At 42.5% G+C, this 269,129-nt stretch overlaps 11 protein-coding genes and 1 non-coding gene across 20 annotated transcripts; 3 read left to right on the plus strand and 9 right to left on the minus strand.

Annotated features, from left to right (window-relative positions):
• Positions 1-9,174: 9,174 nt before the first annotated feature.
• akap11 (A kinase (PRKA) anchor protein 11) lies at positions 9,175-29,936 on the minus strand. 2 transcript variants are annotated; one of them, XM_036540353.1, is made up of 12 exons: positions 29,885-29,936; positions 25,437-25,536; positions 24,688-24,798; positions 23,762-23,815; positions 23,414-23,545; positions 22,219-22,474; positions 16,759-21,235; positions 16,020-16,175; positions 14,686-14,769; positions 13,323-13,369; positions 12,679-12,839; positions 9,175-11,979 (listed from the first exon to the last, which is right to left on the minus strand). In XM_036540353.1, exons 2-12 carry the CDS (start codon positions 25,497-25,499, stop codon positions 11,824-11,826), a joined length of 5,697 nt encoding a protein of 1,898 aa, XP_036396246.1. In that variant the 5' UTR covers positions 25,500-25,536; positions 29,885-29,936; the 3' UTR covers positions 9,175-11,823. The 2 variants fall into 2 exon arrangements, with proteins under 2 accessions (XP_036396246.1, XP_036396247.1); XM_036540354.1 differs by lacking the exon at positions 14,686-14,769.
• A 7,104-nt stretch (positions 29,937-37,040) lies between these two features.
• Positions 37,041-93,435, minus strand: dgkh (diacylglycerol kinase, eta). 5 transcript variants are annotated; one of them, XM_036540032.1, is made up of 32 exons: positions 93,223-93,435; positions 90,935-91,114; positions 76,060-76,170; positions 75,461-75,616; positions 73,102-73,182; positions 63,995-64,099; positions 62,244-62,376; positions 57,934-58,040; positions 57,571-57,696; positions 56,664-56,766; positions 53,356-53,518; positions 52,900-53,008; positions 52,654-52,793; positions 52,256-52,337; positions 51,786-51,877; positions 51,509-51,608; positions 50,971-51,286; positions 50,072-50,206; positions 48,518-48,655; positions 48,009-48,126; positions 47,652-47,762; positions 47,164-47,260; positions 46,417-46,524; positions 45,437-45,550; positions 44,845-44,979; positions 44,572-44,732; positions 44,195-44,300; positions 43,884-43,976; positions 43,362-43,481; positions 43,067-43,172; positions 40,978-41,108; positions 37,042-38,638 (listed from the first exon to the last, which is right to left on the minus strand). In XM_036540032.1, the coding sequence occupies exons 1-32, from the start codon at positions 93,268-93,270 to the stop codon at positions 38,552-38,554; spliced, it is 3,912 nt and encodes a 1,303-aa protein (XP_036395925.1). In that variant the 5' UTR covers positions 93,271-93,435; the 3' UTR covers positions 37,042-38,551. The 5 variants fall into 5 exon arrangements, with proteins under 5 accessions (XP_036395924.1, XP_036395927.1, XP_036395925.1 ...); XM_036540031.1 differs by lacking the exon at positions 93,223-93,435 and having other exon boundaries at positions 37,041-38,638; positions 90,935-91,362; XM_036540034.1 differs by lacking the exons at positions 40,978-41,108; positions 93,223-93,435 and having other exon boundaries at positions 37,041-38,638; positions 90,935-91,361.
• A 1,859-nt stretch (positions 93,436-95,294) lies between these two features.
• vwa8 (von Willebrand factor A domain containing 8) lies at positions 95,295-171,974 on the plus strand. Its single transcript, XM_036540908.1, has 45 exons — positions 95,295-95,538; positions 96,536-96,613; positions 96,832-96,962; positions 97,107-97,217; positions 102,028-102,195; positions 102,498-102,662; positions 102,780-102,829; positions 103,086-103,194; positions 103,435-103,539; positions 104,190-104,321; positions 104,700-104,834; positions 105,521-105,598; positions 109,161-109,321; positions 109,418-109,531; positions 113,676-113,844; positions 114,202-114,279; positions 114,955-115,070; positions 115,517-115,620; positions 116,282-116,388; positions 118,336-118,407; positions 119,570-119,646; positions 123,952-124,027; positions 125,375-125,510; positions 125,837-125,956; positions 126,376-126,581; positions 129,985-130,136; positions 133,062-133,170; positions 133,325-133,463; positions 133,878-134,065; positions 135,315-135,437; positions 135,789-135,853; positions 136,028-136,153; positions 136,693-136,802; positions 138,031-138,185; positions 139,558-139,750; positions 140,473-140,554; positions 142,199-142,403; positions 155,052-155,160; positions 155,542-155,698; positions 159,598-159,706; positions 163,644-163,769; positions 166,348-166,506; positions 168,549-168,647; positions 169,814-170,052; positions 170,835-171,974. The coding sequence occupies exons 1-45, from the start codon at positions 95,400-95,402 to the stop codon at positions 170,941-170,943; spliced, it is 5,691 nt and encodes a 1,896-aa protein (XP_036396801.1). The 5' UTR covers positions 95,295-95,399; the 3' UTR covers positions 170,944-171,974.
• Positions 171,975-189,917: 17,943 nt separating this feature from the next.
• rgcc (regulator of cell cycle) lies at positions 189,918-194,922 on the minus strand. Its single transcript, XM_036541282.1, has 5 exons — positions 194,770-194,922; positions 194,062-194,238; positions 191,409-191,519; positions 190,800-190,862; positions 189,918-190,241 (listed from the first exon to the last, which is right to left on the minus strand). The coding sequence occupies exons 1-5, from the start codon at positions 194,801-194,803 to the stop codon at positions 190,234-190,236; spliced, it is 393 nt and encodes a 130-aa protein (XP_036397175.1). The 5' UTR covers positions 194,804-194,922; the 3' UTR covers positions 189,918-190,233.
• Positions 194,923-199,775: 4,853 nt separating this feature from the next.
• LOC118785550 (N-alpha-acetyltransferase 16, NatA auxiliary subunit-like) lies at positions 199,776-213,095 on the minus strand. The gene is made up of 20 exons (XM_036540278.1): positions 212,904-213,095; positions 211,523-211,607; positions 210,468-210,572; positions 209,688-209,845; positions 209,136-209,270; positions 207,862-208,015; positions 207,394-207,513; positions 206,895-206,990; positions 206,704-206,810; positions 206,320-206,392; positions 205,943-206,112; positions 205,462-205,614; positions 205,171-205,299; positions 203,666-203,879; positions 203,345-203,538; positions 202,905-203,013; positions 202,316-202,414; positions 201,734-201,877; positions 201,506-201,603; positions 199,776-201,269 (listed from the first exon to the last, which is right to left on the minus strand). The coding sequence occupies exons 1-20, from the start codon at positions 212,955-212,957 to the stop codon at positions 201,069-201,071; spliced, it is 2,598 nt and encodes an 865-aa protein (XP_036396171.1). The 5' UTR covers positions 212,958-213,095; the 3' UTR covers positions 199,776-201,068.
• Positions 213,096-213,614: 519 nt separating this feature from the next.
• mtrf1 (mitochondrial translational release factor 1) lies at positions 213,615-217,339 on the plus strand. Of its 2 annotated transcripts, XM_036540919.1 has the most exons (10): positions 213,615-213,692; positions 213,891-214,325; positions 214,652-214,746; positions 215,373-215,454; positions 215,734-215,841; positions 215,933-216,105; positions 216,193-216,310; positions 216,463-216,599; positions 216,677-216,775; positions 216,891-217,339. In XM_036540919.1, the coding sequence occupies exons 2-10, from the start codon at positions 213,932-213,934 to the stop codon at positions 217,032-217,034; spliced, it is 1,350 nt and encodes a 449-aa protein (XP_036396812.1). In that variant the 5' UTR covers positions 213,615-213,692; positions 213,891-213,931; the 3' UTR covers positions 217,035-217,339. The 2 variants fall into 2 exon arrangements, with proteins under 2 accessions (XP_036396812.1, XP_036396813.1); XM_036540920.1 differs by lacking the exons at positions 213,615-213,692; positions 213,891-214,325; positions 214,652-214,746 and having other exon boundaries at positions 215,330-215,454.
• Positions 217,340-218,327: 988 nt separating this feature from the next.
• On the minus strand, positions 218,328-220,322 carry kbtbd7 (kelch repeat and BTB (POZ) domain containing 7). The gene has a single exon (XM_036541323.1). The coding sequence runs from the start codon at positions 220,224-220,226 to the stop codon at positions 218,328-218,330; it is 1,899 nt and encodes a 632-aa protein (XP_036397216.1). The 5' UTR covers positions 220,227-220,322.
• Positions 220,323-221,802: 1,480 nt separating this feature from the next.
• wu:fc50b12 (uncharacterized protein LOC103911624 homolog) lies at positions 221,803-223,044 on the minus strand. Its single transcript, XM_036540870.1, has 3 exons — positions 223,024-223,044; positions 222,703-222,866; positions 221,803-222,037 (listed from the first exon to the last, which is right to left on the minus strand). The coding sequence occupies exons 1-3, from the start codon at positions 223,042-223,044 to the stop codon at positions 221,803-221,805; spliced, it is 420 nt and encodes a 139-aa protein (XP_036396763.1).
• A 671-nt stretch (positions 223,045-223,715) lies between these two features.
• Positions 223,716-228,286, minus strand: LOC118786093 (WW domain-binding protein 4-like). The gene is made up of 10 exons (XM_036541132.1): positions 228,190-228,286; positions 227,783-227,855; positions 227,470-227,532; positions 226,970-227,093; positions 226,522-226,650; positions 226,266-226,339; positions 226,047-226,125; positions 225,750-225,952; positions 225,131-225,363; positions 223,716-224,776 (listed from the first exon to the last, which is right to left on the minus strand). Coding segments are annotated over exons 1-10 (1,188 nt in total). The 5' UTR covers positions 228,192-228,286; the 3' UTR covers positions 223,716-224,568.
• Positions 228,287-228,557: 271 nt separating this feature from the next.
• Positions 228,558-228,629, plus strand: trnae-uuc. The gene has a single exon. It is a non-coding gene; the product is annotated as a tRNA-Glu (tRNA).
• Positions 228,630-229,792: 1,163 nt separating this feature from the next.
• On the minus strand, positions 229,793-244,703 carry slain1a (SLAIN motif family, member 1a). 2 transcript variants are annotated; one of them, XM_036540175.1, is made up of 10 exons: positions 243,769-244,703; positions 239,605-239,741; positions 235,951-236,079; positions 234,976-235,092; positions 234,334-234,483; positions 233,851-234,174; positions 232,447-232,479; positions 231,033-231,200; positions 230,445-230,727; positions 229,793-230,190 (listed from the first exon to the last, which is right to left on the minus strand). In XM_036540175.1, exons 1-10 carry the CDS (start codon positions 244,239-244,241, stop codon positions 230,115-230,117), a joined length of 1,890 nt encoding a protein of 629 aa, XP_036396068.1. In that variant the 5' UTR covers positions 244,242-244,703; the 3' UTR covers positions 229,793-230,114. The 2 variants fall into 2 exon arrangements, with proteins under 2 accessions (XP_036396068.1, XP_036396069.1); XM_036540176.1 differs by lacking the exon at positions 232,447-232,479.
• Positions 244,704-245,167: 464 nt separating this feature from the next.
• Positions 245,168-259,446, minus strand: scel (sciellin). Of its 2 annotated transcripts, XM_036540179.1 has the most exons (21): positions 259,364-259,446; positions 257,704-257,771; positions 256,210-256,321; positions 254,950-255,012; positions 254,271-254,339; positions 253,823-253,858; positions 253,085-253,129; positions 252,950-252,985; positions 252,692-252,736; positions 252,522-252,593; positions 252,012-252,092; positions 251,242-251,316; positions 250,954-251,034; positions 250,354-250,416; positions 250,183-250,263; positions 249,739-249,801; positions 249,359-249,421; positions 247,732-247,800; positions 247,486-247,594; positions 246,309-246,411; positions 245,168-245,609 (listed from the first exon to the last, which is right to left on the minus strand). In XM_036540179.1, the coding sequence occupies exons 2-21, from the start codon at positions 257,744-257,746 to the stop codon at positions 245,593-245,595; spliced, it is 1,326 nt and encodes a 441-aa protein (XP_036396072.1). In that variant the 5' UTR covers positions 257,747-257,771; positions 259,364-259,446; the 3' UTR covers positions 245,168-245,592. The 2 variants fall into 2 exon arrangements, with proteins under 2 accessions (XP_036396072.1, XP_036396071.1); XM_036540178.1 differs by lacking the exon at positions 245,168-245,609 and having other exon boundaries at positions 245,633-246,411.
• Between the last annotated feature and the right edge of the window lie 9,683 nt (positions 259,447-269,129).

Below are 269,129 nucleotides of genomic sequence, written 5' to 3' on the forward strand. Positions count from 1 at the left end.
AATATTAAATCACTGTGCAAGTCTACTGATATATGCAGTTTGGTGGATGTGGGAGGTCATTAGCGTGCACAAAGGTTTAAGACACCCTGATCTATGTCTATTGCTGTCTGTTGTTTCTTTCTTTTTGCGATAGATCTAGATTTGGAAATGTACTGCATGGGAGAGTTTTCAGGATGAATTTTTGTTTGACATATCATTACTAGTAGTTTTCCTTGACATACCTGACACATAGCAGATGTTAGTAATCAACTGTGTCACTAGCTCTGGAATACACAAAGGGACATAAATCCTATTGATGTCTTAATTTCTGCTATTCATGTGATGTAAATCTTATATGATGCAATAATAGCCATGACCTGCGCTGTCACTGAAAAGCTGATGCCAAGTAAAAGCTAAACAACATGGCCTTTTCACCTTTCTTGGTTTGACAGCCAGACATTAAGTTGAACAAAGCATTTCTCAGGTGTGTGGTAAGTGTCTCATATTAGTATCAAGTGCATCAGCACCTTGGGGGTTGAACATATCTAACATTAAAAACTTAATTTTCTCCTATAGACATATCTCTGATAAGCCCTGTATATTGGGTCTGTCCCTTATTCTGGAAGAACAATCAATATATCTGTTGGAGGAAGTACATTTTTTTGTGTTCAGGATCATACAGCACATTTTACAGACAGACAATATAAATACGGAATCTAGACTCCATATGCTCAGTCTGTTGTAGATTCCGGAGTAAGTTCGGAAATGAGATATCCATCTGATCTGATCAGATCGTATTTCAGTTCCCCTGTCTGCATTGTCTTCACAGTACTTCACAGAAAAGTGTCCATTACCTTATTTCAAAAATTCCATTAATCTTGCAGCTGGTTTGGGGTTATTTGAAATCCTAAAACCATCACTGTCTATTGGTTTTTCATTTGAAATCACATGGTGAAATGGTGGAATAAATTTCTAATCACACATGCATTCACCCATGTAGTCAAATATTCATTCAGCAATCTTCTATTTCATATTAATTTTCCACATATGGAATAGATCTGTTGTGCTGAAGTTACTGAGGAGCTTATTGTTTATCAGTACTTTGTCATGGTGAATTAGTAAGACGTGAAAAAATGAACAAGTAAGACACTACGTGTTTGAACCCTATCCTCCCCCTTCACCTAGATGGCTATTTTACAAGAAACAGAGTTGGCCTACCATAGATCGCAAATGAGAGTTGATTGACTTTTTGTCTGGGTTGAACATCAGCCAAAAAGATAATGTGGAAAATATTCTCCCTTCACGGGAAAGGGGCCAGGTGAAGAGAGAAGAATTTTATGATGCATGGTTGTGATAATAATATCATACACAAAGGTTTTGGTGGGAGTCAACAGCTTAAGAGAGGGGGTCAGGGAGTTCTGGAGCTTGTTATAAACACAATGGTCAGTCTGGGAACACAGTGGTCTGTCTGGTATGGACCGGGGCAGACTGCTTGTGTGGAGTATCCAGGACCATTATCAAACAAGTTGACAGACCACATCTGTGCTGTTTCAGATCACTCAATGTCCTGGGGAGAGCGTGCACCCATGTAAACCAAAACAACTCTCCGTGCAAGGTTTGCTTTTTGTTTTACAAGGAATTTAACATGAAATAACAGGCTAAAGTAGTATTTGAAAACCAAGCTGGAAAAGCCTCCATTTGAAATAGACAGGCAGGGGGTAGTGATAATAGAGAAGGGGGAAAAAGTCATCTTACGAAATACAAGCAAGTCAACGAGTGTCAGTAGAGTTCACGGAAGGAACTTGGCTCTTTGCATCTCTCTCCCCCAAACCATTAAACCACATGGCACTAAAAATCATTTAATACACAATCATTATGTGCTTTTTCACAAAACCACACTTGTTATTTTGGTTATGTATGGTACCATACTTCAGTTGTAATGGCTTTTTACTTTCGACAAGCCGGTGTTTCAGATTCCCGTGCTTGATGATCAGATCACCTTCATTCATTTGCAAAGACAGGCAAGCAGCCAAGCCTAGAACTTCCATTGCCCTCTTGAACTTGGGATGGCCTTACATGAGCTCTGTTACCCTGTAACATGCCACCTTTGGTCTGGAGTCATCAGGATACCGTGAGAACCCTTTATTTTGCCCGTGGGCTGATCGCGCCTCGGTTATTTTTTTTTCCGCGCAGCACAGGAGCCGGGACCGCGGCAGGAAGGTTTGGGTGGTATTTATACCCTTTTGTTTTGCCATGTGAGCTGTTCTTGCCCGAGCCGGGAGGTGGTCGGACAAGCCGAACCCTGCGCTCCTTGGGAAGCAACAGGGAGCCAAAACCATACAGCTGTCGAGAGCAAAGCTGCCGAAAAACCACAGGTGGGCACTTTCCCAGCGCAGGGCAGGCCACTGGAGGGTATTATTAGAGCACCCTGCACTCAGCACAGGAGTCAGAACCGTGCCAGAGGCCTCCGCGTGTCCATCAGACTGTGGAGTCACCGTGAGGACGTTATTGTGTGCTGTGTCTTTTCATTGTTTTTTATTTTTATTTTATTTTTTATAGGCCCTCAAACTCACCATGTCTTGCAGCAGCTGCACCGTCCATTTTCGTTTGCAGCAGTTCGGAAGCCTTGCAGCTTGTCCTTCCTAACCAAGCTGAATATAAAACAGAAAACGTATTTTGTGGTACTTCCACAGGGTTGTAAGCTGTCCAAAAGTAAGGTACACTGATCTTGTCAGAAAGACACAAGGCTGTTGGCATGCAGATAATATTTTCACCAGAAGAGGGCAATATAGAGTATTTGTCCAGGTCAGAAAAATTCACCTTGTCTAAACTAAGCATTACAGACCTGCTATTAAAAGCAGGACTACATTTCATTACTTAAATTGTGGTCACTGGCAATTGCAGTCAAAATATTCATATGATCTAGCCCTTCTGAAAATTAATTGTTTTACCTATAGTATAATGTATGAAACACACTAAAAATAGAAACATAAAGATATTTTAAGTCAAAGCCCAGATAAATTGAGGAGATTATATTATCTTTGTATCCCCATTCCATGCTTGTTAATGAAACAATGATCCTTGTATTATTATATTTTTAAAATGTTGATATTCTAAATGGTCAACCTGCCAACCTGCCAAACTGTGTAAACATATTTATTGACCATCTTCCCACTTTTATTTATTTTTATCATAATTACTATTATTTTACAGACTAAACTAAGTCAAATATTTCAGCTGAATCCAGCCACATTGCTGCTGACTAGCAGACCAACCCCCACCCCACAGAAGTAATTACCTCTGAAATCAATGGGAACCAGGGAAAATGTGCTATTGCCTTTCAAAATGTAAAATCGGGACCAGCTACATAGTTCATTGTCTCTCCCCTCCATCCCACATCCTGTGTGGAATTCAGTTTTGTAGCAGAGTATACATTCACTGAGAACCTTCCCGCGCTCCCGAACAGTGCACTCAGCACTCAGACCTCATTCCAGAACTTTGTCCTTCCCCAACTCCCTTGAATTTCAGATGTCTCCATAGCAACTAGGATGTTTACAGCTCTCCCCCTTTGCCTTGACATCACAGAGAACTATGAGGAGTCTGTGGTTTTAGCATAAGTACAGATTTTAGAGATAATTTGAAAAATAAATGTCTAAGTAGGGATATTCCAGGTTATTACCCTGATTCGGTTACATCTTAACTGGTAGGTTAGTTCGGGTGAATCCAAATGCAGATTATTAGAGCAGACACTTCTGGTTTATGGGAGCAAAAAAGAAAATCACAGCATACACAAATGTGGCCCTTTGAAGCAAATGTGTGTTTCTGTGAAGCTCTTGCTTTTTTGTGAACTCTTAGATCTTGTATTGCCACACAGAAAGCAACCTAGTTTCTAAACATGTGCTCACATGCACACAGACATAATTATAATGACTGTCAGTGTGGAAAAGACACTGTCCTCTAGGTAACCTCATATTATGAAACAATATCTGTTTCTTTTCACGATATATATTTCAGTTACGTGCAACAGTTTGGAGGCGGCTCTTTCTGAGAGTTGGCTGTGAACCATATCCTGCCACAAAAGTGGTGGGAGAGATGTCTGTGGGCATCAGACACTGTGTGTTGAAAGCTGCCAGCCTTGTACTCAGTGTTGCTCAGTGAGAGTGGGCGCTTGTTCAGACAATCAACAGGAGTGTCTTTGTGTCATCATGATGCAGTCAGGGCAATTAGTTTTGAAATTGCAGAGGGGATACTCATTATTATTATTATTATTGCAGTTACACATTAGACTGTGATACAGATGATGATTTCATTAATCTATCTATCTATCTGTCTGGAAGATTCAATTCAAGTGACACGTCAAGCTTTTGAAAAAAAAAAAAAAAACAGATCTTCCTAGAACCTTGCTCAAACTAAGTATCATATTGTAATTAATATATGAATATATATGAAACAACAAGTTCCCAACCCTGTATTGAATCCTCTACCTGTTCAGACTGGTTGATAACTCCTCGCTGCTGTCCAGGCTAATTACAATGTCAGGCTGACATTCAATGGCAAGGTGTATGTGGCAAGGATTTCAGCTGAGGAGGATTTCCTTTATTTGCAAGTTTCTTTTAGGTACAGGCCACGATTACGGTATCATAATAGCTGCATGACTGCAGGATGGACAAAATGCGCCGTTGGCAGTGGTAGACCATTTCAGCTGAAACATCGGTCGAGAGGCTGCACGGCCTCTAATTATCCTCACCAAAGTAGCTCTCTTTGGCGTGCGTAAAGTCACTTCCAGCTCCTTCAAATAAGCACTCAGCCCAATGGACTGCAGCCTGTCCACAAGTTCTAAACATGCCGTGTGTCACCACTTTACAAGGATGCTCTGCTCCCCACAGGCGGCTTCCTGCTTGCTTTCCCCTCACAGTTTAGGGGCTGGTCATCAAAGCCACGGCGCTGCCCCATTTCAATCTCCCACCAGCCTCTTTTTTTTTCCATGTAACTTACAGTGAACTGTGAAAAGAGGAAAAGGTCAGGCCTCATATATTTATGAAATAATAATTTCTCTACCATTTTCCTGGCTGTTTCAAAAGATTCCTGGCAGTCACAGTGTTCATAGTGGAAATGAGTAACTTTTTTTCTGCTACAGTCTCCTACAAGATTATTTCATGGGATCTCCAAAGGAATTTTAAATCAAGTAACATTTATGTTCCTGTCCCACGATCACTTGTTGCTCCATCAAAGAAGCAAAACAATGATATCATCCTCTTGAAGAATTCAAATAGCAACGTGCAGCGTTTATGCGTGGGGTGAACTCATGGCTCCACCCAAAGTGTTTCCCTTTCAAATAACATGCAAAAACATCCCTTAATGTGATTAACTCTGAACGTGATTCAGGAGTGAAGTCATTAATTAATCAGGAGAGGCAGTACATCACTGGGGAAATACAGGATGTCATCAAAGAAAAGCAATTACCACCTATTACCACAGTGATTTTTTTTTCTCAAACACTCAGTGAAATGGAAAACTTTGGTGAGTGAAAGGGCATTGTCGGTTTGCATATATGATCCATGATCGTGGTTATGCAGGAGCATGCAGGAACCTTTCTTCCTATTCAGAGCAATAGAAACCTAACTATAAATAAATCAAACATTTGTCTTTGTGTGATCAGTGTTTGAGAATCCATACAATACTCTGTTATAGCTACAATACTGACTGCCAGAATCAATTAACTGAACAAATTGAGCCCCGTTGGATTATGCTGCATTAATATTTAACAAGAAGCTGAAATCCTATGGCCTCTTTTCCATAACGCCAGTGTGCTTTCTCACGTTTTTCTTTACGCATACATTTAGTCCACATTTTGTAGGAGTCTCAGCAAACACGGAACAAATAATATGGTGATTAAATGGTTAAATCTGTTGCTCAAAGTTAATGAATAAGTTGTTGCTGTGTTGAAGGGAGGCGATTGTCACAGAACCTCTAGATATGGGTGGAAAGGGCGGAAAGAGCATCGGATTCTTCCTCTCCACGTTCTGCACGGTTCTTGTTTCTCAGTCTCCATGTCTGATGAACAGTTATTGCACACTGATGTGACTAAGCTGCTCCTTTGAAAAGAGATCGCACTGTATGTATCCGTGGCCTGACGCTCTCTTGGGGTAGACATTTCCAACATAAACAGGGTCAGCCCCACTCCATCAGTGAGCTGTGGGAGAGCTCTGACAACCGCCCACAAGAGACAGGGGATCTCCACAACACTCACCAGCTGGGGCCCGGACCCACCCTGCCCTGCCCAGAGACACAACACAAATCGCTGCCAGAGCTCTGTCAGGCCGTGTGTTATCAGAGACATCCTGGATACCACCCTCCTGGATACTCCAAGCCCCGAGGTAAAACAATGAGCTGTGGTCAACAAAATAGCTTATGCATTCAGGACGGAGAGACAGCATTCGTTCCCAGGGCCTGGAACTGACCACCCAGCTGTGAGGTTAGGTTTCACCATGGATAAAGGTGTTAGACAGCAATGAGTCATTAAATGAACTGCAAGAGGCCCAAAGTTCTAATGTTCTAATGCATCAGTGGGGAAAAAGCTAAAACATTCTCGCCTTAAAAAAATGTTGAATTAATTGAAGTTGACCGATATTTGTTAACGTCCAGCTTTGCGCACAGCTGAAACATGACCCTGGCTTAGAGCAGATACACCCTTGCCATTGGTCTAGAAGCTCCCTGTACTTCTGTGAGGAACTTTTAAGATTAAGTAGATACAAATAGCAAAATACACACAGCAGGGTTCTCCTTTGTCTGGTCAAACTCAGATGCTATTGGACAAACAACACCTGACAGTGTTGCTTGGATGATCAGATGTCCTTGACTTGCAGAGATGATGCTCCTTCCAGTGACTCTAGGTTCAAATTGAGATACTGGCAGTACAAAGCAAAGAGGGAAACTGTTGTGCATTAACTAAACCCCTTTATAAAGGAACTTTACGGTGGTGAATACGTAAAGCTAAGGGTAATGAGTTTATATTCAAATGGTTGGTGCTAAATACTGTATTTATGTGCGGAACTGCTGTTATACCCCACAACAAGATAACAACCAGAATTTCTTTAGGAAATTTCCAGCTGTACTAACAGGTAGTTTACAAAAATACAGTCAGAATGTACACTACCCAGGATGCACGTACCTAACAAGTGAAATGCCTTACTGTAATAAATAAAACAGCAATTAAATGGGAATGGGACTGAATTATAATCAGTCAGCCCACATGACATTCAATCTATGTGACTAATTCTATAACCTTAAAATACAAAAATTTAAAACCTGCATGGCCACCAAATGCATACCATCACTTATTGAATTAAGAGAAATTAATGTTAAAACTTTAACTACAGAACACATATCGCTGGATAACATTGCTTATTACATTTAAAATGAGGGCAGAGTATATGATTGTGAACTATTGGTTGTTCAAAGAATTCATGTAGTTTTGGCCTGATTAAGACTAGTTGGAACAAAAGGTCTTCCAATATTTGAATAAAATCCAAACCAGCACCCACACTATATGACCTGTTTCCAAGAAACTGCTTATGTAAATAAAAACAAAACAGAGTGTATACCAGCCTTGTCGTTCAGTTGTTAAGGTGCTTTACACAAAATCCAATATGGCTACCAATGGCAACAATATACTGGAACAGTAGCTCTATAAAATAAAATTGTTTATTGTCAATTAAGAAATGTGTCCACCAAGTTATACGACACTGCTGCAAACTGTTTGCAAGTTGTATGCTTGATGTCATATATGCGCAGCAACATGATAAGATAAGGGTGAGAAGCAGGGGAATTCCTTCCCACTAAGAGCCATACCTTTAAAAGACTAATGTGTAACTCAATTTAGCAGTCTTCCTTTGGTGAATAGAAACATTAATGCATTGCTGATTTTGCTGGAGTTTCCCCCAGCCGTTTCTGTCATGCACACCAGTTTCATGACTCAAGGTCATTGTTCCTGAAGTGAATTCACCTGGCAACATAGCAGTTTGTTGCTGTTAGGAAGTGACATCATGGATGGAGTCAATGGAGCTGAGTCACAATGGGGAGATTCCAGTCCAAGACCAACCCTGCCAGATGTCATACCATACCAGCACAGAGCTGATCTCAGTAACATACCTAATTGTTTATCAACATTTAACAGGATTGCATCTTCCCTTGTGGGCAGTATTGCATGGGTGTTGCAGTACAATCTGTTTTAAAATACTGTCAAATACCGGATCTTTTGGGTCCCAGAGTCTTTTAATATAGCATTGAACTAATGAACCTGTTCTTACTGTATGTATCGTCTAGGATCCTATTATGTGCCATATATGGCCCCATTTCAAATTCTTTGGTATCTGTGTAACTGCAAAGCCTGAAGTTAATCTCCTCCTACACTTTTAACATAAATACTTCCATTCATTCAATACAGACTGAGAAGAGTCTTTCGACATTTACCCTTGCCCACAATGTTACCAGTGGAAATTTACAGGCCACACTGGAGGGTCTGTTGTTGATGTTTTAGTAGGACTAACAGCCAATAATTGTCAATAATTACATCTGAAAGGTGTATTTATTATTATTACTAATTTATTATTAGTGATAATACAAATTATTATTCAATTAAAGCCACAAATGCTGCATATCTAAACACGAGCATTAAAGGCCCTCCCTGAAAAATGTTCAGATCAAAACTGTCAGAAACATTAATATATCAGTTTTGTCACAATAAACGACGCAATTAATTTAAGATTCATTCAAATTCAAATTCATTTATTTCAAACAAATTGCCAAAAAGACAATTAAACCTTTGGGGGGTAGCGGGGAGCTGGCGTTTGTGAGTAATGTCAACAAAAACACACGCACACATAAATATTCTATACTCATGAAAAAGCTTTATTCTTACCCACAGCTTAAAACAATGACAAATATAGTGCTTCCACTTCAAGCTTATCATCTGCAAACTATTTCTGCAATATCACTAAGGGACAAGTAATGTACTCACTGTTGTTACTTAGATAAATCATTAGATATCATATTTGGCAAAAGATTATACAAAGAAGCAGGAAAAATATAGAAGTCATTATACATAGTCTGCCTGCTACAATGTGTGATAGGATGAGAATAACACTGCACAAGTAACAAAATATTTATTAATTATTTTTTAAATAGTGAGTCAAATTTCAGTTTTACACATTCAGTTTTAAATAACACAAAATAGAATTGGGTCATATTTTTGAAAGATAAGAATGTACGCAAATGGTACACAAAGTAAAGTGACTAAGTACAAGAGGGCTGAAGACATACACAGTACCTCTTGTTCACACATACAGCAAGAGAACAACCTTCAACATCAGTTGGCCAATTCAAGGAATCCACATATCCACACAGTATACTGCAGTACTACCAACTGTCTTCCTTTTAATTCATTCTCCCAAAAAAAAACATGCAGCACCATCCTGTCTTTATAAGAGGCCCTGTGAGATCCACTGGTGTGTTCCCTGTCTGTGACTTTCATGCCATCTTATTCATCAAATTGTATCAGTCTACGCTTTGGTGAGACCTGCCTGAATGCTATTACCAAGAGTGTTTTATTGGATAACTTCCGGCTGCCTTCGTAGCACACTTTCATGGACAGTATGAATCAATCTCTGATTTCTACATTGCTCTCCAATACGTGGATTGAAAAGCAATTTCCAGAGGCAAATGCCAGCAGCAATGTCTTGAAGGTAAATCAGAAACAATCTTATTACATACCATCTGTTTTCACCCTCTGCACATTTCTATATGGGTTAAATACTGTGGTAGTAGCATTAGTGTTGGTTCACTGATGGGCTACTTTAATATCCTTTGGTTTAACGGATCATGTTGCATTAAATCACATCTTTAGAAGTGCCCTCATCCCATTAAGGCTCTTTGCCTCAGAAAACAATGTCATTAATTTTGCAATGCCATTATGACCACAAGGAGCAGGCCATGCAGATCAGAAATAATGAGAACAGATGAGGGCAATGAGCAGCTGAAATTACAGTACACCACTTTGACACCACCACAGCATAATTACTATGACATGAAAAAGAAAGTACCCATGCAAAAATAAGTGTTACAATAAGGTATGCCATGTTAGCGCAGAGCCACCATACAGACAGAAATGTCTTTGTCTATTCATCTCCTAGCATCTTTTCCAGCATTGGAATCTACAACAACCTTTTCAATTATGGCAATCCCTCACCAATTGCATTTTGTGTATTCTGCTTTTCACATGACCTTAGTGTTTTTTACGTTATGTCAGACACATTGGTTACTTGATCATTTGTGTAGTTTGTGACAGACAGGCTTGAGGTCTGCCCTTGCTTTTGGAAAATCACAGCCCTCTCAAACGAAATACTGTAGTTCCCTAATATCCTTGCAGTCTATCCCAAAAGTGCATCACTCATGACCAAAGCAGTGCAGGAAAACTGACAGTAATGTACAAGGTAGTGAGAAACCAGAGAATTGGTCATAAGAAATTCCAAATCTTGCCTGGCCCACCACTGAAAGATGTGCTGTATACATGACCATCAGACGAGCTATGCTAGCCCTGTTTTATGTGGTTCAAAGGGGCAGACCGATGATGCGTCAGTAATTCATTTCTGCACTATCAGTGAATCACTGTGCCCTTCCTGTAGGAAAACATGGTTTAAAACACAATTCCAGGATGTGGCAAATATTCCAAATATGGCAAATAACCACATGTAGTATGTGGGAAGATTTTATTTATTTATTTATTTATTTAATCATTTATTTATTTATGTCTGTGAAGATAGTTAATATTTTTGCACTCTGTTAATACCATAATTTTATTTTATACAATAGCAACTACCTGATACCACATTAAGGCAAAGTCTGCAGCAAAAGCCCTGAAATAAATGTACAAAAACTTTTGTAACGCTTTTCTGATTTTCTTTCAAACATAGCAGACATAAATAAATACACTAGGGTGTTGGGGCTCCATGCTATTACATTGCTAATAACAATCCCTGTAAACACTTGTTTGTTAACTGAGCCATTCATTTTTCTAAATTTCCTTTCAACACTTCAGAGTCAGACCCTTGCATTTGGGCTGATAGTGACCAAAAACAGCTCCTCTGAACAAGCTTCATTATTCACTCTTACATTCATCTGCGTCTCAACTACGTTGGAAAAAATGTGCAACAGAATACCCCCAAATAATTGCAGTCTTAATGCTTCATTGGCTGGTTTGATAGATTTTACTACTGTCAAATTCCTCCAACTCTTAAAACAACAATGCTGGAAGCGATAGTGGTACGTCGGGCTGGTCCCTGAACATGTGGAGACAACCCCACAAGGAAAGGTAGTGATGGGAATTCCCTGGCAGAACACAGTTAGTCAACTCCTGGGGGGCGTTCTCTCATTACTGTCCAATGTCAGCAAAGGGTGTGAAAGCAGGAATGCACAGGTGCCTACAAACGAACACATACAGGTATGGATGTGCACTATAAAAGTACGCTGCCAATGTAAATAAAAGAGAATGAAGCTCTTTCAGTCACGGCGTAGCACCAAGCACACACGCACCACTGAGAGCTGCTCTGTCTACGGCGACCCCCACCCCCTTCCCCCCCAAAGGTGGTGGCGGTAGGTGTATCCAACGCAAAAGCAATACACAAGACAACTGACACATTCCACTGACTAGGCCTCTACTTTTGGCAAAATACATTGCACATTACCGCACAGTGATGGGGAGGATCATAAGAAACGCGATCATTAGTGTTTGACTGCAGGGTTTTTCAGTGCGGTGGCTAAGCATCATGGGATGGGGGAGGGGGGGGTCTAGGCATGTTCCAGAAGCCACTGGAAAAAGGGCTTGCGGTGGGGTTCCTCTCCGTCCAGCTCCGGCTCCGCCTCCTCGCAGTACCTGAGGAGGGCCTGGAGGAGCTCTCCCACCTTCCACTCCCTCTCTCTCACCCTCCACAGCACTGCCGGCAGCTGCAGGGGGAACAGTCACAGCTGGTGAGCCCAGTAACAGATATGCCTCGCTCAGTGAGAGGCAGCAGGCAGTGCCTGATCTGGGAACATTTTCACTGACTGGTTTCATGACAATGACAAAAATAGCTGAGAATACCCACCACATGGTGAAATAGTAGATGAATAACTATTCTTTTGTCTATTACCACATACAGGAGTCCATCTGGGGTATATTTTATTACATTACATTAGTGTTATTTAGCAGACTTACATGTTACAATTTTTATGTGCAGTCCATTTATACAGCTGCATATTAACTGAGGCAATTCTGGGTTAAGTACCTTGCCCAAGGTTACAGCAGCAGTGCCACAGAGGGGAATCGAACCAGCAACCTTTTGGTCACAAGCCCTGCTCCTTACCACTATGCTATACTGCTGCCAACAGCAAAAATAGCTGAGAATACCCAGCACATGGTGGGAGCTCCAATGGTAGATCAATACCAGCATCCATGTGACTATTACCACATATAGGAGTGTTTCTGGGATATATTTCTTCCAGTGGGCACGTCTGCACTACTGCTGTGTAAAGGTGCATGTCATCCCAGTGTAGTGGCATGTACTGTATTATGCCCATGTGCAGGTGTTTATTTTTTCAATGTGCAGGTGTGCATTTTCCCAGTGCACATGCATGTGTTATTCCAGGGCACAGAGGTGCACTCACCTGCTGCAGCCCTTGCTCGGTAGGCCGGCCCAGCTGCACCGCAGGCAGTTCGGAGTGGGAGGCAGCGATCCACTGCAGCACCGTCCTCACCTGCGGGTCCAGGGCCTGCTCCCTCAGGTCCGTGTTGATCACCACCAGCCCTGCCTCGGCACGCAGCGGCCCTGCCAGACCAAACACAGTCAGGGCAGCTAACGCTATCCCCCCTCTCTCACAGCTCACCCTAATCACAGAGAACAACCTTAATCTCTGAGTCAACAGATCTACGTCGTGGGCCCGTTTCCCACGCTCTCACTGGGCTAACTGAGCCAGACGCAGTGTGGAAACAGAAATCAGCTACAGGCCCGTCGGGAGATAATGGGGCAATCTTGGGAGATGGGAGGGTATGAACCAATGCCAGTGTGGTTCCATGTGGGGGTGGCAAAATCCCTTCAAAATCCATTCAGCACTAAAAGCTACTAGACATTCTCAGTCACCCCACTCTGTTCTCCACCAACTGCTCAAAGTAATATTGGGCCTTAACGGAGGCACTGACTGCAACATTTGGTGAAATGCAGGACGGACGAAGCCTTCCAGTGTAATTAACTGTCAGCTGGCCTTTAATAACGCACATGATACACGTCTGACGTTTTTAGGCAAAACCTTACCATCAATGTCCTCCTTGGTCTCCGTCTCCTTCTCCTCTGTACCGTCACTGCATGGTGAGAAAAGGGCCGCGTGAGAGGACGCCACAGCACAGTGACACTGCCGACAGGGCAAAGAGTGAGCCCGAGAATAGATGCACATGCAAGAGAGCATTCAGCGAAAGGCTACAAAGCAGGACCGCACCTCCCAGCATGCCTGTTTCTCACAACAGATCTGTTACCAGGTAGTTTACTACGAAACATATTAGTAGCTGTACTGGCAGTATGTCAAGTAATTACTGTTTAGTATCATCAGAGTTTCTTACATATTTCCTATTATGTTTGAACTGTTACCATACACCTTCCTGAAACACTCCAAGAAAGTTCATAAAATAAAGTGCTATCATATTTCTTTTCACAATCTTTACTCGGAGCTGGCATGAGACAATACACTCAGTTCACAATAAGATATATTTCACAAAATTATCATGAAATGATATTCTGCCAAGAAATAATGCCGATAATAAAGCAGTTCACATGGCTGCAAAAATGTAAGCAGAACTCAAGAAGAGTAATGTACAGAACAAGTAACGCAAATAAAAATTCACTGAAGTAATCAGTGACATGATTTTTTTGAGAAAAATATATATAGCATTCTAGCTAGCTTTAACATAAGTCAGATAAGATTGTAATTTGATTCTGTAGCATGTTCTAAGGGCCGCCAAACATTTTGTTATTTTTTGATTTTGCGATATTTGATTTTACGATAATTCACCTCATGCCTGACTCGGAGTGCTCTTTGCTTTCACCTCTCTAGTAGTAAATCCAGATCATTCTGACACAGTCTGAGGCAAGAGATATAATCAACATCTACATTTTCTGGAATATAAAGTTCTATTGTTTTGGCACCCTCTTTGAGCATCACTTCCCAGGTGAATTATGATGGCAATGAAATGAATTATGTTGCATTCACAATGACTAATTTCCCCTCTGGAACATAACCTTGTGAGAAGCAGGGTGAGAGTGTCCCCTCATCGCTCATTCATGCAGCATGCAACACAGACTGCCCTTTCTTATCCCAAGTCGAGACTTCACAAAGTGCGACTAGAATGAATAAATAACCCACTCCCCAGCTCTTCCTACGCACACAGACACAGCAATTCCATTTACTAATTCCATTTGTCTTTGACGGCACAGCAGAGAGCAACAAAGACGTGTCTTGTTTCTGGTTGCGTTTAAAAGGTAAAGGGAAAAAAAACACTGCCACAGTCACAGACACATTTCTGCACTTCCTGATCAAAGCTCTGACATCATGCAGCAATTATTGCGAGCTGAAGGGCCGGGCCCACGCTGGCTGGCTGAGCTTGGCCCCTTGAGACGGACCAACCTGTTAGACGGGGAGAGGGACAAGTGCTCCTCGCAAACCTCTCCCTCTAACCCCAGACTGCTCCAGCTACTGCTGTTCCCATTACTGCCGGGGAGGGAAGAGAAAAGGAGGACTCAAGATGGTGCATTATCACTGCCTGATTTCACTCTGGCCTGTTTCTCTGGCAACATGGCCACACGACGAGTGAGTGCTACCCATCCACTCCTGTGGAAAATATTTTTACATCTCTATTTGCCCATGCTGTCCAAAACACAAAAATTGTTTCTATGAGTTTGGTGAAATCAGCTAAGATGTTGACTGAATCAGCTTCGAAAGAGACTCCCTCTTGTGCCAAAAAAACATCAGCGATACACTTCCCACCCTTCGCTCCAGAGATAATAATGAATGACTCAACTGTTGACGGCTGAGAACACAGACCCTCATCAGAATCGACAGAGAAAGAACAGAGGTTTGACATTCTCAGAGAGGAAAGCCAGTGCTACTTGACTCCAGACATCGCGCTTATCTGGATAATATCTTTCTTTGAACAAACTAGACTGCACGAGGCAAAAAATGGCAAAAAATACGTAACTGAACATTGGCGCCTAGAGGAAATGTAATGTAATATCTCCACAAATCGTACAAAAAACAGACAAATTATAGGAACATTTATACTTGGAAATAAAAAGGTCGTAAATGTTCCAAAACCATACATTTTCCCTCCCCCAAACATAACGAGAAAAAACTGCTCAAAGCAATCATTTTAAAACCATTTTAAAAGCATCAGACTGACTAAAAACAGTCTGATGCTTGGGCAAACTTGACCTGCTCTGTTCTCAAATCTCCAGATGAATAAAAATGTGACGTTGAAAATGAAGACACGACATGCAGAACGCTATGTAAACTCTTGGGAGAAATGACAGTTTTCTCATGGTGAGGACTGAATTAGAAATGGCTGACTGAAGCATTGCAATTGCCTTTTGAACATTCACTCTATTCCCCCTAAACAGGGCCAACTTCCTGACTAATACATTCAGTCTGACAACTCCAGCAGTCTACTTCATTGCACGTTAGAGCAGCACACTGGTGAAAAGGTGTGTACAAGAGAAGAGTGAAAAAAATCAAGTGAACTGTCAGTAGACAAGTGCAAGATATTGGGGAACAATCAACAGTGTACCCCAAGACTTTTAATCCTGACAGAAGGCACAACATTTTATCACACACTGCAGCTCACAGATGCCAAAGGACACTGCTCCTTGTGTCAAGAATGAGGTGGGAAACGAAGGCTGGATTTCTGGGTTCCAGGACGGAAGGGCACTCATGGTGCCGCTTGCCAAAACAGACGATTCCTGTACCTGTCACTCAAGTGCAGGAAGCTGCTGCTTTCGTCTGGGTGTTCGTCCTCAAAGCTGAGGTTGGACCAGCTCCCGAGGCTGTCCTCCCCTGCGCTCAGGCTCAGCTGCTGGCTCACGGTGGACTCCGATGTGTATGTCCTTTCCCTCCCCGGAGGGCTGGGGCAAACACATAACAATCCAGTCAGTGATGCGGAATGCACAGTAAAATTCTACTGTTCAATTCAAAGACCTGACACATTGGGATGCTTCTTGCATTTAACTTTGGTTATTTGGTTGTGTTTGGGAAGATAAAACTTTGTTTAGGCAACAGATGTACCAATACAGTAGGGGTGCGTTGTACTTACTCTGTTCTAACCATTTCAAAGCTGACTGATCTTTCATGAGAATCAGATTAATCAAATTAGTCAGATTAAGCTTTTGACAAAGGATTCTATAAATGACTTATATATTCAATATATTCTGGTTGAGTCACACATCTCTAACTCAAACAGCCAAGTAAACAAGGGCATTTGAATTTTAGTAATTTGTTTGTGGCCTGCACTTGAATCTCACAGAACCAGATAAAATTTCCATTAACATTAACCTTGTCACGGCTATGATATTGTATGTGTAGCAGTAAATACCTCAACAGAATTTCAAAATCCAACTGTATAATGAAAGCCCTTCTAGCAATTGCAGAGCTGTTTTATTGGACAGTCATGGAATGTTACAAGACTCTGTCGTGTTGTGGTGGTTTTACCTGACGTTGATAGTCTGGCATATATTGGACATCGCTGATGTCATGATCTCTGTGGCGAGGCTCTCAGCGAAGCTTGCGCCATCATGCCCGATCCCACTGTCTGCATTCAGGCTAGTGTTGCTCAGCTCCCTCTTGGCTTTCTCAATCGCTGATGATACCATTTCCTCTGCAAATGCTGCCCTCTTCTCCAAATCAATGTGAATTTTGGGAATTTCAAAACCACATACCCTCGTCCTGTTACAGCAGCTGTCAGCCATTGCTTCACAATCCCACCTCCTCTTCCTGTGAATTTCCTGGAAGTTGTGCTCACATGCATTACTGCAAAATGGACGCTCCCTAATCACACAATAGCGACAGGTTTTATCAGCTAAGCCAGACCTTAATGCTACTTCCGACAACTTTTCAGTGTGTGAATTTCGGTCCATCCTCCTTGCATCATCTAAAGCCCAATGGCCTGCTGATACTAATGTCATCTCCAAAGTGTCATCAACAATCTTCCTGGCATAGTGCTCAATGACTTGCATGACACCATCACTGCGGTTCCCGTCATTTAGGCTGCTGGTGCTGTGGTACTGTTTGTGTTTCTCTGTGTAAGGCAGTGAGGAGCACGAACATGTGCTTTTGCTGAGGTTCTTGGGCACATCTTCTACCTTGGGCTTTCTGTACAGACAGGAATCAGTCAGGGACTTAGGCAGGCGAACTGATGAAAATTTCAATTTTCTTGTGACATCGCACACAATGTTATACGCTAAAGACTCTGCAAATGTAACAAGTTCCACGTACTCCCTCTTACTCAAACTTTTAGTCTCCTGGCAAGTACAGTGAACAGCCTCCAAAGAAGAGCTTACATTCCCAACATCTTCCTCAGAGGTTGTCTGTGCTATACTGCCCCCATAATTCTCACAGGTTTCATCGTGATGCAACCTCCTGAAAGAGTCAAGCCTCAAGTTAGACCTCTGCTTGATCCTCCTTGCAGCCTGTGCCAGTCCTGATCTAATGGAACGATAGGCGAGTCGGCTGGCATATTGATCCAAAATGAGCTCCCGATGTCCCCCTTCTCTCTTCAGAACCCTGATTAGGTATCCAGCATATTCATCTGTCACACTCTCACAGCTGGGGTATTCAGAGGAGAGACCACTTGACCCAGAGCTCTGGATGCTAAGGACTGAAGCCAGGAGATTGCTGGACCACTGGTCGGCCATGCTGGTCCACCTACAGTCACTGTGCTGATGACAGACAGCGTCCACATCCTCTCCTCTCTTCTCGGCTTTGTGTTTGCACTGACTTGAACCAATCATTTTCTTTACATCACTGATGACCTCTCCGGCTATTTCCCCAGCATATGTCCACAATGAGTTTAACGTCTGTTCTGAAAACTGTGCACTGCGCATAGGAGGGCCACCTTTGCTTTCCCTATCCTCTACCTTCAGTCCATCTTCCAAACCTAGTGTGTCCATCTCAGTTGCCATGGACACAATGTGGCTTGCTAAGCGGCCAGCATAACAGAGAGCTCCCTTCTCTATCATTTTTTGTTCAGTTTCTAATGGCAGGTTTAGTTCCGTGTGGCAGTCTCTGGCTGCCATTCCAGATCCGGAGCCATCTTCTTGACTATCTTGATCGTCCTCGTTGCTACCTGCTTCATCAGAGAGAGACCTCATGAGCTTCAGCATGAAGTCTGCCTTGTCAGAGTCAGCATGAGTTTCAGCGAGGCCGCCGGCAGACTGGTAGTGTGGGGTGGACGGAGGCGTGGCAGGAGAGAACTCCTTAGCGAGCTTGCCTTTGAGCTTCTTGGAGAATTGTTTGAATTGTTTCTCCTGGGACACTGGGAGGGGCTGCTGAGGGGTGGGTGGTGGAGTGCCAGGGGTTCCACTACATTTCCTCCCAGTGCTGCTCAGCATCTCTTCCGGAACTATCTTTCTGCAGTCACGGCTGACTGCTTCAAAACTCGGCACCTCTAAAGTATCCTTCATCGGCGGGAGATGCACCACAGGGGTCCGTTCCCTCACCAGGCACACATTCCTGCAGTCTGATTCAAACTTGTCAGCACCTGGGCTCTTTGACCCCGAATTACAAGGGGGCTTTGTGAATGAGAGGGAAGTCTGTTCAGTTCGCTTTCTCAGATAGGCAGAGTCTTTTTGCTTGGTACACTTATCCTCAGATACTAACCGTTGCCACGCTGGGTCCTGTAATTCAAAATGCGTTTCTGGCTTTTTCTCAGATGGAGGTTCAGGACCAGTCGGTGTTGACCTTACTGAATTCCCTTCCACAGATGTGCGCTTTGACGTGCATTCTCGACCTGATGAGGAGATGCTATTTCCTATTTTCTTCTTCTCATAGCCAGCACAGCCCTCCACTGTATTTTTCATGTTGGAGCCAGTCATGACCTTGTAAGATTCATTCACGAGTGTGTCCACTATGCTTCCAGAGAAGTTCTGAGTCTTTTCAGAAGATGGGGCATCTGAAACATTCTCATCAGGCATGAAGTCTGCCGCAGCTCCAAGAATATACTTCTCACCATGGACGCCTCTGCTACGAGCAACAGGTGGCATAATATTTGCTTGCACTGTTGCAGATGTGTCTGAAGCCGATGTCATCACTTGACTTTGTTCAGAAGAGCTACTTTTCTTAGGACTAGTTTGTGATGTATGACAAATACTGGATTTGTAGTGACAAGTATCTACTGAGTTCTGGAACTGAGAGATACCTTTCCCTGCCACAGGTACCGGAATGCAGCTGGCAATCCCCGACATGCAGAACAAAGCCTTTTCCACAGTGCAGCTGTTTTCTGCCTCAGAATGGACCGGCTCAGCAGTGCATGGTAACCCAAGATAACTTGTGGCAGTGTTGCAAGTCCTTGTGGTCTGAGTGGTGTCCTCAGCACTGACGTAGTGGATATTGTCCAGAGACACACTGATAGCTGCCTGTGTTGTGAAGGTCACATCTGCCTGAGACAGCTCAATGAAAGCCTCTTGGAGTACAGATTCCGAGAGATCAGAGGCATAAGAACAAACTACCTCCTCCTCTTGTTCAAAGGACCAGTCACTCGGGGTCATGGGTGTAGAAGGGTGTGAGAACTGGCAAACTTCCATGATGCCTTCGAACACCAGCTCCTCCGCAAGATCTGCAGCAAACCTGGTGACTGTGTTGTTGAAAATCTGTTTTTTCACAAAGTGGAATTCTTTCAGTGCTCCAGACACTGCCTCCCCAACAAGGAAGCTTGCCAAGCCATTTATAGCACGTTCTTTTAATACATACGCATGCCTCATGCCTATCTCATGGAACGCCATTTGAAACACTGATGAGGTTAGCCTGGCAGCTAGATGGCAAAGTGTAGTGGTACAAGAGGCCACACCTTTCTGGAGATCTCTGAAGGCACTCCCAAGGCTCATTTCCACTAAGTCTGTGGCAAACCTCTGTATTCCTTCTTTTAGTGTTTGGGATTTTTGAGACTTGGATATAGTAACTGTCTCCTGAATGTCAGACAGTTTCATCAGGTGCCCGCTACTGTTTGTAAATTCTTTATGACAAACGCAACTCAGGTTCTTATTGACGTTCATGTCAGTGGGAGACGAATACCCACAGACTGAACTGAGGATCTCTTTTGACATGTTGTTTGCAAAATCAGAGTACGTTTTGTAGAGGGCACAGAGGTCCTGAGGTTTGCGCAGTTCTGAGCCGTCGCCATCGGGCCTCCAAAAATACTCAAGGTTGGGACCGTCTCCCAAAGGACTAAAAGCCGATGATCGAACTGGACTGAAGAGCGCCCCGCTTTCCTCGCAGGACGTCCTTACCAGCCGTGGAGAATCAGGAACATCGGGGAGGACACTATACGGTGATCCTGGTTTGAGTGGAGTGGGTTTCTTGATATTGGCAGGAAGGACCGGGTGGTCAAACCTGTGGGGGTTCATGGCTCTAGCAGAAGAGTCGCGAGACACAAATTTTGAGTCGCAGTCCTCTGAGAACTTCTTTTTTTGTGTCTGACCGGTGGAGGCCAGCTCCTTTGGTGGTTCATTTGTGCTCTCCAGGGCTTGGTCAAGGTCATCAAATTGATCAAAGCTGTCAAAGAACTCACTCACTTCTGAATCAGAATCTTCCACGCCATCTTTAAGAACAGGAATTTTTGGAATGTCCAGTTTTGCTTTAAGACTCTTCTGATAGCCTACTTCATCCAGGAAGATGATGGGACTGGGGCTTGAGCAGTCAGACTCCTCCGATTCAGTCAGGGTGGCAGAGGTAACACGGCCTTTCGGAGGACTGTTCGGGGTGAAGAAGCTCCACTGGCTCCCTTGTCGTGAGGACCATGCTGGTGCCGAGCTTTGGACTGATACTGACACCTCAGGACCGGAAGCCTGCTTAGTTGAGGACCCCTTGGCAACTGAACTGATGATGATCCGAGAGCCTGACTTCTTTCTGCGGTGGGAGCGAACAGTCTGGGAGGCCACATCACGCTGGTTCCGCTGGTTGAAGGGACCAGTGACTACGAATAAGAGATGTATTTCAATTACAAAGGGATTCACACTTTAATAAGTACTTATTAAGCACATAAATGTATGATATCATTCAATATTGACACACAGCAAATAAGCACATCTAAATAATTTTACTTGTGAATGTATGTGATGCGCATTTTAGAAAAACTATAAAAGTGCACGATCATATCTGATCCTTAAATCCATCGAAATACTTACAAACCATATTATTTGTAGCTTACAAAATGACAAAGGTGTAAAACCTACTGTTGAACAGATTTATTATGGAGTGAGAAAATAAATCTTTCACTGCCATCTAGCAGTGGTAACAGGAAGAGGAAGCCACGCCAAACTCTTTTTAGGACAAAATGCAATGGTGTGCTGCAAGCACATTATAGCAGTACATTAAATAATCAAAATTTGATATAATTAATCTCGGGCCGTTTTAAGTGAAGACCTACTTGAAACAAATATTACTATTACTCTAGATTGTTATGTAAATAAAATAAAAACAGTCTTGCGGGATTCACAACATTGAAGATACATGACATTAATTCAATAAAAACAGACAACGTTCTGTTCAGATGAAAAACCACAGGACCAAATTACACACAAGAATTTAAGAAACACTGGGTAGATTTGCTTTGGAATAGTGCCTGTCCTGTTTGAGTGAACTAATGTTGCCCAAATTTAGTGTAACTTGGCTTCTACTGTATGGCCGTATTACTGTGTTCTTGGAAGTGTATCTACTAACTGACAGAAGGTAAGAACTTGGTATGTGTAAGTGAACTGGCATTTTTGAATACTGAAAGTGTATTTTACTGTGCAACTAAAACATAAAGGGAAAACAATTAAAACATACTTTTTATACCTATATTCACACTATATACATCTGTGAATTACTCAGGTGACAAAGAAGCAACCTGATTTTTGACATTTTAACACAAATCATGATGGAATTCGTTTAAGAAGGATTCAACAAGCCACCTACACGGGTTATCAGCCACCTCCTCTTCTTCCAGGTGCTCCAAAGCAGTGACAAAGTCATCCTCGATGGAGGAGACGGACTGGTTGGTGTCATCGTCCTCAGCCTGGCAGGCGTCTGGCACAGATTTCTGCAGAGACTGCAGCTCCAGGGCGTATCTGAACCCGGCCATGTAGCGGCTCAGCAGATCCAGCATGGCAGTGGTGTCGCTCGGGCTAACGTGGGAGTGTCGCAGTATACAGATGGCTTTCGACCAGGTAGCCTGGGGCAAAGGGAGACAACCAATGCTCAGAATGGCAACCCTAGTCAATCAATTTGAAGGTGAAAAGGGGAATGAAAGAAATGAAAGGTGATGTGTGTGACTGGATGGCAAATTACATAAAAGGCTAAAGACAAGCTCTCCTGAACAGGAGAGACGTTCTCCTTAAACCTACCCGACACATTCCTATCATGTGGGTCTCTCTGCACTCATCTGTGAGAAAGAGCACAGCTCCTCTGTAGGACCAGTCAGGTGAATGCAAATTGAGGCAACTGAATACTCCCCAGGACTACCTGTGCATATCTGTCTTATATTATGGGCAACTCCATATTCACTCAGGTTCTGACACTTGAGGGGAGAATCCCTCACGCAGGGTAGATCTGTGTGGGGAATAAGCCTGTTATTCAAACGCTTGTGTAAGTTCCAAAACCAGAGATCGTAGTGTGTCCTATTGGATCATTGCTGTTGCCCATACAGTTGTATGACATAAAGCCCATTTAGAGAGAAAAAAAAAAAACTTCGAAATTTTGCCTGCATCCTGCAGAATCTCATACCTGGAAGTGACCCAACTGACAATCTGGACTTTATAAATTCACACAGCTTGTTTTTAATTAATGTGATGAAGGATAACGTATAAGTAATTCCTTGTTATGTCTACAATCACTTTAGTGGTTCAATATGTTGTAGGCTCAGGATGTAACATAGCTTAACGCCACTTCTGTCTTACCACAGAGCCGAACTCTGCTTATTCTGACTATCACACACAGACATTCAGTACCACACTGCTACGGAAAAACTACAAAAAACAGACAAAAACAACTATGAAGGACACATGATCTGACAGCTATGGCAAACAATGAGGCAATCAGAAACTGAGAAAAATAACCACAAGAGAATGTATTGTGGTTAAAATGAATAAACATCTTTCTTTCTAATGCTTACCTGGGGAATACTGTCTTTCTTTTCTAGGAATCTCTTGGAGTCTTTGAGCAGCAGCACCTCTTCGTCCTTGAGACTATGGACATGTAGTGACCTCAGCAACTCCAACAGGTCAACAGGAACAGATGGCAGGGCCTGTGTGTGTGTGTGTCATGGTGAAGTATCTTTAATCACACTACAACTTTGCTTTACTGAATGCTTATAATTTGTGCAAAACATAACAGTCATGAAGTAGACCTGCTGTATAGTGTCCTAATGATTTTAACACAGACCTTGCACATCCATTTTCACAATACTAAAATGTAAAACGTAACATTTGAAACTGTGCTGAGCTTTAGGAGAAGCCCCTACCTGTAGTGTGAAATCGTCTCCTTCAGACTGACTGGGTAAACATACAAACTGAATCTAAAGGGGGAAAAGAAGATGCTTTGAGAACAACATTTTGTGGAAACAGCAATCTCAAACCAGAAACTGTAATATCTGAACACTATATGTTGTCACACATTCAGTTGGAAAAACACTACAAAGTTAGAGCACTGCTGTGCCTATGGCTTACAGAATATCACTTTGACTGAACAGATTACAGATTACTGTTAATCAGGTGTATTTGCTGTAGACGGAAAGAACCTGAGCTGGTTATAAGTTACAAATGACTATGGTCTGCGATTGTGGTCAGGTAGTGTATATCGGTTGCATATGAGTTTCTCTGAAGTTGCTCTCAATTACCACCAATGTACCGTTAGCAGGTTGAAATGTGACTTTCAGAATAAATTGCGAGGCTGTAAACAGGTCAAACATACACCTGTGCTATGAGCCACATATACACCAGGCTGTGGCCTCCTGCTTCAACAGGAAGCGCCACACAACAGGCTTGTGGCCTGTCACTGTAAATATTACCCCCACCCCCTCACCACATAAACATACAAAGACCCACACACACACACACACACACCAAAATTGGTTGCAGAATACCTGCACGTGAGGAGCATAATTAAACTACCATAGCTGCAACTATGGCAATAGAAAAATTATGCTATCTGAAATAATCACTGATTTGAAAAATCTTTCCCTTCAGTTGTAAATTGTAAAAAAGTGAAGTGTTATAAAAATATCAACCGTATCTTCACTGGCAGAGTGAAAATGTAAATGTAACATTTAAAAAAGTCATTAAAAACGGATGAATATACCCCATGTTTGGCCCTTTATCCAACAACAGACTGTACTGACTGATTGATGATTTGGTGTGTGACTTATGGTGAAATGTGACTGATACACACCTCAGCCTGACATGCTGGGTCTCTGGCCTGGACCTCCAACACCACATTACACAGCTCCCTCCTGCTCCTCGCCAGGGTCCTCAGACATAGAGCAGGGCTCTCACTCAGAGACTGACCAGAGGAAGCAAGGACAGGTTACTTAACTTTTGACACAAGTGAAAAGTAACCCACAGGTTCCTTAGAATTCATGCCCAAGCCTTAATCTGATAACAGTTAACACAACACAGGATGACCCAGAAATTGTTTAAATTTCTGAAAAACTCGAGTGACACAAGCCAATAAAATAAAATAAAGTAAAAAACTCAAATATAAAAAGGGCAACATAAACACAATATTTAGAAATCAAGGCCCACATCTCAACATGCTTTTAATTTCAATTAGTCTTCTGTTCCAAATATTCACCCCTCATTCAATTCTGAAAAATGTAGGGGGTATTATGTGGGTTTTGACATAAACATTGACATTTGGCTTTCAGAATCAACCACAGGTGCACTTGTGTACTTGATAAACCCTGGTTTTTGTTGTACCACATATTTTTAAAACCCAGTCAAATTTAGTCAGATGCACAACAAAATGTAAAATAACAATTAAATGACAATACTGAAGCCAATGAACCAGCTATCGGCCTGTTATTTTAAACCAGAGATACAGGTTTCTTTCATGTTCAATGTGTACATGTATAATGGAGGTGAAAACTGACAGTGGAAAAATGTAAGGAGATGCGCTATAGATGGCACAGCAGGGCTGACCTCTTTCCTGATGGAGCCCCGGGCCTTGAGTGGGACCCCCCGGATTCGTGCAAAGGCATCCATGGCAGGGCAGGGCACGGGTGGGATGCTGGCCACTCACCTGAAGGTGGTCCAGAAACCAGAGGTGAACACAACCATACTGAGAAATGAGGCTCAGATTCAGTTTAATAGGAATGTGCTTCTGAGCACTGAAACAATAGATTCAATTTTACATTTTACACAGCATTATGCATCTCATTGAACAAAACAGACACGATGCTGAGCAAGGAACCAATAAGGGAAAAAAAAGACATATCTCAGTCAAACAATAAAACAAAAGGACAAAGTTCACTGTGGTACAACAGAATCTGGGCCTTACACTAATGGAAGGCTGACCAGTTAGAATACTGTAAAGTACCTCACAACCAGAATGTTTGGCTAAGGATGGTGGATGAACCTCAGTCCTTCAGAAAAATGAGATACATGCAAAATATATTTAATTCAGGTACACTGAAATTGTTATTTTCAATTCTTGATAAGTCAAACATAGCATGGTTAATCTTAGAGGTGAGTCATAACAAAGTTCAAAAAGTCAGAGCTGTGAGGTCTATCACATCACTATTCTGAGACTCTGGCCTTTAGATGTTATCTCCAGGCATCCATACAGCTGTGCCCGTATCTAATCTAACAGATCTGATCCTGGTCACATCACCGTGAGAACGGGATATGGAAACAAATGAGAATGCTCAGCTGCACTGACATGTGAAAAACGTTGAAAGGGGAAGAAGCAAAACCTGTTGCTGACTTTCCTTTGTGTGATCTTATCTGGCCATAACGAGATATGAACACTGAGATCATAATGTTGCACAAGGTGGAAAATGTCATATACATAGAAAACTAGCTGCTTCGGGACCCGCACCAAGTTTCCAGAAAACCAACTCGGGGGCACTTAGGTCATAAACGTGGGAGGTAAAATACAGGGGTGAGCATGTAGCTGGGTCCACTACAGCTGTATGCATGAGGTTACTGACTGCAGCATTCTCTGCAAAAGTCTCACTGCACACCTTCATTGAAACGAGGGGTCTGTGTTGCTGTTGAGCCACCCTCAGCAAAAGCCAGAGACGAGACCATGAGGAGGTTTGCAGGAAAGCGGCCCTTTTCACACTCCACGTCTCAGGGCTATGCAGTTACAGTAATCCTTCTGCTCAAGGCCCAGTAAGCACGTCACTTATAAGAAGTGCCTGTACCACAAGTGTGAGACTCTCAAGCCTACTGTAATCAGCTAGAATGTTGACCAAAAAAAGATGACATTTACAGAAGTGACCTGGGTGATTAGGCTTCTTTTGCTTACAAACTAACAGGCTAGATAAATAATTAGGAATAGATCATTAATAAGGGGTTGTGCTATCAATCCTTTCAGCCTCTTGTTAAGATTCAAATTATCAAAACATATCTTAATGAGAGGCTGAAAGAACTGATTGCAAAACTCTTATTATGTGGCCTCGCCCAGGGTGACACAGAGTGCTTCTAGTACATTCTCTTCTTATGGTTATCAAGGGACTTCTTTGTGCAGCTGGTCACAAGCTACAAGTCCAGGGATCTAACCATCACCCCCCACAACTGTAAAGGGAAACATTTTCCAAAACCAATTTCCAAAATCAGTGTACAACAGACAAACGGCCACAGCGCTAATCCTTTACCGTAAGGAACTAAGACAGACAGACCAGCTTTTATGATCAAAAGGCAGACGAGGGGGGACCCAAGCAGCATTTGATAAAATACAGCCATTGGCAGAGAGCAACAAAGGGGCTGAAGACGTCAAAATATTTACAAAATTTAGACAGTTTCCCAAGAAATTAGAGCTGCACTTTGAATGGTGTTCAAAGCAGCTTCGAAGGTCAGCTGCAGTCTAGACAGACTAGCTGATATGTGTCTCTTGCATGTGAACAATAAGGCTTGTTTCCATATGTGTCGGAAGGCCTCCTGTGTTCATTTAAGTGGTCTTCAGGGCTTTGTTTTTTTCCAGAACAACAAAGCCACTCATTACAGCCTAACCTCAGTAAAGTAGTGGTCTGCACTCTAAACCTCAACACAGAATGAACCGATGGGACGCGTTGTGTTTCAAGGGTCATTCCCATTCACGCTGGTCCCATGTTTCACTACTGTTTACTCAGTCACCCAGCTTTGCGAAGCTGTTACAACGAACGTTCTATGAGAAAACATGCCCTGAGGTACATGTTTGGTTGGATGTACCAAGCAGTCATTGATAATGCTTGAGGGCTAGCTTCTTTCTTTTTAGTTGTGTAAGTGATGTGGTTCGCAAGCACAAAAGATCATTCTTCTCAAGACATAATAACCTCACTGGGCTACACAACCAGGTCCTTTGCACAGGGACCCCATCCAGTTTGTATACTGACTCTCCATGCTAACATCACTGTCCATAGCAGTCTCTCACACATACTGAGCTCTGCTACACCTAGCACATCCAACTAAACAATTACCCAGGAATTCAAGCTCCAAGGAGACATAGGCCTGCGTGTAAAATGATACCTGTAAGGTACACTACATTCAATCTTTCGGAGAACCGCCCTTGTTGCCCTTTCCCATTTCAGCTTTCATTAGATGCAGCATGTTCCATGTTCTTAGCACATAGCTGCTCTGGATAGCTTTCTATGTAGCAGACATTCTGATTGTTGAATATATGAATGAATACTGGTCTCAATTCAAGACCCACAGTTTGGGGGTCTCAGCACACTGCTGCCACACGGTCATTTCAAAAACCTAAACTTCTGACACAGAAAGGTCTGAGGTCATGCAGATGCATGGGATGCTTAGGAGTAATTGTACATCTTAGGAGTTTTTGTACATCTACATGGAGTAATTGTGCATCTATCTGACAATATTAATACAATTTTATGGAATGCAGTTTTGGATGACACATACACTTTTTTTTGCAAACCTCTCTTTCAAGGCCTTGTAATTTGTTATATTCAATTAGGATATTGCTGTAATGTAGAATTTGGGTGTCAAATGAGGACCATAAAGTTGGAAATTAAGTGATTACCCACATCTGCATGCATGCTTATACAGCAAGTTCCAGTTAAAGGCCTACAATTAAGTCAAGACTCTGTTATAATGCAAGACGAGCATCTATCATATACTGTAGGTGTGGGAGACAGATTGACAAATTAATGACACAAAGGTGTCTTTTAAGGTAAGCAGACTAATAAAACAGGTAAGACAGTACTCTTTTCAGAATACACAAGTGTCCATTTGTGTCTAAAGTGTGACATGCTAAAATAAGGGGGTAACATTACACCTTAAAAGCAGAATATTTTATCAGAATTGTATTTTCCATTACCTGACACATTACATAGGCCTACTACGGGTTAAAGATGACCACACTGATGACGCAGTCCACATGATAAACAGCATTTCAAATTCACAAAAAAAAGGGGAAAAAATCCAAGGTAAGAAACATTCTACACAATTTGTTGGTGTAGCTGCACACTAACCCTGCAGGGATAGTGAGCATCTTGTTATAGGCTTTCCTTTCTCAAGGTTTAGTAATAACGGTGACTCGTATGCATTTAGGTTGCTGTACAGCATTACTAGTTATCTAGAGCAGGTAAATGCCCAGGTACCAAACAGCTGTCTTTTAAGAGCTCATAAACAGCTTATTAAACCCAAAGAACATCCTTTCTCCCGAAAACTCCAACGCCTCAAACGATTAGCTAACTAATGTTTGCATCACAGTATTACCCCTTTTGCATGTAGATATAGCTTAGACGAAATGGCTAATATGTAACAGGTCAACTAATGGCATATTATTAAAAACAAACTAACAACAGCTTTATCAAATAGAAGGCCAGTTAATGAACACAAACGGTAGCTATCCAGCTAGATGACAACATCCAGTGTATACCTGTATAACGTTACATTAAAAAAAAAAAAAAACATATCTTCACCATGGGAATTATACAAGGCAATAACAGCTGATACCTCGCAATGATAATCTGCTAGCAAAAAATCGATCAGTTCTATAGTGAACCACACGGTGACGCATCCTTATTTATCAGCGAAAATTAATTGACCAGAAAGCTGATTGTTTATTTTTTCTTAGTACTGCAACCACGAAAATGTCATTATATTTTAGACCTCTCGCTAACGGATAGCTGGTGACTTCCAATGAGAAATGAATGAGAAGAATATTACTGTCTGTCTGTGGAGGCAGCTAGCTAGGTATACCTTGAGTGTTTCACATTCTCAGGGCCGCGGCCCTGATATCGCTGAAGATAGCACTCATGAATATTTCTTTTCTTCAACTAACAGCTACTGCAAACCATCGTAGCTAGCTGAACAGCTTGCTATCTTCAACAAAATCTGTACCGTAGTAATCCGTCACACGTCACAAACTAGCGTCCTTAAAACCCTACAGCATCCACTGGTTGATCTATGATTATTCTCACCGTTTACTGTCAGACCCGCAGCTGCTCCCTCAGTTCATTTTACAAAACAAGAGAGATTCAGGCTGAAGTAATCAATCCCGAAAACGATGTCTCTCATTGAATGCTAAGGACTGGAGTAGAGCACAGAAACAACGAGCGGTGAGAAAAAAATGTTAATAACGAAGCTGAACGTGTCCCATGTCTCCACATGATTTCAGGTTAAAAAGCGTCAAGATGCTCATACGTGCTGAGTACTTATTCTTTACCCAGTAGGAACGCGTGTAAAAATAACCGATATCTGTCATTAAAGTTACAGATATCAAAACGAAGGCAAGTTACAATTTTTGAGAAATGTACATTTACATTTACTCATCTGGCACACGCCTTTATCCAAAGCCACTTACAAGTGAGGCAGAGTACAAACCCATAAGGAGTCAACAATAGTAGAAGCGCTGCATGACCATGTTTCAGTGGTTGGCCAGACAAGGTACAACCTAGAAATTATTTTGCTGGTCACAAAAAGTGGACTAGCACTAGGCTTGTATTTTTGTCCTGTGGGTTTTTATTGGCATGTGATGTGGTCTTTATGTGTCATAAGAATATGAGTTATTGTCCAGTTTTTTGTGACCAGCAGATCCTCACAGCACTCCCACTCTTTTTGTGACATTTTAAAGTTCTGGTCCAGGGTCCAGATTCTAGCCTTAGACAGACACTCTTGCAGTGTCATTCATGAAGGTCTGAGCCTGATTCATACAGGAGCTGTTTTCTGTATGGAGTTTGCACAGTACAGATGGATATTTTGGAGAAACTTCATAGTTCTAACATTGCTCATTCAAGTTATTGATTTCCCTGCCTCATTTCTCTGTCTCATTAAATCATTTCATTTTTTAAAGATTGACGACTTGAATAGGCTTAAAGAAGCTGAGGCAAGCTGAGCAATACCCTTTGTCATCACTAAAACTGATAGCTTTACTATCTCATCTGGGTGTAAACTTCATTGTTTGCAATACTTGTGTATGTGCCCAAGGATCTCACATTATCATCATTATAAATAATGATAAACACCTTTTTGAAACAATAAACCATTTGCTTGACTTGAGTTGAAGACTTTAAGAGTAGGCTACTGCTATAGGGGCTCGCAAGGGACTCAATCAGAAGAGGGCTCATCTTGAGTGTAGGTTGAGCCTTATGGCCTAGGTTTGGAATTGGCTCTGTCTTCTGCCAACAATTACCATCAACAGAATAAATAAGTTTTGTTCCAATTGGGATAGGGATGGGTAGGTCAGTCAGCTATTTCCTCATCTCAGTGCTCTCAGACACCTTGAAATTCGTCAGGCATGGAGTTGCTTTAATAGTAGAGTAGAGCCTGTCCTCCATTGATTGTCTATTCCACAGTGGTGCACTGTATTACTTGTACTGTGAAAAATTTCCATTGCCTCCATGCAGGTGGATTGGGATGTTGCATTTGTTTCACTTCAGCACTCCTGCATAAGTGCAGAGATTGTCGTGGTGAGATGAGTCTAATATGCAATTGCCGATTCCAAAACAAGGTTATATTAAGGAGACAAAACATTTAAAAAGGGATACTAATATAAGACAAACAGTGTAAAAATATACATCTAATATGAAGCCCAATCCAAGCATTTTTATCATGCTAATTGGTACCTACCTCCTGCATACATTCCAGTTACAGAATACTGCCCTGCAATCTAAAGACTCATCTGATCAGGTGCTCCAGTTCATCTTCTGCCTATGCTTTACAGAATACAATGACAGCTACAGACCAAGAGCCCTGGTACTGCTCTTGGAACCTCTTCTATGCACCCCACTGTGCCTCTTCTGTGGATAGCAGCGTATGAAATGACTCCTAAATTTGCAACTTACCCTCTTAACCTGTGACTCACAGCCATTGGGTATTTATCCATTTGAAGGTAAGGTGAAGTATACCTCCTTTAAACACAGTGGCATAGAAAGAAGGGCTCTAAGGGTCCCTCCCTTCACCACTTTATTATTATGGTCGGCTCTTGTTACACTTTTTCTCCATTCCACGTAATCTCCACTAAAAGCCTACAAGTTCTAAAACTCTATATACTGTTAGAATTTTTATATATGTATTTTTAGCACGTCTGGTGTATATTTTTGCCTTGTTCTCCTTTCTTAACAGAGATATTTTTACTGTACCACATGCTGTAAGTCCACATTTCAGGTGTGACCTTCATATTGCCAATATATGGACAATGACTCCTGAGCCTTCTGCCGGTTCTGTTGTATGTTTGACGCTTGTCTTCATTTTATGCCTTAATGATACAACCTGTATTGTAGTGCATCTTGTATTGTTTGTCTTTCTTGGCTGAGCAGTCCTAGGCAGTTTTTTTCTGCCTTGTCAGTTCCATGATAAACAAGAAAAACTCTTTATTTCCTCCCTTGAAGAATAATCATCTTGAATGGATGTATCTGACAATAATGTAAATATTAATCTCACATATATAAACAGATGTCATTTGCACAAAAAAATAATGCAGAAAAAAAGTATGAGACACAATGTATGCATTCAGTTTTATTGAAGTAGGAAGATATTAACCAGTAGCCTTTTGCATTAAGGCATCTCAAAATGTACAACAAAGTTGAACCATTAATATCATCAGAATACAAAAATACACATCTCAGTGACTTCCATATTGTAATAAATAGTTAACCATGCATTCTACAATAAAAAGGCACAGAAAACAGTCACTTAGTAGTCATAAAAATTACTAACTACTTTACCAAAGTCACCCAGATATCTATACAAGTAACTGTAACATTATATTCCAAAGGTGAAAACACATTACACATTGGTTTGTTTAATCTTAGGCAATAAATATGCAAATATCATATATACTTATACAGAATATTAAAAATTAATCTGTGCCATTGTAAACAGAATGTAAACAAATGAAACTCACTTTTCTTTCACTTTATTAGAAACCATGTCAGAGATATGTTATCCTGCTCTAAAAGATCCTCAAATGGGTTGGTTTTGAAACCAGGCAGTTTTGCAGCTTTTTTTCCACCAGAATTTTCCATAAAATCTGTGTTCCCTGGGGGACAGGTAATCCTGGCCCAACACACTGCACTTCTCACATAACCCACAAGGGGGGTTCTTTCAGAAACAGTCTTAATGAGGTGTGTGCAATACAATTCACTGAAGAATGGAACTATGATGGCAGTAAAGTCTGTATTTCTCTAAGTACAACTAAAATATTTTTTGAGCTATTCTCTGAAATCCAAACAGAAAGTTAATAGGGGGGTCCCATTTGGCAAAGAATGTCAGAGTAGTTGAACTTGTGATAAAAAATACTCACAATTGCTACCTGGGTTTAAATCTTCAATAAACAATACACTGTGATTTAAGATGCACTGTTCAGACTGGTAAAGATATGCAAGGCAGGGTTCAGTGTCATATACAGATGAGCAGATATGTAATCCAGCTATGCTAAACCTTTCTGAGGCTGGACACACTTGCAGGCCTTATTTCAAATGCAAATAGCTATAGCTGGACCAGAGAGTGGAAGTCATGCCTTGCTGAGTTAAGGCACTGGATGAATTTTTTTTTTTTTTATCTGAGGACCTCTTGTCTTACTGTTGCATTTGACCCTCCTGCAGCACAAAATATTTCCTCAAGTGTGATCAGGTTATTTGAATAGCACTGGACATAATTATGTGCAGCTGATGGTGGAACTGCTAAAACAAAAGAGGTCACCATGATATTTCCTCAGTGGCTAACAGCTGTAATTATATCTAGAATCTACAGCATTTATACATAATCTCCTCTTGGAAAACATCCCATAAACATATTTTCAATACTTTTTTGTGGCATTCGTGCAAACGTTCATCAAACTCAACATTTTCATTCATTTCAGACTCATTGTCCTTGTCCCATTTTGGAGCCTTAATAAGTGACATTAAAATCTGTGCAAAGCTGTCACTTGCACATTTTAGAGATTTTTGTAAAAAGCAGCTATAGCTACCATTATGTTTCACAGAAATCTTTGGTTATGAATCTAGCTCTTGTTACAATGGAAATATTAATTGTTGTAATTTTTTAAAATCAGAATAGTCTGAAGATTTTAACAACTGGAAAAGTAAAGAAAAAATAAATGCTTAAACATTTACAGGGCTATGTTTATGCCAATCCAAATAAGGTCTTACTGAGAAAGCCTTTCATCCTGTTAAAAAGAAAATTACCATATTTCAATATTGTTTCTAATATAACGTCTGGCCTGACCAAATCAACACACGAAATTAGACTGTGGGTTTTTTCTATTATCAGTATAGTTGGCTGTGGAGTTTAACAGATTATTGTCTTCTAGTTCCACTTCTAGTTCTAGTAGTATGTCTATAGTCAGATGAGACAGGGCTTGCCTCAGAGGAGAAGACTCAGAGGAAATAGGCCTTTGATTGAGCAGCAAAACATCCACTTCACCTATATGAATTTATTGAACCTTGGTACTTAAATCAGTCAAAAAATTTGAACAGACTATTTCCAGGGATACGTAAATGTAACTGAGTCCATACCTGCAATCATGGGCTCAGTATCTTACTGCACACTTCCTGAAGCAAGCCATACATCTTCTCTGAAACATTTTCTTAACCCATAACATAAGATTTCTTTCCCATAACTTCTTTCTCAAAGCTCCCAGCCCAAAATCAAGACCCATGGGTCCATCCTCAACATTAAAAAAACACTCATCATGCCAAAGGCAATATCAGCTGCTAAGGAGAGAATGAAAAAGGCTAGAGTTAAGATAAATAATAATATTATAAACTAAAAAGACATTTCTGTCTTTGCGTAAAACAAACAAAAAAAAGATCAGTCTGGATTCTTTAGCAGCAAAAACTGAAAGAATGCTCTGAATGACAACGTGATTCTACCTTGGAAGCAGAAACAGGAAGGTTCCTCTCTAAGAGAACAAGAAAAAAGCCCAGTATGGTGTTTCCTAAACCTGAGTCAGTAAAACAGTCACAGATTTTTTCAGCAAGTATGAAAGTCAACCAGATCTGAATCTTAATACAGTGCACTCCACTTCTAATAATTACATCCATTCAGGACAATTTGATTCTTATAAAGCCATTGATTCTTAAATGCCGAGTTTCAACCTAAGGGAAAAATGGATCTTTATGTTTATTATTATCTTAATTAATTGAGAAATGTCCTTAGCTCAGTTTTTCAGACATGGAAAAATATATATTTGAAATGTTCAGTCAAATTACTGGTGCTGTTCCAGCTGCAAGCCCTTAGCACAACAAGTGTCCTAAACTAAATGAAAACATATGAATAATACATAATTAATAAAATTATTAATTAAGAAAACAATAACTTGGCTTGGATTGATTATCTCTGAGTGTCTACAAGGTAATTGCTCTGTGGTGCCTTGAGTCTTTACATTTTATTCAATGATGCGATGCCTTAGTTTTTCATAGGATCTGAGATAATGAAGGCTGTGGGTTGCCCAGTCTCTAAGCTGCATTTCTTTCATTGGTCTTAAGACTATCAAAAGACCCAGGAAGGAAGCATTTTTCATCTGTAGAAAGTATCTTTCTCAACTGGCATCCAGGCACTTAGCTAATCTGCACTAAGTTTTCCTCATAACATTTTACATGTGAGGTACTTTAGTAATTAGTGCAAAATAAATACTCAAATACTCAAATTCTAATGGATTTTTTTTCATTCATTATGCACTGAGCTCCACTGAGTACCATATTACATGTTGTAAAACCCAATTAGATTTTTATATGGGGACTACTTAATTCTTAATACAGTGTTAGTATAGGAATGATTCTGTCCCAGTATTTCTGATCACTATATGCGGTATATTCTTATATTAGTATTTCTTATACTCGGAGTGCACTGCACTAATCTATTACTAAACAATTCCTTCAATGTGCATCAGATTGTCATTATAATATTAATCTCGCATTGAAATTAAGTATGATATGGGAGGATATTTTTCTTCTGCCACCATGCCTAAGGCGACACACATATACGGTATCTTTTTCAGAGGTTGGTCCTTTTTAATGGAATAAAGCCTATGAATAGAAATATATTTGTGTTTTCCATAGAGCCTACAAATCCATCATTCACAAAATTTGTTATTTGATTGTCACTATAAGCAACACTTCCTTGGTGCAGTTTATTGATATTAATATTTCAGTGCAAGTTTCCTATCCAAAGTCTGTGTCAGCTGCCATAAAGTAAATATATGAGAGGTACCACCCAGTACTTCTCATATATTCCCAAAGTTTGGGAAAGAGAACCCTCCATTACTTTAAACTCTTCTTTCCTTCTTAGCTGTTTGTATTAATATCCAATTTGTGTAGTGTAGCTGTATTTAAGGAAGGTTATTATGAGTAGGAGGTTGACATTGTTGTCCTCTATAATCAATTTATAGTTTTAAAGTTTTTTTATCTCTTATTTTCAATTGAAAATTAAAGGCGGTATATCCTGACACAATATCCTACAGTTGTGTGATGGAATTGCAAATGTCTGCATATTTTCAGTTGTCTCAAATATGAGAACATGGAAGCAAGTCCTGTCTCTAAAAATGACCTTTTTCTAAAGTGGCATATTGGCGCCCTCTGCAGAGTGCTTGCAGTATGAACACTTGCACAATAAAGCAATGCCTCAATCAGTTCAACTGAAAATAACTTAAAACATCAGTGTGCAGTGCATCAGCATGTTTTCATTGGACTTATCAAGTAAAAATTTATACACCAACTGTGTCTGACAGAAGTAAAACTGGCAGCTATGCCCGTTCTGCAATCTGTGCTAGGAAATATCTAGCTAGTCACTCTTATGTTAAGCACAGCATCAAGGAAGCACAGATTAATGAGACAATGAACTTTTGGAAGCATTTTGAACCATCCATTCTTAGATTTCCACATAAAAGCATCACATTGTTTAGCTTCAAAGACAAATTATCAAAAGCATTAAAATAAATACAATATTGCACCTTCAGAATACTACAGCATCACACACGTAGTAGAACAGATCCCTAAACTTTATAATTGATATTGGTGTTCTGGTGCAATACACACATTTAAATGTGTGAGCCGTTTATATTATATAAGAAATCTATAAAGGCTTATAACTATAATAACAAAGTGGATTCACTTGTTTTATTATATATATACAACCTTACTATATCACATCTATAAATATACCCTGTGATAACCCAACATATTATAATTTAGAACAGAGTGTCTTATTAACATCTTATCTTTCAATTGCGTGCTTCCCAAAAAAGCAGCCCCTGAACACAACTCAGAAAGTGTTGTATTTTAACCAATGCATACGTCCTATTCCTACTTAAATATCATTACATTTTGAAATGTATTAAGTTGAAGAAGTGCACCGGCTACTGTATTATATCTATCCCAGCAACATATCTTTGAAAAGGGGCAATTACCCAAAGAACAGACCCATTAATAAAATTTAAATACTGTCTTCAATTTTCTTGCCATAAACTTGCTTCACTTGCATAAAACTTCAAACTGACATTTTGTGTTTCGTCCTCTTTCATTTCATATGCACAGCAACTCTTCACTTCCTGTTCTTTCAAGTGTTATCTACTCCAAGTTGGATTTTGAGCACAAATATTTTTCAGAAAGTTAATAGTGAATGGAGAAACAGCTTTGTCAAAAATCTGAAGTGATCAGGACATTCACTTTGGTGCAGATTTTCACAGCTACACACAGTTAATAACAAACGTGAAATAATATATTTTGACTATGAACTCCAGATTCTAAATTTTTCTTATTATGTCTGTTTATAAAGAGGACTAGGACACTATCTAGAAAGCACATTGTACGATAAATAACCTTGAAATATGGCACAGGTGACAGCCACAGAACACGGCTCCTTGACACCCAAGTTCCATGCAAAAAAATAGAAAAAAGGCTACTTATGAGCAAAAGGAGAGTTCAGTAGTAACAAATGGCATGATATTAAATCCATATAAAACTTGTTCAAGTGTTCTTCATGTACATTAAAAAAATCTGACATTAATCATGCAATTAAATAGATATCCAAGTCAAGCAGGCATTCCATGCATCATTACTTCACCATTTTAAGGAGACACCTTTTTCTCTTTTTTTTTTCCAGTCCCCAGCACATTTGAGTTGGATCACCGTTTGTTTGCAATGCATTCACTGAGCCTGTGCTGTACAATGTAAACAGCGGGGTCAAAGAACACAAGAAGTTTGACACAGCGCCTCCCCTACCCATTTTAGCCGTCTATTGCAAGGCAATGTGACAGTTATTCAGCCATATGCCAAACCCACAGTGCAAACTTTATGGAAGTCCTGTTTTGCTACTTGTTTTGTTTTTTCTTTTGAGGGCAGAGACTGCCAACAGTTGCATACCTGATTATGCCATGTATGGAGAATGGTAAAATGGCTTTTTGTTAAGACCTACCACTTCCTTCAGATTCTATCCAAACTTCTCTCACACAATTTTTTTTGGCACTGGTACCGCTAAACGAATCCCATTCCTAGTTTTCTTCAGGCACCACAGCAACTGGAAATATCATTCCATCCATCCATTTACAGTCCCCCTTCCCCAGTACCAAGCTCTCCTAGACAACGGAGCTCCTCAACTCTTCCACCGCGGCCATGGGGTGTGTCCCATAATTCTATTGCCCTTCCAACTCACAGGTCAACTAGAGTGTTCTTGGCCAGCTCCTTAGTTCCCTGGAGAATTCTCTTCATATGTCCCACCTTCGATATCCCCAGATCCTGTTGAAAGAAGAGCAAATGTCCACGTGAAATAACACCAGTTGTACTAGACTGATGCAGGTCACTTCTTTCAGTATAAGAGAGGGTTCTGCCCATGAAAGAAATCAAGGCCATCAAAAAAGTAGAATGAAGAGTAGCTGAAATCCATTACAGAGTTCACAGTCCTGAGTTCCACGATGTACCATCAGGACAATGAACAGGTACGAGACATCAGTACTGTACTTTAAGACTTCAGCATGACATGAATGACAAATCTTTCTGGGTTGTTATTGGGGTGACAGATCAAATCACGTTTTTGTTTTCTTAACGTAAGGAATCATTCATTCAGTAATGCACTGTTTTAACCATGTTTGAATTTAAAAAGCCTAGCATATCCACCCACATCAGTAGAATGAACTTAAGTAAATTAAAACTTAAGTTAACTGTTCTGTCATAAGAACACCTTTGGTTTGTGCCATTCAAAAGTCAACCAAACACTAATACTGGTTATTGTTCAAAACAGCTGAACTTCAAGAACACACTAATTATTTTGTGAGAATATTTGTGAGAATATTTTTCCTACGATCAAACATAAAGAGTCTTTATTTAGCTGAATTTTCTTGTAGAAAACCAGGTGTATAAAAGGGTGACCATGTGTGCCTGGTTGGCAATACCAGTCTGCCTGTCTTCTTGCAATAGCTGTGTTAGTGTTAATGGCAGTAAGTGTTATCTTTACATCTTTTTATAGACATCTACGTGATGTCTAGATAGAAACACACTCCTTAGATAAGGATAAACACTTAATTAAAGGCCAGGACCTTGAGATTTATGGAAAAGGCTTTTTCTGTGCTCTCATCCTACAACATCTGGGAACAATCATCCCATTACAAGACAAACAGGGTTTAAGACCGTCCAAAGGACACAATGAGTCCATGAGTATTTCCATATTAATGGCAGGGACAGAGATTTGAAATGATGGGACACAACAGAGGTAAAATGGCACAGTCCAAGGTAGAGTGGCATTTTATGACTGAGTTATGTGTATGTGTGTGTCCATGGCTGACACTGGTGTGCAACTGCAGCTGTCATTTATGTTGATCCCACATGAGATCATGGAGTACAAATAGATATGAATTTGTGGGAGGGAATCATTACTTGTGCCTGTACACACTGTGCCTTCTCTTGAACTTGCATAATGTTGAAAGGGCTCAGGATTCTTGAAAACAATTTCTGCATACCAGTTTTATGATTACAAGAAAAGGAAGGCAATAGTCATGACAAAATCTAAATTAAAATTGTGGGCTATGGAGCTTTAACCTAGTCGTTATTAACCCTGTGCTGTACTGCTTGCACTCCAAGAAATGAACTTACATATCCCAATATTCCCCAGGCCCTGTGTTAGAGGTGACTTCAGCTTCTAGTTCAACCTAATATTTAAAGAAAAACTACCTTTAGCTATTATTATTTTTAATTATTACACTTTCCAGGATTCCATTTTACTTGTCAATGTTGGTAAACACTGATTTACATGATTTTCCTACAGGCAAAACTACATAACACACATTTTTTTTTTTTTGCATTTTTGGATAACCAGATTGAACACTGAGTGGACGACGATGTCTGTAAGTGTAAATCGTTTGTTTAAGGAGTAAATACTTTATGTATCAACTGACACTGACTGAATTGCTTTTGTGCCTCTGTAATGTAAAATTATTGACAGGTGACCTGCAGTTCCTGAGTTTTTGCAAGTGAACGCGTTTTTTTGAAATGGATCTGTTTGGCTAACGTTATGGTTGAAAACGGAAATATCCTGGCAATGTTTTGCTAATTCGTTTTGTGTGTTGCTAGTTTGGGCCTATGGTGGGAGACAGTTTCTTGACTGGCAAGATTACTTACAGCTCTGTGCTGTGTCCATACCAACAGCAACACAAGTGTGCTGACCCGCAATGCTGTAGTTCCCACCCAGGTCGTCAATCAGCTGTCCCTGATCGTCATACCCTGTGTCTGAGCAACTCTTTGAGCAACACCACTTTCTGTCCAGTTCAGTGTCCCTGAGACACTGAGAGTGTGAGTGCTGTTCCCCCCTTCGTGACCTAAACCTGCAGGGGTCCACTCCCTATCCGTCTTCACTCTTCCCCTACAAATCCCCTGCCTTCAGGGGGGAAAGGAAGCTCATTCCCAGCACGCAGGGTTAGTAAGAGGGTCTCTGGTCTCAGCGTTTGCACAGAGGAAGCCAAGCAGAGCAGTGCAGCACACAACAGCACACAGGGAACACATCAAGAAGAGAGATAGACAGAGAGAAAAGGAGGAGAGAGTTTGGCTACGGGATAGAGTGAGGCACATTGGGGTCGTTTGTATACCTTCAGGTCCCTCCTCTCCAGGTGAAGGAGCTCCGAGCCGCGGATGTCGTGGCGGATGAAGGTTTCTTTGTACTCCCCCAAGCTGAGCTGCTCCAGCCAGGCGGCCACCTCCTCAGTGCCCCACCTCTGAACTACACAAGTCAAGAGCAAGAAGCCCCCTTCAGTGTCCAGCCCCCTCAGACACACCACACGAGCACACAGGGTCAGGCCAAGAGAAAATAACAGGGGAGGGGGAAACATACAGAGGACAGAGAAGGAGAGGCAGCAGCAGCTGGCAAAAAGAGGGTTAGGAAGTTGTTTCAGAACAGGCCTCTAGTCACTGCCACTCCAGAGGTTCTTGCATGCAGGTTGTGTGGTGGGGACGTCCACCATTCAGAGCAACACAGGAAGTAGGAGGGGAAGGGAAGACTAAAGGCTATGCAAACTTCTGTACGTCTAAGTCAGTCCCTGCAGCGCCTCCTGGTGGGCGTGGCTAATCCACTGTCCGCTCCCTCCTGGCTGCAGTAGCATCCTCCTCCTCCTCATGACTGCAGCCAGACCAGGTTTGGGAAGTCTGTCACAGTCCAGTCATGTCACTAGATCTGAGCACCAGTATTGTAAATCGCGCACATCCTTCCAGGTATAACCTGACTGCCTGTTGCTTTGAGGAAAATTGGTGTTGGAACTGTGTTCACTGTGTGTGTGTGGGAGACTGGGGGTGCAGTACTGTGTATACAGCTTTAGTCTCATTGGAGTTACCATCCTTATAACCTGTGAGGCAATACTTTCAAACGGAATTAGAGTGAACGAGCATACCTGAATCACAATCTTGACTGAAGTAAATAAACAAGCCTTAATCCAATCAGGAATTGCTGTACACTTGCAAATCAGAGTGAATATTCTAGGGTCCATGACATATGGTGCTAAGTAAGAAAAAAGAAAATACTCAAGCATCTGCAATTGATTATTTGCTTTGGTGAGGCTGACAAATGAGTGCAGTCTTATCAAGGAGTATATGCTTGCTCCTGTTCCCTAGCACACACCCGGACAGGCAAGCCTCAGTCACGATGTGTTACCTGCCCTTAACACATAAGGGCTTAGCCTGAGAGATGACCTTGGTTTGTGCCTGCTCTGGACTTCTGGACACGTTGACTGTATCCGGATCACAGGACAACATCACGAACAGAAGAAGTGTGCAGGGGATGTTCATGAATGGGGCGGGTTGGACTGAGGACTGGATGACATCACAGAACAGAGACACTGGGTAATTCTCAGGGGGGGTAGAGGGCATCGGCCTTGACTGCTATGAAATGATGTCATTGAGCAGTCCATGCATCACTCACTTGCCAGGCTAAGATTGGGCAAATATGTTGGCTGGCAGTGAATGTGAGAAACTGATCCACTGCTAACATGTCTGTTGGTGTTGTGCTTCACAATGCAGTTGTTCAGTAATGCAAAGCATACTTCTGTGGAACCAGTCTACTATACTATAATGCCCTGTTTCGCTTATTATAACTCAACTGACAAAACTCTTGCAATTAGGTCCGCCTGTTTTCAACTGTAGATCTCATTTGCAATAGAACTGCCCCGAAGAAATTCTTTTTCAATTCTATTTTTTTTTTATTTGTGCGATGTGTACTTGTCAGTCCAGTTTATAGGCCGAAGATGTTACAGATCATTTCCAACTGTTATGTTTGATCACTTTTACTGAAATCACACTGTATATACCTCATGAATCAGTTTCTTTTTTTAAAATCTTTTTTTCATTGTGGATATTGTTTAAAAGTTAGAACCCTTTAAATCAACAATTCTAGTTTTGGACAAATGCTGGCTTTCCTATTGTTAAAGCACTGCAAAGTGCTGCATCTGAACAAGATCCAAGAGGACAGTACTGAAAAGGGCAGTGAGATGTAACTCCATAAAGGGTCTCTGTAAAATCTCCTCTGAGCGTGTGACCTCAGTCAGTTTCACACAATTGAACACCACGTTTGGTGTGACCAAGCGCACATCCTTGTTAGATTTGCAGCACCACAGTGACTCCACATTTGCCTAGTTGCTCCATGGATGGAGCCAGCCTGGAGTGTGTAGGGGGGTGCGGACATGCCCTTACCTGATTGTGGACTGGACTTCTTAGGGGCTTTCTCCTTCTTGAACTTGGGGACGATGCGGAACATGGTGCTACGGCTGTTCCTCTTGCCGTACTCCAGAGCAGGGTCCTGGGACACAAAAACCCAAAGCGTCACGCCTCCTGACTGCAGCTGCTGAGGCCAGACACACCAGCTCAGGCGGTAGACCGCTGAGCTGAGAGCATCGGTCAGGGACCTGCTTCAGAGGTCAGTGGGAGTGGCCCAGGAGGAGGGGCCCCAGTGTGGGCGGCCTGTGGGAGCGGCGTTGGGCGGTCTCACCTCTTCATCATTGGGCTGCAAGATGTGGTAAAGCCAGGGGATCTCAGCCAGTTTCCCGAGCTCCAGCTCCACACTCTGCAGGGCTGTGGACAGCAGCTCCTCATGAGGTGGGTCCAGTTGCTTTAGTAAAGCACAATACCAATGAATGAGCAACACACACAGCGATTCACAGGAAAAACATTCATACTAAGCTCTAATGAGAATTAAATCTTCAATACCAGCTTGGTATTCTGCTTACAAGAAAGTCACTGATAAAGGTCAAATTGGTTTTACTCCTTGCTCTTGCTAACTGTTCTACTTACTGATCTGATTAAGATAAACATCTGTCCACTCACAGACCATCCTTCTTCCCACTTCTTTCTTAATGCATAATAACTAAAGTCATTCTCATGTGTTCTCTTGGTGAGGATTCATCTGAGGGCAATGCCCAGTGTGTCTTTTGGTCCATGGACAGCATTAGCCAAATGCAGCATTGGCCTCCTGTTGCACAGTAGCCCTAGGCGTGCAAGGGACTCCACTTACCAGAGACACGCGTCCAACCAGCAGAGACTCTGTCTCGTTGTGTAGGGCCTTAACAGTGCTGGCCACTTCAATGGCTGTGTTCCTGGTCAGACTCTGAAGAGGACAGGCAAAAGGGATGCATGTCATCACAGAGGGCGGTCAATGAGCACAGTCCCACTTCAGCAGTGCTTATGAATCACTGGCAACCATCAGAATAGAAGGGAAATCAGCAAAATGGCTTTCCAGTGCATTTTTACTGTGCCAAAATTATAGTACGCTAACGAAGATCCTGCCCTGCAGAGGGGTTTGGGTTTCCTAGGGTCCCCTCTCACCTCGGGGAACTTGGGGTGGGTTTTGTTGATGGCGTGGGAGGCTGCATTGACGGCGTGGGCCAGCTCCTGCTCCAGGAGGCCATTGGTCTTGGCCGCCTCACAGATCCTGCCGACAGAGACACAGGCGCCAGAAAGGTTCGGGGTCAGAACACACTGTCCCACTGACAGCTTTGGCACAGATATTCCATGTTATAGCTAGATATGTAACTCCTGCATTTCCCCCGTCTTCTTTATTTAAGAGGCTCTGGCTGGTAACACTAGTCGAATGCTTAGAAGACTGGTGTCATAGGCTACTTTCATGCATCTGTGCTCAGCAGATTCAGCTAGACTCTAAGCAGCGAGTGACTTTTCTCCAGTCGTGAGGGCCTGAGTGTCACCTGGTGATGAGCTCCTCGGCGGCACGGGCGCACATCTGGATGAGTGCGGCCTCCTCCTCGGTCGCTAGGTCGACAGAATGCTGCGGGTACAGGTGCGGCCTCAGCGGGGGCTTGTCGTACTTCAGCTTGTCTTCCCAGGACTTGAGAGTGTTCTCAAAGGCCTAAGCAAGCATGCAAGGAAATGAATGGGTTAAATGCAGAGCACAGCCCCCCCCTCACTCCAGGGCTGACACAGAATGGCACTCTCTCACACGGGAGGCCCTGGTCTCTCACCCTGTCCCGGGTCAGCATCTGGGCCCGGTTCTTGTGCTGGATCTTGATGACTCCTGGGGGCTGGATCCAGGCCTCTCCATCCACTTGGATGGGGACCCCCTCGTCTCCCAGAATGGTGATCTTCACTGAGCGACACTGCAGAGGAAAGGACAGACCGGGCTATGTCAGCAAGAAGCTGAAGAGGGAAAAGGGTGAGAGGGTGGATAATTGTGACAGAGGGAAGCCAGATAGAAGTGACTGAACTAATCTTCAGGATGCTTTAAGACCTAAAACAAAGTCACCTGAGCCTTTATCACAGTGGCATGCTCACTTGGACCGCAATGACAAAAGGGAGGCTAGATCGCCTGTCACGGCAGACAGAAGCTCATTTGAGCTATCACAACAAAGAAGCTCACTAGAGCTGTAATGACAAAAAGAATGCTTACCTCGGCTACACTGACAAAAAGAAGAATTACAGAGTTATCAGGACAGAAGGACCTGGGCTATCATACCAAAAAAAGCCTACTTAAGGTATCAGGACAGAAGAAAGCTCACCTGAGCTATCAGGACAGCGAGAAATCTACCTAAGCTGTCAGGGCAGAGGGATGTTTACCTGTGCGATCCTGTGGTGCTGGAGTTTGATAACTCTGGACACTGCCATTTGCATGCTCCCGAATACAGCAACCACCTCCAAGATCTTATCATCAAATGATGGTGCACAAAATATCTATAACAAGACATTAAATACATGAAGTGTGTCATATAATCGTTAGATTAAGATAAATAATTTTACAGTTCGATATCATGCTTGCAAAACATAATGCAAAAACGTCATCTAGTCATAGACAGATTAATATCAATGCGGAACTGATCATCTCTACACATACTGATCAGTTTGTTTAACATGGATGTGTTTTAGAACTTTGCACTGCAAAAGATTCAGTACCCATCATAGTCATCTCATGCTAACTGTTTATGTCCACTAGAGGGTACCATTCCTTCACTTTTGTTTCAATCAGCAGCCATACGGCTTCTCAGTCTCCTTTACATCCAGCAACTTTGCTTAGGATCAAAACAACACATCCATTTACTGTATGCCATGTTCTACTCCTAGTTGAGCCTTTTATATGGCAGCAAACCACACGTGATACACATGTTCAGGGGTACCCTCACTATCTGAAACACCCTAATCTGTCAACATTCCCTTTTAATACATCTTAGGCACACGGCCCTAGTAAATCTTTTGCTCGGGAGGGAATGCTAGGGTTATGCTGGGTTCACGGGGGTTTGAATGCACACAGAGTTTATTGAGACAGCTGAGCTAGTGCAGCAGCAGCTTCTCCTTATTAAATTTGAGAAGACACACACACACAAACAGACACACAGGGCTATTATGAGCTGTTTATCCAAAATTATCATGTTCTGTCACTTGCTGGTGCAAATGAAAGAATGTACTCATTAATTGCAAAGGCCTGACTCAAATTCTTCCCTTGCTAACAACTTTAAATGAGATGGTAAACCAGAAACAGCTGCCACTGAATAATTTTTAGCTGCTCGGGAGCCAGGGCAGCCCTAGGCCTCGGCGACACTTACATCATCCTCTTTGGTTCCGCCCCAGAAGTTAGTTCCACCGGCGTAACTGGGAATATTCAGCACTGCGATTCCCTGCAGGCTGGGGAGGGGGATGTACTGTCCGTCACACTGCAAGACAACAGCAGGCAGAGGAAGCTGTGAGTCTGATGTCACTGCTGCTCACTAGAGGCACGTCGTGTGATGGGCAGCTTTTTCCACTTACACGTCCGCCCACCAGTGAAACGTGCGTGTCTGAAGAACTTCTTACCATGTTTACTCTCACAACAAGAGAAACAATACAAGGTACCTTTCATTCTAAAGGTACAGTGAGTGATTTTTTTCCTGCAAAATTTATACATTTTTATCAAGTTGAATATGTTCTCATAGTTCACTGTTTGATCCTAAAATTAACTGTGTGGCTAGATTATTCCAAGGTATCCTGTATAAAAATTCCTACATACTGTAGGTAGGAGAAGTACACTGCATCAACATTCATTGTATGAATATTAGTGAGTGAGACTTGCTCTATATAAAAAAATCAACTCCAGGGAATATGTTTAGCTGGATGTACCAAACACAAGCAAAAAATAAGTTTCCTACTTATATGGAACATACATATCTCTCAAAAAGATTCTCAATATAGCATTGCATGCCAAAAGCTATACAGGAAGCAGTGCATTGTGGGGTTTAACATACTCTTTCTCTCTGCCTGTATAGTCAGCCTGTGCCTGAGGTTCTGATCCAGACAAAGCTCAATCAGTTTCTCACCTCTAGCTGGACCTTCTGTTCCAGGTTCTTATAGGTTCTCTGCAGCAGTTCCTTAGTGCCCAATACGCCGTACCACATCATGTTCTTAGTGCGACTCCTACAGGAATTAGAGTGATGCTACAGATGAAGAGCCCGTCTAATCACAATAATTAAGTGCTCTTTCATTAATGATCTGAAAGCAGACATTGCAGACCACAGAGCTGTTGAATACAAATGAAAATACATTTGGAAAAGAAACCCACATAAGTTAAACAAAAATATATACAAAAGTATTTTTTAAGAGTATTTTTTAAAATACTTTATTTAATAAAAAAACTGAAATTGATTTTTTTAATGTAGGTATTTATTCAGTTTCTTACAAAAGGTGAGTTTGATGGTAGAATAGATTAACCAAAAATTCTGGTTTAGGATGTAAAATCTTGATATTGCAATGCAAATCATGAAAAGCAGAAAAAGAGAGCCTGGAAGAGAGAAGAAGAGAGTCTCACCTGCACTTTTCTGGGTGTTCCTCCCGCTTGTTGTTGAACTCCAGTGAGATCTTGGCATCCAGTCCGATCCCAAAGTAGTTGTTCATGACACACTTTTCCAAATATCCCTCTCTGTGAGGCAAAACAGAAATCAAATCTTCTCATTGTAGCTAAGGAAATACAGCTAGAAAAGGAATACAAGCTAAAAAAGAAGTACTGGGTGGGAGACACTGAAACGTGTTTACACATGTCCATGCGTTTTTGAGGTTGAAATAATTACATTATAGCCCTTTAGACTGGAATTTATACTGTAAACTACAACACAGAATATGTCTTTGTATAAAAAACTCTGTATAACTGCCCTGGACCCACACTTACAGCAAGTCCAAGTCCGGGTCGATAAAGGGTGTGGCTCCAAATGGGTCGATGTTGGCCAGTAACATCTTACTGATGATGGAGCTCCCAGCTATGGAAGCAGCCAGACCGGCTCGCAAACCTGCAGACACGAGAACACAGCCAGATATCAGGTGGACGGCATGTGTACATGCACAAATATGCATGTGTGTCTGTGTGTGTGTTGTGTAAGAGTGTGTGTGCATGCATGCATGACTGCACGCGTGTGTGTGCGCATGTGTGTGTATGTGCGTGTGCATGTGTGTGCACGTATGTATGTGTGTGCACGCGTGTGTGTGTATGCACGTGTGTATGCGTGTGTGCATGTGTGTGCACGTGTGTATGCATGCGCATGTGTGTGCGCATGTGTATGCGTGTGCACGTGTGTGTGTGTGCATGTGTGTGTGTGTGTGTGCACGTGTGTATGTGTGTGCATGTGTGTGTGTGCACATGTGTATGTGTGTGTATGTGTGACAGTGTCTCAGTAGCCGTACCAGGGCAGATGATGCGAGTGTTGAGCACAGGCAGGTTCTCCTTGCTCGTAGTGAAGTGAGGGATGGAGAAGGAGCCGCAGGACTGACTGCTGCGACTGACATGCCTCTCAGGGGGGGAGCATGGTGTGGTCTTAGCAGCTGGAGAAACACACAAGTCAACTATCAATCATCTGCTGTAAATGGAATCTCCAGCTCCAATCGGCCTTTAGCCTACAGCAAAATGACACTCACTGTCACCATTAATCATCATCAAAATCAGAACACAAAGCGATAACTTTTCAGATGTCACCCTAATACAGCCAATCTAATACTTTTTGTCACAAATCATCCTTTTTCAGGGCTACAGTATTCGCAAGTAGTAGTAGAACATACAACTGCTAGGATAATTAATCAAAATAATGTAATTTGAGTAAGTCATAACCAGAGTGCAGCATATGATTTGAAAGGCAGAATCTCCTACCACTCAGTGTCCCTGACACAGCATTGGGACCCTACTGGCCTACAAACCCCACTTTCAGTAGCAACCTGGTTTGCCCAAGAGGTCTCCCATCCAAGAGCTAATAGGTCCATCAGAAAGGGGCGTTGGGTGGTATGTGTGTGTGCATGTGTATGCGTGTGTGGGGGGAGGTTGGTGGTGTCACAAACACACCACATGCAAATGCAAAGTTAGGATTTCAGGATAAAATCCAACCATTTGTTGAAGTCAGAATATCAGCTTTTCCATACCCCAGTTGTTGGTTTTTGGAAAGTTTAAGACAAAAGATACTGCCATGGGATGCAACTTCAAAACAAACAAACGCCAAAGGAAGACAAAAGACACCAAACAGCTGCAAGATGGAGGAATGGGCCAGAAAGGGCAGCAATGCCCCTGGGACACAACCAGCCTGAAAACAACCTTTCCACTGCCTGACAGATGGACAGGAAACAGGCAGTCGCGTAAACAGGAAGTAACACCATGCAATACACGATGACAAAGCCGTAAGCACATCACACTGGCATGATTGGACAGCTACTCACTGTTATCTAGCTAAAGTTATTGTGTAAAACCAAATTCTTCTGAGCTCACTTTTCATTCAAAATTCACCAGGAAATCTAACAATGGGGTGTTCCCTTGGCTGCAGCAGGTAACATAAGACCAATCCCCATTATTTACCTGTATTCCTTACAGTACAGAGTCTGAGATTGACCTGTAAATACTAATATTCAACTTTCCATGCAACTGTTTCATTTCCAGTGTTGAATTAACACAGCAACACACATACAGTAAACGTCATCTTACTATTTATATCACTATTAAGAAAACACTGGAGCTCTAATGGAATTCTCACCTTTTAGTAGGTGGCAGTGTTTGTATCATATACCATTTGATGCAAATTTGATTGCATTTAATGAGATCATGTTTAACCTGTTCTCGGGCATTGGATAGCAAAAACACAGCAATCACGCTTTTTGTTACTGATGTCAAATCAATTACAGTGTAGTTACACAAGGCAGTGTATATTTAGGAGTGGTTTTTTTTGGAGTGCACAGTGAAACATAAGAGTGAGGACATACAGGACGGTGATTCCAAGTCCTTGGTGTCTTCGTCCTTCTCGCTGTCCTTGTTTTCGTCCTCGTTCTCCTTTTTAAATTCGGCTGGGGACTGGAGTTCCTGCTGCTCTTCCGTGTGTGCGTTCTGTTCATCCACCACTGAGAGACAAAGGGTGAGAGGGAGAGACAGAGGGGAGGTGGCGGGGGGAGAGGAGGAGAGAAAAACACTTTTAGAGGATACCGTACATATTCTTGTTTGAGAACACTGAGCATAGAGCCTGTCTATTTTAAACCTACAAGTGGCAATTGCACTCATGCCATTTCAGCAAGCTGAATATGAATGCCCCTCTTTGTCAGCTGCAAATGTCATGATCTCAGGTGCACACAGGTAAACTGTGGTTTTGCAACACTGAACCTGTCCCAGAGGCTGATGATTGATAGGGACTGGTACTGCCAGTTCTCTCAGGCCTGGCACAGACAGTCCTGTTTCTCCTCTCACCCACGCGCTGGCATGCAGTCCTCACAGCTTTCTTCACACACACAGCCTCACCATGCTCTTGCCAGCCGCACCGCACAAACTCTTATTACCAGCAAGGCCGCACACAGACTACTGTGCCATTCAAATTCGTGTTACCATTTAACTCGATTACCATCGTTCTGCAAATTGTAAGTATCATTCTCTTTTCTCTATTAATAAAATAAACTGTTTTCACTTTAAATCTTTGCTCAAAGGAGTGAATGCTCCTTAAATCCAAAGGATCCATTATCATATCTTTTACACTCTCTTTGAAAGTGAAGTCATGATTAATTTGTGCTTTTGTGTTTGGGGGTCTCCCTCCAGTACTGTTTGGATTAAGAGCGTATTTTCTGATAAAGGGATTGTGGGATATCAGCCCGCTGACTCCCACAGGCCCAGACGTTACCCTTCTCAGCCTGCTCGATGATCTGCCGCACGGCCTTCTTTAGGCTGTTGGCCCTCAGCATCAGCTGTTCCCTGGGTCTGAACACTTTATGAGGGGAGCTCTTCTCCGTCACATTCTCCTCCAGCTTCTCCTTCAGCTCCGTCAGCGACTCCTCGCTCAGCTCCTCCTCCAGCTCTGCCTCTTCCTCGATCTCCGCCTCCTCCTCCAGCTCCTCCTCCACGATAGGTGGAGTGGTGTGAGGTGGGTGTGGCATAGCCTGGGCTTCCGTGTTGAGGGCCTGGAGGAGGGAGTCCAGCTTCTCGTTGAGGATGGCACACTGCGAACAGACAGAGAGGCGTCACCCAAAGAGGAAGGGGGGGCAGAGGCCACACTACTACAGCCAGAAAAGGCTAACAAGACATTCTGTCTGGTTCAGGCAGGTTCACTAAGGTTCATTAAGGCCTGTCTTGATTTGATTTGGTTAGATCAAATCAGGACAGGCCTTAGTGATACCACAAATATAGATGATGTGCAGCAAAGCACTTATCAATGGACTTACTTTCAGAGACATGGTCTCAGCCTCATCTGAGTTCTCTGTACTTTTCTCGTAGGATTTCCCCACTTTGGCCACAAAGTCCTTCACTGTTTCACAGAGAACCCTGGAAGAAAGGAAAGACAAATCAAGGGAGAGGGGATGGGAAGAGACCAGAGGGGAGGAGTGAGAAAGGAAAAAAGAGAAAGGAAAGAAGAGGAGAGTACAGGAGACAGGAGAAAGTGGTTTATTTCCCACTCTCGTTTTTACGGCAAATGCAAATGCATGTGGATTGAGAACTTACTTTGCAGAGGATATGACCACGGAGTGCTGATCTGAGTTGAGAATCTTGGTGAGGTGAGCAGCGACTGAATCCTCATACGCAGAGATCTGAAACTGTAACAGCAGCAAAACAAAGACTTAAAGAGAGGAACATGAAATATCAATACTTCTTTGGACTGGATATAGACAAAGATTTCACAACAATATATGTCCTTTGTTGGGTATTTGATGGATAATGTTATATGCTATGCCAATATTAACTTTGATGACTAAGGCAAGGAACTGATCACATGCGGCCAAAGATCCCTCAAAAGGTGCAACTGACATCACTGAAGAACAATAACACAAAAATTAGTAAGAATGTATATTCCTCTACTTTATAGCTGCTTAACTGCACTTTCCCTATGAAAAGCAAAGTCAAATACCTTGCATCCTGAAACAATAACTTTGAACTTGTGTTGGTGAGCTATCCTAATGTTTTTGGACTAGTACCTGGCACTCCTCAGACTCCTCTGGCGTGGCGGGGCAGCTCTGTTTTGGAGGTATTTTAATCTCATACGTCATTATACTCCACCTGGTAACGAAGGAAACAGTTGACATTGTCACCTCCTGCAGCTGAAGTCACATAATTGGCACTACAGTAGATTTGGTACAATAAATTGGGTGCAATGATCCTGATTGATCAATAAGAGTCAAACGGATCTAGTGTTATACGTTACACCTTAACCATAAGTACACTCCTCAAACCTCCCTCTGAGTGATAGGCTATGCCACCAATTAGCCTCTCCCACTATACCCTGTGTAGTGGGCTATATTACCCTGTTCCCCCTCCTACCTGCCCCTGTGTAATAGGCTGCATTACCCCATAGCCCTCTCGTTTATCGCCATACCTGTCCAGCATCTTGGTGCTTGCCCTCTCGAGCTTCTCCAGGATCTGGGGCAGCTGCGTGTCATCGTCACAGGACGGCCCCCAGCCCAGCACCCGCGCCAGGTCATTCCCCGTGCCCAGGGGCAGCACTCCCAGCTGGCACTACAACAGAATCACACGCTCGGCTTCAGCCTCCATCCATCAGCAACCCAGGACCTGCTTTCATTCGGCGCGGTCCTGTGGACTTTCATTAGGCGCAATTGCCTACCTGTTTGTGAAGGTTCAGCTTGTCGATTTCAGACAAGACCCAGCCGACACTTCCGTCCCCTCCGCACACCAAAATTCTGAAGTTGTCAAACTTCTGAAACAAGCGTAAGCTGAAGGACACAAAGCACAAGAGGACTCTGTCACTGGCACCAACCCAATCACAGTCACTTCCCTGGTATTTTAGAGAGGATTAAATGCCAAAAATATGTGTGTTGTCATTTCAAAGATATTCATTTAGATATAAGAATTTATGAGAATAAAAAAATCTTGCTAAGGGAAATAGACCCCATAAGACGTATTACTTGCAATGAGAAATTTTATTAAAAACGTGTAGCGTATAGCTGTACAAATATACTGTATAATTACAATGGTACTGTAACTGATTCAGTAGCAGAAATCAGAATTTATTAGGATGCCTGACTGTCTGTTCTTTACACTGAATCCACAGTTTCCTCACCCTAAGTGTGGACCACCGTTGACCAGGTCAAACACCTGCGCGGGATTAAGGAGCTGTTTGAAGCGACGAAGGAATTTCACTCCCTGGTTGTCCCCACTCTTGGAGTTGACAAAGACCAGAAGAGGGCTAGCACAGGACGGGGGACAAGTGGCCTTCCAGAACCCTGTCAAAAAGAGACAAAAATCACTCTTTCTGCCACCATGAAATAACCAGCAAGCAACACACCAAAGCTAAAGAGCAAGTACCTGGACTGAACCATCGAGCACACCTACATGCCACTTTCAATCCAACTCTTCATGGTAGAGTATAATCAGCAGATGTGTCATTTATTTTACACATTTACACGTTAAAGGACTATGATTTTTAAGACATATATCCAGCTGTATAATAAAATAGTTTGCTGTGTGAAGTGCTGTGGTGTGCTTGGCAAATAAATACTACTAAAACAGTATGAGTTCCATGTACTCATAAGGTGAGAGAGTACATGGAACTCATACTGTTTTAGTAGTATTTGAAACAATTCAGCTTTATCTTTTATCTTTATCAAAAGGACCACCTTCTGGTTACAGATGCCCCATTGCTCAACCGCTAGGCCACGCTGCTGCCACGTGTTATACATAGAGCCAGACACGTGACGTTTATTGACAGTGGCTTTGCTTGGCAGGGTTGGGAACAGGGGATGGCAGTCAGTGGGTAATATGAGACGTTATCATAATTAAACAGCTCCTTCAGACAGTCATTATGAATGCGTCTCGGGGACAGATGTTAATGAGGCCTTTGTGCAGCCGGGCTCCCAACATGAGGATCTATTCACAGTGAAAGATGCCACTAATGTTGCACACTATAACAGCAATCCAGCCACAGCATAAAAAACAGGACCACAAAGGTAACACTATATAACAGCAGCAAGGTAATAAATGACATATATACTTTGGTACTGAATATTCTTTGACTACACTGGCAGTACAAAAACACAACCAAAACAAAAACATTTTTAAAAACGGGTACCTATTTATTGTAATGCTACCATGCGCAACAGCATGTGCTGTAGGAACTGAATCAGCGGAGTAAATTACATCTGTTCTGAAGACACAGGCAGGGAATTACTGCACGCATTTATGTGCTTTATCTTACTGTACAGCTCATTTTTGTGTGTATGTTCGTGCATGAAAGTATTTGACATGTACTTGAGTGTGACAGTGATTGTGCTCTTTGTGAGAACCGAGTGCTTTGTGGTGGTGTTTGTGGGGTGTTTCTCGAGGGGGCTGGCCTCAGTGGGGGGGGGTTTGGCAGCCCCCCGGGAGCACTCAGACCTCAGACCCCCCTCCAGAAGGCTGGATGTAACTGGGAGTGAGTCACGAAGCCTCAGCACGTGCCGCATGCTGCTCACAGCCAATTAAGTCTCAGAGCTGCTCATGGGCTATCGCTGAGGAAGGGGATTCCACAATGCTGTGTGTGAATGGCAGGATTCACATCCTATATCCACCATTTAGGTCCCTCTCTCCCTCTATATCACTCCATCTCTTTTCCTATATCACTCAGTTTGTCCTCGTCTCTCTCTACTCTTGCATCACTACATCTCTTCCCCTGCAATACTTCATCCCTCCCTCTGTACCACTCACTCTCTCCTCTCCTCCTCGGTATCGATCCTCTCTCTTCCTGTGTCTCCATCAGAAGACCTTTCCTCAAGTCCTCCAAATCGCTAACAGCTACTGAGGTCTACCACCATACCACACAAAATGCTCATACTTTCTTTTCTGTTCCAGTTTAAGTATGTATTCGTGTTCCTGGAAACAGTCGACTGCGATCATGCTGTGGGAAGCCATATGTCTGCATTATTGGGAGTGCACTATCCCATCTGTACGTAGGGGAGGAGGACTGCACTAATACTCTGATAAGTCCTTCTCCAATTAAAGAGAGAGCCCCCCGAGCCATCCCTTGGGGTCACGACCCTGATCAATGGAGGAAATCGCTTTAGTGCTCTCGTGGGCTTCATTCCGCAGCTGATGGGCGAGGTGGAAACAATAAAACGCAGCCCAGCGTGCGACTCTATTATTAGACTTTCACAGCCTCCTGCCAAGGTGTAAGCCTCCATTTAAAATAGCGCTTTTGATTGACGGCAAAACCCTCCCCCGTGCCATTCCTAGAATACACATTCTCAGCTATACACACACTGAGTAGGGCTGCAACCAGCAAGGTGTAAATTGAACTTCACTGTTAACACGGTTAGCGGAAAAAAAAAAAAATCACGCTTATTGCGTCACATAATTTCCCAACACAGCAGGCTGTGATTCATTGGCTAAGAGGACACTGAGACATAGGGGGCATCTATTGGCTCCTGTGAAGCTTGCTTTTGATTGGCAGAGTAAGGGCATTGCAGCCCCGCCTGCATCTCCACGTGAGGAAATGCGTTGAGAAGTGTTGTCAAAATGTATTTATGTGGTGATCAGCTGCACACCCACTGCTTTCTCCACAGTAACTGAATGTGAAAAGGTCAAATGTTTCAGGAATACCCCGGTGGGCTTCAAATGAGGCAAGCCTCCTCATCTCTTCCCTTTCAGTGTGTTTATGGCTTCATCTCCACTGAGCACTTCTGCTTTTGCTGGTGGTGAAGAGTGTTTGGCTAAGGCCCAAATATCCATCCTGACCTCTTGGACTTGCCTTAAATATCTTGGACTGTCCTCTGTAAAAACACCTGCCCAAGAGATCACCTGACTCTTCATCCATCATAGAAGCCCATCTAACCTCATTCCACCGACTGTCGAGGCAACCAGTTACCAAGGCAACTGAGAAATGTAAAGTTCACCCTGCGCTGACAACATTTCAGAAACTGCCACTGAGGAAAAGCACATGCTACCATGGTTTTGTTTGTCATTACCCATGATTGTCTTCTTAGCTGGTGCAAACAGATATTATTTTTGGTCTGCTACTTTAATTGAACAGTATAAACTTTCTTACCATGTTGATCTTATTAGGTTATGTGCACATTAGTATCATGTGAGTATGTTGGCCTTGATAATAAATGTTAGGCAGTATAGCTATGCAGACACAATATCGTATGCTTATATTCCAGCACTATGTTTAGCTTGATGCTCGTTTTCTGTGCTACTGGCTATTTCATTCATGCTGATCTTGTTGCTCCTGTAATATGTACCTTACCATGACAACTTTGATAGTCAAGCTAGCTAAGATAGTCTGCCAAATAAGTAATATTAACAATAATACCATGGGACCCTATTGCCTGATGCTGTAGGGTCCAGGCCTTCGTTCCACATAGGAGTGCTCTAACCCTGGGTTTAGAGACCTACCGTCCGAGTCGATGCTGTTGAGCGCAGTTGGCGGGATGATGGACACTTTGCACTGACCCAGGGGACACTTGCGAGGGTACAGGTCCATGCAGGCCGTGTGCACCTGTCCAAGCAGAGAGAAAGGGGAAACAGAGCAGCAAGCAGAGACACGTGAGTCCCCTCAGTTGTGCATACCGGGAGTAAGGATGAGAGAGCCTGCCGAACACTATTCTCAGGAGGCCAGTAGTCAAAAAAACATGCCACAACTGAACAACTACCATGTGTAATAGTCTGAAGCTATTTTGTGAGTCAGTACACAATATAATTGCATTTTCAAAGACTGCAGTGAAAAGGCCCCTGGGAGTGGCTCTCTGAGAAAATCGGAGCCAGGTAAGAGCATTAGCTGTAAGAGTGTGTACTACAAGGGAATGGAGTCTACAGTTGCGTGAAAATGACAATTGTGTTGTCTAAGAATGTGAAGTCAAATATTGTGTAGACATTGTGAGGTCTAGTATACTGAGGGAAAAGAGCTTAAGGTCTCAGAGAGTCAGTCAAACCTTTAGACACACTTAATCATAGAAGGTTTTTCTTTATTTTTACTATTTTCCACATTTTAGAATAATAGTAAAAGCAAAACAAAATATATATATATATATATATTCATGCATAGGCATAAACTTCACTATTTAAATTTGTCTAAGAAACAAATTTCAAGCATTTAAGCATTTAAGTCCTGAGATCAAAATGTCTTTTAATGCATGTTTCCCGTTATTTTAATCTGGTGTGTCCAAACTTTAGACGGGTACTGTAAACGTGTGGGTCACAGAGAATGAGGGGTCTAAAAATGTGAGGTCTCATAAAGTCAGGGGTCAAAGATCACGCGATATAAGGGCACCTCTCTGAAGAGACCGACCGGCTGCATTCTCACCATGGCTTTACACCACAGGCAGCGCCAGTCCTGCAGCCGCAACACGCTGCCGCACGTCTTGTCACACACCGCACACTTGGCACTGACAGGCAGGTTCCCCTCCAGCCACTGGTGGGGCATCGCAATCTGCAACAATCAGCCACACGTAGCATCAGTCCAACAGGCAGCATGCAGCACTTACCATTTGTGGTTTCTGTTTCCCCTTTCTCTCTCTCCTCCTACCTCTTGCTACCCTTTCCTCCACCCCACTATGTCCCTCAACATACTCTTGTAATCTATAAAGTGCCTTGACTGACATCGCTCTTCGGTGGAAGTAAAGTATGGAGCAACATTTGAAACCTGATTCTCACGGCAACGACTCACCCCATCTTCATCCTCAATGATATCTTTCCCAATGGAAGCCAATGTTGTCCATTTGCAGTTATTTGTGGCCCTGACGGCACACCTTTTGTGGGCTTTAAATTTGCACACTACAAAACAAAACAGGACATAGAGACATCATTAGTTCTCCCAACAAAACTGCTGTCTAGGAATACATTTATTCAGCATTCTGTACTCAAGAAAGAATCAAAGTGTGTGGATTACAGTAAATATTGTGCATTGTTTGTTATCAGGCACAGTCATTTCTATAAACCTTCTCAAGAAAGCTGGCTGAAAGTTTGAAAGTGTGCTTTCAATTCATGATTATTGTTAAACACAGATACAGTATTCAGTCCAGCTGGACTGACTTCTCCACACTTTTTACGCAGCTCCTGAATGGGCAGTAAAAGTGAACGTCATCACCCTCGCAACACTTTGCACCCAGTCAGCAAACTCTATCATTCCAATAATCTATTCAACAGAGGCAATTTATATTGCTAGGATGTAGATAAATTCTAGGATGTAGGTTAGCAATATTAACATAACAGAAATGGTATCTCTAACATGACAGAAATAAAATGGAACAGTAGGATAGAACAATGGAGACAATTAGGAAAAGATGCAAACCATGCAATGAAAAAGGCGCAATAAAATTCTGCAGTAACTGTAGTTTGCTATGCCTTTCACTAAGGCAAACATCAATGGAAAAATGCCCTGCTGGATGAGTCCAGAGTACAGTTGTGTTACAAGGGGGCTGATGTTAGGTGCGTGCACAGGGTGGTGGAGAAATGAAGTGTTTACACTGGAAGACATATACACAGTAATAACAGATGATGCCTCGGGACCTGCTGTGGTACAATGGAAAGAAAAGGCCTTGTGCTCCTCTGTCATTTTCCAAACTGCTTACAGAGACAGTGCTGTGCACACTAAGATCAAAATGCTCTGATACAATCAATGAGGTGCACGTAGTCTGTGTTATGGTTATTCTGTAGAACAGAGAGGCACCACAGTGGCATGACAGTGTGACTAAGTCATTTGTCTGATCAGCGACAAACACCATTTTTCTCTCTTTAAGGAAAATTATCAACAGAGTATGTTTGGCTATATACATTAAAAACTTTCTGAAATCTATTGCACTGTGGGGCAAGATCAATCATCATAGTATTCAGCCATACACACTTCCTCACAGTGCATTTTGAGTATTACACTTCCTACTCAGTGTTAAAGGTTATGCCTATAGCAGTTAGAGTGAAAAGGGCCCCCAGACTCACACACACCCCTGCACATGCACACACGGCCGAATCAAGCCTCCCACGCCACCGGTGCCCTGTTTCCGACGTCCAATTAACCAGAGGCTGTCAGTTCTGTTGTTGATTTCCTGCAGTAAATTGAATTGCAGGCTTAATCTGATTAAGAATGCTCATCTGGTTCACAGCAGAATGAGAATTAAGTGCCTGATTGATCGTGCGCCCACCTCCGCGGCGATGACCCGTTCGCCACATAATCAGGGCCATTCTCCCTAGCGATATCTGCTCACTAACTGCGCCGCACTCACTCACGGCCCTGTCAGATGCTTCCTAACGCAGGCACTTCATCGATGTATCCTCTCAGGTGCATTTGCTAGCCTAATGAAAACACACCCCGCAGAACTGTCACAAGCCTGACCCCTGCTCACTCGCAATCACCTGCCACTGAGGCACGGTGACAGCGGAGTGTTTCTGCGGGTCTCACATACGCGGCCATATGCGACCGCGCTAACCTCTGCAAACACAAACAGGCTGGCCCGTTTCCAGTTAAATCCTAATTTAGCAGCGCGTAAACCCATTACACTTCCTCCATATGCTGTGGAATCTCCGTCTCCCGGCGGATTAGAGGGATTTACGGTGGCTCATTACACTGGTGCTGAAATGCATCCACATTCGTTCGTATGCTCTCCGGCAGCTGGAATTATCCATCGCCCTTCAGCAGTACTGAAAACACACCCTCCATCTGAGGAGGAAAGGCCCACAGTGTGGACCAGAAGGGTCGTATGGCCCCGGCACACGGGAACACGCGTGGCCCTCCGTCACCCTCGCTGCTGTCTGCGCCCGGGCCCTGGACCCAGATCAGACGCTGCTTGGAAACGAGACGAATCCGCCTTCCAGACACTTCATTAAAACCACAGCTCTGCAGACTGGCTCTCGACCTCTTCCTCTTTGAATGCCGCATTTCTAATCACAAAGCCCCGCTTCTTTTCTCAACGCTGCTCCCAATTAGTGCGTTTCTCGGGGAAATCAGATCTTATGGACTCTTGAAACATGCATAATAATGCCACACTCCACCCAGCTACTGTAGAAGTATAAACCGCACATGGACCATTAACAGAGTATATAGTCATTCATCAAGTGCACAAAACAGCACTCAGAATGTCTCGCTAATGGACTGAGACATCCAGGATGTTCCTGTCAAATTAGCCCGGGAGAAATATTAAATCTGTCTCCTCGGTTCTATCACACAGCTTGCACATCAATTTGTATCGATTGGTTTGCACAAGAAATCGAAGAGAAGAATAAGCAGCACTTATCACTCTCAGCCCCTCAACTTTCTCCATTCTCACCCATTAAAGACTGGGCCTTCCTCAGTATCGCTTCCACCGATGCTTCATCTATAAACCTGAGCCCTCGCGATATGGGGATGTGTGAGGGGGGGAAAAAAGAGAAGAAGCTGCCTTCTTGCAGAGAAGTAAAGGCCCAAAGACACAACCCCAGAGGTTTTCTTTCCACAAAACACACCACTACAACAAAAGCTTTCAAGAAAACAGAAAAAGCTCAAACTTTACAACACAAAGATTTAGCTCCTACAGAAAGGACATTAAAATGTTCAAAGCACGGGAAGACACTGCGATGCAATTTCCAAGACGATAAATACAGCAGGCGGTGCAGATAAAATGAGGAGCAGTAAAATCCCTTTTTTTGTGGAAATGTATAATTAGCACCCAGGAGGAAGGTGGGCTTGAGGCAGCTCTAACTCAGACGACTCCATCACAGAGGTCAGGAGTTGAAAGTGTTGCCAAAAGCAGTAAAAGACAACAAACATGTTGCGCATCTGAAAAGAGTCGCTGTCCTGTTGTGTCTGAGGCAATGGCTCTGGCATGAAAGATACGGAGAACCATTGCGAAATGCTGGTGATTGCTAGAGAGGGAGGAACTACAGTCATCTTGTTTTCAGGAACTCATTTTTAAATCGTCATGCAATACAAGGCAAACTGAAACTGTCTAAAACTAGGTAGCAATTGAATTCACCTTCCTCTAGGAAAAGCATTTTAGCAAAAGTATTCTCTGTTATACGCACAGAGCATATAACAGCATACAACGTTTAGCACATAATCAAACATTTATGGAAAATATAGGTAACCAGAGAAGTAAGCATAGAGGCAAGCGTTTTTTTTTTTTTTTTAATAAAAGGAAATGCAAATATTTTGAGTTGATTCTCACTCCACTATGTTGGTCCGCAAGTATATTCAGTGTATTTTCAAACTAATGAAGAAATAGATCTCAGTTCACTCAGAAGTACACCATTCAAATTTAATATTCATGGGTCACTATTTTTTCCATTTCAGGTGAAAGCAACCATATCAAAAAGATCATTACTACTCTTTTCCCTAATGAATGGGACAAAACTAAAGGACATCACTTCCAAGAAAAGAAGCAGAGATTCGTGATTTTTTTATTCAGAACTTGCTATATTTACTTCCTGGTTTCACGTACCACTTGCAGTGAGCCGGATTTAATGAGTGCCATCTGCATATTTCATCTCACTAATTAGCACTATCTTTCCACATGATTTCAGCACATTAGTATGCATAATGCATGATCCATGGGTGTTATTTTTAGAGCAGGTGCTTAAACCTGCATACTACTCTTGAAAGTGCATTTTCTCCATGTCTAAAAGTGGTGGTTTGTCTGGGTGCTCACAGAACACATATTGATCTGGATTGTGTTCGGCCCCATTACTATAAGACCCTTTACAGTACAGGTCCACTGTTTTTCACCAGTAATGGTAGACTATATTAGGCTTTCAGAAAACAGCTTACAAAAATACATCTGGGGCATTTATTGCTTAAACCCTCCAGTGTGCAATACCTTTACTTCCAAAACCTCATGCACACCTCAGCCAGAATACTGCACCACATAGCCTTTCCAGCCAAGAGCTAATTGAAAAATATATCCCTCAGGAATGACAGAGAATGCAAAGAGCATGTAACACCGTAAGCCTACTGTCAGCCAGTCGGAGACGGCGTCAGGGACTGAACCAGAGGAGGAGATGAGCCCCTACCTTCGCAGGAGAGGCCGTGGGAGGTGACGCCGGAGAGGCTGTCCCGGCAGACGTTGCAGAAGGTGGGGCGGGCGTGGGAGCAGGCATACCAGTTGTGCATCCCTGAGAAATGTTCCACATTAAACTGTGCCGTCTAGCAAAGGAGAAGTTAAGACAGATTGGCAGCACCAGGATAAGACTCCAAGCCCTAAAAGAGCACTTTACAGAGCTAATAGCTTTTCTTCAACATGCATTTACAAGCACGCGCACACACACGCACGCACACACGCACGCACAAATGCATACACACACACACACACACATAAACACATACACGCACGGACGCATACATACACACACACGCACACGCACACACACACACACACACGCAAAACTCACACCGCATGCAACGTCCAACATGCAACCTGTTACTATAGATACAATAAAACAAATGAAATTAAAAAAAATCATTAGGGAAGTGGGCGGCTTCTGTCTCTTTTGTCACACACATTACACCATCCCAAGATAAGGAGCTGAAGACAGCACCCGCTTCAAGCTGATTAAAACCAAGAAGGCTGATTAATCCTAGCACTTTGCTGCTGGTCCTTAACTTGGACTGATTCATTTAAACAAGGTTAATGTTGTCACATTTATTTTGATCTTTGAGCAACTGTAGCATAAAACAGAAGGTGCTTGCTTAAATGAATTACTCAAAGTTAAGGATAAAGCGCATCATTCTCAGTTGGCATCAACCCTTTAGTCTCACAGTCGTGACTGCGGCACTGCCCTGTGGAACGGGCTCTAATGTCACATGAAAGGGGTAAACCTTATCGATTACCCTGGAAAGCCTCTCCATCAAATACACCTGGCTGTCCATTTTCCCATGATGTAGGGAGCGACCGGTGCTATCTCTGTTCTGGATCTGAGGGATGGCTGCGGCAGTGGACCGGGGGAAAGGGAATCTTCCTAATCTTATTTAGCTGTCAATCACACCAACTGGTATTGAACATCTTGAAGGAGGCTGGGGGGTTGGGGTGGGGGGTTGGTAGCAGTTACAGCTGACAATGAGTTTTACCCTTAATACCGTCAACAGCAGAGACCGTTAAGCTTACCGCGAGCGGCAATTTAAATCACCTCCATTTTATTGGTCATTATAGCCACAGACATTCAGATTTAATGACACCAGCGCGGCGGCGGCTCTTTTTTTGCTTCCCCCATTAGCAGCCAACGGTGAGCTGCTTCCACAACAGCACATATATCTCCTTTTTCCATAACGATCCGCAATCCCCCGAAGTAGCCTTCCCACTGCACTCTCCCCAGCTGCTGCGCGCACCACACTCCACCACGCTCACAGACACAGGAGGGGGAAAACATGGCTCTAAAAAATCTATGCTGGGGATAAAGGCAGGCTCTCCGCAGTAGGATTCCCATGCATGAAGACGGCATCAGGCTTAGCGCCCGCTGGAGATATAACACGCAGCTCAAAGGAACCACATATTAGAGGCTGTATAAAGAGGAGGTTTAGAAACTTCTAATGAATCCAACAGTGAAACCAAAGAACAGCAGAGACGACCACATGTCACATTTGGCATGCAACTACAGTAAGTTACACCGAGGGGTGTCAGTCATTTTTCTGTCCTCCTCCTGCCTGAGTGGGAACATGCATGCGGTGCCAACCGCTGCGTCCGCGGGGGCACCTACACAAGCGGGATGGAACTTGTCGACTTGTGCTCTGTGAGGAAGACGCTGAGAGAAGTGGCAGTCCCCCTTACCTCGTAATGCTCTCTGGACTGAACAGACTTTAGGGAGCTGATCCAGTCCTCCATCTCCTTTCTGTTCTCGGCGCAGAGGATAAGTCTTCGGAAGGGAGTAATTACCTGGAGAGAGATTCGCCCGGGTGAGTGGCTCTCGCCCCTGACACCAGCCGCTGCACTGAGCAGCTGAAAATGTGTTCCTTCTTTAAGGCGGGAGCCAGGACAACACCACCCCCCACCATCCTCCCTCCCTCCTCCTCCTCCTCCTCCTCCTCCCCAACCCCAGCTTGAGTGAGATCCAGTCTGACGGGCAGAGCGCCTGGGAAAATGCTAAAAGCCTGTTTCATAACAAAGACCGCCTGCACTGAAAACCGTCCCAGCGGACTGCCCCTGATTTTAATGCTTTCATTATTTATTGATCAGTCCATCTTCAATTTTGATTTGCCTTCTTTCCCACCTCAGCAGTGAGGACCCCCTTATGCAGCTGGCAGTGTGTACAGCCGACATGGTGCTAAGGCAGGGGTCTGCATAGCAGCTCAAGGCGTTACCTTCATTTACCAACCTACCTATAGCCCTGCAGTGTAATGCCCTTCACCCAGGTCCTGACCTCCCTGTAGGTGCTAGCGGACAGCTCTTAATAGCTTTGATGAGATGTTATTCCAGCTCTGGTTTGGACTTGCCATCGCAGTAGCACCTGTTTTAAATCCTTTGTGAGAGGAATGGGTAGCTGCTGGTGTTTTTGTGTTGATCAGCTCATAACTGAAGATTGGAGATTTTCTCAAGGATTTTTTGTTCATCATTGCACTGCACACAAATCTGTAACATAAACTGGCATTGGAAAACTGTCAAGTCTTGCTGCACCTAAACCTGTCACTTCCATCCACACATACACTCTCATTGCCACGTCTTTCAATATGATGTTTTTTGTGGATTTCATCAACGATACGATCGACGGAGTCACAACAGTTACGGACTGTTGCAAGATTCCTTGACACCACTCTGACAACGTAACTGGGAAGAAAGCATTAAAACAGATTTTAGCATCAAGTCAGGGTTCAGCTGAAACTGTCCTTCATGCTTACACGTTAAACATTATCTCTGCTTTGTGAGACTACTGAAAATTGATGAATTAATTAATTAATTAATTAATGGAGCTAAGTGATACGACTGGCCAGCTGTAAAAGATGTTCTTAATCATACGTGGTACATACGTGCGCACACGAAAACCAGTATGCATTACAGCATGTGGCTCTCAGTTCCCACCTTAGACCGGTTTGGGACAGCCAACAACTGCTGCTGTAAACTGAGAACCGCAAGGCGCCGCCAGCTGTAGCGCCATTTCACACAGCCTTGCGTGATTCAGTCACCTGTACGCGCTCTGTGCAACTTCCAGAGAAATATTCAGCATTGTTGTGTGATTGGCCCCTGCGGAGAGAGAGCCTTGGTACGAGACAGGGGAGTTAAAGGGGGATTAAAGCAGCCAGGGAACAGAGTGGGTCACATGCGTGTGCCAGTGGGCGCCTCCACACTTATTTGTGCCTCCTAGGGCATCAGGGAAAAGCTGGCTTGACACTCAGCTCCATGCCAGTTTTTATCGGTGCAGAATTCACCCCATAACTCTGTGTGCCGTTCCTCCGGCGGTAAGCCGCGTCCAAATGCCAGGGAGTCACATTTAAAGCCCCCTAGCCTTGCGTGCTATGATGTGTGGATATCAGACGCAGGCGGGCTCGTTAAGTTGGCTGTGTGGACGCGTCTTGTTAGGCCATTTCTGGGCTCAGTCATTAGACCAGAGGATTAGTATCGCATCGCATGGACAGGGAGAGTAAAAAGAGCTGTCAGAACACTGGCCCCTGGCCATCAGACAATTCTTTTTTAAAAAGATAATTTTCTCTGTTTGTGCAGAGATGCTTCTGGGCATCAATACTGTTGCAGGGCAAATAAAAAAGCTTTCTGCTCCACACAGCTGTTCACCCACCCTTCTTAAGTACCAGCCTGTGAGATACCTTATTTGGAATCCTATTTCATAAGATAATGGTGCTGCCCAACAGTAGTAATCCATCACCAATGTAGCATGGCACAGAGGGACCTGTAGATGATAAAACGGTTCCACTTTATATTCCCTTGGAAGTGCAATTTGTGAGCAAATGGTCCCACATTACACAATAATTTTCAATATGACCAAGGCTCTCGTGCTTAATGAATTCCTGTGAGGTGAACCATCAGCCCCTGGGGGAGTGAGACATCTTCTGCAGAAGGGGTGCGTTCCTGTTTGCTGTCCAATCAGCTCTGCAGCTGTTGTTTACACGTTACTTGACTTCCCAAGGGCTTGAGATGCCCACAGTACTTCCATGGACCTGTCTGACATACCAGATAGTCACGAAGCTACGTGGCAATGCCATTTAAAAGTTCAGCTCCTTTTTAACTGCTCAGAAAATGAAAAGAGGTCCATATAAGATTAGGGATTAACTGTCAAAGGACGTGTATATCTGCACCAACTGGTATCTGAAATGGTATCTAACACTTCTGACTGTTATTATCCACAAATTTTTTCAGAGGTCCTGTAAATTACATTACATGTATTTAGTAGATGCTCTTATCCAGGGTGACTTTCAGCACAACAGAACATAAGTGTATCCATTCAAGTTAAATGAGCAACACTGTCAGACCAGGCTAACTCACAGACTAGTAAATGTCCAAGCTGGCCCAGTGTTTTTTTTCGTAAAAAGAATGTAATCTCACTTAACTTACCTGGTTAGACAAAGGCTCACAGTCTGGTTCAACACACCTCACTAGTAAGATTCATTGGAGGCAAAACTCTTAATATTAGTCTTTGAGATGGAATACACTCACAATGCACTGTACAGTGAGTGGACTTTCAGATGAATCCCCCTTTCATTACAGTCAGAGCTTCAGCAGGGCTGCTTTAGAAACTAGCAGAAAATCTCCCATCGATTTTCATCTCCTGCGTGATGCAATTTCTTCAGTAATCACATTAGCATTCGACCGCCAGCATTACGTAACTCCCGCATTCTCCATCCCAGCCACTTACGGTAAAAGGATTTTCAAATATGCTTTTCAAAGACACCACGGCTCTGTGTTATCCCTATTTTTCGGGGGCAACATACATGTTCACTAAAACACCAAAGTTAATTATAAGGAGGCACACTAAAGGTAATGGAGGCCGGGGCTCTTGTGAGTTTGGTCCAGTCCTGGGAAAAGGGGTGCCCTTTTCGACGGGCTCTGACACAGCGGTGTGCGGGTGGAGTGATTTTCAGAGTGGAGAGGTTATCATGATCCCCCCACTGTAGATGAGGATAGCTGATTGATCCAGAGGATGTCTCTGCAAGAGGAGTGCACTGCATGAGACTGACTGGTGTCCAGGGACTCTGCTATGACCTCACACAACCTAAAATAGTCAGTAGCCACCCCCCAAACAAGAGGTATGATTTGGTGTGCAGCATCATCTCATACAATAAGACAAAGGTGGAACGGTTAAGAGTCTATCTGCCTATTGTGACCCAATAATCCTGCATCATTTTTGCTAATTTTGTAAAATTTGAGGATTTTGGTTCATTTTAATGATAGGATTCCAAATCACCAGACCAAGGAATTGCAGAAGCTTATGTGTGTGCGGTGCATACCTCATTGATCAAGTAAATAAAATTTATTCTTGCATAGCGCCTCTCACAATAGGAATTTCCACAAGGCACAACAAAGAGGTGTAATTTTCGTTAATATTTATGTTCTTTTTTAAAATTAATTTATTCAGGTGTTCTTTCAGGCAGCTCAATCTTAAGCCAGAAATGCAATCAAGGTCTGTTACAGTGGCTGAATGACACTTAAGGTGTGGGTAACACTGAAGATTGAGACATTGATACTGCTTCAGTGGATGAGCACAGTCCTGGTGATGCTGTTTAGACAAACCACTTTCTAACAATGCCTACTTTACATGGCTTACATTTATAATATGAAACTCTTATTCAGCAAGCATCCACAATTGTTATATCAACAATAGAAAGCAACACAAAGAAGCTCTGCGGATCACAAACTGAACGTCACACCATTTGATATTTGTCTCAGTGCTCACACACACATGGTTGTACACCGAAACACACACACACACACACACACACACACACAGACACGTGCACATACACACACAGAGTACATGATTTAATGATGCCAATTAAAAAAGACAGCCTGTTGTGTTGAGGAAATCAGGGTTTTCTGGGGACACCTACATGTATGTGGGAAGAACAGGCAAGTATAGCCAGATCTAAGTTCATGAGTGGACCTCTGTGGACCTGCATCACAGTGCTGTCCCATGAAAAAAAAAACAAAAAAAAACGCTGCAATACCACATTATAACTGCAATTTGCAAACTGCATCTGTGCACCTGTGGCACTGCTTACACATCAGAGGCAATAATATGCCTTCATCTCCCATGCATTAGATTTTAGCTATACTTTGTGATCAGCTACTTGAGAGGTTTCTGATGAAGGCTCAGTCAGTCTCTACTACTGGCAGTGGCGAACTGTAATGCATTCGTCCCCCATCTCATGCTGTTGAGTGGGGTGGGGGGTGCCTCTGAATCAATCGCAGCTCTTTCTGCCGAGCTACAGGGAGGAGAGAAACAGCCCCGATTCGTGACTGATGATTGTGTAACAGACTCCCGTCGCTCAGGGTTATTTGACAAATTACATTTTGTCCTGTGAGCTATTTATCTCCATCTTAGACACTGAATTAACACTATCAGGCGACCTGACTTTGCTTAAAATATTACCTCACAGCTGCACATTACACAGCAGCCTAAAACATTCACAGCACAGTCTGTGCTTCATCTGATGTGGCCACTGGAGGACCGTAATTAGCTACCTCTGAAAGACCAAATCAACTTCCCCAAAATCTTCACCAAAAGCACACAGGCAAGAACACTGTGTTACGCTCAAAGGCATTGCATCAGAGGGTTGATTCGCCATGCTTGACGAAGGATTGTCTAATTAGGAACACCAAGCATTTCCATTTGAATTCATTCACCATACAGTTCATGAAAATAACAATCTTGCACTAACAAATTAAAACTGAAAACACTGAGAGAATAACATCACAGAATGGTAGCCATCATTTCTGAGGTGTTTATCATAATTAAGACTTTGCTCATACACATAAGCAGCACGCACACCTTCACATTTTCCCAACAGCAAATGGCCGTATATAGGCTATATACACACGTGGACACCCCCATACAAATACATACAAACACACACAAATGCACACTGAAATGTACACTGCCAAATGCACACACAAACCCATACAAACAGACAAATGCAGAAATGCAAGCGCACACCCACTCATGCACACGGTCACTCACATGCATGTCCACACAAACACACTCACACACAGAAGAACACACACACATGCAAGCACACACAGAAGCATGCACATACATACACAAAGAGATAAACAACAGCACTATGCACGCTTTCTTCTCACTGGAACATTTACACATACACACACACACACACACACACACACACACACACACACACACACATACATGCAGACACACAAAGGCACACACAAATACACAAATATGCAAATTCACACATACAAATGTGCTCATGTGCACACAAACACATTTACACACATACTGAAAAACATCTTGCTTTCACAAGCAGAGTCTCTCACACTTGCCTACATATGATAAATGGCTCACACTTTAACAAGAAGAACAGAATGCATCCAGTTCTCCAAAAAAGCACAGTATACTGACACTACTCTATATCTCAGGCAAAAGTTTAACCCCCTCCTTACACCTCTCCCACAGTGTCAATGATCAGGATGGTAGGGAAATTTCCCTAATCTAACATTACAAACAGTACGTCCCAATGACATGTATCTATATACTGTTTCACAAAAGCAGCCACATTCATACCACAAAGATGCGGACAAGTACCTGAGAGGGTTAAGTCACAGCAAAGATAAAGGCTGAAGCAATGATGAAGTCACGTTTCTAAGAGAAAACAAACAGAAGTTCCAGTAGTGTACGGCTGCTGTCTCACGTGTACCGCATGGCACACCACCGAGCTCTTCATCCGAGATTCCGCCCCGTTCTCCCAAACCCTCGTGTGGGAAGGTTAACACATCGCAAGGACAAAAAAGCTCATTAATAATATACAAACAGACAGCCACCCCGTTGGTACTCCCAGCCAGTCTCAGAAACAGCACTACCTACACGCACACCCCCCCTTTTCATAGAGCGAGCGTGCTGGTATGAAATATTCATAGCTGTGATTTCTGAATTCCTCCGCAGTGCGCTTATCAGATCTCTCCTACTGTACTGCCTCTGTCCATGTCTCCTAATCCGCCATTGGGTGAAGTGGGGCCTCTCCCTCCCGCTCTGCCCAAACCTCAGATACACCGAGTCACATGGAGCAACATGCAGCCTCCTCACAGCACTCCCGCACACACTCCAGCATGGACACACTCATACATAAATACATTTATACATACATGAAGCACCATGTAGCCTCCTAACAGCACTGCAGCACACACTCCAGTATGCACATACTCATACATACATACAAGGAACACTATGCAGTCTCCTCACAGCACTCCAGCATGTGTGCATATGCGCACTCGCACACATGCACACAGACACTCACTTACTGCACACACAAACACACACATACTCACTCAGACTATCCAGATCATTCAGAAGATTCATCCACACATCTTAACAAGACCATCACCACTAAAGCTGAAAAAGGTTTTTAAAAGAACTGCTTAGGAGACAAAGGCATTACATATGTCCCTGTAAGGCTGGCCAGGTTAAGCTGACATACCTCTACAGTAAGAAGACAGTGTGGACTCCTGCTTTAAGCCTTCCTTTTCTCCCCCTGTTTCCTTTCTCCCTGCCCCTGTCACTCTTCTCTTTCTCTCCCCCTCTCTCTGCCCTCTTTCCCTCTCCTCCATTTCTCTTTGGCACAGCTCCATCTCCTGTGTGACATCACTCAGAGGATTCCCCTGTTATTCAAAAGAGCCGCTGCCCCTCCATCTTACACGCACATACACATGCTCGCATGAATGCGCACTAGCATATACATGCCTGCACACAAGTGCACATGCAAGAACATGCTTGTTCTCCTTAGAACAGCATGCGTCATATGTGTGCATTATAAGCATGTCTCTCAACTAAAAGATGCTGATTTTTTTAGAGATCCTGCTATTAAATGTTAAAGTCAAGGGGTTCAACATTGTTCTTTATTGTGTCAGACAGGGTCAACCTCATTTAGTGCAGTCTGTGGCCTCCATTACTAAGATTTAAATGTGCTAGCAGGGGGAGCAATTGCTTTTGCCTTTTCCATACCACTTTTCGACAGTGGCATGGTGCTTACTGTCACAAGGATCTGTGTAGAGTTTTATGATATTAGCACCATACAGACTGTGTTCTCAAAACAGGATCTCTTTTGATGTTCTCACCCACAATAGAGTGTACACCCATGAGCTGAGAAGCAGATATTCTACTCTGTGCACTAATTAATATGTAAATATGCTTATTTTAAGATGGATAAAAATAAACACAGATACAGACCTTAGTAAACAATGAAAGCATGTCTTTAGATGATCATGCTTTTGATGTAAAATTCTTCTGGAGTACACATATACATATACAAACATACATGCATGTATGCTCAAACAAGAAATGCACACACACACACACACACACACACACACACACGCAGTTCTCAGCATCACCCAGAGGCAGCAAGCATTATCCAAGACACGCTCTCTTTGACGTGAGAGGGACAACTGCTATATATAAGTCATGATGCTCCTTGGAGGTTTCTTGCTTCACTTCCATGTCTTTTTATAGCCAGGCCTCGGGAGCTCGCTGCTGTTTTTAGAACGGCATGCCCGCTCTTGCTGCCTCTTGTCTATTTCAATTTCAGATGACAATTCCCTTTTTACCCAGCATACATGCACACACATGCACGAAAATGCACAGAGCCTGCTCTCTGCTGTGAGGCTGCTGATTGGTCAGGTATATGGATTACACAACACTTATAAATTTCCACAAACTGATCAGCAGAATGAGATGAAAATAAATGAATCAGTTTAATTAATACTGATCGATATCAAACATATTTACCACCAGTCTGTAATTATGAAGAGGGCTAAATTAAATGTAATTTTCAAAAGATAAGGCTTGCTTTGACTTTGAATCAGTCTCGTTCAGTCAGAATGTATTAATTCTGTATACTGGGTGTCACTTTTCAGGGCTTCCCAGTATTGCTGAAGCTCCATTTTACTATACTGAGTATCATCAGCAACATGCCTTCACACGAGAGAGCCCTGCAAGCATGTTTTTACATTACAGTCTAACAATAGAACCACTGGCAGAGAATACTATTCATTAATCAGTGCAGATGTATTGCTGTGAAGTGTATATTCAGCAGGGAGAGTGGTCTGTAATTACTGTTACACTTAGACTTTCTAAGTGTCTTGGAAACCCCATAATAAAGAAGATCTGTATAATGCTCTCCTCCAGATGTCTTCTGAACTGTTTTATCATGGATATCGTGGGTGGCTTTGTGGCGAGAGCCACACTCTGCATTTCCCTAACACCTCAAACCTACTTCCTAAATTAAGGATGTTCTCATGCTAACAGTTCATCTGATGAACTGACAAAAAGATAAGTTACGAAAACGTTACTGACTCATACTTCCTTTCATTTTGCCAAATTACCAGTTTACGGAAATGACCATCAAATTATTTTTCAGTGTTGGGGAACATCATGTTCTGTAAATGTTTCTAAGCATATGTTTTCAGTACTGGCTCAGAAATCTATCGATCAACAAGTTGACAACCATGAAAAAAGTTTCCCCAGGGCTTTCCCTTTACACTCTTCCCAGCAGGCAGTTTGTGATCCCCTTGATCCTCTTTGATTTTCATTTAAATCAACAATCATTATGGCTATTGCTGCAGTGTGTTTACATGGATTTGTATGTAAAAACAAATGTACGCTGTCCAAAATCCAGCGCACTCTGTAGCTGTGAATTGCACAGCTGGTCTCGTTTACTTGTTCTGAGGCACTGAAGTAATTTATCAAAATGGCTGCCTACCGTGAAGCTGTTGTTGACATTCTTGGTGCTCGATTCGGCGACACTGGCATCTGACAGATCCACTTCATCAAAAATGAGAGACTGTGAATAGCAGGGGAGACAACAGGGTGGTATGGTGAACAGGGGCAATCGTGGCAATGAAATAACATGACCTATGACCACAGCATCACTAACTACAGCATTAAAGAGAGGTCAATAATGGGGTTCTGCTAACCAGATAAATCCCTCCTTGCTCTTTCAAACCATGACAGATGTAATTAAACATAAGGTCTTTATCTTAGCCAGGGTAAGGCACACATAGTGGGTGCTTGTCTTCCTATTGCAAATACAAGTATCAGACTGCATGCAACTCTTACACTTATCTATAGCTGCAACATACGGCAAGTGCCATGTTAGAATGGTCCACTGACATTTTATGCTGAAATGAATGGATTGGGCTAGCATTAAAGGAAGAGTGTAAAACTGTGACCCTGGAGGGCTGGAGGGTATGTCATATTCATTCTGCTTCATTTGCTTTATCAAGCTCTTTAATTGTTTGACCGGATGACTTCAGCTCTTGTCCATGTTTCTGAGAAGTTGAAGATTTGAAAAGGTTTCATTAAACCTATTGGATTTCAGCTCTCAAGGGGCAGAGTTATTCACCACCTACACTAAACATATTAACACATTTTTATCACCGAGGATTAAAATTCACATTCTGCACATTCCTACAAATGCATGACATGTGTGGAGCATCCTTGCGTAGAGGCAACTTTTTAAATCTGTGCATGTGACATGTGGCCAACCTATCTTTCAGTGACAGTGAAATCTAGCTCAAAAATACACCACTTCATGACAATCATACTTAGGAGCATGTCTCAATGCACCCACAGCTGGTTTCCAGGAACATCTCAAAAATATCACTATAACAGTTCTTTTGGCAAACAAATGAGGAACAGCAGTCTCACAAAGAGGAAATAACACAGACTTTTTAAAAATGTATTGTGTTTTCTCTAGAAATCCTCTGGAAATTTATTGGGCACAGAAGAATTGGAACTGAAGCCATTCAGTATCAAAGCACATTCTTCTATATCTTGGGGTTCACTGGAAAGGAGGTTATGAATCGGTAGACCCTAAGCGTAATGCCCTTATTATCTGTGATCTTCAGCTTTGGCACAGGAGGTAGAGAGGCCTGTGGGGGATCAGGCTCTCCAGTGCTCTCAGCAAGGGAGATCTGAAGGAATGTGGGTACCGTGCCAACACAAACAGTGCCCTCAGCTGCGCTGAGCACTGTCAGCCTGGCATGACGTCACCCATTCGTCTGCTTGTGGGGTCCTGGCAGTGCCACACCACTCCTTGTCTCTGTCACAGGTTTGTTATTTGACAATTAAATAACAATAAGCAATGATTAACAAATTTCAAATTATAATTTTTTTGAAAGCCTCTCTTCAGTGACTGAATTTTAGCATGCAGCTGCTAATCGGAAAAATCTTGTGAACAAAGCACAGAAGTGGTAAGGGCACTTTAAAAAAAATGTGCATCAGTAAAAGGTTTTTTCATTTGTGGGACTGATTTGTAGACAAAGGCATTTTTCTAGATTATTGTTCTACCTCTAACAAGGCAGGAATCCCTGGTCCTAGAGTGGCAGTCTTTTTGTTCTGTCCAAACCCTTAATTACATAATTGGATCACTTATTAGGCTAAATGAATGCAGGTGACCATGCACGCAAGATAGTAACATTCTGCCTTTCTGAGACCCAGGAAATTGACAGTATTGTGGCATTCCAAGAAAAAAGCTGCATATCCCACTGCTATTCTATTGTGGCTTTACAGCGACTACGTGGAGACTGAATTTGGAACCTTAACTTGGAAACCGGACTGGGAAAATGTTGATAAATGAAGCAGGCTGGTCAGACAGTATGTAGAGAGCAGAGATGAGCGCTAAGACACTGAGTGCTTCATTCTTGCGTCTTCATGAGGGAGCCTCCACAGCTGGGGCAAGGCTTCCATTTCAGAAAATGAGTGTAAGTCCTTCCTTACGATGACAATGACAGACAGAGCTTGAAACCACGGCGACCCCCTTCGCCCCCGCAGGGGTTCGCATTGGGGGACAGCCGTGAGTGCGAGTATGGACTGACGGGTATGGGGCTGGACTGCAATGAATGGCATCACCGGGGGCGTATTGCAGCACTGCTGTGTTCTCCCTCATTCCCGAGCACTCCGGCCCGATGAGGAGCGGTAGAGAACAGGCGTGCCGGGTAATGCCAGCTGTGAACGGAGGGAACAAGCGGATGCACAGGAGGCCAGCCATAACAGCTTCAGTCAGGGGTGGGGGTGGGGGGAGGGGTCCAACTCTCGTAAACGAGGCCAATGCTGCTGACCCGAACTGCCACCAAACCTTCCTCCGAGCCGCTGGTGCCTAGGGGCGGGGGGGCGCGGCGGGGCCCCGTCCAGCACACGGACAGCACCCTCCAGCACACCCGGCTCCGGGACACCCGGTATGCCCGCTCCTGCCAACGGGCCAGCACGCCGCCCGCCTACGACAGGGCAACCACACGTTAGGTCCAAAGCGCTGCTGGAATACACCCCCGAGAGCCAGCGGTCATTTGCCCCCCCCCCCCCTCTGAGCTCACACTGACCCTCCCTTTAACTGGAGGGGCATGTCTGGAGGCGTAGAGTCAGGGAACACTCCCGAAGCACATTACTGACCGCCAGCTATTCCCTCAGTGCTGTACAGTTTTCTGTCGGTGGTCTTCACATTAAGCAGAGCGCACACTGTACTCTGGCTGTATTGTGGTGTTGAATGTTGTTTTTGACATCCCAAAGGCTGAGGGGCTCTGTTAGGAGTGTTAGGAGTACCTTCATGTGGCCAACAGCAGAAGCGAGTAGGCAGAAGAGTCACAAGCTCATCAGATGGCTAATGTGGCTAACAGCATAGCCGTGCCTTCTGTGGGCAGGTCATTCTGAGGTGTAGGCCTACCTTGGCATCCTTGGCGTAGTAGAGTGTTCTCCCCCTCAGTTTAAAATAACGCTTCTTCCAGCGCTGGAAAGAGCTGGTCTGTTTCAGTAGTAATCCCTCCTTTATACTTGTCTGTAAAGAAACAAAAAAAAAACAACTATCTGAATAAAAATGCAGATATGCCTCAGATAAAGAAATAGATGCATTCAGTAACGCCACTTGGTCATCAGAAACACAGTGAAGTCACTAAAGGATTAACATCACATGCATTTTAACATTCAATACACATTTATTTAATGTACATTTTTGAACATATATTAATTGAGATACATCAATATACAGTTACATTAACATGTTTCACTCAGAGCTCTGTGTGTGTGTCTGTGTGTGTGTGTGTGTGTGCGTGTGTGCATGCATGGGGGCCTGAATAACATGTTTCATATGATCCATCAAAATTTTGCCACTGTGATAAATGAACCAGTAGCAGACACACCACTATTCAGCAAAAATCCCCATAGCTCATTGCAACTGATTGTGGTAATAAATGAAGTGTGTCATCCAACAGTAAGATTGATTTAATTACTGGGTAATAAATAAAGGAGCGTGTCAGAAAAGAGGAAGTAGGACTGTGTTCTAATCAGCTTCGCAGCACCATGTTGTGATGACAATGCTGGTAAATGTCACACTTGTTGCTCCCTTTGAAAAAGCAGATGTCATTTCCAGGCACTTTTTTTCCCTCTCAGGTTAAATTGAGTGGTTTTCCTCTGCCAGCCTGGAGGTCTCAAAGGGTCAGATCTCTCTTCATAGTGCCAACTGTACTGAGGAAAGATGTGGCTGATACCTGTGGAATCAGAACCTACAATGTTCTGGTGACAAGACTGGTGTCTAGTGTAAAGTAAGATTACATATAAAAACACATGTATGCAGACAGATGGTTTACAAAACCACCTTGTCATTGCATGTGCAATATTAATTATTCTACACACGAAACTTGCACATGTGAGTATATACATTATATTACACATGTATCAAAATGAAACACAGATAGTGAGGTAGAAATGCCTCAGTTCTTTGGGCTGGCCATGCCTCTGTGTTTATCTACAGGAAGCTCTGCCAAGATCAAGCGTGCTCCAACGACAATTTCATGCTTGGGAGAAGAGAGACAAGGTAAATGGCAGACAAGAAAGGAGACCCATTACAGATATCCCATGCTGCTTTGAGATGGTATAAATACAACTATTTCCCCAGGCCCAGAGAGAATATTCTTTCCTACGAATAGGGCCCAGTTCTCCTTTCAGCCACATTAGGGTAGCACACACGCTCAGCCACACATACACCACACACACACAGAAAAAAAATCATTAAATTGGCAGACTTATGTTTTGCACCACATGTGATGTTCTTACTAGAATACCAATAATTCCAGAATACTAACCCATAAGGATATGTTATGCTGCATAAAGCATTAATCTGCCACTACCATAAAAATTTCCCTGCTAATTTTTTTTTCATCAAGAGACTCAACGTACACTGCTTCCGCTAGACTAAATTTACAGAAAGAAAACCTTCCTGGAAATGTTGTTGGCTTAAGATTTCAGGCTTGTATATTGAGGGCATGCCCCAAGTTCAAGGGTTCTGTGACCGTACTAATTATCGGTCCTGCAATGTGGCATCAGACCATGCGACCTGTTCCACTAACAAACAAAGAGCATGGACCTGGAGGCTGCCTTCCCTCCCATTCATCTACAAATATAGCATGGACATGGAAAAGCTCTTAAAAACAACAGGAATCCAGCGGCCTATAGAGGGGCTATTTTTAGCAGAGGAAATATGTGGTCTGAAGGGAGAATTACAAACAGAAACGCAGCTTCGATCCGACATCCTGGTGCACAGCTGTGTCAACTTAAACAGAGAATTCGTTCTCCGGCAGACACACTAACATGACCCTCCAACGACATCCGACACCAGTTCCCTTTCAGAAAGATGTCCTCTGCAGTGCAGGTTCCCTAACTGAGGTACTCATACCCCTCAGGGTACTGGGGATGTCTCCAAGGGGTACTCCAAATACATTTTCAAATGGTGGGTATTAGTTAAAAGTTATCTGTTTACAACTGGATGTGTTGTGAAGCATCGAGAAGCACTCAGATTCTCACCATAAAATTCAAATATTACAAATTATGGCACACAAACTGCATACATACCTGAGGTTTTAATCCAAACAAAGATAAAGGTAACAGACAAAGTGTTTAAATACTCATTCAGAAAAAGTCTGCCATCTTTAATATAGCTCCCTTTCATTTCTAAAAATTGATTTTCCAAAGCTTTGTTCCATTTGACTTTTTCAAATTATAGCCAATCAGCAGTGCCTCTTCATATGAAGTCATGTAAATAAATATTGACAAAGGAATTAGCAGAAGAAAATTAGATGTCAATATGAAGCATGTTTTAAAGTTCGTTAAGAAGCACATAAAACGCTGCCACAAGACCACATACAGAAGAGTCAGCTGTATTCCTGTAATAGATATGAAAAATCCAGCAAAAAGCTTTTAAGATGGACAGACAGGCATAGTGCACTGGTTACCTCCTCGATTACACCCCATGCAGAGAATACACAAAACCCGCTTCAGCCAGCTTTAGTAGAACAAAGTGCCTTTTTTTACCCACAGCACACTTCAGACCACATCCCCCGCCACATGAACAGCCCTTTCTACTGCGCCTGCCAGCGTGCGTCACCGGGGACTCCACATTCTTGGTTTAAAAAGGTCAGGCGCTGCGATGCACAGATGGACATGAGGCATAACCAGCAGGCAATTTACCTAACCCAATCTCTGCACCTAGAACACACAGCTGACCGAGGCGTGATGAGGGTCGCATGATTCCAAGGGTACATCACCAGACTGCTACCATGGTACCAAGGTGTTCCACACTGCTTCTGTGGTGTTACGAGCACTCCTGTTACAGTGCCAGATGCAAGGACACAGATATGCGATATGCGGTTGTTGTACAAGTAAATAAATCTCAGTGAAAGAGTTTGGTCAGATGATCCACACATTTCTAAATCTACTTAATAGTGCGCTTTTCCAAAAAGCTTATTTTTCACTTATATTTTATGTGTTTGCATGTAAAATATTTCCAAACTGCTTGAAATTAATGTTACTTAATTCAATTAGAGATGTACATTACATGACAACTGCAAGTCATTTGCTGTAAAATTATGATCCACTGGCGTAAATTGCTTTTATTTTTGGAGAGGATGCCCTTTGAAAGACTTTAATGGAAAGTGTTTCAATAAAATGGGGACATTCAGTCAAGGTTCAGAATTGGGCTGCTTTCTGCTGTTCATGCTTTTTTCTCAGACACTTTAAAACTTAAAGTTTAACTTTTTTTTCTGCCAAGCAAAGAAAAAAGTTGTGTGCTCCAGTTTGAAGTTCCTTTCCAGTATGGCCCTCTCTGGCCACCGTAGTTTCTCCTTGGTTCTCTTCCTGTTGCCAAGTGGGACAAGAAGAGATCTATTAATAGACTGTTTCTTCACTAAAGTGTGAGAGGGAGAACTGCTGTGTGCCAGACAGATCTGAATAACCCACACCCACATCTCTCTCTCTCTCTCTCTCACACACACAGACACACACACACGCCCATGCACAGACACACTTACACAGCCTCTCTCTAACTCTATCTCCCTCACGCTCAGTTTGTCTGACTCTCTGTTGCTAACACACAAACACACACAGCCTCTCTCTCTCCCTCTCTCTCATACACACGCGTGCACACTCCCTGCTCTCCACAATGAACAAAGGCACAGCCACAATGAGCCCAGCAGCTGTGCTCTGGGGATAAGAACACAGGGCAGCAGTTCCTGGAGAGAGTGAATGAAGAAAACAGGCCCCCGTTGCGTGGCTGAGGACATCCTGTCCCCTCTCCTAAAAAACAGCCCTGTGTGTCCTCAGCCACTCCCCTCCCAATGGAATTCTAGTAGATGCGGTTCCGTCACACCTTCCAGGTGACACTACAAAGGCTCTGGGGTGGGCTTTGAGTGGGTACAAATGATCTCTGTGTCAAAGTGCTTCCTTGTGTTTTCAAGAGTAAACTTAACAGCAGAGTTTTGAGCTAAATATAATAAATAATCTTATGTACAGTCACCCTTCCTGTAGACACAAGACAAATGTGGTCATAAAAAAGCACTTTTAAATCTCCATTCTACTGTGATGCTCTAAGAAGGTTTATATTTATTTGCAAGTGCCACAAAGACAGACTGCATGAAATCCCCAGGGCCTGAAACATGTTTTATGTACACATACTGACAAACCTTTTTAAGAACATTAGATTAGTGTTTGGATAGAATTTTTTGCATCAGTTATTCAAGGAACAGAGAAACACAACATGTTTATTCCATCTGCATATATCATTCAGAAAAGCTAAAAATCCTGTAAAATTTAATTAATTTTTAATTAATTTAATTAAGAATAGATATGTACTTTGCTATTTCTACAGTGGTGATGCACCTGCGTGGGTCACTCTATGAATTATAGAATGGCAGTTGAAATTTGTGATTCAACCCATAGGTATAAATATATATATTCCTTTTTAATGTTGTTCTGAAGTGAATGCAGTTGTGCAGCGAACTTTCCTGGGTTAGACATGAATAGGTGTTAAATCTAATACACAACGTGCATGTTTGAATGGGGGATGATCCACTCCAGTTTACAATGGGAGGTCTTGCTGCTCCACTTCAGGTATCTGCTTGCTTGGCCCTGAGCCAGAAGAGGGACACTTCACCCCCACGCCTCTCTGAATTAGCCGCGGTGAATGGCGTACTGTTAAAGACATGCATGTCCCTTTCATAGGGGCCTACAATAGAGGGCCAAGCTTCCTCCTGCCACTTCACCTGCACCATTATGCACTGCATGGCAGATACAATCGTGCTCATCTTAAGATGCCTTGACCCTGGGAAGATTATACTCTCACAGAGTAGCTTGACTGCAGTCACTTAGCTAAGTGCAGCGGCTTGGCTGTAAGTTCTCAGCTAATTAAATTGGCTTTGCAGACGTCTGTGACAAGAAATGGAACCAGAGGAAGTGACAGAATTCTGCCCAACCAGCAGTGCTGCATTCAGAACCTACGATTTGTGTGAAAAGGCCTGTCAGTTCTTCCTCTTTTCAGGCTTCCCCCAGAGCGCATAGGCAGCAAGCCTCTGACATGATTTAAAGATTCAGTTTACAGAGGGAGAGGATGCAGGTTAGGACTAAAACTTGATACTGACTCAGTGCTCAATGGGGCCCATTCAGGTTCAGCTGTGTCTGGACTGGTTTATTGCGCTTGCTGTTGACATTGGTGTTATTATTCCATCTTTATCCCTGTAATTCCTGCCTCTGTATTCCCACATGGCTGTTCCATGCTGGAGGCATAACAGGCAAACAATAGCTACACCAGTGCACCTTAACTATGATGTGTGTGCGTGTGCGTGTGTGTGTGTGTGTGTGTGTGTGTGTGTGTGTGTGTGTGTGTGTGTGCGCGCGTGCACTTGTGTGTCTGTAACCCCCTCCAGTTTCTAGTTTAATCTACTTGCACTTCAAGGAAATCACAGTTATTACACAAGAGACTAGAGTGAGCAAGATAGAATCTCCATATGCCACACTGTTAACCAACAGATCCCTTTTACACCACGATATAGTAGCACATGGATATAAGTGACACAAGCAATATAAGGTTTGGTAATTCAAGCCCAATACAACCTTATTCATGAGCTTTGATCACAGTGGGATTTAATCAATTTACATTAAATCCCACTGAGAGTGATAATAACCCACAGCTGCTATTTATACACTACTAATCCTAGTTCTCTCACTGTACCAAGCAGGCCTAGCATAATTACTGATGCATACAGAGTGATACAGAGTGAGAGAGAGCAAGCGAGAGAGAACCATCTGATGGACAGAATGTGGGCCTGGGATGGAGTTCCGTTCTCCCAAACACTACGCATCCCCTACTGAGCGTGCTCAAAACAACCCTCCACAGAGACACAGAGAACACAGCTAAAGAAATCTCACAACACATTCTGCACAGCCAAGGTTTCCCATTGGGCAGAGTTACAGAGTTACAGAGTTCTGTAGAATTCGGGCAATGTGTTTCTGGAGGTTTTACCACTAAGGCGCTCATTTTCTCTCCACTCGAGGTCCAGCAACACCATCCCTTACACTCTGTGCCCCCTTAGACAGTGCTCCCTCTGGCTCAGTTTCAAGGTCTTGTTTATGGGAACACATGAGGGAACACCATCTACCTGGCTTGTAAGGTGATTAGTACTCCTACACTAATGTCTTGCAACTGTTTCACCAGGATAACAGATTGGAGCAAAGGTTACAGGGAGAGGATATGGATGTTTAACAGAAAGCACTGGCCCTGGGTGAAAAAAAAAGCATTATTTTATGTAAATACAAGCAGAGGCTCAGGAATACACATTTTGCATCAATTACACATAATTTTACTCTTCAAGTTCAACCAAACATGATATACATGGAAGAAATACAGATCTTTGGCATAAATGCTTCAGATAATTCCAGCAGCAAAGAGACTAAGAACAGGATGACCCAGGCAGATGTGATACAGGCACCAGTAAATCCCCTGGAAACTCTCAGCTACACCCTTCAGAATACATCACTAAATAGGGGAGGAGGTCAGATCCAAAGTCCATTGCCACTGTAATCTCCCATCCTCAAAGGAGTTTGTCAGGGATTGAAGGAAAGCCCGTAATCAAGTGAACAGCTAGCAGACTAAAACTAAACTACAATGGCTCTGAGGAGAGGACAAGAGGGGATAAACTGTCCTGATCGGTCCTGTTCAATGTCCACATTCCAATAATGGCACATCAGGCTTCAATGTGGTTGTAGCCCATAGAGTGAGCCTATATAACTCTCTCAGTGTGATACTCACCAGTCCTTCAAATGGACAATGACTTGCTAAGATAATATGCGTTACTTTTCACGTAATCTCAAAACAATGATATTGTCATGATGTATAAATTTCACATTGATATGCTCACAAGAAATTTCATTTTGTGTCCTTTCAATGCCTATGAGGGATCAACGCTACAAAAACCTGACTTTTTGGGACAGGGTTTTTGCATTTCTCTGTTCACCCTAATGAAATCCCCAGCTGGTACTAAAGACGGCTTGTATCATCAGCGAGAGGAGAGGGGTCATGCTCAAGGCTTACAGGACGCCATTCAGGAAGCACAGTGGCTCACATTAGTTCATGATACAAATCATACGTTCGGGTACACCTCTCCTTTAAGTGTCCTTTGGGTTTCACTGTGGCAAAAGGGGCCGCCTGCAGAGAAAGCTGCATAGTAGTGAGAGAAGCGGAACCTCTGAGCCCTGGACTGAGTAAGTGTCATACAGCGAAAATGAGAAAGCTCTCTCCTACTGCACTGTACCCACAGGCTGCTGCTAATGGCCTTTAGATATAGGGTGCTCCACTAAGCCTCCTGACAGCACTGAAGAACATTTCATTTTGGGTGCAAGCATAAGCTTTCTGAGGGAAGACAACTGTACGTGAATGAAGCTGGATGTTTCTGCCGCTGAGGTCACTCTTGGGTTCACACAATGGTCTTTTGTGGCTTGCTAAAAAAACATAACAAATACAAACAAATCACCGTGTTCCTCCACTCGCTAAAAACCAACAGATGGTTTTGCTCCAAATATCTGGCTCAAGAAATCTCCTTGCTTCAGATGTCAGCCGAGACCATTTTGGAACACACTGGGAAATTTTTTAGCTTCTCGAGGATGGGATTATTACTAAGGGAATAATACTGTTGAGGTTGTAAGGTGTGGTTCTTTGAAGCACTTGCAATTTTCTACTGCTTTGTGAACTGGTTAAACTATGGTTGCATAATTTGCCCATCAGCAAGAAGACTGAGTCATTGTTTTAGGGGGAGGCAGAGCTTATGGAAGGTAGTAATTACTCCCGTCAGAATGACAGTGGTAAGGATGGGGAGGGTGTTTCAAATGACAGCGAGGAGGATGCTATGCTACAGCTAGCCTGGTGGTGGAAGGGTAGACAAGGGCCATTAAATCCCTTCTTATCATCCTAGAGTGTGGGTGCTACAGTGGTGGCCAGTCCTGGTGTGCATGAACATGCAGGCGTGTGGCTAAATTCTGCAGGCTAGAGTTCGATTGCAGCTCACAGATAAGAGCACAAATGAGACAGAGATCCAGAGCCAGGAGACACATCAGCAAGAAAAACGCTGCCAACTCTTGCCTATTTACTCTAAAAATTTTGGACAAGCAAGCAGCACCACTCTCCTGCCGCATGCTTTCTACTGGATTCTTCTAAATCAGCTTTAAGACTCACAAACGTGTAAGATTACAATGTAGAGTGCCACTCTGCTCAACTGGTCAGATATCCACTGACTGAGAACACAAATGCATTCTGTCCAACACTGCATCATCCTAACCATATTAGTAATCATCTGTTTTCATCAACTCTTACTACAACCTCCTAGACTGAGAGAATAAACAGATTAGTAACAGCATCCTTTTAAAGCAGTTGTATCCTAAGTGGCCTAATTGCCGACTGGAACGAGCCTTAAAGCAGACATACTGACACAAGCATGATAGACTGACACAGGCCATATCATCAGAATATACAGGGCTGAGTGCTTGCAGGCATAGGCTGGATGGCAGAATGTTGTGCCCTGACTGTTGGAAAAGTCTCTGCTCCTGGCTTGCATCAGGCATATGGAGGATCCCCAGATTATAGCAATGCACAATAGAGCCTGTGTCCAGCATCCCCAGGTTTGCCAGCTACCCTCCCCCTCAAAGTGCACAAAAGCTGGGGAGATAAGCAATCCCTGCCCACTCTTTGTGTGTGTGTCTGTGACTGGATACATCAGAGGAGTTTCCACAGGTACAGCTGCCTTAATCACCACCTCCGCAATCAGCGGGTTCAGACAAGAGACGAGCATTCCCCATTCATGTCCAGTGGAATCTGCTGGTAGCAGAACCAAGTATAGAAACTTGATCATCAATTCAAATTAAGCATATGTTTTTTGCATAACAGCATCACAAAGTACAGCGTTGTTGCTTTTTGTTGGGCTCACAGGCACAAGTTACATTAACATGTTCCCACTGTGCTGTGTTCCATGCAGCAAGGCTGACGCTGAGAGGACAGAGGGAGTGAGGGAAGGGGTGAGAGGGGCAGCAGGGACAGGACTCACACCTTGAGCATAGTCCCCACTCCCACAGGTCCTCAATCCAATCAGAAGAGGATTAGGTGGATATCATCTGCGTATCACTGAAGTGTAAAACAGAACACTGATTTAAACAAGACAAGCAGCTCCGCTTAATTCAATAAGAGCAATCGTTAGCTGTCACTGTGCTTCACTCCATTGATGTTATCAGTGCTTTCTCAGCCTGACTCAGGCACCTGGACTGCAGTCCACAGATCCAGATGGTCGGCTAACTGGGCTCTGGCTACCACTAGAGCCGCCTTCTTGCTCAGACCAGCACGCAACCAGCAAGTGAGCAATCACTTTTTTGAAGACTAAACCCATTCGTGACATGAATCTTCCAGTCTAGTTTCTTATACTAGTTCTGATTAGACTATACTTCAGCATGGCTGGGGCTTCTGATGCATGTGCACATCATCCTAGTATACCTCAGCCAGGCTTAGGCCAGTGTCTGCGGGATCAGTTTCCAGTATGACACCTGATTGGTGGCCAAAGCATGCCGGGAGGAAGTGGGTGCATTTTTTTTTGTGACTTTTTGTTGCAAAGAGCTATCAGGATGTTTTGGTTTTGCACATACCACCCATGAATAAACAGTGCTGTAGAGAAAGGTTTTGCTGTTTATTCATTGCTTTACCATGTGGTACTATTAGAAACATTTCCAAGATACAGCAGTTATTCTAGTTCCTGAATGCCATTGGTGTGCATTTTCACATGGTTGGGAAAGGGCTGTTCATTAAAGATTGTGAAGTTAATTACCTCATGTTACCATTCAGGTTCCTCAAACATATTGATTGTTGAGGTAAGTTCAAATGCAAATTACATGTTTTTTTAGTCACTTCTAACTTCACAAGAATTAACAAACTAATAAATAAAACACCTGTCAGATGTATGAAACAATCTGTAGATGAGCAGTAGCATAATTATTTTGCTACTTTCAGCTTTCACATTTTGGTCATTTTCATGCTAGCTTCATGCTAGCATGGTCAACAGTAAATCATATATCAAATCAAAACTTTAAATTTACAAGCACTGTCACTGTCTTAAAAGCTAGCATACAGGAGAAATGTGAGGAACAACTGACCTCTGTTTCTACAGTATAACTTGAAGTTCAATATATAGGCACACTATCTTTCTGAATGACCCAAGCCAACCTGGTACCATCTACCTACACCTGAATGGGGCCAATAAGAAGAAGACATGATATTCACTCTGAACCTGCACAGCAGGAAGTTGACTCCAACTCATGGGAAAATGGTTTGTATGCACACATGTGATGGGTTGTAAACAAGGGCACATGGCTTACATTAGTCCCTCTTCTCTCCCCAACCAATAGGTTTCTCGTTGTCTGTAGCTAGCAATATCCACAGTATCTCCTAAAGCATGTGCATGTTGTTATATGCATTGTAATCAGAGTTCTCGCTGATGTTATATTAAGAATCACAAAACAAGTAGTTCGCTACATAGTTGCGTTTAGGTATATTAGTCCAGTGACTGAGTTAACCTGTCAATATTTTCATATATATATAACATTACAGTACTTTCCAGAGGTTGTTCTGTGACTGCACAGGCCTCAAAATAAATGACACATCAATTCAAAAGTTTTGGCTAAAGCTCTAAGGAGGTAATGATTCAGTGGCAGCATTTGTCTTGCCAGTGAGGTTTTTATGTCTCTAGTCATTTTGCCATCATGGTTTATAACCTGCTGCACTTGGCTTGGATTCAGGTCTGCAGGCTGCAGAGGTGCTGCTGTGTCAGAGAGGGTGCAGCACAGTTTCAATGAGGTTCGCTCTTCTCTTGCTCCCCACCACACGCTTACAAGGCATGGGTCACCAGGTGGTTCGCTTGAGGAAAAAAGGAACAGAGAAAACGTTTGCTTGGATGCACCCAGCATTCTAAACCTGCTGACTGACTTTGTGGGTGCTTAGTATGTCCATGTAAACACTTTCCCTGTGGTTTTTTTTTTTTTTTCTTCGTCAGATAACCTGGCATTTGTTTCAAATTTTCACGAGAAAACATGAATAATTTTTGTGAAAGATAGTACCAAAAGACCTAGGTCTGTTCACAAAACATTATCTGTTTTATGAACAGACCTAGGTTCCATTTAAGCCAGATCCTTGACCAATAAAACTGGAAGTCAGCTGTCGCTCTCTCCATCTTTGTGACTCCCGACACAAAGTCCAGACTGCCACATGGTACCATGAGCAATGTTTGACTAGCTCGCTAATATCTCCATCAGATTCTCTGTTTCCATGGCTTAATCTTATCACCACCGATGAACCTGGGGAACAATTGTGTAATACTATACTTTGAATGCATTAAAACTAGGAAAGCTGATCTCTAATGGAATGGAAATGGGCTAGATGCATTCTAAATTAATCAAATAGTAATGGCATCATCAACAAACAATTTTGCTTTGCCTCTACTGTTTCAGAAAAGTGTGTTATTTACACTGAATATCATACTATTGCCTCAGTACAATGAATTGAATAGCCAATGAGAATTGAGAGAGGGATGGTGGGATAGTGAGAGCAACCTGAAGAGCTGAGAGTCTAGAAGAATATCAATGTCTGGCATCAACAAAGACAGGAATCTTTCAGTGCACAAGGAGCGGGCGACCAAGCTCTAATATCAATGCATAACATAAAACTGAGGGCTACTGTAGGCGTGAGCTAGCCACTGCTCGGAGCTGTCACTTTGCTTCGCGCCTTCGCTTTTGTTTTAAGGACATCTACAGACAAGCGCTAACAGTGAAGCTTTGCTTTGCATTCCCCAAGCAGCTCTGAATGTGTGAGAGCTGCCACCAGTGTGCGCAGCTGGGCCTCGGCACAGTGGGAGTGTTGTCTCCGTGCCTGTATCCACGGTGAGCCTCTTTCCATCCCCGGAGAGTCGTCAGGGGAGGACGGAGCCTCAGGTGCTCCACGACCATGGAGCTCTCCCACTGAAACCAAATGTTTTATTAACCAAGAGACAAGCTCTGCCACAGCAGGTTACAGAGCCTGGCACAGCCTGCACGGGGCATCTGCTAATGTGAATGGTGCCAGCATGGGCCTATACCATACTCAGGTGTCTCCGACCCAGGTGACACCCATAGAGAGATCCCTGTGGGTCTGGCCAGGTGGGCAAACTCAATGAATGTGCTGAGAGTGAGGATGACGCCAGCAACCGCAACTGAGTTATTCTCAGTCCAAATCCACACACCCATGCGCATGCTGATACTACAATAATACAGCAGAAATGATGAGGCTCCCTCTGTTACAATAGTAAGGACAGAATGTAAAGATGAGAGAGATTTTATGCCTTGCTAGCCAGCCCCTGATTTGAGTTGAGCTGTGGGGTCCTTCATGGGGGCTGGAGGTGTTACCGAAATACAGTATTTCCTCAACCGATGCTTCAGCTGTAGATTTTCCTCTCTCCCACTCTCCTGAGGCCATTAGCTAGATGAAGATATGGCTGGTGGTTGCCATGGAGTCAGCAACTCGGGGGGGAAAAAATGTCACCGCACACCCCTGCAGTCAGAGACACATGGCATCTGGGCTGCTGAGAGGAGGGGGGTGGGCTGTGGGCAGCAGCCCGGGGGGGGTGGCCCCTCTGACATGCCACACTGAGTAAACAGTGAGGCGGAACAGCACTCCGTAACCCGCCAGATCTGTGCTTATCAGAGGGCGGGGTTACCTTTTACAGCCTGGGGGAGGCACGCACCCCAGCCCGGACAGCAAGAGGCACGCGAGGGCACCGCAGCCGCGTGGGCGTGTCACCTGGCACCGCCACAGATAGAGCCGCCCGCGGATGGAGCAGATGGCTGAGAAGCTGGGCGTGGAGGAGGAGGCGAGCCGCTTCCCAGAGCGGCTGGCGTGAAGACAGGGCTGCCGTCAGAACGTAAACGAAGAGCGGGAGCTCAGTCCCAGAAGACCTGCCAGCCGCTGCGAGGCTTGTATAAGTAGGACTTATCAGGCACGGTGTGAGAAGTACACCCCTCCGTACTGCCCCAGCCAGAACACTGCATTGTATCACCAGACCTAATGTAGCAAAGCTTCTCTTCACTCTCTCCAGCAGGTCAGAGTTCAGCTGCTAAAGAGCCTTACACACACACTCTTGTAAATATTAAAGAAATGACATCACACCTGTATGCTTTTAGCATCTGGCAACAACTATGAGGGTTCTTACTAGCAGGAACAAAACTAAAGTAGGATTTGCTGAGCCCAAATGACAAAATGTGAACTAAATAGCCTGCACTACTTCAGTGAAGCCATGTATCAGCTCTGTCAACAGCTTGAACATGAACAGATACCAGTTCATCAGAAATAACATGGGTAACAAAAGGTTTTATAATTTAACATCAGCACCAGGAAAAACTCAAAGAGCACAAAATATCTTAGGCATTGGACAACTTTCTAATGTAGCACTGGGTCATAAATACAAACACATTCAAGACACAGTCCGCTAACATGCTCATCTGAAATACACGTTGATTGAAAACAGACAGTCCAAATTATGGAATAGTTTGTAATTCTGGGGCAGTGTAGAGTATTACTTGATACTGCAGCGATGAATGGGGAGTATTATTTACTCTCTTGGTTTTAGCAACCACTAATTAGCATCACAAAAGCCAGCCCTACCCACATCACTTCCCAGAACCAAAGCCACAACCCTTTAAATATAGACTTCTTAAATAATGCAATGGGGGGTGTGAAGTGGCTGTCAATTATTGAGTGGATCTTTTCTGAACAGAGGAAAGGAGTTTATTTATAGCGCTGTAGTCAAAGTGGAGCAGGCCAGGTAACATGTCACCCAGATGGATGATTTGAGAACACTGGTTTAGAGAGCCCCAAAAGACACTGCTGACTCTCATTTCACTTTCCTATGCAGGTTCATTTCATATGTTTCATGCAAGTTATTTGTACTTTGCGTCCTCTTTTTTTAACATCTGACAAGATAACAAATGTGTGATGTCACACCTATTTTTAGAAATAAAACACAAGAGTAACTGTATGCCAGAATTTATGAATTTGTATTTTTAATAAGCGTAAACAAGGAAAGAACTTTTAAATCAGGTGAACATTTAATATAAGAGGCTATGACACACTATGGCTACTACAGCCAAAATCTGAGTTTGTGCATCACAATAATAATAATAATAATAATAATAATAATGGTCTATTATTATTATTATTATTATTATTATTATTATTATTATTATTATTATTATTATTATCATTATTCAAAGCTTCAATCTCAACAGCTAGTTACAACTGTATGGCTATATTAATTTTAAAATAGTTTTTTAACCCCACTCCAAACTAAAAACCTACAACTGACATATCTTCTGGTAGTGAACTATCTTTAGAGCTACTTTGAAATTACATTTAGAAGATGTGGTTCCAATCAAAATGAAAGAGTATATATTGGTAACACGCCATTTAATCTAGATATGAAACCCGGTATTAAGGGACATTTTCTCAGTCTGTGTCCTCCCAATGTTACTCCATTCACTTTGCACAATAGCGTTGATGTGGGGAATTTACACACACAAAAAAATTAAATGGAACTGTTTTCCTTCAGCACAAGGAGAAGGCTGTGAAAATGCATAAACCGTCCAAAACGGGTCCATGTGCAGTTTGAATATACAGAACACATTGCTTGCCCGCAGATCTACTACACACAGCTGTTGCTTACCTTGCTCCTGATCTGGCCGGAGGTGGACACTTTCCTGATGAGTTTCTGTGGGCCTTCTTGTTCTCCTTCGCTATCGGAAGACTCGTCCACCGGACCTGGTCCTCCAACAGCCCCCATAACATGCTGGTGGATCCCCGAGCCTCCTATCCCTGCGGTAGCTGACGCTCCTTTCTCTGGCTCCTGGTGGGTGGAAGAGGCACACCACTCCGGGTTAGTCTTGGTGCGGTCAGCCGCTCCCTTCCTCTCCGGGACGCGAGAGCTGGACAGCGGCTGAAAAGCAGCTCTCTTCGCCGCCATCTTCCACTATCGGCTGTCACTGAGAGCGGTACACCTTCGCCTATTCTAAAACTTTACAGAAGCAACTGAACGGGCGCACAACTGCCATTTTTATGTACAATCCAGCCTCCTTTCAAATGTATTTATGGTTGCAGTCTGTATAGACTGAGACTTGAGTCTGCCTCCTCTGTCTCACCCATCGAAGACAGGAGGAAATCTCTGTAGCAAACCCTAGTGGTTAATCCGAGCGGAGTCTGACTCGAGGTGCTGTACAGCCGACTGTTGCCTACACGCCGGAGTTGCGTGGTTTATTTAATTGTGTATAAATGTTTCAAATGAAAGTACTCATAACAGTGAACACATGAAAACAACACAGCTTTGATACCGTGTTTACAAATGAAGGAAAGTGCGCTACAGTTGCAAGTTGCCGAAACTTGCAACATCAATTTGTGATCATTTCATTAAAATAAAGCGCAGTGAGTTTCATGTAACTGAGAGACAAGGATACATGCCGCGATTTTACGAAGGATGTCACAAAGTGTCTGCCCGAAAAACTGTTCTGAAAAAGGCTTTACGGAATTTAATCATCTTTCTGGTACAGGTAGAGTTTAGCCCCTAAACTGATACAATTAGAGTCTAATTACCCCCGAAAATATATTCAGCAAATGCAATTTACACTGTCATGTTATTATCAATTGCAAGTACTTTGTTTGGGGAATTAAAAGATTTTAACATGTGATAATCGAAGGGAATGTTCTGTAATTATGTTTATATGTTACAATTATGTGCACAATTGTTCAATGTGTATCAAAAGGAACAATATAATCATGGTGAAGCCACGTTTCTTTTCTCATTATTTCCTGACGACGAAAGGTGATTATAGTCAACACATAGTGTACAAGCTACATATTCAGAAACAACGGTTCATTGTGCATCATATTTTAACAGCGCAGGACGTGGTCTGGGCGGTGGCCAGGGAGCCAAACAATAGAATACTTATTTCAAATCTATCTTTTTTCCTGTGAAACGATGTACGCGCCTATAGCCTACTCTGAAATGATGTAACAGCGATATGGCAATGCTGTGGTTAATAGATACGTTTTATGTGGTAATGGTTAATTAGCTGTAGCTAGATAACTTCCTTCCTGTTTGCTTTGATAACGGCATTAATATTAACCTGAAGTGAAACAGAATGCAAATGAAAATATAGGCTATTTTATTATTATTACTATTTTAATATTTTGGTGATTTGGTGGTTAATTGTTATAATAATTGTTATAATGTCAAGAGTGTTACACTGAACAACAACTGAACCAATAGCACTCTTATACAACCTACTTAAGTTATGATATGTATGTTAGATTATTTCCGGTTGGAAATGTTTCATTATCGTACTATATGTATATAGTCTTATTGTAATAATCATGGAATTCTAATAATCACACAACGTTGTTCTTCACTACTTAAAATATCAATGATAGGCCTACTGTGTACAGAGGATTACAGAAATACTTGTATACTTTACCTGTACCTTCATCTAACTGTTTCACCTCTGTAGAGTTGGTTAAACAGTCAGGAAAGTGTACTTACACCCTGTTTAGGTATGCTCTCTACTGAAAAGTGGGACCGCTTTATTTTACACACAATCATCATCTAAACACAGAGTATCCTCGATAAATCTATAGCCTGTAAAATAAATGGATAACGGATCGTTTATCATGTTTTGATGCGTTTTATATTCCTTTAGATTGTCATTGCCAATGTAATTAACGTAATTATCAGCTGTTATATTTGTAATTGTTGTCTAGTTTTAAATGTATATAGATGTTTCCACAAATTTTCACAATACTTAACAAAAACTCACATCTATTCAATATTATATCACCATGGCAAAACTATAACAACTGCATACAATAGCCTATGTCTGACGCTGCCTGAGGATAACTGAATTCCAGTGTCAAAGCGCAGAGAGAAAGTTAAAAAGACTTTCAGTAGAACGTAATAATACTGACCAGTTCTTCCCACACGGGGCTTCGAGTATAGTGGTAGACATCTTCCATTGTCTCTATCCAATTTGTCAGTCTTCTTGTAAAAGATCGGCTGTGCAATAAGAAGAATTCGATGATAGTTACCGCTGCCTTCTAATCGTAAAATCGCGCATCTGGTTTGGCGTCCTCACACAGGTTGGTACTTATTTCGCTCTCGCTCCTTTTCACGTTGCTACCTCCGTGGCTCCACACGGGTCTTCCCAGAGCTGAGCTGAGCCGCCACGTGATAAATGTCAACCCGTATAAGGAGCAGAAGAGATGTCCATGACGTCACCCATTTGTAGAAATCCCACTATATTCTCGTTTATCAACTTTATCTTAGTTATTACTAACAGAATGATTAAGAACGTATGTTTTCCATTTCCAGTTATCTGTTACTGATGGTTCACAAGCAAGGTCATCATTCAGACAGAAAACACACAGATTATACTATTTCATTTAATACCTTGCCTTATCCTTCATTATATAACGGTATCCCCTTGTTTATGTCTAAAGAACATTTTACACATAAGAAGTGAACGGTTGAGAATGTAAAGTAAGTCATCATGTCTGTTCCGATTTTGTGTTTGTTCTGTGATTCTTCTCTTACAATGCTCCACTACAACGATTATCTCTGAGATTAACAATAGTCAGGTTGATGGAAATCGTATTTATCACCCTTTATATTACCTTCTCAGTGTTATACAGTGTCATTCGTCTTGATGACTAAAACCGTAATCTAGAATACGCATAAGCAGCAGGTCCACTTTACTTAGTGCTAACTATGGAATCCAGCAGTAAATATATTTGCCGGCTCCCAGGTACTCTCGTAGAAAGCAATACTATACTGTCATTGAAAGTAAAATCGTTACCTAGTGTTTGTTCATGGGTTGTATACTTTGGTTGTAAAATTTGGTTTGCTCATAAGAAATGAAAGATCATATCAATGGAAGCCTAGTCAGAAATGAAAACTGTAAAAGAAATATAGATAAATAAAAAAAAATCAGCTAATACGAACCGGACTGATACAATTATATATATATATATATATATATATATATATATATTTTTTTTTACAAACGTAAAAAGGTCTAATGGTTTCCTCTGCATATGAAAAAGAAACAGTTGTGTCCCAAGAGGGGACTTTTTATAACCTCTATTGTCTATGGTCTCACAGAATCAGAGGAGGCTTGTGATCTTAAAATTAGTGAAGCTAAAAATGTAGCCTACATTGAATTTACCTGAATCTGTTTTTTTTTTATTGTTTCGAATAATTAAAAACTGTACAATTAACTATGTAAATAAAGATCATCCATCAGAAGTTAGTGATTGCATCGTTTTAATTCGTTTAAAAATAATAATCATAAGGAGACTAGGTAGACTAGGTGTGACTAGGATTGCAGATTGGAAATAACTTTATACAGATCTTTTTGTTTTAATGCAAATTAGCATGTACAGAGCACAAAGGTTGCCAAGGCAATGCCACCACATTAGACCAATGAATAAAAAAATAAGTAGCTGCTTTTAACTTATTTCAAGCCCACGTGACACACAACATATAACGTATAACTCTATGAATGTTTATAAAGTGGCAGATATCATTCAGAGCACATAATATGTCAGACTGGAGGTGATTGTAAAACATCCACATGCAGTGGTAAAAGTGCCAGCATCAAATGCTTTGAAAACTTGCTTGCGTGGATTTTTTTCCCCACGACTCACTGATTTCTATAGCCCAATGAAATTCAACTAAACATTTTGTATTTGGCTGGCATTTGTCCATTGGTTTACGTTTTTAAATTAAGGAGTGATTGTTTTCCCTCCTCTCATTTACATTAAGTTCATACAGGGATAATCACATAATGGATAATCCGTTTTTCTTCTTGTTGACCGTGTCTCATGACATAGGCTACGTCCTAAGAAATGTAGAGAGTAAGGTAAATGCAACTGGTGAAAGTAGTCGGAACGTAAATTACAGCCGTGTATTTTTGTTTCTGTGACGGAATAATTTGTTACCGGACATTCTTGGTCCGGCGTTTATTATCGTCCCCCGATGAAAGGGGGTTGTCGGCAAGTATGAAACCTACATGATGAAACACAGTTAAATAATGGTTGTATTTTAATATTTAGCATCCTGATTTCTATGAGATCAGAATCAAATCATGCAGTCGCGGATTCTGTACCAAGGCACAGCCGCTGCTGTCGCTGCTAGAAGACTTAAAAATATTTTGGGACCTGTCATGGGAAAAGGAGGCTGGACATGGAAAGCACATGAGGTCAAACTTCTTAACACCTCTTCAGGTAAAGCTCTTAAACTGTACGAGCATCAGCTGGACTAGATAGTAAGCATGCTATAGCGTAAGATCTTTCAGCCTTCTGGCATAAAAACTGGTTAGCCACGTCGTCAGTGTATAAAGTTAGCTAGGTTAGTTAGCCAGCTAGCTTGCTGGCGTAGGTTGTACCTTTGCTCATAGATTTACACCTTGGAGGCCCCTAGCTGTAAAGATAGTGTAATGATTTGAAGATGTGTCAGGCAATGCCTGGTAATATCAGTGTGTATGTCAGAAACGTCTCAGTTTTGTTAATGATCACTTCTAAGTGGCTAGCTAACCATGTAGTTAACAGTAGACAGTTATAATCGAAATAGGCTCCGTCGTATCGCTTCTTTAGGCAATGATTGTGCAGCTAGCTGGCTATCTATGTGCCTATTCTGATATTAACAAACAGGCCATACATGTTCGAATGCCATAAGAAAACATAAAAGATATCGACCTCATTATCATTTTAAACTGAAATTTTAGCACACACTAGCAAACTACAACAAAATGGTTTGCACTTCTGAACTCCAATGACCGTGCCCTCAAGTCAAGGGGTCAAAGGTATCACAGTTGCCAGAATCTGTCACGCTATTTTAAGATTGTCATGTCTTCACCCCGACTGCAATAAAAGAATTAATTTGATATTGATTTTAAGTTGTTGAGTGGAGATGCGAAGTCTTTCTGTAATTTATTGGGAAAAAAAAATAAATAAATAAGAAACAGGTCATTTTTGGACCTTTGAGCTCAAATGCCTAACCTTGAATATGTGGTCTCTCCGGCCCAGAAGTTCTTCTTAACCCGTTTCTAGCAATGGCAAATATTTGTGGAAATTTTAGATGCTAATTGGTGAAATTGGTGTCATGTGGAATGGCTCAATATGCCCTTTGCCTCATCTAATGACTGGCAATTAGCAAAAAGTTAAAGTGTCTAAAAAGTGTCTTAAAGTAGGAAAGAACATGTGTGTTTTTCTGTTACCCCAGGTGATACAGTAAAAATAGGGGAAATGTCATTCCAACTGAAAACGCCTCGAAATCCAGAACTTGTGCCAGTCAAACACAGTAAGTCCCACTCAATGGTATGTAAGAGAACTGCACTAAGTGTTACTCAGGTTGAATTGAACACATGAAATGACCATCTTATTCTTTTGTGTCTTTGTGGTTGCATCTATCCTCTGCTGTTAATAAAAAGTACTGTAGAGTACTGCTCGACTCTCCTGCGGGCCCAAAAGGTTGTCTTTTGTGAAACCATGCTGATATGTTTTTCCTTGCTCTGACAGTGACAGGGTCCCTGCCCCAAACTGTGGCCCAGCATCTACGCTGGATTATGCAGAAAGACCTCCTGGGCCAGGATGTGTTCCTAATTGGGCCCCCTGGACCACTCCGTCGTTCCATTGCCATGCAATATCTGGTAAAAGAGCACATTTGTGACATATTGTGAGGAACCAGCTGAACGAATGTCAGGAGGGGGTACTGAAATTGTATGAAAGCAATATCTTGAGTGTCAGAGACCAAAAAAACGAGTATCAGAGCGGTTTGATTGCACGTCCCACAGGAGCTGACAAAGCGGGAAGTGGAGTACGTAGCTCTGTCCCGGGACACCACTGAGACAGACCTCAAGCAGCGCAGAGAGATTCGAGCAGGAACCGCCTTCTACATCGACCAGGCAAGTGGAAACTGCGTGCCACTTCGCTCAGTAAGGCTGTCTATGAGAGCTGATTTTCCTCTTCACTTGCAGTCAGCACTGTGCAGAGGATGTGTGATGTGCTGGTGTGAATCTGCTGTTTTTTTCCTAGAGATCAGTGTCAAGATTCTTAGAAAGTGATAAAATATTCTTGTTTTGTCCTGAACTGAAATAATTACCAAAGAAGACAGACAATATCAACTTGTGTTGTGATCCATATGAACCACTGTAGTACATGCATTATCCATCATGTGTGAATGAAGTCAGCAAGATGGGTTCTAATTTAACTGTGTGGTAAATGAAAACGGATGGCCTGTGAAGATCACTCAAATGCATTCTCATGCCCGAAAGCAGCAAATAATAATAATCTTCATTGTGCTTCATTGTGTTTAGATCTCAGTCAAGCAGCTATTTCAGGAATGATGCAGGATGGAATGTGGTACACTCACTTCATGTTTCATGATACTTTCCCCTGTTAAGCACAGCCTTGAGTAGATGGTGCAAGAGTATAAATTAGGCAGAATGGTGGGCGTTTTGCTTTTCTTTTCACACACAATAAGTACTCTTCTACTATTGGCCCAGATGTGTCTTATAGGCCCAGAAGACCATTAAGAGGAGTGTGTGCATCGCATACAAAGAGGAATAAACACATCTTTCTCATGTGCTTACCTGTGTACCATTTTTTGAGCAAGCAGGCCAGCCTTGTTCAGACAGCCTCTATTTGATTAATGACAACTATATGTTTAATTGAAATAAATGTCTACAGCTCAACCGTAATTTTATAAAGAAGGCTCGCTTATCACGGGTTCATCTCCTATTGTCGAAAGCTATCAGGATCCAAGCGCAGGTTTGGCTGTGTGAGTTGTGGAATGCACAGAAGGATAGGTAAGATGTCCAATTAAAAAATATCTGGATATTACCACTATTCGAAAGCATGAAGGAGCCATTTTACCCTTATGCTTCATGGTCATTATGAGCTGGGTATTGACAGCTCACTAGTTTGTGCCACATGAACACTGCATTAAAATGACAATTTAAGATTTATAATTGGAAGTGAATTAGCAAATTACAGCTATTGGTTGGAATGCTTTGTAATGTCGTTCATTTTACATGGAAGTAATGAGCTGAGGAAATAAGCATAACAGATGTTTCCTAAGCTCCTTTCATGATACACAGAGGTCAATGCACAGGTGTATTATACAGGGGGTATGTGGGACCAATACTTCAATTTCTAAATCAATGAGTCTTGCATGTGTTAGTTCTCTGGTATTACCAGTGGCAAAAATATTTTTCATTTCTCAGGGTCAGTGCCAATTTTCAAACACAACAGTGCTGCCATCCCTGTAATAATATCTGGGAGGCTCTATTGTACTGCATTCCTACTCCTCTTCTTGTGCCATGTGCCAGTTTTTTTAATAAGAGTTGTGCACATACTGTGATTGGAACTGAACTGTGGTCTTTTTCTGAGAGTTTTACTTCCAATGGGGAAAATGGCCTTTGTTGGTGCGAGAGCGTCTTGCCCTAGTCTTAATTAATGCATATTATTTGGGCCTTATTACTGCCTGCTGCATGTTTGTAACCCTGAGACCCAAACATTGCTATTAGCCTGTTTGCTATTGCTCACTACTGATGATGGAAATGAAAGCACTCTAATTCACTGCTTTTTTGGGAAAGCTTTGGGTTGATTATAGTGTAATCTTAAAAAGAAACAGAAGCCATCTTTTTTAAACATAATACCCAGATGACAAATGTATCCATGGAAATGATTACAGGATTGCTGTGCTTCTTGCAGATTGTGCTAATTAATGCAGGGAATGGCATATGGTCTTTCAGTGTTTCTTTTCAGTTGGCTGTGACTAACCAAAGCATTATAGTAATGAATTGCCCCCTATGGATTTTGTGTAATTCATTTTTAATTGACAGCTGCATTGTGCAGAGAGGCTTACTTGGGACTGGAGAGCTCGCCATAATTTTTGTATCATGTACCACATTGCGTTGCATCCAGCTGAGCTGTGGGTTTCAATAATGCAACAATGGAACGAGCATGAACACTATTCACAACAGTAAGAGATAGGCAGAAGAGAACTGGATGGTGGTTTAAAATGGACTGTGTCAATTGCAGGTTAAACATGGTATTTCTAGCATTGCTCTCACACTGGACAGTAGGTTGTGGATTCAAATCCTGACTGACTGTTACTGCTACCTCTACCCTTGAGCAACAGTTTCCTCCATGACAAAAAGTAGCATATATGAGTTCTCTATACATATGTTCTCCAGCTTTTGCAGTAAGGAAAACCATGAAATGTGCCTCCAGCAAGTGTCAGCTACACAGACATTAAGGTAATAAAGGAAGGATAAATTAATGGGGCATGTGAGTGAAGTCACGACTCTCTGGTGTTTATACTGGATGTCCTGTGGGTTTCAGAATGTTACTTTTGAGAGCCGCTTGAGGCTCCCCTCCTGGAGAGGCCACCAGCATGGGGGTGGGGGGGGTGGGGTTGGGGGGAGTTACCTGCTGGCAGCGTTTGGGGTGGCAGTGGCAGTGGGAGTGGGAGGGGCTTGTTAACTGCATTGGACTACTCCAGAGGGACATGTGCCCATTTGGAGACCCACATTCTCAGCTATGTGTGTCGGCGCTAACAGCAAGGCAGTCAGAGGTTCTTTTTTTTTTTTTTTTATAAATGTGTATTGCAGCTCCATGTCTCCCATGTTTGAAAAAGGATTATTCACAGGGTGGTCATAAAGTCCTAGTCTATTTCTGTGTTTATTGCAGCATAAATGTATAATATTAATTTCATATGTCCAAGAATGAACTCACCAAACTCTTTTGTTTTTAGTAAAGTACTACATGGGCTCCTTCTGTATAAAATCATAGATGCTATTGACCTTTCCATATGCATAATATCAGTAACATTTTGAACCTTTATTCTGCAAATGTATGACTATGATGTGCTAAGTTAAATCTGAGGGTCTGGGGGAAATTCTCCATAAGACTTCTTCACAGGTGCAAGGTCACCACCTCTATTCTCCCCTGGATAGTCAATTTCTTAAATATGAAGTAAGATATGAATTAAATTAAGTATTCACACTCGTAATTTTTGAAGAATTCTAATAGCTTGGGACTTTAGGACTTTGTTTATGATGTCAGTATTGTTCCAAGGGTTTTTTCATTTCACAAATGAGAACTGACAACACGCTACAAAACATTTAAAAATAAAAAATGCACTTTGTTGCACATTAGATGCACTTTGTACATATACATTTTAAGCCCTTAGTATGATATCAAATATAACCTTAATTAAACAAAAAAAAGTAACATTTAAGTTTCAGGAACACATTTTTGTACATTGCCATTACAGAGTGGCCTTTTTCTCCAGGTTTTAATGAGGTGGTTATATTTGTATGAAGGTGCATTTCTGCCATTTTAAACAATGTGTGAGCCTGAATGTGGCGTTAGCAGAAACTGATTAAATTTGGACTCCTATGCTGTCAGAATTGTCCCAAACAGTACAGACATGCAACTGAGATGAAGTAGTGATCATGCACCATCAGGCCTGCACACAAGGCTCAGCTGGCTAAGTATAGCATTGCATAAGGAGTCAAAGAGTCCTTCCAAACTGGGGGATGTGTTGGCCATTGCCCTCATTTGCTGTACCAGCTAACTCCAGCTGAATGAGGGACAGAATCAGAAAAAAATGTTTCCTGTCTGATTCCTGCCATATTCTGCTTTCAGACTGTAAAAAAAAATCAACATTTTTTTAGTCCAGTGGTAAGCCTGCTCCACCACTGAAATAAAATGGAGATTGAGAATGGATTTAGAAGAGAAACAGATTTAGGTTCACCGTTTCATGGACAGATTCACAGTGGTTCTTATTTGTGGTTTTCACAAGTCGTACCACTCCAGCGTCACTGACATTAAGCAAAATTATGTGATTATAGCCTCCACAATAAAAATGCATTTATAGTTAAATTTAGAGCATCTGGGTATACTTTTATAGGAATTCTTCCCACAGATTCAGGCATATATTTTCATGCAAACCTAATTACATGGCGACTTGCTTTGTGGTCGCCTGACTAGTTTAGAATTTCCTCTGTTTGACGTCAGTGCTGTTTGATTTTTACACACATGTTTGTACGGTTGTGTCTTCATAACAGAGTACATTGAATAAGAATCCCACGTTTGGTCAGGCTAAGAAATAGATGAAACAAAAATAGAAATGAAATATTTGATGCTGTGAATGGGATATTTTTGAAGGTTTTATAAACATATGAAGCAGAATAGTTTAGCTAAGACTTATTTCTTGAACAAACTATTAGGAAAAATGGCAACTATTTGCCTGGACAGCCTGTCTGACTAAAATAAAATTCCACAAGGATCATGATGAGCACAGGTTAGCTCAGAAAAGCAAAGCAGCAAACAAAAAAGCATTTCATTATTCTTCCGATCACAGCTGACATAGAAAATTCACAGTTGATAATATTTTCGTCATATCGATGAAACTTCAGAAGACATAATTCTTCTCAGCATGTTTAATTAGAGCATCACTCTTTGTAATACTTCTTGCTTTGGGTTGTAAATGGGTGCTTTCTTGTGAGTCATATCTTTTTAAATGAGCACAAATGCAATAATGGGAATCCTTTAAGTGTTGCCCCACAGTGTTCAGTAGACAGGATTTTGGATAGGGACTGGTAACAGGTTTGTGTACAGTGGTAATAACAAGTGTTCAAATTGTGTGGTGTTTAATGGCGGTGACAGCGAGTGGTTGGTTAACGGCGCTGTCCCCCCCCCCAGTGCGCGGTGAGAGCTGCGACCCAGGGCCGGATTCTCATCCTGGAGGGGCTGGAGAAGGCAGAGCGTAACGTCCTGCCGGTGCTCAACAACCTGCTGGAGAACCGGGAGATGCAGCTGGAGGATGGCCGTTTCCTCATGTCTGCTCAACGCTACGACAAACTGCTGGAGGTGGGTGTGCACAGAAGGTTTTGCCCACTCCTGGCTCTAGTGTGGCACAGTGGTTTCTGTTATAACGGATCTCTCAGTGACTTGATCCTAGATCCTGATCCTTGCCTGAGCTATATCCAAATGTAGATTATCCCATTGCAGTAGATCCTATTACCTGTCAGCATTCATAATGAAGTCATATTTAGCTTGGTTACAACTGAATCTAGGAGGCACTGTGTTATTCATGCATGTGTTTGTGTTTGTGTCTGTGTATCTGTGTGCGTGTCTGTGTGTCTGTGTGTTTGCACGCATGTGGAACATAGGAGCATACAAAGGAGGAACTGGATGCCTGGAAGATCGTGCGGGTGAGTGAGGACTTCCGGGTCATTGCTCTGGGGCTGCCCGTCCCGAGGTACAAAGGAAACCCCCTGGACCCGCCCCTGCGCTCCCGATTCCAGGCCAGAGATGTCTTCTACCTGCCCTTTAAGGTCAGCTCTCCCGTTTCTGAGAGGTCTCCGCACAGCACTGGAGTCTCATTCTCTTATTCATTTTCTTTCCAAAGCAACTGTCTTTGTTATGGATGTTTCTTTTCTTTTTGGTGTCAGGATCAGCTTGAACTTCTGTACAGCATTGGGCCAAATGTCGCAGCTGAGAGGTAAGGAGAATTTCTCCCAGCAGTATATATACTCTTTTCCCACTCAAACAGCAGCATTAGTGGCCATATAAGATCCCATCTTAATTTACTGGATCATTCATTTAGTTCACTTCCATACAGCACGTGTGGAGTAATAGAGGATGGCAGCCCTTCTGTTTTTGGGTGTATCAGGGTGAAATTTGAGACTGGGAATGTGTGAGAGAGTGGTGTGAGTTGATTGGTTTTCAGGGTTGTCATTCAGCTGTTTTCCAATCAGAGTGTCCCAGCTCCTGTCCTTTGCCACCACCCTTTGCTCCCAAGAGTCTGCTGGCCTAGGACTACCTGACTTCCCTGTGGACAGTCTGCCTGCAGCTCTCAAAGTCCTGGTGAGTGGGTGATGGATCAGGAACCATGTGGACAGCCATTATAGTATGCCCATAGTTTTGCTCAGTTTGCATTTTTGCATGTGTCCGGTTTTTTTCCCCACTCTGTCCCATCACATTATTGTTTGATTTCATACAACTGGTTCCCATCTTTGTGCAGAAGCTATTTGAATTTGCTATGCAAGTGAAGAGAATGTCTTTTCATTGTGGAGTTCTCATTAAAGACTCTGCGTATCTCCGTAGGACCTGTTCCCCATGCTCTCCTCTCAGCAGCTGGTTCAGAGGCTGTACCCATATGAGGCCATGCTGGGCAAGGAGGGCCGCACTGCTGTGGAGAACACGCTGAAGGTAAGCCAATCATAAACAGAGTTGAGTACTTGTACTACGCAGTACTTTTGCTCCACCTTCCTAAAACCAATTTCCAAACCATTTCATTAAGATATTTCTTTTTAAAAGAAGAAAATTATTCTTGTGTTGTAGAAAAGTGTGACTGATTTAGAAAGTTGTTCTACTGAAACATATAACATTGGTCTTATCCAGGGTATGTACATATGAGGATGTAATAAAAACCCATAGGTCAGTGTTGCTGTGACTGTCATAAACCAGTCAGGAAAGTGTGTGGTGACCTTGCCTTGCATTCTCACCAGCTGCATGGACTGCTTCATCACTCAGGCTTGAGCGCCTCCCTCATGATCCTTAGAGCTGTGTCATTTGCTATAGGCAGTGATTTGAACACTTGTTATAACAGCGTGGGAGCAGGCCACAAGTTCACTGTAGTGAGGACTGGTTCAGCTAACATTAGCTACTTAAAAAAATGCTTAATAATATGTGATCGGTCCTGGGTAATGAATCGCAAACCAGCTGATGTGATTTGCCAAATAAACTCAGTTTTGCATGTGTTATTTCGTAGGGCCTAACAGCACAGGCACAGTGTGGTTCCTGAAGGAATGCCGTTACAGCTGATGCATTGCTGAAGTCTGTGGTTTTTCCTCTGTTAGCGGTTCGAGCTCCGCGATTCAGTAAGGCACCCGTCCTCCATGGCAGTCACGAAGGTGGAGGCCCTCAGTGGAGACCGGCAGGGACGGGCTGCTGTCACCATCCATGTTGCCGATAAGGACGTCACATTTGAGGTCAGGCTCCATCATGCTTTTGTCACAACACTAGCATTGACTGTCTCAGCCTTCAGATTAGGGACAGATGACCAGACGTATGCAAACAGTGAGTTTCTCTCTCAAAGAGTGCTATAAGGCCTTCTTTATACAGCTTAAGCATGTATCCCGGAAAATAACATGCTTTGAAGATAATTTTTTGCGCATGATTACACTTTGTTTGAACGTCCCTGTGGGCCAAAGATGAGGCATTAAGAGAAACAGCATAGTATGGATTGATGCCACAACCTTCAGAAGCCTGTATTTGATGAGAAATCCAGTACTGATTCTTAATAGTGAAGGCTGCAGTGTGTCTCTGTTCCTCTAAAGATAGTGCTTCCCCTCTCTCCTCCCTCACAGGTCCCAGCTGGAACCCGGCCCCCTCGCCCCCCCTCCAGCAGCCCCAACTTCATCAGCACCACCACCCACACCCGTCTGCTGGCCGAGATGATGCAGTCCCACCTGGTCAAAGACATGTGCTTGATGGGAGCCAAGGTACAAGTGGAACAAACACTCCACGCCATACATATGGTGCCCCCAATTGTTTTTCCTGAAAAACCACATTCATAGGATAGCACAAACTAGAGGGCAGGGCATTGGCTTTGTCATTGATGATGGCAGGCAAACCTTTTGTTTTATTTTCATAGATTAGACATTTAACCTCACAGAGTTATCCTGTGTAATCCGTGATGTGTCTGACTGATAACAACTACTAAAATCTCATCGTTGTAAATAATCTACTAACTACTATAGCTTGTTTATACACGCATTGTTACATTGCAGGAATATTCTTTCAGGCTGGGACAAATATGAAATTACTATTCAAAAAAGATAAATACACTTATTATGTACACTATTATATTACTCCCAACATAAAGATGAAGCAAACAGCTTCACAAACCTGTTGAAGGTTTATAAATCTTTGTCATTGGAGCATTATGACTGTGTGCAATTATTTATGTGTATCATGATACCCAGTACATATAAAATTCTTTGGATGTGCCTGTAGAAGTTGTGTTTACAAGTGTGAGATTCTTATTCAGTTTGTCTGTGGATTATGTATTCCCAATGCCATGTATGAAGACTTCATTTCTGTAGCCTCAGAGCCTTTTTTAAAGTCTGGTGTTGTTTACGCTACCAAATGATCTGGAACTGATTTGTATCCCATATGGTCTTTTCAGGGGTGTGGCAAGTCTGTGATTGCTAGAGAGTTTGCAGAGATGCTGGGGTATAGCATCGAACCCATAATGTTGTACCAGGTAATGACACCTTTGCTGATTTCTACTGTTTTGACACCAACTTTGCATTATAATTTCAAAAGATTAGCAAGTGCAGTTAAATAACTAAGATTTACAATTGACATTCCCCAGTAGCAAAGGCTGCTGATCATTAACTGTCACAGAGAAAAAGAAAGAATACTTGACTTTGTCTATGTAAGTGTTCAGGATTTAAATGCATTAAAGTGTTCTGAGTATAAAAATAAATGCAGGCTGAAGCCCTTGTTTGATGTTTCCAAATGCAGATGTTAATACAGTACTAGAAAAAAAACACTTACAATCAGAAGACATTGCTTTTTTGTGACCATTTGTTTTTGTTGTGTTTGTCAATTTAAAAAAATTACAGTACATTTGCAATGGAGTTATTCAACAGAACACAGAAACTGTAGTAGGTATTTTGCCAGAACATGCCAGAAAACAAAATGATAATACAGATGAGAAGATGCTGCTTTATAAACACATCCTGCCCCTTCCCTCTAATATTTGGGTTAAACATCTGGGCTTGGGTCCTGTGGAGAGCAGTCAGTGTGTCTCGTAATCACATCAGGATAGAGTCATTTGCATTCAAAAAGGTGAGCTCGTGGAGCACCATTACTCAACTTCCCTGGAGACTGACCTGACAAACAGCCGGCCACAGCATCTTTCAAACAACATTATTGCATTGAACTTTGGTTAGTCCTGGTTTGGAGGGTGGCTGTATTGCTTCACAGGGCTTTATAATTTACAAGTTGCTGCCAGGGATTGGATAATACCAAAGGTTACTTTGTCCCTCCCTCATAAGTTTACCATATAAGTTGATATGCAGTGGCTTTGAGTGGTCTAAATGATGGAGATGGTATTTATCTGTGCTCTGATGTGTGGTTGTTGATTAAAAGAGATAGAGAGAGCCTTGTGTTTGAGCAGCGTCTCTAGAGTCAGGCTGTTTTTTGTCTTCTGTGCTTGCTTGTTATCATTTACAGTTTACTTTAAAGTACCAGTTGTCAACAAGTAGCAAATGACTCTGTAATCTTAGATGTACTTACGTACATTACTGTTATATTTGGAAGGGGATCAGTTCAGCATTATCATATATTTAGTATTATTAAGTCTGAATCTTTATGCTTTCAAAAAAACTGTTGATTTTTTTATTTGTACCTTTTGTACAGCTGAATTCTTGTAGCAGATTTTTATGCTCAAACTCAATAAACCAAATGCCAAAAGCAGTCAGACAAAATTCATGAATAGTTATGGATTGGCGTAAATGCGTAATATATGCGATCTCTGTGACCTATGGGACGTCATCCTCGTTTGGAGTTGGGTTGGGTGTGTAGCAAACCGTGGGGCCGGAAGGCATCAAAAAAGGGGTTTACAGTGAAACAGCCAGATTTGTTTGTGCTAAAAGCCATGACCAGGGATCAGCTGATCTCACCAACTAGCACAGAAAAATGTGTCTTATACAGACTTTTCACCTCAGCAGCACTGCAGCTGCACACATTGTTTACAGAGCAGCGTTTCTGTATGCTGACAGAAACCAAACCTCTGGCAGAGATGCGATTGGCCTTAGCCACAGCAATAAGGGCAAAGGTCTTGTGCTATGAAGTCATTGGAGAAGGATACATTTCTGTCTTTCCACCAATGAAAATGCAGGAGGAGGAGGCAGAGGAGGAGCCTTAGCCTGTTGATCTGACAGTTCATGATTTTCGTCACAGCAGTGGGACTGCCCAGAGCGTTGCAGAAAGCAGGAAGGAATCTTTTCAGTCCAGAAAACATCCTTAAATAGAAGTTCTTTCATCTGAACATTTACGTGTTGGTACATTCTATTTTGGTTACATGAGTCTCATGCGTTATTTCTTTTCACCGTGGCTCTGAAAATACTGTGTCTTTTATGTTGAGTAACTTAGAGAATGTTTTTCTAATAGTTTAGTTACCTGTTAGAAGAAGTCATTTTCTATACTTGAAATTCTACAGAGTATTTTGTCATGTATTTTATACCCTTTTCAGGCGAGTTTGCCTTTGGTTGCAATAAAAGGGGTCCCCATAATGATTTCATAGTTGTTAAAAAAGCCTCAAATGGAAAAATTGAAACCTGACACAGCTTCTGTTTGCTCTTGTGGCATATTCCCCCATAATCACATATTTTCACAACATAAGTTTAAAAGTAGGAAATGAGTAAATAAATTGCTCAAAGTTTTGGCTAAAAATACTAAAAAAAAAAAAAAAAGTTTTTGAACATGGTCTCCAGATCAGAGTTAGACAGGCTTGTAAATTTGGGATCACAGCCACCACTGAAGTTGTAAAGAGAGGACAGCTGGAATGGAAAGATCACCAGAATGTCCTGGTTTCTAGAGTACGTCTTCCTGGTGGTGGAGACCTCTCTTTTGAGGAAACGTCAGCCGCTGGATGCTGGACTTGTGTGCATTAGCCACAAGGTCAGTGCCAGCGGGGCGTCTGCGTTTCATCAGGGCTCATGTTTTGAAGCACTTTTAAACAGACTGTTATGAGCTGCTGAAAGAGGAGTGTAAATATTGGTGGAGGTTCAGGTAGTAAAACTTGAGCCCATGTGTGTGTGTGTGTGTGTGTGTGTGTGTGTATTTGTGTGTGTGTGTGTGTGTGTGTGTGTGTGTGTGTGTGTTTTTGTGTGTGTGTGTGTGTGTGTGTGTGTGTGTGTGTCTGTGTGTGTGTGTGTTTTTGTGTGTGTGTGTGTGTGTGTGTGTGTGTGTGTGTGTGTGTGTGTGCGCACGCGTGGGAATGCATGGAATGTGCAGACGGCTGTTGATTTAGCAGCAGGAAAAGGAAGCATCTTGTGCATGAGGCTGCACAGCGGGTGAGAGGTCGTATTATTCTGGGAACTGAGGAATGTGCAATGCCGTTCATCCACTGTGGCTTCCATACCACCATCTTTATCACTTTCTGTGTTTTATGAGTGTTCATGAGAAATAAAGTTGTATCAAATAAAACCCACGTTGAGCACTTGCACTGAATGTTTTTTTTTTTTTTTTTTTTACTTGTTGCCCTGTTTCTTCACGCCACGGCACGACACGACACAATTCCAGTCCTGTGCAGGAGCAATTAAGCCAGTTTTCCAACTCTCTTTAAACCACTATCATTGTCAAATCTGGGGAGGGAATCTAAACTGGCTCATTTGAAACAATGATCAGTTGAAAGAGATAATTATCTAACTGACAGGAGTGAAAGCATATGCGCTGTGAGGATCTGCTGTGTGAGGGTTCAGTAGTGCACATTTTCGCAGTGTAGTGACATTCCAGGTTCATAATCTGTAGTACTGCAAGTGATGAATTAATAGCATATGCTGACAGTAAATATTGAATATTGAAGTCAACCCTGATTTTTCTGAGATTATAGCATAAGGTTTTTGAAAGCCAGTAAAAAAAAAACAAAAATGCTGGAAACAGAACTGGTTCATGGTTCCCATCACAACGCTCCTGACTTTGTCCTGAAGTGACCTGTGTTCAGGTCTCGCTTCTGTGGTGACACGTCTGTGTGACACGCAGCGGCGCATTCCGTGCTGTCAGGCGGTGACGGCGTGTTGCTTTTTTGTTCACAGGACATGACAGCGCGAGACCTGCTCCAGCAGAGGTACACCTTGCCCAATGGGGACACGGCCTGGAGGGCGTCCCCGCTGGTCACCGCCGCGCAGGAGGGCAAGCTGGTCCTGCTGGACGGTATCCACCGGGTCAACCTGGGCACCCTAGCCGTGCTCTCCAGGTCAGCCAGTGCGCAGAGATAACCACGCTCATGCCTGTTGACGGTCAGTCGTGGGAGTTTATGAAGGTGAAGTGCTTAATGGGTTCTGTCTGGCAGGTTAATCCATGACAGAGAGCTGGCTCTCTATGACGGGACCCGGCTGCTGAGATCAGACCGGTACCAGGCCCTGAAAGAGGAGCTACAACTGTCTGACCAAGACCTACAGCAGAGGTACATCCCCACATAATGAGTAGCCTTTTACAACTCGGTGACCTAATTCAGTTATGGTCTAAGGGGCAAATTACTGTACACCAGCATGATGTGCAGGCCATGTTGTCCTGGTGATCAAACATGTCCTATTTTTTTTTAAGCATTCCTGCAGAGCTTTGTGCAGAAATGGCCCCTAGTAAAAAATGGAACTATGAGGACACATAAGGAAATATGTTTTTGATTTGTCAACAAGCATGGGCATATATCACAAAATATGTCAACTGCTGCCTCTTCAGTGGAATTTTAGTGCTCTAGTTTTTTTACCTTGTTTTATTAACTGCCTTCATGCTGTGTGTAAGAAAATGGCAGATTTACTAGTATACACAGTATATTCTGAATATATTTAAAACATATTCATAAGATGAAAATAATACAGAAAATATGAGATTTTATTTTTCAAAATACATGATTTAATAGTTTTTTAACCAGAAAAAAATTACCCAGTACAGACATTTTTCTGTTATCTTATGGTTTTTGTGCCCATTTACTCAAGGGTCTGAATAAATATGACGGGCACTGTATTGTGCATATGTAGGTGCGTAAGCGTCTTAAAAAGGTCATTTAATGGTTTTTAACATAAACTGCTTACAGTCAGGGAGCGGTACCCTCTGCAGTTATAAAAGCACAGTGCTTCTGATGTGGTGTTCTGGGAGAGTGTGCGATTTGCCCCTGATTGTGCAGCTGAGGGTATGAGGCAGAGAGGCTGCTCCACAGGTGAGAAATGTGAAACCAGTGCCAACGCCTGGCTGCAGCTCGCGGGAACACTGTGTATGTGCTACGCTTTGGGCTGCATTATTTCCCCATGTATTTTTACCCCTCCTCGTGATCATACCAAAAGAGCTCAACTCACACCAATGAAACAAACACGTTCCATTCCAAATGATCTGGCACAGTAGCATTCGTGAAAGGGATTGGGGAAAGACTGGTGATAGGTTTTTTATGGAGCTGTTGAATGAATTAGAATGACTATGCAGTGGTACATGATGTGCCTGCTGACTAGGACTGTTGGTCCATTCCGTTTATGATTGATGTATCTTGATAATTCAGTCCACAGGCCAAGTGTTTCACATCATTTCAGCCATTTGTGGTGTCTTGATGTCAGTATATGCATATGTGATGACAGTATATGCTAACCTTCTCAGTCAACTATTCACTGTATTTTAATGCTTTATTATCTTGCCAGATGGGAATTTGGGCTTCCTTGAGCTGGATTCAAGGGTTGCTCCCTTCTTGCCAAATTTTGTCATATGTTAATGTTCTGTGTTAAAGAAATAATACTTGTGAAATACAATCTATGAATTGAGACAGAATTAACTGCGACAGCCTTAATCAAAATGGATGTTCTTTTTCCTTAGCCGGTTCCATTGGGCTGAGTTACAGTTCACTCCCAGGAATTATTCATGCTGGAAAGGTGAAGTTCTCTGCGATGACAGCTCATTTTTAAAGTGTTAAAATGGGGCCAGATGAAATCTGGGATGTGTAATGTCTGAAGTGTTGATGAAGCTCTTATGACGTCATTCAGTTAGACCGGAGCCGTTTCACACAGAATAACTAACGACTGGAGTGCAAAACTGAAACATTGACTATTCCATCTTGAAATTGGAGACCTGCTTTGAATTAATGCTAGATAAAATTGAGTAAAATGGACACACATATAAGTGAAGCTTGTATAACAAGGTGATGCATTACTGGAAATGGTCATGGGTACACACATGTTACTACAATAACAGTTAGCTGTTAAAAATAGCAGCAAAGTTGGGTTTCTACTAGGGTGTGATTTCATAAGCCAGGTTTGATTTATTGCGGGCTTGACAACTCGTGGCTGCTGGTTCTGCTCTTCCTTATTAACGGTGGCATCTGAGATTAAAACAGTTTATATTTATGGGCCTCTTTGTTAAGTCTTTGTTGAAGATCTGATGACAAATCATCCGTATGTTGTTACTCAGTCCTCCAGGAAGAGGACGTGAGAGCGTGAGTCGTGTGAGTCTGAACAATGTGGCCGCTGAAGTAAGGATGTGTTCGGGGAGGCCCACGCACAGCTCCTCCAGTGACTCACTGAGAGAGAACTGCGACCTCACTCTCAAAAATAGACCTCTTTCTTTACCTTCGGCGTATCAAAAGACCTGCCAGCGCTCCAAAAAGTAAACAATGGATGACATCAAGTTTATTAATACCGTGTCCCACCCGGTCGTGGTTCAGCTGAGGTGCGGTTGACCCCGTTCCACCAAATCCTGTCGCGTTCCGGCCGACTTAAAACGGATTCATTTCACGTGGAAATCATATCGCACGTACAATCCATACATGAAACGTCTGTCTCTTGGGAAAGGATTGCATGCTGGGCCTGAAATAGATTTTGAGTGCTGAAAAAACAGCGAAAGAAGGGAGGAAAAAAAAGAGCGAGGAATGTGATGTTTGCGCCTTGCCAGGCGCTCCCCACCTCGGCTCGTAGGAAGGATGTTTGTGGCGGGGTGTCTGAGGCTGAAATAAACCCACTTCCTCTTCCTCTGTTTCCCGAGTCCTAGACTCCACTCAGCCTCCATTCATGTGGTTCCAGCACCGCAGCCAATTAGCAGTGCCTGTGTTTGTCTGAGGACAGCTTCGGCTAAGCGCTGCTCCCACGGCTAGACAGCCTTGGAGATCGCAGCGGCAGTGAGCTGCGGGGATGCAGGGTGGCAGCAGGCTGTCACTGCGGGACACTGAGGGGGGACGGTCACACGGCGCCAGCGCCGTCAGCTGCTGTTCAGGCCATAGGCTTTGTGTCTTACTTCCAACAGTCATCTTGGAACAGGCAGAGCAGTTTGCCTGGAAGAGCCTGAGGTTTCTCCTCTGTCACCTCTTACTCATGTCAGAGAGGGTTTCTTCTGCCACTAAAATATTTTTAAGATGCTCATTTGTTCACATTAATACACCTGTGTAAGTCCCCAACGTATCTTTAAATAAGCACTTAAAACTGAGCTCACTCTAGCAGCACATGTAATAACGTGAAACTTGTACTTACTATACCTAAGATGGTGGAATGAGAAATTGCCCCCCTGAGAGTATGGTTTGGTTGCGTGAACCAAACCAAACCACATCTGTCTAAATCTGCCTTGTAAGGCCCTTTGACTGTGTGTGAGCATTCAGTGGAACACTTTTCATGGGGCTTGTTTTCCATGACAGGACTTTTTCCTGAGAAATAAAACTGAATTTCAGGTTCCAATCAGATAGATACAGCACACATGCTAAATAATAACCAAGCTAAATTGCTAATAGTTTTTTCAGAGAATAGCCCCAAGTTTCCTCTTACTATTCATATGCACCAATAAAAATGCAATCGGGGTCAAGTGAGGGATCTTGCCTGATCATAATAAGACTTCTAGGGAAAAAAAAATTGCAAAGGGGCTGTTCCACGTGATGTGTGGGTAGTGGGGGGGATGTGACAGGGTTGCCGGGCAACAGGAGAGACCGGATTTGATGGGGGCTGTCTGGGCGGGGGCGGACGGCCGGCGATGATGTTGGAGACTGGCGTCCTCTCCGCGGAGCGGTGCTTCTCCATATTACACGCCGGGGTCTCCGCTCCGTATAAATAGAATGAGCTGTCTGCAGAGATTAGGCGGACGCAGAGCCGGCAGGCGTGCTGGTGTCAGCTGAACACTCACAACTGTGACCGAGGTCAGGGAGGTCACAGTGATTGACGTCCACACGCGCAATCTTTTCTGACAGGGTAATGAACTTCAGATAGTTTCTGATTCAGTTTCCCCCCCCCCCCCCCCCTTCCACAGTCATAAGTTATCAGACTCATCCGACAATGTCAGTGGTTCTTCATAGGGGATTAAAACTGGAGGAAAAAATGAAACATTTCAGCAATAATGTGACATTGTATTACATTTATTTGCTTACCAGATGCATTTTACATATTTGTGTATCATCTGTTCGTACAGCTGGATATTTACTGAGGAAATTTAGATTAAGCGTCTTGCTCAAGGGTTCATCGGCAGTGCCACACTGAGAAGTGATTGGATTCCAAGCTGATTACCTCTGTGTCACGCTACTGTTTGCCTTCACGTACCCGTTCTCAGCTCCCTGGTGTGCTGCCCTTGAGTGCCTGCCCTCTTTTCTTGAGCAGGTCCATCTTCCCCATCCACCCCTCCTTCCGCATAGTGGCCCTGGCGGAGCCCCCCGTGGCCGGCAGCACCTCGCAGCAGTGGCTGGGCCCCGAGCTCCTCACCATGTTCCTGTTCCACACCATGAAGCCCTTGGGAGTGGCGGAGGAGACGGCTATCATCAGCGCCATGGTGAGCACACGGATCCAAAAAGGGGGAAAGAGACTGTTCAGCAAATGCACAGATCGATTTAATAGATTTAATTTAATCGATTTCATAGTCCAGAGATTCACTCACCCCACCCACCTTCTGGTCCCATTGGGAAAGAAGGACAACACATTGACTACAGGCAGTCACTCTTTCTTTAGAATAATGACCAAGGGCGGTCTTTTCCAGGGTAAAGTCATGTGGACCAACAAAGAGGTGTGTTACTGTCCTGTTGGTCCTGTTAGTGCAGGTCTTCCATTGTTAGCCTCCAGACCAACCCTCTATATACTCAACAGCAAGTATCATGACACTGCAGGTAACGTGACTCTGTTTTTCCCGCAGACGCCAAATGCTCCAACAGAAGCCGTAGAACAGTTGCTGCGCCTGACCCACAGCCTGAGACAAACCAACGACCCAACAGTACGTAACTCTGCACACCTCTCTTGAGCAGACACTGCTCTGTGACACATGCTCATTCATTTGACATGTCACTCACACTTACGTTTTTATTACTTTGCTTACCAGGTGACCTTATGCAGGGCGATTTGCAAAGTTAACTGTTCTGCACCTTTTCTGTATCCCCTGTGTGCGGCTGGGGACTTTGCAGAGGCTAAATGTAGATGAGGCAAAGGATCTTGCTGAAGAGGTCAATAACAGTGAGATTCAGAAAAAAGAGAAGGTCACGCACTGAAATAGGTCCAGTCACTGAAACTTGGTATATTTTCAGCACCAACATTTTGGGTGCTTTTTGGATCTATCTGAGTGTGCAGCATCCTCTGCCTTTTGGAAATTGTTCATATTGTGATAACCTCAGTCTGCAGTGTTGTACCTCCTACAGACCAGATGCAGGCATCTTTAGTTAGAATGAAAGCTTGCTTTTTTGTAGATTGTACAACCTAATCGTGTTTATACGTGAGATTCAGCACACATGCAGCTTGCAGCAAATACAAGGACCATAATGTGTGCTTATGTGCGTATGCATACTTGTTAATTTAGCTGACACCTTACCCAGGTGGAAGCTTATGTTTATGAGTTTGCAGACTGGACACCAATAAGGACATTGTGTGCAAGCCCAGTCTCTCTGTCTTTGTCTAGGCCCAGTCCCTGGCCTCCTCCCTCTCCACCAGGCAGCTGCTGAGAATCTGCCGCCGTCTGTCCCAGTACCCAGAGGAGAGCGTTGGTCACGCTGTCAACAAAGCCTGTCTCTCCAGGTACCTCACCACCGCAGCACAGAGCTGGCTCCAGCTATGACTGCTTTATTTCATTCACTCACATTCCTCTCTTACGTATTTCCTCTCTTACTCACTCCATTCCCCCATTCCCTTTATTAACTGCTGTTCCCCGTGTTCCACCTGTTACCTATTTACTCATGTTCCTTCAGTTACTCCCATTCCCTCCATCACGTTTGACCCTTGTATTACTGTCACTCCTGTCATTAAGGTATATTTGCGTTGAAAGGGAGAGTTCATTAGCCCTCACAAGCCCTGTTCGGAATATTTTTAAATGTACTCTTTTGTAATTTGCAGCACTGGCATAGCAAAATGCTGTCTGTTAGTTTTTTTGGTTGGCTCACACTCACTTGCACTGTTGTGTTGCGGGCATAGAGTTGGCACTGTGGTGGTCAGATTTAAATGGTGTGCTGTCCCTTTGTCTCGAGGTTCCTGCCCAGCCTGGCCCGATCTGCCCTGCAGAAGAGCCTAGCCAACTGCTCCATTGAGGATGGAGTTGACCCGGCAGGCCTCCAGGAGAAGGACCTCAGCTGTGAGCTTCCTCCCCTCCCTCTCCCACTGCCTGCACAGTCCCACAGTATTCACACTGATCACACCAACTGAGTCACAGTCCCTCACTTCCACAGTAACTCTTAGTCCCCATACTCACTCGCACATTTCCCATACTGATCACACTCACTGAGTCATAGTCCTTCACTTCCGCAATTAATCTCAGTTCCACACTCACTCGCGCTGTTCCCACACTCCCTCGGTGCCCACTCTCCACCCTCAGTCCCACTGACCACCTAAAGCCTTCCAGTCGTCCTGTCTAAAACAGAAAAAAGGTGTTTTCAGAACGGCAAACGCCAGGGAAACATTTAGCTGTAGCGTTAGCGAAGCTGTAACATTGGCCTGATTTTGTCCTTGCCCCTCTGCGCTGTTTTATTTAGGTGTCTGCAGCTCCACATCCTCAGTGTTGTACCTCCCATTTGTCTGCGTGCCTGGGCCTGTTTACAGTCATGGTGGAAAAGCAGGGCAGGATATGACATTTGAAATGTGCAGTGTCCTCGCAGAGAGAAGCAGGCCCATATACTGCCATCTTACACTGGGGTGTACGTACTCCCAGAAGATAGGCTGCAAATGTCATTGCCTTGGCCGAAGTGGCAGGCTCTTTGTTCTAACCCCGCTCTCCTCTCTCGGACTCGGCTTGCCAGGCGAAGTAAAGGATGGCGTACTGAGGATCGGAAAGGTCTCTGCTCCTGTCTACAACCCCAACGAGAAAATGAAGGTCCCGGATGTGCTTTTTTATGAAAACACTCAGGTAATTCCATCATGAGTCCATCACCATCCTGCACAAAGGTCTCTCCCCCAGCCGAGTATCATCCCGGATGGACTTTGGGATTTATATCACAGCCAGAGGGAGAATTCAGTCTCGGGTCCTGTTGGCATGTCCAGATCGGTTGCTGATCTGCCATTTCCCAAATGAACGTGACACCTCACAGGCTTATGGTCACCCCACCCCCAGCAGACCAGGTCACTTACAGATCTATTCAAACTGTATCGCTTCATAATCAAATTTCATTATTAGGGATTTTGGATGCACTCGTCCATGAAACATTTCAATTTCCAGTCCTAAGCCTCTTACCGCCTGCCCCTAATCAAAGTGGCATCAAGGCTAGATTGTATCTCATCCACTGCCTATTCATCTGTTGGGCCTGGTGTGTAATTCTATTGTGATTGCTGTCTGTTGATGGGCTTTGCAGTGTTAAGCAGCTAATCGCTCTCTAAAATGGATTTATAGTTGGCTCTCTGTCTTATCCCTCTTGCTACAGTTCAACTCCACTGCCCTGGAAATTAACTTTTGCTTCTGTATTTGAGGGGGGTAATAGAATTGGAAAATAAACTAATTATCTTGTATAATGCCTTTATCTCCTTTGAAGAGGGAAGGGTTCTTGTTGGTGCTGTAGTCCATGTGCAGCGGGAGTGAGCTAATCAGAGTACAAGGAGACAGACACTTTGACAAGACCTGTGTCTTTTGATGCAGATATTGATTATTCGGGAAAGGTTATAGATATGTGAATATGTGTTTGCCCTGCAAACACAAGGAGCTGGTGGTGGTTGAGGGGGAGGGAGAATTGCCAATTTTCCTCGAAGTAAGCCATTGCAAGAATCAGAATATGGCATATTGTAGACTTACTTTACTTAAAGGTAGTGCTAGGGCAGCAGTATAGCATAGGAAGAAGGAGCGGGGCTCCTGAAGGGTTGCTGGCTCGATTCCTCGCTAGGGCGCTGCTGCTGTACCCTTGGGCAAGGGACTTAACCCTCAGTTGCCTCAGTAAATGTCCTGCTGTATAAATGGAGAACATGTTTAAAACATTTATGTAAAAAAAGTTTTAAAAAAGTTATGTAAGCCACACTGGATAAGAGCATCTGCTAAATGACAATAGTGTAATAATATAATGTAAAGGTAAAATCAGTTTATATCACAAGTTAAATTTACTCCTTGGAGCTATGACTAATTCAGTGTATGAGAGGTTAATTAATAGCGGTGGTTAGAGAAGCAAAACCTCGTCAGGTTTCTGCTCTCACCTCCTTCCTATTAAAAGACCCGCAGTCTTGGTGCTTTGCCGAGTTTGACCCTCCCTGGGCAGCGTACAGTATCTCTACTCCAGCGAGTCCTGGGTCAGGCCACATGGAGACGAGGCGCCAGCGTTTCCCCCTCAGGGGTGCGGAGGAGAGAGCTGACCCAGATCCGGCACTTTCTCTGTGACTGTCCCCTGGTGGAGGAGGAGGAGGAGGAGGAGGAGGAGCAGGAAGGGGCGAGGAGGCGTCCTGCTCTGCCCCACTTCAGAGTGACCCGCTTTCTCCCGCATTGTAGGGGGGGGGCGAGCAAATGCAGAGCTCAGGGTGTAAATGAGAACGGTCCTGGAAGGAGGGCAGCCTGTTCTGCCCACCTTCACATTCTGAGCTCATTTTCACAGATCAGGTCATTGTTCGTAGTTTATATTTATCAATATTTAGGTTTTTTTTTTCTTTAGTTGTTTGAGTCCTTTTTCGTTTTTTGAGTGGTAACTAAGCTTAGACAATGACTGGCTTTGTGTACACCACATGCTGTGACCAATGCTACTGTATAATGTGGTCATGTCGCTGTCAGAGAGAGTACGTACCACAGTGTGGTCCCCATGCTCTGACGATGATCAGTGTTATGTGTTTCTTTAAGGGCCAGTGCAAATACCACATTAGCTGACCCTTGTTTTTGCTTCTGCAGCACATGATGCTGATGGAGGACATACTGAAAGACTTCCTGTTAGGGGAGCATCTGTTGCTGGTGGGGAACCAGGTGAGTGACTTCACTTTACAAGTGGCACACGCAGCTGAATTCAGGTTTTATAGAGTGCACAGTAGGCCCAGTGAGATATCTGCATTTTAACACTTGTCACACTTTGAGGAAGAGCGTCATCATATGTGAATGTGCTAATATAATACATGTTATTTAAATTTCCTGCGTGACCATCATGGAGGGAGTTAAGTGGGGCATTGTGGGAAGGTTGGTCTCATCAGACCCTCCAGCAGAGTCCAAGCTTGCACAAAGCCGCCTACTCCTTGTCTGTCTCGAGCTGGACTCACCGCCCACGCGGTGGCCCTCGGGCTGATGGGAAGGAGAAGTGGGGGTGCGTTTTTTACAGTCCTGTCACACCGGGTGACCGTGTGTCTGACAGTGATGTTCAGAGCGATGAGCAGGCCCGAGGCATCATTGGGCACAAACACGCATGGAAATGGGAAACACAGATTAATGTCAGGGTGCTCGAGGGCTGATCGAGCCGGTCAGCACTGCTTAGAAATGAGGTGCTTTGAAGGATGTTGAAATATCTGAACTGTACACAGCAGCTGGTAAATGTAAACATCACCGTAAGCTTTGCTGTGAGAATTTATCAACCTTAATTCCCATTGGTGTTGTTTTTTCATACATTCATTTTCATTTCATATATTCATTTTCATATCCATTTCATATATTTCATTTTCATTGGACAATTTATTTATTGGCATATAAAATCCAAAAAAAAAAGACTGGTTGGAGCAAGCAGGTAGATGGACATTGCAAAGCTGATCTATAAAAGCTTGATCAGGCCAAACACCTTTACTGGGTTTAGATTTTTCACAGAGAAGAATATTAAGAGATCTGTAAAAATAGGGAGACTTATTATAATTTCTAGGTAACTCACAATGCACAAATGTTATAAGATTTAAGAGAAGCACTTTTATTACAGGTCAGTTTCTGTTAACTTCAAAAATACTGCTCTGTTGTCTTCCAGTGACAGATGATTCCATCATTCAGCATCCACACATACAATATAGACAGCTTTTCATATTACTGTGTGGTATTACTCTTATTGTTGAACATGAATTACATTGATCATCCTTTCAGCATTATTGGGTGTGGTGTTGATTTGATACAAATGACTGAGGTGTCTAACCTCTACTCCTGTTTGGCTATTCCACAGGGTGTGGGGAAGAACAAGATTGCGGACAGATTCCTACATCTTATGAACAGGCCAAGAGAATACCTTCAACTACACCGGTAAAAACACTACAAGATGAAAGAGAAATAACTGTAGAAAAGGCTGTGGAATATGTTCCATCATAATGTTAACCTCTGCCTTGTTTTGTTTTTTTTTTTTTGCTCGGTCTGCTTTTGATGAGCAGATTGCGATGGTAGCTATGCCATCTGCCAAATTGGCGTGCGCTATATCTCTACAGAACAGAGAGTTAGGTCCTTATTGGGGGTTTTCTACAGAAATAACCACAGTGACTCTGAGGTCTGACTCATTACATTCATTTAAACATGGAGAATTTGGATATAATCTTTTACAGCCACACAATACATGCCAAAATTGGGACCATTTTCATGCTCTATATTATCATCTTTGTTTGTTGTCCTTCTTCTCTCTTAATTTTCCTGCTGCATTGTAGTGTTCAGGTACCCCCAACTTATAAATAACACCATTATCTCTCCTTGTGTTCAGCTTAATGGCCACATCTGTTTATTGTAGTCAATTGCAAGTTATTCTCTGTATTTGTCAGAAAGTAGATGACATCCATCTTGGCTGTACAGGACAGCTAGCTCTCTAGCTAATTAACCTACTAACTAAAGACTAATAGTAATGCTAACGCAACACTATAACCTCAATGGACTGCAAAACATTTTTAAAATACAGTACCTATCATTTAACTACATAACAGCAACATTGCTTGGAATGTCAGTTCACAGTAGGTATCACGGTTAAAAGTTAGGCCTTAACACCTTGATCTAGATGTGGTATTTACAGCTAGCGGAATCCTACTGTCACCTCCTGGGTTAAAAACTGTTTTAAGCCAGCCATCCACTTAGTAAACTAGATGATTATGTTTTCTGCCAGCAGACTTGCTGACTTACTTACTAGTCAGTTGCATTACCTAGCTACCTGTTTTACTTTCAGCCAGTTATATCACAAGATGTCTCATTGGGTAAGTGGTCAACTTGCTAGCAAGCTAGAGAGATAGGTTACTACTGTTTGTAAATATTCACAGTTATGTGGTGAATTAGACTCTACTTGTCACCTAAACTCCTACATAGTATTGAAAGTGCTTTATAGAAGAATTTTGTAAACATTGTGCTATGGAATAGTGCTTGCCCAGTTTCATGAGGTAATATAGACCAAATTGTTTAGTGTAACTTAGCTTAATTGTCATCTCAGTCATTTCAATGGCCAACCAGTTTTGAGAGTTTTTCCACTCATAACAAAGACATAATTAGCATGTGTAAGTAACTTGACATTTTTTTACGCTAGAAGCATTTTTGTGGAGAAGTTACAAACACAGTATATGGAGACCGCTAAGCTCTGTCTCTGTCTTTGATACTTCTGAATTAAGATTAGTTTGGTTTCATTTAGCAATGATTGAGCACTACTCCAAGAGAGGATCATGGCGTGGTTCATGTAATTTCATAATCAGAAATGCGTCATTTCCACCAGAACCCTGAAGGCTGCACATTAATGAAAGGCGTCCTAGGGTCGTGTTTCTCCTTTGCACAGACTCCCTAACCTGTATTGTGGAAGCTTTCATGTGAAGTTTAATGTAAATCCCTAATTAATTGTTATATAACAATCAAAACGTTTATTATGTTTTCCATGTAGAGTGGTGAGCAAAGACACACTGGCACAGCAAGATGTTCTTTTCTGCATTTTTTTTTCACAGCCACAAATAGCTCCTCCTGCTTGGAAAAATGGCACACGAGTGGTTATTAGGGTATATCAAAAGAGGCATATCTATAAAAAGATATAATAAACACCCCCATCTTGCAGCTGTGCTTGGACTCGCACATTAAAAAAAGCTCGCTTCTCTTTCCAAGGGTAAAGCTGGCTATTTTTGTCATGGGTAAATTAGGACACCTGTCCAGGGGCCAAAGGGAATCAGAGCACTGTAGATAATGTACTTCTGTAGGACTTCTGAAGGACATCTATTAATGGCTGCGCATCTTGAATAGATCAGAAAGTCAGAAACTGGGACCATTCGGGTTGAACCCATACAGTGTTTGATGGAATAACAGCGTTTTAGCGCGGATCGGAAAAAGACACGCTGTACATGGTCTGCATGTGACGTTTATGGTGCGCTCAGTTTAGCTATGCCAGTTGCACTTTGGGTAAATGCTTCATGACAGAGAGCGGGTCCAAGATGTTTGTTATGTAATACATCAGTGGAAGAGCTTGTGCATGTAATATATCAGTTTTAGCGTCATCCTTTCAAACACGTCCTCTTAAGGGTAAAATGTCGTGTCAATGTTCAAACAACGTCTGCGTGGTTCTGGGAGCTAATTCTGTTTGGTTTACTCTCGACTCCTTTCAGGAATAAATCTTTTTAGCGTGTGTCCTCCTCCCTGGCAAGAAGGGCAATATGAAAATGTTGTTTTTTTTTTTTTTTTACAGTCTTGGCAGAATTTAATGGAAAGCATACACCCTTAATGTGACACATGGTGTTTTAATAATAATGTGATGTAGAACACAGGGTCTCGGCGGATTTAGTGCCGTATTCGAATGAGGAGGTGCGAATACTGGGAAATGGCTTGTGTCGCTTGCTTTCTCGAAAGCAGGGATGTTCAGTGTTTGTAACTGGGAGCAATGGCTGAGTAGTTGCAGTGACACAGACACAGAGGTCAAGCTGTAGGATAACATGGTGTTGTGATTAAGAGTCACGTCACTGGTGACTTTTGTGGCCGGCATGGAAAGGCAAGCGCTCCGATCCCCTAACCTTGCAGTGTAACAGCCAGGTGTAGTGGGTGGGCCAGACTATTGAGATATCCAGCATGGGTTGAAAGTCTGTCTTGTAAGGGACAGTTATTTGGTTTGTCGTTTCTTGGTCTAATTAAAGATTTTCCATTGGGATTCATCAGATACTGCCTGACTTTTTTCCAGAACACCTCAAATTCATGTCATGCTAGATTTCCATGCTGAATGATGATTGTGAGATAAACTACAGACTGTCTTTTAGAGAACAGTCCTAGGTGTGCTTTAAAGTGTGTTTCAAGCTGTGGTGCTATGGTTCTGTGTGGACCCCAGGTGACCACTAGATTTGAGGTGAAACGGCCACAAATTCAGTTTACTGTAATCAGATTGTTCAGCTGCACCCTCCATCCGTAGGATACCATCTCAATGTATATTGAAGAAGTAAAATTTGGGCCGACATATAAATACAAATTTTTTAATGAAATGATTTGCTGTCCCATTGTGAAACCTTATTCATTTCAAAGATGATTTTTGTTCTAAACATCTAATTTACAACAAGGCTCATGATTTTATTTCTCTGAAAAAGTCTACATACTTATGTATGAATGTTTCTCTTTCAACTTGAATGGGTACACTTATGTTCTGTTGTGCTGGAAGCCGCTCTGGATAAGAGTGTCTGATAAATGAGTGTAATGTAATCTAATGTAATGCACAGCAGTACCTGGGTCTTGAACCCATAGCCCAATGGCTAAAAGCCCTTATGCCAATTCAGTATTCCACACCACTCGCATTTCAAAATTATACACACCATAATGTAATATGTATGTTGATCAGATTGTACGGAACCTGTTACATGGTCACTTTTACACGTACATGTTTAGAATACGACAGTTCCGCAGGTAGACAGTACAGCCGGATGCAGTTCAGATGTGCACTCATTTACATCTCTGACAATCTCAGAGTGAACGTCCCTGTCACTTGTGAAAGTCGTTTGGAAGTCATAGTCCTGGATAGATTCTACAGAGAGGCCCTTGTGTGAGGACTCATGTAATCACCTCTGGGACTCTCCTGGTTTGTAATTCTACAGAGAGAGGCTCCTTATCTTAACCAGGACACTTGCAGGGCTCCGTCCATTAGAGAAAAACTGGGTCGCATTTATTTAATTCCTCTCAAGGGGTGTGGTGGATGTGGATGGGAAGATTAGAAGCCAACGACTATATAATTAGGAAGGAACATCAGCAGATATTTGATGCTGTTTTTATTGATGTACCAACTGACGCTTTCCATCCTGTCTACATCCTCGGCACTGCAACTTGCTGCTGATACATTGGAGGCTGTAATTTATTGCCATCAGTTGTCAATATTTAAAAATATATGATGTTGTTCTAAAACATGTTCTTTTGTTTGTCTGTGCGTGTATATATGTTTGTGTGAATGTGTGTGTGTGAGAGTGTGTGAGTGTGTGTGTGTGTTTGCCTGAATGTGTTTGTGCATTTGTATGTGCACGTGTGCTTACGTGTGCTTGTGTGCATGTGCGTGTCTGTCTGTATTTGGTGTTTGTGTGTTTATTTGTGTATTTGTACATGTATGTTAAAGAGTCCCCTATTGTGACTGTCCCTCCACAGGGACACGACGGTCCAAACTCTGACCCTGCAGCCCTCCGTGCGAGATGGGATCATCGTTTACGAAGACTCACCCCTGGTCAGTGTTTATTCTCCCCATATATCGGACCAATGTGTACCCTTCTGTATCGTTATGTCCCACAGAGATTTGTCCCATGTACTGTCTGACATCCGGCGTGACACGTGAATGACGAAAAGAGGATGTCATGACTACAAGGTTGGTGTGGAAAGTGACATCCCCAGGGATACAGCCGTGAGCAGATGGCTGTGCCGTTTCTCCAACGAGGACACACGACATGCCAGGCAACTGCCCGATCATGGCCCGCTCTAGTGGGAAAAACGTTAAAAATTCATCGGTGGCCCATGGAGGATGTGTTATATTTGTGTGCCTGACTGGAGACGGAAGGGTTGTTTATTATCAGGGGAATGCTCTGTTTCGCTCTGATGGTGGCTTTTACCAGTGGTGTTTGTAGACCTGGGTGGCACATGTCCTTTTTAAAATGTGTTTTAATGATCTCAGGGCTACACAGAGGGTGACGGCAGATAAAAGCTTTCTCCAGCTCCGAGTCTGGCTCTTCAATTAGCGAGCAGCTGTAGCTCTTTGGTTATTAATAGTGTTGGCTTTGAAGCTGATAGGATGTCCCCTCCGCTATGAATGCTCTAAAAAGCTATATTGTACCAGGAGAACTGGTAACAGCAACAGCACAAAAAAATGACCTGCTGTGAGTGATATTTAGGGCGCAGGTTGGTACATGCAATTTTTATAAAGGTTTCTTCTGAGGTTGTGAAAACGTAAAAGGTAGAAGGAGCATAGGGTCATTGTCTAAATGATTCCTGGAGCAAAACTGAAAAAGCATGCCATTTCATAAGCTATTAATAGCCTTTTCTTAGTATTGATACAAAAAAATACTCCCCCACATGTTCACTGCTCATAGCCATTTGCCTATACCAGGATGACTTACAGAATTAAGAAAGTTATTAAAAAGCATAAAAATCGTGTCTGTCATAGAGCACACCGTTAATCTTTGTGACAAATGAATAGGACATTTGATGAGTGCAGTGATCATACTGCCTTAGTTTTTTAGAAGAGGGTCGTGTCACAACCAGACTGAACTGACGTCACCAGGTCTTCCTGAGTGTTGATCACTGCTCTGTAGGACTGAGACGTGAAAACTGACTACGGTTGTTTATGAAGCTTAAGCACTGAGCTGATCACTCACTAGAAATAATACTAGCAATGGAAATGTCAGTACCGGCACTACAAGTCCAAACAACCTTGTAGTACAGGGCCCCTGTTTCCCCTATATTCAATCACCTGTCTCGGGTGAGCTTTAAGATTTCTCAAAACAGAGGGGAAAGGGACAGAAGAGCATGTTGAGCATAAAATGTTTAAAAAACTGATCCTTTATTCTGGATCTCCTGCCAGGTGAAAGCAGTGAAGATGGGCCATATCCTGGTGATAGATGAAGCAGACAAAGCCCCCACCAACGTCACTTGCATCCTGAAGACTCTGGTGGAGAGTGGGGAAATGATTCTTGCAGATGGCAGGAGAATCGTTTCTGGTAAGAATATTTTATAATCATCATCATCATCACTGTAATAATAATAATATTGTACAAATGCTTCTTTGACTCTGCCTATTTATCAGAGAATTCCATTATCTAAACTTTCAAATTAAGACTTTCTGCAAATGGCCAGAAATCAGCTTGCTCAAGCATTTGAAAACCTCATTAAAGACAGCATTCACATTACACTGAAAGTCTTTACATTTCCAAAAATATCTGGATATTTTTTTTTAAATAAGGAAGTGTACTTAGTGAGCCTTATATAATATGCTAACAACTATGCAGTCTGTCAGTGAGGTGTATGCATCCTTGATCTGTTTCAGATCCCACAGAGGCTGAGGGAAGGCCCGATGCCATTGCTATGCATCCAGACTTCAGGATGCTAGTGCTCGCGAATCGGCCAGGCTTCCCTTTCCTGGGAAATGACTTCTTTGGGGCTCTAGGTAACGTGTTTGTCATAGCAGATTGGACTAATCATAGTCTTAGCTGAAAGGTCATGTGCTCCATAGTTTAACAAACAAACCAAGAAATGATACACCAGTTAATCTGTGTGGTTTTGATGTGGTTACAACAGGAACAAGAACAAGAACTCTAATTGCAAACTTAAGTTTATGTTACTGTTCCTAAACTATGGGCACCTCTAATGATAGGTCTACTCACAGCTTTACCGGTGCAAACATAATTTTAGGGGTGAATTCAGGCCAGTGAAGGAAACGTTTGAAAGAGTATAGCAAATAACTAAATGCTAGAGAAAACTGGTAAAGGTACAGTAAAGGCACTGTACTTGATTCTTATTATTTTTTGTTATGTGAGAGCGTGTGTGTGCAAAAGCTTGATATGTGGTGGCATGTCTGTTGCCTAGGGGACATTTTCAGCTGCCATGCTGTGGACAACCCCAAGCCCCAGGCAGAGCTGGCTATGCTGAAGCAGTATGGCCCAGACGTCCCAGATGCTCTGCTCCACAAACTAGTGGCTGCCTTTGGAGAGCTGCGCACTATGGCAGACCAGGGTACCATCACTTATCCCTACTCTACCAGAGAGGTGGTCAACATCGTCAAACATCTACAGGTGCGATCAGGGTGTGCATACACGCAAATCCACACACATGCACATAGCATAAGCACACACACACACACACACACACACATGTATGCATATGCTATGTGCATACACGCAAATCCACACACATGCACATAGCATAAGCACACACACACACACACACATGTATGCACACACATGCTCCACATATACATACAAGCACAAACAGACTCTAACACTTGCACACACCAGCTCACACCCACCATACACACATGCACACATACACATTTACACTGACAAAAACATTTGTATTAGCACATACACAGGTGTTTGTCCTTACACACGCACAGATAATTACCATAAGCTCAGTCAATATGTACATCTGTCTAAGCACCTTTACTTAGAATGTAGTAGGCCGTTATGGGGTTTGGTTCAAATTGAACACTGTGTCTAAATCTGTAATTCAACTCATTTTTGAGTGTGTAATTGTTAAACAGTCCTCCCTCCATTATTGGTGCTGAAGGATGGTGCTGGAAGCTCTGTGCTCGAGGCGGTCATGGACACTGTCACATTCTTGACCTGACGCGGTGTTTGGACGCATGTATTATTCATGAGGCTGAGCCCTGTGGTCTCTGAATAAAACAGCTTGTTTTAAACAGATAAAACGGCAGGACTCCAGGCGGCGCGACCCCAATGGAAGCGAGCCTCAGCCTGCCCACTCACAGACAGGACTGACACATAGAGGCCACGCTGCCATTCTGGGCCCCCGTGTCTCTGGGGTTTAGCTCAAGCCGCACTCGGTGTCCTACTTTCACTGTCGCTCTGCTGCTGAGCAGAACGAGCGTGGCGCAAGCAGGAAGAGCAGACACCGTTCTGTCACAACCAATCACGGGGTTCCCTGTCGCTTAGCATGGCCCCCAGCATCACGGGAGAGAAATCGGGGAGATCAGTGGAGAGGGGCCAGGTACTTTACCTGAATCACTTCATTTCATTGCATCACATTATTCATTTCCTTAGCAGGTGCTCTTATCCAGGGCAACTCAGCCTGCTTAAATTTCATACAAACAGTTCAGGTAAAGTACCATGCTCAAGAGTACAGCAGTGCCCTCACTGAGATGTGAACCTGCAATTTCCTGCTTACAAGCTGAGTTCTTATCTACTGTACATCTAGCTGCTCAACAGCACCATGTCTCACTAATGTCTGTCCATAAACATGGAGCTCCAGGGAAAGCGACTGAATAAGTGAACAGAAAAGAATGTTGAAACCGGTGTTGTGAGGGACCATTTCCTGTGCACTTATGTCCAGATTTCCCTGCTGGAGTTCCTTAGCCATCACTAGTGTGGCTCTTTAAACAACGTCACCAGTGAAGCTCCAGCTGCATTCATTACTGAGATCGTATTTGAGGCAGAGGAAAATAAGTTCTCTAATTTGCCTATGAGAAGGATGTCTTTAAATCAAATGACCCAAGATCAAAAAGCAACATATCCACTTGAACCAGAAAGCATTTAATTAAGAACAGTGACATAATGTGATGTATGTGCTTACTGAATATTGAGGTTTATACAGTAAATACTGTTATTTGCTGTAGTTTTTTCCCCCACACAGTTCTTAAGGGAAAGAATATAATAGTAAAAATTCCTAAAAACAGTAGCCCAGCCACTGTGGTTTGGAAACCTATTGGCACTTCTTATTATAAGAAATTTTCCTCCTCTTCCTAAGCTTGTTTGTGAGTGCACATAATAAGAAAATGAAAGGGGGAGATGCTAGTCTTTCCTTTTCTTAGTGCGTTGTTTTGTTTTTAACTCTTGCCCAGATTCCTTTGAATTTTGTATTCACACCAGCATTCCGGCACTTTTTGAGAAGGCACTGTTTCTCATTCTACATGTGGCATCATTAAAGATGGGGGAGGGGGGGCGGTGAGCTTAGAAAGAAAAATAATGGGTTTTTTGTTTTTAATGAGCACCTTGAAATCCCTCCATAGCTTCGGACATAAAAGGAGACTGACTCAGGGCACTGCCAAGGGCCGTCCTCATTAGAGGGGGACTAGCCATTCTAAAGCCCAGGGAAAGGTATGCAGCATCCCCGATCAATATTCGAGGAGCAGGAGATGGGCCTCCGCTAAGCTGCTCACAGGGCCATTGATCTGCCCCCCTCTGTCTGTATCAAATGCTGGCGTGACTGAGAAGGGACAAACCTGCTTACTGCTGCCGCTGCCGTGCACACAGGACATAAGATTATTGGAGACTGTGTAGGATCCTCTGTGCTGTAGTGCTTAACATAACGGGGTGAGGACTGTGTGCGTGCGTCCGTGTATGTGTGCGTGTGCATGCATCTGGGTGTGTGTGTGTGTGTGTGTGTGTGTGTGTGCGCGCGTGTGCACGTGATGGGGGTTATTCTATTGATTTGAAAATCTTGTGAAGATTGTAGCAATCAATCTTTGTCAGGAGCAACATTTACAAGTGTGTTATGCGAGGTGTCTGAGTGCCCTCTTCCAGGTCTTCTCCCAGAGATAGGATTGATTTTCAACCAGGCGTAGCAACGGAATCACCTCACTCATTCCTACACTATGCAATTTACATTGTTTGAATGTGAAAGTGACACCAGTGTAATGCAGACAAATGAATGGATTGATTACTTAGAGTAAACACCATACGAGTGCGTGTTTACCAGTGCACCACAAATTAGGCTAATTCATTTCAGCAGGAGCAACATAATTATTCACCATTCCAGTACGTACAGGGCCATAACTCATCTGGTCATTTCAGATCTTATTTGTGTGCTGAATGCCCTCTCTCAGCATCACTAGGTGACCCTACAAGAGCCTTGTGCTAGAAGCAGGATATTTTTTCTAGGTCAGAATTAACGAATATCTGTGTCAACAAAGGCATTCTAATTCTCGCCCGAAAATGAAGTCCTGTCGATGGCTAGCCGGTCACCATGGTAACTAGCACACTTGTTGGCACAGGACATTAATCACCATTAGAAAGAGGTCCACCTTTATTGACAGCACCCCTCCTCCCCCCACCCCCACCCCTGAGTACTAATTGTGCCACAATTCACCTCACAAGGACATGGTATCAGTGCACAACTCCACCAGCTGGTTACCCTGGGGGCTACGGTCATGGCCCTTGCTTACTGTCCATACTGCATTGTCAGTGTACGTGTAGCATGCATTGTCTGAGTGAGGGGATAGCCATAACCACAAGAATCACTGTGTAGGGTGTACAAAAGGTTGTAGCCTTTTTTTTACAGTGCTGCAGGGGAGCTTGTGCATACATATAATTAATTTTCGCATATAAAAACTCGTCAATGCCACAGTGTCATTTCTTCCTGTTGTAAAAACGTGTTAACACCACAGTGCCGAACACCAGCGTTAGCTCTGCTAATTATAGCATTGCCTGATCTTGTTTGTTTGTTCCCTTCAACTCGTAGAAATTTCCTGACGAGGGACTGGCCAACGTGGTACGGAATGTCTTTGATTTCGACTCCTACAACAAGGAGATGCGGGAGATCCTGATAGCCGCCCTGCACAAGCACGGCATTCCCATCGGAGCCAAGCCCAGCAGCGTCCACCTGGCCAAGGAGTAAGGCCTTAGGACCCCTCACCACTCACGCTAGGCAGGACACAAGGACAGGGCAGACCTCATTCCCTTGCAGGTTTACCCAGCATCCTCTAGGTTTTAAAACACTGAATCTGACAGCAAATTGTTTTCAAACCCCATATCATAGTCATTGCTCTTGTAAAATGGAGCATTCAGATATGAGTGGGATGATGAGAGGTTAAAAGGCCTCACTCCTGTACATTTAAAACCACTCCATGGGAAAGCTGGAAACCTGAACCCACAATATTGCTGCTAATTTCATAACTGTGAAACTTGAAAATGGTACAGTACAGTAAGTGGTGACAACACCACAATGTAGTGAACATTTCACTAAAGATGGGCCAGTGAGCTACCGGGGTTGGAAGTTGCACATGTTCTGAATTACCTCATCTGCAGAACACACATGCAGAAATCATGTTTAGTCGTAACAGATTGTAGGCATTTCTGACAGTTTGTAGGCCTGTCTGTTGCGTACATTAATCAGTGTTATCTGGTGTAGATATGACAGTGATAAATGACAAGTGAGAGTAACAGACAGCCCACTGGTATTAATCTAGATATGAGTATCCACTACATGAAGTCTCAACAGTTTCAAGCTATTATTTGTAGTAGAGGGTTTACACGTGAATCTTGTTCACCATCATCTTAGAGTGTACAATTCTTCTTGGATAGGTGCAGATAATTTGTGCTAATTTATGTTTGGTAACACATACAGTTAACACTGATGTAGATTCATATTCTCTCTGCTTGAACTGCCTTTTGATAACCTTCCAGGTACAGGTAATCATTATATTACATTATATTACATTACATTCATTTAGCAGATGCTCTTATCCAGAATGACTGCCAGCACAATAGAACATAAGTATATCCATTAGGTTGAATGAGCAACAGTGTCAGACCAGGCTAACAACAGTCCCAGACCAGTAAGTGTGAGCATACCACTATTCAAGCCCTACTCTAAGTTAACTTTTTGCAACCTGACTAGACAAGGGAAGCCAAGTATACTTCCATACGTCAGTTGCTAGATCACAGAACCCAAAATACATCACAATACTACACATAGCCATTCAGATTGTGGAATAAAAGAATACATTTAACTAATATTAAAAATATGGCCCTCTTTTAATATGCAAAGGGAAGGAAAGTTCATTTTAAAAATATCTTCACTGCATTATATTTTACTGTACGTTTTTATTAAATAAAGGAAAATATTTGTTTCTTCAGTCTCTTTGTTGTTCTTTACTGGACCATTGTATATAGATGTGTGGCTCTTTTTAGCTGACATTTTCTTGATTAATCCTCAAGAAGTGTTCTTGAGGATCAAACGGGGAAGAAACAAGTATTTTCCTTGGATGGTAAAATTGGATGTAATGTAGGATGGAACATAGTGTCCAAACTTGCTCTTTATCTCTATGGCCTCTCTTCAGTTCTGTGGAAGGAGGCGTTGTGTGGATTTGGAAAATGCTATCTGCTCCGTTTGTTTATGGAAGAATTTTCCCAGTGCAGATGGTTCAGAGCTAATTCAGACCCATGTGGCATGAAGTAGCATGACACAGGGCAATAGCAGTCAATCCACAAGCCATTATTCCATTACATTTCTTTAATGCTGTGTACCAAGCAGAGAGGTAGAGAATGTTTCTTCAGGATGAAGTCTGTGACATTACTCAAATGGGGGTTAAACCCACAAACCTCCAGTCTTAAGATATAAGGGTGTACAAACAATTTACATAAAAGGAGAGGTCTGTAAAGGGTCTACAGCAGCCCACACTATTCAGGGAGCTTGGAAGATTGGAAAAGAATCTCAGATTCCTTGACTAATTGACTTGTACTTGTTTGTCTTTTATATTCTGTATCAGCACACCGGGATCTTTTGTGTTTCTTCTGTTTTGCAGCTATTTTGTAAAACTCTCACTTGCAGTAAATACATGCAACGCTCCTTCACACCATCCAAGAATAGTCTGTCATCATTTATTTGTGAAAGCTGGAACATCCCCTGAATTAAAGCCAGTGAACATCAGTGTAGACACAACAGCTTGGGAGTCTGTCCAAACACAGCAGGGGAGTTTAGTCTGAGTGGAGTTCAGAGGGGCCAGATGATGCTAACGATGGCTTCCAGCACTAAGCTCCCACTGTATGGGACGGAGCTGTGCACGTTATCCAAAACGGCACTACACAGTCAGGAAAGCTGAGAATGTTTCACTGCTGCGTTTGCCACACGTTTGTAAAAGGTGGTTTTAGCACAGCATAGGACTACTAAGAAGTGTAAAGCCAAATGATAAAAAAGTTTAGAACATCTGTCTCTTTTATCTAAAATGCATTGTGCATATATTTGACTGTGCAGCTTAAAACCTTTAAGTCCATCCGCTGTGAGGTGTGAATGCTAACAGTGATAGCTGCATGTCAGACATGTTTACGGGCAATAAAATAGTGACAAGGAGTGTAATCGATAGTGTTTCATAGGAAAAGCTGTTTCTGGCTATTACACTTCCCTCAGATTAGGCAAAGATTTCCACAGCAAGAGGAAGTGCACATGTATTCTCAATACTCTGTCCTCTTAACTCACAGGATGTGTGATTTACAGTACAAAAATAATCTGCACATATTCCCAGCGACACACGGTTAAAAAAGAAACCAATGGCACATCACCCTTATTTTCCTCTTGGAAAGTAGAATTATCACAGCTAGACAGATAACACTGATACAGATGTGGGCTGTACATTAATGCCTAAGGATGGCATATGGAGAAGCTTAGCTGAAACCTAGCTGAAGGCCTGCCTCTAGACACTAGCATGAATGTTGGGTCAAGTCTTTCGCCTTTGAAAGGTTTTCAGCAACTGGGTATATGCTCTGCTAAAAACCCAGAAGTATAGCTGAAACAGGTTTTGTTGACTCTCTGTCTCCTAGGTTGTCACTACCAGAGTGCCGGATGACTGGATACTGGACCACAAACCAGGCAGGCAATGCCAGGCGCAAGTTACTGTGTCCCACTGAGTCCCGCCGAATAGACATCAAGGTATCACTCCCAGATTCATCTGTCTATCACTCCACATACACATTGTGTCTTACTGTGTACGGATAGCTTTTAAATTGCCTATACTGTACATCTCTACATATTTTTGCTTCACAGCAATATTTTCCCCAGGCTAATGGAGCCCTTTTTGTTTCAGGGCCCGGTGTTCCTGCGGGTTCAGGGGTACCCTATAGAGAGGCATGAGGCCAGAGCTCTGAGCTTCACTGAGGAGCAGACCCATTGGCAGATCCCCATGAACGAGGTCAACATAGTCTGTGACGTCACCACTGCCAAGGGTATGACAAGATCGAGACTTCACCTTGGTCCACAACAGGTCAAAACAAACCTGAATTACACTTCCCTATGTCTGTCTGGAGAATGTTGCTCATTTATGTTAATAGCTTTGGCTTGTTTTGAGGGCTTTACAGTAGATTTGAATCAGTGTCCCAACAAAACCCAGCCTCCGCACCTCATGACTCATTTGCTGCTGAAACAAAACTTGTCTGAAAAGGGGGAAAAATCAAAAAAGAAAACAACACTGTCAAAATGCTATAGCTGATGCAAGTTATTTGTTACCTGGCCCACAACTCAGTGTTTTCATTGTTGAATACACGCTATTCCTCAAAAACACAAATCGAGGAATGTGTTGAGTCTAGTGGTGAAATGTTGGCCAGATAAGCAGAAATCCATTCCCTGGGTTTTTCTTTCAGATGCAATCTACGTGGCCACATGTAACCCCGTCTCCCTCTATGCCATGACGCGGCGTGGAGACACCGTTCACTGCATGGAACTCTACGATGTCTTCCCCCGCACCATCAGCGGCGTCTGGCAGCCCTTCATCACCGTGGCGCCCCTCGGTAACCCGCTGGAGGGCCAGGTGGTGCTGCACGAGGAACAGGTGCACTTTCCATCCTCCAGGCAACAGACCGCATGCTGAAAGCACGAGAGCATTTTTGTGAGAGCAATTTAAGCAGAGGGTCATTGAATCTATCAGGTCTGATTTCTGACTATTTTTCTCCATGCTAGAAATGACAGAAGACTCTTTTTATTAACTACTGCTTGACTATACGTGTTGTTTCTCCACTCCTTGAACCTATATTGCACAGTTTGGAGGAGGAAGGCTTTACTGAAGCTAGACAGAGCCACTCTGGCAGGGTTGAGGGGAATGTGGCTGCCCACACGCAGCAAGCCCGGCATCTTCCTGCTTTCACACAGTGCCACCTTTTAACATCGGTCGGGCTCATCCCTCGCTCCTTTTTGCCAAACGGACAGAGACCAACAACATGGCCTTATTTACATCACTGCGTTTGTGCCACAGTCCCTCGCTTGCCTTATTAGGCTTCAGAACGGAGGAGCACAAGGAGAACAAATTAAGAGTGAGATAACTTTCAGAAGACCGGCTGCGGTGCATTATATAAGAGGAAAGAGGAAACTTCTAAAAATACCCCTTTGGAAAAAAAAAAGAAATAGAGGAGGGGGAAAAAAGATTACTTATTACTTCTGTCCAAAGCGTGGAGTTCCAGACATCATGAGTGGGTCATCCAGGGGTCACGGCTCTCCCAGTGGAGCGAAAACAAAGCCCAAATTCAACACCGTGGCCCGTGGCCCTGACGAATTGCCAGAACCTAACTTCAGAATTTACTCAACAGTGACGCAAGCTTTCTATTAATACCGCAAACACAGTGTACGCCATATGTAATTGAGGCCGTAAGGAACCCATTAAGATCATATGTTGGGGGGGGGGCGTAGTGGGGTCGCTCGTCTCCTTGGTGTAAAGTAAATTGGAGATTAGGCAGATGCGTCATGAATGACGGCCGGCCGTACGCAGGGCTCGTTCTGCATCCTCTGTCCGGACATGGGCTGTCAGATATCAGGGTTCACATGACAGGGTTGAAGATTGTGGAGGGCAGGCTTGGCGTTAAGGAAAACATTTGGCCTCTGCTTCTGGTTTGTATTGAGATACACGGTAGTCATTGTGTCCGATGTGGTGGCCCGCGTTGTGGACAGCATGGCGGCAGCGCCATACTGCACCATCGTTCCCAACATTAAGAGCGGAGAGTATCGTGTGGTTTCTCTTTCTCCTCCCCTTCTCCTTCCTGTTTCTCCCCTTCTGCTTTTCACTCTTTATCTCTGTCCGTTTCTGCCAGAGTAATACAGTGCTGCACTTGGACCTGGTGACTGGGGCAGTACGGCGCCTCCTACTGTCCCAGGAGAGAGAGGAGCCACCCCCAAGAAAGACCACCAACTGGTGGAACAGCAAGGAGAGCCAGGTGGGGAACAATCAGAAAGTTTGAGAACTACCAGCAAATTGCATGGAAATAGTGTATTTATATCCAGTGCAGACCAAGTAAATGGAACTTAAACCTGATTTCTAAATGTTTGGCATGGCCAACCAGACACTACAAACCAGATTTGCTTCTTTTCTTTTTTTAACAGGAGAGCCCTGGGTGTCCTTATCACCCGTAATTCCTTTCTAGATCCTATCATTTTTTTTGTTGGCATATCTTTGACAGCTCTGCTCTCACTCTTAACAACTCAAGGCATTCAAAGGCTGTTGTGACATACTTTTCTAAGACATGCAACTCTTTCGAAGTATACTGAAGATTTTTTTTCTGTGTTAGGAGAATTTCAAAATGTGCCGAGAATTTGCTCAAAAGAACTGGCTGCTGTTCTACAAAGAAAATGCGTAAGTTAAATCCATTTTACCCCTCTTGTTCTGTCTGACCTGTGTTTGTGTGTGTGTGTGTGTGTGTGTGTGTGTTTGTGTGTGGGTGTTTTTATAATGAGGAAAATGCTGAGCTGTAACTTGTAAAAACATGCTTGTTTATGAGGTGGAACATGTTTGACTGTGACTGGACAGGAATCAGCTGGATGTTCTGGATGTGCTGGAGGGCCATGTCCACACCATCTCCCTTCCCATCAACCTCAAGGCTGTTTTCCTGGTGGCTGAAGACCGCTGGCTGCTGGTTGAGAGCCAGACTGACAAGTACGCGGGACGATTGCCAGGGATTAGGAGCAGGGCATTGGGCTGTGCTCTTGGGCTTCTTGACCCCCGCGGTTCCAGTAAAACCCATGTTGTTAAAGCATATTTCAGAATGGTTGAGGGGAAACTGTAAGCAGGTTCTGTAATTTACCCAGAAAAAAGCCCTGTGCTTGACTGCTTTAAGGACATGGATCTGGGAGCTCCTGTCATCTAGTCATCAGAGCGCTGTGGAAACTGACTAAAAGCATTAACTTGATTGATTTACCTTGAAGGGATGACATTCACCACAGGGACTAATCAGTCACTTAAATATCAGTTTAGATGTCAATCATCTGTATTCTTCAGGACTGTCTCCAGTTTTGAAATGGAAACTGCAGACTTGGGTCAGGCCAAGATTGTTGGACTATTTCATCAAACCCTTTGGGTCTGACATGAGAGCATAGAAATGACGGTGGCTTTAAAAATCATGATAGGAACTGATTAAAGTCCCTGGCGCAACTGTATTGATATTGCACTGAGACTGGTTGGGTGGTTGTTTACAGGAAGTTCCTGCTGACCAAGCCCATGCACATGGGAGCAGAGGATTCTGGGGTGTGCCAGCTTCATGCCATCAGTGAGGATGCAGTCAGTACTGGTTTTGGGATGACCTCAGGTGAGGATGTTCAGCTGTTTCTCCGTCTTGAAATCTAATCTTATTACTCCTTGGGCTGTAAAACTGAAATGGTGCTGATGCATCAGCCCACCACCCAATGAGAGCATAAAGCAATATGACTCACTCAGTCACAGCAGCGTCATCATAATTAAACCCCAGAATCACAGCTTGACCATAATTGCACCACTCATTCAGACCTGTATCACCATGGCTCCAATCGGAACGGTCAGGGTGTGTTTCATAAACTCCACCCAATTGGACGTGCAGGGTGTTCTCTTCCCTCTCACTCCATGATTCAGTCAGAGCTGTCTCTCACACCTAAACACCCAATCAAGGCTCTGTCCCTCATGCCTGCACCCAATCAGCGCTGGCTTTCTAGTCCCTTTGCCCAGTTGGAGCTGGCTGAGTGCTCTGCCCCTTCACCCCACCTCTCTGGGGTTCGCTGGCACGGGGAACGTGATGAATGATGTCACAGCCCACGACCAGCCATCCCCATTCTTCATGCCTCATTTGAGCAAAATTAATCTCACTTTATTTTCTGTGCTTGAAATAGCAGGTGCCGCATTGTTTACCAGCGTGTGGAATTTTGTTTATGAAAGATAAAGATCGTCTTGGTCCCCGTCCAGTCGAATAAGCACGCATCAAACACAGGCACAGCAGAATCGATGATCCACTTACTTAGCTATGCAGGCTCTCGCCTCATAATGCTGTGCTGTCAAGGGCTTGACAAAGAGCGTGTGACAGAGCAAGTGTGTGCATGCTTTGATTAATGAGGATCAATGTCAGAAGTCAAGTGGGAAATGCCAGTGTCCAGCGTGTATAAATGCACGTCGTGTCCCCACCCGGTGTCAGACCCAATGTCCTCTCTACAGTGAAATGTGTTTTTTTGGTGACGTACTGGGCAGCGCTGCCAAGGACTGTCAGGAACATTTGAGTCACTCTTGATTGACGACCGTAAAAGAAATGAAAAGATGTCGTGAAGTCATGCATGTTGGCTGAATGATAACCGAGTCAGGGGGGAGATAAAGTGATCACGATTACCTCGGCAGTACATTTGAACCGGCGCAAAATGATAAAGGTGTCTGTCTGAGCCAAAACCAAGGTGGAGGTGCCATTAGCAGCGTGAGATTAATGCCCACCCTTGCGATTTGCGAATATGAGCTCATTAGTAAAGGTGATTTAGGAATCGTGTTGTCAGATTTACCTATGATCCTCTTCTCTCCTTCAGGGGTGGACGTGACCGTCCCACAGGAGGTGTCCAGTGACCAGCTCCCCTCTGAGAATCTGAGCGCTGCTCTGGGACAGAAGATTGTCTCGCCCAATCGGATTCTGTCTGACACCGGCACCTTTGCCACGCTGATAGTGGGCTTCCCTGACCTCATGGTGAGCTACAGCAGGGGAGCACAGGATTACAGCTGTTCCTCTGCTGGAGGCACAGTGTTCATGGACTCCAGGCTTCTGTTCTACAGTCGATATTCAATGCCTGCAAGAATGGTTAGCCCAGATGTATGAGATAATCAAATCCAGGGAAAGTGTTTGATTGTACGCACTAAGTGTTCTTACAGTAAATCTGCCACATTAGGCTGTCGCTGTGTCTGAATGAGCACTTTCCCAGGGCTGTATTTTCAAGTACCTCCCACGTACATTTATCACAGTGTTTTGCAAGCTCGAATGTTTCAAGTTATGAATAATTGTATCATAAACTGCTATTTTCTGAAATCAGACATCATATTGAAGATTTTAAAGAGCATTGCTCATTTTAAAGGTTCTATTTTAACATCTAACTGCTGCGCAACTGCAGGAGTTATTTTTAAATCTTATTTGTAAACTGAACTGAAATTTTTATTCCAAAAGCGCAAGCACCCCACTCCACCCCTGGAGGTATGCCCCTCCATCGGCTGTTTATGGTGTTTCTGTTGGTTTACACCAATGCCACCAGGGGATCAAAAGCACATGATATGCGCCGGAGGTTCAGCGTGAACACTGAGAACATTGATATCAAATGTTTTTAGGTTTGACTAAAATTACCAAATTACCAGTGTAGGTTAAGTACATAAATGTTGTAGTACATCAAATTCATCTCCATTTGTGTAGCACAAATACAGTTGTGGTTGCTGCTATTTTTGGTTTTCCAGAACTATTTGGGCAACTATTGATTCCCATGGTCTGTGGTGTGGGTAGCTATATTAGAGGATGTGCTGTTGTCTTTCGCACCCTGTTGACTGATCTCAGGGGCTGCAGTTTTCGCTCAGCCAAGTGGAGCAGAGTGAAAATGAAGGCTGTTTCTCACCATGTCAAGGTGAGAAGGGAGCTGTAGGAGTCCAGTCTGGTCTTAATCTGGATGGTAGGGGCAGGATGGAGACCTCAGGGGTTGGATGAGGTCAGATCTCTGGCAAGCGCTGCTCTGCTGATGGGCACTCTCTTTATCGCACTCACACTTTGAATTGGAGTGATGGGGGGGGGGGGGGGGGGACAGCAGTGTAGTATAGTGGTAAGTTGTAGTAAGTTGTAAGTAGTGGTTGTTGGTTTGATTCCCCACTGGGGCACTGTTGCTATACCCTTGGGCAAGGTACCTAACCTGCAACTGCCTCAGTAAATATCCAGCTGCCTAAATGGATAACATGTAAAACTGCAAACTATGTAAACTGTTCTGGATAAGAGTATCTGATAAATGACAGTAATGTAATGTAATGATTATTTCCTGCCTGATGGAAAACATTTTAGAAAGGTCTCCTGGCCCTGCTTGTCTTCACAGTCACCCAATGAGGTGTATAGCTTCAAGAGGAAGTCACCTCTCAGTGGAGGCAGGAGCGGTGACATGTTTTTCGGTGGGGCGCGTCGGACGGGACCGGCCAAGAGGACCAACTGCGTGAGCCTCCTGGGGGCCAATCAGGTGGTGCGAGCCCTGCCCCCAGGGGATGTCCCCCTGGCTGATATCTATCCTAAAGGTTAGAGACTCCACCAATCAGAAAGGACCTTTGTCCATCAGCGCTCAGAGAGCCCAGTCCTTCTTTACTCCTAGAGACCTCAGCTCAGACTCAGTCAGTGACCTCACCTCAGTCTCAGTCTGAGTGACCTCAGTTTAGTCTCAGTCAAATGGACCTTAGTTCAGCCTCACTCAGAGAGATCTCAGTTCAGGCTCAGTCACAGAGATCTAAGTTCAGTCACAGAACTAGAGATATCTCAGTTCACATTACTTAGAGAGCAGCCTCAGTCCAGCTGCACTCAGTGATTTATACCCGACCCCAATAAAAGTCATGCGCAGGGACATTACTATTGCCCTGACAGATCCACCAATCAATCAGTCGTTAAATCAATCAAATTGTCTTTAGGAAATCACCTAATGCAATGCAGAGGAAGTTGGACAAATGAATTACGGTTATTACTAATAGATAGGAGGAAGTGGAGGCACAGTAGCCTACATTACTGCTATTTGGATACCATCAGAGTGAGAGTGTGACAGATTCAGAAAAAAGTAACAGGAATTTAAACTGGTTGAGTAACAGTCCAAAACAACTGCAGAGTGTAATGACCAGCAGTTGTGAACATTTGATTCCTTATGCAATGTAATAATTCTGAACCAAAACAGTTCTGTGGCTGTATTAATGTGTAGAGTCAGTCTGGTGTCTGTGTGTGGTGTCATTGTTGTCACTCTGTGGGTTTCACACAGATGTCACGCCCCCAATGACGGCAGCCTACCTGGAGGTGGCAGACCTCAACTCCAAGAAGGTCAAATATATTCCTGTTCCGAGGTAAATACATTATGACTGCAGGTAGCATTACAGCATGTAGAGACTTTACAGAGCTTATATTCCTATTACTCACCTCTTAGACAGTGATGTTTATGGTCAGAGTGCAGTGGCCAAGTAGCCTTTTCGTGCCTTTTTTTATTTATGTGGCTTTCATTTGGTCCTTCATTAAGGAGTTCCTAGGGTTCTGCCCTGTGAAGATAAATCTAGGCAAAGTGATTAGTTGGGTGTACAGTACCAAGCACATGTAACCCAGTCTTGTGTAGGCTGTCTACGTGATATATGTTGTGTTACACACAACTAAACTTTCTCTAAGGGTTTCCTTTTCAAAGGCTCAGTAAATTGTTCAAGTGAATGTAAAAGTTTTAAACGTGTACTGATTATGAGCATAAAATGAACGCAGTGTTTTCATATAAGGGTTGTCTGTGAAAGCACTACCACTGGGTGCCTTTAAAGCAGGTGAACAGAAAAAAAAGCCCTGGTTTCTCCTCCATTTGGAGTCACAGTCTCCATATGCCATCAGATACCATCAAATCAGACCTAGAGGATTAGCCACATATAGCCAATGTAAGAGAGTTGCACCATTAATTGATTAAGATCCTGTAATATTATGAACAAATGAATTTATAAATAGTATGAAAGGATTTTATTGAAACAAGAATTATCTGTGATTGGCAGGATGCGGCTGTCATTTATTAGAACTCATAGTTTGCTTCTTAATGAAGTACTTATGATGTAATCCTCTTACTAGTCTTACTAATTAACCACAGTCACAGACCGCTGCAGATCCAACACTGGTTAAAATCAAATTGTACTGGCTGTGCTGTGTGGGAGATGGCTCTCTGCTGCCCTTCAGTGATCAACATGAGCTATTGCAGTTTTTCCTATGATCATTTCACATGTCATTTTCAAAGACACAAAGTCCCACTCACTTGGAAAAACTGTCACAAAAAAAAAAATCATTCATTGCTTCAAAAATATCAACCGAGAACAAGTATATGATTTAAGATGGGTGGAGTGTAATAGGGCATAGCTGCTGGACTCAACTATAGGGCTTTGTTGCCTGTGTTAGTGTATGCTTTCATGTGTTTGTTACTTTAACATAACAGAAATGTAAAATGCATAATCCAGTTAAACTAAGTGGTTATCATTTAATGACTCACAATTACTACTACTGATTTATTTCAATAAACTAGTTTAAGAAAAATTTTTTGTTTCAGTAGTTTTTCTGATTGTTGAACATTCATAAGATATTGTGTATTTTAAACAGGCTTATAGTTGAACCTGGTAAATAGAATGTTTTGGCATTATAGATATACTGTATGTATTGATACTAAGGTATCCTCGTAAGTAATGGCACTGTTTAATTGGACTAGATTTACCTTTCTGTCAGTTGTGGCTGTACCCTGATTTATGTCCCATTCTTACAGTTTCAGCTGTATTTTGACTCATCCCTCAATGTTTCAGTTGTGTTTGTACCCTAACTATTCCCCTTCTCTTCCTGTTGTGTCCATTCCCTGACTATTCCCCTACTGCTGCTGTTGTGGCTGTACCCTGACTAATACCCCACTCTTCCTGTTGTGTTTTCTGACTGTTCCCCTACTCTTCCTGTTGTGTCTGTGCCCTGACTGTGTCTCTTCTTTGCAGGTCCACAACAGTCTCTCCATATACCTCATGGATCGCCAAGGTGTCTGACACAGATGTTCTGCTGGCATCCATGGGCAGTGGAGGGGTGGTGACAGTGGACATGGGTGGATATGTTCGGCTCTGGGAGACAGGACTAGACAGCCTACAGCGCTCCCTGTTGGAGTGGAGGAATATGATTGGTGCTGAGGATGGCCGACCTGTACAGGTAAGGTTGAGTCCCCATTTAATTATCCAGTGCTATTATGTCACTGACTTTGGCTTTGTGAGAATGATAGAGTAATCTTCTACTGTAAATCTTGACACTTGGTTTCACCTTACTGCCTTGGCAGGACTTACTTTTTAATTGAAGACATCAAGGTTACTTTTTAGAAATAGGCATACTGAGAAATGTTTAATTGGTTATTGTTCAATTTTTTTGTCTAACTTTGATAACCCAAGTCTTTTCTAAGGCACTACTTCAGTTAAGTAAGTAGTGGAATGGAAGGTGGTAATATGTCAAATATCTTTAACATGAAGCTAAAAATATGGAGGTTTTATTTTCTCACTGCATTTCTCATATAATCAAATGTGCCTATATGTTGCCTCCTTTTTACCACTTTATTTTGAAATAATAATTTATTTATTATTTGTTTATTATTGATTGTGTGAATTTTTGACTGGAATAATGGAGATTTTTTGAATCCTGAAATAGTTAAATTCCAAGGTTTATTCAAGGGGTGTGAATATGTTTAAAATGGACATTACATAATTGTCAACTATAAGTGAACTGTTTTTGATCTGAGGAACTTTATACCAGCAGTCAAAAAATCTCTTGTTCATATTCATTTCCAAATTTCTTTTTTTTTCTGTTTTTCCGGTTTGGTGTGTGGTTTGTGGGGATATTACACCTTTTCACGCATTTTCCTCACAACACAATATGCATGAACATGCAGTACTTATTTTCACCACATAGTGGTATCCTTGTGCCAAACATAGTCAAAGTATGACTGAAGACATAAATGTCAACACACTGCAATATGTTTCCAAACAGCTTAGTCAATAAATTTACTGGGCAAACAGTCATATTTTAATTGGAAGAGAACTGGATAATATTAGACTGTATACAATGTTTTCTTATATCTGAGTAAAAACTGATACTAAGAATATATATAGTTAGCGCAGTGTCCACCATGGAATAAAAGAAAAGATATACCCATTTTACCCATAGTACGTCTGAAATGTGTGCTTTGTGTGCTTAAGAGATAATGGCATTGTTTTGTCTGTGCATTGTTATAAAAGCTTAGCGCAGACAGACAGACCAAGACCTTGGTTCTGACTTAGACCAAGACCTTGGTTCTGACTTATCTAAAGTCACAAGAAATGGAAATTGTTCCATTGAAAATTACCAAGGAGTATATGAGGTCTTCTTGTGTGTGCGTGTGCGTGTGCGTGTGCGTGTGCGTGTGTGTGTGTGTGTGTGTGTGTTTGTGTGTGCTGTGTGCACTTGTGTGAGTGAATGTACATTGGTGTACATGTTGTTTTTGTGCTTGTGTGAGTGTGTGTAAGGGCACTCTCAATGTCCTCATTCTCTGACTGTGCACTGCCTCTCCTCAGGGGTCACAGAGTTCCCCTGCACATGGATTCCAGAGCAGAAGTGCTGTTTGATCATGTACTTCGAGTACTCTACACAATACTCACACCTTTAAACACAGGGAGGCCCAACCCAGCTCCGAGTTCTCAAAGGACAGTTCCAAATGAAATTGCTAGGTTGATTAAAGTTCTTTCACCTGTAACTACCAAAGACTAACAATATAGAATATCGGGCATTCTGCGTTACTTCCTGGTTCAGCCAAGGAGATCTGTCACTCTGTACATTGTTCATCAGTATGGTACTTCATGTTCAGACAAACAGAATAGTACTTTCAACGCATGTGAAAGTATTTTCCGCCTTAATTTTAAACAGTATCTTTGGATGCATGGTGTTAGAACCTGTTTCAAAGCCTTTGTTTGTATGCGTTGTGTGGGAGGAATCAAAAACACACAGCTATGCTGCTGTGTTGATCTCTTTCCTATGTTGTTTAGTGGACGGGATTCTTGCCATCATCTTAATCTGTAAGCACAGGGTGATGTGTTGTAAACCAGCATCTGCTGGAGATCCTTGTTCCAATGAAAGGAGCTGCTGTGGCCCACTAGTTACACTGGTTGCATACATACACATACACACACACACACACACACACACACGTGTCTCCTGTGAGTCGTGCTGCGAGTCGTGAACCACCACTCCATGGCTTTGCCTTCAGGGATGAATTTTTGTCACACACCCAGATCAGAAACGGGATATCCTGGCTTAGAGTGGGCGTTGACCTTTGAAGACTTAATGGCCACAGTTGAGCAGTCTCCTTGTCATTTCTAAAGCCCTAAATGTCATTTTAAGTGCGACCTGCCTTTCCTCCTCCGAGACCATTTGGTTTGCTGAGGTCATAGGTATGGAACTGGTGTGTGAGGAAGAGTGCACTTGCTGCAGTGAGTAAGGGTCAGCATTATTTTAACAGTCAAAGAGAGCTACCAGAGCAAGGGGTTTGCTCTGGGTTCAAATCTACAGATTTAATGTCGTCTTACTTCATCTAATGTTGTAATCATGTGACTTTACAGAGTTGGCTGACTCTTGGCCCATTCACTGGACTTGGGCCTGGGATATGCAGAGAAGTCTAAAGGAAATAGTGCTGTGGTTGCAGGAGCTTCAGCCCTCCTTCTTTTGGCCACCTTTGATTAATATTGTTGAAATTTGTGGTGCATTAACATGCTTCTCGGTGATTTATGATGAAAGCGTTTGTCAGGCTTCAGTTGTTAGCCCCAGTCTCTCCTTTGGAATGGTCTGGGTTTCCTTAGTGTTCTGTGATGGCTGGTAAATAAATAACTGGGGAGAGCGATGGTGGAATTCCAGCCCCAACCTCCTGCAGGGACAGTCTCTCTCCGGGGGGTCATCTGGGATCCCTCCTACCCCTCCGGCACCAAGACAGGGGGCATACTCCACCCCCCGCCAAATCCCACTGACACATTCCTCTGAACATCCCCGTGGCCCGTGCCATAAAACATCTCACAGTCTCACCCTTAGGCAGCAATGGCAAAACCATTTCAGCTCTGCAGTCAAGTTATGTTTCCCTCCATGTCTGGTGCCTTTCAGAATTAAGGAGCTCATAAATAATGCCCCCGATTCCCCTTGTAAATACCCACGGAAGAGCTGAGATGTGGTGACTTGGAATGACTAGCCTGAGAGGTCACTAGCAGAGGGAGGAAGCCAAGTTGTAATGCTGAGGGAAAATAATTGAATAAAACTGAAATGCAACTGCACAAAAAAAACAGAAAGGACTAAAAGCAACAACCGCTTGAATGTTCAACATGCTGAAGTTTTTGTCTGTGCTGTGGATCCCTGTATACCTGTACCTTGCCTGTTGAACAGTTGCTGGTGGTTCGATGTTGACAGCTTATGTCAGTGCGAGTGTAATGGAACACTGTCAACTTTGAAGGCCAATCGGAGTGAATAGTGAGGCCAAATCGAGTGATCTAATTGGACGGGGGCCTGCTCTTCAGAGCCCCAGACAGACACCAAGGACTCATTGTGTGGGTGGAGACCTTGGTTCAGTCTGCTGCCCACCTTATGAATGAGACTATTATGAGGTCATTACTGAGCTGCCATCTATCTCTCCCTGCTGTCAATGCAAGTCCGTCCTTCTCCTCTTTAATTAACAACCGTTTATCAGGACGCGTGTCTTTTTTTCCATGACTTACGTCAAAGCTTTGGAATTTCAGCCTTTGTTCCAGGGCTTAGGGGCTGATCACACTGACGTAAACAACAGTGTTTACCACGGTAGAGCCGGTATTTAATGTAATGCAGCATTAATATACTGTATGTCTTGGATCTCCTTTTTTAGAGCTGCATGATTTGTTTTAACTTTTCAGTTGCAGTCATTGTACAGTTATTTCTCTTTTCAAAGCATATTATGTTCTGTTATAACTTGCACCTTGTCTCCGTGTTGTACTTTGAATAGGACTCTGTGACAGGCCCTTAGACTGAAGAGTGCTTTGTTAAGGAAAGTTTGATTGATTAGAAGAAACCATGTGAATATATTCACTCTGTCTCAGTGAAATTGTTGTGTTTATGTGAATTATGCAGCTAAAACGTATGTTTATAGGGATATGAGCACCTCACATTTTATTCCCCAAAGCCGCTACGCTTTTAGTTACAGCACTTATGCATATTGCTGTGGAATGTATGCTGCTTTTATGGATCAATTCGATGCTGTTCTGGCTTTTTTTCCTGCAAAAAGGGGAGAAACCAAAGATAGACACTGTTTAGCTCAGACAGACAAAAGAAATCATTGAGGCTGAAATCCTGGAGAGATGCAATGAACTATTTAAGGAGGGCATGTCACAATGTCTAGATGGAATCCTAAATGGTCTGATTTTTTGGCAAAGGCCTAACAGAGGAAAGCAAGTTGGCATACAGAGAGAGGAGGGGAGACCAGCTTCTCAGTGACGCAGCAGAGAGGCCCTGAATGGCAGGCAGCACACAGCTCACCACCACCACACTCAGAGGCACTAGGAAACCCTGAATGTGGGGGTACATTGCACTGAATGATTATCATTTAAAAATTCTCAATCACTAATACCTATTTGTTTCAATAAACTAGTTTAAGAAAAAGTTTTGTTTCAGTAGTATTTCTGCCTGTGGCTATTCCTTAGATACTGTATATTTTAAAATATGTGCAGCTCAGATATCTTTGTGATATCTGTGTGATGTTCCTTTAGATGATAATTTGGTATCTGCATCAATAATGTGTGGTCGCGGTATAAGAATGTTGGCTCCTTTGGATAGGGCTTAATGTTATGTTTGGGAACCACTGCCACATGCATTCTCTCTCTGTTGGATTGATGGAGTGTTAATCTAGCTGTGGGGATCTCTCCCTGCCCTCTGGGAGTCCCACAGCGCTGATTCAGGTCGGTGCGAGTGAAATCTGAGCAGTTCGTCTGAGGGGAAGTGACCAGGTACTGCGGTGGATGGCTCGGTACTGACTCATGCCTCACTATCACTCATGGGTTCCGCTGGAGACGCAAGCACAGCACAAGAGAGTCAGAGCAATTAAGCTACGCTGCACATATATCAATGCACTATCTGGGGACAGCATACCATGAGTGCACCACACAGAAGTCAGCATGCTCATGGTGGCTGAAAGCTCTGTCATATGCAGTGTTCATGATGACAGAGAGGTAGAGAAAATAAGGGCCCCAGCTCTGATGACAGAATGCGGCAGAGGACACCCTGATGGTGTCTGTGGGGTCGGCGGGGATTAGCTGATCTTAATCATGCGGGCGGAGCGGGGCGAGATAAATACGACGGGGGCGGGGGGGGGGGGGGGGGGGGAGCTGTGCGAGAGGAGAAGCGGGACTGCCTACTCCAGAAGCCTCCAGAACATTCTGTCTGCTGTCTGCAGATGGGGCTAGGAGATTAGGGGAGCGGGTTCCCATCTATCCGTGTAGGGGGGGGACAAGTATGCAACCCCCGGGGCTGGCAAGGCACAGACGGGACACATAGTAGGTGTAATGGGAGACCTGGTCATGTGACCATTCCAGAGATACATGCTGTACTTACACCGCTAACCTTTTCACACTGCTACTGTTACTGTTAAGCTGAATCAAACACCAGCCTCCATTTCCCAGAAACCTTTTATCTACTGTAATTACCAGATTATTTTTTTTTTACCAAACAGAAAAATCACTGGAAAAAGTGAGCACTTTATTTGGTGAGGTCTGGTGCTTCATAAGAGAGCTGTATAAAGACAGTGTCTTAGATTCAATAGGGATGAATAATCAAGATGAGGTAAAGGGTAAAATGTTAATTACAGGTTTCATTTAGTGCGCAAGACCAGCATGCAGCCGAATAAACTGATGGCTGTGGTTCATCAGTGCAAAAGCCAGCTGATTTCATATGAAAGCTGGTTCTTGTCATTGTAAGAACCCTCCAGCACTCCTGGAGGGATTAACTCCGCGTGAAGGACTGACATTCAGCAGGAAAGCTGGTCCTGCATTTTTCTCTCCTTATTGTGCTGACAAGTTTCCTTTCATACTGTTTCAGGTGGCCGTGGGGCAGCTAGCTCGGCCGCTGGTATCATGTTCTCAAGTAGTGTGATGTAAAAGCAGTGGCTGTATCCACCGTGTGTGGTTATCTCTGTGAGGCAGTTGGGTAGTGTGCGGCTCAGCTGGGAGAAAGTGGGTGGGGCTGAAGCGCATGTATGTGTTTCAGACAGACACCCCCTCCCTCCTGCTACGGGTAGACCTAGCTCGCAGCCTGGCACCTGATGCTGTGACCCTGACTGGCCTGGGGTTTGTCATCGCCAAGGCCTCCCGGCGAATGCATTCCTCGGATTCCACCCAGGCCTCCCACCTTTCCGACCGCGTTGGCGGTGCACGCGGTCACGCTCGAACTGACCGTGCGGTTGGCGGCCGCCGTGACCAATCCGGCACCCCTTCTGTTTCATTCCCTGTCAGGGTCCCAGAGAGGGGGGAGATGCGCTTCACCGGTTTGTGTGGAAGTGCAGCAGGGGAGAGGAAAGTAGGAGGTATCGTTACATCCCCCTGCTCCATCATGTGCGGTCAAGTCTGTCTGCGCCTGTAAAACGGGCTAATAACGCCAAAATGTCACCGTGATGAGAGTAAGTGAGACTTTATGGCTCTGGGGAGCAGAAAAAGTAAACCAGCAAGCTGATGTGAAATGCCTCCTTTGTTTGGAGATGAACCCGCGTGCCTTTAAAATTAAAATCTTATATATATCCCACACAGGGAGACAGGCCACAGGGGCTGGATTTGAAGCTGTTCTGCGGTGTTTATATTGGTCACCCCCCAGGAGCTGGGGTCTCATTCAGCAGTTGTGCCAAAATGTTAATGGTTATCTCCAAGAAATCCAGAGACCCTTGAAGTGTTCTGTACCCTTATAGCTGCACTCCTGAACTGGGTTATGTAACCTGTGGTTTTGACCCAACAATTGATGGGCGTTCCTCCTAGTTTCCATGTCTGAAAAGTCCTGTTCCAGGGGAGTGGTTTAAAGGCTTACAACTGAGTGTATTGTCTGCTATAATACAGTGAAATAGGTTGATACTGCAATATTTAATGTTACATCGCGCCAAAGCAAGAACGTTTAAGTGAGGTAAAAGCTTTAAATTAGATAGAGACTGAAATGCATCTCTCTCCTTGTTTTCCCAGGATATCTGAATTTGCAACATGGCCAGCCTGCACAGTAAAGACAGTATAAGTGAGCAGCATGGGGCTGCGTGGGTATCGTGCAGATGTTTAAACATTAACAGCCAGCAGACAGATGGGGGGGTTCACTCAATACTTTCAGACATCTGGGGGGAAGGAGGGCTATTTATTCTGACCATGTTTTTAACAAGCGTTACGATCGCATGAGCAAAACAAAGGTGCCCTCCCAAGTGCTGGTTGGGGGGGGGGGGGGTTTGGGGCTGGTCTGTTGCCATTGCAGGAGACTCCAACATGCCTGGAATGTTGGGGGAGAGTGGTGTTTACCCACTGGAAGCTGCAGAGGGGTCTCTGTGGCTGATCTTCTGACGTGCTGAGATCCAGCAGGACTTTCATGTCTTATCTCACTAAGTTCGTACATCTTTACCGTTCCTGTAAGTTGCAGGATCTCTGCTGGCCATGTGCTCAGCTTGGGGAACAGTGATTTTGGTGAGGGCCTGATTATTGGATCACTTTCCCTGCGTGCCTGAGACTGTGCATTGGCTGACAGAGCTGAGTCTTGAGGGCAGCTTTTTATGAAGGTTAATTTTCTGAAATCCATTCCAGGTTTTCTTGAACTGTGCTGGGTACATTGTGAGTAGTGGCACATGGTGAAGAGAATCATACAGATCCACAATATGAGACATGTTGTGTTCTCATTGGGATGAATTAGTTCTGTTTAGTGTGATTTTAGTGCTGCTAGATTGTTGAGTTATGATTCTACTGTGAGAGAGAGAGAGCAGTAAATCTGTTAAAGATTTCCACAGTGGAGCGCCTGGCTAATCCAATGCCACGTCACGCATACATCACTCCTCATGGCCACAGCATAAACAGATCTCTGGCTGGTCCACTGGGGAAATGAAAAGCAACTGTTTGACTTCCCAGTGACGCTGCACCTCAGATGTCCTCATTTGAACCACAAGCTCTCTACATGTCCCTGTGCATTAATGAAAGAGGTGTCCTCTGTACAGATAGTGGAAAACGTATAACTGAAAGCGGGTACTTATCCGTATTAAGTGATTCCTAATGCAGAATATGAAGAAAAAGCTGCTGTCCCCAGGTGGCTTCACCCACCCTAAAGTGTGGATCATAGATATAAAATCTAATCATGAACAATAATATAATCGTTATATCATACAGTGGCGTGAAAAAGTATTTTCCCCTTTCCTGATTTCCTCCCTTATTACATGTTTCTCTCACTGAATGGTTTCATATCATCAAATAAAATATAAAAATCAGATAAGGGAAACCTGAGAAAACACAAAACATAGTTTTTAAATCATTATTTCCTTCATTTAATAGAAAAAGTCATCAACTACCCATACTGACTCTGTGAAAAAGTAATTTCCCCCTTTTTGAAACAAAAAAAAAATCAACAAAATTTTAGTTGATAATTAGATTCAGGTCTCTGAATACAACCAGGCTTGATTGCAACCAGCCCTGTTGAGTTTAAATGGCATATATATTGAACCTTGCTGTCAGAGAGAAGTAGTCACTACAAAGCTTCTACAGGCACACAATAACGCAATTAAAGGAAATTCCAGAACCGCTGAGAAAAACGTTGTTGGGATATCTCAGTTTGGAAAGTTTACAAAGCCACCGAACCACAGTGCAGGTCATTGAGATAATGGAGAAGACTTGGACTAGTGTTGAATAATCCCAGGAGTGGCCGACTTGCCAAAAGTTCTCCAAGGGCACAGTAGCACCTCATCCAGGAAGCTAAGGTCAGTGTTCATGACTCAACAATAAGAAAGAGACTGTGCAACAATGGGCTTCATGGAGGCGTAGCAAGACGGAAACAACTTCTCACCAAGAAAAACATCAGAGCTCATCTCACATTTGCTAAAAAGCACCTAGATGTTCCCCAAGAATTTTGGAATAATATTCTATGGACAACTGAGTCAAAAGTGGAACTTTTTGTAGGGTTCATGTCTGGCGTAAAGCAAATGTAGCATTCCACGATAAGAACATCATACCTACATGAAACATGGTGGTGGCAGTGTGATGGTATCGGGATGTTTTGCTGCCACGGGACCTGGATAACTTGCTGTCATTGAAGGAAGCATGAATTCTGCTATGTACCAGACAATTCTTCAGGAGAATATCTGACCATCTGCACATGAGCTGAAGCTAAAGCATAATTGGATGATGCAGCAGGACAATGATCCAAAACACAGAAGCAAGTCCACATCTGAATAGCTAAAAAAAAGCAAAATTAAAGTTTTGGAGTGGCCTAGTCAAAGTCCTGACTTGAATCCAATAAAGATGATGTGGCAGGACCTGAAAAGAGCAGATCATGCTCAAAGACTTACAAATCTGTCAGAGTTAAAGCAGTTCTGCAAAGAAGAATGAGCCAAGATTCTTCCACAGAGATGTGCAAATTAATGGAAGCAGTTCATTACAGTTATTGTTGCTAAGGGTGGTCCAACCAGATATTAGGTTTAAAGGGGCTATTACTTTTTCCACAGGGGTGAAATGGGTGTATGTTAACTATTTTCACTGAAGGAACAAAGTGAACATTAAAGTACTTTGTTTTGTGTTTACTCACTGTGGATTAACTAATCAGCTTGATAGCCTGGGAGATGTTGAAAGTCTGAATTTGAGACATTGGTGTCCACATAGTCAGCTCTTGTACAGCACCTTCCCAGGCTAAAAAAGCAGCTGGAACCCCAGCACTCCCTCAGAGTCCATCTGTCTCACTGCTGAAGACTGTGTCAGAGCCCCAGGCCAAGCCATGGTGTGTATAATGGTTTCTGGCTGTGGCCATAATGCTGAATATCATCTGCCTGCTAAATCGGATGCTGACTAGATTTATACCAAATCAGAAGTACGGAAATACCGTGCCATCAGAATGACTCTTCAGACTCATGACGTAGGGTTGTCACAGAGACGCATGCATTTTGGAACAAACAATGCGAGGGCCCTGTGATGTGTCTATGATTCTTTTTAAGGTATCTGGTATTATGTCACTATTGATGGTTATCACTCTAAAATGTGACTTTGTTGGGTTTACTGGCAGAGGTTTCAAATAACCTCTTTCCTTTACACATTAATATTGATTAAGATTGTCTAGTAGCTATGGATCGACACTTAATACTGGATGGATGTGGATGCCCGTTTGGGGAAGTTCTGTTCCCCTCATTTGCTTTGTGCTTAACCTTGCAAGCCATGAACCAATGAGGTGAGGTCAGGGGTCAAGCAGGGGAAATGGAAGCAAAATGTCTAGCACACGTTCATCTAGCAACAGGACAACTTCATATGTGCAACATTTCAGGACATGTGTTGGGTGTGTGGGTGATGTGATGTGACGTAATCGCAGCATAAATTGTTTTACTAAACACATGTGGTTGACACAGGGCTGATATCAGCTTTGTTACTAGGACCCGTCCTCATCTCCGCGGTCATACCTCATATAAAGCTGGTAGCAGCATCTGCTGAGGAAAGACTGATGGAAACCAGATGAAATCCCAGGCCAGTGCGAAACCATCAGTGGAGGCTCAAGTCCCCCGGGCCAGCAGGAAGCAGGGATCTCCGTCTCTACGTTCCTGATATAAGGCGTGACTCTGACCTCTCCTGGCTCACCTGCGCTGGCAGAGTAAATGGACTGCAGGTGTTTGGGTGGTGTGCACCAGCCTCACCTCCCCTTCCTCACCCCTGCCAGGTTCAGGTCTGCACTCTGACCCGCCTCGTATCCCCCGCCTGTGTCCAATCCCATGTGTCCTCCAGCGGCGGACATGTGTGTAGCATCAGGAGCGCTTTCAGCCGTGGCTGCTGCGCTCTGTGACCCGGGAGCAAGCCCCAGCAATGGATTCAAGCTCATTTCCTGTTTCATATATTGAGCTTTGTCAGCTGTTTGGTGTTTTTGAGCGGGAGAGGGGTAGGCAGCATCGTGGTTTATGGAGCTTCTGAAGGATTTGATGTAAAGCCAACATAGCAATTAGGAAGAGTGGTAATGTTATAATGATTCTGTGTGTATTTATGATTGAGTGTTTGTGTTTGTAGGTGTGTTTCCACAGATACAGATGTGAGTTTTTGTGTCTATATGTGTGCATATATATGTGTGTCTGTGGAAGCATACTGCGTATGTGTTGGTAGGTGAACACTGACCAGGAGAAGAATTGCAAGGTGGGACAAAACACCTGAAAGTGAAGCTTCTAGTAAAAGCAGCCTTCAGATGACTCTGTTATCAGACCACAAAGTCAGAACTGACACTGATGACTCAGTATCTACCATAAGTCTCCAGAGTAGAGCATGCTAGGGCAGAGACCCTGTTCTCAGCATGACTCAACTCAAAACAAGCAACGTAGAGTGAATATCCTAACATTATGAAAAAAAGGACTACTGCAAATAAGCCATGCTCTTTCAAATTGAAATTTATTTTGGATACAATGATATTAATTCAGAATGTAGCAGATAACTTTGAGATCATCATCATTTTGTGTTGTATTGTACCTCACTTGTAAAAAAATGTAAATGTTAATCCCCCCTGCTGCACTGAGGTGAAGCACTTGACCCTCAAAGCCCGTAGGAGTGGAACCCTATGACCTGATGAATGAGAGTGCAGGAATGACGAGTGTTGCTCTCTCAGAAGCTGTGTAAGCGCGGCGCTCTGGCTGGAGCAGTGCTCAGTGCTTTAGGGTGGAGATGATGGTTTAATCCTGCCTGAAGGCTGTAATGTGAACCGGCAAGCTGACAGCATGACTGACAGGCAGTGTGCTCAGCTGCGGAGGCCCCAAGTTCATTCTGTTTTTGCAGACTGCATGTTTTGCCTCACAGCTAGTTAGTGAGAATCCCTCAGGTAAAGCTGGATTTTTAAATGCACAAAACAAAATATATGTAACAGTAATGTAATTTGTTACATTACATTATTGTCATTTAGCAGATGCTCTTGTCCAGAGCAACTTACACAGGTTACAGTTTTTACATGTTATCCATTTACACAGCTGGATATTTACTGAGGTTATTGTAGGTTGAGTACCTTGTCCAAGGGTACAACCACGGTGCTCCAGTGGGGAATTGAACCGGCAACCTTGTGGTTACAAGCCCTGCCTCTTACGACTATGCTACACTATTAAATGAAGATAAAGTTGCAATGAAACAATGAAACAAGCATTAGTCCTTAGATCTTAGCAAATTAGCAAAGTAAAAATGGGACGAAAGGAGAGCCTTGCACTCACAGTAGTTACTCCCTTAATTAGCTGTGTTTACAAGCACGGTCATTATGCTTGTTTCCGAATGATGATGTATCGCCCCAGCCCTGTGCTCCCATTCAGCTGCGGTCCAGGAAGACCACATCCCGGCATGTTTCCCAGCTCTCTTTAAACCACTAGCGCTGTTAGAACTGGGGAGGGAGGCCAAATTGGTTCAGTGAAGACGATGAGCATTTGAATTTGTGTCTGGCCAAAAAGAAAATTCTGGACACTGTGACGCCCCCTGGGACGACGTCTTTGTTTTAGCATTTTGACTGTGCGGTACAATCATCTAAATGATGTCATGAAGGCAACATATTATGTAAGCTTTTCTCCTGTATAGTGTCTCTTTTTTGGATGGTGTGGTTGAGCCTGCTTTAACTCTTTCTCAGATTACCATTCAGAGGGATAGTGGTCTGGATGTGAGCTCCCCAAAACATGGCAAGATAGACCTCAGTAACGCCCCTCATGTAGGGGGAAACCAGTGGGCCGGGGGCACAGGTTGGTACAGTTTTGAATCGTTGTGTCAATGTCAGGGTAGAAGCCTCTTTAATTAAATCAGTGTAACTGATTTCTGTCCTGGAGCAGCGGCATGCGGTTTGGATCGATTTTGTCCAAGAGAGCATTTGTGGGTTGATCCAAATACATAGTGAAAACAAAATATCAGTGTATGCTTAAGAACATCCCAACATGCACAAGGGAACATATATAAACTGGAAATATAAGCAGTTTGATTAGATTTTAATTTCAATATCTTTTCAAACATGTCACCAATAAGCATTCTGTTCATCCATATTCACTTATACTTATGCATGGTACTTTCATTTATTTTTGTGTGAATGGTCATTTTTGTTCGCTTGCTCTAACCGTGTTGTCCTGTAGGGGGCAGAGACACGGCAGGGCTGGGCGGAAAGGGTGGACCCTACCGTCTGGACGCGGGGCACAGGGTGTACCAGGTGTCCCAGGCTGAGAAGGACGCAGTGCCGGAGGAGGTGAAGAGAGCCGCGCGGGAGATGGCGGAAAAGGCCTTCAAAGACAGGTATGACCAGCGGCCCTAACCTCACAGTGTTTCTCTGAAGAGGCTGAACATGTGTTCATCTCACTTCTATATTTAAGATGGGGCTTAAAATTGTTCTTGAAAATGACTGACGCAACTCACTAAGCATTATAACAAAAACCGCATGTACGTGGTTGGATGTAACCAAGCACAATACATGTCTGGAATGTTGGAGAAACCTTGGCGTCTTAAATGTATATGCCCAGTGCTGGTACAGAAACATCCACAGATCCATTTGTCCTTTGAAGGCGTATTCAGTAAGGCGACATTAGTATCCAATGATTATTGTGTTGCACGCTGAGTTTTACTTGATCATATTTGTACAACAACAGTTGTTTGATGGAGCAGGGTAACCGCTGACAAGATGCCCTCTCTTGTTAGCTCGTACAAACATTTAACACACCCTCCTAGCTAGATGCCTGGAAGTTTCAGTCATTGCTGCTGTGACCCTCCAGCTCCTTAAAGCCCACACAGACCCAGAGACGTGTGACACGGGCACTGCTGCATTCACTGCCATCCCAAGTATGCGCGGGGTCGGGCCCGATGAATGCTGGGATTCACGGGGCTGGAAGTGTGAGCCCAGGAAGCGTGGGACGGGTGCGGGAGCACGCCCCCCTCTCTCCGGCCATGAAGGCCGCCACTGTTCTCTGACCCCCCCCCCCTGTTCCTGGCCTCTCTCCTCGCGTTCCCTCCGGCTTCCTGTGCACTGCTCAGGCAGAGCATCCCCCCCCCAACACTGCCTGCATTCACAGCGCCACGCTGCTGTCACCTGCGGTGCGCGGCGCGAGAGGCCCCTTGTTCACACAGCGCTGGCCGTCTCGCTCGGCTGCAGGCCAACCGCTTCCCCATTCAGCTACAGAGCAGCAGGGCAGGTGCCGGAGGAGCAGTCAAGCTATTAAAACCACTATCTAATGACAACTCTCTGACGTGGTTCAGCCACAAAGCATTTTTCACATCTCCAAGGGATTGCTCAGGACAAGGAAACAATGCTAAGTGATGCAAACGAGAGGAAAAAAGTGAGAAAAAATTAAAATAATGTACTAAGCTGTCTTATGATAAATGTCAAACTTTCCTGTTAAAATAAACTTATTCATAATTAATTTATACATTATGTAAAACAGCCTTAATGACAGACACCTAAAAGAAGTAGCAACAGTGCAGTAATTTTAGCATTATGGACAGTTCATAACTTCTCTCTCTTTATCTGTATTAAGCAAAGATGTAAAAATATAAGGGAGGCGGTATCTGACTGCGGTTGATTTCTGCTTCCTGATCTTCCACACAGATGTGGCTTATATATTTCCTACTGTGTGCTTTTCTCTCTCTCTCTCTACCCCCCTCATTCTTTCTCACTTGTTCTCTCTCTTTCCCTTTTTCTCTCTCACCCTCTCTCTCCACCTCTCCTGGATCCCCATCTCTCATTCACCTTGTCCCTAACTTCTAGTTTCTCTCCCTCTCTTCTCTCTCTCCATCCCTCCCTCTCTCACTCTCTCTTTCGCTCCCTCCCTCTGTCTTTTAATCTCTGTTGTGTTGGTGGTTACTGTCGCCTGGGCTGCATCTGTTTGTCTCGGTTTGCTGTGACTGATGTCAGATTGTCAGGATGTTGATTGTCACGTTCCTCGTCACTGTCGCAGCGGGATCTCCCCCCCCTCGTTAGATCAGTCATTCTGATACGGGACAAGACAGGAAGTGGGACCGTGGCGTCCTTATGTATAAGCGAGACACCTGCATCTCTCGAATTTCCCACAAGCGTAGCATAACATCTGCATCAAGAGAATGCGTCAGCACTGCCTGCTCCTCACCTGCTAGTCTCTGTAACCACATTTTGTGCTGCCTCAGAGAGGAAAAGAAGATAATGGCATAACAGCTAATGATGACTGGGGTCCTACACAGGATAAAGTTAATGTTTTCAACTGTGTTAAGGGCTCTGCTGTTATGGAGGTGACTCCGCACCCAGGCTGATTACCCCGGTTCGTTAAGGGCCACTGTGTCTACAGGCTGTTACTTCAGCCAGGCACGCGACCACAGGGTTCAAATGGGTATTGTCCTGACTTAATCTGCTTTCCTCCTTGGCTCAGACTATTTTTTCCATGTAAATATCTGCAGTTGTTGTGTCCACACCGCAGTGTGAACTCTCACAGGCACAGGCACATATTCAGTCCACCATGTGACGCAAATGTGAAGAAATCCCTGTGTAATTTGCGACACATTTTCCTTTAGCACCATTTTCCTGCAGAAGAAAACACATTGAGCGTGCTTTTATTACAAATATTACCCAGTTGTGTGTATTCGTTTGGCTGACACCATTTTGTTGGATTTGTTCTCCGTCTTGCATGTGTTCTGGAGCACTGTGACACAGCTGGGAGGATACCAGCACTGCAGAGCAGGCCTTTTGCCTTCAGTTGTAGGGCGGATGTGAACCCCGCCTACTCCTCAGTGCTGATGTGGAGCAATGCTCCGTCTCCCTGTCTCTCTGTCCACCATCCTGGGCTGCAGCCAGGCTGTCGCGGGCCGCCTCCCTCCGCCTGCCAGGCCACACTGGCCTCTTGCCCCTGCGCTTTGGTCTGTGGACGGAGGCTGGAATCTGAGAGAAAATAGCAGAGGCCAGTCCGCTGGCCAGCAATGTGAGAGGGAGAATGTGTGGTGTTGAGGCCGGGAAGGCAGCTTATAGTCCTACGGTCCTCTGGTACATCCATGCGTGTGAGAGTGTGTGGGTGTGGTAAGTCTGTGTATCTTTGCGTGTGAGTCTTTGTGAGTGTGTGTAATTCTGTATGTGTGATAGTGTCTATTCAGTGCAGCTCTATATATCCGTATGTATGTGAGTGTGCATCCCTGAGTTTGTGCATGTGCGAGTATGTGCGAATGTGTATTTGTGGGTGTGTCTGTGTGTGTGAGGGGTGGGAGCGGCAAGGCTATCAGTCACCATCTAGTGTATCACAGTATCTGGTTACCATGAGGTCTGCAGGTCGCTTATCAGACAAGATCTTTTGAAGCCAAGAGCATATCTCTCTACCAGGTCGCAATCTCTGACCTCCACACAAATCTGTCCACTTTCACTCCAGGGAGGGCCCTCTCCTGCTCTGAAAGAGTGTATGACATGACAGTGTTCACCTGTCACGCCCCAGATACACAAAGACCACCACCTGGGCCTTAGTAAGACAGCTGAAACAGTGTTTTCTCTACAGACTGCATGCTCTGATTCACGTGTATGGGTTCAAACGTTTCACAAAGAATGTCTTGGGAGCCCCAGTGCCTCAGGTCATGCAGAGTCCCAAGTTCTGCCCATGTTTACCTGGATTAAAGATGTCGTTTGAGCCTTGCTCCTAGGAGAGGAGGGATTACCCTGGGGGATCACAAGGTTTAAGTGCTGTGCCCCTCACCTGGGGGGGTGTGACTTGTCAGGTTTGGGCGCCAGCAGGGGGAGAGAGTGGATATTTATCACGCTGTCTCACTTGGTTGGGAGACACTCGTGTACACAGAGAGGAGTGAGTTCTGGATTGATCGCCTGGCTGGCGTCACCGGTTCTCGTGTGCAAACATAGGGTCGCCTCTGTGTGACAGCATGAGGGATGGATCAGTCCCTGTGGGCGGGGTTAGAACCACCTGAAACACCAGGCAGCCGCTCCCCAGGTCACCACAGACTCAGAGGATCTGAAGCTTCTTTTGTGGTGCCGAGCGACCTCAGTGACTCATGTATCTGCTGCATTACGGAGAGTGAAATGGTTCCGTGGTGTTGTAGACTTACAGTTACAGTATTTCAGGAGAGCCTGTAGGGTTGAGTCTGTCAAGGGGCACAGATGGTTCTGATTGATCAGCTGGTCTGATGGAGGCACGGTGCACCTCCCTCTCCTTTTCACTGCTCCTCTCCGCTCTGATCACCAGGCTGAAGCAGATCCAGATGAGTGAGTACGATGCTGCCACATACGACCGCTTCTCTGGGGCTGTCCGACGCCAGGTCCAGTCCCTGCGGATTATCCTGGACAGTCTACAGGTAACCCTCTCTACCTCAGTATGTTAAAGTCTAATCTCTCCTATGAAGTGTCCACCACAGCCTGAACACTAAGGAAGGGATTTTATTTTGCCTGTTGCCATTCTGCTTTGATCCCTAGGCTGCACTATGCGGGTAAGCCTTTCGTGATGTGGGATAAACTTAAACACAGCTTAAACCTCTTGGGACCCTGTTTTTGAGTGAGGGAACGTAGACGGAGTTAATGGGCGGTGAGAAACCAGCAGGCCCTGGGGGCTGTCTGCTGCCAGGCCTGAAGCACAGACAGCCTCAGGCAACTGGGGGCGGGCATCCAGTCACAGTGCAGCGTGTTTATATGAAAACACATAAAGTGGGATTTCCCTCTGCAAGGCGGCGTATTCCTGCGCCCACTGACTGCGTAAAACAAAGGTGTTGGGTTTCACCGGGTCCCCGGTGCGTCGGGAGAGTGCACGCCAGCTGAAAGCACAAGGCCTCCTGCGTGTGGTCTGGTGTGGCGCGCGATTCGCCCGATTCATTTGCGTCCACGGCGCTTTGCTTCAACACCCAGCCTGAGATCGTACCTCAGTGCAAACCTCTCTGGTCCACCCATACAGAGCAGTCAAAGCGCACGCATTCATGTTCATCTGTGTGCGTGTGTATGGTTCTCTCTCACTGACGTTGTTTGAAACACACACACACACAATGACAAATACCTCTTCGCCTGTTTATTACTGCCTTGAATCACTCTTCAGGTATTCTACCAAAAGACATGACATCATGTTCAAAACTTCAAAAAGAAAACAGAAGACACAAGATAATTAACACAAACAACAACTGTGTTTTTTCCGTGGAGGTTTGTCTTTAAGCTGTAAACCAAGAATGTGAAATGACATATTTGAGCAACACGGTGTGGCTTTGTCGTCTGCGTGTTCCTGCTGTGTTTATTGTGGCAGGTTTGAAACAAGAGTGATACTGAAGCACACACAAACACACACTTTAACAGACAGTATTTCTTATACTTTCGTACATACCCTCACACACTGCATAGAGGATGCCAGTATCAGAAGAGCACTCCATCCAATGTAACTCTACTGCACAGTTTCAACAAGTGCTATGTTTTTTTATTATTATTTTATTATCATATTTTAAAATAACATTGTTTGAAGACTTACAAAGAGCTTTGCTGTTAAATGTCGGGATCAAGACACTAATTCAGCTTTAATAAATGATGACAATGATAATGATGGCATGATAGAATGCATCTTTAAATAAAAAGATCATAGATAATTGTATGAAATTACACTGGGAAAGTGAAGTAATGCATAAGGGCCAATAAGCCAGTAAGCCATGGCAGTAATCCTCATATGATTGCCATAGATAATTCACATGCAGTTTAGCAACTGGCATATTAACCTTAAACAAACAGCAACTGTAATCAACAAATAATAACCATAGCTTACGGTTTTGTCACCTATTTGTCTTCAGGGGTAAGCCCATAAGCTTGTTCCTGTACCTGCTTCAACATGTACTTCATCTGCAACAATGTAACCTCTCAGTAAGAGCCACAGAAAGATCATGTTTTTTCCTGTTGTATCATCATGTTAAGGAACCTCTAGGTCCATTCTGAGAAAAATTACAGTTACATTACAGTTACCATTTAGCAGGCATGTTTGTTATGCAATTGTACTATTATGCAAAATGTTTAGTTGGACATACCGACCAGACACCAAGTCAGGTGTGCAAACCACATTTGTAAAGGCCTTGTAGTTTCAACCAGACACTCTCCTTGGTTTTTATTTTGTCAGAGAACGATCCAGAGTCCCTGAGTGACTAATGGCTGCGTTTCATGTTTCAGCAGTATTCTAGTGTAACAGCCACTCTTTCCCATTGACTAAACATACATACAACTTTTCCAGGAGTGACACATCTACTCTCTCCATCTACTTTAGAAACTTGGTTTGTTTTGTATGAGCACATTGCTACTTTCTCATTACCTGTCACCTTAAATCAAGCGACATGGTAAAATGGCCATAGAGATTGTAATAATTTTGCAATGGATGTTCCACTTCTCGGACAAAAAGGAAAGCTCTCTGTCCTCCACCTTTTTCCCTGTGGGCATTTCAGGAACACACCTTGAAAGTAGGTCAGAGAGCTGCTCCAGTGTCTTTCTGCTGTTCCTTTCTCAGGGTACGATGATGAATACTACTGACTCAGGTCTCATATTGGCTAGAAACACATAGACAGCGTGTGTGACTGATATTTACGGAAAAAATCAGGGAGATATCAGCTATGGTGTGAACGTAGGTACTGCATTCCTGGTCAGTATCAAGTATCAGTATCCCTGGATAGCAGGGCTCTAGTCAGTCGAGTGCAATTCACACTGTCCTAAACTTTGAGGAATCAATGCAGAAAGTTTTTTTTCCAGTTCTGACTTATCTTATTTTGCCAAGCTAATACTCTTTTGACAGAAGCCAAACAGTTAAACTGACTTACATTTGTCATTCATAAGTAAGAGCAGAGGGCATTGTGGTTACGTTTAGTAAAGGCTTTAGTCTCTCAAATGCTCGGTGCGGTGCACAACCCACTAGCCCTGGAGTGTTTCCTTGAGTAGTCTGAGTCGTCACCACAGTGGAGTAACTCTGAAATCCTTTCCTGTGAGTAATCCACATTACCAAGGTGAGGAGTGAATGATGTGGTGAGGGCTAAGCCTGAGAGGCTAAGGGCTTCCACTAATGATGAATCAGCGTCTCCCTCTTCCACCATGTCTCTCCTGCTTAGTCCTGTCAGAAAAGGAGCATCTCTAAGGACACAACGGTGTGTTGTAGTGCAGGAGACTCTTGTCAATCACTAATTTGCAGCACTGTATCATAGTGGTAAGGAGCAGGGCCCGTAGCCGAAAGGTTGCTGGCTTGATTCCTCACTGGGGCACTGCTACTGGACCCTTGGGCAAGGTACTTTGCCCACAGTTGCCTCAGTAAATATCCAGCTGTATAAAGGGATAGCACATACAAATTGTAACCTATTTAAGTCACCCTGGAAAAGAGTGTCTGCTAAATGACAATAACCTAATGTAATGTAATTTGCAATTATCGGTTTTACATATTTGTTCCTGGCACCACTACCTTGTCCTGTGCCACAGAGCTCTGAACCACCATCTACGCTCTTGTGTTTATTTTTACTTTTACATACATTTATTACATGCATTATTACATATGTAAATATATTATCACTTATTTAGTCACTCATATTTTTGTGTTATTATGTTGTTTTTATACTTAAAATGTGGTCGGTTGTGTCAGCAACAAATCCCCTTCGAGCACACATTTTTATTACTAGTACAGCAGAATACTGGAGATTTTCCCATATGTGCAGATCTGTAGAACAGGTCCTGAATGGTGAGGGTCTCCTGTGTATGTCTCTGTCCACACAGAGCAGCATTTGTGGTTAAGTTGATGAGAGGAGTAATTATGCCTTGTTGAGTTCCTTGAGGTTTGCACACGCTCCTTCAGAACTGGAAACATGTGGAAAAGGTCTGACCCCTTCCTGTGCACGCCGTGTTTATTATCAGTAGTCAAGGTGGTCCCACTGCCTGAGGAGTGTTCTCGTCAGCCTTTCACTGCTCATGAACACTTCTGCTGAAGTGGTCCTAGTGTTCAGGAGTTCTGGGTGATGGTGCTGTCCATTAACGTTTTATTCATAGATCTAAACATGTGATGTACGGCATTTAAAATGTTTTTTTTTTTTTTTTTTTTTTTTGGAGTTAGCATAATTTTTCACAGCTGGTTCCCCATTAAAAAATTTCCAACCCTCTTTGCTAATTTGCATTAGCTGACTTAAAGTTCCCAGCACTATTATTGTTTTATTATTACATTTACTAGTGAAATTTACTGCAACTGGTGGCTAACCCACCCATGCAATGAACCTGAGGATTGAAACAATGTGTGTCTGGGGCTGTGTGCAGGCCAAAGGGAAGGAGAGGCAGTGGCTAAAGAACCAGGCCCTGGGAGAGCTGGATGATGCCAAGATCATTGACGGCCTGACAGGGGAAAAGGCCATCTACAAGCGACGTGGAGAGCTGGAGCCAGAGGTGAGTGCCATTTTCTCTGACGCTAAATGGGTCTCCGTGACAGCAAATTAGTTTGTGATATGGCCACATTACTCCATTCAGTGTCTTTGGTACATAAACAATGATCATGGGGGTCATTTTACATATTACATTACATTACATGCATTTAGCAGACACTTATCCAGAGCAACTTCCAGCACAATAGAACATAAGTGTATCCAGTCAAGTTAAATGAGCAAAAGTGTCAGACCAGGCTAACAACACTCTCAAAATGGTTATTCCTGTGATGAAGCAAAAATGTAGTGTATATGTATATTACATTTGGATGTAGTAAGTAGAAGAATTATAAAAATAAAATTAATGTCTATTATTTCATGGTTTCTGAGTTATCGTAAACAATCTGTTTCACATCAAATCAATAAGCTCTCAGCCTGTAAATAACATGGTGCCAGTTTGGGGTATGTGAGGCCAGTCCAGGCAGTTGTTTCCTGTGGAATCAGGTTTATGTTACAGCCTCTGTGTATGAGTGTCTCTGTGGTCTGATCAGAATATGAAACTCAATGGCTGGTTTGATGTCAGCTCCCAACTGATACATATACACACATATTCACTGTGTTAACCTTATCTTTCAGTGTCTAGTCGGGGATTTGGTCTACAGCTCTCTCTAACCATGGCTTTAATTATTATTGAGTATTCCAACTCAGGACTTGGATCACCCACAGAGTTGAATGACTGGTGGACTGTTCCCACACAAATTCAATACCTCCACATATTTGACTGCTTTTGCAGTTCACTTTCATGTAATTCTAGCTCTTATGCTATTTATGTTCTGTCTAGAAAGAAAAAATATATGCATTTGAAAGGGTTACTACTACTCTGTTTTATATATAAAAAAAACTACCCTGATATAGGTGTCAGGTTTGTTCTACTGATGAGGTTGTTAGGGTTTGCTATGTGGTCCTGCAGTGATTAGATCATTAGGGTCTGCTGAGTGATGTTGCCGTGATGAGATCATTAGGGTCTGCTGAGTGATGTTGCAGTGATGAGATCGTTAGGGTCTGCTGACTGATGTTGCAGTGATGAGATCGTTAGGGTCTGCTGATTGATGTTGCAGTGATGAGATCGTTAGGGCCTGCTGAGTGATGTTGCAGTGATGAGATCGTTAGGGTCTGCTGACTGATGTTGCAGTGATGAGATCGTTAGGGCCTGCTGAGTGATGGTGCAGTGATGAGATCATTAGGGTCTGCTGATTGATGTTTCAGTGATGAGATCGTTAGGGCCTGCTGACTGATGTTGCAGTGATGAGATCATTTGGGTCTGCTGAGTGATGTTGCAGTGATGAGATGGTTAGGGTCTGCTAAGTGATGTTGCAGTGATGAGATCATTAGGGTCTGCTGACTGATGTTGCAGTGATGAGATCGTTAGGGTCAGCTGAGTGATGTTGTCATGAAGAGATATTTAGGGTTTGCAGAGTGATCGTGCAATGATGAGATCGTTAGGGTCAGCTCACTGATATTGCAGTGATGAGGTCATTAGGGTCGGCTAACTGATGTTGCAGTGGTAGGATGGGATGGTTAGGGTCTGGTTGTGATTTTGCAGGGATGACATCATTAGGGTCTGGCAGTGATATTGCAGTGGTGGGATCGTTACGGTAGGGTAAGTTACCCTCAGAGTTTTGAATGCATAGTTCAGCAATAGCTTTTAACTGGCTATTGTTGCAATGTTCTGAATTTCTGCCAAAACTGCAATGCCCACCTTAAAGACTAAAAGCACTGCTAAACAATTAAAGAAGCACCCTAACACCTACCACTGACTTTATCCGTTAGCGATGCTTCATTCTTTGTCATACCCCACAGACTGAGGAATTTGGGCGCAGATATGTGAAAAGGAATACCTCTAAGGATTTATTATTTTATGTGTATTTCATGAGACAGCAGGGGTTTTATCATGGAGAAGTGGAGATGTCATCCTTTTTTCACTCCTCTTTGTTCTCTGTGTCTGAGCACTTTATTTTGGTTATTCTTGAAGGGATTCCAAACCACACCACCTCAGAGGACCGCTGGCAAACAGCCGACGTGCAGAGTATAGACATTACAGAAACACTCACCGCACTTAAAAGGCACCAAGAGGGGTTCTGCCAGTAAGCTGAATCCAGGGAATGTGTTTCATGGGACACATTTATAAATCCAACTTTTAAGGGCCATTGAAATGGTGTCTCCCAGGGTATGGTCAAATACAACACTTTCTATGGGTTTCTTTTCCTGCAGTGGGTTGAATTACTACTCAGCTACTCCATGCTCAATTACCACTGACAGCGTTGACCATGTTTGGTCTGAGGTTGACCGTATTTTGTCTGAGGGGTCTTGAGGAGATTGAAATGTCCTCCGTGTATGCTCTGATGTAAGGGAACTGTGAGGTCGACAATGTGTGGTCTGATGTGAGAGGACTGAGGCTGACCATGTGCAAACACACATGAGATGATTGTGAGAAGGCAGTATGCCTGTGATCTGACATGAGGTCCTTGTGAGGTTGACTGTGCGCTGCTTGTGAAAGGGTGGTAGAAGGTTGACCGTGTTTGTATGGTTTATTTTCGGTCCAGCTGGGCACCCCTCAGCAGAAGCCAAAGCGTCTTCGTCTGCTGGCAGACATTTCAGGGAGTATGTACCGCTTCAACGGGGTGGACGGGCGTCTGGAGCGCTCCATGGAGGCCGTGTGCATGGTCATGGAGGCATTGGAGAGCTACGAGCACAAGTTCAAGGTGAGTAACTTTACTGTACCCTCACAAGACCTGCGTTTACAAACTTTTTCAAGGGCCACGGCTTGAAATGCTTCTTGTTCCAGTAATCACAAAGAACTGCTGAGCCAGGGAGCGCTCTGATCTGATCCGAGATCAGTATGGGACCAGGATCGAGACTGTAGGGAGCCAGTGAGCAGTTCCGCATCCGCCGACTCTGCTCTTCAACGTAGACACAGGAATAAACATAATTTGTTTTTCCGCTGTTGCCATGGAAGCGCAGTTCATTGACTAATGTTAGTTCCCTAAAATAATGAGGATCAGGTCCTCCGGTCCAGCAGCCCCACCCAGCTGGCGTGCGAGGCGCAGGCGTCCTGGGAGGTGAGGCGTCAGGCCAGTGTTTAGGGACATTGCCATGGAGACACCTGAACCGGACTGAGAAGGCTGACTCAGACTCTGGGCTCTCTCGGTCCTGGGCTCTGCTCAGAGCAGCCACGGTGCCGCTGACCTCAGCCGCACGGCTGGGAGGTGGAGAGGAACCAGTGAGTCACTTGCCCACCAGCTCCGGGAAGGCCTTGGAAGGCCTGTGTCCTACAAGGCTGCTTGAAAAGACACAGCCTACACTCCTGTGAAATGCGGAGGTTCTGCTCTGTAATAATGTGTGAGATCAGCTGTACCAGGGTAGGATAGAGAGAGAGAGAGAGAGAGAGAGAGAGAGGGACAAAAATATTTACAGACAGCTGGTGTTTTGTCTCGCTCAGTGAGTCAGTGACGTGTCAGTCGCTTTCTCGTTCTCTACCTCGCTCTGCTTGTTTCTCTTTCTTTCTCCCTCTTTGTCTCTCCTGCAATCTCTCTCTCTAGCTCTTTTTTGTCTCCTTTCTCTTCCAGGAGCTCTCGCTTGCTCTTTCTGTCTCTCGATCTCTCTCTGTCCCTTGCTCTCACCCTCTCGCTATCTGTGTCTGCCGTGCCAGCAGACACAGATATCCATCTCTGTACTCTTGCTCTTACATAACACATGTAACACAGAGGTAGATCTGATATCGCGCTTACACCTGTGCAGTGGGTGAGACAGGTGCTACCACACTCAGATGAGTTTCTCAGGCTGAGATATGCGTGTAATGTAAAGAGCAATTGGTGGCTTTACAAAAAGGGCTTGATGTTTTTTGCATTCATTTCACAAATGTGCATAATCTAGATTTCACATGTCCATGTGTGTTGCCACGCATTTCACAGAGAAGCTTTTTGTGGTTTGATACAAATTGTAGAAATCACACTGTCAAAACTTGTTCTCCAAGGTGTAGAACAAATGTAGCTTAAAGTCTGTTGGTATCAGTGTTCAGATTACACGTTACATGTTCAGCGTTATATAGAAGGATTGTGTATTCGCAGTTGATCAGCAGGTTATTGGACTCTTAATCAGCTTTGTGCAGGTGCAGTATGTCTTCCTCAGTCAAATTGCATATCCTGCATATCTGTGCTAAGCCCAGGTAGAGTGAGATAACTACGTCATAATTGTGTAAGAACAGACCTTTGATGTGTGACAAGACTCTTCATTCATGCACTGCTATGCTACAAGTGCTGTTTGGCAGAGACATATTTATGTAATAATTTTGCAGCATGTTTACTAAACATGATTTGTCATGATAAATGGTTCTCTTGGTTGATATTTTAGTCAGGCCCCCATAGTGCTGCTTACAGCAAACCTCAGAAAATGCTGTACCCATGTTATGTAACACTTATTGAAGGTCATCCCTGTGACATACAGTAGCTATTGTATATATTCAGTTAGTTTTATTAGGGTACTTGGAGGGTAGGCCTATGTCAGGCACCTTGCCAGTCAATTCTGTTAAGCATTATGCAGACTGATCCAACCCTTCCCACCTCTGAGAGTGTTAATGTTTTTAACAGAGCTAGAAAACCTGCAAGGTTCTGGCCCACTAGGGATAGAACTGAACATCGCTGCCCCATCCCTTACCCTGTGACCGCGTGCATTGTAATTCTCCCTGTTTGTGGCCCACTGTTACAGCTGTCTGCATGATCTCTGCTGTCTGTCTCTGATGGCGCAGTACGACATCGTGGGACACTCAGGGGACGGCTTTGATATCGAGCTGGTTAGAAGTGACAAAGTTCCCAAGAACAACAAGGAGAGGCTGAAGGTCCTTAAGGTGAGTGGCTGGACCCGACAGAGGGGGGCGGAGGGCTGATGGGGCAGGGTGTAGAACCAAAGCGAGTGGCTGACCTGTGTCCACCACCATAAAACAGAGCCAAAATAGAGTATTCCTCCATGATAGTCCACACACTCTCACTCTGTACACTGCTGTGGATTATGCACCTATGTTCAATCACGGCTTTCCTTTCTTTAGAGGGACACGTCTGTATATTGGTTTTTACTGCAGCTTCTAATCCTAGTTACTCAAGACTATGCTTTGTTGTCAAGAAAGTTTTTTGCTGCTGTATGCTTTGGGGGATACATAGCTGAACCACTAATTAAATAAATTACAAGGGTTAAACTGGAGTAATTTGTTGTCGTGAAAACCAGCTTATAGATGTCTCTCCAGGAACTGAATTTGAAGCTGCAAATACAATACTGTGTCAGGAGGTGAATTTATGGCATCTTTATAACACATTTAACAGCAGTACTCATCGCAGGCTTTCTTCATCCTGAAGTAGAAATTGAGGAGGGTTAGATAACAGTTGAAGAAGAGTGTTTTAGTGCTTTACTGCCAGCCTCTGCTTTTTGTCTATTGAGGAAATGGTAAAAGCATTGTACTCAAAGGCTGGGAGTGACATATTAGAGCACAGTTAATCTACAAATGATTTTTCAGATGTTCATCATTCTATATGTAGCCCTATATATTGTCTGTGGAATGTGGGCACTGGACTTTGCATTCTCACGTAACACAATCACCCATTTATAACCAATCACCATCTCATGACATACTGCTGGATGTGACCGTCACTGGCGTAAGGGTAGTTAATGCTGGCTGCTAAGAAATGTCAGGACTAATTTGGACCTGGAGCAGTAGTGTGACACAATGGTATGGGAAGAAGAGGTTGTGTGTTGTAACTCTGGGTGGGACTTTCCTGTTGCACCCTTGAGTTTAATCTGAATTGCTATGGTATATATCCGTCTATATCTGAAAAAATGCAAGCTGTGTGAGCCGTTATGTGAGATATGTACACACTTACATTTACATGTAGCATAGTGTGCTGTTTTATATGGATTTACTGGAACAACACGCCCTGGTCTTAGTTAGCAAAATGAGAATAGGGTACATATGATAATACATGTGATATTACATATGCTCCTGGGCCCTGCTCGCACCTGCAGACCATGCATGCGCACTCCCAGTTCTGCATGAGCGGTGACTACACCCTGGAGGGCACGGAGCACGCCGTCAAGGAGCTGGCCCGCGAGGAGGCCGACGAGCACTTCGTCATCGTCCTCAGCGACGCCAACCTGGAGCGCTACGGCATCAGCCCCGACCGCTTCGCCCGCGCGCTCACCTGCAACCCGCAGGTCAACGCTTTCGCCATCTTCATCGGCTCTCTGGGCGACCAGGCCGACAGGTGAGGGGAGGGAGCTGACGCTCCGGCTTAACACTCCAGCTCTTTGAACTCCGGCTGAGGTCGCCTGCAAAGTGGAAACATGACTTTAAGCATTTTTAAAGCAGAATCAGTCAATGGTTTGCCGCCTGGGGACACTTACTGAGAGTAACGTGCAGCGAAGTGGCACAGTTCTTTTTAAAGGTCTGCTAAAAATACGGGCGTCCCATTTTTCTGCTAATTATACTTTGCACTCAGGGTCCTTTGAGTGGAATACAATAAGCAGTGCAATTTGAAATTTAATGAGAATTCCTTTCTCGCTTCTGTTTTTGGCTTTGCTGAAGCTGTTGTTGTACCGCACGCTACAGTGTACCAGCACCAGTGTGGGACCGTTCACACGTTAGAAAAGGGCCTGGGGAGTTTACAGACATTTAGAGACCATAGCACCCATTGCCGTCCCAGACTAACAACCTCTGGGCTAGGGTTGCATTTATTCTTGCCCTTTCATGGCCACCATGATTTAAAGACCTGTTCTTTTTGTGTGTGTGTGTGTTCCTCTTAAAGGAGTTGAATGACGGTTATGAATGGGCCTTATGGAGAGAGGGTTATTGTGTCTGACCGGGCCTGGGTGACACAGTGCTGCACAGACTGCTTTCCCAAAGGCCCGGTCTGAGAAAGGCCCCTCCATGAATGACGTGCATTGTCCCCTGGCTGAGCAGTGGGAACGTCTGGCTCTGATGGTGATGGTAAATTTCCAGTGGTAACATGTTGGGGGGGGGTTGTTTCTCTTCAACCTCTGTCTCCAGGCTTCAGAAAACCCTGCCAGCAGGACGGTCTTTCGTCGCCATGGACACCAAGCAGATCCCACAAATCCTGCAGCAGATCTTCACCTCCACCATGCTGTCAAGTGCCTGAGAAGGCCCTGCCCCCTACCCCACCCCCCCAAGGGTTCCTCACCAGCCCCCCCACAGGCCTGTCTGGCCAGCCCTGAAATGCAACTGTTCCTAATTTAAGCTAAAATTGTAACTGCCTGTCACATCGTTTTGTTTAAAGACTCATCTCACCCCGCCTTGCCTTTTTGTCTGCAGTAAGCTCTTTCTAAGGGACATTTGCTGAGACTTCCTCCCCATATTAATGATTACATCTGCTAGCTGCACTCCCAGAGTCACATGCACATACAGTCAGCAAAGTCAAAGATGCTGTATGAGAGGAGCTGTTTTAAGCATGATATCACTACTCCCACTAAAGTTTTGTGTGTCCTTATGTCGCTCAGAGTGGAAAAATGATTGCATCAGTGGGTGGTCGGACAATCAGTGTTGACCACAGACTCCTTCATCCAGAAGAAGTCCGCAGTAAAGGATCAATCCACTCATCACTGGAGAATGTGAAACAATGGAACAGTGGAACTGAATGTGAGAAATGGGCTCTGCTGTGTGTCCTAAAGTATATCAGAATTTGTCTGAAGTGTGTTATTTCTTCCATACTATGTAACGGAAATGTACGTCATAACATAAATTGTCATATACGTGACCTGAACCATTGTTGCTATGAATACTAATAATTGAAGTAAATTCTCAGGTGAATCAGCTTGTTTCGCAGTGTGTACATGATGTGATTTTGACCGTGATCCTGTCCCTGTAATAACGCATGGCCTTGGTAAATAGGAGAGGGTTTTGTGTAAGACATTGTTCGGCCTTGGTGTGGGGCTGGGCTTACCCAGTGTTCTCACCGCCTTGTGAAGAGGTGGCATCTCCATCTGCTTATAATCATCAGTAGAGATCCAAAATGGTGCACCCTACACCTCCACTCCCAGATTGCTCTCATAAATCTCTTCTCCATTCCTAGGAAGCCTTAGTCAAGGGAAGAGTTCCTAAGTGCAGTTGTACACCATGGTCCTTAGACAGCATCACAGTGATCCATTCAGTGTCCACATCATCATCACCAAATCTGGCCTCCAAACCAGTTACAGTCAGAATGTAACCTTGTGGCATGAGATGATTTATTTCACTTACACTGCATACTGTGTAGTAAAGTCACTGCTGGTAAAGTTGATCTGGACACTTAAAACTAATCTCTTTTCAGCAATCTGGTTCATAAAAAGCACTTTTCTGTGGAGGGGAGGGAGTTGCATACTTCTGCTGAGATTGGGAATGTATTGGCAGATAGAGGCATGCAAAAGGCTGCTGCTCTATCTCATTGCGGTTTTTTGCCCTGCCGTGGATATGAGCGTTGAGGAGTGATGGGGAGTGAGGGCTCTACTCCCCTGAACTTCCTCTCCCCGGTGCCCTCTGACCCTGTGAATATGGGCAGCCCCGCAGGAATGCTGGGACCCTGACCCTGGCATTCTCCACCTGACCGTGCGTGCTTGCGCAGGACACTCAAACCCAGGCTCTGGGTTTTGCCCCTGTCCGCCTTGGTCAACAGTGAGGCGTTTTCTCTTCCGACTCCTGGGCCTTCTGGCGCCTGAGCAGGCAACAAGTCTCCATCTTACACAACCGGGGGCACAGAGGGTCAGGGCGTGGTTGAGACTATCATTTATGAAAGCACTCAGAGGCACGTTCAAATAAAGTCTCCTGGCTCACCAGCAGGGGGCAGGAATGCAGGAATGTGACAGTGGGGTCTTGATCAAGCACCGCTGTGTTTGTCAGCTGTTTTCAGAGAAAATAGTGTCAGTGGGCTGTGAGCACAGGAGAAAGTCAAGGAGAGGGAGAGGTGTGGTTCTGCAGCCTGCCCTTGGAGGATCCCTGCCTCAGTAAAATGGTTAGCAGCGGCGGTAGCGGTGGAGACTCCACTTCACATCCAGAACCATCCACCACTGACCCCAAAGAACCAGTTGTCTCTAGGAAGGAATCAGTTTAGCTCTATCCCTCTTTCTCCTCTTTCCACCCTGCAGAGCAAGAAGCTACAGGCACTCTCCTCAGCCAACTCTACCACTGAAGACTCTGGACTTCAATTTGTTGTAAAAATCAATCTTTTTCTGAGGAAGCTGTCCTGTGTAATTTCTGTCCTTTCGCCCCTAATTTAGAATAATTGCAGTAAAGGCATATCGGTGTGCTGATGATATTTAAATGATAATGTAACACATGAATGTTAGCTTTGACTAGTTTAGCTTTTTAATTTCTTAATATTTCTTACTGCTGCTGTATTTTAGTTGACATTTCTGTTCAGCTGATGACTGAAAGGAAATAATTATAAAGAGGGGTAAATAAATTTGTAGTTACAAATTATTTTGATTCCTTTTTCCTGTGGGACAAAACAATGTGTTCATTATATAAATGTCAGTGTGATGTCCTTGAAAATATGTTTCCTCTTTTATGAGAACAGAGATGGTGAGTCATTTGCTCTTCTTTTTAAGGGTTCTTGGATGTTTTTTTCTGAATGAACTCAGTTGACCTCCTCTGTGGGACTGAATACAGAAGAAATGGCTCCACAGATGCTATGTGTCTATCATACAGAAATATTGCAGGCTTTTTCCTATTTGGTCACTTTTTCCATGTGCAGCAAGATGATTGGACGGTTAAGGAACCCCAGAGCAGCTCTGGTGTATTTAACTGTCGGGAGCGGGCCGAGGGCACTCCGAGGGCTGTCCTGTTCCTGCTGGCCCTGGGCTTGCTGTGATTGTAATTACATGGTAAGCGATGTTGCTGTTACTCCACAGTCCTCTCTGAGGACAGGCTCGGTCGGTGCACAGCCTTTCACTTCGACATCCTTTCATCTCATTCTCTGGAAGTCATCATGGCTTTCAGACGGACTCTGGGGAGATGTGCTCAGAGGTTGCACGGAGACATCACGAGTTTCTCCATCGGAGAGGGTGAAACCTGAGTTGTGTTCCTGCCAAAAAGCAACACATTAGGACAGTTGCATCACTGTTGAGGGCTGGTGACAATTCAACTGCAATTCAACTCCTACCCTCATTTGAACACTTATGGCATAGAGTCCACAGACAAGATCATTTGTTCTCAGTTTGTTCTCAACTATGATCAGTTTCTAAAAGAATCTAAGTAGACTATGTTATGCTTTTATATTATTTTCCATTACAGTTCCAGACACTGGTATTTCAGGATTCAAATGGTAATCTAGTGAGTGTAACTTCAATGGGATCTATGCCTCAGACACAACAGACTCATTTGTCAAGGGCCATGTGGGTAGCAATGAGAGTAAAATGTGACCAGCTTTGTGCTTTGCCACTGTTGTGAAACGAAGCATTAAGAATGACTAATGCACACCTGTGATACACACCTAGCTGAGCCATCTTCGCCCGTGCGCTCACTGGTAACCATGAAGAGGTGAGATGTCTAGACGTGGCTTCACTGAGTCGGTGTTGGGTGGGCGTTTTATCTGCCTGCCGTGATAGGATGGTACAGTTCCCCAGAAGCATGCGGTAATGAACACAGAGTGGGTGAGGCAGGTTTGCCGCAATGATGGACCATAGCTCTAGCTGTCATGTGTTTTAATTGCCCCCTCCAAGCCAGATTTACGAGCCCCTCTTTGTTAGTTAGCCTTCTGAGGACTGTATAAATCCTGTACATTTCACCATGAAATGCATGAAGCTGCCACTTTTCATTTCTGTGTTTACACCCCAGACATTCCTTTCGCTTGAAGGAAAGTATATGGTTGTTTACAGCTGTATGAGAATGAGGGGACGGTGCAAGGGAAATGCCATGGAGATGAACTCCAAATTAAGGCAGTGTGGAACGGAATGATCTGTGTGTGCTTCAGGGTTGATCGTCAGCGATTATAATTCATATAGTACAGATGAATGCAGGCAGGCATGTGAGATTGCAAAAGGAAATGACCTCTAGCTCGATGTTTACAACAGGGTTGACTCGGGTCAATGCCACAGTTGAATATAGACAGGTAGCAGACTCGTGCTCACTGCATTGTTATAACCTCTAGTGTACTCTTCACTGCTGGTCATGGGTGATGTGTCATTGATAAATTCAGTACTGGGGCCTCTGGGGCCCGGTGATCATGGTTGATCACGTAACGTCTGATCACATGATCATGACCAACAGATGAGTGGATGTAAATGTATCCAGCTATGTGCCTCTTTGTGTTGGGAAGGATATGTATGTATTTCCTCCATGGGTCAATAGCTTAAGGGTACACACTAAACTTGTGCTCTTGTGTGTAAACCAAACAAAGATAAAACTTGTAGAAATTCCTTCCTCAAGGTCAGAACTGAACAGGCACACCTTGGCTTATTTTGTGAAAAGTAAGATACTGTCATCAAACATAATTTGTCAGTTTTTCAACTAGTCATTGATTTTTGTCATATATCAGTTAGGTTGTTAATGTTACATTTTACAACAATTTCTGCATTGCTTGTCACTAAAGTGGGAAGTTTGAGACCTGTTCACTACCTGCCCATGGTTTGTCAACTAAAAAGTTGTAAATGAAAAGAGATAGTTATGTATTTATCAACCCTTTTCTAACAATATAAATAGGTCCTTAAAATCAAGTGTGACTTAGATTTTATGTCCCCTGCCAAAGCCTCCCAGCTGCTTTGCCACCTGTGAGGTCATCAAAGTGGGACTCGGCGCGTCTGAGGAATGCGTCTGCGCCTGTGACATTAACTCCTCGAAGTCGCCAGTCTGGAAGGGTGAAGTGACAGAGGGCCGTGGGGTCAGAGGTATGCAAGCCACATGGAGGGCATGGGGTCGGGCACAGGGCAGCAGAGTGACACCGGGGCTGTCACTGCACCGGGTGGGTTCAGTGGCTCACTTTGGGATGGCTTCAGGGACAGTGTACCAGCTCAGGCAGGGAGGTCATTAGCTCTGCAATTAGGAGAGAGCCTGTCACTGCTCACTGTTATTAATGTATCGTGAAGCTAGCCCTGAAGGTACTCCTGCCCATCAGGGCACAGGGAACTGAAACTGTAATCCAAAATGAATTTCTCATTTTCCTGTGCAAAGAAGTCCACAGGAATGTGTGCCCTTGCTCCACATGTCTCCAAGATAATTACCCATTAAGCTCACATTAAAAAAACACAGGAGGAAGAGTCAGGATAGTATTGTTGGCACTGCTATGTAAGCACATGAATTGAAATAATAACATGTTTTACAGTAACTATCTTGCTGCAGAATCGGTAGTGAAATATCATGTTAGCTATTAACAGCTTCATGCAACAGCAAAGTTTGCCCTTCATTGTTATTACGCTGCAGAAATCATTCATCACTGCACTCACGTGTGTTGTACACATACTCTGCAGTGAGGATGATGTCACTCTATTGATGGTTTATTGATGGGATGGTGCTGTCACCAGATAGCAGAAAGAACATTATGACAAGCATTAATGACAAAAGAAAATAGAGCAAGCCTTTGGTATTTGTTGTTTTTACTGTGTGCAGCAGTATGGAAATGCTATATGTAGCATACATTTCCTGTTTTTCCCCTTTGGAAGTGTCTCTCCACAGGCTCCTTACAGGAGAGTGTGAATTGGGATCCTGACTGTGGGATGTAAGGCTGTTACGTTGATTCATGGGGTCAGGCCAGAGGATGACCCCTTTGACTTCAGTAAGTGTATTTTAGTCAGGGCCCATAGATACAAACTGGTGTGTGACCGTCAGCAGTGACGCCAGACTGGTGTGACCCATGCCTTTGGGGTCTCAACTGGAAAAACAGAGTAAGCACATAGTGGCACAGATTAGATCTAAACCAGGATATCACTTGCAGCAAAATGCTTTCCACCTCCATGAATACATCACTTCTTTGCCTCTCTGTGAGAAACTTTTATGTGGTTGGGTTCATGGGCAAAAACATCTCAACCGTCTTTCTCTTACTTAGTCACTGTCAGTCGCTTAAAGCCCACACCCTAACATACTATGGATGCGCTGATTGATATCCTTCATGAACAGATGGCTATATTCATGGCCGAAGAGCAGAACATCCCTCCATATCACTGTATCTCAGAAAAGATCCATTGCTGTGCAAGGTCTATTCCCTCAGAATGGCTTGCCCATATGAGGTTGAATGATGACGGGTCAGTAACAGGTTTGGAAAAGGACTCATTTTGGACTAGAGTCTCCTCGCTGTTCCTCCTCTCCCTCCTCCTCCTCCTCACACCCCTGTGCTCAGCTGGCCGGAGCTGCTCGGCCCCTCTTTACTTTCTCAGCCTTGAGGTCCTGCTTCCACACACAGCTGCATACCGGCCTTTCAATGAGGGATTCTGCTGGCTGACAGAGACACGTTTTCACACCACATTCCAAAAATATGATCGCGCCGTGTCCTGTCGAGCGGATAGCCCCGCGCCCGCCTCCACCGCTTCCCAAAATATTCTTTTGTGCAAGGATCTCTCACATTGTTTCCACACATTGGCCTCCTTTATTAACCTTTTGGGTAGTACTTTGTAAGAATGAAGGGTTCTACGTAAGAAGTACATGCTTTATTTGTGTTACATAATGCCCACGCAAGCACTACAGAAATATTCATAAACAGATGCCAGTCAACATAGCCTGTTGAAGAGGTGTTCTGTGTCATCAACCATGTAATAAATGCTATGATCCGGACATTCTGTGACATGAGCATTATGTAGTTCAGTGAACCTTTAGGGAAAGTGTTGCTTCATTTATGGAAAAGATCTCAGGGAGATTTATTTCACAAAAGCTCCTGTAATGAGGGTTTTATTTAGAGAGTTTTATAACCAGGGGATTGAGTGCCCATGGTAACTGCACTCAAACAACCAAACTGTTAAAAACTGAGCCAAGATAATGTCTGTCCTCATTCTTGATACAGTATCTATCATTTTGCTATGAAGCAATTCTGTAATTTCTTGCTAAAAGCTAAATTCATGATGAAGGAATGGTATAATTGCTCCCCTCATCTTCCTCTTCTTCTTGTGAATGGTCATGCTTGTCCCACCCTGTTGTGGTCAGACACTGTATCTGTCAGGATGACTGATGATGAGGATGAGTGATGCGCGTGGGTTCAGACACAGTGCAGTCAGGCAGAGAAGTGCCAGTCAGTCAATGTGTATAGCTGCGTAAGTCCATCAACGGCAGACACTGTCACCTCCATATCTATGATCATTCCACTCCTCCTCTCTGACATCGCAGCTCCAAAACATCACATGTGTCAAAACATGGGGGCTGAGAGCTCACAAGAAGGCTGTGCCTTAAAAGGTCAGCCTGAGCTTCTCTGCCAAAAAATAAAAACTCAGGGAAACTATTTGGTTAGATTTACCAAGCATGTATGACACAGCTGTGTTAAGGCCACCCACCTAGTGTGTGCTTGGTGTTCCCAGTTAAGCTTTCCATGGGTTTTGTTTCCTAAAATTCTTCCTGGAAGTGCATGCTGGGATTTAAAGGTATAATAATAATAATAGCTTGGGTGAACTTGTGGTCAGTTTTGGGAGGAGTGCTTGAGGTACTCTTTAAAAATAGAATGACTTGAAACTACACTCCAGACTTGGGACTGAACTGGTTTTTGAAATAGTTTCAAATTCATGCAACTCATGTAGCCTTTGCCCACACATTCCATAGTAAACTACTGTATGCCTAGTAATAAGATCACATGGATTACTCTGATGAGAATTGATAAAATCATTACAAATGTCAACAGTCCATAAAATAACAGGGGCAATTAGTGCAATCAATGCAAGTAACACAAGGACTTCCTTCCAGGGACTAGAATGACTCAAAGTATCCTTTCATGATGAGTGGCACAGTTGCCTGAGAGAAGTAATACCCCTAATTACTGTTATTCCTTCCAGTATTTCTATGGTTTATAGCTAATTACTTCATACCTCAAGTCTGGAAGCTTCTCAGTACCCTGCTGTTGTTATTTTAAACTCTCTTGTCCAAAAGTCAGGGTAGTTCACATGTTCTGTGAACCTACACATTGAGCTGCAGTTATAAAGCTGACATCGTGAGGCAGCTGGCTTGCTTAGCTTACTGGGAAATATATTTTTATAGGAATATTTTGAATATTTACCTGTAACCTCCCTCTTGTGTTTTAGCGTTTTTGACCTGGGTTATTGCCAATAAATGTCACTGTTTAAATTTCAGAGCTTTGACAGTTTTTCTGGTTCAAGGCCCATGCTTTTATGCACACTTATGTGTGAACAACACTTCTTTTGATAGGAACCGCTATTACGTTGTTATACCAGCATTGGTTACCACCACATTAATGGCAATTTGATAGTAGTCTCCCAATATGTTCCAGATGATCACAGTATTATAATTGCGGTTTCCAGCCCTGGATCTCTGACACTCTTCCGTTATGAATTACAGTTCTCTAAAATAAACTGTGGGGATGATTTACTGCTCCTGGCATGTTGTGGAGCTCAATACGATCATAAAACATGCACAGTCTCGTTTCCTCTCTCCTGTGTTTTCTCTTCTCCTCTGTTTTGAAGATTTGAGGACTGTGACATTTCCCTGTCAATCAATCCCTAAACTGAAAAGGACAAAAGTTGAGACCTCCGATTAATCATGTGAGAACAGACTATGTAGCCTTGAATAGACTGAGCTCTTAAGGCACATGTCATTAAAAGGTCATGCAATAAAACAAATTGCTGCACAAAAGATCTAGATTTACTGTATTGCAGACGGGGTCTTTATGGGATTTGTTAGTGTGTCTCTGGGTGCCAAGGCTGAGTCACCCCCTATTCAGTGTCGTGAGTGCCATGGGGTTGTGAACCAGGGGGTGGGGGAGTGGTAGGTTGGCAGTAAAAGTGAAATTTCCATGTTAAAAATGATCATGCTGAATGTGGCATGTCAGATTGAAAGCGTTCTAGATAAAGGGATTGGCTGCCTGGATAGTTAGTTGCTCTCCACAGATTCCAGGTAGTTGGCTGACATTTACAGTGATTTCCTTGCATTTCAGAACTGGGGCTGCACATGTGGCCAGAGAAAGAGCACTCCAGAATCAGGTCAAGTAGTACTGAAAGTTTGAATGTTTGGTGCAATTGCCTTTCCCTGGATATTTTAATCATTCAAGTATCACATCAGTAATTTTCCCCACTGTGTGACCTGGGTTCTTTCATGTTTTCGAGCGTGTTACTCCCAACTCATAAATTTAGGCAAGTATGAACTGGGCTGGAAAAATCGTCTCTCAAAGCTTTTGCGAAACATACGTGCAGCTAACAATGCTAACTGTGGCTAAGAGCCAAAACTGATGCTACAAAGATTTAACATTTTGTATTTTTAACTGTGTGTTGACGGTGGGACAGAATCCTGTTGGCCACTGCACTTGTTTTAATAACAGCCCTCACTGGAAACATGCCTCGGTGGTAGAACCAGATACAGACATTGTTAGCAGTGCCTCTCTTTCTCCCGCTTTGAGTCACAGTCACCCACCCAGTTATAGGCTTGGTGTCTCGTTGTTTCGGCTTCTATCATTTGAGGACAGAGACATCAAAATGGAAACAAACTGTGTAAATTGTGTGATGTGGTTTAGACACTGTTGTTGTTTGTTGGAGTGGCTGCGTGTGTTGCTGGTGCGGGCCCGGCATTGCCACACGTGCCCTGCCCTCTCCTGTGCCGTTCTATGTGGTCCAGTCATTTCTGTCGCACCGCTGTGCTGACAGGCTGATGAGAGGGTATCGACAGATGATAATTAGGAGTTTCCCCCTGAGGCCTGAACAGCAGTGCTCGGTCTCTGTCTCTCACATGGATATCTGACAAACATCACTGTTATTCCACTCCAGGGAAGAGATTAAAGCCAATGGAAATATTAGTGATTGACCAGTAGACAGAAGCAGGACTGTGAACTTGCCAAACATTTGGGGTGCTATGGTGGTGTTTAGGGGGGTGGGGACGTTTCATAACAGTGTTATGCATTTTAAAGAGGACTGTGGGAAAGACCAGAAGCCTATGCTATGTGGTGGCAGTTGCACAGACTGCAGCCCAAGTAAGATAAGATATCAGTAGCAAAGGGCCCCTGGACTGGCAGGTGGGTGGGGGCTTTTGGTGAAGTATATCCACTCCTACTCTCCAGGCTTCAAGCACACAGGCAAGTCACGCATAAAGTGTACCAAAAGAGATGGTGTTGAAGCCAGATTAAGCAATCACCCTGACTTAAGCCAGAGATCAAAGAAGAAGAGTACACAGTGGGAGTGGCTGGATTGTAGGAACTTTTATTGATGCCCTTTGTGAAAGCATCTGTCAGTGTTTCCTAAATTATTGACAGTGGTGAAATCCCCAGATTTTCATTCAGATTAAAATACTGTACATTTACCTTTCACTGACATTTACCAAAGATAAAAACCAAGTAAGAACTGGAGCTTAAAATTAAATAGGAAAGAGCTATATATTTATGTTTAAGACAAAATATCAACATAAATAATATGGTTCCTTAATATATATTGATAATTAATATATATTATATATGGTATTGCTATATGTGATAAATGTGTGGAAGTCAGCTGATAATGTCAATCAATGATAAACCAATTTTAATATCAGAACCTGAAAAAAGAAAATGCAATAAGCATTAGTAAGTTCAGTGATGATAAAGATTAAAACTGTACTATACGCAGCAAAAAAATCCAAATCTTGGCTTGTAGCCATCTGTGAGGTTTCAAAGGGAAATAAACTCTTTCAGAGTAAAACAGTCACCAAGCAACAACAGTTGCTATCTATTTCTTTGACAGAAGTTTCAGTTCTGATCTTTTATTTACCAACTGTTTACTTTTTCATCTCTTGGCAACTACAAACCACACACATTTTCATGTACTGTGGCCACAAATGCATATTTATTTTGCAATAAACAACTATAATAACTTAAAATTATTATTATTTTAAAATTATTAACTTTTTTGGGTAAAGTTTTGGATATGGGTGGTTTTACGTGTTTTCCCCCCATTCCAAGAGAACCTGCACAATGCCGTTCAAGCCAATGCCTGTGGTTTATTGAATTCTGATATAAATGGCGATTTATTATCCAAAGGGGAGAAAGAACAGCGCTGAAATGAAATGCATCTGCAGAAGACAGCATGTCTTTCATTCCCCTGATAAAACCATGGTACTTGGGACATCCCCCCCCACCACCACCACCACCACCACCAATCATGGCCAGCTCTCTGGCTCACTCTCATACATGATGTCTCAAAGAACTCTTTCTTTCCTCCACAGGACAACAGCACCCTGCAACAGCCTTGTAAATGTCGTGATGATCAGGGACAAGCTTGGAAGTAGAGATAAACACTTTGTGGTTTTTCACAAGAGATGTGGGGATTCTGCAGTGAAGTGTTCAGCCCAGACCACTGGTTCACATGTCTGCAGTTCAGTTACAAGTAACAGAGAACTGGTATGAGGCTCACTGCATATGCACAGCATAACTTGCATGTAAAACTTCTAATTAAGTTACATTTGCAATATGAAATAACTTCACTATAGCTTATGTGAGAGGTCACAAAAAATCTGTTCGTAATGTTTCCCAGTCCACAGTGTGTAGCTGCAGCCAGTGACTGAATAATAATTTCAGAAAACCCAAACAGATGAATATAGACTCACCTGTTTCAGAAAGTGGCCTACAGCTCTGGGGCCCATCACTCAATCTCTTGTTTTCCAGGTCATTGTGTCCCAGAACCATTTTACTTCTATGCTTTCTCTTCTCTCTCACTCACATGGAAGTGCAGCACACATCACAGGCCTGATCTTATCAGGATCATTACTCAAACAGGCTAACTGTTGCTTTCAGAGGGAGCTTTGACCTCTCTCTCTGAAGGCTCATAATGACTCTCGGTGACTCTTCGGTGTTTACCTTATTCTGTGGGCTTTACCATGCTCCTGGGCTCATGTGTGCACCTTAGCTTTTGTTGCTTTTTAAGGAGCAGTGTGTAGATAAAGACATAGCCAGTGTGTGCCTTGCCTTGAGTTCACTGGAATCCAAAGATCTAAACCTCTAAATCTCCACTTTGAGCTGTCTGAGCTCTACTTCTCATGCGTAACTGTGTTACTCTGGTCATGTGAAATGAGTCCTGTTCACATAGCCCTGCCAAAATGGCCATGTCCAGTCTAATCTCCAGGAAATGCCATTGTTCTTGAGACACCGGGGTTGAGATATTCACCAGTTCATGTTGACACAAGGTGCAACCCATATCTGAATTGAGTTTCAGAATTCAAATGAAAATGTTTTTCAGGTCAGGTTGAGTGAAGTGCATAAACAGCATTATTCAACTCTAACGCAGTGTGCATGCAAAATTTTTATGAGGAAAATGCTGCCATGGTTTCCACCCATGAGAACTGAATCATCATCACAACGCCAATCATTCACTGCTGTTGACAGTTTTCTGTGGCTTTAGACAAGCTTGAGAACCACTTAGAGAACAAATTAGCCATGTACAATGACCTAGACATTAGCTCTTTCTGGAAGGACAGTGTGAAAGTCTTTCCAATGATGGTCAGTCTTGCCAAAGAAAAAAATCCCCTGAGAACTGCTGTGGTTTTATTTTTTGCTGTGTCCTCAGAAATTCTTGCTGCAGCAGAATGTAGCATGTATGAGTTTTAGAGTTTTAATTGTATAACATTTGTGTGGGAAGTGACTTCACACCAAGAATGTACCTCTATAGAAAAGGCTGACTGTGTCTGTGCAAATTCTTTACTGCACCTGTGTAGCCAAGCTAGGAAAAAAACACCTTATTCAGCTTTCAGCATTGTTAGACACAAATTAGACATTCACCTCACTTCCTCAGATATTTCCAGTGTCAGTGGTTGAATGTGTGAATATGCCAGGATGAATGCTTATGCACATCTGTTAATGTTTCATGCATCTCTCTGGTATTGATACTTGATTTCTGTTGCCACTTTCTGTGCTGTAATACAAATAAGTATTTATATTAAATTGCACTTTTTGGACCGTACCAATCACTTATCTCAATTATTTTTGTATCTTTTGGTCTAAACAGGATCTATGCTTCTGGCAAATATCTACATACCTTACTTTGCATTTCTATAGCAATTATATGTGTATTCCTTGACCTACTGATTTTTATTTTCTGTATATACTTCATTTATCCTTGCTTCTTTTTGGAACTTTATAATATCAACCACAGCTGTAGCTATAAGGAGCAAGGATGTCAGCCACAGTGCCGAGGCTTTCTCAGGTTTAATTTGGGCTCTAACATGCTTTTTATTCATTTACCTCAGTTCAGGTAGCTCAGGGTGAGACACGCCTGGTCCTGGTTTAGGTGGGGTGTTGGTTAGGTTGGAACCATGAGGACCTCTGACATGGGTCGGTGTTCAGTCTGGCCCTGAGCAGGAAGACCTCTCTTCAGTGCTCCATGACAGATGTAGCACAAACAGTCTGATCAAGCACGACGACAGTAAAAGAGGGAAAGCTCTGACCACACACAGGCCATCTGGCCTCCTCTCTCCACTCCAGCCCAGTTTGTCTAATGGACCATACTCACTGACCATTGTTAGGGTAATTTACATTGATAACACACTGCCGTGGTGGAACTGCCTTAACTGGTATTGACAAATCAAAGCTGTGTTATCGGTACGCTTTCATGTTTTGGCAGTTGTATGCATCTTGATACATAGGTTGTAATACTAATGACTTCCAGCATTCCTTCTGTGAACAAATCCAGTTTGGTTCTTCAGATATATAAGAGGTACTGTTGTACTCCCATTTAGTGAATATGTCTCCATCTTATACAATAATAATATGTTCATATCATTCAGCATATTCATTTCAACTGTTGAAAACCTTATAATCTTTCCCTTTGTTGTGAAGATGTGTATAGATTTGAAAGAGGAAAAACAGTACTGACTACTATGTTGAATTATGACATGAATTTAGATGAGACAAACACTGTCGTGATGATGATGCCGTCTAGCATTTTACACACCTTGTTTTCTCACTCACTGATGATCAGAAGGAGAGGCGTGAGAACAGAGCACTAAAAAAAGCAAGCATCCCCCCCCCCCTTGCTTTTCTCTAAGACGTCAGCAGGTGCCTCATTGAGGGTGTTGAAAATATTTTAGGAGCTTACAAGCAATTCTGGGGCAGGAACCAGCCGCCACATTCACACGGGCATGGAAAATAAACTGGGACACTCTCACAATCTTATAATTATGGCTCAACTTACCTTGAAGAGGGCAGGCAGTACATCCATCAAAATCTTCCAAGTTGAGCCATTTCAATGTAAAGGATAATGATTTACGCCACCCAAGAAAGGCAATTGTTGACGCAGTTCCTTGTTTTGTATTTCCTCTTGTCATCCTTGGGTCTTCTTCTGTGACCTTTGATCTCTGGCCTCCCTGGCAGTTTGTGAAGGTGAAAGGTTGCTGGTGACTCAGAGGTCACGGGAAGGACAGGGACAATGGCGAGTCTGAATGTGAGATGAATGTGTCCAGTCTGAGAGTCCTGTTGTTTTAAACTGACTTCCCTTTGGCCTAAAGGAAACCTTGTCATCACTTTTATATATACTAATAACCATCCACATTCCCCAATCTTTAGATAGATAGGAAAAGAGTTTTGTTAAGGAGCCATAAGGCCTGCAGTCTTTATATAGACTATCCTGGTCTTCCTTTCACATTGAGCATCACAGCCATTCGTGACTGAAATCATGGTAACGAAAGGACATGTATTGACAGGCCCAGAAGTGAAGGGAAAACATTGGCAAGTATACCCTTTGATTTCAGCTCTTCGGCTAAGGACCCTGTAACCACAATTGCACACAACTTCTGAAGTTTGTGATGTGGTCAGTTCATAATCTAATTGCTAACAGGATAACAAGTGTGTGTTTAGGTCTTGGTGCAAACCAGCACTAGTGGCCTCCCAGTCAGTCTTGCACATGGAGACAGATTTTGGGCTGTGTTTTCCTATGAAACAGTTTTCACACTATTTCACTTCATGCTATTTATAATTTCTTTACTGTTGATACATCTCTTTATTTATAATGTGTAAGCATTCTTCCTATACCTCACAGAGGGGGATTTTGCCAGGGCTGTCTTTTCTCTGTTTGCTAAACAGTTCAAATAAGGCAAATACAGAACAGTTTTACCCTCCCCTAAAGGAACAGTAAAGCCGAGTCTGTAGTCCCTTAGGCAGAGTTAACTGGCTGAATGATAGTGTTTTGCTGGTCCATGGTGATTCTGTGGACCATTAACACTGAACCCAGCATCACTCAATACAGAGACAGCTGTGGAATGGCCCCGCTGGTCTGACCCCATGTTACACACACTGGCTCTCCTCCTTCGGCACTGAGTCATTCCTTGCCTGACGTCACCCTGTCCGACACTATCCTAGGACACACACGCACACACACCGAGACATGTTCATATGGTGGCACTCTCTCACTTGAGGGCCTTCTCTGCCACCTGAGGCAGCAGGAGGATTTAATTTGAATTAACTCCATCTTGATTTTGTCCCATTTACTGTGTGTAAGATTAATCTTTCTTACATCACAGTTTATTTGTAATAGTGTAATGTAAATGGAATCTAGGACACACAAATGAAGATAATAAAGTTCCAATTATATGACATATGTTAGGTGATATTCAAATGTAGTTAATGCCATTCAATTTACACTCACTTCAGTGCTAGCTGGGCTACACTGAATATGTTTTGTAGGTGATCCCTATACACTGGTGTAGACCAGTGGTGTAGAAGCGGAGAGAGATGCCTCCTTGAGGGAAAAACAACATCCCTGGAGGAATACATATATTGGTCTCTGTCTGCACTCCAGTTTACAGCATGATTGTTTGAGAGGGCATTGTAGTAAGTACTCAAGCTAGCTCACATACAAAGTATAGCTGTCACTGCTGGTTTAAAGCAGGACAACAATCTATAAAACTGCTTCTCCAAATGCATCCCCTTTGCAGTTCAGCCACATCTTTCAAAAACAAGGGTTTCCATCTGCAAAAGGCTTATTATTATCATCCGACCACAGCTTTGAAGGGCCTGAAAGCCACAAACATGTAATTTTTGAACATGAAGCTTGGAGATGAACCTGCTGGCCCGCTGCCAGCAGTGCTGTGCCTCCGAGCATTCTGCATCGCCGTGTGGACGGGAGCAAGACTGACATGCATATACTGTGTTTCATTTCACTTCATTCTCATTGCTGTGCTCCCAGTGCCAAGCGTAACATCTGGCAAAAAGGAAATGTTTCCATATCGATTCAAGTGTCTGGAGGGTAAACACAGCTGAATAATGGTCTCATTGTACGGTCGCACGATGTGACCTGTTTGGGATTTTGAGATTTAAACAGTGAGTTACATGGAGGAGCAGGCTTTCACAATTGAAACATTAAGGCTTCAAAATGCCGTGAAAGTATTTAACTGAATGGATTGTCTCAAGCACCGGGCTGTGATATGAGATGGCCTTTTCTGAACCATTATCCTCCTGGTCACATTTGTTGAGTTTTCCCTCATACAGGACATTAACCTGCTGGAATTACAGCTATATATTAATTTCTTTCCTCAAAATAATGTGAATTCAATGGGAGAGAGGGGGGCAGGTTTCTTTTTTCCCAAATGAATCATGAAGGGCAGCTGTGTCACAGATTACCAGGGTTTGCGTTAGCCAAACCACACCATGATGTACCCTTTTATACCATTTTAGTGATACTCCACTGTCTTGCTGTCTTGCAGCCCCAGGTCTTCTCCTGTCTCTATGAATTATTGATATTTTAACGATAGGGATCTATATATTTAGTCCATTTTTCATGTTTGGACCAGAAGAGATGGTCTTGCCCTCCAATTCTCCCACTTTCCCACACTTTCAGACACAGTGCCCCTTCACTGTGAGCTGGGTCTCTGGCCAAGCCAAACGGTGGTGGCACTGCCAAAAAGGTGCCTGCTGGTGCCAACTGGGATGGTTGTTTTAAAATGAGGGCCTATGGACCACAGCCACTGGGAGTTAATCTGCTGTGTCAACAGGTCTCACAGTGCTGGTCCATGGGATGGAGAGGAAAAAGTGTGCCTGCAGCCTGGGCCAATTCTAATAAAGAATAAATAATGGGCAGGAATTTTTCAACCAGCTTCCTACAAACAGGTGAATACTCAGTCCTCCAATCAGGTTGTAGCACAGGTAACCAAAATGTTGTGGAGTTTATAGACTGAACATTTGTTAATGGTTAGACCAGAGCAAGATAATTATGCCATTTTATCTGCAGGACAACGTGAATTAACTGACTCCCCTAATCTCCACCGGATTGTTCTGCTTTGTTGCGCCAGACCTTTGCAATACCATTAGGAGTGGAATATTTTTTCCTTCTTGATTAGCGTCCAGTGACGTTTGTGTCATGTGGCGACCCATTCCTCCAAACATAGGTGCAATGACGCCTGTCCTATGTGACTGCATTCCTCCAGACATAGCCCATGTCAGCTGACAGGGTAACAGAGGGTCCTATCCCACCCCGGCACAGGGTGTTCCTAAAAAGGACTTCTCCTCTGTTCCACCTGCTCTAGAAGGGTCACACCCCTTGCCCTTTACAATTTGTACACCCTAGAGCTCCATCAGAATTTCCATTTTGTGACCTATTAACCATGGAGCCCTACTGTACCTAAACCAGCATTAGGTACTCATTGACTGGCTGCAAGAGGCCTGTGAGGACTTAACTGAGCCAAGATAGCAGACCTGCAGACAGCAACAGAATGCACAGACACACGGACAGAGGGTTGTGGTCAGACATGTTAAGTGACACCATATTGATTTTTGAAAGACATTGTGCTGAGGTGGCTTTTCCCTGCCATTCAAATGGCTTACCCTACAACTGCTCCTCCTGTGAGTCAGAGGTTAACCTTTAGCCCACTGATTCAGAACTATAGACACAAATTAGCACAGCATAATCTGCACATTGAACACCTTGATGGGCAGTGCAATGTGTGCAAAAAGTAACTGGAAGATACATCATGTACATATAAGTCACCGGGAATGAAGGCAATGCTTGAAGATCAGGCATGTTTAATGCTCAGTAAATGTAAGAAATACGTTACATACACATTGAAAGTGTTAACCCTACCTTTGGTTATGGGTAACTGGACTTGACTATTCTAGTCCTGGAACACTGTGGTGTGTGCTGGTTTTATCAGATCTCCGACCCAATTGTGGCAACACTTAGGCTTAACTGGGGATGGAGGCTCCTGAATGTCTCAGTTTGTAAAGACACTCATTTTGAGCACAGACTATTCTCTACAGCCCAGGACATCACTAGTTCAATGACCAGGAGTCTATAGTGGAGGAACATAATTGGCTTAGTTCCACAAAGGTTTGGGTCCCTGATTGCAATACCACCTTCTAGCAACTCTTCAGGGGCTTGTGAATTTCTAAAATAATGTTGTTGGGGGTTAGACCTATCCTGTTTTTTTGGAGGCTTTTGCCCATCCCTTGTGCACTGTGGACCTTGTAGTGCAAAAATAGCCACTGGTTTTAAGCTAGTGTATTGGATGACAGCAGTCATCATTTATCAGTGCTCAGCGCATGTGGACATGTGAACATACTTAATCACACAAAAAGTTACAGTTTCATTGAATGTTTTATTCATCATGGACACAGAAAAGATTACTGATCTACAGAGAGTCTATAGAAATTCCAGTTCAGAACACTGCATAGCCATCTTTCTGAAGCCAATTCCCAGTAGAGCTTTCAATGACATGAGCCCATGCATTATCATACTTCATGTTGTGGTTCCATGTATTTCTGAAGAAACATACGTCTGAACGGTTATTGCTGAACCATTAAAAAAAAATACTTTTGTGGACAGAGGCATCATTTAAAAGAGCTTCATTTTTCCAGTTTTAATCTCATCACTGGCATGTGTTAGTTGTGTTAAATGCCATGTAACTAATGTATATTATTTTGGTTTCCAGACTTATTAGTGAGTTAGAACCCTATGTTCACAGTCATTAGTAGCACATAGGCAGCTTAACACAAGAAACAAATTACAAATGGAAAAAAATAAGCACCATACAACCAAAGAAATAAAATCTGACCCAATATTTACACAAAAAGATACAAAAATATATTTCACAAAAATGTAGCACTGATAAATTTACAATAACCAGCTCTATAAAATTACAAATATATATCTATAAAAAGCCTTTTAAATAATATTCTGCTCAAGTTTCCCAATTTGGAGCAGGATGAAGTGTGTGACATGGTCGGTCATAAGTTACACCATGTGTCACCACATTTCACTATCACTTCACCACAGTTGGCCAGTTTGTGTCCAAGGTGAGGGGTGGGGCCTTGCTTGCTCCTATTGGTGCGTTAGTTCCCCCCAGGGGCTCTTGTCCAGTTAGCTCTGGCTTCATCTCACATACCTGCAGGCAGACACAAGGAGAGAGACACCACATTCAGCCCTAAATGTTCACTGCCTTGCTGACAGCTAATTTAGTGTCCTCATAAAACCTTCAATGCTCACATGATTGCCCTGTAAAACTGAACTGTGTCACAAACATGTGGGCGCAGGTCAGAGACTTTGCTCTCCTGTGCTTTTAACATGGTGAGATGGCCTGAAAATGATTTTGTAGACTCTGTGTGTCTGTGTGGAGTGAGCCATTTTCACCTATGTTTTCCATTGACCATGAGAACCATTTGTGTACAACACAAATGACTATCTATTTTATAAACTGCTCACACAATGTCTGTATAGTGCTGAAAGCTCAGGCACACCTAGGTCAACGGACATATTAATAGAAAAGACGCAACCATTTCAGTATGAAACATCACAATATAGGTTTAAATGAACCAGTATTTTTGTAACTTAAGTAAATGCCTATTTACTTAAGTTGATAAACCAAGTGTCTAATCTGACATACCAGTGAAAATATGATCTCAACAGTTCATGGTTCTGATCACTGCATTAAATTAGCACTTACTTGCTAATGTCTTGTCAAGGTCAGCAATAAAGTCCTCTAGTTCCTTTGTGTCTCCAAGTTTAGCTGCAAACACAAAAAGACAAATAGTTTCATTTACCACACAGCACTGACTGACTGAACATGACAGCCAGTGACTGTCCAGAAATGTTTCTATGTAAAATTAAGGAAAGCTACTTTACATTGTGCACTTATATATCTTGAAGTTAAAATTTGAAATGAACGTCATTATATTTTGTGGAAAGGAATAATAAATAACTACAGTATTTTAACAGTGAACCCCAGGTAAAGTGATACGTTGAATGTACTGGCAGCAGTCCATGTCTATGGCCCTCACAAGGCACATTTACAAATACTCAGTACAGCACTTGCATTTATATATCTCATTTCTTGTCAAAAATTTCAATAGTTGATAATGAATATGAAATGAAACATCCAAAAGAAACACATCAGAGTTGCAGCAGAAATGATTGGAGTGTACAAAAACCATAAAACCTCAAACATTAAGAGGAAAAAAGGCCAAAGGTATTATTTTGGTTAACTTGAGGCAACAAGAGGTAAAACTTTCAGAGGAAAGGTGCTGCATCTCCTTGAAATTCTAGGTGAACTCACCTCTGGGGGATGTGACAGTGGGACAGGGGGAGGTGGGAGAGAAGACAGGCGAAGGGGAGTTGAGCTTCTCATCGCTAAAGCTGAGGCTGTTTCTGTTGAGGGACTCCGCACCTGTCAGAGAGAAAGGACAACATCTGTTCACCTTTCCGAGATCTCCAGGCAGGTGGATGCTCAACTATCAGGGTGATTACAGGGCCATCTTCCACTGCATTCCAGGGCACAAACACCTCCAACACATCAAGCACACCCAGCAAATATGTGGATTTCTCTAATACGTGCTCAGCGAGAGGTTTTCTCCTCTGCGTCAGCCAAGTGGGTTCAGTGTGTAATCAATGCATACTCAGATAATGACCTGTTCCCTCTCTCTACCTTGTGCAAACTCTACCTCTAAACTCTACCTCACAAACACTCTCTGTCTTTCAAGTTAAAGTTTCCCAACCCCCTTGGCTTAATTTAAAGCCCAGGTCCTGCACAACTGTACTCAGTTACACATAAAAAGTCACCCCTGTGACTGTGTGTTTAAGCTCTTCCCCATTCTTCAATTGATGGAACAAACAGACGTGTCATTCCAGGAGACCCTGACGCAAATCTACGTTTCCAGTTGATGCAAAGAACCTGATGACTCTCACAATGGCAGCACCTGTGAGATACTGGATGCCTCCACTGAGGTAGGCTTCAGGGGAAATTGCCACTGTTCATGTGATAAATATATGGTGAATTCAATTTCCACAACGTGCACAAACCTTAAAAACAGAACCAGATGTTGTGAGGGGAGCTGTGTTTGCCTGTATACCCACACAGCAGTAAAACTCCAGCTCTGTTATTGCATGTGACATAATGAACACTTTGATTCAGCCAGTGGATATTTTCAACAGCCACAGCAAGCTAAATGTTTGCTTCCGAAAGGGACAGAGTGACGGCTTTTGTTCCCCACCCGCAGAACGTAGGAATTCATTCACATTTTCCACTTGGCTCAGTCTTGTTGAGTTCAGTCCAAAATGTAGAAAACATGTAGAAAACATCTTTACATCGACAGGAAGCTATCATGGAGATAAATCCATTCATGTACTTGTATCTCATAACCATAAGTACTTTTTTTTAATCTCCATTCAGCTCCATTCTGTGACTTGATCCAACATCTTTAAGCATAGCTTACGTCATGTGTTGTATGGGTGTATGGGTGGTTCTCCTCCTCTTATCTCATCTCTGTCTATCCATCTTTCAGCACTGGGTGACCGATATGACCTCTTAAATAATCATACTCTACATGTTCAACCCCACCACCACCCCCCATGAGGATGTGGAGCCCAGAAATATGTGGGATTCAGAATACAGACTCCCTTATCTTCCAACAAGTAGGATCATTATAAGCACATTTGTGTTCCATGCTAAATTAAAACCCTGTGCTGGAGAGTTCCATCTGTCACTCTCATATACTTTCAGCTCTCCCTGTTTGTCTGCCTCTGTGTTCTTTTTGCCAGAATCTGCTTGAGTCCCTCTCATGCCATTCCCTTCAGCCACACACAGATGGAATTTGGGCCAGGTCCAAAACTCCCCCCGACTTATTAGGAAAGCACTCTGAAAGCAGCTACCTGTCCTGACTCCGCTGCAGTACACTGTTGTCAGTGTACATCATTGCTGTCCTGTCCACCTCTGGTGTACAGTTCCAAGCATTTGTCATCACTGTCCTGCTTCCAACAGACCATCAAATCATCATCCTACCCATCAATATTTTTCTCATAAAACCAATTCAATCATGAAAGTCCATGCACCTCAGTTCATGACTATGGAAATCAACAACTTGCCGAGGAAATGCTTTTCTGAAGAATAAACATGGTCTAAACTGAAATTTAGTTGAAAAAAAAAAATTCAACTAAAAAGCTGAAAAAAAGAAACATTTTCCAGCTCAGATGTAATGTTTTCCACAATACCCTCAATGCAGCCTTTTGTTGTTCTTGAGCTTAGGTACTTGAAAAAGAATAGGAAAGTATTGTGACTCAGTGCTTGTTGTTTTAAACCCTGGGATTTGTATGCACACTGCACCAAAACCCTACCCTGAAGTTTCACACCAGAGGCTAAGTAGCACCTCTTTACAGTTATTTTTAGTTTCTCACTAAAATCCCAAAGCAAGACACACCTGGCTGTGCATTCATCTCTGACACAAGACATTTTGCCTCTATGTCTAACAGGAATCCTGCAGAAGGCATAAATGAGACTTTGCAAGGTCCTTCTTGAACTCAAACTGAGTTTCAGGGATCAAACAAGGTACTTCTGCAAGATTGCCTTATACACAGACATAGCAGTCTAGTGCAAAAACCAATGGGACAACAGGCAGTAGCCTATATGTCTGTAGCCTACATGTGATATACCTGTACAATGTGAAACCGAGTGATGGCCTTTCATGGTTATGGATATTCTGTATTCTGTTTTGCTTCATTAGACATCTTGAATGTAATTCATTTAAGAAGGTATCGACGTCAGCTACGCTGGTGTCAGCTAAATCTGAAAAAGACACTTTTGCAAAAGGGCTGGTCACTTGAGGGACATTTGACGGTTATTTAGAATATCTTTAGTCAAGGTGACACCATAACTGTCACTGCCTGGGATTTCGCGGAAACCTTTTTCATAACTTGTCAATCATTCTGGCACTTACTCTCTGAATCGCTGATGCCGCTGTCACTGACGCTGGCGCTGCTCCGTCTCTTCATTGTTTTCAAGTGTTCCTCGTAACTAAAATGTCTTTTTTCCACGGGAGACGTGAAGTCCTCAATTACCGCGTCAAACTCACACAACACTGCGTTGAGGTCGTCGTCCTCTTCCAGAAACTGTGCTATTGAATGCATGAAACAGTGCGTCACTTTGATGTTCTGACATAACATGCGTTCTTTAGCTCATTGCAGGGCATTACGATAGATCATCCAGTGATATTCTACCCCTACAAAACTACCATTTAAAACCGCGCACGGACGACAGTGGTGGTCATTTAGATTTAATTTCTTAGTAGCAAACGTGTTAATCTTACTTAGTGTGTTATTTCATATTATCTTACGTTTATCACATGATTCCATTTCTAGCCCATATCATATTGTGGTGAGCCAATAAGATGATGAATTTTCACTTTGCACAACTCCAGCACAGACGCTACTAAAATAGTCTGTGTTATACATCCATTTGCATCATCTTACATAATATGCATTGATAACATATCTGAACTTTCACTTGTTTGAACAAAGACTCTCTTGAGACGTGACAATAATCAGCCAGTGTGATGATAGCTACATTTCCATAACAAAAGTGATTGCCGGGGTGAGTCCCGGAGATCTAAGGCATGCAAGAATCGTGGTGAATTCTCTTGACTTACATTTGCTCCGAGATTTCATTTTTGGAGATTTCATCAGTATTGCTCAAAGTTTGTCTCTTGGTTTATCCGATATGAAGGTGTAGCGAAGAAACCAGACTTTCCACAAGTACTTTCCAACGGAATCTTCTAGCTCGCAGCCTTCGTGTATCTGCTACTCACTGCCTCTTGATTCCTACTTCTGGACTCCCTCGCTTTTAAATGCTTTACACCCCCCAACAGAGGGCGGTGACTCAGTGACGAAAATGGGGGGGAGAGGGGTAGCTGCTTTACCAGCAGTAATGACACCACAAGTAACGGGGTTTTATAGCTAGTCATTGGCACGATCTTCCCGAAAAAAAAATGCATGTGACAATTCTATATAGGGCATACATGTAGGCCCTAATACACGTAGTTCTATTAAACTCGTGACCATGCGCTACCCTGACAGTTTAAGGCTTTGACTTTGGATAGCCTACCGTTGGACAGAATGAGATTCGAAAAATGATCAGGTAATTTAAGGATGGGATCGGTTCAGAACGCTGTTCCTGATGTAACGGATGATACATATAGCAGTCAGACTACATTTCGTTGCAGTTTAGACTTGTTTTTTTCACCGGGCACATAGGTTAATCTCAATCGCATCTGCTTTTTAATCTGCTTCATGGACTAAGGACCTGAAACCTGGCTGTCTGCCGCTTTTATAGCCGACAATTAATTACGATTGTGGTTTATGGAGTTACACTCAGGTGTTCGTATTAGATTTTAATATGACGGCACTGCGCTGCAATTAGTTTGTTGTAAAGCAAGAGTTGTACCTGTAGGCTAATCTACCCTCCCGGATTATTTCCAAGGCTGTTTATTTCATGTACCGTCATGTAGCATTTCATAATGTTCTATAAATCACCCTTTACTTCTGGTAGCTAAATAGGTTGGCATCGCAAATTAATTCATTAATTCATTACAAAAACATAACGATGACGACTATCAGTCTAAGACCCATTCACGTGTTCGTTTATAATAACATGACATGCAAAAATACAGGGATGTTGTTGGCATCTTCTTTTTTTATCTGATTTATTAAAGTCATCTCGCAAAAAATTATACCGCTAACAGAAGATGATTCACACTGCTGTTAAAGATTTTTTATTTAAGTAATTTCATCTTCCTACATGAAACGCTGGACCTCTATAAAATGACACTGCACAGAGATCCACACTCTTTCGCCCGTTTAGGCAGGGTAATGAATCAAATCAATTCAGTTTCTTATCTGAGAGGTTTTCACCTCATCATCACCCTCATACTGAGAAATTCAGCTTGAAGTTCTTCATTGTATCTTAGACTGATTCTTTATGAAGCTCACCTCTTTCGGTTTGTAAACACCCTTTCTGTGAAAAATGATCATAACAGCCTATGGTAGCCTAATTATATGTTGCCATTTTTTCCGAAGTTAATTATGCACTTAATTATCAATATCAGTTTAAGAAATTCTGCCTTTTCACTTTCTTAGAAATCACTCAAGTATAAATTAATAGTTTTTGTGCTAACTGTTTTTATACTAATAGTTTACGTTATGCAATGCTTATTTACATTGCTTATGTGGGACTTGTTTCGTTTACAGCTGAGGAGCTGTTAAAATATCTTCTTTTCTCCATTGACGACGACACTCTGAATCTGGAAATAGACATGTAAACTCTTCATCTGTTCATTTATGCAATATTTTGGCAGTTAGTCAACCTCCGCACGACTATAGAAAAGCTAGTACGTACGTGCTACATTTAAGTGTGCGGGGCCATCTAGCGCTACGTATGGGAATGACAGAGTAGCCTACATAACCGGAATTATTCCGGGACTGTCATTCACGTCCCCAGCACTGGGACTGACAAAATATGAGTTAATAATATGTACACATATGTATGTCAGTGATTACATTTACTATCCCCAAACAAGAGTTTAACTGGTAATAAATTGCAGTTATGCAATTTATAAAATTTATTTTAATCGACTTTTTTTCGACTCTTAGTAGCAGTGTACAGATCAAAAGTCAAAAAAATTGAGTCCTAGGTGATGCAGTTAAATTGAACCCTTTAGCAAGGTACTTGCTTTGAATGCTTCTGTAAATATCTAGCCATAAAAATGAAGTGTACAACCTGTAATCTGTCCTAGATTAATATTGTGCTTTACATAAATGTAAATATTGTGTCACAAACACATCTGGTCCCGTTCATATTTGCTTATCCTGAGCTCCTGAAAAACCACAAGCCTTGGCGCTGTTGTGTTTCCCTGAGGTGGAGAATCTAACGCCTCTGGTGGTCTTCGCACCTTCGGTGTCTCTTTCTGCCCGTTAGGCAGATGGAAAAACAGGCCCTGTGTTTGCAGCTGCACCTCTCTGTTGACGTTTGAGCTGGGTGTGTTAGGTGACAGCACATTAGGCTCCATGAAAGGTGTTAAAGGTAACACTTGCAGCGGAGGGAGCGTGCGATTTTTCCTTTCACATGCCCGTGAAGAGAGATCTGTCTACAATCAGCTTGGTCACCCTGCTGTTTTCATGATGAGAAAACAGTGTTTCATTGCAAAGGGCATCAGTCACTGAACTTTCCCACACCTCTGTTGGCCCTAATTATAAATATGATGCAGTATGCCCTGGCCATAAATTTGCCCCAGAGCTCACTGGTGTTGACCACACAGACTAGGCTCTACAAAGCTGGACTTACAACAAAATGTCTTTGTAGGACTAAATTGTACCAACTACAACATGCATCTTTCTGACACTTGCTGTGCAGGGAAGGGAGCTGTTGGAGCTACCTTCTGTGTACCCTTCTTCATGGTCCCTATATCTGATTCTGCTTCAGGCCAAACACTCTAGCCTACATTACGGAAACATTTCATTTATGTGGTGTTTGTTGTGGCATCTTGTTCATTATCCATACAAAACCATGACGTGCTTTGAAGGAGAGCAGAGCAAAGAAATTTAGATCTAAACAGACCATTTCAAGAGCGCTATCTGCCATACAAGTGATGGAGTTGGATGCCACACAAGTTGAGTTTCAGGTAGGTATGAAAATCATTTTCGATTGCAGTAGTTCTTACATTTATTAATTTGGCAGACTTCTAATCATTTCCCAAAATAGACCTACGGTATTACCAAGTCTGCATGAGAAATGGCAGCTAACACCTTTCCTGCACTGTGGTGTTCATACAATGGGGAAATGATGCCTCTCAGTCCCAGGCAGTATAGACAGGACCCTCCATTTCCAAACACTTGTCATCAGAGTTATTTAGCAGTGAGCTCACCAGGCTACGCTGCGAATGAAACATGACACCTCCTTTGCCGGGATGAAGTGACAGCATGCCTTTCCCTTTGCAAGCCATCCTTAAAAATGGAGTCAACCTTCCCGTAACACAGTTACAGTCAGATATGATGACCCATTGTTTGGGGGGGGGAAATCCACCATGAGAAGCTGTGCAAAGCCTTCTGTGGGAGGGGGATTTCTTATTGATGAACTCACAGCAGAGACAGGAGTTGTGGAGTCCTTGACTGTGAAAGAGGCACTGTAAATCACCAGCTTTCCACCATATTTAAAGTCTCTGTACAATTCTGAAATCCCTCTTTTCTTTTTTGACATGTAATTTTCCTTCTGAGTGCCTGGTTTTCCCACCAGCCTGTATATTCTGTCCAAGGGGTCCATGCTACTGTGCTCACTGGCCCATCTCAGGGCCTGCATTTCTCTGGCTTGTCCAGCAGGGTCAGGGAGATTGCCTCCACATACTCCTTCAAGGTGAGGTCCTTGGCAGAGGTCTTGGAGAGGTTAAGTCCATCTAGTATGTGCTTCTGGGCTATGGTTCTGCAGCTCTTTATTATGCATACACACAACGCCTCAGAAATTCTCACTGGCACAAAGATGTACACCACCGATTTAACTGATTTTGATTTTTCCAACACAATAAGTGAATCCCCCCATTTTAAGCAACAGGTCTCCCATCAATTCCCCCATGGACCTGAACCCCATGAATGGATTCCCCACCCTGGCAACACCGATTGCGAGAGAAAGAACCTAACCTTGTATGACCCCACTTCAGCTGGTCAGAGATTAACAACAGGGTAACAGGGTTTAATGTCACTTTTTCATACCAAGGACTGGCTACTGCCTGGATTCTTTGAAGGCTCATCTTTTATAGATGGAAGCCTCTTGCTCATGTTTCTCTGGCTGTGCCTTTCTGTTTCCCTGTAATTTATATACCCACAGACTTTTAAATATAAATCAATGCATTTGATCTATATCCACAGAAGGATCATTTCTTTAGAGGTACAATAAAGTCTTAGTATTGCATATGGAACTACATCTGCTAGAGGCATATTACTATTATTCTCTTCCACCTTGAGGGAAGCTGTTCAAGTTTGGTTAAACTGGAAAAATAAGAGGGGTAGCTAGATAGCTATAGAAGCATGATAGTACTAAGTAGTAGCTAGTTCATTCCAGAAACAGCTTGACACTAGTCAGCTAGATAGCTGAATAAGTACATTACTGATTTTTATCAGTAATAACTGGACAAGGTATAATGTGCAAGAGGCTAAGTCACTCAGAAGTTTATAGCTTGATAAATTGATTGCAACATGACAGCAGTATTCCAGAGGTGAAAAGGTTGACAGGAAGATCAGAAGAGGGAAGGTTTCACAATAACATTGACATAATGTTAAGAAATCTTATTATGTGTGCTGCAATATGTCAGTGTAGAACCAACCCCCTGAAGGGTGCAACCCCTTAATTTCAAGTACAAAGAGCCCATGTTGCCCCCAAGAATCAAACTGGCAATTTATGGGTTATGAGCCATGCCCCGCAACACTACTCCACACTACTACCCTCTATGGAGTATGGTGTCATTGGACATACTACTGTGGTACCACTCTTCCAACTTTAAAAGAGAGGGGAAATGAGAATGTCATTTGAGTAGAAAATAATTTATTACAGCATTACATAGATTGGCAAAACTTTACAGTGAAACATTTTCTTGAGAATTCCATACACGTTGCAAGATAGCAAAACAGAGAGAGGGGGGGCTTTTACTTTACTTTTAGACTTCACCCTCCCCTCTCACCTTTAAATAATTAAACATTATTCACAATGAGCGCTATCCACCTAAACCAACTTAACCAAGTGATCGTAACACTGAAGTGCCAATAAGAACAATTCAGACAAAATTCAACTTTGAAATAACCACGGAAGTTTTCACAGAGGACAGCAAACATGAACTAATTTCTGCATAAAGACACACCTGCATTTTTTTTTGGAGCCTGTTAAAAATAGCATTTTCAAGAACGGTTGTCTAGTAAGAGCCCTGTTCCACCCCCCTTACCCGCATCCAAGCCCCAGCGTTGAGATTTGATTCCAATTTTGTCTATTTTTCAAATGACAGTATAGCCCCACTGACTACAATGTGGTTTAAAAAGCCATCAGATACCAACTCACCCTGAGGGGGGCTTTTTAACCTGTTTTTTTTTTTTTTTAAACATGCTCTGACTAATGAATGAAATTTCTCATTGTTTGGGAAAATACAGTTCTAAAATTACATTAACAGTGCAAAAGGCCAGATAAGACCACAAAAAAATCAGTGCGTTGCATTTTGTTTTCAATAAAAACCACAGCATCCTGTATTTCCAATAATGCATAAGGCATATTTGAGCTACTCTGAAATGTTTTATCTGGTGCTCTGCACAGATGTTTCTAAAAACTACATTAAGATAAAAATGTGCAGAGTTGCTTGTTCCAGAAAATCTGCTGCAGCTCCATGATGTTTCAATAAACATTTTTTCCTCATCATTCTCTACTGTTTTTAAGAAAGGCATCAAGTCATCACATGCACATCACTGATGAACTGGCCTAACAAAATAAAAATTGCCTTTGTGTTTTTTGAAAATGGGGGATACAAAAGCTCTACTATGGTGCTGAATTTTCTAACTGTCCCACTTCTGATTCACCAGGGATAACTTTTCACAAACATGTTTATTCAGTCCATTTTCTGTAGCTTTGGGTACAAATTTGTTGGTAATAGTAGGTCAAGCACAAATAAAACACCAGCCATGAAGGAGCAGTTACCCTTTCCTCTCCATGTCAAGAATAACCTTTGAGGACAAAAGGAAAAAGTTATGGCAGCATTTTCAAAACAAAAAAAAAAAAAAAAAACTAACCTTAGTAACCGCGAGGTGGAGCCCTGTGAAAGCGAGCTGAGATCTCTGCCTCATCTGTACCACAGTCACCTGCCCAAGAGGGCGGCTCCAGTAATTCAGCGGTGTTAAACGGTGTGGGCGTTTCCCTCTGGGACCCTCAGATCTCATTGGTCAGCACATCGTGGTTGATGGTGCCGTTGTTCCTCGGGGTGGAGCCCTTGTCGTCCTCTGTGACAGGTGGCATGAAGGCAGTTGCCAAGGGGAACAGTCTGTGGCAGGCGGTGCGGTATTCCTCTGCCTGGGAGGGACAGCTTCCGAAGCTCCCATCCAGCAGTGCCTCTAGCACCTTCGTGCATGACTGAAATAAGGGAACACAAAACACACCAGTAAAGCATAACTGGGAAAGGGGGACACAACACGCATCAATAAGCTTGACTGAAGAAGTGGGGTCACAACTCCAGACCAATAAGCACATCTGGGAGAGGGACCCACAACACACTTCAATAACATGGAATCAGTCATTGTTCTGTAAAAGGGCAGCCCAGTTGAACCACTGCACAAACAAACGCTCTGACAGAGATCCTGAACGATTACCTTGACATTTCGGTCCAACAAGGTCTCCTCCAACTGTGTAGCGATGGAGATGGCCTTCTCTTGTCTCGAGTTATCCAGAAAATACATCATTTTGGCGCCTAGAACATTCATTTTAAAGATTTGAACAAGAGGACATAATACATTAGCTTATTTTGTATAAAAAGAGAAAAGGCAGCATATAACAGTTCTTATCTGGGATTTTTACGAGGTAAAGATTTAAGCTCATACCTGAAAGCAGGTGTCGGATGGAGTTCGATTTATTTTTGAGAAATTCATCGTTAAAGGTGTCGTAATTTTTGTTGGCAAAGATCTTCTGCATTTCTTGAGACAAGACCTTGTAGACCACTTCATTAAGGTTGCTGTGATCAGACACTAAAACATGAGAGCAAACAAACATTCATAACCATGAGTTTAGCTTCACACCATTATGGACAGAAGCATCAATGTGCCATCTTATTGTCTGCAGAGAGGCCTGCTGAGCCTCTCCAGTATTCTGATCACCCAGGCAATTACTCAGCCAACCATTTCAGTTTTTCTGGCAACCATCTGCCAAATTCTGCCACAAATTAAGATGTCTCATTATATCAGCCAATGATTTCAATACATGTAAAAACAAACTGTCTTGCTATGCAGAACAAAGGACAAAGCTATGACACCAAGAAGAAATCTTCCAGGCTTGGAGGACTGTCATGACCTTCCTACTGACCAAAAAAATCTGCTCTTAATCTCTAGTGGCAATTACTGAGAATTCTTAGGTCATTTATGTTCTTATATTGTATTCTTAGGTATATACATACATGCACATCTTACCAGCTTTAGAGAACCTGATTAAACATTCATGAAGCCATGGGTGGTCTGCCTCAAGTGCAAAGGCTCTCTTCACTGACTGCAACATCAGAAGGAACTTTCCTGCAGAATAAAGTAGAAAAGGATTTTAGGGGACATTTTTTTACAGTACATTTTCTGAATTCACTTCATTAGTGTTTCAGGTGTTTCAGCCTGTAAAGAGCATATTTTGGGGGCAGTTATATTGTTCTGAAGCGGAAGTGTGACTTAGTGTTAGGGAGCAAAGCTCATAACTGAAAGGTTGCTGGTTCGATTCCCCGCTAGTGCACTGCTGCTGTATCCCAGTTATCTCAGTACATATCCAGCTGTATAAATGGATAACATGTAAAAATTATAACCTACGTGAGTTACGTGAGTAATGTAATTTAATGGAACAGAATAAGTAAAACTGTGTGGAACAATTTAACCAATTAATGTGATTAACACTGTCCAGGCAAACCACGAGAGCTAATCAGGAGTCCTCCCCACAGTATTAAAAGTAATTAATGATCTTCTCATTTAAAGTGTGATTCAGCCACACTGACAAATCCTGACAGAGATGAAAATAACTTACCTTTTCTAAAATAGATTTCAAATGCTAGAAGATGAGTGTCTATACAGTCAGCCACAAGGTTTTTGAGGGGTGTCAGGAACTTAATTGCCTCTTCTAAGGGGTTTTCAACCTGAATTAAATGAAAATATTAAATGAGTAAATCTCTGCATGTCAAATTCAAACCAACCAACACTACTCGAGATCCACTTACAAAGACACAAATGTATATGTTTCTGGATCACACACTAATGGTTCCTTCCTTCTCCATAATTTCTGTGCCACACACTGGAGGCTCCTAACTTCTCAATATTCTCTATGCCACACACAGGAGGTTCCTACCATCTCCATCTCTGTGCTACACACTAGAGCCTCCTACCTTTTCAACTGCATTCATTGTATCCATTGTAGGCACTGCAGCACACACCTGAGGTTCCCATTTTCTCCTGGCTCCCTGGTCTTACCTTCTCAAGTTTCTCAGGCAGCAGCTCCTCCCTGGGCCCGCTGATCTCCTCCTCGTCTTCGTCCCTCCTCTTCTTCTGGTTCTTCTGCTGCCGCTCCCTCTCGGCGTGCCGCCTCTCCTCCTCCAGCTTGGCCTTCTTCTGCGCCCTCCGCTGCTTGCTCAGCATCTTCTTCAGCTCCTTGGCAGACAGGTTCTCTGTGGGCGCAGCAAAGCAGCCGGGGTTAATGAGAACAGACACCGGCCTGCATACCAAGCATTCCTGCGTTTGTGGTTATCCTTTGAAAACAACGACAGCAGACATAGAGGTCAGGAGAGGTCTCACCTGAGTTGACCTCCTGCTCCTGGCTCTCGTCAGTCAATGGGTTGTCGTGCAGCTTCAGGTAGATCTCGATGGCACAGCGGGCTGCTTTGAAATAGAAGGAGTGTCTCCTCAGGACATCCTCCAGCTTGAGGAGGTCCACGTACGCCCGCAGCGTCATCTTCCTCATGCAGTAGGTGTGGAAGTCAAACTGGTCGTCTGTGATCTCAAAGAAGTGCTGTCGAGGAGGAGGAGGCAGAGACACTGGTCCACAATCAAATAGCCAACTTGCAATTTGACAACAGGAATATGCCGCACCTATTTAGACTTACATCAGTCCCAATCTGCTGACTGAATGGAGATAGTTCTATAACTTTGTACTTTGGCTAGATTTAATTCATTACTCTCATTACTTCATTCATATATGGTTAATATATGGTTTTTTGCTCCTGTTGTACTCTACCCCACTTGTAAGATGCTTTGGATAAAAGTGTCTGCCACATGAATAAATGTAAATGTAAATATAGTTACAAGTTAGGCAGTGGTTAGAAATCATGATTTATACTGTACTTGCTGCACTTCCTGTAATTAGTGTCAGAAGAACATTTTAGATGCACAGCATAACGGGACTGTGCCACTTGTCACTGGGCCAGCAGCATGGAGGCATGGTTTAAGACAGAGGAAAATGAGGTTATGAGTTCATCATCACAGTCATCTGACTTAAATCCCTTTGAGAAACTTTGGGACCAAACTGCAACCAAGGTGAATAAGCAGAACCCTGGGAAACCACAGCAGTTAGCAAGTGCAATAAGCAATGCATATTATGCATTACCACAGGAATGCTTCCTCACCCTGCGTGCATGCCATGGGTGTGGGAAGCCATCATTAAAGCAAATTGAAAGGGATGTACAAGATTCTTAACTCTGTATTTATCATGTGTTTGTAATCATGTGTGGTTTCATGATACAATTTTCCATTACCAAGCAGTTACCTCTGAGGCAAGAAATTCCTTTCAACTGCTAATGTAGTCACTTGCATTTAAAATTACGTGTTACTCTAAATTCATCTCTCTGGCTCTTTTGCCATAAGACATTCAAGTATTCAAGTTATTTTAAAACAAACATTTTAAAATTGTACAAATGTCAAATACTGTAACAGAATATGGTAATGAGACAGAGACAATACATAGTCTGATTTTTATAAACTATCGTCTTCATCTTCAGTACAAAATGACTGAATTTCATACTCGTCTTTAAAATGTCATTAGAAAAAACTACTGATAGGCACAGATGTGCTTGTGCTCTACTCCACACATTCTAAATTTACAGCCTGATGGCATCATAGGGTACTCATCATATGAGGAAGTGTCATGCTACATTGCTATGTATAGTCTGTACACGTACTGTCTAAGAGACAACCAGCCACCCTGAATAAGCAAATCAGTGATTCCTATCCAAGAGGAGACCCCTTCACCATTAATCTCAAAGGCAGTAAGTGTGAGCTATGTGCTGCCCACCTCCCTGACTTACCCTCTCGATTTCGTGACACTTCTTCAGCGAATCCCCGTACTTCCCCTGCCTCTGGTAGGCTGTTGCGCACTCGGTCTGAAACCACATGCACTGCATCTCGTTGAGGTTTTCCATGGATGAGGTGCCCTCCTGCACACAGGGGGAGAGAGTGTCAGGGACAAACCTTTTACACTCGCTGCACACAGAGGAGAAACAGGCGATCTGTGGGCAAGACATCTTAACTCTGAGCTTCAGGCTTCTGAAAGGCCTTGTGAGACACAGGATGGTGCTTGCGCCGAGTGGGGTTCATACCCGTGTGAACTTGGAGCACATGTCCTCTGCCTCCTTCACCAGCCCCGCCCTCAGCATGTACTTGGCACACTTAGAGTTGATGAAGCGGTCAGCTGTGTCCAGAGACTGGGCCTCATCCATCCATTTGGCTGCTTCCTGGAGGTTCCCCGCATGCTGAGGAGGAAGAGGTACGTCCACCGGAGAGAGAGAATGAATGTTTCATATCAGCAGTGGTCTGTGTTTATTCTAATATACACTGGTATTTTATCTGATGTGCTTGCGGTCTTTGGACTTATATTTGACTATGGCATTGTTGGACATGGCCTTGCATAAAAACTAACGGAAGTTAAATGTAAAAAACTGGCAGAGATAAGCAAGAATGTGCTGTGTGGAATTTCAAACTGAAAAGGATTAACCTTTTCAAAGGAGTTCTCATCTGTATTTCTGTTTGGATCAATGTTCTTTCAGTCGGCATGAAACTGTCTGCAGACAGACTCTTCACCTTGTAGATTTTGGCCTTCACGTAGAAGAGCTCGATGAGAGTGGGGGTGCTTTCGATAGCCGCGTCGATGTACTCTAGTCCCAGGGCTTTCTTGTCCAGTCGGTCGAAGTGCTGAGCCAGGAAGTATCGAACCCAGAGCAGCGTGGTGGGTGGCTCCTTTTCAGCGCTTTCTTTAACAACAGATGGAACAGAAAGATGAGCGCCACTCCCCTATCACCTGTGTTCACGAGTGAATTCATTTTGTATGATGATTTGTCCCTCTATGCTCCGTTTGTTGAGTTCAAATGGGACACTGACATTAAATACCATATATGAGGATGGTCCAGGAACGTGTTTTTCGCTCTGTCAATTAGGAGTAGTGACTAGTAGTCACTTACCATTTGGACTGAACAAGTCACACGTCCTTAAAGAAAACTCATAGCCGGTGACGAGTTCATGTATTACAGAGACCTGTGGAAAACCACGGAGAATGATGGAGGAGGAAAATGTACAAAGGAAAAGAGTTTTGTCAAGATTCAAAGAAGCTTTCTCATCATCAGGCTAAAAAGCATGACAATACAGAGCAGATTGTTAAATCATTGTTATTCACCATACTGCAATGAAGCACACATCTGCCATTAACTTTTTGACCAACACATGTTGTTAATTTAAAGACTTTTCTGCTTTGTGGAATTAATGTCTTTGTTGCAGTGCTTTCATTGGTGAGCGCTTCAGTGTTGCTAAGGTGTTCAGGGGAACCAAGAACACTAAGTGGATCTTACCTTCTCTGGACAGTTGTAGAGAGATTTCAAAGTTGTAAACAAGGGGGGGCAACCTTTGCTGAAGTTTGTTCTCAGATATTTATCAAGCTTTTCCCTGAATATTTCACCTGAGGAAAAATAATATGCAAAAATCATGGACTGTGAAGTAAAATAATTGAATGTCACATGAAACACTGGGCAGACTAACTAACCTGTAAGGAAGTTTAGTGGAAGTCTTTTCACAGAGAGGGCCTTGGGGTGCTTTTTGCCAACTTCTTCATAGATTTGTAGTCTCTTCTCCATAGTGCCTATAACCAAGGAGATCAATTAGCTGGCTGGTTCAACCACAAAGGGCACACCAATACATAGAGGGCTCACAACTACTGCTTAGTTCAAATCAGCTGTCACCTCCAATAATCAATGCGTAACAGTCACTTTGAGCTGGTGGTTAACAACAAGTAGGAATCAAATACATTGCTAAATTTTCCTGAAATACTTTTTCTTCTGCCTTCTTAATGGTAAGGTTGCCATTCTTAAGTGTCTAAAGGGTATAATCGAAGACACCACAACAAGCAGGCTAGCATTATAGGCTAACTCAGGAAGGAAGGTTTGATTGTAAATACAGTACAAGTTAGCCTAAGTGCGACTTTAGTTGGAGACAAACTAATATAACGGCAAACAGAAGCCAGGTTGATCTGCGGAATTACTCACAGGGCTGCAGGGCCTTCTCCAGCCCTTCGTAGTAGGACCAGTTCTCTGCATTGCGGTCGATGAGATTCCTATAGGCTCTGGCAGCTTCCTCCAGCTTGCCCAACTTTAACAGCATCTCACCTAGTACATGGTGAGAGAATTCACACATCATCTTCCTGTTTACAAGCTCTACCAAGTTGCAATGACATCCCAGGCAGACTGCTTTCCATAAACAAGTTAATTTTTTATTTGGCGTTTCATAACTATTTGATCAATACCAGATTTAACTGTGCAAGCCATCGAAATGTTAAGCTTATCTGTTAGAAAAGGCAATTCATCAAACTGCAAAACATTCACAAACATTCCCCGTGATTATCTAAGTGGGTAATTGGTGATAAAACATTTCTATTAGTTACAAACAGTCACCATCTTCAGATCTAATTTTAAAGCAATTCAAGGACAAAATGAAACAGAAGGGGGTATTTATACCTTTGATCTCTTCTACCTTCAGCTGATCGCAGATTTGTTTTTCGTATGTCTCTATGTGTTCTAAGGACTCCTGAAACAAGCTGGCCTCTCTCATGACTTCGTTCTGATAGAGCAACAGCTCACTGTACTCGTAGTCTATTTTATTGGGAGGAACCTGCAACAGAACAAAAAGAAAAAAAAAAACTGAAATGCCATGTCATCTTTAATACTACTGCAGGACAAAGGATGTCTTTCAGAATAAATGCTGATGTGACTGTGCAATCTAAATTGGTGTTTGAAGTGAAACAGACACGTTGGTTGACAAATGACACCAAATTGCAGCCTGTTCTTGCTGAGACAGTCCCATATTAACCCATCTTGCAGTTTGACTATGGGTATTTAAATCCTTAAAAAACATCTCAGACACAAGGTAGTGCACATTCTTGTTTAACCAACCAAGCAAAGATATGATGAGAACAATAACTAATTTAATGTCTAATCCTAATACCCTGTCCCAATTTAAAACATGAAAGTATAATCCCCAAATGAAAGTAATGCTGTAAAGAGAAAAACAAAAAATACATACAATGAAACACTATTTGAGGAAAAAACACTTAGCACCACTATTTTTGCCTAGCCCATACAGTAAATATGAAGCTAGTAACACTTCAAGGAAAAATAATGAGACTAAACAGACAATGATGGAAAATACAGGTCAAATACGAGTTGTCGTTACTGTTCCTACCAGCAAAGTAAAACCTTCACCAACTGTATCAATGAATTGCTGTATCAAGGAAATCTCTTAGGAAATCTTCCCTTCTAAGTTCCTAAATGTGATTACCTTGAAAGAGCACAGTATACAAATGGTAATCAATAAATCTAATTGCAAACTCCCCCTGATTCAGATATACTGAGTTAGATTAACTACTAACCAATTTTAGTAAGACGCCATAATGTGTCAAGCTAGATCCCCTCCTCTCAAAATAAACACATAGTTTATGCCTTAAAATGGGCATACGAGATGTGAAAACACATCCAATAGATTTTAGTTTTGCTGAACACATACAAAATCCATGGAAATATTTCTTATTACAGGTCCTTCACAGATGCCACTGTCATGAAGTAATGGTGCAATACTGCCAAACACATGTGCCATTTTCTACTGAATACAAAAATGTCCATTGATTGATACAAACCACATTTCAGGAGCGAGTCTGAGTTCTCCTCTCAGCAAAGGAACAAAAAGTTTTATTAATTTTAACACTCAATTTGAACAATGCCCGACAAGCTCTCACCTGCTGAGTCTTGCGAAACTCCTCCAGTAGTCTTAAGGCTGTGTCATAGTCCTTTAATAGGTGGTATGCAATGGCATAGCCTATCCACGATGCTCTCTGTGTGGGTCTCAACTGGAGGAGCTGATACCTGGTCTCCTGGAATAGAGAAAACACAGGTTGCAATGCAGTACAAACAACCTCTAGTCAGTCAGTGACTTCAAAAACTCAGACATGGTTTCAACATCTCCTGTATGTTTTACCTACATATTTTACCTTACACATTTGTTTAGTTGATGCCTTCATTCAGAAAAACAAAGCTTGTGTGTCATCCATTTATAGATCTGAGTATTTACTTAAGAACCTCAGGTGAAGTGCCCTGCTGAAGGGTACAACAGCAGTGCCCCAACTGAGAATCAAACTGGCCATCCTTACCACTACATCACAATGCCGCAAAAATCTCAGAGGAGCCTATTTAAAGGAGTGCAAGTTACAGAGCAATAGTGTCCTTCATCGCAGTCACGTCAGACCAGTGGCATTGAAACATGATTGGCCGTGCCGGTGGCAGCGTCTCACCCTGTAGCCCTCTAGATCCCTCATCTGGATCTGCAGCAGGGACAAGTCACGGAGGATCTGCAGGTTGTCCTTGTCCAGCTTCAGAGCGTTGCGATAGCACTTGATGGCCTCGTCGTACTTCTTGTCAGACCTCTGGAGAAGGCCATAGACGTGCCAGCCTGATTACGGCCTGGGTTAAAGAACAGCAACCACAGAACGGCCTGCAGCTTCACTTCAGTCAGCACCCTGATGTGTGTCTGCAGCAAGCTGTATCCAGCTGCGCCAACCAAGAGCAAGCAGTGGGAGAGGAGCAGGCAGGTGCCATAACAAAGGCACGCTCACCAAGACAGAAAAAGCAGAAAGAATCATCCTCTGAAGTGCTGGTATACAGAAGAATATCTCTTTTCTGTAACATTACTCAGAGATATTTTGCCTACTGCACTGCTTAAAAACCCCAAGGCATACTAACATTTCAAATCATGGCATGCTTCTCTTTACTGCAACTGATATACTCATTCTTTAATCTTTACATTTACTTTGCTTACATTTTCATTTCAAAATTTCACTGGGTTTGCACAAAAATAGCAGCAACAGATTAGTCTACTAAATAGCAACTCAAATTGACCAATCATCCAATTACCGTGGACTTAAAAAAAAGCCCAGCCAAGCGAAGCTGTTCAGGGAACCTATCTGGATCAAATTAGCAGCTTGAGATTTTGAATATGGCAGCTGTACTTCATTTGCTACAAGGCTGAAGGAAAAAGAAGAAGAAGAAGGAAAAAGAAGTACTGGCAAGGATACAGACATGGCTTTTCAAGTCATTGCGCAGTCCCCTCCGGACAAAGTCATAGGCTTCTTCTTTCTTCCCCAAACAGTTGAGCGTGAGCCCTTTCATGGCTAACGTCTCTGTAAACCAGAAAAACATGGATAGCGGATAACACCCGCAGAGCCAGAAAGAACATTCAGAAGACAATACTTGACAGGGAATCAGCCATGACCACTACGGACTGGCCTCTGACACAGCATTATAACTTCTGCCCTTAATTAGGCTACTTTGTTTAATGTGCCTGGTTGTTCATGCAACATGGGTTTTCTGTTTGCTTTCCGAAAGAGTCACACCTAAAGATTTCAATGAAGATTTCTCTGAACTAAGTTTTGAAGTGCTTAACATGCTTGAAATACAACTTTTCAGAAATACTTTACCAATACCCACTCATATGAGTGTTTGGGAAGCGTTTTTACTAGTTTCTCATTATATCATGCAATGCGTTCACTGCCATCACCAATATACATAATACAAGCAAGTCATATTCATAGACAATATTACATTTTCATTAATACTGGAACTTGTCTCTGCATAAACAACTTCCTCTTCAATTTGTCACAATATTGGTGTGTCTGACCACGGTCATGATCCATTCAGCACTACAAAACTCAAAACATTTACTGCATGACTAAATTTTTAATCAGACAGCAATGAGTTTACTATCTTTAGTACTTCCTGTCAAGTGAGAATGATTTAGGAGATCAAAATTTTCCCTATTCTGGCAGAGTTAAACCTTCAATGTACACATCAGATGTTATGTCTTAGATGAACTCTGTACAACTGACATTCCAGCACTGGAAACTCCTGTATGCTACAGTGGACAATAGCATGATGCTCTGAGAACAGCGGCAGTCCGCTATGCTCTGAAAGCTTTCTGTTCTTAAAGTCGACATATTTTCCTAAATGTCGCCACATTCAGCATAGATTTTTCCATTTAATTCTCTCCTTTAACATCAGACAGTATTGCTACAAAACCTGGTAAACCTTGCCAGTTAGTAATACTGCTGTTACTTCATGCCTGGGAACTTACCTCCATGTTCTGCGAATTTGGGATTGGAGAGAATCATCTTGCAAAACTTCAACCCATTTTTGTACTGTTTTTGCTCGTAACATTTCTAGGGAGAAAATTTCACATCAGAACATGTTTAGCGGAGGATGCTTTCAAAACACAGTGCATATTTCAGACAAATTTTCACAAATTCTCCATTTAATTTAAGCTTCAAAAGACGTTGACAGCACATCAGTGTGGCTAGCAACCTACAGCTGAACAAGCTAATGCATAACGAATTGATGTGTGATTCAGGATATGCTTACCAGGCCTAAGAGTTTTCCAATACCTCGATCAAGCGCACTACAACGCTACAGGAGCACTGGTGACATGACATCGCAATTTCAACTTCAGGGCCAGGATCCGTGACCTATTTATAGCCAGACTTGAACTTCATCGTAACTTCACTGGAGAACATCTGCTAGAAACCCTACCGTACTGAAGTGATGGCAACACTCGGATTCATATTATTGTATGTACAACAGTGCCGGCGACTTAAGACGTTCTGCATACTGGCATTGGCTCCTTTCGAAACTTAAAATACCCCCACTTCTGATAATCTAATGGACACATTGACAGGACAACACGACCGCGGGGTTCCTTCGACAGCAGTCAGCGCTGTTTGTGGAAGCGTTTAAAACGAATGTATCCAGCTAGCCAGCTAGCAACAGTGTAGCTGGACACAATCGTTGTATTACAGCTTGTGGTGTAATTGTTCACACTGACACAAAGATACAGCTGCCTACCTAATGGCATAACTTAAGCTAAGATGCACCAATGCATCATAATAAACACCTCATTCCTTACACTGTAGTTAGCTACCTACTAACCTACCTATTACCAAGCTAATTTCCAGCGTCCCGGACACCTTTCGTCCCTTGTGCATATTGCACTGTTAGAAATATCATTTTTCCTAGCTAGCTAGCAAGATAGCCACCAATGATCAGGCAAAATAATGTGTTGTCGCTATAAAGATACTGATTATACATTTTAACCAATTAAAATTGGCCCACGTCGATGAGGGGAGCAAGGGCTTTGTTGCAACATTGGGAATAAACTCCCCATAGCTCATGTAGACTGACGAGCAAGCGAGCTAGCTTGCCCCTGTAGGCTCCAGTACAAAACTGTCGTCAGAAACTTCCGAGTAAAATAGAGAGAAAGCCCAAGGTAAATTGTTAGCGTTTATAATAATCACAACACTGCGGGCTATTCTCTCTGAAGGCGCACATGTAAAGGCCTGTCTTGCCCTCCACTGTAGGGCTAGCTAGCTAGCTGACTGCTCATGTTTGGGTTGAGTGTTTCTCGCCAGCTAGCTTACCCTGAGTTCTCCCCTGACTTCTTCACTATTCCATTCCAAACTTACCAGAATTCTCTTAAAGAGGTTACTCTCCTTCGGAGGCAAGGGAACAGACGGCATGGCACCGGGAGACGCAGCCACACAACTGGTGCAAAAAAATTATATCAACGGCACTGTGAACTTTCTGTCCTTTTTGTCCAAACTAATTCATTCACCCTCCCCGTATTTATTTATTTTTTTTGCTCATCCACACAGGCGTTCTCCTCAGATCACCAAGATGGCAGCCAGCGAAGCCACACGTTTGAGTTTGCGCGAGCTTTTCTCCTTAAAGGGGAGTGACAAACCACACAATTGTGGGACCTTTGCTTTTCATGGTATGTACCGGGCAGGTCATTACATTTTTTTTCTCTTTTGAATTTACATTTAATAGACAGAGTTTATTGGAGTTAACAGAAATGCTTGAGTAGTTTAAAATGTGACGAAACTAATGTAGCGAAAAACCATCGGCTGTCAGAAGTGAAAGTTGAGCGCATGCACTGTCTTGCTAGCTAGCATTTTTGCATCAGATGGATATGTCGATGCTAGTTATTACCTAGCTATCTTGACCAGTTAGATTCCACAGTTCAGTCTGCAGAGGAAAATTGTGGAGACTGTTTTGTTAAATTTTCAGATATTCTGCAGAAATTACAGCTGTCAGTTCAGTGTTTCTGACATCTACCAAAAGTATTGGCCTACATGTCCCAGAGTTCCTTTAAAGGTAACGCTCTCCTGTCAAGGCATGGTTAGGTCATCGTGCCATTTCCTGATTTTCTCCACGGCGGTGGGTAAAGAAAACTCTTCAGTTAGGTCAGCCAGGTAGCACTCACAATCATGATTGTTTGTTTACGTATTGGAATAATGTTATGGGCAGTATAAAATTAGAATTTTATGGCCAGCTGAAATTGAGTAGTTAAGATAACCTTACATACCATAGCCACGAACGGTGTACGTTTAGACCATATTGATACTACAGACAGTCTGTATTAGAAATTAATTTTTTTTGTCTTGTTTAAGCGTCTTTGTAACCCTGGTGGGACGACGTGACACGCGAGAATATGCACAAATGGGCTCGGTTCTGCTGGAAGTTTTCACGCTACAGATTTACCAACAGTGTGCACAATGGTGCCTGGACGAACAAACTTGAACCTCAGACGCGAAATGTACTGTGTTGCCTTTCTTGGAGCGGTGGATTCTCCATACAACGAAAATATCTTTGCAATAACATAGTCACAGAGGATATTCTCCGGCGGGAATCTGTTCAAAGACACTTGAAGGGTCTGATTTCGGAATACAACAATATCACCCAAAGGATACAAAATGAACAGCTGAGTGACTCCGAATTAAGAGCGTTAAACAAAAGACATTTGGAACTACTGTCTATGTCAGTCGCATTTCAAAACGTGGAGAATGCTGTTAAAGATTTGAAAGAGGTGGAAGCTCTCATTCAGAGTACGTACTGCGCAGCTCATTAAATACTATCACTGTCTGAAGTTCTGGATATGAATATGCTCGTGACCACAAGGTGTCATAACTGATCCACTGGACTATTTTTGTCATGTATCCGAATGCGTCTTTTATAACGGTAGATCATTTGCTCATACATTTGGAATGATTGATTTTTATGTTAGTTGGCATAATGTTCATGCGGACAGATTAGCCAGATTCCAGCGCTGGTATCTGTCGTAACCATTCAAGTAACTTTTTTGTGTTCATTTGCCTTTCGCTAGTCGCAAAGGCTTCTAAGTCGCGTTCTCTGTCCTTACATATGACCATAGGTGGGAGTAGCGCTGACGAGGATATACAAATGCGTGATCTGATGAAAGAGGAGTATGCAGAAATCACAGAACGAATCGAAACGCTCCGAAAAGAAGTAAGCATCTGCTCTGAATTTATCCTTTAATCTTATGTATCTTATATCCCGTTGAATTGTCCTATGCGTAATCCCATATGTAGTTTAGTTATCTGAATCGGACCTTGAGAACCCATTTAAAGGCGCAACTAAGCCACTATTATGTAATTATGTAATTCCGTTGGAAGTGAACAGGTGTAGTGCTGAAAGTTTCTGTCCGTCAAACCCAGATAAATATTCATACTGATTTAAACAAAGCTTGTAAGACAGGCTTTTTGACAGGCCAGATCCACTGCATAATCAATTTGGAACAGTTTCATAAAAAGCACGCTGATTCCACATTGAATGTCCCCCAGCCAATTGCCAGTATTTCTAAGAGTGCTCCAGCAATTTCTTCAAATTCAACATTAAAACAGCATTTCCTTACTATACTTTGACAGTGAATCAAAAGGAAATTGAGAAGGGCCACACAAATACAGTTTTTCTCAGTTCAGCTTCACCAAATGATTTAAGATGTTCACTTTAAAATGTTTTTTTCCACACTGATTCATTAACTGGTGTAACAGATCTGTCAGATCATTTCTACTAGGTAAGTAAAATTGGATATGGTATTTGACTGTCACTTGTCCAAATATTCTGCTATGCAGTTGCTCCAGACACTGATACCCAGTGACAAACATGACACCAACAATGTCATTTTGGAGGTGGCATCAGGAAGGACAACAGGAGGTGAGCAACAGAGAGAGGATCCCAGCAGGGGCTTTGCGCTTGAGTACACACTGGATTGATGGCACTCGCTGTGCGAGTGTCTACAGTAATTGTAAATGGCTGTTCAGAGCCTTAGGATCTGTACTGAGAAACTGCCGTTTCTTTGGCATTCATTCTTGACTTTGCCCCAGTACAATTTTAGCTGAGCAAACTTTTTTGTTCTCTGCCATGGAGATGAAAGCGCATAATCATTTAACATGATTTCACATTGTTTGATGTCCCCCTCATTTTTTCCTCCAGGTGACATCTGTCAACAGTTCACAAAAGAGATGTTTGACATGTATGAGGGTTTTGCCAGCTACAAAAACTGGGATTTTGAAGTGTTTAATTATACTCCTGCTGACTACGGTATAGTTCACTTAATACTTTCAAACATTTGTATTGTTCTGTGCGTAATAAACTGTACATTCAGCATCAAAGTAACTAACCATTCTCCCAGGTGGAATACATCATGCTGCTGTGAGAATTGCAGGGGACAGGGTCTACCAGCACCTGAAGTATGAGGGCGGGACTCATCGTGTGCAGAGGATACCTGAAATTGGTCTGTCATCCAGAATGCAGCGGATTCATACAGGAACGATGACTGTCATTGTGCTGCCTCAGCCCAGTGAGGTGATTCAATGGCTCTTAATGTTTTTTCTTGTACCAAAGAAGCTTTTTTTGCATGTCACGGCTAATGCCCTTATTATCTCTCTATAGATAGATGTAAGTATTGATCCCAAGGACTTGCGAATTGACACGTTTCGATCCAGAGGAGCGGGTGGTCAAAGTGTCAACACTACAGACAGCGCAGTTAGAATAACACACATTCCCACAGGTGAGAACCTTTTTCATACAACAACTATGAGAGCATGTGAGACAGCGATTCAGTTATGTTCCTTGATTCAGTAGCTACACTGTAATTACTTCATTAAGTTTTAGTAAGAAAAGATGGATGGAGCGTCTCTGATCTCTGTGTGCCATCGTCAGGGTTGACCGCAGAGTGCCAGGAATCTCGCTCACAGCTGAAAAATCGTGACACTGCCATGCGCATGCTGAGGGCCAGGATGTACCAGCAGATGATGGGCAGAGAGACCGAACAAAGGCACACTGCTCGCAAATACCAGGTATGCCGTTTACACTGGTACATAACCTTCCTTTCTACCTAATCTGTGTTCTTATATAGACCCCCTCTGTTCTGCAGGTTGGAACACGCTCCCAGTCGGAAAGGATTCGCACGTACAACTTCACTCAGGACCGTGTGACAGATCACAGGATTGGATATATGACCAGAGATATCAAGGTTAGATGATTCGGTTCAGAGGCCAGTGTGTTGATAAAGGCAAAACGAGTATCTTCCATTCCTGTTTGCTTCTCATACAGCACTGTATCTCAGTACATCTGTGTGCTGTTTTCAGGAGTTCCTGAAAGGAGGAGAACAACTGGATGAGCTGATCGCAGAGCTAATAAAACGTGCACAGAGGGAGGCCCTTTTGGAGCTGGTAGAACATGGCAACCACAGACAAACGGGGGAAGGAGGGCCAGTGGAGCAGTGGGGCTAAGGTGGAAAGGGAGTTTCGTGTCGTGTGCACATGTGCTAAATCCCTGCAGAAGTCACTGAAACCTGCATCGCTTCAGTGAAAACCCATCTGTGTGAATGGGCAGAAATCGCAGCTAGCAATGTTGCCACACATTTGTTGATTGTAAAGCTCTAGGTATACTATTTATTAAGGCTTGTTTAATTAAAATATAGCCAAACTGATGTGGTTTTTTCCTTCCTCCAAAATAGAAAAAATAGGTTAGTTTTACAAAAACACAAACACTTGGTAGAAGTAAGTGAAATCTGTTAATGGTGTGGCAAGAAGCAGGGAACATCACACCAGAGGAAACTGCATGGACATTATGCAGCTGTATAGAGGAAGCGTCTCATGAAAACACATGCAGTGTACAGAAAACATTACTCAATGGAAGCTACATGTAAATACAAACAAAAAGCTGTTTATTCAGAACAGGTTTATTCAAGGCATGATGTGCCATAAGTAAGTAAAAACAATACTGCTTCTGAATTAGTAAAATATGGAGAGCAGGACCAATATATTCAGTCCAAAGATAAAAAAGGACAAATACCTACACTTAATGAGCTTAAATCTGTTCTTCTGATATGACATAAAATGCCTTGCTGTTTTGCTGAACAGTGTGACATATAACCTAGAATTATAAAGTGTACAAAAATACAACTGTTTGTGGTCCCATCCAGTCTGGTTATTCATAGCCCTTAATTCTATGTGTTTGATTAGCAAGTCATCGTCTTTCAAAGATGACCTATTATATATGTTTCTACACCTAAGGCGACTTTTTGTGAGACAAATAGCAAACGTAACATAACTGGATCATTTTGGCAGCATATTAAAAATGAAGACTGGGATTAACTCTGAACCCTGACTAACCAGTATTTCGCAAACAACAAAATAGCCCAAAGCCCTGAATATACATGACATTCATCAACCAATGTCTAATTGGCATTACAATCCTTACAAGTGACAGCAAAGGCATCCTTTTCACTTTTAGTTCCTTGATATGCATGTTGTGGAATCTGTCAGTGCACCTGAAGGTAAATTAAATTCAAATACTGACAAACACAAAATATCATAAACACAGAAGCACCTAGAAATAAAAATGTATTTTAAACAAAAGCTACTGAAGTATAATTTTAAGAAAACCTGCTTATCTTGGCAAAACAGAATTCTTTAAAAATGCTTTAAATTAGATTTTGTTTGCTTATGCATTAAATCATACAAAAAATGCTCAAGTGTCCATGTCTAAGAACTCTGATATAAAGGTCCTGAGTGTGCTAGCTACCAGTTTTCATCTGAGAACGAGCTGGAGCTCCCAGAATCTGAGTCCGCATCAGTCAACCCGTCAAAGTCCCAGTCAGCGCTGGACCCGCTGTCGTCATCCTCCTCCGCAAAGAAGTTCTGTCCTGAGCCCAGCCGCGAGGGGTACATACGGGCGGAGAGGCTGATGTAACCGAAGGAGGACCCCAGCATGGTCGCCACATTCTTCCAGCAATCCCGGGTGGGGTCGTACTCGTGGACAATGACCCTGTTTTTGTTCCGGTGAGCTAAGGACACGGTCAGAAGCAGCAGCTTGTTGCTGTGCCGCACCACTTGGTAGTTGAGCGCGTTGCTGTCGACGGGAATGTCCCCGATCCTCCTCCACTCCCCCCGCGCCGGGCTGTACACTTTCACCACCGGGATATCGCAGAGGCAGAAGATTTGGTCCTGGAAGACGCATGCCTTGTGGAGCTTGCCGTGCTTCAGGGAGGCACTGTGGAGCCAGCGGTTCTTGTGTGGCTCGTAACAAAGCATTCTCCGCTTGTTGACCACGTAGAGGCGGTCATTCACGGTCGCGATCTGCATCTTGCCCAGAGAGTGTGGCAGGGGAGCCACGAGCGTCCACTGGTTCCTCTGAATACTGTAACACTCCACCTCCTTCAATCTGGTGTCTGTGACAGGGTCACGCCCTCCCAGAATGTAGAGGTGCCCGTTGAGGTAGCCAATGTCTGAGTGTACTCTTCCCACTAACCTCTCTGCCAGCTCTTGCCAAGTGTTCAGCAAGGGACTGTACACCCAGAAATGCTTTGAAAGGTGCGAGGCCAAATAAAGGTCATTTTCCGACGATATGCACACAGAAAAGGTCTCCATAATGGACCTTTTAAAACCCACGTTACTCAGGTTGATCAACGGGGACGCCATGGATCGGACATCTTCTGTGAACGGGTCGTAGCACATGAAAGGCTCATTGGGTCTTCCGAAGAAAAGGATCATCTCTTTGGCACTCCTGCCAATTCTGTACGCTGGCACCTCTGCGCTAGCAGGCGCTGCGCTGCTAGCTCTGCCACCGCCAAGCGCCTCCAGAAACTCCTGCAGGTGGCCCTTGATTAATGGCTTTGACTTCAGCGCATCAAGGTAAACTTTGTCTTTCTCTGTGAAGAGGTGCCAGCGCACACACCTCAGTACCTCTGTGGCCTCCTCCGCCTTCTCAGGCTTGTTGGCCTCGATCCACTGGACCGCTGCGGAGCACACTTTACTCTCACAGTCAACATCCAAGGTGTCCAATGACAGGATTTCTTTGATTTGGGACAAGTCTAATTCGCATAGCTCCCTCCCTTTCTTGCACAACTGCAAAAAGTTCCTGGCGATAAACCCCTGAGCCTCACTTTTTAAAACTTGATTGTCAAATGTGTCTGCAAACTTCAATATTGCCGCACAGTTTGAGACGTCCAGTCTTCTGGTCATGAAGTTAGAGCACGCTTGCCTGACGTATTCCAGCTGCAGCATGTTAGCTGCAGCGTAAAGCCTTTGCACGTTGCCCTCCGTGATTTGCACCTTGCCAGTGTAGCAGTAGTCAATGATCAGTGACATGGAATCTGCGTCCACGTCGTGTATCCTCACTTTCTGTTGCTTGCTTTCGTATAGTCCTCCAGTGAACATGCTTTTGAAGTAGGGACTGGCCGCGGCCAGGATGTTGCGGTTGCACGGAAAGAGTTTTCCACTTGCGCCCGAACCAAACTTGCAGCTTTTACCCGGCACTGCATCCTGGTGGTGAGACGAAAAGTCCGGATCTACTTCGATTGTCACGTCCACAAGCAGTCTGGAGTCGTAAAAGAACTTCAGTTCTTTCAGTAAACTCTGCGCGTGATTTACATCCTCTAACTCTTCAGGACCGCTGAAACAGCTTAGGACTGAAGCCATTTTCGAACAATCCGTCGGCGATGAATATATGATCTGCGACAGATTAGTAGCCCTTGCTCTTGAACTGGGTTTATTTAAATTTAAATTAAATTTTAATTCAACAGTGACTGACACAGATAAAACCCGAATTCACTCACCAGCTAGTTAACCGTGCTAACAACTAAGCCAGTAAGCCAGCTAGCTAACGCTATGGTCTATCAACGTAAACAGCAGTGCTGCTCTGGCAAACTGTTTTACAGCTGCGGCAAATATGAACCATATTTCATGAATGACAGTGCCATTGGTCTCAATACTACCTTCTGCACAAACTGAATTTTTTTGAAAACTACCCTGACAGCCATTATATTCACCTCCCTTAGCGGAATCGACTCTCCGTCCGGCTTAATCACATCTTTCAGACACATCGCTGGCGACGTAAAATCACTCAATCTAACATGCTATCGCCAAACTGGCCGTAGAGCGCTGCGATTGGCTGTTCTTGTTTTTTCCTGCCATGTGTTAGGTTGACGAACTCAACAACCCACCTGCTTTGTGAAGACAACGGAGCCGCTTGTCAGCCAGTTACAGTATGGAATCGAGACAGTAGACAGCTTTGTATTTTACAAACGTTTTTTTGCCAACGTAACAAAAATGGTATCGGTCATCTCCAGATGTCGGAATTCGTGTTGCCTTGCTAATCTTAAAACAAAGATCTGCAAGCTCTGATGTGGATATATTTTTGGATGGGTATATTGCTTTATTATTTTTGATGAACCCTATGCAAGCAGGCAAAAAATAACATTTCATCACGCTATGTCATAATCGGAAATTAAAATACTGAGAACATGACAAGTAGCCAATTCATCATTCCATTATTTTACACAATTACATTCGGAAAACACAGCTTTGATACAGGTGTCACTCTACCCCCTGAAAGCAAAATAATAAAAATTCTGTATTGTAAGCTCCTCATTTTCGAATGAGATTTTGAACAGATTTTCTGAGGGATTAAGGTCAAACACAAGCCATAATAAGGCTGTCTTTCAGATGGCCTCAATAAGGGAGCAATTGCAGCAATAACAAATGTCTGTCACCAGCTAGATGTACAGTTGATGATTGTAGGCTGATTATCATTAATCTTTGGTGAATATTATTTTGTATACATTTCCTCTTAAGTAATCTAACATAGTACAGCAATACGATGGTCAGTTTGTTGCTGTAGATTGTCATTTTGAAAATCATCAACAATGCACTTCCTCATCAGTTATTGGTGTATTATTTTGAAAGGAATATGCTCTATAAATATTTAAGCATGTATTAAGAAATCAAAATACAACGAAATACATTTAATTAAAAGCAGTTCAGTGTTTCCCAACAAAGATTACAATTACAATCCAATGCCAACTAACTGCAACTATCAAAACTGATTTTTTTTTTTTAAAGTTACAGGACAAAGCTTTGGAAGGAGGTTTTGCAGACATAATTTGTGTATGCAGACAAACCTATGTCCGTGTTATTTTATTCTGGTATTTCATAGTTACTCGAAGACGAACCCTCTCAGCACAATATGCAGCCTTCGGTCTGAAGGATTCAGTAATTAAGTGTATCTGCGGTTGAGTTCATTGATTCTGCGCAGGCCTTCTCGGTTGTCAATGGTCTTGTGCACAGTGATGATAAAGGGAAAGGCAGAGGGCAGCTCCACCCTGTTGCTCAGCTTCTGGTGACCCCAGTGCAGACAGCGTAGGTGGTCAGCCAGGTCTTTTCTCCCGGCACGTTCCAGAGCATCCCGAAGCAACTTGGTCTTATTCAGCTTGTCCCATGACCTCTCATACCTGAACAGACAGAGGGCAATTATGTCATCATGTCCAGCTACATACAGTTTTACCTGCACCAATGCACAGATGCTCTTGTGGTTATTTTAAGACATCATTTCTCATTTAGAAAAAAAAAGGTGATGTCAGTGACACTGGGTGTGGTTTACAGTATCAGTTGGAATATGCCCATTACAAGTCTATCTGTCATACACAGAATGTTTTCATGATTAGAGTCCAAGTGAGGACACCTATATCTTTCCAAAACAGTCATTACAATATTTGGTCTGAAAACACCCTTCAGTGAAAATGTATTTAACTGGTAACACTAATGGCCTGATCACATTACAGTATTTTGCTTATTTGCTTAACAGACATCCTCATCCATCGCAGCTCCCATTTTTGTAAGTTACCCATTTATAGAGCTCCATGGATTTAATAAACTTATTCAGGTTAGCTACTTCACAGAGCCCCACCTTTATATCTGAACCTACAAACTTCTGGTTATGTACCCAGTTCCTTAAACACCAACACCACAACAGAAAGTTACACATTCTGATCTAAAGGTAATTTTTTGCAATCGCCACTCATTGTGCAACAATAATTTAAATAACCAAATAAAACAAATGGAAGAAGGAAAACAGCCTTGTTTGGATGATGTACACCAGTAGTGCACGGTCAGCTACCAGCATTCCAGCATGTTCCTGGCCTGGACCTTCTTCTCTGGTGCTGCAGTGTGGAATTGCCTGAGTTCAGCCCGGGTGAAGCCCAGCTCATAGGCAACAACTGGCCACTCAAAACCCAGCTGCTTGGACAGATCCTGGACAGTTTTCAGATTAATAACAGCATCCTACCACAGATATAGGGGACAGTTTAAGGACAGGGGAATCAGACTAAAATTGCCATCAACTCTGCGATGAGAGGTAGATATAAGCACGGTGAAAGAGATAATTTCATAATGCTCAATTTTCTGGCTCTGTCAATTCAGTACAATAAGGTACACCTACCTCTTGAGCTCTGTTTGGCATTTTAATGGCCTCCTCCTAAAACAGTAATCCTTCACCTTATACAGGTATGGGTATGGCTAGTAAAAAAGAAAATAATTTTACCGACTTGTCTCATGTCCATGTCTGAATATGTCAGTACTTGGAAAACACAGCTGTGATGTTTTAAGTCTTTCATCTCTGTATACTGGCCTTACTTTGCTCTGCAGAGAAAAGCAAGGTGTTCCAACACCCTCTGCACTATAACTGTCAGCAAGCATTAACTGCAAAACAAGCCCACTTGATAACTACCATGAATTTACTATAGCATTAGTATGAAGGCAATATAAATTGCTACTCACCAATTTGGTCAAGCCACAGGTCAAAAACTGTTGGACGCAGCACTAACATCACATTAACAAAGTGTCACCATAGAGATATCACAACAACAAAAACTGGCCTGTTAAAAATTAAGAAAACTGCGCAGCATGAATACACCTAGTTACACTTGCGTACTCACTGCAGAGTGTTGAGTCCCTTTACATGTAAGCACAAATGCATGATGGTAATTACCAGCTTCACATTCTTCAATTCCTCTTGCAAGGAAACATCATTACATTAAAAATGATGTGTTGAAAGAGGATATTTATTTATTAAATCACATGCGGAACACAGGGACTTATTTAATTAGGTTTGCCGACATGCACATTACTGATTACAAATAAATGCTAGAGCCTTACAAAATATCCATGGTGATATACTGTATAATTATTAAGAATGAAACTGCTCCTGACTATAAGTTGATGCAAATGTCCAAATGGTAACACCTCTCATCTATTTACATATTGTAAGATTTCCAGTCCCTTCTTCATCAACAAAAATAATTCACGTTCTTCTAACTGGTTACACATGGCTCTGTACTACTTTCTTCCACCACAGTTGAGCATAGACAAAGTACACCACACATAAGTAGTCTGTATAGACTGACCCATTGCCAAGCCAGTTAAATGTTTTATTCAAGAAAATTTTGATTTGTGAACTTCTTTTCTTTTCAAATGAGCTACAGAGGGAATCTTTCAATTCATGAAACTATTTTCCATTCTGACCACAGTAAGCAAAAGGTTTGCTGTGGTGCCAGTATAGGACAAGGAGGCAAACACAGAGTCTTAACTGAGAGACAACGCACTATAATTCCCCATAAGCACAACATCAACCACATTTCACATTATCCCCTTATAAAAATACTCTGATTTGAAAAACCTGTCTTTCAAGAAAAAGTATTTATGTTTCCACTGTTGCTATTTAAATCCAACTTTATGCAATTAAAAAAAAAACACACAATTCAAAAAACAAGCACGCAAAGTGCTGTTGGAGCTGGTCAACCACGCAGTTGAATATGAATATAAAACAGTCCAGAAAAAAGGACTTCCAGTCAGACCAGCTGTTGAAACTGTGGAGAACAAAACACTTCTTGAAAACAGACACACAATGGTGAGCCTGTTAAAAGACCGCGCCAACACGTTCAGGGTTGGAATCCACGCGTCCATGTTAAAAATGCACTTGTAAGACTCAGTCATCTTTGCCTCTCTGGCGAAGGTTCCTAGACTTGCCATTCTCCATCCTTCTCTTCTTGAAGACTGCCCCTGCATCTCCCTCGTCCCCCAGTGAGGTGATGGTACGTTCCTTGAACTTAACTTTGGGCTCCGGAGGCACGTCAGAGCCCGCTTGGGCGGCACCCATGCCCTCCACCTGGGGCAACTGCAGATCCACTTGCTCACTTTTGGAGGGGGGGGAAACGTGATGATCAGAAGAGCACAGAAACCCCATACAACAAGACAGCTGAGTACAAAATAGCAAGAATACCCTTGTGTTATTCTTCAGCCTTATAGCCATTAAACCAGCTGGAAAATGAAAACTCATCACTGTTCATTACACTAGGCTATTCTCAAACCATTTCTGCATTAGTCTCCACACGGTTTGGAGACGCATATTTGAAAGCAGGTGTGTGACTCACTGCTCAGGGTTTGAGATGGGTTATCCTGTATCCCAGGATGGATTCCAGCTCTGTTGGTCAAATCATTAAAACAGCTTAACATGAACTGCCTCAAGAGAAATATAAATTCAAACTTACTATGGGTCTTCTTCCTCCTGAATCTGCTCCCACTCCCCATAAGGGTTCATCTTCCGGGGTCTCTTTGCTGCAGTCACTTCTGCCTCCTTCTCTTCCTCCTCCTCCTCCTCCTCTTCCTCAAGAAGAGTGGGTCTGTCACTCTTCTGTTCTTCATCATCATCACCACCATCGCCACTGTTGTCGTCCTTGTCTTGTTCTGCCTCTGAAAGCTGTGTCTTCTCATCTTTTCTTTTCTAAGGGAAATATTTTTTACGCAATTATTTTTATTATTTTGACTGAGGAGACTTATTAAACCTATGGACTGGCGTAATACAGAAGTTACCAACCTGAGGATTTGCAGCACAAGATCACAATATTTGCTCTGTAGGTGCCCTTATCTAGAGCGAACCTACATAGCTTAGATATCACAGATTTTATACAGCTGAGTATTAAGAGAAGCCAAATGGATTCAGTAAGGGAATACCAGAGAACAGCAGCAGTGCCTTACCAAGGAACAGAAATGTCAGAGTGCAGGTTACATGCTCTGCTCATTACCACTATGTGGTCTATTACCATTGGACCATTACCATTAGCTATGTGCTTTGCTAATGACTGGCAGGTAGGCAGATTTGTGTCTCACCCTAAAGCTGATCTTGGGGACCTGGGGCTCTCTGGTGCCCTCTGCCTCCAGGGTGTCTGCTGCCTTGTCCGAGTTCTCCTCCTCCCCTTTCAGGGACTCAGACTGGGGGGCCACGGGGTCCTCCTGCCCCTCCCCAGCCATTTCCCCCCTCTCATCTGTCTTCTCTGGTGGAGAGTACTCTGCTGGCTTCTCCCAGGAGGACTCTGCAAACGAGATGGAGGTTCTTTCTCTATTGGAGCTGCAGGCATAGAAATCCCTCTCTCTCTCTGTTACAGCTTTCAATGAAGGAGAACTCACCCCCAGTTTCTGTGTTGTAGTAGTAGGTATACCCATCTGGACTTAAGGCCTCCATCCACAGAGAGCTGGAAGATTTCTTCTACACAAAACATAACAAAGGCAAGGATTAAGAGGGAATGATATGCTCTAAACTCCACAATTACAAAAATAACGCATTTGCTACAGCTTGCATGAAAAGCCATGATACACAATATCAAGTAGCAAAACTGGGAGGCCTACATCATTATTGGCTTGAGTCACCCCTGAAGTCGTCCTTCTGCCTCGAGACCCTTCTGGCTTCTCCCATTGAGACTCTGAAATAAACAAATGCATAGCAAGCATTTTCAGTTATTGCATTTGCTTTTCAATAATTCTGCAGATTAATAATTATATATATAGAATTAATAATTCTACATTTTTAACATTGGAAATAATGAGAAATTTTCATTAAATGTTACATTTACAGGTGTGTAAATGGGGCTGGTTTGAGGCATACCCCCAGTCAAAGTGTTGTAGTAGTAGGTGTGTCCTTCATCGCTGACACCCTCAACCCAAACATCCGATCCTCTGCTGCTGGAGGCTGCTGCCTTCACGGAAGGCGTTTTACGCTGAGCTTCAGTACTGCCTTGATAGAGACAATCCAAAAAAGGTTAGCAGATGTTAAGCACTTTCTGTATGCTGTATTCACCTTTGCAATTACAACACTATTACTTTTAGGCCCATTATAAAATATACGTATCTAACTTGGAATAATATGTAGAAGGAAAAGAAAAATGGTAATTCCCCTCTGAGCACAGTCATGTAAACTACAGGACATTATTAGCAATACCATTGATATTGTTACCAACTTTAGACGTTTTCGTGCTACACATCTTTATCCAAGACAAATACATGCACGGTACCCTAAGGACAATAAATACAGTTGTCAAACACAGGCTCATCACCTGATTCAGCCCCAAGCCTTTTAAGATCCTCCTGAAATGCTTTCAACGCCGCCTCTTCCATTGCTGCAAACTCCTTGGACATGCGTTCCTCCTGCTTGGCTTTGTCAATGCTCTTCTTCTTAATCTGCAGAGAGCATGTGTCACAGCCATCAGTCTCCTGTGAGAATACTTAGCAGAAGCAGCATGCGTGTGTTTGCATGCTCTCCTGTCTACACCTTATCTCTGCTAAAGTACCCCAGAAGGCTTGCCAGCTGAACTTTTCAGATTTTTCTTTTGGTAACATCGCCCCCTGTAGTTATATAGAGGTGAAAACATTACCATTTCTCAATATTGTATGTTGAATTCTACCAAGTGATTTTTTTTTTTGAGAAAAAAAAGTGTAGCACTCTCCAAATAGCGACTAATCAAGAAACAAACTTACACCTCCGTTTGAGTGAATTATTTATTTATTTATTTATTTGCAGTACAATAATATTGCTCTTGTGTACCAATGTACCTACCTCTGCGATTTTGGCAGCCACATTTTCTTTGTGATTCTTCCCCCTTTCATGAAACTCAATACTCTATGAAAAGGAAAAAAAACAGCAAGAAAGACATGCTAAATAAGCACATTGTACGGGCACCCCTGAGTCCTGCTCAAACACCGAATACAAAAGGCGGTTTAACTACGGCTCTGGTAACATTTTTACCAACAACTTAGAGTACAACTGGCATTTTAAAATGTTCAAAGTCAAATAAGCCAAGCTACATTTGCTTAGCCAATGTTATGTGCACAGACAGACACCAATAAGTCTGAACAAGACGCGTACTTACGGGTTTGTTGTCAGCGATCCAGCACTTGCAATATTGGCAAAATTTCTTTGGCTGAGATTTCCAGTAGTCAGCCCTAACCAATTCCACACAGATACAAACATGCAAACATTGGAAATTATGTATGGTACAAACATCAAAGCGCAAAATCCAAGTACAGTATATAAGATAAATCTTTTTTAAAAAATTCAAACCACCAACACGAAAGTAGCGATTTAAAATCTATACCAATAAGAACATTGTGTGCATACTAGACTAGCTAACATTGGGTACCTAGCGTTACACGGCTAGGTAGCTAGCTATGTGCAAGTACTTAACGTTATGGGGATAAAAGCATAAACATTCCACAGGTCATCAAAGAATGCAGAAAATGCAATCCAATGCGCAGCTAGCTTGTTATGGATACATACATTTTGACAACAATTCCAGTTTGTTCTAATTTAGCGTAGTGTTTGCTATCAACATAACACAGCACGCCATCAACATATCGTAAAATACGAACATTAGTTTGTCTTTATCTGATGACGTCGTGTACGGGTAATGCCGAGGGTCAAAATACCTCTCGCACCTGCTAGTGGGTGTGTTACGATGATTTCTCGACAGAACAAGATAACTAGGCTATTTGGCCAGCTAGCAATGTATGTTTTTTGTACAGTTATATGAAACGAGCAACTTAAGAATCAATTACACTGCTGTTTCACATAAAAATTACATTTAACCCAAGGTTCAAGGTTGTTATACTGATAAAAATTGACATCAATGACCCAACAACCAGATCTCCCATATGGTCTAGCGGTTAGGATTCCTGGTTTTCACCCAGGCGGCCCGGGTTCGACTCCCGGTATGGGAATACGTTTTTAGACACTCGGTGCTTCGCTTCAGGACTAAGAACGAATTTGGTAAATGATGATATAAGGTTCATTTAGCCAGTGCAAAGACATTGCTGAAACTCACAGTATGTATCAACGCTGCTCCCATATACCATCACTCTAAACGAATTTCATTTTTGGGATTTGAATTTCGTTTTTGCTTTGAAATTATATGCCCCCGAGACTTGGCAGGGACAGCACGTATGCAGTGTTTATTTGTGTCTTTGACCTCAGATCAAATCACTATAATGCAGACCCAATAAATGCCACCCCCTTGTTGGCACTTAACTTGTAGCCCAACACGTAACTTGGCTAATTTGTTTGAGGAACTGCAACAATCATGCCTGTTGTGTTTAGATGCAGACGCAATTATCCAGAGTAAACACGTGTTATTTTTTGGCCTTCTCTGGAGGTGCACCACTGGGGTCGTTACCGGGGACATTGTAGCAAGGATTCTAAGACGGCGGCACTTAAGACAAAACACACTTCCCATACCAGGAATCCTAACCGCTAGACCATATGGGAGGTTATTCGCCTTCTATACCAATACGTTCTCAGAGAACAGGGTACCACAAAACACAGCAGTTAACAATAATGCTACTTTTAGACAAAACAATTAACTAAGGCACCATTTTGTACTTTGAAAAGCTTTTATTTCAGTTTTAAAATACATGTCATCCCCTTACAGTAAAGTTAATAAACAAAGTTTTAGAAAAAGAAACAGAACTTCTGATGTGCAATGTATTAGGAAGGTGGGTCAACAGGAACATAAAAACGATTGAATGAGAGAAATGATTCCAACAGAAAATATACAATTAACAGATCTACTGCAGTGACAGTACAGCTATATTGCTACATTTGTGGCCTTACCAACACAGTTATTCTCAGTCCAAAGAAACAAATTCATCCAGTGCTTTTCATCAAACAAAGAAAATTACAGTGAAAGTGCTATTAGAACTTAACAAACAGAACACTTAAAGTTGATTTTAATACTCTTACAATAGGCACCACAATATTACAGATTTTACATACTGGTTTAGTTTTGTTATCACATAATATTAGACTTTCACTTTTTAGTGTTCACCGTTAAAAAATTCCAAAGTGCCAAAATAATTTCATTAGTAACGCTACTTTCAAAGCGTGATCTTGTAAACATTCTCAAATCTTATGTTCTAATTTTATTTTTTTGGCTAAAATGCTCTGCCTTAAAAATTGGACAACAGTACTGCAACCATAAGAGTGGCGTTATTGCAACGTATATGGTTTAAGAACCTCGGTTCAACCATTATCGTTGATTATCTCAGACTCCCTTCTTACAAGAGCCAGGTCTCAGGAGTTTTCCGTAAAAACCGCTCTAACATTTCCCTTTCAAGACCACTTGGTGACACTGTTCTATAAGCAGGCCCAGCCAGCTGGGCACCGACAAATTCTGGATCTCTCCGTGTTCCGGTTCCACCTCTGTGCCGTCAGTAGCATCCGTCTTTCCAGCTGCCATCCCGCAGGGCGCTGAGAGCGGCGAGGCTCTTTGGAGGTGTCAGTAAACTAGGAAGCAAACAGCAACCATAATGAGTTCAAAACTTTGCAGGAAATTGAATGATTTAGATACTAGTGATAATAATACAGGTTTACACATAAGAGATTCGTTTTTTCACATCAGCGTGTACAAAGTACTGCCAGTTGACTTAACTGACAGAACTGTCATCGGTTTGTTCCTTGGTTGCTATAAGTGATGAGCACAAAAATGCAACCCATTTTGTAAACTAACATCTCCAGCATTTACATAGTCACTTCGTTACCTGCGCACAGGCTGAGCGATCTTGCTTCGAGGGATAGCGCTGGAGCCGATGATGGAGGCGGGCCGGGGCAGGCCGCTGCGGCCAGGGGTGGACGGGGTGCTGGGTTTGTTCGGGAGGGGTATACTGCTGCTGGAAATGGACTGCAAACTGACGGAGGTGGGCATGGCGGTGGGACCCTGCACGGTGGGGCTGACGTAGGCTGTCGCCTTCAGGGGTGGCCGTGACGCCACTGGGAAATTCCCCACGCTATGGACACGATGCTGCAGCTGACCTGGGGATGGAACTGAATAGGAAAAGAGGAAGCCAACAAACTTGCGGACTGAAGAATGGACATCACACATCAACATAAAGTATATGAGACCCTAGAGAGATAATTCTAAAAAGAAATACTATCTAAAAGCTGATGATGTTCTGTCTTTTATAGTGCACAAAACTATGCAGATACCTACTGAAGTCAAGAGAATTAAGACAAAATTGGTCTTTTTTACCACTATGACAAAACAGGAAACTGAAAGGTCAGATTCCACAGGCTTAAAATTTCCCAAACACGATATTTCACAGACATGCACGGACTATCGCTTCTCTTACTTGAGGACTGCAGCCTGGCCAGCCCATTGGAGGAGTCGAAGCTCTGGCTGTTGCGGATCGAGGAGGGGGAACTGGTGTGACCGGCAGGGCTCGTAACGCTGGGCACGCACGGGACACTGGGCATGCTGGGAGCTCGCACAAGGTTGGGCATGCTTCTCCGCAGCTTATCTATAATGCAACATCACACTCCGTCAGATGCACCAATCACAGCACTCCTTGATAGACATGCCTGCATACACATGTACACAAACTTTTATTGCTGCTACTACAAAGAATGAAGAAATGCAATGAAAAACCATTACAAATGTTTCATATCATAATAAATTAATTTCAATGGTTTGGGAGATTTTGTAATATTTGACAATCCATGTAAAATGGCACATTATAAAATCACTACAACAATATAAAAACAAGCCCGAAAACACATACACACACACACACACACACACACACACACACACACACACACACACACACACACACACACACACACACACACAATAAATTCAGTATGCTTCCTATGTTAACAGCGTACCTGAAAGTCTAGACTAAAACCTTCAAAGAGCTTTATTTGACATTGACGTTGATTATGCAGTGAATCAGACAGACTATATCCCCTCCCTCAAATGCGCACTGTGGTCCCGCTGCTCCTGTAATCTCCTCACTACCTGTCCAGCCATGAGCTTTCCTTTAGCTCTCTGATCAGGCACTGGCAGGCTAACAAGTGCTTACCCGACTGCAAGAGGCTTACAGTCTACCAGACCACAACCAGACTGATCAGTGCTCTTAACCTTGAGGCATGAAATGCCTTTACCTTTAATATTTATCTGAATAAAAATAATAAATTCTTCAGAAGTAACAAAATAATATTTTTTATCTGCTAGCATAAAAGAGAATGAAAAAATGCAGTTTGAAGTGCACTTGGGGCATCTGTCCATGAAATTGTCAATGGTTCACTGTACTATCATTTTACAATTAACATCAGAATGGGCTCAACACTTCAATGCCACTGGAAGTTTTTATCTGGACAAGCATACAACAATTAGATGAGACTTCTAAATTCTTAGAATATCCTGTCGAACAATTCACCTGGATTTATTTGTTCAGAGAGGAATCCTTGGTGTTTTTTTATACACATTAACAGAATATACATTTTCCTCTTAAAGTTCAACAGGCAAAATAATTTTTAAAATAAAATAAAATATATTAAGTTAAAAATTATTCCTCACAGCAATGACCTAGCCAATCGTATCACTACGCACATGCAAAATCTCAGCACGTACACACATACACATACAAGTAATTTTCATGTGTTTTGTTTAGTGATATGACACTGTTCAACAATTTCACGGTGGATGAGTCCTCATGCATTCAGCTTCTGTGGAGGTAATCGAAGTAAAGCTTGCCAACTTACTCTCATATTCAGCTTGATTCCAAACAGGAGATCCTAAGATTTTTCCAAAAGTTTACATACAATTCAACACAGACGTGGCGAACAAAAACGAACAGTCAGAGACACACACAGAGATAAAGGTCTTTTAAAAACATGTTTAGCTGCATCAACATTTTGAAGGTAAACTGATTTATGGCCACTGGCAGGAATATACTTGTATCCACTGAGCAGTTCCCTCCTTGATGACTGACCTCGTGTTGAAAACATTGTTACACAATATGCAAATCAACGCAAAAACATTTTCAGTGGACAAAAACACAAAGTTACTGAAATGCACTATGTACATATTCTCTACAAGTCAGCAGAAACACCTGGAAAATCAGGTCTGCCATTAAAATTATTGATATCAAAATAAACTCAATTTGCACTATCCAAATACTGAATTCTCAGAAAATTGAACAAGCACAATTCCAAAGAAAACCTACCCAAGGCTTCCTAAATTCTTTTGTGCAACTTGGTTCTGTGTTTTTTTTTTATCTTACTACATGAAGATAATAATGGTCTTTGTCTCTTTATGTCTCATATGGCCTTATGTGTAGGATATGTAGCTGGCCTGTTGAGTCTGTATTCCTATATTCCATTATTGTCCATTTTCATTCATTTAAGTAGCTACTTACCTTGCTAGCTAAAAAATATTCATGCATTTAGCAGATGCTCTTATCCAGAGCGACTTTCAGCATAATAGAACATAAGTACATCCATTCAATTTAAACGAGCAACAGTGTCAGACCAGGCTAACAACACTCCTAGACCAGTGAGTGTGAGCATGACACTATTCAAGCCCTTCCATGACTTAACTTGTGCAATCTGACAGAAGCCAAATACAGCTAGCTTTCATACTCAACCAAAAAAGCTATCGCCATCCCCATAAAGAGCCTAAGTCTCAGTATGGTATAAGTATAATGTATGTCCTGCCAAACCATAACTTCGCAAATGATATACCCTCTATATGGTATACCATTTGCACTGTTATATTCATATTCAAAAAAAGTTGTTAGTGTATGTGCATTAGACAATCATGATTCAGATACTAAAAAACATCTACACAGGCCAAAAATGTCCTTACTGTTCCACTTAATGAATTATGGGTATCTTTCATTAAAAAATTCAGGATAATTCATGACTGCATTCCAAACAATGTCCTGGCTAACACTCGATACTGGATCAGTGTTCAGATAGTGAGTTTTCCTTGAGATGGAAAAGCTCTGATCTGATACAAGCAATGATCCAGGCAAGAGGGAGCAAAGCACCACTTTGGTAAAGTGTCTAGTTGAGCTTTTCCTTGTGGTAGTGGTAGTTCTTTTAAGCTCTCAAACTCTCCACTGTGGGAGCAGGTGAGCCCCCCCTCCCCCACCCCCCGCTCACCTGCATTGGCCCTTTGGTTCTGAGCCTCGGGCGTGCAGCCAGAGTACTGCTGGTAGGCGAGGCTGCTGAGGTACTGTGGGGCCGAGGGGCTGCGGCGGCAGTCTCTCATGCTGGAGAAGGTGTGGGAGTGGGAGAGGCTACGCTGCAGCGGCCCGGTGCGGGCCAGGCGGGGCTGGGGGGGAGGCAGCTGGTCATACTCCTCGTCGTCCTCCTCCGCCTCCACCTCCAGCTCGCTGATGGTACCCCGCCGTCCCCCACGGTGAGAGAAGCTGGCACTGCGGCGGTTAACAGAGGCAGAGGTAGTGGCGTAGTCCTGCCGCAGACCTGCAGGGGGCGCACATCGCAGAAATCAGTGACATCACTACATTCTGAGGTTTCTGACAAATGACTTCACCTACACAGAACAAAAAGGCACACTGGTGCTTGGTACTCAGTGAGCCCATCTTATGTGGGCCCACTCAGTACTTGTCTGCCTGTACTTACTCTCCTCCTGCAGCCGTGCCATGATCTGCACGTCCGTCAGGTCCTGCAGCTTATAGCCCATAGAGATGGAGTCGTCCTCCAGTTCTGATGTGCTGAGCTCGCTGTCGATTGACGACTGGGGACTGAGGGGAGGGCGCCGGCGAAGATAACCTTCAGAGGAAAGGGAAGGGGCAGAGGAGTAACAATCATGACAATACCTCACACGCTCTGGCCTATTGAAATTTCCTCTAACCCACATCACATTAAATAAACACTTTTGTCACATTAAATTTCTTTGGATGCCGCATATTTGATTAGCTGATATTTCTGTCTTATGTTTTCTTTTCCTGTTTTCCACCTTTGCTCAGGTGGTTGAACATAAATACAAATTCATAATATTCATATGGAAATATTAAAACAAGACCACTCTGCAAAGACATGTTTTCAAAAGACTTACACTGCCACAATCTTTTTTGCCATTGAGCACACTATTATTTTAGTATGGGTTTTGCACATAAACACTTAAAACATGCATAACAAACAGGTCTTGCAGTGCAGTATTTGGACACAGCGTGAATAATGATCTGGCTTAGTACCACACAGGTCACTCTGGTGAGCAGTGTCATGGGAGCGTATGGATGGCAGTTCAGCAGTGAAGCTTACTGTGACTGGCTGAGTGATAGAGGAATGAGGGAGACCTCTCGGCCACACCTGAGCAGTCCTTCCCATTGGGTGTCAGAGTCAGATGGAGCGAGGAATGGCTGGATGAAGAAAATGATGCTAGGCACAAAGAAAAGAAACGGAAAGCAGTTCAAACGCATTGAAGCGCCAGGTCTCCTGGTCCTGGTCTTTGAGCACTCCCAAGTCCTTCCACTGGGTTGCGCTACAACAATACGCACATACCTGATCTCAGAAATCCTTCATCAAATCACAAATCTATCCACTCTCTGAGGCTTCAGGTAGCTACAAATTACAATTTGTGAGGAAACTTTAAATTATTACAAGGCGCAGTGTTCAAGACCTATGAGATGCAAATAAAAAGATACTGCTTCAATGAGTGATATGTAATACACACTAATAGAATAATGCCTATGGTTAGTCATAGACTGGGCTCTGCCTCATAGAATGGGCTGAACTGCAACCTCTATGATAACCAGGTACCATGGACACCACAGAAAACTGTGGGTCAGGCCTTATCTCTTGCATTCAAACCAATGAATGCAGTCAGAGTGGACTATATTTCAAAGAAGCAATGACGTTGCTGTGTAAAGGTCCTCTCTTCAATCTAAGCATTTGTATTTGAAGCAATGGTTTAGCAAAATGTATAAAGTATTTGGATATAAAATGAAAAACACTAACATCAGAATCCTCCTTAAGTCAAAATACCAAACCACCATAACCTTTTTGGATCTTTTCATATAAAGTTAGATTATACTTTAAAAATACATTTTTCAATTTTAGAATTATTTTCTCCTACCATGAATAGCTCAATAAACAAACTTGACAACATCTTAGGAGAGGTTTACACTTCGTCATTGGTGGTTGAGACAAAGCGAATAGCCCATGACTGCAGAAGACAAACACAGTGCATGTATGTCCTCCTTTAGCCCTGAGAGAAGGGCAAGAGGGGGGCGTTACCTGTTCTTTCTGTTAGTGCAGGTTTAGAGCAGGGCTTAGAGGAGCTGTAGAGGGGGGAGACTCCGGCTACAGGACTGTAGGGGAGAGCAGGAGACACGGGGCCGGAGAAGACGCCCCTCCATCTGTGGGCTGGGGAAGGGAGGAGGAGGTTACATCAGGCACACTCATCCCTGGCCCAGGAAGACTGCAGAGTCTTCAGGCTTTCAATCCACTCAGGCACTTGGGTACCTGAGCCACCTGATCATTGTGTCCACTGAACAGCACTGACCTCCTTCCCCAATTCTGAAAGTGCCTGTGGTGCAAAAAGAGCTGAGTACAGCTGGACACCCTAAGGAGACCGGGGTACAGCTGGACACCCTGAGGAGGGTGGGGGCAGTGCAAGTCTTTTCTGTCTGACCACACCCATATGTCACAAATGCACCACTCAGCGCCTGCGACAGGATGACTGCATGGGCCGTCCTGTGTTACACTCACAGCTGAGAGGCTGAAATCAGATCCCCATCCACAGAGACCCTGGACCAGCCAATTACAGTCAAAAGGGACTCATACATTTTGGTCTCGTTGCAAAAAAACAAAAAATTAAAAATGAAATTCAATTTACAGAATTAATCCAATCCACACCTGCTACACACTGAAAATGGCCTAACAAACAGCTGGGTTCCATGAGCCAGGAAAGGCTTGGTTTTGTACAATAAATCTCTTCACCCCCCTGCCAACGCTCATCCTCCAGGCTCCAGGGTTCAGATCTCAAGCTTCTTTGGACTGATGACAGAACTTAGATTTGAGAAAAATAAATGATTTAAACAGATCACTAAGCTGTTGAGACTGAGGCACTAATGTACTGTCCTGAGCTCCCCTCCTGCTGCATGCTGGGATAGCGTTTTTTTGGGGAGGAGTGGTAGAGGGGCAAAGTGGGTTGGGCACATTCGGCAAAAACAACAAGAGAATGCCATTTCAAAGCCTCTCTCTAACACATCACACAATATACACATAATATCACAGTGAATGTCCTGGTCAGAATACATAAAAGGATGCTTTGGTAAAGGACACTTGGGAACAAAAAAGGGTTTTGGAGCACTGCAATTTGGCGTACCTCACATTATTAGCCTTGCCATGGCCTCATAGAAGTGGCATTCACAGCCAACCACAAAACAACTGTTTTTTCTGAGGTGCTAAGCACAAAGCTGCATTGATGTCCTAACTGGGCACGGCAGTGTGCTCCAGCACTGCTGAATCCAGCCTTTCAGAGCCGAGAGGACCGGGAGCCCCGCAACACACGCTCCTCTCTAAACATATTTCATACATTATTCATGCAGGCGCTTAATGTATTCCTACAGGGACATTCTCACACAAAAACCCCTGCCACCTATCTTCGGAACAACAGTATAGAGTCAAAAGCATATGACTACTTATTACAAGAGCAAATGAGCATTGTTCCTCTAGAGGTGTTTATATAATTATGGGGGAAAAAAATCTGGAAATATGGGTGTCATGCTGCTTCCTAATGTGAACATAAGCCACTTAGCATTATATGCAGATTAATCTGGAAAAAAAACAAGCATTTTGTAATTATTCTTCTTCTTGGCCTGACTCCTGAATACATTATCTGAGTCAGAGTTGGTTAGACAGCAGTGGCCTTCCCACTTCTTAGAAAGAACACTGTTTTGAATGGATTTAGCACTGGATGATAGTTGATTATTTATTCCTCTGCATGTCTCCTAAAATGTATATTTTCCATACATTTAGATATATATCAATAGCTATATAGATATGTGGTGTGGACATCACATTCATGGCTGCCAGACTTAACACTGACGCACAAACAGGGCAAAGTGAATTGACCTCTCATAATCAGCTTATGTCCTAAAGCCGTGTTATTGAATTATGACCTCCCGTACCCATTCACAATTCCATTGTCAGTCCAATGGAACAATGAATCACGATCGTTCTTACGTGGCTGACATATTCGTCATCTAACAGTATAATATTCTCACAAACAAAAGAAAGTGCCATATATATGACCATTTGTCCATGATACAGCATGGTTCCCAGCCTTTTGATGGGATCAACATGCTTCCAGGACATTAGGCTTACCCGCTCTTTACTGAGGGGTGGACTCTCACCTTGGTCCCACTCTAAACAACCTACACAATCTAGTGGTTCATTCCACTGAGATACAAAAATGGCCCCACACCAGATGAACAGCCTCCTCCTGTTTGTTCATACTTTTATTCTTAATTAACAAACATTCATGACAGAGGCCAGGCTTGAATGCTTTAAATTGGGCGTGTGGTGCAAGTACCTGTCACTAAGACTACCTACATGTAAGGGAGTGTGTGCGTGATAGACCATAACATCTAAAAATCAGCATGTGCATAAGATAATGCAATGCATGTGTGACTGTCTGGGAGTATATGTGTATACACTGTAACATCAATAACACTGTTACATCTGTAAGCACATGTCAGTGAATGTGTCTGACTGTCTGTGTTTTAGCCAGCATCAGGGCAGCACTAAGTCAATGTAGCCACAGCTAGACAGCATGTTCTGTAATCCTTTGATGCTGTGCCCCACTTTTTGGTACAGTATCTGAATGCCACCTTACCCTGTCTGCCCCCCCTCCTTCCTCCACTATAATTAATTGCACATCTTGTTCCCCAATAGAGAGTGCTTTCATTAAGCATAAAACACTGAAACTAACACTCGATTCTAAAGAAATGGTGTTAAGTGTTCATTTATGTTGCTCGATTTGCATTCAGTCAGCTCTCTGCTGCCAGCTCAACAATTTTCTCTGCACACCTTTCAGGGTAACTGGATATGATAATGAGGCAGACGTGTGATCTCACTTCACAAATCAGTGCAGTATTACAGCAGTGGTGTGAGACGGTGTAGGATATCTAGACTGGCGCTACCAGAGATGCTGACTGAATAAATGCTAATATCAAACGCTACTTCCAGGGAACAAGCAAAATTACATTTAAATTGGCAGTTGAAGGGTTTGTCCCTTTAAAATTATGGAATTTCTCATAATAAGCCCCCTGCTATGTGTCATATTGCCAAGGAACACACAGTTATGTGCCGGACACTAAAGGATAAGGTTTGCTGTCTTCCCAACATCTGGAACCTAACCTCACTGGCCAGGTGTATGTCAGGTCTACCTCATTTAGCCTGCTCTGTATCAGGTAGTAAGAGACGCATGACTTGTAGGCAGGACTACAAGGAACTATATCCCTGTAGCTCCAAATGAGACAGTAACAACCCACAGATGTTTGATCCTCTGTCACACTGCGGTGATCACCTTGATAGTGATGTGTGTAAAAGTGAGGAGAGATTGGTAAAGATGCACATAAAGATTAGTGGAGGTGGTGGAGAGTGACTACAGGTGTGTTGTAAAGGTGAGTGAAGTACATTTGAGGGTGAGTAATGCTTTTGGTTAGTTTTAAAGTGTATGAAAGTGGATATAGGTGTGTAGTTAAGGTATGTGAAGTATACTTCAGGGCGAATAATGGCATTTGAATGTAGAGTGTATGAGGATGGATAAAGTCACGTAGTAAAGGTGACTTAAGGCATACAAGGGTGGCAAGTCAGTGTATATAAGAGTGCAGAAAGGTGCAGAGAAAAGTGTGTAAAGGTGTGTTGGTGACCCTGTAGTACCCTGCTCCAGCCTGTGGCACAAGGAACGCTTGGCAGCCTCCACCTCGGGTTTGGGGTTGTCCAGCACCTGTCTGCACCACTGCAAGGGGCTGAGGGAGAACTCCGACCACAGCTTTGCCTTCGGGGACACGTACAACCTGCGGGGATAGAGTAGGGAACCCCAGCTCAGTGCAAGAGTTAGAGCTAACAATAATCACATGACACAGAACATGACCCAAAAATTGGACGGCAAATTCAGATTCGGCTGCCTTTTCGTGATGGTGCTATGTTCAGAGTTGAATGCATGGAGCAGCAGGAGTGTGTGAGTGACTACCAGTGGAAGCAGAAATATTATGTTTAAACTGATAACTGCCTTAACGTTTTTTCTTTTTGATTGTTCTGCACCCATTAATAAGCATGCCAGAAAAGGTAAGGATTATCAGATCGCTTATTTGTTGGCTGTGCCTGCAAGAGGTACTTTTGTGCACCTCACATGGACTTCCAAGCTTCTAATTAGGAAAAACAATCAAAACCAGGGTCAGGACATAAGATTTCAATTCTTTGTCTCAGGCCACCACTGATATATAGACAAGAGAGCTCTTATGTTCCAATCCCTAAGGAGTTTCAGATTCTCCTATACCCTTTGAAGTTGTACACTTCCCTAAGTCTTAAAATAAAGCCCATGTAAACTTGACAGCAATTCAAGAGCTTACTTGGATCATGAACAATCTAATTATTTAACAATCTACTTAGCCAGAGAAATTAGTAACAAAAATCCAATAGTATTTCTATTGTTGATAGAGTCATGTAAACAGCACAAATAAGCTCCCACTGTAATTTCACAATGGAAATCTATTCATAGGTTAGTCTGCTTTTTAACCTTTATATGACTATTTATCTGAGAGACAATCCAAATCAACCATCGACAACTCAGGCTAGATTCTCCCCTGAGCAGGAAGCAGTCCTCAAACTGCCACCTTTACAAATGTCCAAGTCCAGGCCAATTCCCCAATTAGCATTTGTATTGAAATCAAAGATATATAGTTTGATCTCTCTGTCAAAACTGTTAGCATCACCCAAGGGAGATTATCACAGAAGACAGATCAAGGACTGTCCTGAGGCAGTGAAGCCGGCCACAGTACACTTAGGGTACATCAACAATTATGCGACGATCCGGGTAATGCCAACGGCTAAACTACTAGTAGACCTGACAAGTTGGGAAACAGCAATCCAAAATGAATATGTGCAGCAATGTGGCATAGGGGTTAGGAGAATGGAGGTGGCCAGAAGACGGGCAGATCTGAATCTCAAGTCACTGTCCGTCACTTTACTTCTGAGGAGGGAAATGAACTGTACCTGAATTACTTCAGTAAATATCAGGCTGTATAAACGGCCAACATCTAAAATGGAAGCTATGCAAGCTGATCTCAATAAGGACAAAGAAATCTGATAAGGAATCTAACACCCACATCAATGAAATGTATGAAATGAGATTTTGTGCACGCTCTCTCCCACATGCTCACCTGAACTAGCCACACACTTTCCACAGCAGATCAGCCCACTCATTTATAGATGCAGGCTAATCTGTGGCTGAAGAGACACTTCCTGTAACATGGCACCCAGTGACCCATTAAAAGGCTTAGGCTGTTTCCTAACTCTGCTGCTGACTGGCCAAGTCTGATCTTTCAATAGGATTTACTTCACATACATAGCACGCTTGTTTTTCTGCTACAGACAGATGACCAAAGGGATATCTCAAATCTGTAGCACTTCCTGAATGTCTTGCACATGTGCATAATTGTGTCTTAAAGACAAAAGCTAATGGCCTCTTTTATATGTGAGCAAGTGCTTTACCTGTGACTTCTGTGAGCACAGCATCTGTAGGTTGTATAGGTTGGATGTAACATTATTAACAAGTACACCTCATTCCCCAACAATGACACAGAGAGCCTGTAGAGGTGAAACCCAACTAGTTTGGGTGGGTTTTATGTGAGTTTCGGCCACACTACCTTTGTCACACCACTTTCAGCACTCTGCAACTGATCAGGACAGAGGACTTGCATTTGGGACTTGATTTGCTAAACCCCAGCACTCCAGGATGTGGCACTTAGCCTAATGCACAATTGGTGATTCCAAAGTTAGGGGTGAAAATGTCTGAAATATGCAAACAAAAGAAAAATGGCATCCAATTTCACAGTAAGCTATGATTCTAGGGTAGGGTGCAGAACACCACCTGCCAATCCTAACTACATCATACTTTACAGAAGGTTTCAACTGTAGATTCAGGACATTCAAGCCATTCATTCTAGGTGACTAACAGGCTGCAGATAGTAAATACCACACTGTAAGATTAAACATAATTTGCCCACCACAATTACCTATCATTGTTCTCAATACTTTCATCTGAGGCAGCTTGCATATTTGGAAGAGTGTTAGGATGCAATGTGTATTGTGTCCTGATGACTTATATATGTCAGAAACCCCATAACCAGGCAGTAATCTGGCAGTCTCCTGCCACAGACTGTGGTTCTGATGGAAGAGTGATGGAAGTATCACGTCTGACACACTCTGAAAGTCACAGCACTGGTTCTCACATTTACCCTTTGAGGTGGTCTAGTTCTGAAAGATACCTTCCGAGAGTGACAGTTTTACATTGTCTTATTTGGAGTCAAGGACTGTGGCAGTGGGCTACTGACATAGAAAGGCTGGTTGCGCAGCAATGAATATAGTCTGTTGTCCTTGTCAAGTGTTTTCAGATACTGTGAAAAAGTGACACGTCACACCCCTTTGAGAAGGCAGGTGTGAGAAGAGCAGCACTGTGTCAGAATACTCAGGGTTCACTAGTTTACAGAAGAAACTTTTCAACCTGAAGAAAATCCATGTAATGAGATGAGAGGTTAGAGGGACAGTGATGCTCTGAAAACAGATATACAGACTGTATAATCTGAAAGGATGCGCTGCTGAAAAAGTCTTATTGGACTTCTAAAGACAAACACTTCAGAAGAATATGACTTCAAAGGCTCAAAATGGCTTTACTGCAATGACACTTGCCCTGAATATGGTCACTGAGGATTTTAATCAATTCAGAAGAACATCTGATCTTCATAATGGTAGTAGTTCCCAAAATACAGTAAGATACATATTCTTCAAATAGTTGAACAGATCAAACATTCCCCCAGCCTAAGAACCATCCTGTCTAAAAGGAAAATGAACAATTAATTGACGTGAACGATGACTTTTACAAATCGTGGCTGCCTCTCCTACCCGCAAAGTCAGCAAGGATGCTAAAAATACAGACAGGCAGTAGGCAGTAGCCTACAAGAGGCGCAATTGTAGAGAAGGGGTGGGGTAGCCTACTCCAGCAGAACTTAAATAGGCAGGAACAATGAACCATGTGATCAAAATTATTTTCTCAAAGATTCTGTTCAGTCTCTCTCACAGACTCGTGTTCAATACTATCTGTTGAAAAGACTGTACAATTTCCATATTATAAGAAACTTGAGCTGCAGTGTGCAGTTCACTTTAGGCCTGACATGAAAGTATGCTAAATTTTCCACCTCACTGAATGCATACAGTTGGAAATTGGTTCACCAGTCACACAGCCCGCAAGCCATTACCGTTTCTGTTGGCGGATAGCCTCGTCCAACGTATTCCACTCACACTAGCATTTATTTGCACAGACAGATTACGAGCAAGCAGAAAATGCTCCACGACAACAAATAACTGCAAGATAGCGAACTCCCTACTATCATCCATTTGTGTGTGTAAGACTTAAGACGTACCAATTTAATTTTCAACTGCTGCATTAATTGGTAAGCAATTTAGTAAGCATGTAGCTGTGAGTGTGAGTGTGGTAAATTGTGATTTCCAGCAGTAGGGTAACAAGTGTATTCCATCTGTCCAAATTTTCAGTTATCCCTGACACTGAAAGATATCATATCACAGCACACCCGGGGTTTACATTACGCTATTGTTTCATTTTACAAAGCATCTGGCCGTGACAGACACAAAAGTATTTTTATTGATAAACAATTATTTGCGTCGGAATAAAAATCCCCTACAGATATCAATCAATAGGCTTGGGTAAACACTGCAAAATAACGAAATGTTAGCAAATGGGAATGAGTGAGAAACGGGATTGAAGGGTGGGAGTTACGGATATAAAAGGAACCAAGACTACAGTACCAGATATCTTCAGATTCCTCATTGCAAGGGAAAATGGAATCTAGGTCTAATATCTCAACCTCATCCAAGACCGTAGGTTCTGTGGGGCCGCTGCTAACATCCTCCGCCTCGGTGTCCGCAGCAGAATGCGGGTGAAAATAAGCGTACGGTTCCTCTGAAGCGCAAAAAGGGTCCAGAGCCGTTGGACACAAGAGCGTAGGTACCGGGCTCGGTATACAATAACTCCCAGTGAAAATCGGGCTAGCGGCTGCTCCGACAGGACTCCCAAGTAAACAGGCCGGCGAAGACTGTAAACTGTGGGGGCTGGCAGTGCAACTGCTCACAGCGTTCGCCCGTGTCCTCAGCTGTTCGTTTTGCCTCTCCAGTTTTCGGACCAGTTCTTGCAGTTTTTTGACCTCCAGCTCCGCGTTTACAGCATTATTGTTGCAGTTGACGTCCGCCATCATTTGAGGTTTCATCACCGCGGCTTCCATTGGTTTAAAAAATACACATGTAGCCCATCTATAAAAAAAAAAAACTGGTAAAATGGTGGACGAAGGGTCTTGCCAGCCTCTGCTGTGCCGTCGCCTTCACTGTGATTTGAGCATTACGCGGAATCAATTGCCCCGAGCCCCATGGAGTGTTGCATTGAGATGCTGCGCCAGCCACCCAATGAAAGATAAAGCGCTACACTGTCTCCTCCCTCAGCGCAAAGCTCGGCACCGTAACCACAAATGAGGTCGGTCGAGCCGCACGGACGCCAGTTTTACTACAGGTAACACAAGTGAGTCTCAAACACACTCAGTGCGCCTCGTGTAGTAGACCGTGTTGTAGGCAAACACAAATTCATTGATATATTTCAAAGCTACGTACTTTATGATAACGTTTGCAATCTTGAGATGTTTTTGTTGGATTGCATTATTGTATTCGAGTAGCAGCTCCTGAGTCTATATTCGCCTGAGGTGTTAGGTTTTTTTTTTTTTTAACTCAAATGAGGATCTGGACGATTTTATTCAAATTCTTAATTGTAAAGTACAGTTGGCAAGTAAGCCGATAAAAGGATAATCCTAATTCATGAGACCATGCTGTGATGCTCCTGTGGAGATAGCTTTGCAAGGCTATTGTAAAGTGTTTAAAAGTGAATACATCGTTGGACATTTCTTATTCTGCAGTGGACTTTCAGTGTGGACTAACATGTAACTAAAACAACTGTTTTCCGACAAGCAAAACAAAATCAGACAGGCCAGCTGATGCATTTAAAACATGAACGTCATTTCAATTACTGGAAAGTCAAGGAAGGGTCCAGTGTACACATATGTGACTGGTGTTGACTGGGACAGCTGTAAAGCAGGTTTCATTGCCAGGAAATGTGATGATCAAGCACAATTTTCAATTAACAAATCAATCAGTCAATCAATCAACCAATCAATCAGCATTTATTTTAAATAGTGCTGTTTTAGTACATAGTGCTTAAAATAGACACAGAGTGTTTTTATTAATAATGTATTTTTAATCTGAATGGCAGTGTAAGATAGGACAATGTATATTTTACATTTTTGTTTAAAAACCTTCATTGATTTGTATGTATATTACATTGATATGATATTCTTAGTTTTATAAACCAAATGGAAAACAATGTGTCCCTATTCCCTGGATTCCATAAACAGATTCTGAAAAGCTATTATTCTTTGCACTATTATATTCTCTTCAGTGTAAGTAACTATACATTTTTGTGTTTATGAATTGCTCCCTTCTTACCCTAAAAATGCATTTTTTTTTACATATGTATGAGCCATAGCTTGAGGGTTTCATCTCAGTGGTCATGTGATTATTGTTATTCCAAGCTCAGCGACGCCACTTCGCTGCAAAAGATACAACATTATATTACCAACAAATACAGCTTTGTGCAGTTTTGGACACAGTTCTCTTGCTACCGACTTCATCCACACTCATAGATTCCACAATTTTATCTTGAAGATGTTATATGTTTGATCAATTTGTGGCTTAATGAAGTGAGTTTCTATCTTTGTGGAGATGTTAGACTTATGAAGAGACCCAGTACACCTAGTCAGTCGATGCAAATCTGATAAAAATGTAAAAGCATATTTTGTTTAAAGAGTTTTAACGAGTTTACACAGATTGGCAAGGCATTGTGTGGAAATTGTTTTGAGAAGTTCTTCCCTATCCTGGCCCTGACTTCACATTATAAATTACATTACATGAATTGCAGATGCCCTTATCTGGGGACATCTGCACAGCTTACATTTTACATGATATCCATTTACATAGCTAACTGTTCACTGATCCAACTGAGACAACAGCAATATGTCATCAAAGATTCAAAACTGCAACCTTATGGTTATAATAACACTTAATTGACTGTTCTGTTCAAACCTCTGAGCTCCCCTGTGTCTGCCTGTATTTGTACCATTTTACCAAATCATAATCATGCTCAAAGGTCAATCTAAGCTGTGAAGTCAATGGGGCAGCCATTTTGCAGGTACTCCCCTGTGAACAGCAGGCATGTGAGAGAAGGGTACTGGTGGGGGGTATGAGGTTACCTCTGGTGATGCCAAAGCAGTTCTCGCAGTGTACAGTGCGACGGTAGATCCACATGCTGTCTCCAGCCTTCAGGTGACCCAGGGAGCTGTTGCATACTTCACACTTGAGGGACAGGGAGACAGAAACATTCTTCAACAGAAGGCACTACAGAGTGCTACAAGCTCCTTATAGTCACTGTATCTTGGTCAGAAGGAGGGCTCTGACCATTCCACTCTAATGCAGTCTCTCCCTAACCACATCTTTATGATGTGAATGAACATGCTAAGTTCCACACAAGGGACTATAAAGAGGCCCTCTTACATAAATGAAAAATGTGCAGTTAGAAACAAAAAAGTAGCATTTGCAAAACCATTACACAGAGCTAAGGACAAACTGCAGTGCCTTCAGATTGTATTGGCATTTTCTGTGTTTCTGTGTTTCTACTGCCTCTGCTGTTCATACGACGCTGTGATCCACTTTCCCCCGTGCTGCAGTTTTAATCACTGCATTTGTCTTGGAGTAGACTGTATTTAGCAGCCCTATTTATATTTCATATAAGATGGCAGTGATATCATGTTACATTATTGATCTGCTCAACATATAGCTTTATCCAGGAAGACCTGCACTGCAGACAACCAAAGGCTTCAAGACTTGCCTAAAGCACATAGACATCCTCAGGTAATATAATACTCAATATACAGTAGCTCTATATATAATGCTATATGTATTAATGAGATTATTTAATTGAGAATTATTTAATCCCTTATGCAAGAAAATTGCATTGTTGGTGCAAACTTTAGGATTGTGATCTCTTTGATTCTGTTATTTATGTTTTCCAAGGGTAAATGCCCTTGGGTCTAGGTACTTCACTCTAGATCCGCTGCCCTAATGACCACAGAACTATCTCATTGCCCCTTGATTGTCTTTGAGCAAACCCCTCTGTTCTGATTATAGATGACTGGAGTAAAATGATATGACTAACTGCTGTAGTTACTACACCAAATGCATAATATGCACAGTATGAAATACTCATGTGACCGTTGTGTCGCAAGTAGAATAACTATCTGTGTCATATTTTGCTATGTTACATTTAGCGGTATGTGACACTATTCCACCATCGTCACCCTTTTTTGAACGTCTTTAGTGCTCCAAGGATGGATGAACGTCTGGCATTGGATTCAGTGAAAAGGATGCTACCTTGAAGCAGGAGGCATGGCAGTGTATCTGCAGCTCATCCAGGATCATCTTGGGCTCAATGTTCATGGGTTTACGGCAGTAGGTGCACATGTCCTTCCCAATGATGCTCCTGCGGGTAAGAGAGCAAACTACACTGACACAAGCCCATATGCAAATGTGTTAATGACGTTAATAAAGTAACATGCGTGTGATTTTAAAGCAATAACGTCTCTGTTTCGGGCATATCATTGTGAAATGTAGCCTGACCTGTCAGGGGTTGAGTACACAGTCTTGATTGGTTTGGAAATGAGTGTATCAGCAAGGGCATCCTCAGGCCTGCCAATAGAAACAAAGATAAACTCATTTATACACAAAAATGTGAAGTAAGTTAGGGTTGATGGTATCGATTAAATTACTTGAGAGAGCATTCCTGCATTACCATTGACTGGCAACAACAGTCTTTATCGAGCCTGGTAAGTGCTACAATGAGAAAACCGCTGGAAAACCAGTCTTCTGCTGGAAGCTGTGTTTTTGGATCGCTGGGAGACACTCGTCTCACCAAACCAAAAAACTCAATGTCCATTGCGGTTACAGGGACACTGCTTTTGTATGTTTGTCTTCATTTGTCTTCACTTTAAAAGGAGATTTTAACCGATCTGAATCTCTAAAGATGTCAGACTGAATTCCAAAGCAGGCTTTTTCACAGTTTATAATCATTCACATTGTACAGTTAATAAGGCACTTGATTGTGTCCCATGCTCAGCCAATCCCCCTAGTGTAATGCAAAATGAAAATAGATCTTCCTTAATTGACCTATTTGGTAAATTAGCATAAATGGTCTGATTCAACTTTCTTTCTAAATTGTAAATCATAAATGAAGTTAATAAATCTAGCCCAGATGCCTGTTACAGAACATCAGATCAATAGCCTCCTCAATAACAATTTTATCAGTCAAATTAATCTTTTATAGGAGCTTCATTAGCCTGCATATATTGATAAATGCTGTAGTTTTTGTTTCATTTGGGCTGAATTCCTCAGCTCCATCATGCTCTCTCAGGCATAAGTCTGGAATGTCACCTTTTCAGTTGCATTCATATTGCATACAGTAAAACAGCTTATGAGTTAAATAGATTCTATACAGGGTAGCTGGCATTCATCCAAATCACTGCTCTAGCAACATAAGAAAATGACTGTCGTGATGCTTTGTTGTAAAACTGCTAAATGGATGTCAGGATAAATGCAAATGATGTAAATTTCTGTACATACAATCCCTTATGAAAACAGAGTGCACTAATTAGAAGCCTGATCTTAGGAGCCTCCAATTGGCGAAAAGCAAAATGTTGATGTAGATTTATTTTTTGTTAGATTTACTTAAGACGGTTCTGTAAAGGTGTGAATAAATATTCATTTTCATCATCTTTGAAAAATAGAACATTGCTCTGTGCAGTGCTATCGAGATGGGGTTTTTTTAAGCAGAAACAATTATCTGATACATTCATTCTCTCTGTTATATTGTGTTTTTTGTTCTTTTTCAATCAGGCATATGAAAAAATATGAAATGTGGCTCTATATGTATTGACAAAGTTGCTTTTATCTGTCCAGCATATTAAAATGATCTCTTGCTTGTCTTTTGCTTCATGCAGACACGAACCTAAGTGAAAATGGTAATTGGTCATACTGTAATGAATACATCAATGATGTGGCTTTGGGAAGAAGGATGATCATTTCAATGTGATCACTTCAAGTTCATTTCATTCTTTGAATGTCAGACTGACATTACCATATCAAAGTATGCAAATGGAAAAAACCGCACTCATTCGTGTTTTAAGATTTATGAACAGAAGTTAATAATGGATTTCACCACCGCTAGATTTGAAGACATGAAGCACAGTACCTGATCTCCTTATACGATGTCTTTGTGTAGACTGTTGGACTGGACACACTGGTGATTTCATAACTGTAAGAGACACATACATGGACCAAGTTCATTGCTAATCACCACTGTGAAAGAAACATCACCTTGGACAGTGAAAGATGTTCTGATGCAAAGTCAGTACCATGCATGCAACATACACCACAAGTATTGAATTTTCTGTTCCTCATTTCATGTTCGTATGCTTATTAAAATTCCCCGTGTCCCTGGGGCGCCGCATGACTGGTTACGCGATTGGGTCTCATACTAATGATCAAAGTGAAAATGATGGCATCACTGCAACTGCACTCAAAGAGCTGTGTTTTTTTTATTTTTTTTATTTTGTCCTCGGTGAGATTTACCTGGAGTCACTGGGCTTGCTGGAATAGCTGCTGTGTGTGCGTGATTCCTCTTTGTAGTTATAACTGGAAAAAGGAGAAAAATGGTGGATTCTGAGTTAAGATAGCATTTATGACACCAGCTCTAGAGACCTTTAGAGCAAGCAAGTAATATGTGCATACACCATTTGTTCAATATGATTTTTTTTTTACCAATGCGTCAGACATGTCCCACATGCAATTTTGTGGTTATCGTCAGAGAACCCATATATTCCAGAATATATATACTGGAAATACACAAACTAAGCTCAATTTTCCCTGGTGCCTTCTGTCCACAATAAGAGACTCTTTGGAAGGTAATCTGGTTAGTTTTTTTTCCTCTCAAGCAGACCACACTCTGTGGTTTATTCCAGAAGGAATATAGGTACAATATGAGGCAATACAAACAATCCAATATATGAACATTACCTTGGCTCAATGCTAATGGACTCAGAGGTGACTTTTGCAGGTGGTGCATCTTTGCTGTTACTGTAGGTTGTAAAGCTGGTTCTGATGAGAATGAAAGACAGAGCTTGATTGTTAGAGGACAGACATTAAAATTTTCTCACAAGATGCATTAATGATGTAAATGGTGCTGACCTGGTGGTAGTAGTGATGGTAGAACTTGGGGAGGTCACTGTGGTAACAGTCTTGCTGGTATCACTAACCATGAGAAATAAATTCAGTCAATTCAAAACATTGTGGGCACATGACAGTTTCTGTATTCAGTAGCAAAGTCAATCAGTGGAAGTCTATTCCATCTGTGCACAGCACATGGTTTGGCTAAGGAGGTTCATTTTTAGATATCCAGAATGCCATTACTTGAGACAGAATTGATGAAAGTGTAATACTATATTTTTTTATGTTTCTAACAAAAGCCAAGTGGAGTACTTGCAACACCAGCCTTACCCCTTGTTAGTTATCTGGGTAGAAGAGAATGCATCAATAAGCCTTTTGGTTTTGTTAGTAGAAGCAGGAGTCACTTTTCTTTAGGAGATGAAATAAGGTTAGTCAGGTTAATGTGTTAGATGGGAGGGAACAAGGGATACACATGTGAAGATTGTCATCACTGAGGGAGTTTATGGGAGAAGCACACATTATTCAATGATTCAGAGGGTGCAGTAATGATGGGGAGCATACTGTTAGAGCTGATGCAGAGTACACTCTCACAGGCCTCAGCAGTGCTCCCATTAAACTCACCTGTCTTTTGCAGCCTCCTTGGTGGGGGTCACTTTGGTCTCCTCAGTTGTGATTGTTTTAGTGCTGGAGACACTTGTAGTTCTTAACCAATATAAATAAAAACATTTTCAAGAATCAAGCCGTTAACTTTTGGGTATCATGTGTGTGCTAAACATCTTTTGAATTTCACTGACTTGCTATGTGTATCTTCCTGTATAAAAATGTGCAATAGTTGATGTTTAGCTTTCTTCCATGAAGGTTTAATGCTCTTAACTACTTAAATCTAAGCAACTTCAATCAAAACCTTACCCTTTGCTGCTTGTCACCTCAGGAGTGGTCTCTCCATTTGTTTTCAAAGGTTTTGGAGGCAATGTGGTCGGCTTCCTTTAAAGAAAAAAGACTTTTAGTTCACACTATTAATCATGTGAATTAAAGACGGTTTACTGTCATCAGTAGGTAGATCTGGCACAAATACCACTGCCATTCATGGGACATGTTGTGTCATGAAGCAAGAAGCGTGTTTGAGAAGTGATTCTGGAGCTCACAGGGTCTGAGTGACAGGAGCTATGAGACAGAGAGATGGATGGGCAGGCCCCACCCAACTCCACTCTCACTTTTCTGTGAGTTGTAAGTTATGTCATCTGCAGATGACTGCAGGGGAACGCTGAGCCAGAGGGGAAACTCCACAAAGATTAGCATGTGGAGGAAGAATAAAGCAGTATATGAGTCTGAGCACCTTCCTCATCTCAGCAGACCGCTGTGCATGCTGGGAAAAGACTAGAGAGGCAGCAGAAGGGAGGTGAGTGCCTGATCAATGCTTTAGTCTTTTGATGCTGACGCAAACACAGCAATCAGAAAAGCAAGATATGCAACGTTCGAAAGATACTGAGGTGGAGGAAAGCATTCTAGGAATGTTTTGGATGGAAATAAAATAATTCTGATTCGTATCATAAAAACTATGGCATATTTTTAATTGATGTTTTAGGGTTTGACCAAAGCTTCATTATTACAGTACGTCCCCTAACCATTATTTCGTATTTGGGGTGATAATAGTTTTATGCTTTCTGCAAATCTCTTACACTTTAGGGGTTGACTTCACATCTGAGAAGACCCGTTCAGTAAAAGTCTCAGTCTTGGTGGGGCGTTTTGTAACAGGAGTTCTACAAACAGCACAGAAGAGAAAGGAGTTCAGTCACAGTTTTGTTTTAGTGGTAATGATTATGCTCCTTATTTGGTATGATACTTCTCTCTCCTGTCATAGGTTGTTTTATTCTTATTTAAAGCCTTTTTTTTCTTCTCATTAACCTGTAAACTAATATGTGAAGTTGTAACACATGATGTTTAAACCTTATACACATCTTCAGATTGCAGATAAAGAGCTCTAGCAACTGCCTACAATACTAGTTGCATGAGGTTCCTCTTATTCCTTTAGATCATCTCAAACTGATAGAGGTGTCTGATAACATAAAAGGGATACTGGTAAGAAAAATCATATTACAGTTCACAGCCAGGTGAAGTACTAGAGCTACAATGTCTCAAAACATCTTTGAAAAGTTGATGCTTCACAGGAGCACAACATTGTGGTGTACCTGGTTGGGCTTGAAGTTGTGGTGACGCTGGTCTCTGTGGTCTTGCCATCCACAGTGGTTTCCGAGGTGATGCTGAAAAATGGAAATGTGTCATCAAACTCAAAATAAGACAAAACTCAGCATCACACAAAGAACTGCATGCTATGAGAAGTATATAATCCTGTACATACGTTGTTTTAGTTCCATCTGTCACTGTTGTCTTGGACACGCTGGAGCTGCAAAAAAAGATTGGATCAAGAGAGGTACTTAGTTTTGGCACTTTGAACCAGGTACTTACAGTGTTATACTTGCAAAATTTTATACATGGCAAATCTGTATACTTAAAAAATGTATTTCATTGCTTTGGTAAAGTCTTTTACGAGATCTGTCATTACAAAAGCCCAGTAACAATATTGTCTGTGTTAAAACAATTGAAGACTTTCACTTACATCTTTGGGTCATCCGTTTTGATTGATGTAGTCGTTCTGTAGAACACAAATACTGTCATTTAAACATTTCTCCAGTATAAACACAAATTTAGCTCTGTATCAAAATGTTGATAAATGTGTTTATAAAAAGCTTACCTTTTGCTGTAGGCTGTTGCCCTTTCATAAGGAGGAGGAGCTGAGCTGTAATAATTGAAACAGTGTTATATTAGTAAGCACTAGGAGGTTTTGCAACCTTGTAAGTGTAGAACCCAGTGTAACATGCATATAACCACTGTGTGCACATAACAGGGATATGTGAATTTAATGAAATCAAAGGATAAAAATGTGGTCATATGTATAGTATATATATAACTATATTTCAAATAAAGTTATTTGAAATGTACATATTTAGGAGTGGAGCTAAACTTAGATAGTACTTTCTAAACAAAAATTAATGACTGAATGTGTACCAGAGACAAATCTCTGACATTAAATCTGACATTAAATGTATGCACACCACAGCAATTGGTGCAATTACAATATAATTGCAAGTATACAAATAAACCCCTGCATAAAACATTGACAGAACTAATGGATTGTAGCATTCAGTTTTAAGGTATAATGCTTTGTAAAACTGAGGCTGGTACAAAATAGCTTTGTGCACTTTGTTATCCTAAACAATGGCTTTAAAAATGGTCCCAGCTGTGTGCTATACAATTAAATGAAATATGCAATTATCCGATATGCAATTACAGGGATTTGAACAGAGACAACGGCATTCAAAAGGCATAACAACAAGCACTCATAAAGACTAAGTACATCATAGGGGATAAAAATGACAATAAGGTGGCATTCACTATAAATCAGAACAATACTACAAGAAAATGTACTGACCTGGTCTTGGAAAGTTGATCTTGACTTCCACTGAATCTAAAATTAGAGTGATCGCAATACATGAAACCTCCTAGCTCCTACTCTGCACTGTTTTATTTTCATGTCTCATTATATTGTTTCATCATTATAACCTTTAATAACTGAATATTGATTATGTACATTTTTCTGATCAGTTCCTAGTCATTGCCCTGATCTCTCTTCTTGCCCTAGGGATCCTGTACATAAAACACTTAATAGCAACAAACTGACAGCCAAACACTAGCTGCAGTATTCAGCATTCTGTACATTTAGCACCCTGATTACCTGATGATTTGTCTGTCATTTAATGAGGCATGAGACAGCACGGTACTGGCATTCCAAACCGGGTAGTGTCTGAGCTGCTATTAAGCTGCATTACAATGCTAGATAATAGAATGAAGTTACAGTAGTAGGTCTTCGATGGCTTTACCTTTTAGTGAGAGCCTGCACTGAGGTGTTTGAGCTGCCAGTGCTAGAGGTGTCCTTTTCTGATGGCTTGCTGTGACAAAATTATGTTATGGTCAGTAATATGCCAACATTTCATTAAGCATGGGCTGCTGTCAAACTCTACAGGCAGGATCAAATAAGAAAGCTGTGACTGTGATCCTAATCATGCATATTAAAACAAATACCACTACAAAGGCTTGGAGGACATAAAACAAATACAAGTAAGGTTTGGAGGAAGTTGGGCATAGGATTACTGGCGGAATCTGGGGGCTAAAAAACTTATTAGTTACCTCGCAATTGTCAGTTAACAAGCATACATACTTACAACATAATCTGATTTTATGCCTTCTGGATAAAAAGTCTATCCACATTAGAATATTTCCATATTTATATACATATTTTTACTGTTTTTTAGGGGAATAACTTTATGGCCAGGCCTCAGGAAAGTGACAGCCATAGAGAGGGTATGGATTATAGCAAAATCCATCTGCATGATTCAAAGCCTGTTGAAGATTTGAATTGTGGCTGCATGGGATCCAAAGGACCTGAAAATTTACTTTTAAGAGATTTTTTTTGTCCAGGCATTTTGTCCAACTGTGAACCCTTGAATGACATAAATTTCACAAGGATTAATGCAATTTAGTACTTCTAACTGATGATACCTGTCAAGATTTTCCTGGGATTTGAATCGGTTCAAGACGACTCTGCCAAAGTTTGGGTCCCGGCTGAAGGAGAAAAAGAGGAAAATGTCTTTAATATCACAGGTTTCTTTGCAGCTCATACACTGTAATGACGCATACACAACAGCTCAATACACCCTGCAGATAGCATTATTTTCAGTGTATTCAGTATTCAGTACTGGAAAATATAACTGACCCTTGAGATCATGTGACCTGTGTGCCATATAGTAGCACCAGTTGTATAGCAGCTGTATAGCAGCACAAGTGTCAAATTTCTGTCATGCAAAATTAAGCTGGGACAATAAATGTTTTAATTAATGCCACACTTTTTAAATAAACATCCCAGAACCATTCCAATAAACTAAAGAGCCCCCAATGGTAGGTAATAATCAAGGTGCTCATTTGAGCCAAGGCACATGAATAGAACAGGAATGAAGAATGTTTGCAAGAAAAAACAGTGTTGAGTTGAGTAAGGTTTCTTCATCCAACCACCGAGACATCGCTGTCAGTAGAATTTTTACTCTTCCACTACATTTAAAATATCATTTGGCAACTGAAGTGGTTTTGATAACTTCAAACACTCATTACTTAAGTTATTTATCTAAAGCAAACATTTAATGAAATGCAGGAAACATTTTACCCAGGTTAACAAAGAACAAAGTAACACAAGCAATATAAATAATATGTACTTGTTATTAATGTATCAAAAGTAAATGTTATGACAGAGTTAATAATGCATAGTGAGGTTTATTATGCATTGTTTCTGATCATATGGAATGCTTTACCTTATTTATAAAGGCAGTACTGTTTAAATAAAACATGTTTGTTAAAGGATTGGAAATAAACTGTTTACATGTTATGAAATTCAAAGCTCACTTAAAAATGTAATGTTGTTTATTGCATGTGTCATCATAAATGCACAAAACAATAGTGACAACAACAACTGGTGAAAGACATTGATATCAGACTACAATATAATCAAATATAACATATAATATAATATAATATAATATAACATATTCCAATACGGAAATATAATGCTGCTGTTTTTGACTTTTTGACTCTTTCTGCAATAGACACTTGGTGGGTTATACCGTACCATCATCAGACAGGTGATGAGCATCAAAGTCAGTGATGAGCTGGTTAAAAGTTATATTGTATTTTATCGGTAGCTAACACCACCTCTGCCCTATCCTCTGGCAGCTCTGCAGGCTACAGGTGTGGGCGTGCGCTGTCACTCACTCGACTGGCTCGTCCTCCTCCGCGTCCCTCCGGATCCAGCTGCTGTCCTTCAGCAGAGTGGACCTCCTCTTGTTCTCCTCAATGGCTTGGCTGGGACTGCCACTTTTCACTTCTGTCACAGCACATACAATTTTTTTGTTTGTTTAGTGCAACACATTGTGGTATCACTAGAAAGAAGGGCAAAGGTACTTAAAAAATGTTTTGTCACGGTAATAAATACAGCTCACACAATAAATACAGCTCACAAGGACCATGTGAAACCCTGGGCTTTTCCCAAAAAAGTGACTTACTGTACATTGTGGTATGTTTATATCATATAACACCAAATAGTGTTATTTATTTGTATATTATTATACAAAGTATTTAAACAAATGTACAAATATTTGCATTATAAAATTTATTATTGTATCATACATCACACCAATATACAATTATATTGAAAACGTAATGCTTTCTGTTTGCCTCATAATTAAAGACATTTCTTTTTCATAAGTATTTTGATCCTGTCCCTACAAAACCGGTTTCTCTAATTATGGGTTATGTCTCTTCATTAGCGTCGAACAGGGGCAAACCCTTTTTCTGGGTGTGGTTCATTCCTTCTCTCCAGTTTTGCTCTGTTTGTTGTTCTACAGTCCTCCACTCCTGCTGTCTCCACCCAGAAACATTGTCTATACATTGTATGGACCACCATAATGCTGCAGTGCATTTCCTGGTGGTGGAATTGGTCCAAAGAAGAGCACTGCAGCTTTACAACAACACTAAAACTGATCTACCATTGCAAAATAAACTGAGGTTAGTGCTGAGCTACAGCATGTGTTTACATGTATAACAGGAACACCATCAACAAACAAGTTTGTCATCTATATAATCTATGAAGGGTCAATCAGCACACGAGCCATGCTTACTGTGTGGTTAGACTCATTATTGATGCATATAATTATAGAATATCTCACTCCCTCTGGCTCTGTCTGTTTCTTTATTTCATGCTTCGGTGTGATTGTGTTGAGCCTAGTTCTCGGTGAGGAAGTGTTCTGTCTTCACTTTCGGCAAACAGCTAAAAATCACAGTCACTCTCAAGTCTCTCTTGTAAATACCTCTACTTGTGTAACCTCTGCCTTTTATGACAGGCTTGGCACCATTAGATCCAGTGACTGACATACGATTGATTGTGAAAGAGAGGGGAATGAATTTGTCAGTGTTGACTGAAAGCCTTTATATGACCCATTGACTGTGTTTAACTCATGAGGTGAGGACAACATAAAACGGCAATTGCTGTATAATACTGTGCCATGAAATGTATCTTTCCTTAAGATTTTAGAATGCACTTGATTAATGTATTCTGATTTATCTTTAGTTTAAAATATCTTTTTATTTCCAAAATTAAGGATATTTCCCATACAATGTTTTGCTTTAGGACAAAAAAGATTTAGATTAGCAACTAGATTATTAGATCTAAATTAGATTAAAGTGGTGTATTTCAAGACATTTTCTTACCAGTTTTGGGAACATATGACCTCTTAGTATATGAATAGGACATGTTAGAAACTTGTTGTGGGTCTGATCTGTAAAAAAGAAAAGAAAGTTACATTTACACCTGAATACACTCATGCAAATTGTCTCTGTTCTCTTTGCCCATATAAATACATGCAAGCAAAATGTGTAAATTATTCCTTCCATCAGGTGGCGCTATAATCTGGAAATGACTCCTGGCTTTCCTGACTCTCTCTGTCTCACCTACTAGGGCAGCAGGGCTGAATAATCATTAGACCAGTGTGCTCAATTGCATCTGCGTTATGCACAGTATATATAGGTACCACATGCAGAATGTAAGTGCATACAAGGTCTAAGAGAGGGGTTTGCAATTATGTACCTATGTAAACTATGAAAATGACCTTTCGATGCCACAATAATTGCTTCTTTCTACAGAGTGCATACTTGTGGCACCTGCCAGCGTTCTTTCCCCTCTGACACACCAGCTACGCCTCAAAGTTGCCCGTCCAGATTTCCTTGGCGGCACACCTTACACAAACACACCCATACCTGCTGATTACTGCCCTGCGCATCAGCTCATTCTGCTGTCCATTGATGATAAGGATTGCCCTGTCTACATATCTGAACCGCGCCCATTCAGGTACATGCTCTTTGTTGCTCGTCTGCTCAATGCAGGCACACACACATACCACAAACACATGATAACATTTATTTGATCATGTCAATGTTCGATTAAATGGCTGGAGATCTGTTACTGTCATGAAAACATTGTGCATCAAAATTACATATTGTTCACTGGCATATATTATTCCCATGTCTATAGATGATGATGATGATGATTATTATTATTATCATTAGTAGTAGTAGTAGTAGTATTGCAAGTTCATGTGAGGTTATAACAGGCTCTTGGCAGTGAAATATGTCTCTCACACAACAGGAGAAACATGCCCTAAGCAGTTCAAACAAGTCTACGTCTCCAACTGCCATTTCTATGCCTAGTGCTATAATAAGACATGCTCTGTAATGTTTACTTATATATATATATATATATATATATATATATATATATATATATATAATATATACAGTAATAATATACATAACATTTGTTTTTTACCTATTATTAAACCTTTTTTGATTATAGGAATTTTGCATAACCAATAAAATGAAAATATTGAAAAGAGTATTAAAACTTTAAACAATTAAACGATAATTAAACGATGTGTCACCAAGCTGGTTTAGTCAGGGGGTTTGAGGACTTGTCAATGTCTGTCTGTAACACTTATAATAACAACAACATGCACTGAATGATTATTCCCACGTTTATTTAGAGAAATAAATTATAAAAAAACACCAACAATACTCAACAACTAGAGTAATAACTGCTTTTATGTAGGCACTGCCAGCTTTCAAGAACTTTCCAAACTATATTTTCCCAAAGACAAATCTTTCCATTGTCTACATTCCAGTATGCCTAACATATTGCCAAACCAAGTTCAGTTTCATTTAAAACTAAAACGATCACAGATTAATGACAAAACAAGAAAATGATATATCAATATCTTGTTAATGCTACAGATTGGTTGACAACTTTCCTTTTAGAGGCGGCATAAACCACCTCTACAATGAACCCCGTGAGAACTGAAACAAGCGTGAGACTTACCGTAGAAATACACTGCGTCTGCGCGATAGCTCAAGCTGCAATGAGCAGATTGCCGTGGATGTCACGGTACCCTCATGCCCACGGTTTTTGTCCTTGGGAGGAGACACCGGGGCTCTTGAGGGTGTGTCCTTTAAACGTCAGGTTTGCCCGCAGCTGAAACCAGTAAGATTGGTTTTTTCAGTCTCTTGTCGTCAAGGAGTTGGAGTAATTGTGCTGTGTTGTTTGGATTTATGAGACAGAAAACAAGTGGGAGAAGAATAACGTCAAAAATGGGCATGAGGGGTCTCTCCCCAAGAATCGGTGGCAGGAAACCATGTATCAGTCTATGAAATGTGTCTCATGCATGTTGTCATTATTATTTACTTTGTAAGGCAATAAATACTAGCATTCTTACAGACGAAAGTAGAGTTGTAGATATGCAATTAAAGTATAACCTTCTGAGCCAAATACCATAAACCAAAAACAATATGCGGTTTTTATTTTGTATTATGCTATTCCATACGATTTCACCATGAGACTGTAAATTGTATATAATGTAAGATATTTGGCAAATTACAGAATTACATACAGTTAAAAATTAGTAACAGTAACACTTGGATCTGTGTACTTGCACTTACGCAGATCCCAATGTTGCACAGTAAGAGCTATGTACAACTTAAGAGACCTACTGTATCACCTCAGCATTTAACCAAAAAGATCTGTTTAGGGTTCAAACATTTAGAACTGATATGTTTCTTTTAAATGTACTTCATTACAAATTTCTGTCATGGCAAATTGCAGAAACATCACTTTCCTTATACATACAGTAGATGTAATTAAGGTGCTTATCCTGCTTATGCTTATGCTTATCCTATTTTTATGATGTGATTTGTATGTGCACCCTCTGTATAGGACAACAGTCTATCAAAAGTCCATCACCCTACTTAATCATTTTTAATGTTATGTCCCTAGTGGAGAGTCACTCGATGCAGTTTTAAGGAGCTTGGTACTGAATGAGCCAGCCCAAAGCCTACCAGTATCAGGGCAAACAGATGTGGAATTGTTGGGTAAATATGTTACATGATCACAGGGGGACTCCATACATAAAACAATTACAGACTCTTTAAAAGCATCAGCGTGTGAAATCTTTGTCCTTGCCAGGATAAGTTCATTTGAATAGAGAGGAATGTTGGGTGGGGTTACCCATGGTCACGGAAAATATGTGAAAGTGACAAATAAAACTTGAACTAGTGTGTCTAGCTGCGTTCACTTGGCTGCTAGGAGTGTCTCTGGTGACGAGGAAAACATGTCTTGCAAATACTATTGGAGGGTGTGGCGGTGGAGGAAAATGCTATGATTTGTGCCTGCTTCAGGCTTAACCACAGTACCCCAAAAGGAATGAAGAAAAAAAAACACACGTTGTACAAAACTCATGGTCATGATAGGCATAGGCAACTGATGCAGCAGCCTCTTCCATCTAAATCTCGTCAGGTGCAATTCACACATTAAGTGGTTCACAAGTCCAAGTTCAATGAGCTGGCCACTGAGTCTACTCCGATAGTATCCACATGGTGAACTATTTAAATGAAAGGTGGTATCCAGATTATGACACAGAAATTATTCATGAACAATCATGAAGAATCATGTAGGTCCCACGCATCAGTTTTGAGAATCTGTCTAGCTTCATGTGAAAGGATCTCACTAGGACTGATGGGGAAACCAGAACAACAAATGTTCTTCCAAGGCCTTTAAAAATGTGGGTTCTTTCACACCCTGAAAATGAAATTAATATTACAAATGGAATACACGGGGATGATGGATTGACAGTTAAGTCAAGTCTCTTAATTTGTGAAAGTATGTTTTTCCTTTTTCTATCTCCCTTTTGGCCTGTTTGCTGTATTTGTCTTTGCTGTGTTTCTCTTCTTTAACGACTTACTGTTGTTACTTTGTTTACTTGACTAGATTTTGTTTTATGTCTGCTTTATGTATTACTAAAATGTGCCTGTGTGTTTCTACCCTAAACTTATACATCTGTATACATAGTTTATTTGTATGTTGAATTATTATCATGAAAAGAGAATCTTTGTCTTAGTTCAGAGTTTCATAATTGTTTGATATTTATTGACAAATTATACTGTTAACACAGATCAACACTTGTCTCTGTTTAAGTATTTTATGATATATTGTCATTGGGTTAGTTATTTCACACCCTCATAAATAAATAAATCCGCAGGACCACAAGAAAAAAGATGCAGTGCTGCAACCGGATAAATAACAGTAGATGGCGCTATATTACAGACTTACGTTGACTGCATCCATAACAGAATTTCCTACCATTACAATTTTGCTTTAATAAACAGAATTTTGTACTGAACTAAACACAAATAGTTACCTGAGTTTAGGTGATAGGATAACAGTCAATGAAGGTATACTTCTGAAATCCAATCAGCACTGTGCAATAGACAATGTTGGGAAATACAGTCAGGACAGATACACATTTAGGTGAAAAATATTGAATAAATACAGAAGCTCATGAATATCAACTCTTCCATTTGTTTCCTTTTTATTTAAAATATCAGCACATCTATTGATCCAGCTTGTGTTTCATTCCACGCATTTACATGATTTAATAAATTTGGTGTCTTTCTTTACCCTGTTAGAGTTAGCTTTGTGTTTCACTCTGTGGAACTATGAAGTTGGGAGTGGCATTTTTTAGGATTAGAAGGGTGTGGTTTTTTCTGACTGTCACAGAACAATCATCCGACATTACTCCAAAAACTCTCCATTAGTGTAAAAATGTATTTTAAAATGTATATTAATTTCAGCATGTTAAAAAACAGCCACTCAAAAAATACATTGTGTTTAAAGATAAAAGAAGTATTGTGTTGGAGGGGTGTGACCACTATGCACTACCTGGCATGCCAGCGGTTGAGTCCTGGATTCCCTTGTATGCAAACCATTCCTGCTGTGAAAACAATGCATCTCTGTGACTCCCATTCCCACCTCTTCACACCATTGCGTTCAATATACAAAAATGTCACATCTTTTTATTATCATAAAGGACTTTGACTTATACTAATGTGATCTACTCAGTCTCTTGTATCCTATACACAATACATAGCAGCATATATCCCACAATTGTGCTGAAACCAGCTTTGGATCAATGTTGATAATCTTGTACCGATGCCGTGATGGAACTTCTGTGCATAAAGGCTGATGCTGCTGATTCCGTCCATCGAGAGGAATGTTCTCCAGCGTCACTGAGATAATTGTTACCGCAGGGTTTCTTCATGCTTTTCATGCTATAAACGCGCACACTGCTATGCACATTGGTAACAGATTAGGATCAATCGTGCACGCTTTAGCATGAGGTGTATTGGATTAAGAATCCAACATGACTGGATGTACCCCTGTCAGGTGTGGGTTATCATTGGTGGTATTGTTTATAATTGGATGCAAGGCTGCAAATGACTGTCTCACCCTTGGCTTAGCACTGTGAGCCCTCCTATATTGGCTGGCCTTCCCTCTTCAGCTCCAGAGCCATCACAGGTAGAGCGGAGCTGAGGCTAACAGGGTTTAATTGGGTTGCCCAGGGGGATGCTTGGCCTCCCTGCTGACATCATTTAAGCACACTTCTCTTTTCTTTCTCTAACCTTCCATCCAAGGAAAAAAAGAATTACATCTCTCAGTAGCAGGACTCCGTGACCTGTCAACAGGGGGTTTAAATGAGCTTCTAATAGTGTCTTGTAATACAGTGCTTCTGTACCTGTTCTTGCCTGCACATGAGGTAATATTTGAATATTTCTCTGGCTAATGAATTAGATGGACCAGGAGAGGAGTTATGTTATTATTGTGCTGTTCCCTACAGCTGCTTGGACACTGCCTTGAGTTTCTATAAATAATTCAAATGGAGCCTATATACACTGCATGTTTTTATAAAAAGAGGGGCTTAGGAGCATTATGGGTAATTTGACATTCTGGAGTTCACATAAATTATGCAGGACCCTTAAAAATCTCCTCATTACCTCACAATTATACTTACATATAGTCTTTTCTGAAAACTGCCATGAGATTTTAACATGAACCCGAAACAAAGACAACATTCCATTTCAGATAATGTTTAATTCTCAACCAAAGTGACTCAGGCCACCTCAGATTGTCAGATAGTATGTACTACAGTATATTTTATGACATTTAGTATTTCTTGACATCACTTTGCAGCAAGCTTTTGAAATAACGTAAACAACCATAAAATATGTAGAATATGATTTGAAAGTCAGCACACAGAAAGCTAAGTACACAGAGGGTTGTACTTATGGGGTTACTGATTAGGTTATTAAACAAGAAACTGCATTCTGAATATATGAAGAATTATTTCTTCTTTCTTCCACATTATCAGACAGTGGACATCATTGTTCTAGGGTCATGATGAAATGGCTTTTGGCACAGATGTGTATCTTGCATTTTGTTGCAGTAAAGGATGACACCAACTGCCAATAGGATGTTTGACATCACTGAACTTCAAAAGCCCAACAAAAACATGTCCTTCAGAGAGGCCCAGACAGTGTCCAATTACAGCATGACATCACCCATGCGGCCCCACTCTGATCTGTGCTAATTCAATCAGAGGACATGTAGGTTCCTCCTCTTCTATGCCCCCCCCCTCCCACACTCTCTTTCTCTGTCTCTCTGCCACCAGACACAAAGTGGCCGTGTCGCCTGTCTGCATGCATCATCTAATCACATCTCTATAAGCCATCACTGGGCCCCTCAGTCACACACAGCCAGGCACTCCCTCCCACAAATACCTTTAATGTTGTCGAAGGTATTCTAGCACAATCACAGGTTAACACATGTTTTATGCTTGTACGCTCTGCATCACAAGAATGGCACTGTTTGAGATTGGTTTATTTACTCAGTAACTGTTATGCTTTTCAACATTCTTATCCTTCTTTTTCTATGTGAAATGAATCATCGTGGAAACAGAGTGGGAAAGTAGTATGAGGGAGTTGATTGTGTTTTAATATTGGTGATGGATTACTGTATTTTTGTGCAAAAATAAACAACTAACCAATCAACTAAACACTAAATTAATCAATGATATCATGATACACACGTGTTGCTCCGATGGTTGTAATTTTGATTAATACATTTTATCTTTTGTGTACCCATTGGGGTATACTGTGTGATTATTGGCCACAATTTTTTTTATTCATTGTTTAACATTCATAATTTAATATTTATAATTTATCATATGTATCATTTTTAATATTTCACAACTGGTAACAAATATAAGACTCAAATGCTCCTGTTGTTTTGCTTGTATTGTCAACCACAGCAAAACCAATGTGTTATCCAGGAGATGTGTGAACATTATCATTAAGTATTTATCTCTCAGAAGAAGCGTCTTGTTCCAGGTCAGCAGACATGAGTAATTGCAGATAGTGGTATCAGAGATGGAGATGCATTGTCTGGCAAAACAGAAAGTAATAAGACAGGACTGCTCTGTAATAGTTGGTGGAGAATCATGTTTACAGCTTGTTGCTGCATTTTCCTGGTGCAGAAAATGAAAATATCTGATCCTCCAAAGTAATGAAGAGATGGCTCGCCTGTTAGTGGATTGGTAATTGAAACTGTAGATAAAGATCTAGTTAGCCATCTAGCTGCTTTGGCCAATTGCTTTTCGTTTCACATCCAGACACGGGAGGGCAGGAGTGAGACACAGGGTCAGCCACAGTACAGCGCCTCTGAGGTAATTCTTTTTTCCGTGACTTGCCTTGCTGAAGGGCACCCTCTGATTGCTCAGCAAGTGCCCTAATCACTGGACCACTGCCATTGGTAATTAGCTTTGGTGGAAGGATAGATAGATACTAACAATCATGGGTGCATCTGAGTATCTCATGGTCATCAGCTTTTGAATCGCATTGAAGGCGATTTTCTGTTTAACTGTGTATATCTGCAGCAAAATCCTAACTAGGGCATAAGACTGAATAAGCACATTTTACTGTTTTAAACTCCATAGCATAATATGATGATCAATAGGCTTATGTATGTATTGATAACACATTTTAATTTTATTAATAAAACTCCACTGTATCAAAGCTACTGTAACCTGCCTTTGCATGACAAAAAAACGCTATGAAACCCCTATTATTGGTCCAAATTTTTGTTCTTCACAACCATATTACCTCTGAGTCCAACCTGAAAAATTCCCTGTGCAAGTGAACTCCAGTCCACATTTTCCCCACGACAGAGCTGTGATGCCTCTCTACAGCATTAATGTGTTCCACTAAGGCTTTGATGCTGTTGCCATGGTAAAGTAGTAAATTAACTGTGGCCCAAGAGTAATGATTTTATTATCTGGCTCTGTGTTATACTGTTTGTATGTGATAAAAAATGTATTTCACTGATTTTGTCACGCTTCACAACAACTGTCAGATTTAAAGGAGAAGCAATGTGGGACCAAAACATTACTGAGAACAGTGCAAATACAAAGTAGAGAGGAAAACAATAGTTTAATTCATTAAACAAGGGAGGGGGCAACAGGGGAGAGAGGTCTGTGGTAGAGTACTTGGCAGGTGGATAATTGTTATGCAACCTGCCTGGGTAAGATTTGACATAGGAGTGCCATTCTTGTGATTATTAGATCAAAGTCCAGGAACTGTGAATGGTTCTTAGAAGTACAATAGCAGGTACAATAGGAAGAATGTATGAGAATGGTGACTGCATAATCAAGAAGGGAATAAGAAAGGCTTGCTGGTGTTATTAAACCTTGGCTCACATTGGGTCAGCTTAGAAGCAAGCCAAGCCAGAGGGGCAGACAAGCTTGCTATGAGCCACACACTTGTACACACATGTACAGACACCCACTTGCATGTACACACACTCACACAGACAACACATGACTAAATAATACACCATCTCTCCTCCTTCTGTCGCATTTGGCCACGGCCTGTGTAATTTCAACAACAAGATGGACTACTACTGTATACATTAATCACTCATCACACCAGTGGTGTGGATGGGAGCCTTTATTAGGTTTCCATTAGATGCTGCAATTCAAGTGTGTGTGTATGTGTGTGTTTCCAGGGGAACCTCATCCAGCGTTGCCATTGCACAGGGCTGAGTGCTCCCCCACTGTCTGCTTCCAGCTCCCTTCCCCCCACAATCATTCTCTGTCAGGAGATTTCAGCATCACACCATGCACAGCTTTCATGCTGAAGAGGTGCACATGCGCATGCCTGTGTGTTTGCATACAGATGTATTCCATGTGAGTCTGCATGTTTAGCGAGCTGCATATGCAGTGCGCATGAAAGCATCAGATTGAGCTGCACTGGGATTTATTTTCTGTATGTGGACGTTTTCAGCCTAGGAGATCACTGAGACATAATACATTTGAAGGCTGTAGAAAAAAAAGCCAATTATTTTTCATTTGTTATGGTTGCCATGGTATCTGTGAAATAAAGGGCAACACTGTTAGAAAACTGAGAGGCACCCGGCATTCAGAGAAGCAGCCCTAGATACCTTGAAATGTAGCTCTGTATAAAATATTAATAACTCTGATACGGATGAGTTCTTTAGTTTTGCTATTTAAGCCAATAGTGATGAAAAAAAGCTATTTTCTACAAGATAACTATGGCATTGAACTGTCTCTCTAAATTTGTAAAATAGGTTGAACATTACCTATCTCACATCATTCAAGATGTTAAAACTGATGACCTAGTTAGTAACTACCTCCTCTTGGAATTCGACAAAGGGGGTAAAAATGAGACATGCACTGTACGCATATAGGAGCACAGTGTCACCCTTTTAAAGCCTCATTGTGATTGTAAGACCATGAAACACACCTTGGACAATTTACATTCAGTGCTGGTAATGTAGTGAATAGTTGTGAGTAGTGAATTCTTTGCCTGCCCATGTCCTTGTCTAATTTTCATTGGTAGTTTTCACATCACATGCCTTCAAGGTCAAACACATTGTCAGATGAATCAAATGGAGATGTCTGATGTTTCTGCTCAGTATAGGCGGTAACATGACATCTGTCCAATGGAAATGCATCCATCTACCCCTGCACTCAGTTAACCCGCATTTGCTCATCAGAGAGTAAGATTTTTACGTATGCACACCACAGTGCAGTCAGGGGAGTGTGCTTGTGTTTAGCGCACAGTCAAGTATGCACAGCAGAGGTCACTGTGGCACACAGTGTGTCCTAGCTCAAGAGGCCACAGCCCTCAGGTATGAGCCAGTCGGAGCAGTGTGCACTGTGCAGCTAAAAGACTTTATATGAGATGATGAAAGAGAAGATGAGTTGCTCAAAATATTTATGATTAGAGACTGTCAAAATTGCCCTGCCCGTTGCCACATGCCCTCATTTTTTACAAGTGATCAAGGATAAAACTGCAAGACACTGCTACCGGATAAAAGCTGTCACTTATGATATGCTGTCAAGCAAGGACAACTGACCAAAGAGATGGCTAACTATGAATTAATTCTCAATATAATTTACCTTCTCTACTGTCTGCTAAACAGACCATCATTTCAAAAAGCACTTTTACTTGCACTCATAAACGGGTGAAAAGGACATCACACAGGGATATTAACATATGGTTTGCATTATTTAAATGATTTAATAAATCCAGGCAGTTCAAAATCACATTCAAAAACAATTTAAGTATTTTCTTCTCTCATAAAGCTATGTTTGTGTTTATTGTGCTAAATTCCACAAATTCCCTATGACCAAAAAGCATTAGGTAAAGCATTAGACTCTAATTATACAAAATCTAAATATACAAATACTGCTATACAACAACAGCAACTAGTTCAGGCAAAAATTTAAAATGTCACAGATGCATAGATTTGCATGTTGTGAATGACTACCCAATGAGTATAAAATACACTTTCTACCCTGTGACCCAAGTGGACATCAACTGCACATAAGCATCTGCTTTCATTAAAAAAGCAGTAAACCTTTATTGTTATTATGAACGGCTTCTATTTATGAACAACCTTTTAAAAGCATTAAGGCAGGAACCTTGACCACAGTGCCAGAATGTTAGAAAGGTATCACTAGAATAAAACACACAGTTTTTATTTTTATAGATGTACCAGACAGCAAAGGACCAAGAAGGCCAACAAGACTACAGATAGAATTATAATGGTCTTGTCACATATATTAGCTAATTTGAGCCCAGTCAATTAGTACACGTTATTCAGCCCTGTAACAATTACTGACCTATGGCTGACTGGTGCATCTCAATGGACACCATCCTAAAGATTCATGCAATTCCTTTTCTCAGAAGCTGTGAAATAATTTTCAAGCTACAGATGTATATATAATGTCTGTTGAGTAATAATTATAATGTATACTGCTGACAATACTTCATTGCAGTGCTAACTTTTAATTCATGCAATCAGTGTTCTAGGTGAGTGGATGACTGTGGAGTTAAAAGAGACTGAACACTAATCCTTACTGTCAACTGACCCAGCCGTGGTCAATTCAGATAGGCTGAATGTACTCTTTCTGCAAGCAGAAAGGCCTGTTTGCTCAAAGGCATATTAGTTACCAAAGATTTTGGCTTAACCAAATAAGTAACATGGAATAGCTCCATCACACCAACGAACTGTCTACCTTATTCCTTGACTAAATGAAATGATGGTTGAATCTAATCACAGAATGCATTTTAAGATGAACACACCACTATTTCAGAAAACAACTAGCGAATATATTACTTAATTAGTAATTCATACTTCATCCATGTTAAATAATTAAAGGCAATAAGTGTACATG

The sequence above is a fragment of the Megalops cyprinoides genome, chromosome 11 (assembly GCF_013368585.1).
Source record: "Megalops cyprinoides isolate fMegCyp1 chromosome 11, fMegCyp1.pri, whole genome shotgun sequence".
Classification (NCBI taxonomy): Eukaryota; Metazoa; Chordata; class Actinopteri; order Elopiformes; family Megalopidae; genus Megalops; species Megalops cyprinoides.

What these genes read in the sequence shown, in the direction of transcription:
- akap11 (XM_036540353.1), bottom strand. Translation starts at nt 25,499, where the DNA reads ATGGATGCCTTTGCACGAATCCGGGGGGTCCCACTCAAGGCCCGGGGC. An exon ending in GGGGCTCCATCAGGAAAGAG is followed by an intron (nt 24,799 to 25,436) that starts GTCAGCCCTGCT and finishes TCCTCTGGTCAG; the next exon opens with TCTCTGAGTGAGAGCCCTGC. An exon ending in GACCAAGGAGGACATTGATG is followed by an intron (nt 12,840 to 13,322) that starts GTAAGGTTTTGC and finishes TTGGTCTGGCAG; the next exon opens with GGCCGCTGCGTGCCGAGGCA.
- dgkh (XM_036540031.1), bottom strand. Translation starts at nt 91,231, where the DNA reads ATGGCGGCGAAGAGAGCTGCTTTTCAGCCGCTGTCCAGCTCTCGCGTC. An exon ending in TGGTTGGACGCGTGTCTCTG is followed by an intron (nt 43,482 to 43,883) that starts GTAAGTGGAGTC and finishes GCTTTACTAAAG; the next exon opens with CAACTGGACCCACCTCATGA. An exon ending in TGGAGAGGAGGGACCTGAAG is followed by an intron (nt 38,639 to 40,977) that starts GTATACAAACGA and finishes TTCTTTCAACAG; the next exon opens with GATCTGGGGATATCGAAGGT.
- vwa8 (XM_036540908.1), top strand. Translation starts at nt 95,400, where the DNA reads ATGCAGTCGCGGATTCTGTACCAAGGCACAGCCGCTGCTGTCGCTGCT. An exon ending in AACAAAGCCTGTCTCTCCAG is followed by an intron (nt 115,071 to 115,516) that starts GTACCTCACCAC and finishes CTTTGTCTCGAG; the next exon opens with GTTCCTGCCCAGCCTGGCCC. An exon ending in CCAGTGGGCCGGGGGCACAG is followed by an intron (nt 155,161 to 155,541) that starts GTTGGTACAGTT and finishes GTTGTCCTGTAG; the next exon opens with GGGGCAGAGACACGGCAGGG.
- rgcc (XM_036541282.1), bottom strand. Translation starts at nt 194,803, where the DNA reads ATGAAATCTCCAAAAATGAAATCTCGGAGCAAAT. An exon ending in CGGCATCAGCGATTCAGAGA is followed by an intron (nt 191,520 to 194,061) that starts GTAAGTGCCAGA and finishes TCTCTCTGACAG; the next exon opens with GTGCGGAGTCCCTCAACAGA. An exon ending in CACTGTCACATCCCCCAGAG is followed by an intron (nt 190,863 to 191,408) that starts GTGAGTTCACCT and finishes TTGTGTTTGCAG; the next exon opens with CTAAACTTGGAGACACAAAG.
- LOC118785550 (XM_036540278.1), bottom strand. Translation starts at nt 212,957, where the DNA reads ATGCCGTCTGTTCCCTTGCCTCCGAAGGAGAGTAACCTCTTTAAGAGA. An exon ending in AGTTTCGCAAGACTCAGCAG is followed by an intron (nt 208,016 to 209,135) that starts GTGAGAGCTTGT and finishes GTTCTGTTGCAG; the next exon opens with GTTCCTCCCAATAAAATAGA. An exon ending in GGAGCAGGAGGTCAACTCAG is followed by an intron (nt 203,539 to 203,665) that starts GTGAGACCTCTC and finishes CTGCGCCCACAG; the next exon opens with AGAACCTGTCTGCCAAGGAG.
- mtrf1 (XM_036540919.1), top strand. Translation starts at nt 213,932, where the DNA reads ATGCACAAATGGGCTCGGTTCTGCTGGAAGTTTTCACGCTACAGATTT. An exon ending in ACACTGCTCGCAAATACCAG is followed by an intron (nt 216,600 to 216,676) that starts GTATGCCGTTTA and finishes TCTGTTCTGCAG; the next exon opens with GTTGGAACACGCTCCCAGTC. An exon ending in ATATGACCAGAGATATCAAG is followed by an intron (nt 216,776 to 216,890) that starts GTTAGATGATTC and finishes TGCTGTTTTCAG; the next exon opens with GAGTTCCTGAAAGGAGGAGA.
- kbtbd7 (XM_036541323.1), bottom strand. Translation starts at nt 220,226, where the DNA reads ATGGCTTCAGTCCTAAGCTGTTTCAGCGGTCCTGAAGAGTTAGAGGAT.
- wu:fc50b12 (XM_036540870.1), bottom strand. Translation starts at nt 223,044, where the DNA reads ATGCCAAACAGAGCTCAAGAG. An exon ending in TGCCAAACAGAGCTCAAGAG is followed by an intron (nt 222,867 to 223,023) that starts GTAGGTGTACCT and finishes TATCTGTGGTAG; the next exon opens with GATGCTGTTATTAATCTGAA. An exon ending in AGGAACATGCTGGAATGCTG is followed by an intron (nt 222,038 to 222,702) that starts GTAGCTGACCGT and finishes CTGTCTGTTCAG; the next exon opens with GTATGAGAGGTCATGGGACA.
- LOC118786093 (XM_036541132.1), bottom strand. An exon ending in CTACAACACTTTGACTGGGG is followed by an intron (nt 226,340 to 226,521) that starts GTATGCCTCAAA and finishes TGTTTATTTCAG; the next exon opens with AGTCTCAATGGGAGAAGCCA. An exon ending in TGACTCAAGCCAATAATGAT is followed by an intron (nt 226,126 to 226,265) that starts GTAGGCCTCCCA and finishes TGTTTTGTGTAG; the next exon opens with AAGAAATCTTCCAGCTCTCT.
- slain1a (XM_036540175.1), bottom strand. Translation starts at nt 244,241, where the DNA reads ATGGAAGCCGCGGTGATGAAACCTCAAATGATGGCGGACGTCAACTGC. An exon ending in TGCACTAACAGAAAGAACAG is followed by an intron (nt 235,093 to 235,950) that starts GTAACGCCCCCC and finishes CTTTGTGCCTAG; the next exon opens with CATCATTTTCTTCATCCAGC. An exon ending in GGCCAGGCTGCAGTCCTCAA is followed by an intron (nt 230,728 to 231,032) that starts GTAAGAGAAGCG and finishes TTTCCTATTCAG; the next exon opens with TTCCATCCCCAGGTCAGCTG.
- scel (XM_036540178.1), bottom strand. Translation starts at nt 257,746, where the DNA reads ATGTCCTATTCATATACTAAGAGGTCATATGTTCCCAAAACTG. An exon ending in ACATCGTATAAGGAGATCAG is followed by an intron (nt 247,801 to 249,358) that starts GTACTGTGCTTC and finishes TTCTATTGGCAG; the next exon opens with GCCTGAGGATGCCCTTGCTG. An exon ending in GCCATGCCTCCTGCTTCAAG is followed by an intron (nt 246,412 to 247,485) that starts GTAGCATCCTTT and finishes CTGTCCCTCAAG; the next exon opens with TGTGAAGTATGCAACAGCTC.